The sequence below is a fragment of the Puma concolor genome, chromosome B3, assembly GCF_028749965.1.
Source record: "Puma concolor isolate L17-30 chromosome B3, mPumCon1.1.hap2, whole genome shotgun sequence".
NCBI classification, from domain to species: Eukaryota; Metazoa; Chordata; class Mammalia; order Carnivora; family Felidae; genus Puma; species Puma concolor.
In genome coordinates, this window is record NC_141672.1 from 25,766,045 (window position 1) to 26,023,015 (window position 256,971).

The window sequence follows — 256,971 nt, forward strand, 5'->3', positions numbered from 1 at the left end:
GACTATTTCTTTTGTGGGTGTTGAGTTTGGTAAGTTCTATATAGATTTTGGATACTAGCCCTTTATCCGATATATCATTTGCAAATATCTTTGCCCATTCTGTTGGTTGCCTTTTCGTTTTTTTGATTGTTTCCTTTGCAGTGCAGAAGCTTTTTATCTTGATGAGGTACCAATAGTTCATTTTTTGCTTTTAATTCCCTTGCCTTTGGAGATGTGTTAAGCAAGAAATTTCTGTGGCTGAGGTCAAAGACGTTGTTGCTTGCTTTCTCCTGTAGGGTTTTGATGGTTTCCTGTTTCACATTTAGATCTTCCATCCATTCTGAGTTTATTTTTGTGTATGGTGTAAGAAAGTGATCTAGTTTCATTCTTCCACATGATGCTGTCCAGTTCTCCCAGCACCATTTGCTAAAGACACTGTCTTTTATCCATTGAATATGCTTTCCTGCTTTGTCAAAGAGTAGTTTGACATACATTTTTGGGTCCAATTCTGTTCCACTGGTCTATGTGTCTGTTTTTGTGCCAATACCATGCTGTCTTGATGATTACAGCTTTGTAGTAGAGGCTAAAGTCTGGGATTGTGATGCCTCCCACTTTGGTTTTCTTCTTCAATATTACTGTGGCTATTCGGGATCTTTTGTGGTTTCATACAAATTTTAGGATTGTTTGTTCTAGCTTTGAGAAGAACGCCAGTGCAATTTTGATTGGGATTGCATTGAATGTGTAGATTGCTTTGGGTAGTTTTGACATTTTAACAATATTTATTCTTCCATTCCATGAGTATGGAATGTTTTTCCATTTCTTTATGTCTTCTTCAATTTCCTTTATAAGTTTTCTATAGTTTTCAGCATATAGATGTTTTACATCTTTAGGCTTATTCCTAGGTATTTTATAGTTCTTGGTGCAACTGTAAATAGGATCAGTTTCTTTCTCTTTCTGTTGCTTTATTATTTGTGCATAAAAATGCAACCAATTTCTGTACATTGATTTTGTACCCTGTGACTTTGCTGAATTCATGTATCAGTTCTAGCCGTCTTTTGGTGGAGTCTTTCAGGTTTTCCATGTAGAGTATCACATCATCTGCGAAAAGTGAAAGTTTGACTTTTTCTTTGCCAGTTTTGATGCCTTTTATTTCATTTTGTTGTCTGATTGCTGAGGCTAGGACTTCCAACACTATGTTAAACAAACAGTGGTGAGAGCGGACATCCCTGTCGTGTTCCTGATCTCAGGGGGAAAGCTCTCAGTTTTCCCCATTGGGGATGATACTAGCTGTGGGCTTTTCATATATGGCTTTCATGATATTTAAATATGTTCTTTCTATCCCAACTTTCTTGAAGTTTTTATTAAAAAAGGATGCTGTGTTTTGTCAAATGCTTTTTCTACATCTATTGACAGGATCATATGTTTCTTATCCTTTATTTTATTAATGTGATGTATCACACTGATTGATTTGTGAATATTGAACCAGACCTGCAGCCCAGGAATGAATCCTACTTGATCATGGTGAATAATTCTTTTTACATGCTGTTGAATTCAATTTGCTAGTATCTTTTTGAGAATTTTTGCATCCATGTTCATCAGGGATATTGGCCTGTAATTCTCCTTTTTTGTGGGGTCTCTGTCTGGTTTTGTAATTAAGGTAATGCTGGCTTTATAGAATGAGTCTGGAAGTTTTCTTCCATTTCTATTTTTTGGAACAGCTTGAGAAGGATAGGTATTAACTCTGCTGTAAATGTCTGGTAGAATTCTCCTGGGAAGCCATCTGGCCCAGGACTCTTACTTCTTGGAAGAATTTTGATAACTGATTCGATTTCTTCACTAGTTATGGGTCTGTTCAAATTTTCTATTTTTTCCTGTTTGAATTTTGGTAGTGTGTGGGTGTCTAGGAATTTGTCCATTTCTTCCAGTTGTCCAGCTTGTTGGCATATAATTTTTCATAGTCTTCTCTGATAATTGCTTGTATTTCTGAGGGGTTGATTGTGATAAATCCATTTTCATTTATGATTTTATCTATTTGGGTCCTCTCTCTTTTCCTTTTGGGAAGTCTAGCTAGGGGTTTACCAATTTTGTTTATTTTGTCAAAAAACCAACTCTTAGTTTCATTGATCTGTTCTACTGTGTTTTGTTTTGTTTCTTGTTTTTGTTTTTGTTTTTGTTTTTGGATTCTATATTATTCATTTCTGCTCTGATCTTTATTATTTCTCTTCTTCTTCTGGCTTTGGGGTTTCTTTGTTTTTCTGTTTCTAATTCCTTTAGGTGTGCTGTTAGATTTTATATTTGGGATTTTTCTTGTTTCTTGAGATAGGCCTGGAATGCAATGTATTTTCCTCTTAGGACTGCCTTTGCTGCATCCCAAAGGGTTTGGATTGTTGTGTTTTCCTTTGTTTCAATATATTTTTTTATTTCTTCTCTAATTGCCTGGTTGATCCATTCATTCTTCAGTAGGATGTTCTTTAACCTCCATGCATTTGGAGGTTTTTCAAACTTTTTCCTGTGGTTAATTTCAAGTTTCATAGCATTGTTATCTGAAAGCGTACATGGTATGATTTCAATTCTTTTATATTTATTCAGGGCTGTTTTGTGATCCAGTGTGTGATCCATCTTGGAGAATGTTCCATGTGCACTCAAAAAGGATGTGTATTCTACTGCTTTAGGATGAAAAGTTCTAAATATATCTGCCAAGTCCATCTGGTCTAGTGTATCATTCAGGGCCATTGTTTCTTTACTGATTTTCTGTCTAGATGATCCGCCCATTGTTGTAAGTGGAGTATTAAAGTCCCCTGCAATTACCACTTTCTTACCAATAAAATTACTTATGTTTGTGATTGTTTTATATATTTTGGTGTTTCGAATTTGGTGCATAAACATTTATAATTGCTAGCTCTTCTTGATGGATAGACCCTGTAATTATGATATAATGCCCTTCTTCATCACTTGTTACAGCCTTTAGTTTAAAATCTAGTTTGTCTGATTAAGTATGGCTACTCCAGCTTTCTTTTGAATTCCAGTAGCATGATAGATGGTTCTCCATTCCCTCATTTTCAATCTGAAGGTGTCCTCAGGTCTAAAATGGGACTCCTGTAGACAGCAAGTAGATGGGTCTTGTTTTTTACCCATTCAGATACCCTCCCTATGTCTTTTTTATTGGAGCATTTAGTCCATTTACATTCAGTGTTATTATTGACAGATATGGATTTAGAGTCATTGTGTTATCTGTAGGTTTCATGCTTATAGTGATGTCTCTGGTCCTTTGTGATCTTAGCAACATTCTACTCAGAGTCCCCCTTAGGATCTATTGTAGGGCTGGTTTAGGGGTGATGAATTCCTTCAGTTTTTGTTTGTCTGGGAAAACCCGTATCTCTCCTTCTATTCTGAATGACAGACGCTGGATAAAGGATTCTTGGCTGCATATTTTTCCTATTCAGCACATTGAAAATTTCCTGCTACTCCTTTCTGGCCTGCCAAGTTTTAGTAGATAGATCTTTAACTACCCTTATGTGTCTACCCTTTAGACACATAAAGTAGATTAAGGCCCGTTTATCCCTTGCTGCTCTCAGAATTGTCTCTTTATCTCTGTATTTTGCCAGTTTCACTATGATATGTCATGCAGAAGATCAATTCAAGTCATATCTGGAGGGAGTTCTCTGTGCCTCCTGGATTTCAATGTCTGTTTCCCTCCCCAGATTGGGGAAGTTCTCAGCTATGATTTGTTCAAGTACACCTTCAGCCCCTTTCTCTCTCTTCTTCTTCTGGAACTCCTATGATATGGATATTGTCCTGTTTCATTGAATCACTTAGTTCTCTAATTCTCCCCTTGTGATCCAGAATTTTTTTTATCTTTTTCTCAGCTTCATCTTTTTCCATAATTTTATCTTCTATTTCATTTAATCTCCCCTCTGCCTCTTTAATCCTCACTGTTGCTGCCTCTAGTTTATTTTGCACCTCATTTACAGTATTTTTTAATTCATCATGATGATTTTTTAGTTCCTTGATCTCTGCAGCAATAGATTCTGTGCTGTCTAATATGCTTTTTTCAAGCCCAGCGATTAATCTTATGACTATTATTCTAAATTCTTGTTCAGTTATATTGTCTATATCTGTTTGATCAATTCTTTAGCTGTCATTTCTTCCCGGAATTCCTTTTGAGGGGAATTCTTCTGTTTCATCATTTTGGCCAGTTTTCTGTCCCTTATGTGTTTTAAAAGCTTATTATGCACCTGAACCAGAAAACACTACTATATTAGAGAAGGGTCATACACTGTCCAGTGCCTGGCCCTTCAGGAGGTGTTTTTGGAGAGTGTTACTTGCTCTCTGTTGTTGTGACTTTGGTTACTTTATCTCCCTACTCTAGTGATGTTTTGGACCCTCCACCAGGTGTGCTTTCACTTGTTTGTTGAAGTAGCCCTGAAAAGGAAAACAAAAAAACAAACAGAAAACAAAAACAAACACACAAAAACAAAAACAAAAAACAAAAAACCAGAAACACCAGCTACAAGTAAACAATAGGGTGGAGGCAGTGCTGATGGAAGAGGACTTATTCCATACAAAGAGAGAAATGAGAGGGGAGAGGAAAAAGAAAAAAACTGACCAGAGAAACTATATGGCTTAATCCAGAGAGAAGGGAAAATAAAGAAGGACGTGCAGAACATGTATCAAGAGAAGAGTAAATACCTCTGCTTAAACAAACCAACAACCAGAGTAACCAGACTAGACGAGGGAAGAGATAAGAAGGAGAAGAGGAAGGGGGGATATATCTATATAATAAGAACTGTCCGAGAATTAAATCAGGCAATGCAACAGTGCTGGTCTGGAGGAGGGGCTGTCTGCTTCATCAGCCTCAAGACACTCCCGCTCCAGTAGATACACGATTACCAGGGACGGAGGGGCGTGGTTTGGTGTAGCCATGGCCGCCTCCACTGTGGGCCCCGCTGCCGGTTCCCGGAGAAAAATGGCGACACCCCAGTCTCTTCTCCACGGACTCGGTGTCCCAAACCAGTCTGTTCAAGCTGTCCTCACTGTGCCACGGGGGCGAATGAGGCGGTTTGCCCTGCTCCGCTGACTCCCGTGCCTCCCTGGCGCTTGGCTGGGACTTAAACCGCTATGTCTTAAAGGGTCCTGCTCCATGTGCCCCAGTTGCGGCAAAAAGTTGCCCAGCCGCCTTGCGGGGTTTGTCCAGCTCCTCCGACACCCTGCCTTCCTGGCGCTCGGCTGGGACGTAAACTGCCATGTCTTTAAGGTTCCCACTCTGTTCGCCCTGGTTTCAGGGAGCGGATATATACCTTCTTGCCACATCACTGCAGGGAGGGAATTACTTTCTCCCACGGCAGACTGTGCCTCTGAACTAGTTACCAAGTTGGAGCTGCCCCCACCCCGCCTCCCCAGGTGTGGGAACAGGGCAGCCAGCCCCGCTGGGAGAAAGCCCTGCAGTTAGAGATGGGATCCCTCTCCGTCCCGGTCTGTGGCTTTTCTCCTGTCCAGATACAGTCCTATGCTTCCCCAGCCTCTCTTTCTCTTCCCTTTGTCTCTGCGCAGAAGGGGATCCCTCCCCTCCATTCGTTTTATCTCTCCCAGTTCGCAGTCACGCACCTATCGCCCGTCAGGTTGTCCAGTGGGTCCCTGGAAGCGTCTCTATCACTTTGCTGCCTGGACTCTTGGAGTTCAAAGTCCTTTGGCCTCAACACTGGTGTGTTTGAGAGACGAGGGAACTTCGCATCCACCTACTTCTCCGCCATGTTGGCCCCGCCTCCCAGCCCTGTATTCCTGCAGAAGTTCTAAGCGGCACACCCACCATCCACTATCCCTTCCATATCCCTACCTGCACTTAAGTCTTTGCTTCAAGCTTTATTCTCAGGAAAACCAAACTAAAAACAACTGGGACCAGTTGGGATGATTAGTTCACTTAAAAGGGAGGAGAGATTTCCATAGTTCACTAAATTATTTAGGAAAAGAAGAAAAGGAGAGCTTCTCTATGGGAAAAGGGAGACTTTGTAGTCTCTGGAAATATCTGAACGAAGCCTTAGGAATTTTCTTCCCTATTTCTTTTTCAGGAAAGTCCTTTGTTATGCCCAGCTTGAACCTGCCACTGATGGAGGACTTTCTGGATCTCCAAATACTGAACATCATTAGTCTCTGTGAATGAAGCTCTGGCATTCAGCAGCTTAGTTGCAAAGTTCTTGTGGAAAGCTTTGTGCAAGGCATGAGAACTGTACAAGGCTGGGCTGGGTGCTCAGGTCCTAATTGAAGTCTAGGCTTGGAGCAGAGCTACATCCAGGAGAGCAAGCTCAACCTGGCTGCGCCTATATTTGCCACTTTCCTCTTCTTCCCTAAACACATCTCCCCAGGGCACCACCCACCTCAAGGCAGCACAAGAGCATAGGGAGAAATCGTAGAGCTTTAAGCAGCTTAGAAACCAAAAGGATTGGCTACACTGAAAGTGCAAGGTACGCCTAGGAAGAAATAGGGGCTGATATATGATAAATGATCCAGGGGGGCAAGAGAAGGTACATTCTCTGGGCTGGGCTCATTTACAGCATCATTCTAGCCAGAGCTTTGTGCCATTGAGCTGACAGCATCAGCCCCACACAGCAGTCTCAGCCAGAGCCTCCAGCAAGTATAGGTCAGCACTAAACAGGTCCAGCCTTTACTTTCTCCCTTGCATGGACTCTAACCTCCCTCCTTCCTCACTGAAGACACCCTCCTTATTGAAGAACAGAAAGGTTGGGTACCATGAGTGAGGCAGGTATAAAAACCATTTCTGTTGGCATCACACTGACCAAAGATCCAGTATCTGCTTTACTACTTACCAATCTTGGCACTTGGGCAACTTTCTCTGCTACCCCACTTAGAGGGTGGCTGTGTGGATTACATGAGAAAATACATTTGAACCTTACCCAACGTACTTAATAAAATCTGCTTCCTACCTCTCCTACCATCAGATGATTTTGACTTCCCTCAACTGTACAGAGAGCTACAGGAATACACATGTGACTTTTATTAAAGGCCTTACTAACTATAAGCTCCACGAAGGCAGGGACCATATCTCTTTTATCCGCCATGTCCACCCAGTGTCTAGCACAGTGCCTGGCACACATACGTACACAGGCCCCAAATCATTGACTGGCTTGCCCACCTCAACTGATATATAACTAATATGTAGAACACTGTGATGAGAAGCATTCTGAGGCCATATCTGTACTCAGCAGGAGACAGCGGTGTGATCAGTTAGCAATATCTGCCAAAAGCGTGAAAAGGAGTAAAGCATCGCCAGTGCCTGTACTTCTCCTTTCTGGTTCAAACTAACTCAAGTAAAGTGAAGTAAACTAACATTACTTTACCAATGAGGAGTGGGAGATCAAAGATCACACAGCCAGTTAATGGCAGTCTTGATCACAAACATCAGCTCTAGGTATGAGCATAAGAGAAAACAAGGCTGGCAAAAGCCTGATTTGGAGGATAATGGCAGTCAGTTGAGAACAGAGGCCAAGAAACTCCATCCAAGCAGCCTTTCCTTCCAGCCACTGCCCCAAGATAAACATTTCTCCTCAACCCCCATTAGCAGAGGTACAAGCAGTCTTTCAGAAGAAATGCTGATGGATAGCACAGACTGAGAAATTTCAATTAGACCCATAGATCAAACTTCCTGTTAATTCCCTCTTACCCACATTGTTTCCCTTCAGGCCACTTCAGGTGTGTGTGTGCCCCACTCCCTCTGTTTTTGGTAAGTGTCTGCCCTCACTCTTCCTCAGACTCCCAGATTCCTCAGTAGATGCAGCCCTCATTTCAGATAGATTCGTCTCACCTCTCAAGATCGCTGCTTGGGAGAAGCAGAGAGAGAGTGATTAGCAAATTCAGCATTCTGATAACCCTTCTATGGGGAAGGATAATCATTTGTTAGCTTAAGTAAATCCCCATGCCTTGATTAGCTGTCTTACTCTGACAAAGAAATGAGATGGGGCTCACTCGAGCCTAGGGCTTGTCATGAGACCTGGCAGGCAAGCAAAAGTCAAAATAGTTTTGTTTTTGTTTTTGTTTTTTTTTTTCATTAAAAACTGAGGACTCTCCCCAAGGAGGTAGAGCATAACTTCCTACTTCATCAGTGTTGGTGTGCCTAATGACTTCCTTCCAAAGAGCACAGCATAAAAAGGGACAAAAATAATAATAATTTTACATTGGAGAAACCTGATGAACACTATCTCAGCCTCATGGTCAAGGTCAGCATTATTAGTGATAAATCATATTGACATGATCTGATGAGAAGGGCACTTCACCTCTGTGGTCTTCCTCCCCAAAACCCACAACCCCAGTCTACTGTTGAAAAACCCCAATGGAGGGACAGTCCACAAAATGCCTGACCAGAACACCTCAAAACTGTCAAGGTTGTCAAAAACAAGGAAAGTCTGAGAATTGTCACAGCCAAGAGGAATATAAATGTAATGGGATATTCTAATGGGATCCTGGAACAGAAAAAGGATATTAGGTAAAAAACTAAGGAAATCTGAATAAAGAGTGGACTCTAGTCAACAACGGTATTTCCTTATCAGCTCATCAATTATAATAAATATACCATATTACTATAAAATGTTAATATTAGAGGAAACTAGATGGAGGGTATATGGGAATTATCTGTATTATCTTCACAAATTTTCTGTAAATCTAGAAGGATTCTAAAATAAAATGTTTACTTAAAACAATTGAAGGCAAGGTTCTTAAAGTTCATCTCTAGAACAGCCCAAGCAGGTGGCTCTGGAGGCACTTCTGGTAATAGGACTTGTCCACACTCTCCCTCCCTATGAAATGACTTTTTTTCATTGAGCAGCAAATTGGCCTCTTCTTTTCTTGCCTAGAGAACTCAGAACTCTGATCTCAGTTCTGTCCTCTGAAACCCCAGAAAAAAATTTGAAGTCTAGACTCCCTTCTCCAATATGCCCTCAAATGTTTCAGAGTTATGCTTTATCAAATCCAAAGAGACGTGCAAACATGTTGCAGTCCCAAAACTTCATTTTTAAAAAAAATTTTAACGTTTATTCATTTTTGAGAGAGAGACAGAGAAAGAGAGAGAGCAGGGGAGGGGCAGAGAGAGAGGGAGACATGGAATCCAAAGCAGTCTCCGTCTCCAAGCTGCCAGCACAGAGCTCGATGCAGGGCTCGAACTCACAAACCGGGAGATCATGACCTGAGCCGAAGTTGGACAGCTAACAGACTAAGTCACCCAGGTGCCCCCCAAACCTTCAGTTTATCTTATTTTTAAAGATGTTTTAAAGTAATATCCACACCCAACGTGGGGCTCAAACCTACAACCCCAAGATCAAGAATCACATGCTCCACTGACTGAGCCAGCCAGGTGACCCCCAAGCCTTCATTTTAGAGACAAGGAAACTCAGACCCAGGGGGCAGGAAACTCACTCACAGTCATACAGACGCTGAAACCCAGGTTTGGTACGCCAGTCCAAAGTATTTTTCTTTATGACATGCTGCTTTTTAGAAGGTTAAAATGTGTCCCTGTCATATTACCATTTCCTTCACTGTTGTCATAATTGGGGACACCCAGATGTTCCAGTACCCTTCCAGGAAGACCCTCATCAGCTGTGAATGTCTCTTTGAACCTCCTCCATAGTCCTTTCAAGAAGCTGTCAGCATTAGGGATATTGAAGAAATCAATATCCCCTCCTTCCTAATAGTTGATGTCCCAAATTGAATAGAATGCTCCAGATGAGACCTAACCAATGCCATTCTGTGGTATGAAGTTACAAATAAATAAGCATCCCTTCCTTAAGCAAGCCTCTGATGTACATTGGCTAACTGTCACAGGCACAAAGCATGGGTCCTCATTCAGCCTTTTTAGCCAATCAAAATGTCAAAGTCACCATCACTTCATCACCCCATTCCACCTCCGTCCTGTCTCTTCCAAAAAACTTTTACCCACTGAGAAAGAATAAAGGAAGGAGCTAGGCAAGAACTAACATTCATTGAGGCTGTATAAGGCACAATATATATATTACCCATTGATTCATTCAATTAACATTTATTGAGCACCATGATGTACCAGAACTTGGGGAAGAACTGAGAATACAAACATAAGATACCATCCAGGCCTTCAATGATTTTAGTCCAATAGGAAAAAAATATTCATGTCAACAATAAATTGCAGAACCACATGACAAATAATGGCAGCATGAGGTTGGGAGGTAACACCCAATATTTTGTGAGGGACATATTCTTTGCCTATGACTATATTTTCCAGATGAGGCAGCTGAGGCTTCAAAGAGTTAAGTACCTTATCCAATGAAATGAGTTACTCAATGATTGAGGCAGAGATTTGAATTCAGGACACATAGCTCTGAAGTCCATACTTTTCCACTATAATAATGCTTCCCAAACTAAATTATCGATTTGTGCTATACAAAAGGTGTCCTGTGGTCAGTTAAGTTTGAGAATATAGAATACCATGTCTTCCCCTTGGAAATTCAAAATGCCCATGTGCATAATAAAGGCTTGGAGAAGTCTTGCAATAAAATAGCTATTTAACCCAATAGTGTCCTAGACATAAGTGGCCACTGAAATATTTTTTCTGAACTTTTTAATTTAACTTATATATAATTGACATAATACTATATTAGTTTCAGGTGTACAACATAATCATTCAATGTTTGTATATATTGTGAAATGATCACCACAATAAACCTCGTTACCATCCATCATCACCCGTAATTATAATTTTTTTCCTTGTGATGAAAACTTTTAAGATCTACTCTCATAGCAACTTTCACACATACAATACAGTATTGTTAACTATAGTCCCTATGCTATGTATTACATCCCCTTGACTTACTTATTTTAGACCTGGGAATTTGTATTTTTTCACCCCTTACTCTATTTCACTCACCCTGATCCCCTCCCTACCCCATCTCTGGCAACCACATATCTGTTCTCTGTATCCATGCATTTGGTTTTTGTTTGTTAGGTTGCTTTGGTTTTTTTCTGTTTCTAGATTCCACTCTGAACTCTTTTTTTCAAAGAGTACTTACTAATGTATAGAGAATCAACATTACAAGAATACATACCTCTCTATACCCTGCTGTCATTCCTAAGGTCAGTAAATATCCCTATGGCACACCTGAGAGAAAAAAAGAGAAGCCTAAAGTGGATTCATCAGGTTAGAAATGTGAGCAAGCCAAAACGTCCTCTGAATAAATACATAACCATGAGACTTAACAGAAGGACTTTTAGCCTAGATGACATGAAGGTAAAGATATATCTTGGGCCAAGACAGCTTGGGTTCAGCTCCAAATTCTATTCCTGGGCAATCTTCCAGAGTGTCCTGGGTATCTCTGAGGTCTGGACTTGCAGGAGGCCAAGAGAAGTTCTAGAGATACTCAGCCAAAGAGAGGGAGGGCACAATAAGAGAAGAGAAGGACATTTGGCAACGCAAGACAAGAAGAAAAGTAGGATAGGAACTGGTCGGGAAAGGTAAGCCCCTTGGAGAGGAGAGAGGTTAAGTGTTACCTTGTTATAGCAGCAGTGGCATCTAGGCACTGCTGTGGTCATATAGCACTATATTTGTTTCCTTTTTCCTTATCAAATCACTCTACATCAGGGTTTCTAAACAATAGCACTGTTGACACTGGGCCAGCCAATTGTTTAGTGGGGGAAGGTGTACATTGTACATTGTAAGGTGTTGAATAGCATCTCTAGCCTCTACCACATTCCAGAATTATATGCCAGGAGCACCAAAAATGTCTCCAGATTTTGCCAAATGTCCCTTGGGGCAGAGGGTGGGGGTGAGGAGTGGGGAACGGAGGAGAATCACCTTCAACTTTGAACCACTGCCCTAAACAGTTCTTTGGCATCATCAGTACGCCATGCTACCAAATAAACTCCAAGTAAGCAATTAGCCTGCAAAACAAAGACATGACCTCTCCTGAATAGTATCACCTGGGCCTCAAGCTGCTTTCCAACCTCTTACTGCTTTCCCAGTTTTTACTATCAGGTCATGTGACTTCTGCTCACTCATGAGGGCCCTTCTCAAATCTCATCAACTCCTTCCATGAAGTCTTCCTGTCAACTTGAGTCAGCTGTGAACCTTAACCTTCCTGCTCTATCCTACAATTCATGGTACAACACTGTTAGCAGGGGTGCATGATTGACTACAACTGTTCATGGTACAGCACTGTTAGCAGGGGTGCATGATTGACTACAGCTGAACATCTATATATATTTGATCTTGTGCTGTCCTGTAACTCATTTTCAGTGAGCAAACATTGATAGAGCATGTATGATATATAAGACACCAGTGCAGTGGGACACAGAGACACAGGATATGATCTTTCCCTGTAAGAAGTTCACAGTCTCAGGGGAAGATAGACCCAGAAGTTACAGCTCTACACAGCTGCTTGTTTTGTCTCCTCTGTGGGTCCCTGGGTATAAATGCAAAAGTCTAATCCTTCTTTGGTGTCCACCAGAGTGCTGAGCACACGGCAGGTGCCCAAGAGATTGCAGTGAACTGGAATCAGTGAGGAAACAGAGCTTCTGTAAGACCATATCTCCATGAAGGCAACTGATATCTACTGGGTTTCCACTGGGCATCTTCTTTCATGAAGATGTTGTTCAGTCAGGGCAAAGATATGCAAACAGTGGTTGTCTTTATTTGAAAAAAATATAAAGATAGCAATCCTATGTAAGTTACCCTGACTTCCTTTAAAAAAAAACAAAAAACAAAAAACAAAAACAAAAAAAAAATTTACTGCATGAAATCCAAAAATCTAGGACCCACTGCTTGAATAGGCAAAGTACAAAAAGGAAAGGTGGGAGGGCAAGATACACATTTAAACAATTTGGAAATTATGAAGACTTTGCAAAAATAACTATTGACAACAAATAGACTAGGGAATACTTGGAAAATGTGAAAATATACAGAACAAGCAAATTGTAAGAGTCTGCATTACTGAGTCTTTGGGGGAATATACTAACGCTCTAACATTTTTGAAATTGATGGGGAACACAAGGACAAAAGGAATGTGGGAAGACAGATGGAGGTATTCGCTGTCTAAAGCCAGAAAAAACAAGAGCCCTAAATGGCCATGGTTTAGGAAAACTAGCTCTAGCATTTCCAAGAAACAATGGAATGGAGTTTAAAATGTTTGAACAACAAAGATGAATAGTGGACACAAGCTATAATAGCAAAGACACAGCTACCATTTTGAGTCAGAGGATGGAATCCACAGGTGTCAAAGGTCAGAGACACCCCAACTCCTCCAATAAATAGTAGCAGGAGTTTTTAGTATATCATTGACATATTAAGTTCCCCTGGCCCTGTAACCTTTTTCCTTCCTCTTCTTGGACTTGAATTAGTATCACAGGTGGCATTTATACACAAGCCTTGAAAAGAACCAAGCTGGTGACTTGACAAGAAAATTACCCAAGAATTCTATCCTTACCACTCACTCAACAAAATTGAGAGTGGTACCAGATCCAGAGCAGCAAATGGAGCTCAGGCACATCTGTTTCAAAAGACACCTCTGTCTAGAGTTTACAGTTCTAAAACCCACTTCAGGACACGCTCCACTACCCTCTCCTTCAACCACAGCACAGCCCAGCCCATCACAGTTCTCCAGCTTCAAGACACATTTTCCTGCTCACCCTTGCAGATACCAAAAACTCAGGAATATGGGTATGCCAGCAGAAGTTCTCCGCTTGTAGAATTGGGGCCCAAGAGCCAAAGCCCCATGTCAGGAGGAGGAGTGGTGATGACTTATATCTGATGAGCCAAGGGGCAGGGTAAGACCAAGGCCCTCCCACAGCAGGCACCCATCGACCTTAGGTAGAAGGATTCAAACCAAGAGGCCATAAAGACAGCATTATGTTAGCCAAGTCCAAACTTTGCCCAAATGGCACACGGCCTTTGACACAGTTACTTTTAGGTGGCAGCTCCAGTCCACCCAGCCCTGAGAAAGTTAGAGCTTCATGGAAGAGTTGCACCAGAAAGAAGCACAAATCTCAAGGCCAGCCCCAGCCCAGAGATGTATCCAGCCCTGGAACAGGAGAAACTCTCTTGACCAGAACGTAACCACTCAAGAACTTGAAAATGAGAAAATGAGCCTGTCTTTTACAGTCAGGGCAAAGATATGCAAAGCCTACCTGGCGATATTAATACATCTATGGATGGAATGTGTGTGTACATTAAAGAAGAAATTCTCTTAAGCAGTTGTTTTGTCAAATTGCCAGTCCTTTCTCCTTAGTAGGTGGTAAAATGTATGAGGGGGTTAACAGTATTTTTATTTTATCTTATTTTTTAATTTGCATCCAAATTATTTAGCATATAGTGCAACAGTGACTTCAGGAGTAAATGCCCCTTACCCATTTAGCTCATCCCCCCCCCCCCACCACAACCCCTCCAGTAACCCTCTGTTTGTTCTCCATATTTAAGAGTCTCTTATGTTTTGTCCCCCTCCCTGCTTTTATATTATTTTTGTTTCCCTTATGTTCATCTGTTTTGTCTCTTAAAGTCCTCATATGAATGAAGTCATATGATACTTGTCTTTCTCTGACTAATTTCGCTTAGCGCAATACCCTCCGGTTTCATCCACATAGTTGCAAATGGCAAGATTTCATTCTTTTTGATTGCTGAGTAACATTCAGGTATATATATACACCACATCTTCTTTTTTTTTTTTTTATTTATATATGAAATTTATTGTCAAATTGGTTTCCATACAACACCCAGTGCTCATCCCAAAAAGTGCCCTCCTCAATACACATCTTCTTTATCCATTCATCCATTGACGGACATTTGGACTCTTTCCATACTTTGGCTATTGTTGATAGTGCTGCTATAAACATTGGGGTGCATGGTTAATAGTATTTTTTAAGTGAAATAGAAGATATAAGAATGCACCACACATGATAATAAGTATTGCTTCCACTAAGTGTGTGTGTGTGTGTGTGTGTGTGTGTGTACACATGTATAGTAGTCTCAATTTAAAATGTATATCTTGGGGGGCACCTGGGTGGCTCAGCGGGTTGAGCATCCGACTCTTGATTTTGGCTCAGGTCATGATCTCATGGTTTGAGTCAAGCCCTAACAGTGCAGAGCCTGCTTGGGATTCTCTCTCTTTCTTTCTCTCTCAAAAAGAAATAAATAAACTTTTTTTTTTAAATCTCTGGCAAAAATTCCTGCAGCACAAGTTTTTCCAAAGTCGCTTCTGGTGTTGAAATATACATGCAATGTGCATAGCTACATATACTTGCCTCAAGGCAGCCAAAAACCTCAGCCCTAAAAGAAATTTAAAGGAAAAACATCAGTCCCCAAATGCATTAGAAATGGAATCTCTCCCATGAGGCTGGACATGCTTTCAAGATGTGATTCTCCAAGTGTGCTTCCCAGACCTTATAAGAAATGCATACTCTCAGCCTCACCCACACCTACTGAATCAGAAATGGTGGAGGTGTGGCCCAGCCATGTGTGTTTGAGAACCACTGCTTTGGAGAAACTTACCAAGGAGGAGACAAAAATAAAAGCAACAGCAGTCCAGGCAACAGCTCACATGAAGAGCTGTGCTCATGATACCCACTGGGCTACACCATTTAACACAGAGGCTGAAGAGCTCAGATTCTGTAAACCCACAGCCTGGGGCTTGAACCCCAGATCTGATACTTGATGGCTGCTACTTCCTTTAACTCTTGCATCCTCATCTGCAAGTTGTTCTCAGAACTCAGTGACACATTCCCTATAAAGCACTTAGCACAGAGCAGCTGAGAACCAATATCCTGGAAGAAACTCAAGCAACTCTATCCCTTCTGAGAGTGTCAGTATCTCTACGGTTTTAGCAGCCTTTGGAATAGCGGTCTTCAAACTGGGGTACACAGACCCTTGGGAGTATAAGCAGACTTGGTTTGGGAGCACCGATAGATTTATGAGGATCAATTTCCAAACCCTCAGTTTTCTGGCAGACTCTCCTCAAATTGATCTGCCTGAACTGGGGGCATCAGGCAAGTTCTCTTTCCTAACCTTCTCTTTCATGGAAGTCTTCCTCCCACTGATCAAAAGAAAGACATAGTTCTCACTCATCCCAAACCTTAATAGGATCCGGCCTGGAGTATAACCTTCCAGGGCTCCAAACAGAGGGTGTAAATAGACATACTCATGTGAATGTCTCTAATGAGCGGGTAACAAGGGCATTTGCAAGTGAACAACTCAAATGACTGGTTACCTGTCCTTTTCCAATTCACATGTTTTCAACATAATCCAAGAAAGATCTAACTGAACTATCAACTGATAGATCACTAAAAATAATTTTTGATGATAGATCACAATGTGATTTTAATATATGACTTCAACATACTCAAAATAATTCAGATAAGAAATATTCCTTATATTTCCATCTACTGCTATGAACATTTTCCATCTACTTATGTGAACATTTTCAGCACTTGTGTCTTAATAAACAAAAAATAGGATTGTAAGTAAACTTGTCTCATTCTAGCAGTAATATTCATCTACAGGTAGATGAAATAATTTTTAAAATTCCTATCCATCCCCTACAGATGCATTTCTAATGAATTTCACTTTTTATATTTAATAATTATATATTAAAATGTATATTTATGTGTTTCTCAACTGCATAGTAATAATAATTATAACGATAATTCAATCCAGAAGAAATGTTTCAATACTTAAAGCCTTTTAGTCACGTGAAATATTTTCAAATGCTATTTCAATTTATATGCATGTTATTGTTGCAGAGAAGTATGATACAGAAATCAATAAAAAACTTTCAAGCATAAAAATATATTACATTAGGATAAAATTCTGTGGGGAAAGCAGAATGAAAACATAAGTTAAGGAGAAAAGAAATGATGTAAAAATGTCTGACTACTGAAGAAAATCTTGTTTGGGTATTTATAAACTGAAGGTAGTAGTATGATGATATTTAGACTTCATTGGGAATTGAAAAAGAGCAAACAAAGGTTTATTCTTAAATGTCAGTATTTACAATATGCCAAAAATTACACTCTTTGCAACTATGTAAAGTTATAATGGGAAACTGTAGATATCAAGTTAAAAACATGCAAGGGGGTACATTGTCTCTCAAAATCCTTTCAGGGGACATGCAAGGAAAAAATTCTGAAGACCTCTGCTCTGGAAAACCTCCTCCTTCTCCTCTTTCTTCAATAAGTAAACATTTTTTAATATAATTTATTGTCAAATTGGTTTCCATACAATATCCAGTCCTCATCCCAACAATAGTAAACATATTAAACAGAACTGATGTTCTCAGTGCTGAATTGGACACTGAGAAGCTTCCCAGAGAAGTAATCAGCATCGTCTGTTTTCAAAACTCATCATCTAGTTGAACCAATTTGGATATTCCAGTTACTCTTACTATGTAACAAGCTAACCCAAAACATGGTGACAGAAAAACATCATTGGATTATGGTTTCCACATAATCCAAGGAGGACCTAACTGAGCTGTCAGCTGGTAGATTAAAAATAATTTTTAATGCTTAACTCTAGAGAACAAACAGATGGTTACCAGAGGGGAGGTGGCTGGGGGGATGGGTGAAAGAGGTGATGGGGATTAAGAGTACACTTATTGTGATGAGCACTGAGTAATGTATACAATTGTTGAATCACTGTATTGTACACCTGAAACTAACATAACACTTTATGTTAACTACACTGGAATTTAAAATAAATAAACAAATAAATAGTTTAAAAACAATCATTGTGAATGATAGACCACTATATGATTTTAATATATGACTTAAGAGACGCTCATAATTAAAACGTAACAATATTCCTTACATTCCTCAGATTCTGTGGGTCAGGATTTCAGATGTGGGTCAGGGGTCCCGCAGGAATGGTCTGCCTCCACTCCACCATGACTGGAGCCTCTACAGAGGAAACAAACAGCTGAATGCCTCAAACACCTAGGAACTAGAACAGCTAAACCTGGAGGATCTACTTTGAAGAGGCTTCTTCACTCATGTGTCTGGTATTTGGGCTGACCTAACCAAAGACTAGACTCAGATGGGACTGATGACCAGAGTACCTTCACATGTGACCTTTCCATATGGCATATGGCTTTGGCTTTTCACAGCACAGAGAGCAAGCATCCCAAGAGAATTAAGTGAAAGTTGCATGACTTTTTATGACCTAGCCTCATGCAGGAATCATGCAATGTCACTTCTGCAGTACTCAGTTGGTCAAAGTAGTCACCAGATTCAAGGAAAGGAGACACAGACCCCATCTCTCAATGGGAGGAGTATCAAAGAATTTGCAGTCATATTTTTAAACCACCACATTGGTTCAGGTGAGGTGTGTTTTTTTTTTTTTTTTTTTTTGCAACTTACATTCCTAACTGATAGAAGAGATGATATAAGATAATATAAAGTAGACATGATGTTGAACAGTGCAAGTAGGCTGATGACCTCAAAGTAGTTAGAAGTAAAACAGATAAAGCCTTCATCATAAACAAACACCAACTGAGGGCCTATAAGTACACAGCCCAGAATAAAATGCCAAGAGGACTGAATAAACACTGTAAGACTCAGTATATATCTCCAATGCTAGAAATGAGTTCAAATCTCAACCTTCTACCCACAAACAGCATGGCTTTGGAAAATCCTAGCTAAGCCTTGGTTTGTAGATCATAAACATGGAGAGCATACACCAGGGTTGTGGTGAGGCCTAAATAAAATAGCATGAGAAGAGCCTAGTATGGTGCATGGCACTCAGTAAGTGCTCAATAAATGCTGTGCATTTGTTTATTCACTCAAAGAACCTACACATGTGGGAAAATTGAATGAGCATCCACCATTAAATTGACAGAGAATTAATATTCTACAAACATAAGTCAGAGCTCCAAAACTCCCTTATGGGTTCAGCAGACTTGACTGAAATTTATGTAGTGCAAAGCTTAGAGGGCTTAGACCAATTTTCCCAGGAGAAAATTAAAACAGACTTTAGAAGATCTTCTGATATCCAGGTGAAGAGTCAAGTCTTTTGCCTGCAAAGCTCATCCCCACCATTTCTGCCAATTTGGGAAAATCTGTATCATTTCTCACGAGAAGCCAACTATCCCAGTCTGGGCTACTTTTTCTAAACATTAGATCTGAATTGATTTATTTTATCCCTAAATGCATTGGGCCACAATCTTCCTGAATGGATTAAGTCAGATCTTCTATTTTTAGCAGCTGGCTTATTCAGTCCATTTCCCTACTATAAATGCCTACCTACACTTGTTTTTAAGTAGAATTCTTTTGTCTTCTGATTGTCCCAGTCTAGATTAGAGGGGGAAAGGTGAGGGAGAATGCAAAATGGGATAATGGAGAGAAAAAGAGGGACTTTCACAGACTCCAAGATCCACAGCTGACTGGATGTGGGAGAGAGCCAAGAGGTTCTCACCCTTCTCCACATATTTTCTTGAGAATTTGGCAGTTGTTCAGGACTTAGAGGAGCCATTCAGGCTCTCTCCTACCCTCTTATCTACTGGAAATTTCCTTTTCCCAGTCTCATGTCTCAGTGCCACTGCTCAGAGCATATGGACAGTGACCCCAGCTTCCAAGACAGACCAAGAGACATTTTTTAATCCTTGGTCTTAATGCTCTCAAGTCAAAATAAATTTTATGGTGTCTCATACCCATATCCTTGGAGTCCCAAAGAAGGGGGACACTGAGCTTTCACCAAATATTGATCAAACTCCTAATGAGCTCAAAGCACTGAAAGGAAATAGGCCAGAGTCAGATGAAGGAATGGGTCCACCAGGCAGCTGCCTTCTGTGCTGGTACACATAAGGAAAAGTGTGCTCATCTGTCACCAGGGCACTTGTACACCACAAAACTTAAGGCAATGGAGGAAAAAATGGAATTTCAAAGCACTTCTCAGAAAAACTAGAAGGAATACCATAAAACAATCCTGGAGATATGACTAAGACACCTAGGAGCCATGCTTTTGATCATGAATATTTGTCATTTTAGGGGAGTCAGCATCTAAGTGTTCTTCCTATTTTGGGGTTTCTACTAATAGTCCTCCTTATCCCTTTATTATCCTCCCTTTATTATCTCAGTTTTCAGCTCCTCCTCCAGACTAAAGCTGAACAAATATTTGATTTGAACAAATAAATTGTTACAAGGGGGCAAGAAATTATCAATAGTCCACCAATATTCCCATGTGTCTCAGTCTGGACACTCCCCTCAAGGATCTCAGAAGGTTACAAAACACATTTGTCCACCCACGTTCAGGCACCAAGGCACCACTGTAATCCAACAGCAGCCAATGGGGAGTAGAGTCTCCTGACCTCTTGATGATGCATGAAATGCAGATGTGCCTCAAATAGTAGAAAAGTGAAAAGTATTCATCAAATATTTTCAAAAACAATTTTCATACATGATGATGAAGTGGGGTTTATCTTGGGGTAAACTTGGAAGTTTAAGAAAGAATGACATAGACAAGGTAGCTGCCATTCCTGCCTCCACCATGCCTCTAACTCCCCAATCCCACCATCACAGTATCCACCATTACTTATTGGGTAAATATGGAATATTATACTAAAATAGAGATAATTGAAGAATGTACCTATGGAGTTGTATATAAGGGTAGACAAAAAATTACAAGTCAACTGGCAGCCAGGAAGAAAATCAGACTAGGAAGTAAAGAGGAAGATGTTCCTAGTACTATAATTCAGGAAATTTCTTTATTAAAAGAAGTTTGTCATTCAAATATAGTCAGTCTTCAAGATATGCTTATACAGGATTCAAGGTTATATCACATCTTTGAATTCCTTGGATCTTAAGAAATACTTGGATCCCATCGCTCCTCGTCAGTTCATGGATTCTTCACTTGTTAAGGCTTATTTGTACCAAAAATTAAGTGTTAGGACTTCATCAAGATGAAAAGCTTCTTCACAGCAAAGGAAGCAATCAACAAAACTAAAAGGCAGCCTACCGAAAGGGAGAAGATATTTGCAAATGACATATCTGATAAAGGGTTAGTATCCAAAACCTATAAGTAACTCATCAAACTCAACACCCAAAAAATAAATAATCCAATTAAGAAATGGGCATAAGACATGAAGAGAGCCTTTTCCGAAGAAGACACCTGGATGGCTAACAGACACATGGAAAGATGCTCAACATCACTGATCGTCAGGGAAATATAAACCAAAACCACAATGAAATACCACCTCTCCCCTGTCAGAATGGCTAAAAGTAACAATACAATAAACAATAGGTGTTGGAGAGGATGAGGAGAAAGGGAAACCCTAAACCCTCTTGTACTATTGGTGGGAAGGCAAACTGGTGCAGCCACTGTGGAAAACAGTATGGAGTTGCTTAAAAAGTTGAAAATAGAACTACCGTGGAGCACCTGGTGGCTCAGTAGATTCAGCATCAGGCTCTTGATCTTGGCTCAGGTCATAATCTCATGGGTTAGAGAGCTTGAGCCCCACATAGGGCTCTGCACTGATAGAGCAGGACCTGCTCAGGATTCTGTCTCTCCCTCTCTCTGCCTCTCCCCCACTTATGCACACATGCACATGCTCTTTCTCTCAAAATAAATAAATAAACCTAAAAAAAATAGAACTACCCTACAATCTGGCAATTACACTAGTTGTTTGCCCAAAGGATACAAAAATATAGATTCAAAGGGGTATATGCACCCCGATGTTTATAGCAGCATTATCAACAATAGCCAAACTATGGAAAGAGTCCAAACATCCACAAACTGATGAATGGATAAAGAAGATGTGAGATATATATATATATATGTATATATATATATATATATCTCACATCTTCACGCAATGGAATATTACTCAGCCATCAAAAAGAAGGAAATCTTACCATTTGCACTGATGTGGATGGAGCTAGAATGTATTATGCTAAGCAAAATAAGTCCATCAGAGAAAGACAAATACCATATGATTTCATTCATATGTGGAATTTAAAAAACAAAACAGGTGAACATATGGGCGGGGGGAGGAGGAGAGAAGAGAGGCAAACAAACCACAAGAGACTCTTAATGATAGAGAACAAACTGAGGATTGCTAGAGGGGAGGTGGGTGGAGGATGGGCCAGATGGGTGATGGGTATTAAAGAGCAAATTGTTATGATGAGCACTGGGTGTTGTGTGTAATGATGAACCACTAAATTCTACTCCTAAAACCAATATTGCACTGTATGTTAACTAGAATTTAAACAAAAATTTGAAAAGGAAAAAAAAAAAGGACGTGTTTGTACCAAATCATTCAAGGGATGTTGTTTTGTCCCTCTAGAATAGCTCCCCACAGAGGCTTAAAACCTTGAAATCTATTGGCCACAAAGGAACAACTAAATTGGCTGGTCTGGGCCTTCCCAGAGCTTTTGGAATACCTGTCAGAGCATATATACATGAGGTAGTAACACTCTGGTACAGTTTTGTCCAAGTATTGCTGGGGTCAGCTCTCTATTCAACTCCAGTTGACCATATTTGCAGAATTAGCAACTAATAAGCCACTTTTCCATAGGGATTCAGAAATTTATCAAGTCTTCAGGATTTTTAGAGCTTTGGGCACCCCCAATAATGAAGGGTGGGCAGAAGGGGATTCTTTAGAAGACTGTAAGAGTAAATTTCCCAAGTGGAAACCAGAAAGTCCAGCATCCCATATTAAAAACTTGGTTGAAAATGGCTTAGATTTGCTTTCAAAAATGTTAATCCCAACGAACAAGTTTCTGGCAAATGACATTGAATCATCCATATTTTAATGATTTGGACAATCCGATTGAGAAGATGTAGCTTTCTGACAAAAAATTTCCACATGCTGTCTCAAGAACAGATAGTTATATTTTTACTGTTACCTCTATTTTGGTCTCATGTGTTCTTTTCTATGTTGTAAAACTTAAGCTACACTTCATCATCTAATTTCAAAAGTGTAACTTAAAAATGTAAATATTGTTCTATATCAATTTAAATATAGTAATTCTGTGTATGAGTGCAGATCTCACTGTAACAAACTGTAACAAGTATTTGTTACTATAATAAAACTATAAATCTAGTATTGATGACAGGAATTAGGGGGAAACATTTTTTTAAACCTGTCAGTAAACTAAGAGCAGACGAAAACTTCCCCAACCTGATAAAGAGCAGCTCCAGAAAACCGACAGCTGACACCAATACTAATGGTGAATGACTGAGTGGCTTTCCCCTAAGATCAAAAACAAGGCAAGAATATCTGCTTTCACCATTTTATTCAACATTATACTAAAAATCCTAGCCAGTTTAATAAGGCAGTAGAATAAATAAAAGGCATGCATATTTGAAAAGAAGTAAAACTGTCTTTGTCACAGATGACATGATTGCCTATGCAGAAAATCCTAAAATATCTGCAAAAGAGCTGATTTCAGCAAGGACACAGGATACAAGGTCTATAAAAAAATAGAATTTCTATATTCTAGAAACAAAGAATTAGAAATTATAATAGATACCATTCATTTAAAAAAAAAACACTGCTGTATTAGTTTTCAATTGCTACAAATTAGCAGCTTGACACAACAAACATTTATTATCTCACATAGGTTTGGAGAGTCAGGAATCAGGGAGCAGTTTCAGGGGGCAGCATAGCTCGGGGTCTCTCAGGAGGTTGTCATCAAGATGTTAGCCAGGGCTGCACTCATCTGAAGGATCTACTTCCAAGATCACTCATTCACGTCTTGCTGGTAGAGGCCTCAGTTTCTCCTTTATGAAGGTCTCATTTCTTCACCACGTTGGACCTTCCAATAGATCTGCTCCAATGTATTTCAGAGCAAGCAATACAAGAGAGAGCAATGAAACAGCTGTAATGCCTTTGATCACTTAGTCTCAGCAGTGGCCTCCTGTCACTTCTGTCATACTCTCTTGGTCACACAGATCAACCCTGGTACAAAGTGTGTGGAGGGTGAGGGGTTCTATACAAGCGCATGAATACCAGGAGGGAAGGAGCATTTCAGGCCAATCTGGAGGCTGGCTACCACAAATACCACTTATAATAGCATCAAAAGACATAAAACACTTCTGGATAAATTTAACAAAATATGTGCTAAACCTCTCCACTGAAATGACAAAATAATTACTGAAATATCTAAAGAAGGCCTAAATAAGTAAAGATATATACAATGTTTATGGATTGAAAGACTCAATATTATTAAGATGTCAATACTTTTCAATGTATTGGGATTCAATGTAATCTGAATCACAATGCCACCAGGTTTTTTCTTAATAGAGATTGACAAACTGATAGTGAAATTTGTATGTAAATGTTAAGAACTTAAAATAGCCAAAACAACTTTGAAAAGAAGAACAAAGTTGGAGGACTTAGACTACCTCCTACACTACAGCCTAAAATAGTGTAAGAACTACACTATTTTAAGATTTACCATAAAGCTACAATAATAAAGACAGTGTGCTATTAACATAGGATAGACATATAGATCAATGGAACAGAACAAAGAGTCCAGAAATAGGCCCACTCATATATGGTCAATTAATTTTTGACAAAAATGCCAAAGAAATCCAATGGGGCAAATTTTTCAACAAATGTTGCCAGGACAATTGAATATCCCAGGAAGAAAATAACCTTGAACATTGCCTTACACTATACACAAAAATACCTTAATATTGATCACTGGCCTAAATATAAATGCTAAACTAAAAAATTCTAGAAGAAAGCAGAGAAGGAAAATGTTATGATCTTAGTATAGGCAAATAATTCTTAGACAATACACAAAAAACACTTATTCCAAAAGGGAAAAAATTTGATAAATTGGACTATATCAAATTTAAAGTTTCCTATTCTTTGAAGAACAGCATTAAAAACAAACAAAAAGAAAATGCAGAAAAAAATATTTGTAATACATGTATCTGTCAAAAGGCTTATATTTGGAATATATAAAAAAACTCTTATAGCTTAATAATAAAATATTAACTCAAAAATAGGCAAAAAAAAAAAAAACCTTGAACAGACACTTCACAGAAGAAAAAATATAAGTAGCAGACATACAAATGAAAAGTATGCTCAACATCATTGTCATCGGGGAAAGGCAAATTAAAACTCCCAGATACTACTACCACCCACTAGCATAGCTAAAATTAAAAAGAGAAACCATATCAAGTGTTGGCAAGGGTGTAGATCAACTAGAAATCTCATACTTTGTTGGTAGAAATGCAAAATAATACAGCACTTGGAAAAATTCAGTGATTTCTCATAAAGTTAAATATTCACATAGTATCTGACCCAGCAATCCTTTAGGTAAATTTACATAAGAAAAATGTGAATGTAGGTCTGCACAAAGACTGCTTGCAAGTGTTCATAACTTTTTCATGATGGCTTTTATTCATAAGAACTCAAAAGTAGACAACAATCTGCAAGTCCATCATAAGGTGAATGGTGAATAAATTGTGTAATATCCCTACAACAGAATATAGCTCAGTGTTAAAAAGGAACAAAATATCGACGTAAAAAAAGATCAAGAGGAGGGGATGTACTGTAAAAAGCCAGTGGGGACTTGATGGACACGTTCTATGTCTTGACTTTGGGGGGGGTTGTGTGGGTGCATACACTCAAGGAAATTTATTAAAGTGCACACTTAAAATAGGTACACTTTATTATATGTAAGTTATACCTCAATAAAATTAAAACATTGTTAAAAAATATATTCATATGGTTAAAAAACAGCAAGTAAACACTGAAAAATTAGTACACTTCCATCAAATGTCCAGACCTCCAAATACCCCATCTCTCTACCCAAAGGTAATGTCCAGTGATTTCATGCCTTATTCAAAAACTGTGTGTATATGTGTATACACCTCTACACTGGTATTTGTATGTGGATATTTATATAGATATATGCACACAAATGCACACATATACTTTGTTTATATACAAGTAGACATATTTCTATTATAGCAGATGCTTTTTGGTGCCTAATATTCCCTTAGACCACCTCTGATTTCTGCTGCAACTCCCATGGTCAGTCTCTTCCTTGTACACTGACAAGAGTCCCACCTTGAACACTACCACTTTCTCCAAAGTCACAGGAGCCTAGTCAGCCGACAGGGAGAGGCAGCCTTAAGCAACAGGAGTTAAATCCCTGGAACACCCCAACTAATACAGGATGGGTTTGGTTAATAAACGCCCCAGTCTTCCTTCTTGCCAACAGATAGGCAATTCTGGGAGACAGGCATTCTGTGTGTTTTCCAAAGGTCTGGACTTAGGCTGCCTTTACCTATAGCAGCAACTCAATAATACAACTTGGGTGGGTTTTTTTGTTTTGGGGGGGCTGGGGGGGGTTGTTTATCATTTTTGCATTTTCTATCTCGCTGTCTTCACCCTCTCACTGATTTTTTCTGGGGTTATTTCCCAAATAAACCACCTGCACCCAAGTCTCTGTTTGAGACTCTGCTTTCAAGGGACCCCAAACCAAGACATGCACACACCTTATTTTTTCACTTGATATATCTTATAGGTTGCACGATGTCAGCCCATACAGTCTGTCCTATTGTGTCTCATGACTGTGCAGTTCTCAACTGCATGTGTGTACCATAGGTTTTATAACCATCCCCCATCAGTGGATATTTAAGTTGTTTATTGTCTTTTGTTATTGTATACAATGTTTGTTTTAAAAGATCCCTAGGCACGTCTTTATAAGATAAATTTCTTGAAATAGAACGGATAAGGCAAAGGGTGTTCTTGATAGTCTTTAAATAGGATAGTTCTTTAAATAGGACTAGCTGATATAACTCATATAACTCAGGATACTGATACAAATGATATAACTCAGGACTCTCTGATATAACCCTGATATAACTCAATGGTAAAGTCTCACCTGTACACACAGTTTTTCAGTCACAAATCCAATGTGTAATCATGTGCAGTTATCCCTATCAGAGTTGATGCTAGGCCACAACCCAATACCCTAAGCCTCCTTTTGCTCAATTTTCTAGTCCCCTTTTCTATGGGGTCCACCTGCCATCTCACTATGACCTCAAACACAATCAGGAAGAGGCCCTGAGACAGAGTAAGAACACAAACTAAAACAGAGAGAAGTGGCAACGGGCAGAATATATATAAAACCACTAATTGACTGCCAGAAATTTTACAAAATAGTTCTACTATTCACAGAAGGAAGAAAGAGCGCTAAGAGTCAGGAGGCCTAGGCCCCAGGTTCTAGCCCTCCCTCCGCCAAACCAAGTGGTTTGATAAGGTAGTTCTCCCCATGCCTCAGTTTCCTCATTTGTAAAATGAAGGGGTAGGCCTAAATTATTCTCTCTAAAGTCCTTCTCACTCTGATATTCCAAATTTCTATGACCCACACAGTTTGTAGAAAGGGCCACCTAATACTCCTATCAAGTACTGAATCTAGAATAATTCCAAGGTATCAATCCAGCCACCATCTATCAAAAAAAAAACTCTTCCAACCACAGGCAGATGCTAGAAACTACTGTGTAAGCCGCAAATCACTTGAGATCACAACAGAAATGCAAATACCTCAAGAACAAAAGCAAATATCCCCTGAGAACAGGGGATATTTCCTTGTAACATTCAGTAGGAGTGGAGTTCTGCAGACCACACTTTGGGAACAATGTTCTAACCGCACGGGCAGCTGGAGTTCAGGTTTTAGAGTCAGGAGGACCTGAACTTACATCCGATTTCCTCCATACATGCATATGGCCTGGAACTAGTTGTTCTGTAGAAATTGAGGCAAATAAGCAATGTTATGAGGTTGCTGTGAGAATCAGAATAGGTGATAAATAGTGAACTTGGGTCTCATGCTTCCAAAAACCACGGTAAGGGAAAGAGTCAGTTGAGGGAGCCAGGTTAACCTATACACACACACATACATATTTTTAAGAGCTAAATACTTGCTACAGATTGAATGTTTGTCCTCCCCTATTCATATGTTAAATTCTACCCCCAAGTTGATGGTATTGAGAGGTAGGATCTTTGGGAGGAATTAGGTCATGAGAGTGGAGTCCTATGGATGGGATTAGTGCCCTTATAAAAGAGACCCCAGAGAGCTCCCTTGCCCCCCACTACCGCCACCATGTGAGGATGTGTCAAGCAGATATCCATCTATGAACCAAGAAGTGGGTCTCACCAGATACGGAATCTGCCAGCACCTTAGTCTTAGACTTCCCAGCCTCCAGAACTGTGCAAAATAAACTTTTGTTTATAAGCTGCTGAGTCCCTGGTATTTTTGTTATAGCAGCCCACACAGACTAAGACAATACTAATGCTATATGCTAATCTTTCACCACTTAATTGTTCTGTTGCCATGTACGTTTAGTGATTTCCAAAGCTTTACTTTTATAAATAATGAGCCAGTGAATATCTCTATATACTCATCTTTGACAGGTCCTAACTAGATGTTAGACAATGAGGACTTTTCTGTGGGGTGATGGGGGCAGCTAGATTTCAACTGCACAAGATACAAGTTAATCCCAAGTTCATCCAAAGAGCATTTACTGAGCTTCTGGATGGCAGGCACTAGCAACCCAGGCACACTGCATATCATCATACAGTGTCTCCCAGAATGGGTACAGGTGTATTTCTTTTATAGAACCAGTGTGGTTTTGTGGTATAAACTGAATTCTTATGAAATGGGAGAGAAGAGACAAGACCTGAGGTTTAAATATGTCTCAGCCTACCGTAGACCAGATGAGGGGAAACTCTTCCGAGAAGTGGGAGAAGAGAACAGAAGAGTCTGGAATACTCAGGACCCCAAACTGAATATGGAGCATCCTGTTTCCTCCCATCATCAGAACAGGAGTCCAGCCACCTGTGTGCAGTTTTGCCATAATTTATTCAACTCGTCAACTATTTACCGAGCATCAATTATAGCCACTAATAGCTCAGCTGTAATTCACTGAGGCAGAATAGTGTAGGGGTTAGGAGTGCAGACTCTGCCTTTCAAGAAAATGAGGTCAGTCTATATAAAATGACCTGTAGGATGATAAGTGACAGAAGTAAGGTGCACAACAGTGTGTAGCAAAGGTACACAAAGGTATGTATAAAGAAGAGGGGATATAAATGCTTGTTTATGCATAGCCTATCACTGGAAGGATTCACACACACAAAAAAAGAAAAAACGGTAAAAGTAGCACTACTTCTGGCCATGAGAGAGTACTAGAGACTCCATCCAACCAAATTTACCCTACTTCCTTAAATAGCTCTTACAAAAAAACAGCCAAAATTAAGCAATGGTTTTAAATATTGAGCAGCAGACAGTGTGGGAAGGGTCACTGATGTCTGAGAGGAGGAAGAAGAAGAAGAAGGCGAGTCCTAAACTGCCCCAGCTTACTGCTGGCGGGTCATTTCTGGCCACCAACCAGGGAGGAGGACCCGAAGCATACAGCCTGATGTTCTTCCTGAATTCAAGAGACCGAGATGGCATTCAGGGTGGCAAAGCAGCCAGATTGCCAGGGAAGAGTGTCAGAGAAGAGAGACTCCAGCAATTTGCAGAGGGGTCCCCTCTAATTGTGACCTGACTATGGTCATCACACACGTGAGAAGCCACCAGAAGCTGGGAAGACCCACTGCAAAGCAGTAAGCCCAACAATGTCCCCACTTCACATGGGGGTGGAGATGGTTTCTGTTCCCAACCACGCAAAGTGGAAAGACCGCATAATCCATGGCGCATGAGGCAAAACCCTCAGAAGTGGGGACACGTTAGCCCTAGACCAGAGGCTATTGTGACCAGCATAATAAAGCATAAAAGTAGGGCCTCTGGGTGGATGATTGGGGTCAGGAAGGGGGAGATTGGGCCTCAGGGTCAAGGCTTGAAGTGAACCTGCCTGTTCACTGTATAACTTTTTACATTCTTTCAAATTTTTACTGTATGTAAGCACTCCTTTTTAAAAACTTTTTTTAAACATTTATTTATTTTGAGACAGGGAGAGACAGCATGAATGGGGGAGGGTCAGAGAGAGAGGGAGACACAGAATCCGAAACAGACTCTAGGCTCTGAGCTGTCAGCACAGAGCCCGACGCGGGGCTCGAACTCACGGACCTCGAGATCATGACCTGAGCCGAAGTCGGACGCTTAACCGACTGAGCCACCCAGGCACCCCTAAAAACTTTTTAAAGGGGGAAGTCTCTGGAGTCAGACTGTCAGGGTGAGAACTTGACTCCATTTCCTATGAGCTATATAAATCCCAGCAAGTTGCTCAACCACTATGTGTCCTCATAGTGGGATGGATTTCTTTGAATCATTATGAATATTAACTGACATGTTTATAAAAACACAAGCAGCACCTGGCACTTCTGTACAGATGTTGGTTTTGCTTCCCCATGACCCATATTTCTGGCCAAAGCATCCCATTTTTCTTTTGGGAAACACACATGCCCCACTCACCCATGTGACCATGATGCCATTTCCCAGCTCCAAGAACAGACGTATTACTATGGCATTAGAAGGTAAAGCCTTTGGGAGGTGACTAGATCATGAGGAGAAGCCCTCAAAAATGGGAGTAGTGACCTTATAAAAGGGACCCTAAAGAGCTCCCTCGCCTAATCTGCCATACGTGGTAATGGTGGAAAGGTGCCTTCTATGAACCTGGAAGCAGGTCCCACCAGACACTGACTCTGTTGGTACCTTGATCTTGGACTTCTCACCCTCCAGAGCTAGAACTGTAAGAGATGCATTTCAGTTATTTCCAACCTATGACCACATTTCATGCCCCTGGAACAGCAAGTAATTGGTCTAATGAGAGTGGTATGGAGGCTTTTGCTGAAATACTGAGACAGAGATGCTGGTTTTTCACTGGGTTGCTAAGTGAGTTGGCTGAAGCTGCCACTGGTCATTTTCAGGGAACCAGCTTGAGAAGCAAAAGAAGCAAAGCCTAGAGATGGAGACAGATGTGGTCCTGATGATGTCACTTGAGTACTGGGATACAGCCATACCTAAAGCCAGTTTCTGTTACCAGAACCAGAAGAGGACTGGCAAATTCAGTAGGGGTTATCATTATTCAATTCATTCAACAAGCACTGAGCCCACATGAAGTGCCAGAAACTGTGCCTGGAGCTAGGCATTCAAATATGAGGCCCTGACCCCCAGAAGTGTATACTCTAGTGGAGGAGACACTTATGCAAAGCAACAGCTTCTGGGACAGAAATATTCCCAGGGTGCTCTAGGTGAGACATCCAGAGAGCATCCTGGGGAGGAACAGGCTGGACATCCAGAAAGCCTTTGTGAGGAGGTGATGCCTAAATTGGGGCTCAGTGAATGCTGAAGAAGTGGCCATGAGAAAAGAGAAAGTAAAAGCATTCTAGACAAAGAGGTGAGAGAAAATAGATATGCTTGGGGGAGGGGGACAAACAGGAGGGACAGCAGAGAGAGATGTGGTTGAAAAAGTAAGCAAGGGGTGAGGGGGGCACGCCTGGGTGGTTCTGTCCATTGAGCGCCAACTTAGGCTCAGGTCACGATCTCGCAATTTGCGAGTTCCAGCCCCATGTCGGGCTCTGTGCTGACAGCTCAGAGCCTGGAGCCTGCTTCGGATTCTGTGTCTCCCTCTCTCTCTGCTCCTTCCCCATTCGTGCTCTCTCAAAAATAAACTTATATATATACAAACTTTGTATGCTAATTGTTACAGGGTGCCATTTAAAGACTTACATCAAGAGAGGAATATGATCAGATTTTTGTACAGAGAATAGATGAAAACACAAGACAGGTAGGCGAGACTAACCAGGCAGATGTGGGAGAAATCCATGCTTGGAATTATGAGGGACTTAATGAAGAAATTAGTAGGGATGGGAAGGAGTGAAAGAATGAATTTGAGAAGTTTTGAGAGAAAGAACTGACTGGACCTAATGCCAATAACGTATTTCAGTTTCAAACATTAAAATGGGAATAATAGTGAACATTCTTATAGTCCTTACTCCCCACCAAGTCCTGTCCTGAGTGCTTTACACAAATTAATCTATCCAATCCAGCCCCATGAAGTAGATATTATTGTGATTTTTCATTTCAATGTTAAGGAACTGAGTCACTGGAAGGTTAAGTCACTTGCCTGAGGTTATACTCTAGCAGGTGGTATAATTACAACTGGAATGGTGGCAACCTAAGCCTCGCCCTATGCTATTGACCCCACACTCTGCTGCCTTGTACAAGCATACATTTAAAAGGTAGATGATAAAGTAAGGGGAGTTGGCCAAGGAGAACAAAAATGTCTAGGGAAGCAGAGGCCAGCATCACAGAAATAAGGAAGGTGAACTCTTGTTTCTTACCTCAGTGATAATTAAATACCCAATTATGTAATTGGAGGAAGACAGCCTGGGCTTATCTGGGAAGAGAGTGCGAGGTACTTCTGCGCATAGTATCTCCTTTATTTGTCATGGTTCCGTAAAACAGGTGTGTTCATAGCCCCAGCTTCCAGATAAGGAAGTTGAGAGATCAGGGGACGCCCCAAGGTCACACACTGGTAAGTGACCCAGCCAGTTCGCAGGCGTGGAGAAGACTTGCATTCTATGCTTGGCTCACTGGAGTGTTGTCTGGGTCACTGGAGTGTTGTCTGGGTCACTGGAGTGTTGTCCAGGGCTGTAGCAGGGTGGGAGGAGGTACACAAGAATGGCCACATCCCTGCTCTCAATGCGTCTATAATCTTGTTGCTCCAATGAGGCTATAACAAATGAAAACAAAGATCATGAAAAGGCAGGATGAAGGTGTGTGCCTGGGAAGTGGTACAGACTCTGGGCCCCTAGAGCAGGTGAGGAGGCATCATGGGGCTGGTGGACATGGGTTGGGTATTGAAGGATGGGTTGAGTATAAAAACGAAAGGATATTTCTAGGAGCTGGGCCCTCACCTGGGTGCTCTGTCAGTGGCAGACACCTGCTGTTTCCACCTGTGCAGCATCACTATTATGTCCTTCTATCTTCTTTTAAGGAACCACTCCTCCCCATTGGGAACCATGTAGTTTGGACAGGGCTGGCCTGACTTCTCCCTCAGATTCCATTAGGGATCACTTGAGGCCAGCCTGGCCAACCACTCGGTTTCATTTCCCCCAACCCAATGACTGGCTCTGGACCCAATCCAACCCAATGAGACTCAATCTCAGGTGTGTGCTGGAACATTAGGAAGGAAAAATTCCCCAGGATGGCTGGCTCTAAGAATGTTATTAGCCTGGAGATCCTAGGGGTCATGCTGTAGAGGGGCCTGAGAGTGAAACCCACACTGAGGAAAAGGGACAGGAGGGAGAGAGATCTGATGTTTCAGTTCCTGGATAAAGCCATACCTTCAAACATCCCCAGAATTTTTAGTTATTCCAACTAACAAATTTCCTCTTTTGTTTATGCTGATTTGATTGGGGTTTCTGTTACTGACAAGAGAAAGGGGTCTTACTGACACAGAGCCCCAAAGATGGTTGCTATTAAGCCCCAGGAATCCTAAGCCAGGGTCTATCTGCCTTCCTCAAAGTAAAGGAGATCAGGAGTACAGTGAGGTGAGGTCCATAAAAGAGACAAGGGCTATGGCCTTCTGTGAAGGATGAGATAAGTATAGACTTTGGAGAAGCAGCTTTAGTTTCAATCATACCTCAAAAGGTGGATAACTTTTTTACCAACTGGCATTTGAGAAAAGTACAGCACCACAAGAAAGGGACTGCCTCACATGTGAAGGCACAGAAATAGAAGAACGTGGGCATGTTCAAGGTGCAGCCCACGGTCAAACCTGGCTAGAGGATGGAGTGATGAGGGGCAGTGGTGAAAGGTAAGGCTGCAAAGGTGCCCTGAAAGGCCTCAAGAGGTGTATACTTGGGGATGCTTGGGGACACAGAAATGACAGTTTCGAGACGTGTTCCCTTCCAAAGCCTCTAGAAATGGTTGGATCCCAGCTAAGCAGAGCAGGCTCTCAGGATGTCCTAAAGCAGATAAAGAGCTAAGTGTCCAGTTAAGAGATGAGAGAGGGGCTTTGTTCTCTGGCTCCACTGTGCTGGGCAAGAGACCATATCATGTCCTCTGAGCCTGGATCCTCTCCTCCCTGCTTCTGTGAGGCCAGGACGGGGGGGGGGGGGGGGGGGGGGGGCGGTGAGATGGAACCTGGCACAGCACCCCGCCCCCCTGCTCCAGGTGGAGCTTCCTGGGGGGGGGGGGGGCAAGACGATGCCTAAGCCCCAGGGAGCAGGGAGCCGTCTGAGTTTCCTGGGGCCCCCAGTTCCCCTCAGCCTCCCCTGCAGTGCCTCACAGCAACCACTGACTAGGGGATGTGTCCCTGCTGCTTGAGTTAATTACAGTAATTATACCTGCTCCCTCTTCGGCTCTGGTTCCCTTTGTTCCCAGTTTCCTGCCCGCTCATTTGCAAATCTAATCGCTCTGTGTATTTTTTTTTTTTCTTTAAAGAGAGAACAGGATGGAGAGACAAAGATAGGGAGCAGAGAATGTGGGAGAGAAAAAGTGGGGGTGGGAGTGGGCTGGGAAGGGGGAAGGGAGGGGACAGATGGAGGGACAGCGGTGGAAAAGCGGACAGGAGAGGCAGAGAAGACAAAGGACCATGAGAGCCAACCCAGGGCACCTCTTAACTGCAGGGTCACCCTGAGTCACCAGCTGAGGCCCCAAAGGTGGAAATGTGGGACCACCATTGGCATAGAGTCCCAATCTCTCCCCATACTAGGCTGGTCCAGCACAAATTACAGGCTGTAAGGGCTTCAAATTCAAACAATACCAGTAGATACCCCAGTTCTTTAAATAGTGCTTTCCCCAGGTACTTGTGGGACTTTGGCTCATCCAGATCACCTGCTAGACACTTACTTAATTCAGTGTCAGATGGCTGACAGGTGGCCATGGGGACTCAAACAGGGAGCAGGAAGGAAACAAACTACTCTGAGGAAAATCTGAGAGATGGTTGAGGGGTCTTTCCTCTCTCACCCAACCCCATCCTAGAGACCCTCAGGAAACATCCTGGTCCAAAGATTTTCCAAATGTTCTCTGAGGAGCACTGAGTTTCCATGGAGAATCCTCAAGGAGTGGGAAGGAATAAGTGGGCATAGGTATCCCCCAAAACCCCTTTCAATGACCTTTATCCAGCTCATATATTGGGTTCCCCTAAACTTTTATTTGGAAATAATACAAATTTATTTGTTTTCTCTTTTTTTAAAGTAGTCTCCATGCCCAACATGGGGCTCAAACTCACAACCCTGAGATCGAGTCACATGCTGTATGTACCAACTGAGCCAGTCAGTCGCCCTGGAAGTAATACAAATTTTAAAAGGAGAAAAATCCTTCCCTCCTATAAGGGATTAGAAAACAATGAATCTAATCCAAACTTCTCATCTGTCAGATAGGGGGAACTGAAGCTCAGATGGATTAAGTAGCCTATCCTATATCACACAATAATCAGATCACCTCTTGACTCCCACTTGGAGATTTCCACCACCCCATGCTGCTTGTCAGGATGCCAGGGGGATGCAGAGATTTTGCCAATGCTCCTGGCTCTTCTTGGGCCCATCTGGAAGAAGGCTGATGGCATCATCCTGCCAGAAGTCCTCTGTGAATCTGAGAATCCTCACTCTTCAGTCCTCTGGATGAACCCATCAGATAAAGTATTTCCCAAAAAATAGCTGCACCTATATTTACAATCCCTCATGCCCTTTGCAGAACCTTCCCACCATCACCACCCCATCAAGAGGTAGAATCTATTTCTTCTCCTCTTGATCTCGGCAGTCCCTTTCTGATTGCCACAAAGAACAAAATATGGCAGAAATGATGCTGCATGACTTCCCAAGTTAAGTTTGAACTATGGCAATACAGTTTCTACCTGGCTTTATCTTTTGTGAAGCTCACCATTGGAGCCCAGTCACTGGGCTGTGAGAAAGCCCAAGTTACAAGGAGAGACCACGTGTAGATGTTCTGGCAACCGCCCCAGTGAAGGTCACAGCCAACATCCATTGTCAGACATAAGAGTAAGGAAACCTTCAGGTAATTCCAGCCCCCAGGTGCTGAGTCAGCCTGAGTCTCCCAGCTGAAGCCCTGACTTTGGGGAACAGAAGTGAACCATCCCCACAGTCCCTTTTCCAAATTCCTGACCAGCAGAGTCCTTGAGCATAACAGTTATTTCATGCCACTAAGTTTTGGGGTAGTTTGAGACGTGGTAATGGATAGCCAGAATGGGTGGTACCCAGAAGCTAGAGCAGATATTCCCCATATGAAGTTAAATTCAGTAAGCGAGCAGCCAACAGCCAGGGATCCCAAGAATAGACTTTATGCCATGAATCCAAATCTCCAGCTAATATTTGGATTCTCCCCCCGCCCAGTTCTTCTAATTAATTCACAAGAGAAGTTCAGAGTTCGGGTCATTTTGGAGTCAGGAGGGGGAATGGGAGTGGGTGTTAACTCCCCACACTGGATTCAGCCAATGTTTACTAAGTACCTACCATGAGTCAGACACAGAACAGAGTCCCCGCCCTCAAGGAACACAGTATAATTGGGGAGGCAGACACATCCACACTCAAAAGTAATTATAATGCAATAAGTTAAGTTGCTATTAAAAATAAAAGTACTTTGATAGTACTTTGAAAACAGTCAAGAGTATTAGCCTCAAATTTTTGGTATCCTAGGATGGTTCCAATCCACCCAGAAATATAAATGTTACTCACCTGTGGTTCTCAGCTCTTGGACTCCAAATCCTCTTTTTATCCAGTCTTTGGAATGAAAGGCCTGTGGTGCACCCTTGCTTGGAAAAAGTCGAGGGCTTAATAAATGTCTTTTCACATTTTACATAACCCTGTAGAATAGAATGTTACTTGTTCCCCAGAATCCATTCTCCCATTCTCCAGAATAACAAGACCCTTGATTTTTTGCTGGTTTTCCTGGCCACCTGGAATAAGGGTTATGTTTCTCAGCCTCCCGCTCACTGAAGCTGCATGTGGCCATGTGACTTATGGGATATATAGTAGGTGATGTATGAAACTTCTGAGTTGAATCTCAAGAAGAGAGAATGTGCCCTGCTTGACAGCATTTCCACCTCCTTCCTAGCTAGAATGAGGATGTGGTTCTAAGCCACTTTATATGATAAGATGAGACAAACACCTTAGACAAAACAGAGCTTGGATCCCTTTCACCTTGGAACCCCCTTCTCGCTGTTACAGACTAGGTCACATGCACAAAAAATAAACCCTAGGCTTGTCTAAGGTACTACTATTTAAGGACTCCTTCATGCTAAATCAAATCCTACCCAAAAAGTCCATTAACTCAAACTATTAGCTCTTTATTTGTTCCCATGTGCACACAAACACACACACACACACACACACACACACACACACACACACACACACATGCACTGTGTCGAGCCTTCAGCAGATGCTCAAGAACTAGTTGAGGAATTTGTTTTTGGAGGAGATCAACTGCACACTGCTGGCATCACTGCTCCCTGCTGCCTGGGGTACCAGCTCACAAGTGTGTAAGATCAAGCTTTCCCATGGGGGTACTGAAGCTCCTGAGGATACCTTGTGGTATGTTGAGTGATATGCAAAACAACACTTTCCTAGAGACCATTTTGCTCAGAGTTGGTGAAAATGATTTTGAGTTGTTTATCTCTTAAGACACTTTGTCATATATACAAGACAGAAGCAGCAAAATTCCACTTTCCTGTGTCAGCCAATCTTGTACTTTTCATGAACACCGAGAAAGCAGGAAATGTTTATGTGCACCAAGCAATTGAAAAAGTTGTTTTTTTGTGTGTGTTATCAGGGAAACCTCAGTGGTACCCAAGCAAACTGAACTATTACTTTAGGGAGAGGAGATTAAGCCAGACTTTCCCTAAGCATGTTCTGTTGATAGATGTCACATGAGGAAAAGAATGGAAAGGTTTCATGGTCAAATGAGTTTGGGAAAAGCTGGATTTAACAACAACAACAAAAAAAGACAAATAACTTTCTTTGCTGTGGGATTTCTCATGGTTTTCAATATGGTGACGTGTATTATGAGTCTCCAGCAGGGAGATACAGCGTACGGAGTTGCCCACAGTACACCTTCGCATGGACAGTTTTATGGTGAGTGTTTCCAAGGAACTCACTTGCTGAGTTATATAAATGTGAGTGTTCTCATTGTTGGTCGTGTCTGCTGGAGTGGAGGAGTGGGAAAATGTTTTTAACCTATTAAATTCTGGATGGAGCAATATGCCAACCCCTCTGATATCAACCCCTCTGATATCTTGCCTTTCTGCTGTCCCACTTGCCCACCCCATATGTGATGATTAGTTTGATGTGTCAACATGGCTAGGCTGCAGTACCCAGTTATCCAAACAAACACTAATCTAGGTGTTGTGTTGAAGGTGTTGTGTAGATGTACTTAACATCTATCATGAGATGACTTCAGGTAAAGACTATCCTCGGTAATGTGAGTGAGCTTCATCTAATCATCTGAAAGGCTTTGAGAGCATAACTGAAGTTTCCCAGAGGATGAAGAAAAAACTCTCTAAAGTTTCTGCACCAAAAGAAGAGAAATGTTAGCTAAGATCAATATTATGAAATGCAAACTCAAATCTTAAACATTGCTTGATGCCCTTTCTGAAGTCAGTCTCAGAACTGTCTGAGAAGGTAAAGCTCATGTAATGAGAGAAAATGTGGTACAACTTTGCTTTCTATAGATTTGTCCCAGTCTGTTTTCAAAGAAGCAGCCAAGCTAAAATGGGTGAGTTTATTCAACTTATTTTTGCAGGCAGATATTAATGTACTCAAAAGTATACTTGAACAGTTGGTCAGGAAACTAGAGATGACTGAGATCTCTTTGTTTTATTTTAATAGTCATATAGCAATTTTTTTCTCATTATAAAAATAAGTCAGATTTCTGGGCAGAATCATCTAAGTAGAGCAAGTACACAGAATCTCTCTACTCAATGAAATAAAGCAAAAAAAAAAAGTGAAACAAACCAATAAAAAGTCACAAGCAGCAATCAAAAAAAAGAATGGAGTAGAACTTTGTACCATAGAAACCCAAAATGGTAGCCAAGAAAAGACAAAAGAATATTCTGGCTCCTTACATTATTCTGAACAAGGTAAAATGTAGGAAAGTAATTGAGTCCAAGGATTCCTGAGAATTCTCACAATATCCTACAGCTGGGGAGGTATGGCCTCAGAGAGTAAGGAGGCAGATCTAGGTAAAGCTACTAGAAAAGCTCCAGTGAGTAGAAGCCCCTCCATCACACCAGGGGCCTCAGCAGAAGCAACAAGGGCCACTGGGGCTGGCCATCTTTCCAGGGAGACAAATAAGAGGAAAGAGAAAGAGTATAAACCCAATCTAATCTAAGTTGGAGTATGAGAGGAAGTAACCCAACAAACAGAACTAGGTCCCCATGAGAGTTTTATTCTATAGAATAACTTGAAAATATAAAATCAGTAAACAGAACATGATAGAACAATAAAATGAAATTACAAGAAATGTCACAGAACTAAAGAAACAAATTGCAAACTAAAATAAATGTATTACAAATTGAATAAATTAGGAGCAGCTGAATGAAATGGCATCGACCCAGATGAAAAATAGAACTGACAGGATTGGGGAAAGCCTGATGTAATCACAGTGCATGAGGAGAAAATAAAACAGAGATTGAAGTAATTAGGGAATGATAGGTACAGAGGACAAAGACTGTCAAACTTAAGGATAATTGGTGCCCCTGAAGTTAAAAAAAAAAATAGAAATCAAGAAATGTTTTGAAATATAATATAGGAAAGTTTCACTGAAATGAAGCAAGAATCAGCAAACAAGATGGTACATCATATATACCAAAAACAATTATTCCAGGGTAATACATACCAAAATAGAGCTTAGTTAAGTTGCTGAAGAAAAAGAATAATCAAAATAAACAAGTTATAATGGACTTCAAGAAAACACATCCTAGTTAAAGCACTAGACCTCAGAGAAAAAGAAAGAATAAATGGAATAAGCAAAAGAGAAAACAATCGGACTGGCTCCAGACTTCTCACAGAAACATTCAACTCTTGTAAGGTCTATGAAGGTCTATGAAGTCTATGAAGGTCTAAGGGAAAGCAAGTCTAACATACTTACAAATTATAGAAGACTGTGTTCAAATGAAGGGCACAATCAGATGTTCTCAAACATGGTAGAATGCAGGCAATAGAGAATCTCAGCAACTTCTTTTAAAAACCAAGAAGACCAGGACAGGGAGTATGTTAGAAGCCCTCAAGAAGATCTCCTACATGGGGCTTTTAGATCTCCCAGGAGGCCATGTGGAAGTCTTCCCTTCTCTCAGGGAAAAATGAGACCAATAGACCGTGAACCTTATTTTCAGGCAATGAGTATCAAGTGCATCTGTGTGGAAGCAAAATGAGGGTAACTACAAAGTCCTTCTTTGATGCCTCTTTGGATTCTCATTCACCTGGTCACTTTCATACCACTTTCTAATATTAAACAAGGCAAACTGAAGTTGTTATTGGATTTCACTATCGGCCCACAATTTCTGCACCAAAGAAAGTAACTAAAATCATGGAGTACCCTTCATTTTGTGGGAACGACTGCACTGGAAACCCCGCTGTCTGCTCCCAACCGCTGTATAACCAAGCCCAGCTCTAGAGTCCAGGACCTTTCAGACAACAGGTGTTCTCACTTCCAGAAGCAAAGCTGGAGGCAGGAAGGCTGGTAGTGTCTAGACCCTGTCTGGGTGCTGCATTTGAACAGGAACAAAGGGCACGTGAAGTCCTTTTCCCCATCTATCTCAAAGTGCTGAAATCGCCACCTCGCTGCAAGATAAAGGAATGATGGCACCTCTGACCTGATCAGGATGCATCACAAGCTGGGACACCCCCAACACCCTGAGTACAGGGACAGCTCCCCAGAATGAGATGCATATGCCAGTTAAAGTCTCCGCTGAAGCTGCCTTCTGCTGCTCCTGCCAGATGAGAGGGTAAGGGACCAAAACCTACCTGGAGAGGCAGGATAACACAAAGGTTAGATGAGGACTTTAGCATCAGATGGCCTGGGTTTTAATCTCCTCTGCCACTTCCTGTGTGACTTTGGGCAATTTCCTTTTGTCTGTCTGTTGCTTTAGTTTCAATATCTGTAAAAATGAGGTTAACAGTAGTCCCTACTTCATAAGACAGTTATAAAGATTAAATGTTAATCCATGTAGCACACTTTGAAAAGCACCTGGCACATAGTAAACTCAATAAGATGTTAGCTATGAGTGTTGAGTGTGGAAGAGAGTAACCTAGAAGTGCCTACACACACACACACACACACACACACACACACACACACAATGCCACCCTGGGCAATGAGGCTTCTCTGCCCAGGAGCTGGAACCAGGAAAACTTCCTGCTATAAAATCCTCTGGGAAAATAGGATTAGGATACAGGGGACTAGAGTTTTCTCCCAGAGCTTCTGATAGCGCTTATGCCCACCCTTAGGATTCAACATATGCCAGGACCACAACCTCTCTCTTAAGGCCTGGCTTGACATCAGGTAATAGCCACGGTAACTAGAGTGTCAATGCTTTCCCTTTGGTCCTCATCACTGTGATACAGATGAAGTAAAATTATTCCCATTTTCAGATGAGAAGACTGAGGTTCAGAGCAGTCAGGTGATTTTTCCCAACTTCACAGAGCTTGAGGTAGATGAGCTGGGATGCAGATCTATCCTTCTGCCTCCAAATCAGTGCCCCCACCCTCGCATATGTCCCACGTTGTCTCTTTCTGTATCTCTGTCTTTCTCTGTGTATCTGTCTTTCTGTTTTTCTCTCTGATGTCTGTTCGGCTGTCTCTTTCCTCCTGTTCTTCTCTGATTTTCATTTCTCCCGTTCCTTTCTTCCCAGTTTAGACCTTAGATCCCCCACAGTCTATCTAAAACAAAAGAGGTTTAGGGCAAATAGCAGCTCAGGTCACAAGCCTGCCTGGGGATGGAGTTCTGTGTGCAGAAATACAGGACAACTTTGTTACTTCAGAACAAGAGCAGAAGGGAGATTCAGAGAGAGAGAGAAGCAAGCACTGTAAGAAGCAGCTCCTCATCTGTCATCTTTCTCAGTTCCCTTCACCTTCATTACAAGGCTGCGTTCTGATCATTTTCCCAGACCCCACTGCTCATTCTCAGGGAAGAGAATCTCTAGAAGGAAGGGACAGAGAAATGGCTCTGGTGGCTGAAGAAGTAAGGCCCCATGCAGTTTCTTTCATCAAGTGCATTATGTGGCTGTTTAGAAGAGGCAAACCTGGGCCCTGTGTCTCAGAGCCTCTGAAACGGCAGTCCAAGCTACAGAAGCTCATTTTTTCCCTCCCCACAGTATGGACCCACCACTATCAACTGGGCAGCGAAAGGGCGCCACCTCCTGGCTAGACACGAGTTCAGGACAATGCAGGCAGTTCATGACCCACATCCCCCCTTCTAAAGTGCAAGCAGCACAATCTTCAGTGCCTTACACACCAGTCACCCTTCTAGGTTTTGGGAATTAGCCGACTCCATTGAGCCATGGAAAAATGACCATGCCTTCACTCACCAATTGGAGTCAGCAAGATCACTACCATTGTCAGTACAGCTGTGCAATGGTCTAAATATTGTGTTCAACAGGGCGCCTGGGTGGCGCAGTCGGTTAAGCGTCCGACTTCAGCCAGGTCACGATCTCGCGGTCCGTGAGTTCGAGCCCCGCGTCGGGCTCTGGGCTGATGGCTCGGAGCCTGGAGCCTGTTTCCGATTCTGTGTCTCCCTCGCTCTCTGCCCCTCCCCCGTTCATGCTCTGTCTCTCTCTGTCCCAAAAATAAATAAACGTTGAAAAATAAAATAAAATAAAAAAATAAATATTGTGTTCAATTTGCCACTTTTTTTTTAATAATCAGGAAAGGGAAGGGGAAAGTGTTGATACTAGTAAGAAAGTGAAAAGTCTCATAAACTTAGGACAATGGAGGCAAAGGTGAACCATTAGCTTTGACTGGCCACTCAGGGCTCTCCAGCCAGCCAAGTCTGCATTCAACCGTGAAGGAAAAGTGAAATTAAAGGCAAGTGAAGCGCTAGAAATAGAGACACAAAGGTTATGTCTAAAAGGCAAGATGTAATTACAGATTATATAATTTGATCAGAATGCCATTGATAACATGTAAGTCCACTGTCCAGCTTTCAGACATTCTGCTTCTATATGTTTTCAAAAGCATATTATAACAAAAGCAAAGATGGCAGCATCCTCCTGACCTACAGGACAGACCTGTGGTGAACTCTGTCTCCGCCATGGGACACTCCAACATGGTCAGAGAAGAACAAGAGGTGGGAGGAGACAACTTAGGGTGAAAGGCCTGAATTCAAATCCTGACTCTCCTATTTGAAATTTGTATGGCTTTAGGAAAGTCAGAATAAATCTCTCTGATCCTGGTTTTTCATCTGTAAAGTGGGATGATAACAATACCCGCCAAACTTACTTCCCAGAATTGGTGTGAGTTTCAGGCGAGATAATGTAAAGGAAATAGTGAAAGAAACAAATGCTGATTGAATGTGCATGTGCTGGCAGTGGGCTAAGCACTTTACATAAGTTGTCTCTTTTAGTACCATGAGGAATAGGTTATTACTGTGGTCTATAAATGAGGACATTAGTAGAGGTTAATTTTCCAGAGATCCCACATGTGGGATGCAACTTTAGGAGCACCTGACTTTTCAATGTAATATTTTATAAGCTATGAAGTGTTATATGAATGTTAGGGCAGGGTTTTTTTTAATGTTTATTTTTGAGAGAGAGTGAGTGGGGGAGGGGAAGAGAGAGAGGGAGACAGAGAATCCCAAGCAAGCTCTGCACTGTCAGCTCAGAGCCTGATGTGAGGCTTGAACTCAGGAACCACAATCATGACCTGAGCTGAACTCAAGAGTTGGACTCTTAACCTACTGAAGCACTCAGGCACCCCCAGGGCAGTTTTTATATAGGAAATTTGTGGGCAATGACTTGTCAGAAGTTAGTGCTCTTTAGTATATGAAATTTCTAGACCCATCTTCCTATTTCCCTTGCTCTTTGCCCCAGACTTCAGATTCTCTCTCCATCCAACTCCCAAAACCTGGCATCTGGGAAATTCCAGTATAAGTCATCTATATGTCTCTCGAATGAGATGGAGGGGGAATGCTTGCCTTTCTACCTTCCCTCTGGTAACCAAGTGAGCCACTTTCCTGCCTGAGGGAATGTCCGACATCAGGGAGATGGTGAGAAAGCCTGTGGTTCTGGGGACAGACAATTACTCAAAGGTCCTATAGCCACATAACTCAAAGCTCCACTTAGGATGGACCTTACTATTGATATTATGAACCACCATGACCACTCTTCCCTCAATACCCCCTCTCTCCCCATCAGAGATAGAATCCCAGATTGGACAGACTGGTAGTCAGTCCCTGTGTAGAGTTCTGTAAGTTCTATTACATTCCTGCCTATCTCTCTAGAGGCCCTGATTTCCATACCAGGGTTACAACTTCCCTTCTCCATCTCTACCTGCTAGTCCAAGGTATCTCAAACCAAACCCATCTAAACAACTTAACTGTCCTCAGTACTCCCTATCTCAACATCTTGTGCCAGGCAATAGTATAATCTTCCACACAGAGGACAAAACTAAGTCCACAGTGTCTGCACATAGTAGGAACTCAATAAACATTTGTAGAGTTCATGCATTGAACACACATTTATTGAATGTCATTGGTGTGTCAGGTAGTCTTATTGAAGCTGGGGATGCTGTGGTCAACAAGGTAGATGAAAGACAGAGACAGAAAAGGTATGAGTATGGAATGTAATTTTATGTAGTGATGAGTACTAACAGGAAATCTAAACAGAACAATGAGGTAGCAAGTCATGGGTTATGAAGTGGAGGGAGGGCTCTGTTTTAGATAGAATGGCCAAATAGGCCTCTGAGGAGTTGACATTTGAACCCAGGTCAGGGTGAAGCAAAAGCATGAGACAGGCAGATGTCTGGAAGGAAAGTATTCCAGGCAGAGGAAACAGCAAATACATAGGCCTTGAGGCAGTACCAAACTTCGGAATTTGAATCCAAGCAAGAAGGCCAAGGTCACCAGAACAAAATAAGCTAGGAGAAAGGTAGTAAAAGATGAGGTTGAAAAGATAGACCAATTTGGGTTCTGTGGAGCCTGAAGGCCATGGAAAGGGTTGAGATGGGAAACATGTGAAAGCTTTCCGATCAGGGGGTGAAAGACGTGACATTTATATTATAAAATACAGGGTATACAAGGGATACAGGAGTACTGATGCATAGGGGCACTTGTACCCCAATGTTTATAGCAGCACTCTCAACAATAGCCAGATTGTGGAAAGAGCCTAAATGTCCATCAACTGATGAATGGATAAAGAAATTGTGGTTTATATACACAATGGAGTACTATGTGGCAATGAGAAAGAATAAAATATGGCCCTTTGTAGCAACGTGGATGGAACTGGAGAGTGTGATGCTAAGTGAAATAAGCCATACAGAGAAAGACAGACACCGTATGCTTTCACTCTTACGTGGATCCTGAGAAACTTAACAGAAACCCATGGGGGAGGGGAAGGGAAAAAAAAAAAAAAAAAAACAAAGAGGTGAGAGTGGGAGAGAGCCAAAGCATGAGAGACTCTTAAAAACTGAGAACAAACTGAGGGTTGATGGAGGGTGGGATGGAGGGTAGGGTAGGTGATGGGCACTGAAGAGGGCATCTTTTGGGATGAGCACTGGGTGTGGTATGGAAACCAATTTGACAATAAATTTCATATATTAAAAAAAAGAAAATACAGGGTATATTCTTGTAAAAACATATAACTTACACATGTATATATATATTATGGATATGCATACACGTATAATACATATATTCAATTGTACATCTCAAATGCTGAACAATTTTTAAAATTTTAATCTGTTTGATTGTATTCAAAATATACAAAATGGGATAACTAACTAGCCATGAATCACATTCTGTTGTCAGTCTTCATATGACAGAGAAAATAATTTAGATGTAAGATAGGAGCTAAAGAGTTATAGTGTAACCTGGATATAAAATAGATTCTGGGGAATAATAGTGTAAAAATAGATACTACCTTATAGTAAACCAAAAAAAAAAAAAAAAGGCTAATAATTTTATTTCATTGTCCCTGAGTTTCTTTTTTGCTATATTATTGATTTGATCAAAAGATTGTGAAATGTTGGGGCGCCTGGGTGGCGCAGTCGGTTAAGCGTCCGACTTCAGCCAGGTCACGATCTCGCGGTCTGTGAGTTCCAGCCCCGCGTCGGGCTCTGGGCTGATGGCTCAGAGCCTGGAGCCTGTTTCCGATTCTGTGTCTCCCTCTCTCTCTGCCCCTCCCCCGTTCATGCTCTGTCTCTCTCTGTCCCAAAAATAAATAAACGTTGAAAAAAAAAAAAAAAAAAGATTGTGAAATGCATTTTGAATGCCTGAGGAAAGGTTTTTTTTCATGCCATATTTTTAAATTGGGGTATTAAATATACATAACAAAAATTATATCATTTTAACCATTTTTAAATGTGCCGTTTAGTGGCATTGAGTTTATTTATACTGATTTTTAACTAATTTTTTAAAGTTTATTTTTATTTATTTTGAGAGAAAGATAGACAGCAAGTGGGGGAGGGGCAGGAAGAGAAGGAGACAGAATCCCAAACAGGCTCCACACTGTCAGCACAGGGCCCAATGCAGGACTTGAACTCACAAACCTGTGAGATCATGACCTGAGCTGAAATCAAGAGTCAGATGCTTAACTCACTAAGCCACTGGGCACCCCTATTTATATTGTACAACCATCAATACCATTCATCTCCAGAATTTTGTTCATTCTCTACAACTGAAACTGTGTACCCATTAAACAATAACTCCCCATTGTCCTCTCCCCCAGACCCTAGAAACCAACATTCTACTTTCTACCTTTATGAATTTTACTACTCTGGGTACCACACACGTAAGTGGGATCATACAGTATTTGATCTTTTGTGATTATCTTCTTTCATTTAGCATAATGTCTTCAAGGTTCATTCATGTTGTAGTATGTGTCAGAATTTTCTTCCTTTTTAAGGATGAATAATTCTACCTTGTATGTATGTACTACATTTTGTTTATCCATTCACCTGTTGATAAATACTGGGTTGCTTATACCTGTTGTCTATTTTGAAAGTGTTGCTGTGAACATGGCTGTACAAATACCTGTTCAAGTCCCTGCTTTCAGTTATTTTGGGTATGTATCCAGAAATGGGATTGCTAGATGATGATAATTCTATTTCTAATTTTTTGAGAAACCACTTTTTCATAGCAGCTGCACCATTTTACGTTGCCACCCACAAAGCACAAGTGTTCTAATTTCTCTATATCCTTGCCAACACTTACTATTTTCTGGTTTTTTGATAATAGCCATCCTAATGGATGTGAGGTGGTATTGATTTGCATTGTGGTTTTGATTTGCATTTCCCTAGTGATTAGTGATGTTGAACATCTTTTCGTGTGTTCTTTGGCTATCTGTATATCTTCTTTGGATAAGTATTTATGCAAATCCTTTGCCCATTTTTTAATCAGACTGTTTGGTTTTTGTTGCTGAATTTAAGGAGCTCTTTATATATTCTAGATATTAATCCCATATCTGATACATGATTTGTTAATATTTTCTCCCATTTTTTAGTTGCCTTTTCACTTGCTTGATAGTGCCCTTTGAAGCGCCCTTTGAAGCACATTGAAGAAATTTCAATGTTCAATTTATCTGTTTGTTCTTTTATTTTCTGTTCTTTTGATATCATATCTGAGGAATTTTCTTTTTCAAATTATTCTGGCTGGCATTTTGAGACTTGACTATAAGTTAAGGATGAAAACAGAGACAAGGTAGGAGGTGACTATGATACAGAAGGAAGTTTATGTGGGCATGAACTAAAGTGGTTGGTAGTAGAAACAGAGAAGAATGGATGCGTTTAGATATATTCTGAAAATAACAGAGAAACAACCTGATAATTTGGATGAGAGATACAATGAAAATTAAGGAATAAAAAATGATTCCTACTTTATGACCTGAGCTACTAGATGAATGATGGAGCTGTCATAAGATGGGAACATTTAGGGAAAGAGCTGCTAATCAAAGACTTTGGTCATGTTTTGCTGGAACTGTCTATTATATATCCAAAAGAGGCACCTGAGAGATATACAAAGCTGAAGTTAAGAGAAAAGATCCATGTGGTAGATACGAATTTGGAATCCCCTGGTTATCTATTGCCACAATGCTGCATAACAAAAAGAAACAACCACAAAACTCTAATTGTTCGTGCAGCTGGAGTGACTGGCTAAGAGGCTCTTCTGATCCTGGCTCAAATCAGTCATGTATCTGGGAGTCCACTGGCCGTTATTTTATCCAGGCCAGCCTTAGCTCTCTGCTTCACAGATCTCCCATGCCCTAACAGCCTAGTTCAAGAATATTCTCATAGTAATGGTAGAGGTGCAAGAGTGGAAGACCAAGCCCAATTGTCCAAGCATTTTTCAAGCCACTGCTTGCATCAAACTTTGCTAACATTCACATCATCAAGCCCAGGGTCAGTGGAGAGCACTGCCAAGTTATGTGGCAAAAGTTGTAGATCCAGATAGGGTTGAAGAACTTGGGCCATTGTGTGATCTACCACATTACCATTGTGAAGAGAGTGTACTGAATGCCTTAGGACTAGAGGGAAAGTAAAGATGAGCAAAGAAGAATGAGCAGTTTGTCTTTGCCAAGAACTGAAGAGGAATTCTGACAGGCACCACCCTCAAGCCTTAAATCTTTTTGTCTATCTCTCCTACCTGGTCTCCTGCAAGAGTAAAAACAGTGAGATCTGAAGATGAGCTGAAAGATGATTAAATCATGGCCCAGAACAATGTCACTGAGAATGGTTCAAATTCACATATGTTTTGAAGGTAAAGCTGACAAATCTTGATGGGAGTATAAGGGACAGGTAAGAAACAAGGAGACTCTTAGGGATTTTGTCTGAACAATAGTAGTGCCATTAATAGGATGGGGAAGACTGGGGGAGAAGCTGGCTGGCGGGGACAAGATAAGAGTAGTTTTGGACATGGAAGGATAAGATCCCAGTGAAGATATTCAGCAGGCAATCGGATATAAATGTGTGAAGTTCAGGATGAAATGCTAAGGCCAAAGATACAACTTTCTGAAGTTACCAGCATATAAGGGGATTAAAAACCAAGGGAATGAATGAAATCAACTAAGGTATGATGTATCTAGAGAAAAAAAGACAAATAGGCTAAATGATTAACTGCATTCTCCCTCTTTACCCCTGCCTCCAGTAGACACCCTCTTCCTGCTTAAAATCTCCCAAATGTGGACCCTCCTGTCCACCTCTACAACCCTTACCTTAGCAAGAAATTTTCATTTTTCACCTAGACCACTGCAATTGTTTTCAACTGATCTCACTGTCTCCGGGATCACTTCATTAGTCTCGTTCTCCATATAGTCAGCAGGTGGGTCTTTGTAAAGCAAACCTGTTTTTGCCTAGCCTGCCCAAAACCTTAATACAAACTCTATAATGAATGGATTAGCCTGACATTACCTGAACCCAGTAACTAAAGTTAACTTCACTCGCCCCGGAACAACTAGTAATTCAATAGGAAGCATCAACTACGAAGCCTTTCTGCCAAAAAAGAGCCTGTATTTGAACAGCTGCTAGCTCTATCAGTTCCTAGAAAATATGGCAGTTGGAAGAGCTTGTTCAAGAGCACCGCAAGGGTACAATCAGCCAAATCCAAACTCTGGAAGTTCTGCAGGAAAAACAACCCAGTTTCCTAACAAATTTTTTACTAAAATTAAAAACTTTTAAAAAATTTGTTGTAAGTCAGAGGGTGAGTGCATAGAGAACTAATACAGATTGAGAGACAAGAGACAAATCATCCATACGCTATATGTGGACTGTGTTTGGGTTGTGATTTAAACACTGCCGTAAAAAAGACATTTCTCAGACAATCAGGGAAAATTGAGCATGGACTGGATTTTACTTGATACTAAGGAATTTTTGTTTATTTTGTCAGGTGTGAAAATGATATTGTAGTTGTATTTTTTAAAAGAAATAATCCAGTATACATATATATATATATTCCTATTATATATATATATATATATATATATATATATATATATATATATCTGTGGTTATATTTTTAATTTTTTTAATGCTTATTTATTTTTGAGAGAGACAGTGTGAGAGTGGGGGTGGGACAGAGATACACATAGAATCTGAGGCAGGTTCCAGGCTCTGACCTGCCAGCACAGAACCCGATGTGGGGCTCGAACTCACATGCCATTAGATCATGACCTGAACTGAAGTCGGACGCTTAACCGAGTAAGCAATCCAGGCGCCCCTCTGTGGTTATATTTTTTAAAAGAGAAATTATCCTGAAGTATCTATGGGTACTGAATTTGCTTCAAGATGCTCCAACAATTAAAAAAGAAAATTGTGGGGCGCCTGGGTGGCGCAGTCGGTTAAGCGTCCGGCTTCAGCCAGGTCACGATCTCGCGGTCCGTGAGTTCGAGCCCCGCGTCAGGCTCTGGGCTGATGGCTCGGAGCCTGGAGCCTGTTTCCGATTCTGTGTCTCCCTCTCTCTCTGCCCCTCCCCCGTTCATGCTCTGTCTCTCTCTGTCCCAAAAATAAATAAAAACGTTGAAAAAAAGAAAAAAAAATTAAAAAAAAAAAAGAAAATTGAAGGAATCAAAGAAACAAAAGTGGAAGTTAGTTGGTGGTCACTAAAGCTGCGCTATGGGTATGTAAGACTTCATTATACTAATCCATCTTTACGTGTGTTTAAGATTTTTCCATTGTAAAAAGGGGGAAAGAGGAAAAAAGAAAAAACCTTCACACAAGTAGCAAGTCAACATTAAGTTGGCCCTATGCATCTTCATTTCATTCTCCAATCTCTCACCCTCCTGACATGTTATGTTCCAGATACACAACAACCCATGTCTATCTAATAAAATACATTCACAATTTGTTAATGTATTTTATCTAGATGTTAACTAATATCAATTTCCATTTTCTCAAAGTCACTAATAGTCAAAATTCCCAAGACCAACACCAGTGTACTGTGATAATGGTCTACAACAGACAGACTTTATTTTGAGTTGCTAACACATAAGTTTTATTGGAACGCTATACACCCTATTTCCTGGACACCTATCCAATTCCCCTTCATACCTCCAAACCTTTCTATGTATCGTTTCTTGTTTCTGGATGCCCTGCCTCACTTCTCCACCAGGAAAACTCCTCCAGTGTTCATGACGAATGCCAGCTCCATCACAAACCCTTCCCCTCCATAGTTCCTACCTCCCATTCTAAGTAGTCAGGTGCTCCCCACTCTACCCCCCTGATTCCTTGCATAGATGTCATTGTTGCTCTACATAATTGTAATGTCCCATGCTAAATGGAGAACTTCTTGGTGTGGTTTTTCTACAGGTATATCACCCAACTCTAGCACATGGCAAGTGCTCAGATAAATTCTTTTTTTTTTTTTTTTGATTTAAATTCTAGTTAGCTAACATACAGTGTAATATTGGTTTCAGGAGTAGAATTCAGTGATTTATCACTTATATGCAATGCCCAGTGCTCATGCCAACAAGTGCCCTCCTTAATACCCACTCCCCATCTAGCCCATCCCCCACCCACCTCCCTCCATCAACCCTCAGATGTTCTCTATTGTCAAGTCTCTTTAAATTTTTTTAATGTTTTTATTTATTTTTGAGAGAGAGAGAGAGAGAGAGAGAGACAGAGAGAGTGAGGGAGAGGCAGAGAAAGACACAGAGACACAGAATCCGCAGCAGGCTCTAGGCTCCAAGCTAACAGCACAGAGCCAGATGCGGGGCTCGAAGTCACAGACTGTGAGATCACAACCTGAGCCGAAGTCCGACGCTCAACTGACTGAGCCACCCAGGCGCCCCTCTATTGTTAAGTCTCTTGTGGTTTGTTTCCCTCTCTTCTCTTCCCCCCCTTCCCGTATGTTCATCTGTCTTGTTTCTTAAATTCCACATATGAGTGAAATCTTATGGTATTTTTCTTTCTCTGATTGACCTATTTCACTTAGCATAATACCCTCTAATTCCATCCACATTGTTGCAAATGGCAAGGTTTTATTCTTTTTGATGGCTGAGTAATATTTCACTGTATATATAGACCACATCATATTACCCAATCATCAGTCAATAAATTCTTGAAGAAAAATGAGGAAGAGAGGGAGAGAGTGAAGAAAAACGGTAAAAGCAGAGCCTCCCTTCCTCCCTTTTCATTTCAGAGATTCCTGAGATAATATGTGTCCTCAGAGGGCCCAGAAGTATTTTATCCCTCACTGCTTACATCAAGTATATCCAAGAGCCCACTGCCCACTCAGTTCACACCCACCAGGGCAAATAGTCTCTAAGCAGGTGTGAATTTTCATCACAGAGGTCCCATTTCTCTGCCTCCTCCAATCCCTAATTTAACAGTAATGACATACACAGAAGTCAACCTTCAAGTTTCCAAAAACTTTGCCTTCTCAGCCCAGACCCTGTAGACTATAAAGGAGGATGGACAAATCCCCCATAGCTGTGTTTCTGGGCCTTTCCTGGGGCCTCCCACGTGGGATGGGCTCCAGCAAGATGCTATAGTGTCTTGCAGGACCCAAGGCACTGATAGAAGCAGGAAACCTGATTATGGCCACTTTCTCCAGCTGATTACTGCCTCTGGTACTCTGACAGCCCTTAGCAAAAGTTACCTCTCCATCATCATGAAGACAGCAACAGTCACCACACACACACACACACACACACACACACACACACACACACACACACACGATTAGGGTAGGAAAACATCCAGGGAGAAAACCAAGAGATCAGGTTTATTTTAACATGTGTCCAATTAACATATGAGATCATGACATAATTCAACTGAGAAAATGCGCATCAAACTGTGCAGTGCTCTTCCAATGCTACAAAGATATGGAAGATGAATTCTCTGTCCCCAAAAGGCTCACAGTCTGGGAAAAGAAAGGCAAGTATGATATAATGTAAAAAGTGCTACATCTGGCCTGTGAGCTAGAGTACCATATATTGAAGAGAAAAGGGAGTGATTAACTGTGTGATTAACTGTGCAGTATCACACCTGTGGAAAAATGCATTTCTGTACAGTAATAAGGACATAAAGGAAATTTAGAGTAATAAAGTGAACACTGTTCTATGTTCCTTGTTTTCTTCCTTTTCTTGAGGGTAGAATTCAACAAGTCTTTCTTTAGAGAAACATAAAGGACTTAGATCAAGGAATGAAGGGAAGCTATGTGAGGTAGTTTGGAGGTCCTGTGTAGCCTCTGCCCACTTTGGAAAAACAGATTATGGCACGAGCTTTTATGTTTGTTTATTTATTTATTTATTTATTTATTTATTTATTTTATTTATTTATTTAATTTATTTATTTTATTTTGAGAGAAAGCATATGAGTGACCAGAGGAGGAGAAGAAAGAGAGGAAGAAAGAGAATCCAAGCAGGCTCCACACTGTCAGCACAGAGCCCCACGTGGGGCTCCATCCCATGAGCCTCGAGTTCATGACCTGAGCCAAAATCAAGAGTCAGAGCCTTAACCAACTGAGCCACCAGATCATAGCATGAGCTTTTATGAGAAAACAGCCTTGAGTAAGTCATAGTTAGGAGTGGAGGCTCTGGAGATGGACAGGTTGGGTGCTCTCTGTGTGTACCAACTTGGCTATTTATCAGCTATGAGACCTTGGCCAAGTTATTTAACCTGTAAGCCCCAGTTTCCTCGTTGTAGGATGGAGGTAATAATGTTTGTTGAAATAATTATATTGAACAATACTTCAGTGTTTCTTAAATGGGAATCTACAAACATGTTTTCTGAGTCTTAATAATTTTCTTAAACTACGTTTTTAATGGAATAGTTTTCCATTTGGCTAGTAGATTTAAGATTCTAATATTAACATATTCCAGATCCTCTCTGGCTGACTGCCTCAGAACTAAGTCCTGCTGAAAGACTTCAGCATCAGAGGTTTTGATGCCATTCACACAAGTGTTGGCACCAATGACTACTACTTTAATGACGTTAGGCTGGTAAAGAAAGAGAGAGAGACAGAAAAAGAGAGAGACTAACTTATATGTAAATTCTTCTTGAGTTAAAGATAGGCCAAATGATGTCATATCACACTGTGCAGATGGAAGCTTCAGGGTGGTACAGTGGTTCGATAGAGAAATTTGTGGGAGAACTGAGTCATCACTCAGGGCAAGGGAGCAGTGATGTGCCAAAAGAGTCTGTACCCCAGTCATGCACTACAATTCACAGTACGAACAGCTATTCAGTTTCAGCAAACATCATCTGTCACATTAAATAAACGATGTTGATTTGAATTGTTTTGTGTTGTACTTTTGTTTGCACTTAATTTATAAATATCCTTTTGTTTTGTAGTTGATTAAACACTGTAAGCATAAGAAGCTGAGACCTAGCTGTATGTCAATATGTATTTAAGAAACACAATGATCAAGGAGGAGCCAAGATGGTGGAACAGCATGGAAGCTTTTCTGTGTGTCTCATGTCCATGAAATACAGGCAGATCAACACTGAACCATCCTGCACACCTAGAAAACTGATTTGAGGATTAACACAACAATCTGCACAACCTGAACCACAGAACTCAGCAAGTACACGGCATGGAGAGGTGAACTGGGGGAAAGAGAAGCCACGGAGGGCAGGGAGCTGTTTTTGTGTGCAGAGAGAGGATGGAGATCGGGGGAGGGGGGGGGAGGGGAAATACAGGAAAAGCACACCTCCCAAAAGCAGCTGGAGAGAAAGTGGAAAGTGGAAACGGCAGCAGGGACTGAACTAAAAAGGGAGAAAGGAGAGGGTTTAAATTCCATTAAGACTCTATAAACAGGGGGAGTGCAGAGTCTGAAACTATGCAGCTTGATACCTGGCAGTGCTCTGGCAGGAAAGGTGAATCCCCAGGAGCAGAGTGAAGTCTGTGGTGTTCGGGCCACATAGAGAGAGGCGGTTCCCCTGCTGGGAGGACATCTGGTAGAGGCTGTGTGGTCCCCCAACAGGCAAAGTCCCCAGTGGACCTGGGAGAACAACCACATTCACTAGTGCTGGAACAAGATCTCTGGGAGTAAAGCCTGGTGCCAGATGTGTGTTGTGACTTACCATAACCCCTGAAACACTGTTGCTACATGATCGTGTGAACTTTTTCTGGGGCGGGCTGGCGCCCAGCCACAGTCTCTGGGCATCGGCCACAGCACAGTCCCGTGAACTTCCTGGGTGCAGCTGGCACCAGCAATTGCTTAGTGAGACCCTCCCCCAGAAGGTCTGAGTAGGTCAAAGCCACAGTCCCTCAGAAGTAAGGCGTTGGGAAAAAAAGCCGCATCTAAAATAAAACTCAGGAAGAAGGTTCTGCCTGGGTCTTCATCATGGACAGTGTAAAAGTGGGGAGAGGATGGAGGCTGAAGACAAAGGACGGGTGCACAAGTGCTGATCAGGGAGAACAGAATTCCGAAACTAGACACTGGGTAGCTGGGTGATGCCATTTTCACCACTCCCACACATGTACATACACACTTATGAGTGCCCCGACAATCCACCCCAGTAAGCTAAGCAGCACCATCTAGCGAAGAACGGAGCTGTTACACTAAGCCCCGCCCAACTAGGCCAACCTCACTCTTCAGGAACACAAATCTCTCCGCCTGGTTAGTTTTTGGACTATAAAGCGCTTCATAGCTTGACTTCTAGGGGAAAACGAAGTAATTTGAATCGTATTTCAGTCTGTTCGCTGGTCCATCTATTCCATTTTCTTTTTTTTCCTCTCTCTCTCATTTTTGTTTCTTTTCTTTTTCTTAAATACAGAAAGAGAAAAAAATTGTTACTTTCAATTTTTATTAAAAACATTTTTAATTGTTTTTTTCTACCATATTTCATACTTCTGTGTAAATTTTTTCAAATTCTATTTTACTTCCATCATTTCATTTTATTTCAGTGTATTCATTTTTTCAAATTTTCAAATGATTTCCTTTTTTTCTTTCCCCTTTTTTCTCTAATCTGTCAAGCCCCTTTCAACACCCAGACCAAAACACACCTAGGATCTAGCATCATTTATTTGATTTGTGTGTGTGTGTGTGTGTGTGTGTGTGTGTGCGCATGTGGTGTTTTTAATTTTCTCATTTTAATTTTTTTATTTTAATTTTTTTATTTTAATTTTTGTAATTTTAACTTTTTTTACTTCATTAATTCCTTTTCTCCCGTCAAGATGATGAAATGAAGGAATTCACCCCAAAGGAAAGAGCAGGAAGAAATGACAGCCAGGGGCCTAACCAACACAGATACAAGCAAGATGTCTGAACCAGAATTTAGAATCACAATAATAAGAATACTAGCTGGAATTGACAAAAGATTAGAATCCCTTTCTGCGGAGATAAAAGAAATAAAACCGAGTCGGGATGACATAAAAAATGCCATAACTGAGCTGCAATCTCGAATGGATGCCATGGCAGCAAGTATGGATGAGGCAGAGCAGAGAATCAACAATATAGAGGACAAACTTATGGAGAGAAATGAAGCAGAAAAAAGAGGGAGACTAAGGCAAAAGAGCATGATTTAAGAATTAGAGAAATCAGTTCTAGTATTCGTGTTAGAGTCCCAGAGAGAAGAGATAGTGTGCTGCTAAACATTTTTTTAACAAATGATGGCTGAAAACTTCCAAAATCTGGAAAAAGAAATCAACTTACAAATTCAAGAAGATCAACAAACCCCAAACACAATAAACCCAAAGAAACTCATGCCCAAACACATCGTAATCAATTTGGTGAAAACTAAATACCAAATAAAAGTCTTGAAAGCAACCAGAGAAAAACAACACATTATCAATAGGAGAACAAGAATTCCAATGACTGTGAATTTGTCATAAGAAACCATGGAGACCAGGAAGAGAGTCACACCCTTCTTAAAGTTGCTGAGAGTGAAGAACTACCACCTAGGAGTCTATACTTATCAAAAATACCCTCCAGAAATTAAGGTGAAATGAAGACCTTGTCAGATGAAGGAAAACTAAGAGAATCTATTGCCAGCCAGTCTCCTCTAGGAGAATTGCTAAAGGAAGTTCTTCAGGCAACAGGGAAATAATACCAGAAGAAAATGTGGAACATCAGAATGACAGAAGAGCACCAGAAAGGGTAAGTGTCTAGTTAAGCATGACAAATTATTCTTCATCTCTTAAATTCTTTAAAATATGTTTGATAATCCAAACTAGAATTATAACATCATCTGGTGGACCTTTCAAGGTACACAGATGTATTATGTAAGACAACCACACCATAAAACAGAGAGAAGAGAGGGTCTGACAATTGCTAAGATTTTTACATTCTACCTAAAATGGTAAAATATTGCCTTTAAGTAGTTTGTGGAAAGTTAAGATGTATATTGTAATCCCTAGAGTAGCCACTGAAAAAATGTACAGAGACATAAGCAAAAAATTAATTAATTAAAATGGAATACTAAAAACTGTTTAGGGGCTCCTGGGTAGCTCAGTCAGTTAAGTTGTCTGACTTCAGCTCACATCATGATCTCACAGCTCATGGGTTCAAGCCCTGCATTGGGCTGTCTGCTGACAGCTCGGAGCCTGGAACCTGCTTCGGATTCTGTGTCTCCCTCTCTCTCTGTCTCTCTCCCACTCGCACTCTGTCTCTCTGTCAAAAATAAATAAACATTAAAAAATTTTAAATAAAAACAATTAAAAAATTAAAACTGTTTAAATAGTCTAAATAAAGGCAAGAAAAGGGGGATTCAAGGAACGAAAAAAGAGGGTACAATCATAAAATAAATAATAAAATGGTCGACCTAGGTCAAAACTTATCAATAACTGCATTAAATGAAAGTGATCTAAACATATCAATTAAGACAGATGTTGTCAGAATAGATATTTTAAACCCATGACTTAACTATTTGCTGTCTATAAGAAACTCACTTCAAAAATAATGATAAAGGCAGGTTAAAAAGTAAAAATAAGGGAAAAGGTATACTGTGCAAACACTACACAAAAGACAGTCAGCAGGGCAATATTAATATCAGCCAAAAAAAAATAAGAAGAAGAAGAAGAAGAAATGAGAAAATTACCAGGGGTCAATTCACCAAGAAAAAATAGCAATCCTAAGTTTATATCTAACAACAGAGATCAAAACACAGGAAGCAAAAATTGAAAAGAACTGAAAGGAGAAGTAGGCAAATATATAATTATAGCTAGAGACTTGAATGCCCTTAATGATAAATAGAACTAGTAAACAGAAAAACAGCAAGAATATAGATGAACTACACAACACCATCAAAAACTGGATCTAACTGACATTAATAGAGCCCTCCACCCAACCACAGAAAAATATCCTTCTCTAATAAAACATATCCTTCTCAATAGAACAGCTTACCCAAGAACAGCATAATATACATTTTCTTGGAATATTCACAAAAACAGACCATGTTGTAGGTCATAAGATAAACTCTAACAAGTTTAACGGAATTGAAACCATACAAAGAATGTTTTCCAACCACACTAGAATTAAACTAGATCAGGAACAGAAAGATAAGAGAAAAACCTCCAAACACTTGGAAATTAAACAACACAACACACTTTCAAATAACCCAGGGGTCAAAAATGAGTCTCAAGGGAAATTAGGAAATATTTTTAGCTAAATAAAAGTGAAAATACAACACATCAAAATGTGTGAGATGTAGTTAAGGCAGTACTTCCAGAGAAATACATAGCATTAAATGATTATACTGGAATATAATCAAGGTCTAAAGACAATAATCTAGGGTTTCATAGTAAGAAACTAGGGCAGGAAAAAGAGCAAAATAAACAGAGAACAAGTTAAGGAAGGGGTAATAAAGAGAGCTGAAATCAATGAAATTGAAAATAAAAAGAAATCAACAAAAACCAAAAGCTGGTTATATGAAAAGATCAATAAAACTGAAAACTTCTAAACAAAACCCAACCAAAAACAAACAAACAAAAAACAACAGAGAAGAGACACAAATTGCCAATATCAGGATTGAAAAAGGTGCTATCACTATAAACCCCACAGACATTAAGAGGATATAAAGAAATACTATGAACAATTGTACACACATAAACTCAAAAATTAGATGAAATGGATCAAGTCTTTAAAAATCACAAATTACCCAAACTCACCCAGAATGAAATATATAACCCAAATAGTACTATCACTATTAGAGAAATTTAATTTATAGTTTAAAACATTCCCAAAAAACATAAGCCACAGGACTAAATGATGTCACTAACAAATTCTACCAAACGTTTAGGAATAAATAATACCAATTCTAGACAATGTCTTCCAGAAAATAGAAAAGAAAGGAGCATTTTGTCTCAATTTATGATGTTACGATTACCCTGACTCCAAAAACCAAAGACTATATCACCTCTCCCCCCAAAAAAAGGTAAAAAGAAAAAGAAAACTAGAGTCCAATATCCCTCATAAATATAGATTTAAAATTTTCTTTTTTTTTTTGTTTTTAATTTTTTTTTCCAACGTTTTTATTTATTTTTGGGACAGAGAGAGACAGAGCATGAACGGGGGAGGGGCAGAGAGAGAGGGAGACACAGAATCGGAAACAGGCTCCAGGCTCGGAGCCATCAGCCCAGAGCCTGACGCGGGGCTCGAACTCACTGACCGCGAGATCGTGACCTGGCTGAAGTCGGACGCTCAACCGACTGCGCCACCCAGGCGCCCCAGATTTAAAATTTTCAAAAAAATATTATCATATTAAGTCCAGGAAAATATAGAAGGACAAGTGGAGTTTATTCTGGAAATGCAAGGATGATTCAATATTGGAAAATCAATCCATGCAATCCACCATATCAACAGCCCAAAGAAGAAAACCCTTAGGATTGTATCAACTGATGCAGAAAAGCATTTAACAAAATTCACTATGTAATCACTCTAAAATCCCAGTAAACTAGGAGTGCAAGAGGACATTCTCAACCTAATAAAGGGCATCTAGGGAAACCCTACAGCTACATCATGTTAAATGTGAGACATCAAATTCTTTTCCCCTAGACTGGGAAGAAAACATATTCTCACCAGCCCCATTCAGGTGAAAATCTTAACAGATTGGAAAGGAAGAAATAAAACTGACTTTATTCACAATTTTCAAGGTAGAAAATCCTAAGAAAACAACAAAATTCCTGGAAACAAGATGAGTTTAGCAAGGTCACAGGCTACCAGATAAACACAGAAAACTCAATCATATTTTCAGATACTAGCAAAAATACATACCATTTACAACTTCAAAAAATTAAATCCTTAGATATAAATCTAACAAAATACATGTAGAATCTGTATCCTGAAAACTATAATAAAATGCTGGTGAAATAATTCACATTTGACCTAAATAAATGGTGAGGCATACCATGCTCATGAAGTAGAAAAATCAATATAGTAAACATGTCTATTATTCCCAGATTGATCAATAGATTCAATACAGCTTTAATCCAACTCCCAACTGGATTTTTGTATAGATTTGGGCAAGCTAATTCTAAAATGTATACAAAAATCAAAGGAACAAAACGGTGCTAATGGACTGAATGTATGTGTCCCCTCCAAAACTTATATGTTGAAACCTTAATTCTCAATGTAGTGGTATATGGAGATGGGGCCTTTGTGAGCTAATTAGGTCATGAGGGTGGGGTCTTCATGACAGGATTAGTGCCCTTATAAGAAGAGACAAAGGAGAGCTTGCTTCTTCTCTGTCTCCACCATGTGAGGATACAGTGAGACTGCAGTCATCTATGAACCAGGAGGAGGGCCCTCACTAGAACCCAACCATGTCAACACCCTATTCTTGGACTTCCAGCCTCTAGAGCTGAGAAATAAATGTTTATTACTTAAGCTACTCAGTACTGTTACAGCAGCCCAAACTGATAAATAGCTTAAATAATTTTGGAAAATAAAGAATAAGATTGGAGAAATCAAGCTACCCGATCTTAGCACTCTCTACAAAGGTACAGCAAGTCAAGACATGGTACTAGCAAAGAAATACACACACACACTGGGGTGCCTGGGTGACTCAGTCAGTTGAGCATCCGACTTCGGCTCAGGTCCAGATCTCGCGGCTTGAAGTTCGAGCCGCATGTCAGGCTCTGTGCTGACAACTCAGAGCCTGGAGCCTGCTTCAGATTCTGTGTCCCCCTCTCTCTCCGCCCCACCCCTGCTTGTGCTCTGTCTCTCTCTGTCTTTCAAAAATGAATAAACATTTTTTAAAAAGAAAAAAATACACACACACACCAATGAGATAGAATACAGTCCAGAAATAGAGCCACACAAATATGGCCAACTGATTTTTGACAAAGGTACAGAAACTATTCAGTGGAGAAAAGACAGTCTTTTCAGCAAATGGTGTTAGAACAACTGGACAGCCATATGCTAAAAAAAAAAAAAAAAATGAATTTCAAATTAAATTTCACGTCTTACACAAAAATTCACTCAAATAAATCATAGATCTAAGTATAAAATATAAAACTTGTAGAAAAAACAGGTGACAATCTTTGAGATGTGAAATTAGAAAAACATTCTTAGATTTAACACCAAAAATATAATCCATAAAGGAAAAAATTGAGTATCAGACTTCTTCCAAATGGAAGACTTTTGGTCTGCAAAGGACACTGGTAAGAGAATGAAAAGACAAACTACAGATTGGAAGAAAACATTTTCAAATCACATATACAACAAAGGACTACATAAATAATTCTTAAAACTCAACAATACAAAAACAAATAATACAATTTTTAAATGGACAAAGGAATAAAATAAACACTTCATCAAAGAGGATATATGGATGTTGAAAAAAATGTTCAACATTATTAACCATTAGAACAATGCAAATTAAAAATCAGTGGCTTGTCCACCACACATCTATTAAATGGCTAAAGATAAATTTTAAAGTACCCAAAAGACCAAGTGTTGATGAAAATGTAGAATAACTGGAACTCTCTGAACTTGCTGGTAAGAATGCAAAATTGTATGGCCACTCCAGAAAACAATCTGGCAATTTCTTAAAAAGTTAAATATACACATACTAGCAATCCCATTACTAGTTACTTATCCTAAAGAAATGAAAACTTACATTCTGGGGCACCTGGGTGGCTCAGTTGGTTAAGCGTCCCACTCTTGGCTTCAGCTCAGGCCATGATCTCACAGTTTTGTGAGTTCGAGCCCCATGTCGGGCCCTACACTGCCAGTGCAGAGCCTGGTTGGGATTCTCTCTTCTTCTCTCTCTCTCTCTCTGCCCCTCCCCTACTCGCGACGTCTCTCTCTCAAAAAAATAAATAAATAAAACTTTTTTTCAAATTTCCACCATAGGAAGCAGAAGGCAGCAAAATCAGGGAGATTCTTCCCTTACCTACTCCACATCAGGAAGGAAGCACATGTCAAAACTTCTCTTATCAGGGAGTGAACATCTTTCTCAGAATCACCCAGAAATATTCCCTTGTATCTCATTCACACATTCGTTCCTGGATCAGGAAGTGGGCCCACCTCCCCAGAGATCACACCTGAACTGATACCTGAACAAAACTGATCTTCTGTTGGCAGAGAGGGAAAGGAGGCAATATATGGTGTCTGCCGTGGCAGTGTTATTATTTCCTCCTCTTTGCAGATGAGGCAACTGTGGCTTAGAAAGGATAAGAGACTTGCCCAAGGTCACCCAGCTGGTAAATGCTGAGGCCAGGTTTCAAACCCAGTACTGTCCGACTGCCAAGCCTGTGCTCAGAATCTCTGTGTCAGTACCTTTTTGGGATGCATTTGATGCAGTGACCAATTCCTTCCCCCCCTGGAGTGTCAAGCTGGAGGGCTAGTCATGATCGCACTGCTAATGATATCAAAGGTCTTGCATGGAGCAAGGGTCCCACTGTGGATCAACATCTGGGCATCCTGCATGTGCCTCCCTGACCGCATATCTGTGAAAGCCCCATCTTCCTGTGGCTCTGCCTTCCTTGGCCTCTCCCTGCTGACCTCTGTTTTCCCCCCTTGAATGGGCCTTTAGAGACTATCAGGCAGAACAGAGCTGAGTAAGGAAGCTGGGCTGGAAATTCTGCCCCTCTGGCTCACTCCTTTATCTGCCTCTCCGGGCTACTTCCTTGGCCCTGTTCTGTCTGCTCATCTTCTCTTTGCTGGTTTCCCCAGGGACCCTGACACCTAAAATAACTCAAAACTCACTGTATATGATTCTACTGCAAACATATCCTCCCCTAAAGTGAGGGCTGCAGACTGTATTTCAATGAGAAAATAAATTAGCAGGTAATAAATTTTCCCTTCTTTCTCTGTGTTCCTAGTGGGCCTTGAAATTAGCAAGAACCAAATGTCACATTAATTTCACTGTCAGGGACCAGGGCTAAGGATGACATCAGAGCATCCCCTGGGATCGGGATCCATTAGCCTGAGGACCAGTGGAGAAAGGGAAACTGACACTATTCGTGAGCAGGTCCCGTGTGAAGTCCTATTGTGTTTTTTTTCTGGGAAGTTTCCCAGGAGGATAGAACTGAGTCTCTAAAAAGTGAAAGGTTTTGGGGTGTGGGCATGAATAGATTTTCTAGCACTTTGGTCGTGTTCTCAACACACTGCTTGTACTCCATCCCTCTTTCAGGAGTGCTTGTGGGGAAAGAGCATCTTGTTGTGTCTAAGTGATAGTCTCTCCATTCCAAAAGAATTTCTGCAAAACATTATTGAGTGGGACAAGGAAGGATTAGCAAGTCCTCGGATTACTTGAGCAATGAAGATATACTGCCATGGGCCTTTTCATTTGGAACTCAGTCTTGGTCAATATCAACGTCTTACGGCAAGTCGATAAATCCCAGTATCAACCTCAGTGGAAGAAGTGTCAATGCCTGCTGCCGGCAACTTAGTTTATGGTGAATCAAGACCTCGAACGAGGCTTTAAATTTGCTGATGCTTTTTTCTGTGGGGTTTGTCGTGGCTCACCCGGCCAGATCGATCTGATGCGTTGCGCTGGGGAAGAGGAAAAGGACTGTGGCTCTCAGAGTATTAGCAAGTTCATTTCACGCTGATGTTGCGACAGAGGCCAGGGGAAGGTTTACAGAAGCTGCATTCATCAAGCCAGCAGGTCGCCCACGACAGCCCTCAGGCTTGAAGCAGAGAGACATAGAAGGGAGGGGCTGGCGGGTGGCAATTCATAGGGAGAATTATGGCTTCTACTGGCAGGGGCAGGTAGTGAAGAGGAGAGAGGGTCTGGAGGCTCTGATGGCTCACAGCCTACAGAGAGGAGCCAGAAATGGGCAGGAGCCTAGTTCACCTCAACCATCAGGAGCTATTTGGAACAAGGGCATTATTTCCTCCCCAGAGTTTGTAGCAGATTGAATGCAAAAATGGCCCTAATTCTCCATCCTTCCCACACCACTTGCAATGTGACTCAGTAGTTCCTTCCATCAAGGGGTTGAGTCTATTTCCCTGTTCTTTGAATTTAGGTTGCCTTGTAACTTACTTGGACCAACAGACTGCAGCAGCACGAGTGGGCAGCAATGTCTCAGTTCCAAGCCTAGGCCTCGAGAGACCTCACCCACTCCCCACACCCCCTCTCTGTCTCCATCATGAGAATAAGAGCAACTAGCCTTCTGGAGGATGAGAGAGCACATGGAGAAGAGCTAAGTCTCCCCAGCTGAGGTCACTCTAGACCAATCAGCCTCCCGCCAACCTGTCAACTGACCACAGATGCATAAGCAAGCCCAGCTGAGCCCAGCCCAGATCAGCAGAGTTGGCCAACCAATCCATAAACCTGTGAGCTATGATAAAGGGTTATCATTCTAAGTCAGTAAGGTTCGGTGGGTGGTGGGTTGTATAGTATCATCATGTCACCAGATCATGGATACAAGGTTCATCCGATTATTCTTGTAACCACAGCAGTGCCCAGAGGAAAGCACCCCAGGCCCTGAACTTTAGGGCTCCTGGTTCTCTGAGGACCAGAGTTCTACCAGCTGGTACTAAAAACCTAAAGTTTATATACACACACAACAAAAAACCCACAAGGTTGGTCCATCCCTTCCCCGATAGGCTGCCAGCAAAAGGTCATTCACATTTGCCCAATCTATTCTTAGAGGCAAAGGTCATGACTTCAAAGACAACCAGTGCAGCTTTAGCTCCAGGACAACATGGCTTTTTTTCTGTAATGAATGGGCAAATGCCCATCTGACCTCCACCTCCCCAATATGCCTCTGAGTCACTGAACCATTTGGTGCAAGTGGAGGGTCAGCCATTCCAGGCTAAAAAGAAAAGCGGGGTAGGGAGTATTTTGTATTAGTCATCTGCTGCTGCTGTAACAAATTACCACAAATTCAGTCTTAACACTAATTTATTAGCTGACTGCTCTAGAGGTCAGAAGCCTGACATGGGTCTCACTGAGCGAAAACCAAGGTGTTGCCAGGACCATCTACCTTTCTGGAAGCTCTAGGGGAGAATCTGTTCCTTAGCTTTCCAGGTCTTAGAGGCTGACCTCACTGCAGGGCTCATGACTCCCTGCCTCCATCTTCAAAGCCGGCAACAGTGGATCAAATCCCTCTCACATGGCAGCTCTCTGGCCTCTCCTGCCTATTCTCCTTTTAAGGACTCAAGTGATTGAATTGAACCCAATCAGATAATCCAAGGTCATCTCCCATCTCAAAGTTCTTAACCTTAATCATAGCTTCAGACTCACGTTGGCACTTTAAAATAATATCATTAGGGATGCCTGGGTGGCTCGGTCGGTTGAGCGTCTGACTTCAACTCAGGTCATGATCTCACGGTTTGTGGGTTCAAGCCCCACATCAGGCTCTGTGCTGACAGCTCGAGCCTGGAGGCTGCTTTGGATTCTGTGACTTCCTCTCTCTCTGCCCTCCCCCATTTGTGCTCTGTCTCTCAAAAATAAATAAATGCAAGAAAAAAAAATTTTTAATACCATCATTAAATCTGGGGATTAGAACATGAGCATCTTGGAGATCCATTATTCTGCCTACCACAGTTACACTGTGATTTTACAACAAGGATTGAGAGACAGGAAGCCTTTATTTTTCTTGGATATCTCCATGGAATTGATGGTCCTACACCTAGAATTCCCTAAAATGTAGGCTCAAGTTAAAGGAAGGAGGGATGGACATGGGCCAGGATTAGTAGCATCCAATAAATCATCCTCAGAGTTGCAGAACATCCCTCCGTCCCTGAAATGCTGGTCTCAATATTAAGGATGTAGGGTCTGGCTCCCAGTTAAAGGGCGGGACTAGATGGCCATAGCCCAGTGGGAACACAGTCACCATGCTGCCATGATCTACACAGACCTTCCAGAAGCTGGTGATGCCCTTGTGGCAGTTCAAGGAGGCCATTCAGGAGCCACAGCAGACTTCAACCAACAAGGTCCTCTCCCCACTTACTGATCTTTGTGTTAAGAACCGAGGGGTTGCGGAGGTGGGTCTGAACAGATTCTGCCCTCAAAGCTCTTACAGATTAGAGGATCACACAAAACATGCCCTTCAATAGGTGACTACTTAAAATTTTAGAGAAAAGTATCACAAGCAACAAACAGTAAAACGTGATGGACGTTCAGAGCAGGAAAAGATGGGAAGCGGGCACTCGATAGGGAGAGGAGGAGTACAGAAGAATCTGGTGAGGCTTTTCGAAAGAAATTAAGGAAGCGTGTTCTGTGTCTTATAGTTTAAGCTGGGGTAGGCAAACTTTCTGCAAAGGGGCAGATAGTAAATACTTTAGGTTTCGCAGGTCATACAGTCTCTGCTACTCAACTCTGCTGTTATGGTAGATAAGGAGCCACAGACAATAAGTAACTGCAGTACATGGCTTGTGTGGCAATGAAACTTTATTTATAAAAATAGGCAGTGGTCCAGATTTGGCCCACGAACTGTAGTTGGCTCATTCCTGTTTTAAGCCATGCTGTAGGCATCCAGTGAACGTTTGCATAACCATGAAAAGATATATAGAAGATATAATGCTTTGGTTAAGCTTTGATGAATGGAGAGAACTTGAATATGAAGGAAAACCAGGGATAAGGTAAAATTAACTATTTCTATGAGATACTGAAGAAATCAGGCCCTCAAGAGTTTCCAACAGAGGATTTTGGATAGGGGTAAAAACTTGAAATACGACAGGTATGTGTAGGGTTGTTTTAGGAAGAGTCCTGATAGACAAATAAAGAAGTTTAAATGTAAGACAATGGGAATTTGGGAACCCTTGATAGTTTTTGAGCTGGAAAATTATGGCATGCAAATATTTTTCAAATCACTGAGTAAGTTCAAGATTGGCCTCAGGCTATGCGCGCATGCAAAGCAGAGCTCCTGAGTGCTGTCCCCACTGGATAAAAAACTTGGCCTTGTCTCTGCCAGCAAGTGGTCATGATGCCACCTGCTCCCACACACAGTTGTCACCTCACACATAACTGGGCCCAGATTCACAGAAGATTCTAGTTGTCCATTAGGGTGTGGGCCTGGCTTCCCTAAAGCATTGGACAATTTTGCCTTCCCGTCTTCTGTGAGGCAGCCCCTGTCTCCATCTCTTCCCCTGTTCCCTCCTCCACCACCTCCACCCTAGAGCCCTCCTGCTGCTGTGAATCACATGTTGTAACAAATGAGTTACCAAAGGTTCCAACAAGCTGCTCATCATTGTCCCCAGCAGGAGAAAAGCAGCCCCGACCTGGAGCTGGGACCTTGTTAAGAGTTTGTAATGAGCTGACGGGAAGCTATTTCTGCCTGATTAGAATCCTAATGCGCTGCTGACTAGGTGAGTAGGAGAAGGGCTTCCAGCTTTCTCCCCAGCACTCCCACCCCTCTCCCTGCTCCAAGCAGAGCTCCAGGCAGGAAATGGTTCTTTGCCAGCAGTTAAGACCATAAAGAACAAACACAAAGCAGCCCCAGAAACTCCCTGCCCATCCTTCTTCTCCTCCTGAACAGGATACCTCCATCTTCCTCATTTTTCTGAGCACACCAACCTCTGCCACCTGCTAACATCCTAATGAGGCCACCTGGACCTATTCATAATTGGTCACAGGTGCCCCCACAGGTCCTGGCAAGGTCCTCACTCAGAGAGAGATGGAAAGGCAGGAGAACACAGCATCCAACTAGTCACTGGAAAGATGAGGCCACAGGGCCAAGTTCCCACAGTGACCAGTCGTAGCAAAGTCTCCAATGCAAAGAATTTCCCTCAGGTTCAATTCAGAGAATATTTTGATATCCCCATTTTCTTCCAGTTGACTGGCTTTAGAAAGCATCTGGATTAGTTCCAGAGTGAACTGATTCACCACAACAATGATTTTTAAGAAGGAAAATGAAAACTCACAACATATTTTGGGGGTAGTTCACGGTTCAATAAAAAAATAATATTTGGGTTCAGTTTGGGATTCAGGTTGTACTTATGTTCAAGTGCCTGTGTCGGAGGAAGTTGGATTTTTGAAAGCATAAGAGCTTTTCATGTAGTCCTGGGTTATGGATTCAGATAAAAGAAGACATTTTGAGGTGACAGAAAAAGAAAGTATTCCCAGATTGGGTAAACCCCCCTTGGGGTGCCTATGGGGTACAGCCCGGTCTGGCCCCTCTGCTTGACAAGGGCAGCTCCCATGTCATTCCAAAGGGATCCCCATCACTACCAGGGAGTCCCTTTGCTGTACCCTCCACAAAAGCAGGTTCCCATTCCAGGCTAAATCACAAAACATAAGGCCTTTTGCTCCCACCAAGCAAATCACACCAAAGCAGGTCTTCTCAACATTGACTGTATGTTGCTACCACCAGGGGAACTTCCAAAAATGCTGATGCCAGGGTCTGCCCCCCCGACCCCAGAGATTCTGACTCAATTGGCCTGGAGTATAGCTAGGGTATTGAGACTTTCTAGTATGCAGCTAGAGCAGAGAACCACTGGTCTAGAGTAATGCTTCTCAGACTTCCATGTGTATGTGAATATCCTGGGATCTTGTTAATCCTGGGATCTTGATTCACTAGGTCTGAAATGGGCCTGAGATTCTGCATTTCAGCCTCCAGGGGATGCCCGTGCTGCTGGTGCATGGACCATTTTGAGTAGAAAGGATCTAACATATCATCCTGAAGTGCTATTACATTTATTGGACATTTTCCAGGACTCTGTCAACTGTCATCAATAGAAACCCCACTCAAATTGGAATAATAAAAAGGAGGAATTTCTAAGTACAAATAAATGGGAAATCCAAGGGTGGGACTGGCTTTTGGCATGGCTGCATCTAGGAGCTCAAATTATGTCCCTAGGACCTTCTGCTGCTATTCTGCCTTCCCTTGAGTTTGCTCCATTTTCAGGCAGGCTCTCTCCATGTGGCAACAAAGATGGTCCAGGCAGTCACACAGGCAGCGATGCCAGAGAAAGGAGTCTGCCCCTCTCCCCCTCACCATCCATATTGGTCCTTGAAAAGGATTTGCTTTCCCCAGCTTGGGTCATAAGCCCACTGCAGGTCAGGGACTGGTCACCTGAAACACAGGTATTGAGGAGTGACAGTTTCCTAAAGGAAGGGAGGCAGAGCAAACCACAAAGGAACCAATGACCCGCATGAGCACCATAGTTATGCACCAGAAGTTTCTTCAGCTTCCACTACCACCCCCCCCCTTCTCTTGCCATGAGCTCTCACCCACCATTACACTGCTCCTCACAAATGGGCTAAGATCCTCCCTATTACTCAACAATTTCTCCTTTACAGATTCACTCCGGTCAGATGCTAGCATCCAGGGTGAGCAAGAGCCAAAAAAGGAGTCCTGACATCTCCCACTTCCTCCACCCCTACCAACCTCCACAGCCAAGAGAAGAAGACGACCAAGGAACACACAGTGTTCTAGAAATGGAAAGAATATTCAGAGATCAATCCCTCCATTTCACAGATGAGAACACTGAGGCTCAGGGTGGCTGAATAACTTGTCCAAGAGCACTCAGGCAAAGTCTGGTTTTCTGACTCCAGTCCTGACTTTATGATATTTATATTGGCCCACCAGAGATCAGAACCAGTGCAGTCTAGGCATTGGACCTCCTTAGGGCTTAAAAACTACTTTTCACTAAGGGCACCCATGTGGTTCAGTCAGTTAAGCATCCAACTCTCAATTTTGACTCAGGTCATGATCTCATGGTTCATGAGTTCGAGCCCCATGTTGGGCTATGCACTGACCGTGTGAAGCCTGCTTGGGATTCCCTCCCTCTCCTCTCTCTGCCCCTCACCACCTCACATGTGTGTGCACTTTCTTTAATAAATAAATAAATAAACTTAAAAAAATATTTTTGGCTAAAAGGGAAAGGTAGGATGGAGATATCTCTGCATCCACAGGCACAGACAGGTTTCCAGCCCACTGCTATGTCTACAACTTCTCAGGAACCAGCATGTATGAGATGTGTGCGCTTGCCCACAGGGTTCTGCGTGCAGAGTAGGAAGAAGTAAATTCAGGTGCCCAGTGGCTTTGGGTTCTGAGCATCCAGCAAGGAGGAAACACCAGCAGAATCTATTCAAAACAACCCCTCAGGCTCCTGAAAGGGAAACTGACAGTTTATCACCCCTCAATATCATTTACAATGTTATATTTTATTCCTAAGAATAGCTAATATACATAATGTTTAATATGTGGCAGATCCATTCTAATTTAATTTACATTAATTAACTCATTTAATCCTCACAAAGACTCTATGAGATCGCAACAGTTATTATCCCCATTCTACAGATGACAAAATTGGAAAGCACACAGAGGCGGGAGGGGTTGGTGCTAAAAGATGTGATGAATTAACTTTCAAAGCATTTTCCTTTCAGGGGGCACATATCTGCCCCTCAGCTGCAGGAACAGTAAAAGCACTACCACTGCGATTCTACAGGCAGAGAAATTTAGGGCCAGAGAAGGTACAAGATTTCCTAAGGCCTCACACCTGTCTTAGCATCAGCAACCAGGCCAGCCTTCTGCCCCCTAGAAGTTGCTGCTGCTCTTTGCCACAAGGGGGCGCCCATGCCCTGGGCCCCCATCTCCTGAGTCAGAAACCTCCCCACCTAACCGGGGCAATTTAAGGCAGGAGGGCATCATGGAAGGCGTAGAAGGTGCCTGGGCAAGAAGAAGGAGGATTTTTGTAAGTCAAGAGCCTAAAGAAAAAGATTCATTGAATCTTTGCTAAACACGTACTAGGTGTGCAAGCATGAGGCCAAAGCACATCACTCACATCATTTCTTCACTTCTCACGTTGAAAGGTGGGCATTCAGATTTCAGTGCCACAGGCAAGGAAGCCGCAAATATGAATCAGCTTGTCTAAGGTCACAGCAGCAGTAGCATAGCAGAGCGAGTTGTGTGCCTCTCTCGCTAACGGAACAGCCAGCACCCTGGTAGCTTCAGATCAAAAGTGGTGGGAGTATTTACACCATGGAAATGGGCAAACACCTTGGAGAGCCCACTATTAGACATTTCCCGGCACAGCATGGCACAGCCGGTGAGAGAAGGAAGGGCTGGGCCTTGAACCCACGTCTCTCTCACTCCTAAGCTTGGGCTTTTAGCCACTGTGCTACCCTCAGCATGGCTCAGTATAACTAGTGCCCGCAGGCTCAGAAAGGACTGCTTTTCAAAGACAACCAACTGGCTGCCTTCAGCCCAAATATGGCATCAGCTCTTAGTCTCTCTGTGCCTCCATGTGTTCATTTGTAAGATGGGGATCGTAATAATATCTATCTCCTAGGGTGGCTGGACAAATTAATATACAGGAAGCTCTCAGAGTAGTATCTGGCACAACTGTTAGGTTTCATTTGTTAGGACTACACAGTGTTTAAAATGTTTAACCAAAAATATTAATTGGTTGCCAACATTTTCAAATCACATTTTTTGTGTAAAAGTCCCGATATCTAGGCTGTTTAGAAAAATTGTGGGATCTGACCTCACTTTACCATGTGACAATTACCAGCTGGAACCAGACCACAGCTTCCCCCTCCCTCCCTCCCTCCCTCCCTGGATTATGCTCTTTGAGGAACCGCTCTTACTTCACTTACCCTCCACCTACCCAGACAGCACCCATCGTCTTCAGAATTTGAGACCCCTGCCCTCTGCTCCTTAAAATGCACAGAGTGAATGTGCTAGAATGGATGACCTTCCAGCCACATGATCATCTGCTATTACACCCTCTTAAAGCTGAGGAAGCAGGTCTCAGGGACGCTAACCGTGCCTAACTCCGTGTTGGAAGGGCAGGGACTCAGAGCCCAGGCCTTCTGGTTCCTAATTCAACACCCACAACCCACTTCTGAGCCAGAGCCTGACCTCAGAAGCAGCTTGGGAAGCTCTCACAATATTGGGAGTGAGGTGAGGTACGGTGCGATGAGGGCTCTACATCCTTCCTTGTTTCCTGGACATGGTGGGACACAGGAGATGTGGCTCTCAGAGTAGGGTTGCCTGATAAAATCCAGGATTCCAATTAAGTTTGAATTTCAGATAACTTTCAGATAAATGACCATATTTTTACTATAAGTATATCCCATGTATTATTTGGGACATACTTACACTTTACAAATTTGTCAAACTTCAGATAATGAATACTTTTAGTATAAGCATGTTTCAAATAATGAATGAGACACACTTACACACACACACACACACACACACACACACACACACACACATACACACAAAGTTCCTTTATCTGAAATTCAAATTTAACTGGTACTTTTATTTGGTAAGTGCTGCAACGCTAAAAAGTCCCTGGCCTCTGCCAGCCCAGCCCCAAGGAAGCCAGAGAAGGGAAAAGAGGAGTAGGAAGCCCTTACACCGGGGCTGCGGGGGACAACAGCAAACCAGCCAACCCACCACCGCACACACCTGCACCAACAGTTAAAAACTTTGTCTTCCCTACATTTATTTTACAAGTCAGTACTGTTTTTATTAGCTAATGTGAGCAAGTGCTGGGTCTTCCAAAAGTCATCACCCACGGCTTCATTTTTGCGGTCACCAGGGAACTGACCCGAGGCATCGGAAACAGAGGGGCTGGTTGCCATTTGGGGGTGTGGGGGAGGGGGCAGTGGCGGTGGCTTCCTATGGGAAACCCGCAGCAGGACCAAGACCCGGAATGGGCTGCACTCTCGGGCCCTTGACGCCCTCCGAGCCCCAGCTGCGCACCCCCTGGACAGCGCCCTCCCCTGCCGGGAGCTGCCACACCGCCCGGGTCGGCTGTGTGCGAGGAGGACTCGCCGCCCGCCGCCCCTCCGCTGGCAGACTGGCCGCCCTCGCCCAGGCCGAGACTGCGCCAGCCTGCGCGGCCCTAATGATCCGTGACCGCGCAGACACCGGCTCCTGGCCTCCCCCAGCGGCTGGCTGCGCTGCTCGACCTTCCTCTGCAAACCCAAGGGCCTGGGTCGGGGGAGGGCAGCAGGCTGGAGGTCCTTCCCCATCCCTGGCCTCCAATAGGGGGCAGGCGATTGGCTCCCTGCAGGCACCTGCCCAGGTGAGGTGGGCCAAGGACACGCATGAGGGGACACACACACACACACACACACACACACACACAATCTCGGCCCTGGTTGGGGCCCAGGCGTGCATTCTGCCAATCCACCCCCCTCCCTGGGTTAATAATGATCAGGCCCGAGGCTGTGCCAGCTGTTCCAGGTGGAAGGCAGCAGCACCATTGAGACGCTGTGTGAACCCCATCCCCCAACTCCTAAAACCCCAGGTTGCCCGCAAACAAGGAAGCAGAGGGTCCCAGGGCAAATTTCCCATGGGAGGGGGTGGTGCCCCTACCCCATACACAGAGGCAGAGAGATGGGAGCTGGCTGCTCCAGGGAGGGGCTGTCCTGCCTCTAAACTGTCAGGCCTCTCCCAAGTTTGCCTCACCTCCACCCCCACCTTCCCCCTCCTGGTCTAGCCATCACTCAGCTAACCCTGTTTGTTTTCTGCTTTGCGCTTCTCACTGTCTGACGTTATATATATTTGTTTGTTACTGCCTCTCCCTTGTTATGGCCGTTCTCATTCACTGCTATGGTCCCAGCACCTGCAGCAGTACCCGACCTGCGAGACTCTTAATAACCTTGGTGGACACCGTGATAGAAATCGCCTCAGCTGAAGAGAGCTGCTTGGCCCAGAATCACACAGGCCCTTCCCAGGGGGGCCCATGGGCTGATGGAGGTGCAGCTTCTGGGCCCCACCCAGGACAGCAGCGGAGGGCAGGTATAGCTCCAAGGGGTACGTGGGGTTGGCCGAGGGCATCGGTGGTCCTCCCTGTGCCCCATTCCTGCATCTCTGCCCTCCTTTCCACAGGTGTTGGTCCAGGGACACTCCTTAAACAGCCCACTCCACAATCTTAGCCTCAGAGTCACTTGCCAGGAAGCCAAACCACAACAATAAGCATTTGTGGAAAGAAAGAGGAGAGACAGGGAGAAAGAAAAAGCTTTGACCCTTTACTGTTAATCATTTTCCACCTCCAAAGAGGACCTCAGATTTACCTACTTCCCTCCGCATGCAATGCCACCACCGTAATCAAAGCCAGCACCCTCTGTCGTTTGGAACCCCCGTTTTGTCTTTGCAGCAGACACAGTTGGTACTCACCCCAGACCCTCTCAGCCTCCTCTGGGCTCATCTGCAGCTGGGGGGTGGGGGTGGGCTTGCAGCCCTCCCCCCCCCCCCCCCACCCCAGGGCTTCCTTCCATAGCACAGTAACTTGCTCAGCCCTTGAGCTGGGCAGCAGGCAGTGTTAGGGATTTAACGCCCAAGCGACCCTCCTCAACCAATGAGAACAAGACTCATTGATAAGTAAACCCCCCCCCCTTGGGAGGACAATACCCACAAGACTCCTCTGAGGCCCCCACAAAATTCAGCCTCTCTTCCCAGGCCCACAGTGGTGCCCCATTCATCAACACCCCCCCCTCTATTTCCTAGCTTTTCCCTTTTCTTCTCAGTTACCCCATTCCCTCACTTGTGCTCCCCAAATAAAGACTGCCTGCACCCAAATCCCCCTCTCAGCATCTGCTTCTCAGGGAATCCAAACTAGATGAGCGCCCCCCACACATACACACTTGGCCCCAACTTCTACTCTTAACTTCTTTGAGCTTCTGAGTGACAGCACTGCAGGGACACTCACCTTCTTTCAGCTTCTTTCCCGCCACAGAGACTTTACCCCAGTGGCTCAATTTATTCTTCCATTCAGCAACTATTCGTTGATTGCCTACCATTTAAAGCATTGGGATACAAGAGTCAGCAAACAAGAGTCAAGGGTCCCCGCCCTCTTGGAGCTGACATCCGTCCTCCTGTGTCCCTTCCTCTCCTTCCCCAACACAGATGCCTGCTTCTCTTGTCTCACTTCTACTTACCATTTAAGTCTCAGCTCAAATGGCCCATCCTCAAAAAGACCTTACTGCCCCCTTCCCCATCAACTCTCCCCACCCCCACTCCACACAGAGCCTCTCCTTTCTCATTACACCTGTCACCAGATTTGTCTCTTCCGACATCATGCCCACTCCACAAGCACAAGACAATGCCCATTGCTCTCTCCTGTGCCTTTGGCACTGTGCTTGGTACCTAGTGAATGAACCAATAAATGAATGAGTGAGTGAATGAATGAATGAATGAATGACCTAATGGCACCATTGTCATGAAGGAAAGGTAAGAGGAGAAATGCAAAACTCATCCTTGTGCATGGGCAGAGAAAGGCAGATGAGATATTTTTCACAGTAACCAGTACTGGTGACTGAGATGACAGTAAATTTTGGAGTCCTAGTCCATCAGATAGCAGCAAGAATGTCCCCGAGGTCAGGAGAGAATGGCAGGGGGCATACACAATGAGATGCAAAAAAGGCAGTCCACCAAAACCAAACTATTTATTTCTCCTTTACCATCTCCCAGCCACAGAAAGGCAGAAATGGAAGGTATCTCAGGAAACATATATCCTCTTAACACACAGGTGAGGAAACCAAAACCCAGAGAGGCGCTTTCTAGTGAAGGTCCTATGATTAGTGACAAGCCTCCAAATGCTGAACTCACTGCCCATTGTTTGTTAAAATCAGAGCCTCAGGCTGGTCCATTCCAGGCTGTAGGCTCAGATTCCCACAGCACTGTCCTCAACTTGAGCAGCTCATTGTCCAGGAGAGATGGCTTTCAGGCTCTATATCAGCAATCAGTGATGTGTAGGATGCCTATACCCCTGTCCTTGTAGCCTGGTACTGCCACACTTCCTTTCTCCCTCCAAAGGACTGCTCTGGGGAGACCACCCAGACTCCACCTTTCTAGAATTTGTGCTTTAGACTCCAACAACCCTTCCCAGGATTGAACTTTTGCTTTACTCCTGCATGTTCAGGACTCCTCAAAGAAGCTCAGTGCTCCCAGGTGCTCTGTGCATCTGGAAATGACTCAGTAAAGGCAAGCCTCCCCTAATGGACACTTACTAGGCTCTGCCCACCATTTTGGGGTTTGTCCTAGCATCAAACCTCATCCCAAGCTGAACAGCAAATGGTCAGTGACAACTGGGTAACATCCCACCTAAAATCTTTTTATACCTGATCTTCAACATATCAGAAGAATAAGCAAACATACAGAAAAAATGATAGCTCACATTTATCAAAGGCTTATTATGTGCCAAGACCCATGTTAAGCATTATATCAGTTTTAATATAACAATTGTATGAGGTGGAAAGTTTTATTATAAACCCCATTTACTTATAAAGAAACTGAGGCTCAGTGAAGTCAAGTGACTTGCCCAAGACCACACAACTAGTAAATGACAGAACTGGAACTCAAGCCCAGGTCCATCCAACCCCAAGCTCTCAGTTTCCTCCCATCACCAAACCACTCACCCTTTGCCAGAGATCAGCCAGGACCTAGACACCAAAAGAGAGGCCAAGTGTGTGCCAGGCACCAACATCTCTTTAGAAGATGGGTGTCCCAGAGCCAATAGATTATCAAAGGATGGTGAGGCCTGATGATACACAGGTAAGGAGAAGTGGTGACTATCACATATGGCCCTATGCTGACCTCTGAGCTTTGTTCTGGGGCCCCGAGCAAAATGTGAGACTTGAGAGCCCTCAGCCCCCTTCTCTGTACCATCCATCCCCTTTCCAGCAGCCTTACCCCAAATCCCTTACCTCCCCAGCCACACACAACTGACACCACTCCAGCACTATATAGAGAAGTGACTAGGGAGTTAGGGATGCGTTATCCTTCAAGAGCATGCAGTTTTAAAGTGGATGCAGAAGGAGGCAATACTAAAAGGAAGAGTTGATTCCCTATCTTAGAATGTCCCCATCAGTTGTAAGGTGATTTTCACTACTGGCAGTGAAAATACTAAAATTTGTGGATTAGGTAGGTTTTGGAAAACTGGAATAAATTCAGGACCTTTCTTAAAACCACACCACAGTGACTTGAACGTGATATGTATGTATTCTTGATGGAAGAGAGAGGATGGCATGGCAGTTGGTTCACTGGTAAGTGCATGACTCACAACCCATTCTGAATATGGCACAATCCAAGTGAATAATCAGGACCGCTATATTATTAGTAATGTGGCATTTAGGAATTGTTACAGCACTTTACTTTCTTCCAGGTTTTTTTTAGACTATATCAAAACCTGAGTATCCCCAGGGAATATACTCCCTGACACGGGAATATCATCCATCATGAACACAACAGCTAGGAAAAGAAGCTCGAAAGAAACTGCAGGCTCAAAAGGGCACTTTGCTGAGACAATAGGAAGGTGTGACAGCTTGTAAGATGCTCCCTGTGTTCATTCAAGAAGGTATCCAAACACTGCATCCCCCATGAACTCTTCTTCCACCAGTGTGAGAGAACTGTCTGGTCCAAGGCCAGAGCCCTCCCAGGGCCGGGGTGTCTACCTGCTCCAGTCTGCTCAGCTGCCATACAAAATGCCACAGACTGAACATCTTAAGCCATAGACTTTTATTTCTCAGGGTTCTAGAGGCTTGGGAAGTTCAAGATCAAGGTGCAGCAGATGGGGTTCCTGGTGAGGACTCTTTCTGGCTTACAGATAACCACCTACTTGCTATGTCCTCACGTGGCTTTTCCTTGGTGTGTGCAAGTGGAGAGAAAGAGAGAGATGTCTCTCTGGTGGATAAGGCCACCAATTCCATCATGAGGGCCTTACCCTCATGACCTCATCTAACTCCAATTACCTCCCAAAGATGCCAGCTCCAAATAACATCAGTTTGGGGGTTAGGGCTTCAACATAGGGATTGGGGAGGCAGGGTGGAACACAAACATTCATTCCATAACACCAGTGATGGGAGTGATCTGTATAAAAGCTGGTCCTCAGGTGACTGCTGCAAAAACTGGATCATTCATTCATTCATTCATTCATCAAACTAATATTTTTTAGTACTTACTATATACTAGGCATATACTGATATTAATTAGCACTTATATCAGTGTTCTGTAGTGAGGTTCCAATGTTGATTCAAGTAAATCTAGTTCCTGTCTTCATAAAGATAATAGTCTTCAAAATCTGACAACCAGAATCTACGGAAAAGAGAGCACCAGATGTCAGCATAGGTCTGTACAGAGTTCATCGATTCATTCAATATTCAGTGAGTATGACTATAAGCTGGACACAAGGAGAAAACACACATGCTCTCTGCTGTCAGAGAGCTCACAGCCTATGACATAGAAGCAGGTTGCAAACACACTGTGGTTAAGTTCTACAGAGTTGAATCATGACATATGCATGTAACATTTGTGCATGCAATTATACAGCAAAAAAAAAGAAAGAAAATCAGATAAACAATACAGTGCTTCACCCACCATTCCTCCCATTAAGCGATGCCCCAGCACTGGCATGAAGTAGGATGTGAAACTAGTGTACCTTCCATGTATTCCACTTGCCTTTATCTCTCTTGGTGTGATCATTGCCTGCTTGACTGACATTTGTTCACTATTAAAAAGCCACATTTTTCTTCACTCAAGGCCCCTAAACTCAAGCCAGCCACTTCATCTGGTCATCAGCCACAGAAGCGGGATCAGTTTCATCACAGGGTGGGCCAGACTACTTTTTTATTTTTTTAATATATTTATTGTTGCCATATAGTTGACATACAATACTATATTTGTTTCAGGTGTACAGCATAATGATTCCACAATTCTGTACATTCCTCAGGGTTCACCGTGGTAAGTGTAGTGGGCTGGACTTGTTGTGGGCTGTGATGCACTTTATAAGCTGCCCAGACAGTTAATCATTCAAGCCGGGACACCACTGAAAGTGAAGTCAGGCAATGTTGATAATTACACCAGAATAAGAGGCATAAAGCAAGACTGTACTGAGCAATCCAGGAATATGACATCATTATCTACAGGTGACTTTCAGGGATTTTTTTTCAATCTGAAAAGAGGTTTTTTTATAACAAACAATATGTTTTGTTATACAGGTATTAAGCGGTGAATCACTGGAATCTACCCCCAAAACCAAGAGCACACTGTACACACTATGCTAGCCAACTTGACAACAAATTATACTTTAAAAAAGAATGTTTTCTAGCTTTAATTTTACTTATTTTAAAATAGATTAAAGTTCACAATGATTATTCAAAAAGAACACAGAGAAAAGTCTCTCTCTGACTCCTGTCCTCAGCCACTTAGTTGCCTGTACAGGAACTGGCAGCCTATATATAAATACATATGTGTGTGTGTGTGTGTGTGTGTGTGTGTGTGTGTGTGTGTGTGTACATATGTATGTACAACTACATTTTACACAAATAAACATTCACACTGTTCTGTACTTATTTTTTTCTCTTCACAGTACAGTTTAGAGATAATTTCATATCGATATGACAAGCTTCCTCCCAATTTACAATGCTTACTATCTCACTGTATGGATGCACATAATTTATCTAACCAGCCTCCATTGATGGACATATAGACTATGTCCCATCTTCTGCGGCAATGAATGACCTTGACCATACATCATTGTGTATATGTGCCAGTATATCTGTAGAATAAATTCCTGGAAATAGAACTGCTGAGACAAAGGGCATATCAACTCAGATTCTGTTTGGTTGCTCATAACAGAAAAGCCAAAATAATGGTCACTTAAACAAGATAGAGATTTATTTCTCCCTTGAATAAAAGGAGTCTGGCAGTGGGCCATCCATTTGCCATGGGCTCCCAAGTGTCAAGAGGGACCAGGATTCTATCTTTCTGCTGTGCCATTCTCCATTCAAAGCTTATACAACTATGGAGGCCTTCTTTCAGTAAAAGAATACAAAATTACACATACCCATTTAGAGTGAGAAAAAAATAATATATACAAATTCTTAAAAGCTGAAATAACACAAACATCACAACATCTGGGAAAAACAATATAACCTCTCAACCACCCACCGTATCTTTATAATAGGTTTTTTTCCTTACTTTTTTTTTTTTTGGCTACATGATCTTTGATCACTTTATCACAGGACAAGATTTTATAATACCTCCTGGAAAATAAATAAAAAGATAATTGAATTTTTCCTTCAGCACAGCTCGTTAAAATTTATCATTGTTGTTGATAGTTGAAATGCATAAAACATGTGACACATACTATTTCTAGTACTACTACAGATTTTGCCCTACAAATATAGGAATTCTGATAAAGTCTATGATTCACAATGCCCATCAAAAAAAAAAAATACCTGGTGTGTTTATCAACGTATAAGCTAAGTTATTGAGCATGTTCCCAATAGGAGAAAGTTCCCATTTTATGTGGCATCAGTGAATACCAAATTCTCCACCTGCAATTTTGTATATCTCTTTAAGTGGGAGAATATTACACAGACTAGCTTCTGGCTCCATACATTTTAACCTCTTTTCCTCTTCCACTACCAAAGATTTCTGATGCTGGGCATAGGACTCGTTCACATTGGGATATGACTTGGTATCCAAAGCAGGGAGAGCCGGCCCAGTGACCAGCAGAGATGTTCATGGAAGCCATTCCCACAAAAGGATGACGAGCAAATGACTGCAAACCACAGAAGCATGTCCAGTTAAACACCAACTAAATGCAACCCCAGTTCCTCTTCTTCCTGGCTGGGTCCTCCAAATTCCCATGACCATTCCAATGCCAGCCAACCCAAGGGAAAGTGTGACACAAGGAAAAGCAGAATAGAAATAGACAGCAGGCTGAGCCATTTGCAGTTAGAATATGTTACTTCTGCAAAGATGGTCACAAGAGCACCTGACCATGTGAACATGCTAAGGCTCTCCAGGGCAATGCCTGTGCAAGTGAAGGGCTCTGAAGGCTCAGCTCCCTTACCTGCATGGTAAAATGCCCCTGGCCAGCAAGGTTCTGGATTCAGACTGATCAATCACACACCCATGATTTGGAAGATTGAAGGGAGGCAAACGCCCTTGTTCTTTTGCCACTGGCACTTGCTGGGGCATCTGTTTCAGCATTCACGACTTTTTGCACTGGCTATAAGGCTCCACATTGTGCAGTCCATCCATCACCCACTTTGGATCTCCAGGCTGGATAGGGCAGCTGGGTAGGTCCAGGAAGAGCTTTCACCTGCTCTTTGTTTCAATGTAATGTCAGTTCTGGTCTCACACATGCAGGAAAGAAAAGAATACAATGAACACCTACCTATGTACTATCCCACCCAGTTTCAGCCATCATTAATATTTTGTCATTTTTGCCTCATAATTGAATCATTTTATGGTAAATTAAAAAGACCATGACAGTTCACCCCTAAATACATATCTCCAAAGAGTAGGGACAGTTCTTCAGTTAACAAGACCAATAATATCCCTTAATAAAAGTAGCAATAATTCACTAATACCACCTAAAACTCACTTCATATTCAAATTTCTACAACTGTCCTAAAAATACATTTTATAGTTGTTTCTTTGAAACCAGGATCCAATAGGTTCATGCAATGTATTTGTTCGTTATGCCTCTTAAGTCTTGTCTTATTTGGAACAATCCCCCTCATGACATTGACTCTTTGAAGAGATCAGGCCTGCTGTCATGTAGAATGTCCCACATTCTAAATACATCTATTTCCTTAGGCTGTCGTTTAGTTATCCCTGGTATTTCCTGTAAAATGAGGTAGATCAAAAGGCTTGGAGGTTTTTCAGGTCAGATTTATTGAGGTATAGTTTATATATTGTAAACATCATCCTTTTTACTTTACAGTTCTTTGCATTTTGACAAATGCAGTCATGTAATCTAAAAGCTTGGTTTGATTCAGATTTTACACCACTGGTCAAAATAGTTTACAGTGATGCTGTGAACTTTCCATTGAACTTCTTATCACATCCTTAGGTAATGTCTAGTTGTCCCACTATTAATGATACTAATTTTGAACATTGGGTTCCCGTAGCTTTCTGATCTCTGAACGTGTATTAGTTTTCTATTGCTGTGCAACAAATTACTACAAACTTAGAGACTTAAAGCAACACCTACTTATTAACTCAGTTCTGCAGGTGGGAAGTCAGGCATGGCATTGCTACGTTCTCTGCTCAGGGTACCACAAGGCTAAAATCAAGGTGTCAGCAGGCTCCATTCTCATCTGGAGCCCAGGCTCCTCTTCTAACCTCATTGAGGTTGTTGGTGGAATTCAGTTCTGACTGATCTTGATTGTCAAGGGAAAATAAGACTGATGCTACTCAGTGGTGACCTGAGAGGCATATGTCTGGAATGACAGGATTCCTTGGGATGCCTACTTGTCCATTAGGAAAAGTTCATGGAAAACTATAGTAACCAAATACAGGCAGAATCACCAAGAGAGTACATCCTTCAGGAAAGCAGGCTTGGATCATTCCACCAGATAGAATACCCTGAATAGCTGAATGCTGGCTGAGGGCAAAAGGAATAGGAATAGATGGCAGAGGCAGGAAGTTATAATGACCAAAATGTAGTAAACATGCATATATATTCTTCCTGGTTTTGTTAAGTATTTTCTTCCTCTTTTCCTCCCCCTGTTATTTTACATAAGGGGTGTTAGTGGCAGCTGACCTTATAATGTAGTCTTTAGAATATCAGATGGATTGTGACTGAACTAGAAGGGGAAAAAAACATTCAGCCAGAGATGGGCACCGTGACTGACGACAGAGTGGCTACCTTCTTGTTTGCATTATTTTGTGTAACTATGCTTTCTTTTAGATGGAAGCATGTTGTTGAATTGTTGCTTCTGGAAATTTAAATATGGACAAAAGGGTACATATGGATGCTGGGAAGCCAAAGGGCTGGATCATATGAGATGCTATCTACTGTCATTCAGCACCCCTTTCAATGCCCTCCTATACTCTCCCACAGGGAGATATGATATAGAACACAGGGGTTAGAAACTCAGGAACTACACTTCCCAGATTTTCTTCCCAACTGGAAGTTGGGTTTGGTTTCCCAAACAATCAGTTTTTGCCAATGAAGTGTGTTCACAGTGAAACACAAAAGACTAAAGGGATAGAAGCTGTTCTTAATCTGGTTCTGATGGCAGCCAACACACATAGGCTTTGGCCACTGTGAGTTTTGCAATAGTAAGCCTATCACTGGCTTCAGGGCTACAAGGCAGCTGTGACTTTAGTTGTGACTTCCTAGTCTCTGGATGGCAGCTTGGGGCAGTGTGACCAAAAAAAGAGAAAAAAAATCATTGCATAATCCTATCATCCTAAATTTGGTTCTTTTAGTCCATCCAGTGGACGCCATCATCTAAGTCCCTTTATTAAATCCCTTTCTGCTTGAAATACCTCAAGTCATTCTGATTCCCTGAAGACTGATAAACTCTTCCATAGTGTTTATACTAATTTGCAATTCTATCGGCAAAGTTGGAAACTGCCACTTTTTCTCATAGCCTAAGCAACACAGTGTATTACTAAACTTTTTGTCTTCTGACTAATCTCTTAGGTGGAAAAGGTATCTTAGTGCAATTTAGTTTGCATTTCATTCATTCAGTGACAGTGAACATCTTTCCATGTGTTTAGAAACCATGAGGATAGGGGCACCTGGGTGGCTAGTTGGTTAAGCATCTGACTCTTGATTTTTGGCTCAGGTCATGATCTCAACGTTTGTGAGTTCAAGCCCCGCATCAGGCTCTGTGCTGACAGCACAGAACCTGCTTGGGATTCTCTGTCTCCCTTTCTCTCTATCCCTCCCCTGCTTGTGCTCTCTCTCTCTCTCAAAAATAAATAAACATTTTTTTTAGGGGCACCTGGATGGCTCAGTCGGTTAAGCATCTGACTTCAGCTCGGGTCATGATCTCACAGTTTGTGAGTTTGAGCCCCACGTCAGGCTCTGTGCTAACAGCTCAGAGCCTGAAGCCTGCTTCAGATTGTGTCTTCCTCTCACTCTCTCTCTGCCTCTTCCCCACTCATGCTCTATCTCTCTCTCTCTCTCTCTCTTAAAAATAAATAAACATTAAAAAAATATTAAATAAACTTTTTTTTTTAAATTTTTTTTTCAACGTTTTTATTTATTTTTGGGACAGAGAGAGACAGAGCATGAACGGGGGAGGGGCAGAGAGAGAGGGAGACACAGAATTGGAAACAGGCTCCAGGCTCCGAACCATCAGCCCAGAGCCTGATGCGGGGCTCGAACTCACGGACCGCGAGATCGTGACCTGGCTGAAGTCAGACGCTTAACCGACTGCGCCACCCAGGCGCCCCTAAATAAACTTTTTTTTAAAGAAGCCATGAGGATTGCTTTCTCTGTGCATTGTGCCACTAGCTTGCTGTCACACAGCTGCAACCTCAAGGCTTGGACCCCAGGGCCCCTAATCACACCAGGTCACCAAAGACCTCCACGTTGCCAAATCCAGTTGTCAACCTTTGATTCTTTAATTTATACTACTAGCAACATTTAACAAAAATGGCCATGCCTCTTCTTTAAGACACTTGCTGTCCTTGGTCTCCAGAGCTCATACTGTCCTCCTTTTCCTAACTCACACTTCTTTTTGTATGTTCCATCTCATCTCCCCAGCTCTGTACTATCTGGTTGCCTTGGGCCTCTCAGGCCTCATGCCTTCTTGGTTGATACCCAATCATCTATGATCTTGCCCAGGCTCATGACTTTCAACATTTCTACACTGAGGGTCCCAAATTTATATCTCTAGCTCCAACCTCTCCTACTCGAAATGACCACTTGATGTTTAAAAGTCATCTCAGACTAACTATGTCCAAACCAAACTCAACTCCTCCCTTACAAAAAAATAGAAACTTTGGGGCACCTGGGTGGCTCAGTCGGTTAAGTGTCTGACTTTGACTCAGGTCATGACCTCATGGTTTGTGAGTTTGAGCCCCACATCAGGTTCTGGGCTCCCTGTCTCTCTGCTCCTCCCCCCCCCACCCCAAAAAATAAATAAACATTAAAAAAAAAATAGAACCTTCGCCTCCCACTGTTCTCAGTTAATAGCACAGCACCTTCTCACCAGCCACCGAGGCCACAAACCAGGCAAAAACCAGGACTCCTTGATTCCTCTCCCCCATTACTCCTCATCCAATCCTTGGCAACCTACTGGGTCTACTTTAAAGGTCTATCCAGAACAGGATGTTTGCAGTCCCATCATGGGTCCTGGCTTATTGTAGTGGCCTCCAAATGATCTCCCTGCTTTCACTTTTGCCCCCTACCAACTACTCACAGCATCCCTGCCAAAATTATTCCTCTAAAACATAAGTCACATATGGGGCACCTGGGTGGCTCAGTGGGTTAAGCATCTGACTTCGGCTCAGGTCACGATCTCACTGTTTGTGAGTTTCAGCCCCCCGTTGGGCTCTGTGCTGACAGCAGAGCCTGGAACCTGCTTCGGATTCTGTGTCTCACTCTCTCTCTCTCTCTTCCTCCCCCGCTCGTGCTCTGTCTTTATCTCCCCAAAATAAATAGAGATTAAAAAAAAAAACATATGTCACATCCAGTCACTCTAGTCAAAACACCCCACTGGATTCCCATATTACTCTAAGTACCTTCCAGCTCTTACAATAGCCTACCAAGCCCTTCTTGATCTGCCCTCCTGGCTAACAAGTCTCCAATCTTACTGCTACTGCTTTCCCTTTCCTATTCTCCACTCCAGCTATACAAGCCTCCTTGTACCTCAGACCCACCAAGCACATGCCAGCCTCAGGGCTTTTGCACTTGCTGTTCCCTCTGCCTGGAATGATCTCCTCGAAGGCCAAGCTGCCAGCTCCCTCATCTCTTAGGGGTTCAAATGCCATCTCATTGAGGAGGCCCTTCTTATTTAACCTAGTCGCTTCTACCCTCCCTCCAGGAATTCCCACCCCCTCTTCCTGCTTTCTCATCACAGCATGACAAGATTTGAGCCCCTGTCCTTCAACACCACAACCTCTCCCTTCCCAACAGGGTTTGTAAGCTCTGTGAGAATGAGGATTTCAGGCTATTTTATTCTTTGCTAAATCCCTAGCACCTAGAATGGTGCTTGACACATAACAGACACTCTGTAAGTATCTACGTGAATAAATGAATGAATAAAGCTAATATATAGCCGAAAGGACACTCATGTAAACAGAACCAGGAGATGTAGCTTTGGGAAGCCATGGGAGTGGATGAAATTACCTTGGAGGGAGGAGGTAAAGCTACAGACGGGAGATATGAACTCACAAGCCGTGCAAAGTGTCTAACCTGGAGATGAAGAGTTTAGTGAGAACAGGATGAAAATGCTGCAGAGCAGGTGACAGTTAAGAGTAACAGCCAACGCATAAAACACGTCAGGCACCCTATATGTATTAAATTACAACAACCCGATGTGTTCAATACCGTTACTATTCCTAATTTTACAGACAACTAAATTAGTACAAAAGGTTTAAGGACTTGCCCGGGGTCGTTTGGCAAAACTGGGGTCTGAAGCTGGGCTTTAGTCTTTGTGTTTTTACTATGACTTCTTTGATGAGAGCTGATCAGGACTGTACCAAGGTTGTGGACGATCCCATCTCCAGTCTCCATCTCTGTGCTCACCACGAAATATAGGAAGAGCATACATGGAGCGAGGCAATGTGGCCTTCTGAAGGGCGGAAACACGTTACCAGAACAAGCTCTGGGCAGAGGACCAGCATGGGTTCCTGGCCTGGCTTTGCTACTAACTCTTTGGACCTTTGGCCTGGTTACTGAACACTCTGACTGTCCCCTGCCCCATTGTGCAAAGAGTGGGCTGGCTCACATAATCCCTCGAGTTCCTTCTGGCTTGGAAATTCCACGGTCTATAGTCAAGGGAGATAAGCACATAGGACAGAGGCACCTTTCCTGTAACACCAGCTACAAGGCCAAAGGGGAAAATCAATAAATAATTGGGGCCTGCCAGACAGACTTTTCTGATGGAATCGACAGCGCTAAGAAGGTTACTAAGAACTAGGGCCTTGGAAAAGGGAGCTATGGAGAAGCCTGGGCAACTAAAATGTAGTCCCCATAGGGTGGCGCTGCACGTTTTGGATGCATGTTCATTACTAGGGTTCTTCTTCTTTTTGGCATTATAATTATTAGTAAAAATAATAATGTTGGAGACTCTACAACATGTCCGGGGAGAGGCCAAGAATAAAATTTAATTCCTGAAAGCCTGGATTGTAGAAAACATAAATCTAAAAAGGAGGAAAATACAGTTAAAACCTAAAAAGAAAAAAATAAGCTGAAGCTTGTGTTGATTTCTCCACACACCTGTCCATAATCTGTGCGTATGCACATGTGCACATACACATGTCCACACGGGCACACCTAGGAGAACATGTGTGTCTATATATACCCATAGGAGTGGCCAGGTATATATTTTTCTATTGGAGCCTGGCTCTTTAAAATGGGGGATAATGACACTGAAAATTATTCTAAGCTTTTCAAAGACATAAATGACCAAGCTGCCTCCTGACTCCTGAATTACATTACCCAGAAAGAACTTAATAACATGCTATTATCGCTTCTCCTCACTGACAGGATTTCGGGGCTGAAAAGACAAACAAGAAGTACGTTCGTAATCACCAGCACAGTCACCTCTGCCGAGCTGCGACCGCAGCTAATTCCAGGTAAGTGCTGTAGGGTGGAAGGAAGCCTGGGGCTGGCAATGCGACTAGGTGCTTGGTAATTGTCACCAGTTCAGTTGAGCTGTCACCAGCTGAGAGGGGGCTACAGGAAGCTCATGGAGCCAACGGAGAATCCCACGGGGTGAAGGGTAGAGAGACTGCATTATGGGAACCAAAATATAATTTCTGAGTTCAACTGACATAATGCACATAAAATTCCTTACAAACTGCAAAAGTGCTCTACCAATGTGACTATGAACAGAAAGGGGCATCATTAAAGGGTCTTGTTTGGTTAGGGCTGCCATGTACAGCTGTATAGGCTGTGTACTGCTCAACTTCTGAAAATGTCATTAGTCTATGAGAATGGTGCCCCCTGGAATTGTGCATTGTGGCAGCTCTGTTAGTTGACGTAGGGCTTAGTTAGCTGATGAAGTCCACTATAGGGGCTGCTGTTTTTCCTCCTGGATAATGCTTAAGTCCCAGTGATGAACCATCGAAGTGTGCTTCAGGGTAATTAAAAGGCAATTACAATTAAGATCCTTGAGGACAGGAGTCATGTCTTATTCACTCAGTATCCTGAATCTTATGATTGGTATATAAGTGTTCATAAAAAAGTTTGTTAAAAATAAGAATGGATGGATATTGAATGAATGAATCAGATAGAGACTCATGGGGGTCAACTCCTGGGGAAAATCGGTTATAGTGATCACAGAATCTGTTTAGCTCAGAAAGTGCAACTGCACATTCCATGTCTCCTCTTCCATGACTTGGATTATGACAAGGCTTTAGTGAAGGGCCGTGGACATGTCATGAGTTCAATAAGAGTTTGTTCAAGATTTATGAGGTACCTCACCCAACGGTAGGTGCTATTGGCTCGTATAGTGGTGATAACACCGGGGTCAGAAAACAGAGTATAGGTCATGATCCCTGCCATCAAGGATCTTACAATTTAGACAGTTTAGTCAGATATAGGTTTATGGAGAAGTGAAATAATGCTATCAGGTAGTATGTCCCAAATATCAAGGAATAGCAAAGATGATAAGTATCATAGGAGTTCAGGGCAGAAAGCACAGGATATCTGCTCTGCCACCTGCTGTATGGTCATGAGAAAATTACTTAACTGTTCTGCCCCTCTCCAAGTTTGTAAGACTGATGTAAGACTAATCATGCTTACCATGCAAGGTCCTTAAACAAAAGAGTAAAACAGGTAAGTATTTAAAGCCCAGTGCCTGGCACGTGGTAGAACTTTCCAGAATGTTGGTTCCTATATAAGAACTTTTCAGTCACAAGTGACAGAATACCAGCTGATCCCAACTTAAGCCAAAAAGGGAGGCGGGGTGGTATTTTTATATATACTCACAAAGTGAAGCTGCAAAGGCTTCAGGCATAATGGTATCCAGGAGCTCAACTGATATCACTAGTGCTCTGCCTGCATTTCCGTTTCTCAGACAAGATTTCTCTAGGGATAGGAATAGCTGTCAGCAGTCAGTGTCCAGCTTAGCCTCAGAAGGAAGAGCTTCTCTCCCCAGAAATTGGGAGGAGGAAAGTCTCAGGGAGCACTCCGACTGGTCCGGCACAGCTCATCCAACCATGTCTTACCCAATGAATATGGTCAGAGGAACGAGATGACCCAGTTGATGAGGGCTGGGTTGTGTGCAGACTCGTGTGTATGGGGGTGGGGGGGGGTGTGTGGGGGGGTGAGCTCTATCTAAACCACCTGCAATGAATTTGAGAGAGAAAGGGCTAGTTCTTGAGTGTGCTCAGAAGAAATAAATAAAAGAGCTGCATGTTTCTACCAAAAATAGGAGAGCTCGTAGTTCTTTACAGAAGCAAAAAAAAAAAAAAATTATTTCTATTGGTTTCATATGCAAACACTATGTGTATGTGTACAAATTCCCAGAGTAGCTGCACAGAGATGGCACCCACCTGACCCCTGGAGCCGGGACTTTGCGACCCCTGGTGAGCAGGCACAGTGCTGCAGTCACTCACCGCGAGGGGGCGGGCAGGAAAGCCCACCAGATGGGGTCTCTAGCGGCTTGGGGGAGGTCAGAAGCCGAGCCCTGGTTTGAGGGGAGACGGTGGCATGGGAAGGGCAGGGAGGCAGTGCGGAGCCCCGGCTGGCTGACCTCCCATCTTCTGTGCCTCAGACTCGTTTCTGCAGGGGCTACGGAGGGTCCCACTGTCTACTGCGGACACGCGCTGGGCCAGGGACATCCTAGCCCCCAGAAAGAGGCGCGGGAGACACCTAACCGCTCGCGGTCAGAGCAGCGCGGAGCGTCCCCTCGGAGACACGAGCAGCCCGGGTGGCCGTGACCGCCGATCGCGATCGCCGGCCAGGGACTGGGCCAGGCGTCCGCACGACCTCACGGCCACCACACAGGCCCGCCAGCCCCCTGAGACGCCGCGACAGCCTCCTCCCCTAACGCTCTGTTCCCTTTTCGCGTCTTGAAAAGAAAGGGGGGTGGGGGTGGCGGTGGGGGTGTACTGTTTACCTAGCATCCTGTTACTGTGGCCTTGAGTAACCAAGCATTTATGTCACAGAGCGGGCGGGGGAAGGGGCGCGGAGAGCGGGAGAGAGAGAGGGAGAGGAATCAAGCCCGGCATAAAATTTGCCATCACAATCGTCATTTCAAATCATTTATCATGCATTCGTTTGTCAGTGCATATCTATCTAAACTCTGTTTAGGACACGGCAGTTAAGCGAACAGGCCCCAGAGTGGGAATGCACAGGTCCACACCCCAGCTCTCCTCTGCGCGGCACCTGGCATTTAGAAACTATTAATGCCATCGGCTTTATGGTGCTCATAAGCACCACAAAGTGTTTATGAAGGGCTGCCCTCAACAAGGCCCAAAGTATCTCAACTCCAACCTAGAAACGCATTTTGGAGTAAACGTATTTTGGAGTATTTGTAAAAATATCTACCGGACTGCCCTAGGCATGTGGAAATCACGTGATGTCATAGACTGATTCTAACATGGCCCCCAAGATCCTCCCACCCCCAATACAACCCTACACGTCTTGTATAACCCCCTTCCTTTAGATGTGGGTGAGATTGTGAATATGTTGTCACTTCATAATTCTGTTATGTTAAAGGATTTTTGCAGTATCGTTGATTCAGAACTCACCCAAATAGAGATTATCCTGGTGGGCCTGGCTTAATCAGGTGAGCCCTTAAGTGGACGGAGTCCTTCCGAAGTTAGACACTTTCCTGCCTTAAAGAAGCAAACAGACATGTTGTAAACTGCCTGTGGAAACTGCCTGTGAGAGCTGAGGGCCTCAATCCTCTAATCACAAGGAACTGAATTCCGCCAACAACCTGAATGAACTTGGAAGAGGACCCCAGGCCTGGAAAAAGAACACAGCCAGGCTGACACTGTCCAGCCTTGAATGTGGCCTTGTGAGACCCTAAGCAGAGCATCCAGTTAAGCTTCTGGACTCCTGAGCCACAAAAAGTGTGAGAAAAAATATCTGCTATCTTTCTTCTCTCTGTAGTAATTTGTTACACAGAGTAGAAAGTTAATATACATTCTAAATCTACTCAAAGCCTTGTTGAATTTGTTTAAAAATGGGGTGTGCCTGAATGCATATGCTAGAGAGAAAGAGCATTCAAAATTTAAAAGATGGTCCCACTAGTTTGGGATCATAATAAAAAATATGGACTATTGGGGTACCTGGGTGGCTCAGTCGGTTAAGCATCCAACTTCGGCTCTGGTCATGATTTCATGGTTCATGGATTCAAGCCCTGCATCAGGCTCTGTGCTGACAGCTCAGAGCTTGGAGCCTGCTTCAGATTCTGTGTCTCCTCTCTCTGCCCCTCCCCGGCTCGCTCCTCTCTCTGTCTCAAAAATAAATAAACATTTAAAAAAAAAATTTTTAAGTATGGACTATCATTCATTATTTACTGAGCACCTACTCACTGTCTGCAAGGCAGTAGACTAGGAATTTAATCAGGATTTGAAACCAAAACTGGAAATTTATTACTGCTACCACCTAAGAAAATTAAAGGGAAAATGTTTAATATTGAAATATAAGGCTTCCTTCAAACCGAGAAACAGACTCTTGACTACAAAGAACAAAGTTACCGGAAGGGGTGGGAGGGATGGGTGAAATAGGTGATGGGGATTAAGGGGGGCACTTGTGACAAGCACTGGGTGATGTATATACATGTTGAATCACTATATTGTACACATGAAACTAATATTACACTGTATGTTAACTAACTGGAATTTAAATAAAAACTTTAAAAAATATATCAGGCCTCCTTAAGTCATGCTCATCAGAGTGTATGCTTGTCAAGGATGAGCTTGAGATAGTGAGTGAATACTAGTAATAATAATGATAATAATAGTAATATAATAATAGTAATAGAAGGCAGACCCAGAATTTTAATCCAGCTCTGTGTCCCAAATTCCATGCAAATAAACTTTGTGAAACACCTTCCGTCTGGCAGGATATTAAATGGCCCCTTCGCCTCCTATCCCCTTCACCCCCTCTGCCAGAGGATGTGTGCCCTTATCTGTGTCCCGCCCACCCCACCCCACCCCCAGATTTCCTCCAGAAACAATAGAAAACAAGAAATTCAAGCTACACAGAAACACACGCCCGGCATAACCGGAAGGCAGAGAATTGCCTAAAACTTCAAAACCACCATAAACAAACAAAGCAGACATGATTTCCCACTGAGAGATCTTGCACACCCCTGCTTCACAGGCACAAGGCTCTGCTATGAGCTAGGATGAGCCTGCGGCATGGTGTCTGGGGGAGAAGGGGCACAGGAAGGGACAGGCACCCTTTGACAGTTGGAGGGCCCAGCAAGCCAAAAGAGAAAAAAATTAGAAGTATATTATAGATGCTTTAGCAAATGGAAAACGTGGCAGAGTTGTGGCAGATTAAGATATCTGCACTCTTCAGTGATGGGATCCTCCCCTTCTCCACTTCCTGTCCACCTTCCTCCTCCCCAGGGTCACCATCTAGGGGCCACCAGGCTTCTCTCCGCTGAATGCCTGGGAAAAGTTAAGGCTTCCAGAAGGGGTGGTTGGGGAGGGAATCTCTTCCTGGCATTTGATTTCAAACAGCGAGCTATTTGGATCTTCCCTCAGGGAATGTAATAGACTCAAAACTTAAGTGAAGGATCTGGGAGAAATATTCGGAGTAAGAACAAGACTCCCCCGCCCTTCTATGCTCTCTGCCACTTTCTCCAACCCAACCCCGACTAAATAAAAAAAAAAAAAATTCCAGTCTGGTAGGAGGGGAGATGGCCAAGAAAAAATTATAAAAGCTGAGTTATCACTGGGTCCCAGACTGGAGTCCTAAACCCTCTTCCTTGCTATTTTATGTCTCAGGATTCCAGAGGGGTGTGAGGTCAGAGGACACATGCGGCCACCTACTAAATGAGACTCTGCATTTAACAAGAATGCATAGCGAGGTTCCCATAGGAAGGCCTTCTGTGACAGACAGAAAAGAGCCGAGAGAGAGAAAGAGAAAGAGAAAGAGAAAGAGAGAGACAGACAGAGAGAGAGAGAGGAGAGGGTTATGAATGGAAAGACCAGTGCCATGATTAAGAGTACCTTAGGGGGCAGATGTTCATAGCATCTATTAATTTCTTAACTAATTATTATTTGACAAAGAAAAAAACCAGAAGATACTTACGACAGAATATGTGTCACCTGCATCAAACGAGCCTGTCTGATCCCCGAGTGTGGCACATGTAAGGTTTTTAGCATATAAACATTCCTAAGTGAACTACTAGGCCAGCAGGACTTACCCACCTACCCCTTGCCCCTACCCCATGTCCCTAGGGGGCCTTTCATGACAACCCTAGCCCCCACCCCATCCTCCCACCTCAGGAGAAATTGACCATTTCCTACTTTATTCCTAGCGCAAAGTAGGCGCTCAATAATTGTGTGCCAAATAATGAAAGTGTTGTGCTAGCAGGCTTTGATCAATTAGTAATTGTAATTGAAGCTGAATGTAATTAATTATATGATTTTGGGCTGTTCAGGTTTAATTCTACTAAAATTACATCATGAAAATAGGGCTGGTAGAAGGATTTCAGATAGAAAGGAGCTGTGACTGAAGCTTCCGTGTACAGTATGGTGCAGGCTGAGTTGGCCCCCTTGCCAGCAATAAAAGATTCACGCAGCTACGTAACTAAGGGGTTCTGATCTTGAATCCCATTTGGATGCAGAATCCAAAATCAAGGCCTATGCTACAATACCAAGCTTACGGAGCTGTGGGCACGCTCTGCTATGGACTCTGCTTAATTTGGGGACATTAATTTGCCTTGATCCATTTCTACTGCTGCATGTTTTCCATTTTTCATGCCATGTGAATTCCTTTTCAACTCTCACAGCCCCAGAGGGTGTTAGAGCTAAAGAAGGATCTTTGGGGGAATCTTTAGAACAATGGTTTTTAGCCCAGTCAGACTTAACACAGCGTTTTTACAACAAATATTTTGTATTGCCCCTTCCCATCTGAAATGAAATCCACAGAAACTATAATCTACCTACATAATTATATATATGATTTTTTCAAAGTCAGATCGATACAGGTGAGTTGTAATGACCATTCAAATGCAGGTCCAATGCAGGTGAACAATAATTCCTAAAGAAACCAATCAGCCCTCAATTCTCATGGCAATTACATTTCTGGAAAATGGAATGGTATTAAAACCAGGCAAAAAAAAATGCTTTACCTTTACATGTAAAACTGAGTTAGGTTGTAGACTCAGTTCATTATAAATATGATTTTCATCACACAAATATCCTACGGGACATTTGGAAATCACACAAGGTCAAAGGAAAATTCTTTGTTGAGTGAGGCTGTGCTGCCCCCAGGAAGACATCTAGCATCCTCAACCCCACCAGCTCAATGCCAGTAACAACCCCCAGTCATTGTGACAACCAAAGCTGTTTCCAAGCACTTCCATGAAGTGCCTGGGGGTAGTAGCACCCCCACTGAGAACCACTGATTATAACCCATTCTCCTTAATGTGTAAGTGAGAAGTCAGAGGTGGGGGAGGGGGAGATTTGCCCTAAGTGACCAGCTGGTCAGCAGCACTCCAGGTCTCTGGATTCCCATTGCAGGATCCCTCCTGGCTCCCTGCTGCAGCTCCCCAAGATAAACAGGGTCAGAGGAGATCCAGGTTTTGCTCAGAAATCCTTTGGGTTCCAATGCAGAAACTCAGGATGGCTCCGCAAACCCCAGAAGATCAAACTCCCTGCAAAAGAAAACACCGCCATGCAGTGTTGATGAAGTCCTCTAACCTAGGGAATGACATCACAATGCCTTTAAATCAATCTGCCCAAATGAGCCCAAGATGTCTCTTTCCCCATCACCAGAAAGCTAGGAACGTTCTGTCAGTGTGGAGAAGTTAACTTGTTTGTCCTCCTGTGTTCACCAATGAGAGCCCTGAAACTATCACAGGTAAAGAAAGGCTCCAGCTTTGAGAGCAAAAGTAACAACTGGGCGTTTGCCAACACTGCTCCGTCAGTAGCAGTTGACTGGTATGCTGTGCTAAGAAGGGTTCTAGAATCACATCCCAGCTCAAACCAAAAGGATGCAGTGATCACTTCAGGGTTTGCGCTGGCCACGGTAGGGGTTGGCAACACCATGCTGTATTGCCATACCTGTTTTCGAACCCCAGACAAATCCAGTGTACTTGCCTAGGTCAGAAGCTCATTAGTTTTACCAATGGCAATCTATTTCATTCCATTTAATTCTTTAAAATTTCAGGCAAATATCTCCATCCTGATGGCTGACACGGTTCAATCGTGAGATAATCTGCTATGAGTGGTGGTACTAGGACCCTGCCTCAGAATCTCACTCCCTCACTCAGTACACACAAGCTCAGTGTGTTATACACCAGTCATTGGCAAGCCTGTTGCGTTGCACATAAGAATCATCCTTTTTCAAGGTCCCGAATTCATAAAGTAATAGGCATCACACAAAACTCAACATGAGTATCCACCATTTTCCACCTGAAATTAATGTACCCTTAGGTAAGGGATCAAGATGACACAGTACATAATGACTGATTGTAACTAGAGCCTTGAATATTTCTTGCTAGGACAACTATCTTTTGCATACAAGTGTCTTTTAGACAAAATGGCTAAATATTGTTTATGTTTAACTTTTTTTAGGTTTATTTATTTTGAGAGAGAGAGAGAGAGTGGCAGGGGTGGGGCAGGCAGAAGAGAGGGAGAATGAGAACCCCAAGCAAGCTCCACATTGTCAGCACGGAGCCCGATGCAGGGCCAAACTCACAAACAATGAGATCATGACCTGAGCTGAAATTAAGAGACACTTAACTGACTGAGCCACCCAGGGACCCCCAGAAATATTGGTTATCTTTAAAGTCAATGAAAGTAGGTGACCTAGAAAAAAGACAGCTAGAAGAACACGAAATGATCATTCTAAAAAGCTTTCTGGGTCTCCTGGGTGGCTCAGTTGGTTGAGCATCTGACTCTTGATTTCGGTTCACATCGTGATCCCAGGGTCGTGGGACTGATCTCCCCTCCTTCCCCCAACTCTGCCTCATCAGGCTCAGGGCTGAGCATGGGACTTGCTTAAGATACTCTCTCTCTTTCTACTTCTGCCCCTCCACCACTCATACAGTCCCTCCCTCTCAATAGACAGATGATACATTATAGATAGATGATACATTATAGATAGACAGACAGACAGACACAGACAGGACAAAAAAAGCTGCCTGGGGCATCTGGGTGACTCAATCAGTTAAACATCTGACTTGGGCTCAAGTCATGATCTTCTGGTTCGTGAGTTCAAGTCCCCATCAGGCTCACTGCTGTCAGCATGGAGCCTGCCTCAGATCCTCTGTCCCCCTCTCTCACTTACGTTTTCTCAAAAATAAACATTTTTTAAAAAGCTGCCTGTATAATGCATTGAGGAGGGCACCTGTTGGGATGAGCACTGGGTGTTGTATGGAAAACAATATGACAATAAATCATATATATATATATATATGTATATATATCATATATATGTATATGTATATATATGTATGGAGACCAATATGACAATAAATCATATATATATATATAAATCATATATATATATATATATAAATCATATATATATATATATATATATATATATATATATATATAAAGAAATACAAAATTAAGTCAAATGCTCTTAAGTGAACTGGTTTTAAAAATCTTAAAAAGGGAGGAACCGGGGTGGCTCAGACAGTTAAGTGTCCAACTCTTGATTTTGGCTGTTTATGATCTCACAGTTTGTAACTTTGAGCCCCGAGTCAGGCCCTGTGCTGACAGGGAAGAGCCTGTTTGGGATTCTCTCTCTCGTTCTTTCTCTACTCACTCTCTCTCCCAAAATAAGGTTAAAAAAATTTTTAATCTTACAAATGAAACAAAAAAAGGCAAGAAATAGGAAGGTCAAATGGATCTGTAAACATTCAAGAACACTTAATTTGAGATAAACTTGTCTCTGGAGAGAACCAATCCTTAGGCAAATGGGTTTTTGGCAATGTGACTATAGACATTTTGGCCTTAGGTAAATTGGACAGGAGCCAGTTTGGTGGGACAAGATGGGAGACTCAGAGGACAGGGAGGGGACCAGATCCAGACCAGGATGGGGGTGGTAAGGAGGTAGAGAAGAGTTGCTGAACACGGGGGGAGGAGTTGCTCTGAAGGTCAAGGAGGGGTACAGGCTGATGCCTGGCTCTCGACCTGGGCGACTACGGGTGGCACCATCCAGTGAAACAGTGGGCCCTTTGGTCAAAATGAAATCTGGAGAAATGATAGCCCAAAAGAGAACCTAGAGATAGTCTCAACAAATCTTGCTTTCAGGTGGAGCTGCCGACTGGCAGCACTTGTCCCCATGAGTTGTTTAAACCCCTTTCTCCTCCCAGGCCACAGACTCCCAGCTCACCACTGCCTCCACCTGCAATAGCCTCCCTCCTTACCCAAGGCCATCTCCTTTTGTCAGAGAGACCACAGGTCACATTTTGTCTCTCCCCTTCCCTCCCCAATAAATAGGTGTTGAGGGAATACATGCGATATGCATGAACTGAGGCATGTGTAGGTGGCCACACAGTGACCAGTAAAGGGCCTGCTTTGGCCTCCACTGTCACACATGAGACAAAGAAGTGCCCTTCCCCCTCCAAGACCTGCAGACAGAGGGTAGACAACTGAGTGTGGATAGTGGAAATGGAGAGAAGGGTCAGAACTGGGAGGAGAAAGAAGCCACAGGGGCCCAGTGGTCTTGGGAGGCTCCCTACGCAAAGCAGGGCCTGAACGCTGTCACGAGCGGAAAGCAAAGGGGACTTAGATATAAGGACAAGCAGAGGAGGCAGAGTGGACAAGAGTAAGGCCATGGAGATGGGTGAGCCTGGTGTCTGTAACACACTGAGATCAGCCTGTTTAGGAAACCCACAACCCAGACAGAGAGAGAGGTAACAATCCTCATGTGAGCCCTCATCTCACTTAGCCAGACATGTGGCATTAGGCAGCGGAGCAGGGACAGAAGCTTCCACACACACAGTCCCGTTCCTAAACTTGTCCCTGGTTAAGCTCAAGTTCCGTGAACTGGCCTGTGCAGCTCTCAGGTCTACAGGGAACACCTGTCTTTATCTTAAATGCTCCCAGGGACGTCTCTATCAACCTAACACTGTGATTAAAGAAAGAGCTCCTGCCAGCTCTCTGGGGGTGACCTGTGGACAGCAACTAGCAGAATCAATAAGAGAAATCAAGCCTATTTCAGCCAAAGAGCCAGCTTCTGAGAACCCCACAGGTCATTAGAAAACAGGCATGACTACTATAAAAAGCACATCCACACAAATGGCATCCAGCCAGAACGGCATGGGTCTCTGTGTTCATTCTGACCAGAAAATGGCATTTAAAGTAACCAACTAGTAGCCCTCACTCTGTCTCAACAATGGCAATAAAAAACCTACTGTAATTTAACTCTGTCTGTTCTTGTTCAGTTGTATGGAGAGCATCCAGTCTATAATCATCTCTATTTTTTTCTATGGATGTGTCTGTTATTTTCCTCTAGATTTCCTCGAGGCTCTCCACATCCTCCAAACATGAGTCCAGGGCCCTTAAAGATAATAGCTGCAATGATATGGACCCTTTTGGTTAAACATAAGATACCCAATTTAAAACAACTTACACAAAAAAGGGGAGGCAGATTTGTTGGCTCAAGTAACTGAAAAATCAAGGATGGATCTGACCTACAGGAATGGTTTGATCTAGGGGTTTAAAGGATGAGGCAGGCAAGATAGCCACCAGAGCTTAGCAACCAGTGGGAAGGTAGTCATTCTCCATATCTCTAGCTGAAGTTACAGGAAGGTCCTTCGGGTCACGAGCCCCTACCGGAACCAATCTCTGCATCCAGAGAGGTGGCCATCTGTCTACCCCCATGGTTTGTGAGAGCTCCTGGATCAGCACAGTTGCAGGAATGGGTGTCCCTGCAGGAAAGGGGAATTCTGTTCAAGTGCAAGGTTTACTGGGTAGATAAACTGTCTATGTGCATGCTGTTTATCTATGTTTGCTTTTCCCTGTCGCTTTTACTAGCACTAACTCTTCGCATTCACCACAGTCCTCTGAGAAGGGCAACCTATGGAAAACCAGGCAATTTCACAGCAGGGGAAGCAGAAGCTCCAAGACCAAAGCAACCTGTCCACTGGTAGCAGAACTAGGGCGATGGGACTACTTCCAGCTGCCTGGCCCAGTATGGGCAGAGACGCTGGTCCAGGCCAAAGGTAGGAAGAAGTTCCAGATCTGCTCTGGACACATCTTGCCATTAGATTATTAGAGACATTAACCATTACAAGTCAGAAGTCACTTCTAACCAACTCATTAAAATGGCCCACGTTGGGGGCACCTGGGTAGCTCAGTTCGTTAAGCATCTGACTCGATTTCAACTCAGGTCATGATCTCACAGCTGATGGGATTGAGCCCTGCACCAGGCTCTGTGCTGACAGTGTGGAGCCTGCTTGGGATTCTCTCTCTCCCCCTCCCCCACTCTCTCTTGCTCTCTTTCTCAATAAATTAAAAAAAAATAAATGTCCCACATTGGTGGTTTTTTCCCCCTCCCCCATCTTTTGTCACCTCTCCCTGCATACTTGGGAGAGAGAGGAAAAGGTAAAAAAGGCAGACCCCCTCTATATTCCTACTTTCCATGGAGCACACTGCAATCTCTGCCACTGTTAGCTCCCTTTACAAGGATTTCCCTAGAAGGGGGCATATCCCAGTGTCCACAGTGGCCTAAGGGGCTTGATGTTTGAGGCGCTGTTGGCCAGGTGAGCTCTGGGCCACACAGGCCTACCCTCCACAGAGAGATGGCTGTTCACAGGGTGTCCCTGCCCAGCTGAACCCACTGCGAGAGCCTCCCCAGCTCCAGACTGAGGAGGCTGTGGGAAGGCAGGGAGGGTCCAACTTCTTAGCAGGCTTGGTGGGAACAGTCTACTCTTACAGAAGAAAATGGAAAGTCAGAGGTTGAGAGCCTAAGCTCTGGCCGCAGACCACCTTGGTTCAGAACCTGCCTCCACCATTCACTGCCTGTGTGCCTCTAGCAAGCAACCTAAGCCCTCTGTGCCTCAGTTTACTCACCTGTACTAACAGGATAATAGTGGCCCCTAGACTTCATTGGGTTATCATGTAAATTAAGTGAAATCAAATCCAAGGCCAGCACATGGTCAGGGCTCAAAATTAGCTATTATTATTGCTAATATTTTATGATTTATTGATAACTAATTCTTCTACTCAGAACAAAGTCTACCTTAGGATTCCCAAGCCTACCCACAGAATTCAATTGCGTGGTAGATAGCATAGTATTTCCCCTCCCCCAAGAGGTGTGCTTTCTAGTCTCTGGAACCTGGAAATGTGACCTTACATGGTGGTCAAAAGTATTTGCAGGGGTGATTAAGACTTGAGAATGGGGAGGGGCGCCTGGGTGGCGCAGTCGGTTAAGCGTCCGACTTCAGCCAGGTCACGATCTCGCGGTCCGTGAGTTCGAGCCCCGCGTCGGGCTCTGGGCTGATGGCTCGGAGCCTGGAGCCTGTTTCCGATTCTGTGTCTCCCTCTCTCTCTGCCCCTCCCCCATTCATGCTCTGTCTCTCTCTGTCCCAAAAATAAATAAGAAACGTTGAAAAAAAAATTAAAAAAAAAAAAAAAGACTTGAGAATGGGGAGAGATTCCTGGATTACCTTGGGGGGTGGTTAAGTAGTTACAAGGTACTTATAAGAGGCAGGTAGGAGGGTCAGAATCAGAGAAAGCCACAACAAAGGAAGAAAAGGTACACGTGATACAGCCATGAGCCAAGAAATGCAGGCAGCTTCTAGAAATTGGAGAAGAATCCTCCTCTAGAGCTTCCAGAAAGAATGCAGCCTGTCTGATGCCCTGCTTTTTGACTTCTGACCTCCAGAAGTGTAAAATAACGAACTTGTACGTTGTTTTAAGCCACTCAGTGGTCAGCATCACCATGACCTGGCATGGGGCTCCTGACTACCACCCTTAAGGCATGGGTGTAGGGAGCATTTTATTAAAGAATGCTCAGAAGAAGGCCTCCCCATACTCTAAAAGAACCCCATTCACATTAATCTCTCCAACAAATATTTATCATGTTTATTCTTACGAATACACATGACCACACTCACTACTTAGCAAGGGGCCTTAGCAGGGGTTCATCTAAGACCCAGACTCCTTCCATCTTTCTGGTGGGCTACCCTCAGCTTGTTGGATTTTCTTAGGGGAGAGTCTGACTCCATTTTTGAGGTTACTCTGACAGCTTCTAAGCCCCACCTTTCTCTTTTCCTTTTGGCCACAAGTCTGGGCAAACTGATATGAAAGCCCAAGTGTTTCCTCCATTGATACTAGTGGAAAAGTTCAAATTATGGAAACCACGGCCCACACACAGGAGCCCTCATCCTATCCTAGTCTCACCCCAAGAAAAACCAAGGGCATCTGGGTGGCTCAGTCGGTTAAGTGTTCAACTTCAGCTCAGGTCATGATCTCAAGGTTCGTGAGTTCAAGTCCCGCATCAGGCTGTCTGCTGTCAGCACAGAGCCCGCTTTGGATCCTCTGTGCTCCTCTCTCTCTCTCTCTCTCTCTCTCTCTCTCTCTGCCCTGTCTTAGCTCACGCTTTTTCTTTCAAAAATAAATAAACAATAAAAAATTTTTAAATAAAAACAATACAAAAAACAATAAAAAATGTCTGGCCCTCATTCAAGCCAATTCAATCAGAATCTTAGGCATTCAAAGCTCTCTCCTGGTGATTCCAGTGTGCAGGTAGGGTTGTGAACTATAGACCCGAGATTGCAACCATGAGCATGTGCATCAGAATTCCCTGGAGAGCTTATTAAAACAGATTGCTGAGCCCTGCCCCAGAGTTTCCGATTCAGCAAATCTGAGGTGGGGGCTGAGAATTTGCGTTTCCAGTAAGCTCCCAGGTTATGCTGCGGCTGCCGGGGCAGAACCACACCTTCAGAACCATCTAGGTCCTTGCAGCTCAAAGTGTGCACTGTGGACCAGCAGCAAGAGATCCCCTGGGAGCTTGATAGAAATGCAGACTCTCCGGCCCCAAACCCACTGAGTCAGAATCCTGTGTTCTAATGGTTGTTACACAAAATTTTGAGACACACTGTTCTAGAATGAAAGTGCAGGGAGAGGGGATGAAGTCATGGGAGCTGAAAAGGCAGAGGTCAAGGGCTTCCTACCTAGCACTTCACCAGTCTTAAGAGCTTGTCCTTACCTCTCACATATGGGAAAAAGAAAAACAGGAAGAAACATCGACAGAACCATGCAACTGTTAAGCTGAAGGCAGAACTGAGCAGAGTGTTTTCTGCCCCCAGCAGTGCCTGCCAGGGGCACAGTGACCTGGCTGATGGCACGGCTGAAGAGCCTCCAGAGAAAGCAGGCCAGGAGGCACTCACCACAGGAAAATGGACATCACAGCTAACCCAAGGTTTAACATGTACTCTGCTGAGGGCTGACCTCATCTTTCCTCCAAAAAAGGAGAGAGTGCCAAGCCAGTCTGTGCAGCTTCATAAGAGGCTTTACTCTACAGGAAGGAGGGAAGAGAGGAGGTGAGAATAGCCTTTTTGAACTAACGAGCTTTTACCAAAATGTTTATAGATTTAAGGCTGAGGAGACTGGGCCTCCTGCAGTTTCCCTTTGGCCAGTTACCTGCAAGCAGGGGGTACCAGGATACCGGGCATTCAAGGCCTCTTGTTGAATACAGGGCTTCCTGATCCAGCCCGACAAACACCACCGTCCCAAAATGTCAGGCTGCAAAGAACATGCCACTCTCTGTGGACTTGTCTGTCCTGCCTACTAAGATCTTGACCCCTTACCAGTTCCCAACTTTTAGACCCTAGGCCCTCATGGCTATACCTGGAAACTACGTCAGCCCCAAGTGTCACTTGCACGGCCCCATTTACCTCTTCTCTCAGTTGCTTACACTGAGGGTAATTCTCAACCTCCCAATGAGTCCTGCCTCTAAGGATTTGCTCAGGTGCCTCTAGGAACCACTTTGGCTCTCTGAGAGGTCATTCATTGGCTGTTCACATTCTTGGAGGCCTGGGAGCAGGCTTGGAGCTCTGCGGAAATTAACCTGGCTATCGGACAAGGCAATATTCCTTATGCAGGGGATGAGCGACACATGTAGTGTATTTTTAATGTACGGATTTCAGGAGCCCTGAAGATAAAGTGTTCTGAAATTCTAAATACTTGCATGTTGGGCACCTGGGTGGCTCAGTCAGTTAAGTGTCCAACTTCGGCTCAGGTCACGATCTCGTGGTTTACAAGTTCAAGCCCCATGTCAGTCCCTGTGCTGACATCTCAGGGGTTGGAGCCTGCTTTGGATCTTGTGTCTCCCTCTCTGTTTCTCTCTCTCTCTCTCTCAAAAATTTGAAAAAGAAAATACTTACATGTTTATTTAGCACTTACTACAAGCCAGGATTCTGAACTTGCTAAGAACTGAGCACATACTTGAGAGGATGTAGACCACATGGCCATAGATCTGGAATTTCTCTCTACTCCACCGAAAAGAGGAAGCAGGAGGAAATATCCATGTTGCCGAAATCAAAGAAGCCAACACCTAAACTGAATAAGAATTTAAGTGTTAAAAGGTAAAACATTCTTCAGAGTGAGCTGGTGATTTCCTGACACACTGTCGCTGCTGGGAGAAAAAAATGTCACAGGATTTTACTGGGAAGCATCAAACCCAAATCAATTTACGGCAAGTTCCACAGGCCAGAGAAGGGATCAGAGCAAGGTCCTACATAGAAACTCAGCCATGCTATCGCTGAACCACGGAATAGAGATGGAGACAGAATGATCTCCTACAGTTCTGGGCTCCAGATATGGCTCCACCCAGGCCGAGCAGAAAGCACAGGCCAGCGGTCAGTCCATAGAGATATACCTCGGGTCAAGGGCACAGGACAAGAAGACACCAGAGTAGTTATCATATAATAATCTGTCTGGTCTTTGTCCCGGCTTCTGGGAAGGTAACTAACTCCTTGGAATTCCTCAGTGATAGGAGTATCCTTTTCAGAGTGTGTCCCTTGTATCACACCCGGGTTTTTACTAGATGGCCCAGGGTGAGGGCGAGATCAGCCCACTTTCTCCAGGGAGTGGGGAGAAAGGAGGGCTAGAGACGGAGTTCAATCATGTGATCAATGATTCAATCGTGTCTATGCAAGGAAACCCTGAGAAAAACTCTGCACACTGAAGCCCAGTGAACACACGGATACGCTGAGAGGGCAACATGCCTGACCCCAGGGGAGAGGCCGTGGCAGCTCCTCACTCACAATCCTCCTAGACCTTGCCTTACATGTCCCTTCATTTGGCTGGTCCTGATTTGTATCCCTTATAATAAAACTGTAATCACAAGTATCTTGCTTTCCTGAGATCTGTGAGTCATTCTAGCAAATTATAGAATTTGGGGGTGGGAGGGTGGGTATGGGGACACCCAAATTTGCAGTCAGCCGGTCAGAAGTTCATGTGGCCCGGCGAAGCTCCAAACCTGCGGCTTGTGCCTGACATGAGTCTCAAAGGCTCTATGCCCTGAAGCCTTTGGACTCTGCACTAGCTCTGGGTGGTCAGTGTCAGAACTGCATGCAGGCCGCAGTGGTCCAGATCCACTCTGCGTCAGGCCCCAGGGAACATGCTGGACTCTCCTATCTCAACTGAAAATCCAATTCCCTCTGAAATCAACGTTTTTGAGACTCCATTCAGGCACATATGACAGGCCAAAGAGTGAGTGTGATTTAGAACTACAGCACTGAGGAATGGAGTTCCACAATGGACCACCATTTAGCAGCTCTGTGACTTCAGGGAAGTAGGTCAACCTCTCTGAGCCTTGGTCCCCATCTCTGGAAGATGAGACTAATGACTTCTCCCCCTCGTAGAGCTGACAGGACAATTTAATGATGTAATTTATTTACAAAGAGCCTAGCATGGTCTCTCCCCATGGAAGGCACTCAATAATCATCAGCCAACTTTCCTCCTATTTTCAAACTTCCCTATACCCCAAACCCTCCCAGATTCTCTACTCTCCCTGGATAATTGTTCTGGGTGCTGGGCCCACTGGCAACATGCTGATGTTTTAGATCCCAGGGCAGGAGGGAGCCAACCATTAAACTAAAAGTGAGAAGTAACCATTACCTTGAACAAAAAGGACATTATATATTTACTTCAGTGGCTATAAAAGACACCATAAAATATAATATGCAGCATGCATCCTCATGATTAATAACAGATCTTGTAAATTATTCTCCCAGGTCCCCGGGTGCATCCAACTGGTCACTAAGAACAATTAATTCTTTCAGGAAATAAAGGGATTGAAAATCATCTCTGGTCAGCGGAAAACCTGCTTGTTGTATTATGAACAAAGAGAAGATGAGAGTTGGATTCAGGGGCTTTCTGCCCCTGTGAATGGGATGAAGTAAGATCAGAGACACTCAAACACAATTACTGCCGGTGAGCACAGGTGCTCGGTAATAGTAGGACCTGCCAAATGTGGAGTCTCTCAGGGACCTGGAGTTAGAGCAGAACTATGGGGATGACCCAGAAACAGGAGCAGATGACTGAGTGGGGGTGGGGCAGCCCTGGCCGTGGGCAACAGATGGAAGCATGGAGTCCAGACAGGAGACAAGGAGGCTCCAGAGTGGAACCCTAGCCACAGTGACTGAGGCTTACACTACAGTCTCCAGGACTGAGGGCGTCAAATGAGGAGCCGAAGGGCTAAGTCAGGATGCAGTGAGTAGAATAAAGCAGGTGGAGAACCCAGAGAAACCAAAGGCAGAAGTTTCAGATGAGCCTCTGAGTTCTTGGCCTTGGGCTTCTCAACTCCTCTGACCAAAGCGTCAGAGTCTTGGAAACTAAGAAAAGCCTACATGCGGCAGGAAGCGGCCACACAGGGAAAGGCTGGAAGGATGACAGGGGCAAGATGCCAAGCAGAACACAGTGGCACAAGGCACCCAGGTCCACTCTTACCTAACGGTCAATGTGGACTCACCCCCAACCTAGAATAAAAATCCCATCAACAAAGCCCTTCCCTGCAACCCTCAAGGGGTTTTATTGAAACACAGTATATAAAACACCAAAGGGGTCACCGTGACAGCAGTGAACTCATGCCCCGGATGCCGAGCCACCTTGCTCAGGTGCAACACCTCTGGGGAGTGACAGGACAAGGAGAGGGAATCTGTTCCCAGCAAGATCAGAAACAATGCTCTCTTCCAACAAAATCAAAGCGCCCACAAGTTAAATGTAGGAATTCATGTAGGAAGTCAGTGGGATTCATGGTCCATCCTGACAACAGGAGTTGTTACCGGAAGTAGGGTGACATCCAGCCCCATGGCACCCACCTAGAGTGGTGGGCCATCTCCCTGGGTCAGGGGAGAAGCCTACTGCAGGGGACAGCTTGCGGGCCCAGAGACAAGGGCTACAGCATAGGGGAGGGATTCCAGAGGTGTGAAGTATAGTGGTGCCATGGACAATGATCATGGGGCCCCAGGCCACCATGTGACAGAAATAGGGCACCTGGGTAGAGACATGACAGAGGAGTGGAGTGAAAAGTCAACTTGCCCACCACAGAATCACACTGGAAAGGGAAAGGGGACAGCAAGTCCACTCAGTATGGAGTGGGCAACAGCCAGCAAAGAAAGGCCAAGATCCAGCTGGCCAGCTTCAACCCCTTCACACGCAGAATGAGTTCATGAAGGTTGATCTGCCATAAGTTGAAGGCCTCGCTGAAAGAGATCTGGGCCCTTCTGAAGGACGAACAGGTACTCTTCTTCTTGTGCCTGCAGGACAGACAAGAAGGGAGGAGAGAACAAGAGATAAAGAGGCAAGAAGCACTCAGTATCACAACAACAGAAGATCCTGACTTAGTCAACTTACCAGGCCCCTGCCCTAGCGGATGACTCCTGGTTACATGATCATAGCACTGCCGACCCACCCAGAGACCAGAGGGACTCAACTACTCCAAAGGAACTTTCCAGGTAAGTGGGGTAATAAAAGCAGCGGTTTCACAGGGCATCAAAGATCTAATGGACCCACTGGGTAGAACATTCCAATGTGTCCCTTTTTCTGGAAGGTTAGTAAATATATGCTAATCCTGAATCCCCCAAATTCAGTATAAAAGCTTTCCCAAACTTTCTGAGACTGAATCACCTGGAAACTAGGTCAGGTGGCCCTGAGAGGCTGAGGCCAGTATGGATTCAACCCAGCTCAACCTCTTCTGCACTAACAAAAGAACATGACAAAAATTGGTGCTATGATAATGACCCTTTAAGACTTGGTTCCCAGAACCCTCAAAGAATAAATCATGCTCAGACCTTTCTGTGTGCAGTCTATTTTGCTATAATCTAATTCTATATCTGATCATGGTTGCATGATGTATGTGGTCAACACTCCCTTCATCAATTTGCCAAAATGACCCATTCCCTGCACTGGATGGATGGGAGTTGACACCAGTCTAGGCCTCCTCTCTCAGAAGAGAAAATTCAGCCAGAGCATGGCCATTACCATGTATCTGCACACTCAGGGAGAAAGGCCTAGAACCTTCACTTCTCTAGCAATACCTCCCTGAGGAAGCACCTTCCCTCCCTCACCAATATTCCAAGGGCACTGAGGCATCTAAAAAGATCTGATATCCCAAGTGAGCCTTCTGGCAACACTTCCGAGTCAGGGCCACACGTGCAGGGAAAAGAACATTGGCCTTGCCGCTTAGCCGATCCTGCGGAGATGGGTCCTAGGACCAGTTAGAGATGGGATGCATGCATCAGGGTGTCCTGATTCCAAGCCCAGGGGACACTTGGATGGGACTGAGACTCTCAGAAAGCATCTCAAACTTTAGTGAAGGTAAGAATCACCTAGGGGTGGCTCAGTTGGCTAAGCGTCTGACTTTGGCTCAGGTCATGATCTCATGGCTTGTGAGTTAGAGCCCCATGTTGGACTCTGTGCTGACAGCTCAGAGCCTGGAGCCTGCTTCGGATTCTGTGTCCCTCTCTCGCTCTGCTCCTCCCCACTCATGCACTCACGCGTGCTCTCTCTCTCTCTCTCTCTCAGGAACAAATAAAACATTTTGAAAAATTAAAAAAAAAATTACCTGGAAAGCCTGACTAGGAGGGTGAGGTCCTAAAATCCACATATTTTAAAGTACAGGTGGCTCTCTGGACCGCCCAAAAACACAGCCCGGAATCAGCGAATTCACTGGAGCTGTCTCCTGCCCCTAACTTTTCCTCCAAGGACAGGTGCAGACTAGGGAGCTCAGGCAAGGCCCTGGGGACTGGTGGGAGAAAGTGGAGGCAAATGAGACCCCTGGAGCAGGCCAGGGAGCTAGGAGGGAAGGAGAGGCCAGAGCCCACACTCACGTGGCCAGCGCTCTGATGCAGCAACGCGACATGTTGAGGAAGGAGCTGGCACTGGCACGGGTGCCCAGGGCAGCCTCAATCCCACGGAGCAAGTCATTGGTCTTGAAGATGAGCAGCATCTGGCGAGGCACGTGGTTGAGGAGCTGGCTGATCTCGGGGAGGTAGTTGGCGGCATTGTTGCGGATCTCCGAGTCCTGAAGCAGCAACAGGGAGACAGACATGGAGAGTTGGTGTGGGAAGTGGGGCTCAGGGTGGTAGGTGCCTATGGCTGAGGGGCTGCAAGGAGGCTCCAGAAGGGAGCTTCTAGCATATGGCTGCCTCGGTGCCACTAGGGAGCTCCCCAGAAGGAAGCTTAACACGGGGGCTTTGTAGTCTGACAAACCTGGATATGACATCTCACCCCAACTTCTGGCCTAGCACTGGATGCAGTACAGGAGCACATCGACAGGACCTCTGCCATTCTTGGCTCCCCAAGGTCACCAATACCGATCCTCCGAGCCCACGAGCCAGTACTGACTGGGGCAGGAAGTCTACTTCCTCATCAGCCATTTGATGAGGCTGGAGTTAGCTAGCCTCTTGGCCCAAGGGTTCACCCGTGTGAGGTGAACCAAGGCTTTTCTCACTGGCCACCAATTTGATGACAGGCCTAGAAGGAGCCCTGGAAGCTGGTGCCAGCTGAGTCATGTCCCCCATCCCTTCAGCCAAGCCCAGGCTGGTGCAGTTCATAGACCTCAGCTCCTGACCCCAACCCAACTCCAAAGTCTAGCTCTATCCCCTGCCTGACTCTGTGCCCCACCAGACATACCCAGAGCCCCACCGCCCACTCAGTGCTTGAGGTCCCGCTGCCCAAAGAGCAGGAGCCGGGGCTTACCCCATGCTGGTGTCTGAGTGTGAGGTCTGGCTTCTTTCCCTGCCCCTGAACTCTGCAGGGCTCTGCGCAAACACCTGCCCCCAGCCAGAGCCCTGAGCATGATGGTGCACTTCTGACCTCTTCTCAATCTCCAGAGAAAATGGCTGCAGGCATTAGCTCATTTAATCCTCACGATGACCCTATCAGGTAAATGTATCACCCCCGTTTGAGAAAAGGAAACCAAAGCACTGAGAAGTTAGGCAACCTGCCTGCAGGCCACAGCTAGTAAGTGGTGAGTCAGGGTTGGAATCCTTGCAGAGCCCAGGCCACCACCATCACCAGGATCTGCCTCCTCTCACCTCACAGCGGGGACCCCGACCCTGGGCAAGTCCTTTCATCTCTTAGAACCCAGGGTCCTCACCTAAAAACTGGGAATGCTGAGGCCCCCTGGGCCCACCTCCCAGTCTGACCAAGAGGGACAGCAGAGATCAGGATCGGGGAGATGCTTGGTGCTAATCCAAGTCATGACAAGGGGCGCAGCAATGCTGCCAAAGGCTTCCCCACGCGGCCGCCTTCTGCAGCAAAAGCAGGACTCAGCCCTTTCTGGAATACGTGTGCACTGCTGATAACTGAGTAGCTGTGAAACTCGAAATGTCCCTCAGGCAGAAGCTATCAGACTGGAACATCTCAACACCAAGCCAGACACTGAGGCTGTCTGTCTCCCCACCGCCTCCCACCATAGCTACAGGCCACCCTGCCCGAGGGTTAAGGCCAGATCAAGGCCTTGCTCACCATAGGGACCCCCTCAGCAAGGTGGGGACTGACCTGGATGGAGACAGCCCCTCTCAGAGCACCTGCACCCACGCAGGCTCCCTCTAGGGGGCTTCTCTTCAAGCTTGGACTATCCTGATGGTGAGTGTCTGCAGTAGACTCTGTTGGGTGCCTACGCAACAGCCATTCCTCATTCTCCTTTCTCGAAAGAACCCCATTTTTGTTCGCTTGACCCCTTGGGGCCATGTTCTTCAGGGAGGTGAGCCCCTCCCTAGCCCCAGGGTGGGGGATCTTGATTGATCTCAGCCATGGTGTGCCCTGAGCGGAATGCCTCTGCCAAGTGATTGGCTCAGGCATAGACATGAGACACAATTCTGGCCAATTGACCTAGGGGGGAGTCTTTTTTTTTTTTTTTTTTTTTTTTTTAATTTTTTTTTTTCAACATTTATTTATTTTTGGGACAGAGAGAGACAGAGCATGAACGGGGGAGGGGCAGAGAGAGAGGGAGACACAGAATCGGAAACAGGCTCCAGGCTCTGAGCCATCAGCCCAGAGCCTGACGCGGGGCTCGAACTCCCGGACCGCGAGATCGTGACCTGGCTGAAGTCGGACGCTTAACCGACTACGCCACCCAGGCGCCCCTAGGGGGGAGTCTTTTGAACCCTCTGGGAAAGGTTTTCTTGTTAAGGAACAATATATGAGAAGAAATGGCCCCTAATTCCCACCTCTGGACATCAATCAGGGTATAAAGGTGTGAAGCCTGTAACTGCCACAGTCATCTTAGAACCACGAGAGTTAGCCCAGAGCCCTGAATTGCTGATCTACTCAGTTAACCAACCTGGACCCACCCAACTCCAGGCTTCTTGTTATGAAGAAAATAAATGCTTAAATGTTTAAGCCACTTTTAGTTGGAAAAACATCTACCCTGACACAATGTTGGAGGTTACACTCATTCTCAATAAGACTAAGACTCAGAAAAATGGAACCCTTACATCTCAGAGACTGGGCTGGGGCTGGTCTGGAGCAGCTAAGTTTATTCTCTCTCTGGGTTTTCATCCAAAGTGAGGAAATGGATTCCATGTCTCCAGAACCTACACCAATACCTCTCTGTTAGATGTGGTTCCAGGACTGCAGGCCTTTATAAAAAGATGTGCAAGAAAGGATTCTTGCCCTCCAGGTACTCACCACCTAGCTGGAGAATTCACAGAAGTATACAAACAGCCACTCTCAGAGTCTAAGATGGCGTGCATGTGAGTGATACAAGTATTAAGGGGCCATGTTTGGCAAAGGTGATGAACAGGAGCTTCCTTGCTGGTGCTATGGACTGAATTGTGTCCCAAATCAATATGTTGAAGTCCTAACCCGAGTGTGACTATATTTGGAGACAAGGCCTTCAAAGAGGTCAACAAAATTAAGTGACTTCATAAGGGTGAAGTGTGACTTTATATTCTAACCCAATAGGACTGATGTCCCTCAGAGAAGAAGAGAAGCCAGGAGCGTGTACACATGGAAGAAAGGCCGTGTGACTCACGGCAAGAAGGCAGCTGTCTACAAGCCAGGAAGAGAGGCTACACCAGAAACCAATCCTGATGATAACTTGATCTTGGACTTCTGGTCTTTGGAACTGTGAGAAAATAGATTTCTGTTGCTCAAGCTACCTCATCAGTGGTATTCTACTACACCAACCCAAGCAGACTAATACATAGCATTTATGCTGGGTCTTTATAAGTGAGTAATTCATAAGAACACATATCAGGAGCACCTGGGTGGCTCAGTCCAACTTTGGCTCAGGTCACAATCTCATGGTTCATGAGTTCAAACCCTGCATAGGGCTCTGTGCTGACAGCTCAGGGCCTGGAGCCTATGTCGGATTCTGTGTCTCCCTCTCTCTCTGCCCTTCCCCCAACTCGTGCTCTTTCTCTCAAAAACAAAAACAAGATTTTTAAATTAAAAAAAAAAAAACATATGATACACCAAGTACCTACTGTGTGCCATGCAATCTTACCCATCTCTGAGGCTTTAAATACCAAGTATACCCTGAGAACTCTCAAATTTGTATTTTGAGCCTGGACTCGTTCTTGGAGCTCCAAGCTTGGCTGCCCATGACACCTCCCTCTGAATGCTCTAACTACTGTCTTCTGCCCCCTAACTATGTCCTTCCCAGTCTTCCCTATGCCAGGAAGTAGCTTCACCCCCTACCCTACGCCTGACCCCAACACGTTGGGATGTAACTTTGACTCCCCGCCCTTTGCCTCCTCTCCACACCCAAGTTGACAGAAAGGCCTCCCAATCTTCCATCCAAAGTACACCCTGGCTCCGTCTGCTTCCCTCCAGCTCTGCTGCCACTAGTGAGGTCTGCGCCCCCCTCACCTCCAGCCTCCTGACCGACTGCCCCTGTGCTCGTCCTGCCCCGTCCAGAGAGGTACTTAAAGTAACAACTCCGGGCACATCCTTCTCCTGCTTGACACCTGCTTTGCTTTGTACTGAGAACTAATCCGAACCTCTTCCCATGGCTTATGAGACCCCGTGTGATGCTCTCTCTGCCCAGCACCCCAAATTCTTCCCATTCCAGCACCCACCTCCCCACAATCCAGACCATGCTGACGCTTTCTCCTCCTGCTCTGCGGCATTGTGTGCCCTCTGCCTGGAATGCTTTCTCCAAGCTCTGCCTTGGCTGCTGCTTTTCTTGTCCTCCAGAACTCAGATGTCAGCTCCCAGCAAGATCTCTGAGCACCCAGTCTACAGCACCCCCATTAGTCACCCCACCTGTTGCCTCCTGTACCCGTAACCTGCAATTATTCCATTTACCTGTTTGTTCACTTGTTTACTGTCTGTCTCCCTCAATCACAGTGCAAATTACATGGAAGGCCTGTCTGTTCATCTTTGGATCCCCAGCACCTAGTTTAGGTTCCAGCAAAAACAAATGTTTGTTCAATGAACAAACTTCAGGAACTATGGGCAGGCACTTTACATGCATTATCAATAAAGCATCCCTGAAATTATCATCCCTATTTAACAAAGGAAGGAGATGGTCTCACTTCCAAGATAATGAGCTTTAAAGCCACACAAGCCTGGGGCAGCTGACAGTCAATGCTGCCACCAAGCTTGAGGGGGAATGATGTCAATTGGCAGGAAAACAGAGCCAAGAGACAGGAGAGGTGGTCTTTTTGGTGACGACATTTGAGATTCCATCCAGCCATTCCTAAAGGCCCCCATCACAAGGCAGCTTAGGGAGGACTGTGAGTCTCCAAGAGGTGGCAAGAACCATCCAAGGCCATGCCACCAGGAAGAACAGGATCTGCAACTAGAATCCAGGTCTATCTGACTGCACAAGCAGAACCTTGAGCAGGGGCCTCGGCTGAGCCTAAGCCCGTCCCCACACGGCTATGGGCAAGTGTGCATGGGTCCAGCAAGCTGGGAAGACAGAAGCCAATTCCATGAGAGAATGAGAAGCCTGGGAGGGAGGTGGCAGTGAGTACAGGGAGGAGGGATTCCTAGGACCAGTCTCAGCCCAGATTCCATGGGACTCTCATCTAGATCCAACAGAGAAATGAACTACAAAGCTGTTTTGGCTACACACTCAGGGAGAACAATGGGACAAGTGGCCGCGTGGGGAACTGAGGTGCTCTCCCCAGTAGGGAGCCCTACAGGAAGTTTGCAATGGGAGACCGTGCCCAGCAGGAGGCAGCTCAAGTGGAACTAGACTTATCGATGAGACAGTCCCTGGGGATTTCTAGAAGTCTTGGAGGAGAACTTGGTGGAAGCCTGAAATCTCATGTGAGCATGTTGGAGCAAAAGCCACAGCAGTCTGGGTTATACAGTCAACACGACCAGGTTGGTAAGGCCAGGAGGGATACAGTGAGACACCGTTTCCTCTCCCTCCTTGCATCCAGGGCTGCGGCTTCTCCTCCAGTATATCTCCAGTGCTGCCCACAGTCCCATTGCCACAGCCCACCAGCCCACAACCTCAGGCCCTGGGTTGGCAGGGGTCCAAAGAGCATCCCTGGCCCCACCCCTTGCATTCAGGAGAAGACAGGACCAGGAGGGACCACCCACCTCAGTGGCGGTGACCGGAGCTTGGCTGATGCCCCTGTTGACCGAGTCCCAAGACCGGGCCGTCAGCATACAGGCAAACAAGGGGTAGAGGTCCCCGGCTCCCAGGCGCTGGCTGTACTTCTTCACTCTCTCCATGTCAGTCCAAATCAGCGACTGCCAGAGGTGGCAGTAATCCAGCCGAAACTCCTCCGTAAGCACCTGTGTGGGGACAATGTGGCAAGACCTGAGCCTCCTTTCCCCACAGAAGACCTAGACCCTGGCTGGTATGATCACAGTGAAGGGGAAGACCGGGGAACTAGGGCATGACATCTGCTTCTCTCCCAAAGTTCAGCCATCCCTGAAGGCCCAAGTTCAAAGCTACTATCTGGCCAGCCTTGGTCTTGAGGGCCAGAAGCTACCAATTGCCCACTAAAATCATATTCCCCGCCTCCCTCCTACTTGGATGTGGCCCTCTGCCCGAGCTCTGACCAATGGAATGTGGCAGAAGCTCCACATCCAGCTGCCAAAAACTCTCCCACGCATACTGCTCTGAGCCCCCACCCCTGCTGCTGGAGGATGATGAGCCCACCCCCAGGGAAGCCTGTGGGGCAGAGCCTCAGTCAGCCCCTGCCTTCAGACACCTCCACCTACCCGAGACAACAATTAGATGTCTGTTGTGTCTGGGCCATCATTTGTTTGGGGGGCTGTGTCTGACAGCAGCTGGCCTACCTCAAACCAACGTACCCAATGTCAGTAAGTCTTTCAAAGGAGGCCAAGATTTTGGGAGGTGGGATCAAGGCCCTGAGGGGAGGAGTAAGAGGTCATTGGGGAAACCTCCCCAGGACCATCTGCCATAAACTCAAGATAGGCCCTGGTTCCCAGGACTGGCAGTGAACTTCCCAACTTCCAGGCAGGAGACCATGGCTCACCTGAACCCAGATGAGTCCCAAGTTCCAGAGGACAGAGTCTGGGGGTATCCAGCCCCTATCAGTTCCTGGCCCTCTTTCCCACTACACATTACGTCCTCCCTGGGGCTGAGTTACCTCCTTACCCTGAATTCCCAGCTCATCCAAGGGCAGCTCATTTCCCAGTGGGCTGGCCTGGGCTTCCCTGGGAAGCAAGGTTTTTACAGCTGACAAAGCACCTGCACATACCCAGGCATATCCCCATCTACTCCCCACAGCAGCCTATAAAGGAAGCATTACCAACCTCATTCAACTGGAGAGAGCTCGTATGATGTGACTTACACAGAACAACAGCTCTAGGGGTAGGGCAGGGCCTCTCCATCTGCCCTGGATATCTGCCTCCCGTGTCTGTGGCCGATCGGGAGATCAGCAACCTCTGATCCCAGGACCAGACCCTGGACTGGCTGGGTGAAAAAGGCCTCTTCTACCTGGTAGAGCCCGTGGTCCAACAGGACAATCTCTGCCCTTCCTGTGCCCGGGTGCTTCCGCACCAGCACGTTGCCAGGGTGGGGGTCGCAGTGCACAAAACCATTGACAAAGATCATCTCGCTGTATATTTTTCCCAGGTGGCGTGAAATCTGAAAGAGAAGGGAGGCAGGTGGGAGTTACACCACATGAATACCTATCTCAGAGACTTCGACACTGGCCCCTCAATCTGGTCACTTTCAAGAGGAAGGCCAGCAGTGCTGGGTGGGCCTGAGTGGTCATGGTGGGACGAATGGCTTGTGATTGTATAGTTCTTGAGTTTAAGACAGCAGCTGAGTTCTAATCCAGTTATCCTCAACTTCAGCCACATATTAGAATTACCGAGAACTCAGAAGTGTTAGAGGTGGTCCCAGGCATCAGCACTTATTTTAAAGTTCCCAAGGTGACCATAATATAGAACGAGGTAGAACCACTGCTTCAAACATGCCCAAAGGCTGTAACTCCCACCCCCAACCCCTGCCCTCCACTCTTCCCCAATCCTTCTCTTCCCTATTCTCTTCTCAGGATCTTCATTCTCCCACCAAAGCTAAAGATGAGCTGGAGAGCTGGAGTGGTTGTGACCCCATCCCAACTTCCCTTTCTCCAACAAGCAGGTCTAGAGGGCTGTGGGTCAGGAATACGTTACCCTGGCACCCCCTAGAGCTGTCCCACCAGCTCTGGGATGGAGGCCCAGGAGGACCCAGAGTCATAGCCCTGCTCCCCTTTCCTTCAGGCCCCTTTCCCTTCGCGCCTCCCCGCCAGAGACCAGGGCTAATCTGATTTATGATGTCTGCACAGAAGAAATGACACTGGAGAGGCCATTTAAATCATCCTGTCACTGCTGCCCTCCATGCCGAGGCGGTCTTCTTATCTTTACTCCCTTTTTATTAAAGCTAAAAGCCTCTTCCCAGCTAGGGAACAGCTGCTGAATAGCACCAGACCTGGGCCCACAGATGGTCTGCCAATGGGTTTCCAGAGGACAAAGAGAGGCTCAACTCACAAAGCTGATGCCCCAGGACACACACTGCCCTTGACATTTCTCTCAGTCCCTGCTGGACCCCATGGTCACTAGCAAATATGTCCTAGCCAGAGGAGAGGAGCTGGGGCCCACGGGTGGGAAACACAAGAAGTAGGGTCTTAAGATGAAGGTTCAATTCCTTTCCTTTGCCTACAAAGCCCTGCACAACCAGGCCCAGCCTCCCTCCCTGGTCTTATCTCATGCCACGATACTACAGTCATGTCTGTGCTCTTTCTCTTCTCCAATGACTCTGTACCTTCCTACCTCAGGACCTTTGCACATGATAGTCCGTCTGCCAAGAGCCTTCCTCCCACCTCCCTCCCTTCACCTGGTTCACCTCTGTCTTCCTCCCCACCCCAGCTCAGCATCACCTTTCTGGAGATGCCTTCCTTGACCTCCCAGCCTAGATGAGGTTCTCCTGGCATAAACTCTCATAGAACTCCGTACTATTCTTTCATGGTACTAGCACACTATTTGTGTCATTATTTGACTAATGACCATGTAGCTCACTATTATGAGCTCCTAAGATGGCAAGGACTGGCTCTATTTTGTTAAATGGCTTTATTGAGGTATAATTTACATACCATAGACTGGCTCTACTCAGCATCCACTTGCCAATAATAAGCCAAACATGTGAATATAGGACTCTGCCTTCAACATGAATAAAACCCTTGCCTATGTTTTTTTGAGATGCTGTGGTTCCTGCCTTCATGCTTATCCTAACCCCCTTCATCTCTTCTGAATCCCAATCAATTGTAATTGGCTCCAAAATAAATCATCAAGAATCACCCTACAATAGCTGACAGCCTTATAACAGCTTTACACGTAGGTACAATTATGATCCCCATTTTGCAGATAAGAAGCTGAGACTCATCGGGGTGCAACTTATACAGAGCTAAGGACTACAGATAGGTGGAGCCAGGACCCAAGCCAGGTGTGACTCCGCAGCCTTCTAGTAACGCAGGCTCATGACGTCTGCACTTCTCAAGTGACCTCTGTGACCTTAAACAGGTTGCTGATACTCTCGGCTTCTGTACAACGGAAACAACAGTAGTGCCACTCACAAGTGAGAACATCCGGGTGCTTGGAGCCCAGTGACCCCTCCTGGGAGCCCCGTTTTTACTGACTCCTCTCAACACTCCTGGGAGAGTGGCAGACCAGGGTCCATTACATTTTTTAAGAGATGAAGACACCGGGGTTAAAGAGGTTGTCTCAAGTCCTGACACCTCTCCGATGTCATGCTGGGGGAAATGAATGCCAGGTACTCTGCTGGCATTTGGAGGACTTTGCCCCAGGTCGGGTGCTCAGCCTCAGGCTGAGATGTCAGATGTCCCAGGGCCACCATTTTCTGTTTCCTCGGAGGCGGGCCCAGTGGAGTTGGTCCCGGCTGAGCCGGCAAGTCCCCTTTTGAGAAGCCCTTTTGTTAGGCTCTTCGGAGCTCCATGGAGCCATGCTCTGAAAGGATGCATTTGCCAAACCAATTGCATTTATTAAGTAATAATTCATTTTTATTTGTCAAGGATGCATATAAGGTCCAATCAGGGCTCCTGATCAGCCCAAGATAAGCAGTACAGCCAGACTGAGCTGACAGAATTCCAGCCAAAAGCAGAGAAATGACATTTCATTTAGTCTGGGCAGACCTGTCATGGGGAGATGTATGATCTCCCCTGAGCTCTCTGAAATATTGCTAATCGCTCTGGGCCCCCTATTACTACATTGAAAGATAGCCCCCGGGGATCTGGGGACTCAGGACGGGGGAGCCCTTGCCCATGAGGAGTGAGCTGCTGCCGGAGCAGGAGGAGCAAGAGGCACTGCCAACTGAAGCTCATACACATGCAGGCAAAGCCAGCAAGTGGCCCCCTCCATTTCGACACCCCAGCCAGCTGCCCCTCCTTGGGTGTCTTTGCATCTGGGAGCTGTTCTTGATGTTCACCTTCACCAGATTTCACCAACAGAGACAGACAAGAGGGGAAACCAGCCTATGCCGTCAGCTTTGCTCTGGAGCCCTCTTGGCACTGCCACTCATGGCATGGGTGACCCGAGGACAAGTCACCTGCCTTCTCAGTCCGGGTCTAAGTTCCCCTAGCTGTCAAGTGGAACTAATTCCAGCTGCTCTGCTTCCTCCCAGGGTAACCTCGACATTCAAGGTCAAAATGTGACCGCATCTGGGAAAGCACTTTGTATACCACACTATATACTATACCATACACTATGTGTCTGCTAGATCTGCATAGACCTCAAGGTGCTTCATACTACAGAAGACACACAAATGTGTTTGCTGTGATGTGGCAGCTTATGATCTAAGACTTGGAGAAAAAAACGTAACCATTATCACTTGATCAAAGTTTCATTTTCAAAAGGCTAAAAACATAACTCATAAGAATATAGGATGAATACATGTCAAAGATTGTTCACCTCGCCAATAGAGGAGCACACAAAAAGAGCAGGTTCAGAGAATTTTGAGGGACTGGGTATTTATGGGAACTTAAACAGGAATAAGAGACTGAGATTCCTGGATTAGATATAAAACTGGTTATTGCTCTACAGAGCAGTAAGGAAATCGTAACCTTTGAGGTTATCTTTTCCCCTGGGCAGAAATTATTTGCATATCTCTACAGGATAAGATCTACAGGTTGACATACGACTTCAGTCTGAGCCCCTAATTAATTGTCAACAGCAGAATCAAACAAAAGTACATTTCTCTAGATATTAAAAAGCCCTCGGTGGGCTGCCTGCACAATACCCAAGGAGGACTGTGAAAGGACACATTGCGCACTCTTGCCCTTAATTTCTAAATTTTGGGTAATTTTTCTTAACATCTGTCAGAGTTTCAGTAAATACTGCCTTGGCACCATTTTGCCCAGAGAACGGCAGCCAGCCCCCCCTCTTACTCAGAGACACCGAGGATCCCAGAAGAAACCTAAGGCCATCGCTGGGCACACAACCCTCTCTCCCATCCCCTTTCCATAATAATTTAGCTATGTCTTGTGATTAAGAGTAAACAAATATAAATACTGCATTGAACATGGGGATGCAGGTATCTCTTCCAGATACTGACTTAATTTCCTTCACGTATATACCCAGAAGTGAACTGCTGAATCATACGGTCATTTTATTTTTACTTTTTGGAGGAACCTCCACACTGTTTTCCACAGTGGCTGCACCAATCTGCAGTCCCACCAACAGCAGACAAGCGTCCCCTTTCCTCCACATGCTCACCAACAAACACTTCGCTCTCTTAGCTTCTCAATGCCCGTTCCAACCGGTGTGAGGTGATATCTCCTTGTGGTTTAGGTTTGCATTTCCCTGACGACGAGTGATGCTGAGCACCTTTTCATGTACCAGTTGGCCACGTGTATGTCTCCTTTGCAAAAATGTTCAGTTCCTCTAAGGCTGCCCCCTGCCCTGTGACAGTGGCATTTGCATAAAGACAAGGAAATGCCATCTTCTTAGAATGGTAACAGCTAACACTCTATGCCAGGCACCATTCCAGGCACTTTCCATGGACTCACAGCCATCCTCTGTAGGAGACAAGTGGAGGAAGAAATACATAAAAAAGGAAAGAAGCTTGGCCGCCCAGCCAGCAGTTCGTGAAACCAAGCTCCAAACCCAGGTGGTCTGGGTCCAGGGAACAAGCTGTCAATCACCTCGCTATACTCCTCCTCCACTCACAGGGAAGCCCCTAAAGGCAGGGGCTGCAGCAAAACCCTCTGAAGGTCCTCACAGCATCCAAGAAGGCATTCCATTTGGAGAAAAGAGTCTCAGAGGGAAATCCAGGACTGCTTCTCTAACCAAAAAACTGTTAACTAAAGCCATAGTATAGCTCTTTTTAGAAAAAAAGTCAGTGACAAGTCTTTTAATTGTTCCATGTAAAAAGAATGTCCATTCATGTAAGTGACTTTAGTAATTACTCAATGCCTTTATTCCCTGACAGTGGGGAGGTTAAAAAAAAAAAAAAAAACAGGAATCTATAAAAAGGCTGAGTAAAGAATTAATTTAGTAAATAATATTTAAATCAAGGAGTTATTTTTGGATTTTTCTCAAAACTTGAATTGGCTGAAAGTGCTTTAATTATTCTATAATTGCAAGGATTAATTTATTCCCACCCCCAAGGGAACGTCTATTTATGTTCTTGGGGGTGTCATACAAGCAAGGCCAAGAACTCTCAAAGAAACAGGAGGCTGGTGTTGCAGGATATTAATAATCACGTAAGTAGCCCAATATTAACTATAAAGAGGTTAATAATTCAAACTCTCCTTGCTCTCTGTCAGTTTATGGCCAGGCTTCTTGAGAGCCTGAAAGACCAGACCAGACTACTGCCTACAGAATTTTACTCTCCACCCTTACGCTGCCCTGGAACCTCCCTGGGGACCCATAAACCTCAGATTACCTGCTGTTGCCCAGTGAGGCCAAATCTATCCATGGAGAGGGTCCATCTTGGACGAGCCAACATTGAGATGAAATCCCTAAGTGTGAAGACATGGGGAGCCTCTCCAACCACAGAGGTGGTGAGTGGGTTAATTAGAGGCAGCTGGGGGAGTTACTCTAATTTTGGAGCCTGGCAAAAGCTTCTCTGGGTTACACATCACCTGAGAGCCAGGACAGGGGGTATCCCCAAGGCCAATAAGGGTCTCCCGGCCAGACAGGTTCAAATGATCACAGCGACCAGAGGGACTGAGTCCTAGGGGCTAGGACTATTGAAGACACAGTTAAGGAAGAGCTGTCGACATCTGACATCCCCTGCCTTGGGCACAGCGCACTCCAGAGAAATATTTCCACATCCTTCCACCTTACCTGTGTCAATAGAAGAAATGGGGAAAGGGTTTCTTCCCTACACATTTCCTCTTTCCGGCAACTATTTGACCACTAGTGCCACAGAGGGGGCTGAGGGTTGGAATTCCAGCATAAAAACAACTTCTATTGAGCATGTGCTGTGGGCACTACACCCAACGCTTCATGTTTCAATCATCAAACAATCCTATGGGTTATTCTCCTGCACCCCACTTTACAAGAGGCAGCTAGGGCTTCCAAAGGGTGACTGGCTTCACCAAGGCAGCATGGTTCATAAGTAGCAGAGCTGGTACCAGAATCCAGGAAGGCCGACTCCACTCCTAACACCCCTGCTGTTGGGGAGAGAAATCTCCAGGAACCTGTCTCATGCACCTGTATCTCTCTAACATCCCCTATGCTTCTCAAGATTCGGTCTGACAAGTTATGGAGTTCTGTATGTGGACGATGGGAGGAGATGATTTCTTTCTAGTGATTTCAGTAAGTAGGGTCCTTGGTGCCTCTTCAGCCTTGCTTCCCTGGTCCTCTAAGCACCTCCTAACATAGAGCCAAAGGTCCACTGAGTGTGGTATTCAACACAGGGAAACTGGGGGACTAACTGCAGTCTGGCGTTTACAGATGGGGAGTCACCATTTGCTCAGTCGATGACCACCGCTCATTTTCCAAGTCTACATACCCAGGACAACAGAGGAAGATGGAAAGGAGGGGCGCAAAGAACATTCTCAGGAAGACATGCCTCTGTGAACAATGATACCATAAATTATGAATGATTTTTTTACAAACTTCACAGCCCGCAGTCTGCACAAGAACCCTGTGAAGTAAGTACCGGTGTGACACCACCTGCACAGAGGTGGAAAATCAGAGTTTAAGTAATTTACCCAAGGGCACCTGACCAACAAATGGCAGAGCCAGGCACAACCCCGGGGTGCCGCTACTTTGAAACCCTCTGCGCCTCCCACCACAGCGCCCAGCCTCAGTGAGGCCTCACCCAGCACCACCTTCTCCCACACGCTGTGCCCACCTCGGGTACAGCACCGATGCGCAGTGCCTGCACACAGTAGGTGCGTGATACACGTCTGCCGAAAGACACAGCTGAGACCCTTTCACGGCTCCCAGCATGACAGGGGATGGGTTTTAAAACTGCTGGAAGGAAGAAGCACAGCCAGGGGTTCTGGCTAAATGTGGCAGACTGAATCCGCGCACTGACTCCACTCCATCCCCAACCCCACTAAAATGACTAACAGAAACCATACAAAGAGCCCCCAACAACAGGGCAGAGAAAAGGAGATGAGCAAGACTGCTGCCAGAGGGGGAGCAGACAGCTACTGAGAACGGGCTTAGGACAACAAGGGACCCTAAGCTGGCAAGGGGGGCGCTTGATGTCTGCCCCAAGCCCACAGAGACTCAGCGACTGAGGGCCCCTGACACCTCTGTAAACAGGAGTTGGGGTCTTGAAAAGGGAGGATTTGTGGGAAGGCTTCCAGAGAGCTGAACCCCAGATCCCGACCCACCCCGCCACCTTTGACTCAAGGCAAGATTTACTTTCCGGAGAGGCAAAAAGACAGGCTCTGGGGGCCACACAACATACCCAGAGGGCCATCCCAAGGACAGAGGACTGAATCGAAGTCAACAAAACGAGCACTGGGAGCCCCCTGCCCTCTTCCCCCAGCTGGCTCCCAGGCATCTCTCGCAAGCCCCCCATCCCTGCACCCACCCCCACTCCTGGCAGACAGAAGACGTCTGCTTGCCGGGCCCCCACGCCCCATCCCCACCACCCCCAACCTCCCAACTTTGTCACCTTTCTCTCAGCTAATTTCACACAAATTCAATTAAGCCTCAGCCCAGGCAGGGTCTTAAACACACACTCACTGAAATCCAATTAACCTTCGATAAAAGGTCTGCAATCAATAGTCGTCCTTTGGTTTGAGGAGGCTCCATCCAGCCTAGGAAAGCATGCTCCTGCTCGACCTTTACTTTTAATAAAATCAATGACAGTCACTGTCACCAGCTCTTAATGTGACTGGCAAATATGATCAGCAGGTCAGGCCCTCGGTAATGTGCTGTTTCCGGGTGCAGAGACTAAAACAAAAGAGGGCCCCTGCAGGCTGCTGGCCCCCCAGGGCCTCATGCTCGCCAGGTGAGCGAGCACACCTGGGCAGGCTGCCTCGTGCCTGGAGGCTGGCCTGGTGGCGGGTGGTGGGTGGCTGCTGGGCTCTAGTCAGCATCTGAACCACCTGAAGTTTGCTAAAACGCAGATTCTTGCAACCCTTTCCACTCCAGATTCTGGAATAAATCTGGGGTGGAGCAGGCATCTGTATTGTAAAATAAGCTCCCCCTGGTGATTCTGAAATAGATGGGTGAAGTCTTAGCTCCCCAGCAAGCCAGGAATCACTGCTGTGTAAAATATTCAAGCGGGACGTACCCTTCAAGCCCAGCCAATCCAATGCCTTCCGCAAGAAAACTGAGGCCCAGAGAGGGGAAGTGATTTGTCCAAGGTCACACAGCAAGCCACTGGCAGAGCTAGAGCTTGGACTTAGGTCTTCTGCCTCCGAACCTGGTGTTCCTCTACCTGAGTCTATCGGATACTGGCTACTAAGACTGGTCTTCAGGTTGTCACATGCTAGGCTCAGCTAGGTTGGGATGCTGCAGGGTGAGGGGCCTCTCCAAAGTGGAGCGGGGCTGACCCAGTAAGCGGCTGGGGGTCTGGAGTCATCCCCATCCACCTGCAAAGCGATTCCTTCTACAGCCACTTCCTGAGCCCCAACTCCAAGCTGAGGAACCTGCCTGTGGCAGCCGAGATGCCACTAAACACCCTAGTGCCCAGGATACGGAGTGAGATGTTTGCCCCGTATCACTTCTGTCTGTCCCTTGTACTTCCCTGTCCGAGGAATACTCCTAGCCAGGCTGTCCTATGGAGGGCTTCACTCCAGGACCAGCCCATGGAGCTCCACAGTCCTCAGGAGACTTCAGAACCTCAGAAGTCCGTTAGAAGAGGCTTCAGGAACGTGGAGTCTTCAAACCACATGCACACAAACACACACACACCTTCACCCCCACTAGTGTTCCATGCGGCCTGTGGCTCTGATGCTGCTTGGTAAGAGACACAACAGATTATTTTCTGTAAAGTAGGGCCTGTCCCCAGTCTTCTCCCAATATCACCGATGGTCAGTGACAGCACAGTAGAGCACATGGGCCACCACCCACTGCCCAGCCTGAGTTCTCTGGAGACATATTTAATGACAACATCTCAGAATACTAAAGACACTCCCAGATCATGCAGACCCCAGACGCCAGGGGCAGGGGACTGAGGAATTAAGTAAACAAGACAGTGTGGTACTATTGCAAGGATGGACCAATAGACCAATGGAAGAGAACACAGCTTCCAGAAAAGACCCACAGGTGACTGACGGCAAAAGACTACACTGTGTGATTCCGCGTATATGAACTTCAGCGGTGAGTGGAAGTGACCTCTGGTGACAGAGTCAGAAAGGCAATTCTGGTGAGGGTGAGGGAGCCTGCCAGAGGGCTAGAAACAATTTGCATCTTTATCTGGCTGGAGATTACGTGGGAAATCCATGTGGAAACGATGGAAGTGTGCCATCCAGATCTGGGAGCTTCCCTCTCTGGGTCTCCCGATTCCTCACCTGTAAATACAGACACACTAAGCCGTCTCTCCTAAGTTTACAATGTAGAAAGGGCCTGGCACAGGGATGGTAAACGCTAATGGTATAAGGAGGTAAAGGAAGAAAGGATAGCGCCCCATGATGGTAATAATCAACTACCAACTTGGAGCATCAACCAGACATCAGGCGTGATGCTCAGCCCTGCTCACGCACTGCTTATCTCCTCCTCATCTCTCTAAAAACGGAACAATGTTTACATGAAATGGAAAAAACCGTACCTGACGTGAGTTAAAGGGAGAAGGGTTGCATTCAGATAGTGCCTGTGTGGTGGACAGAGCTTCTCAGTCAGTTCTACACCTCCTTCTCCAAGGAGTTACTGATGCGGCCGTCACCCGGCTGGCCCTGGTTCCACCGCAGCCCCAGGCCAATCCCCGAGAGGGGGAGGGAGAAGGTGGAGGAGCAAAGACTTTGATGTCCTACAGAACTGTGTTCAAACGGCTGGGCTCTGTCCCCACTAGCTGTGTGAGGTTGGACAAGTCATTTGACCTCTCTGAGCTTTAGCTGTCTCATCCATAAATGGGGTTATGGTCTCTCATCTCACCCTTGACAAGACAGCTGTAAGGAGTAGAGACGACATGTGTCACGTGCCTGGCACATCTTAGTTGCTTATAATTATTATTACTGCTGTTGTTTTCCCCAAATCACTCTGATATCAGCCTGCCCCACTCTGCATGTCCACAGAGAACAAAACACCAACGCTCTACCCCAGCCCTGCCTCACAGAGGCTAACCCAGGGCATGAGGCCGGCTTATTTGTTCTCCACTAATTCAGAGGACATCCACTGAGCGTCTGCTCTGCACAGAACACTGGCCTTATCTGCAAGGCCATTTAAAGAGGGGTAGAGGCAGGGGCAGATGAGCCCAGGCTCTCAGAGGGCATCACCCTGCCCAGCTCCTGCAGGCCACCTCCAGCCCAGCTGCCCGTCCTCCCAGGACAGCACTCAGCCACGAGAGCAAGAACTATAGCAGAGCACATCTTTGTTTGCAGTTGTCTTTGAAAATCAAAGCTGCCGCTGATAAAACACCATTACAGCCCTGAACTCACTGTATCCAAAGAGATTAATGGATTTGGGGGTGCTGCTGCAATGAAAATCCCACCGCAGCTGGCAGTAAGTAAATGCCAGCAACCTGGTGGGGGAAGGGAAGGCATGGGCCTCTGGCATCTTTCCTGATCAGCAGGCAGAGACCCTGCTCCCTTTAAATTTTTTTTTTTTTTTAACGTTTTATTTATTTTTGAGACAGAGAGAGACAGAGCATGAACGGGGGAGGGGCAGAGAGAGAGGGAGACACAGAATCGGAAGGACCCTGCTCCCTTTAAAGCTGTTCAGGAAAAGCCAGAAGCGATCTCCCTCCCCTCCCCACTAGAGCCAAAGACTTTGTACTAGAGGGTCCTGGTGGGCAGAGGATCCCTGGCTAAACACAGGACCCACCCCACCCCAACCAACAGTGGAAGAGATGGGCAAGCAGGTCTCCTCCCTCCTTCCTGTGTGGGAGCTTGACCCAGATACCCTCCCCAGGCCCACCTTAGAAGGCAACAGTGACAGAAGCAGTCAGAAGACCCAAGCTGTGCTACTGGCCAAGCGACCTAGGGAAAGACACCTGCTCTTCCTCTGAGTTCCCTGACATCTGTAAAGTGGAGAGCTCAATTAAAACAGTCCTTTTCTGGGGTGCCTGGGTGGCTCAGTCAGTTGGGCATCCGACTTCAGCTCAGGTCACCATCTCGCGGTCCATGAGTTTGAGCCCCGTGTCGGGCTCTGGGCTGATGGCTCAGAGCCTGGAGCCTGCTTCCGATTCTGTGTCTCCCTCTCTCTCTGACCCTCCCCCGTTCATGCTCTGTCTCTCTCTGTCTCAAAAATAAATAAACTTAAAAAAAAATTTTTTTTAAAAAACAGTCCTTTTCTTATATTTTCCCAGCCCCCAAAGGGAGATCTCTTCCAGAAAAGCCCCTCCTTTTATGAACTAAAAAACAGTGGAGTCAGAGGGACTTGGGTCTCAATCCTAGCTCTACTAGCTGTGTGACCTTGGGAAAGTTACCTCCCCTCTCTGAATCTCTGATTCCTCAACTGCAAAATGAAGACATTAAGACCTTCCTCCCAAGTTTGTAATAGAGAAAAGGGCCCGGCCCAGGGAGTTAGGCATTCACTCCCTGTGAAGTGAATAAAGGAGGAAGGAGGAAAGGAAGAAGGAGAAAAGGAAGAAGGAGGAAAGGGCAGAGCCCAAAGGTAAGAATGAAAACAACAATCAGGGTGCCTGGGTGCCTCAGTAGTTAAGCGTCCAACTTCGGCTCAGGTCATGATCTCATGGCTCGTAAGTTCGAATCCTGCATCGGGTTCTGTGCTGACAACTCAGAGCCTGGAGCTTGCTTCAGATTCTGTGTCTCCCTTTCTCTCTGCCCCTCCCCTGCATGCACTCTGTCTCTCTCTCTCTCTCTCAAAAATAAACATTAAAAAAAATTTTTAATAAAAAAACTTTAAATAAAAAGATTTTTAAAAAGAATGAAAACAACAACAATCTTGCTTCCAAATCAGAGCACTAAGTACATGCTAGGCACCATGCTAAGCACTCGTGTGGTCCTGATAATCTTCGTAGAAGGAGGTACTGTCACTGCCCCCATTGACAGAGGCCACACAGACACCCGGAGGCCTGGGCTCCCAAACCACACACTCTCCTACCATTCTACTGGCTCATGTGCTGAGCCAGGGCATGGCTTCCTCCTCTGGGCCATCCCACCACTGGGACCACAGGCTCATCTTCATATGTTGCCTGGAGTAGGGAAAGGAAGAGCATTCACCTCTCTCCACTCCCTCCTCTCGCCTACCCAGAGGGCTAGATCACGTCATTACGATCCTTAACACCCTTTGTGACTCCCCAGGACCTCCGGGGTCCTGCCGGAGGTCTTCACTACCTGCGCCCACCCTATTCCTCCACTATTTCTCCCTGGAAACCCTGCCAAACTTCCCATTCCCTTCCCCTTCCTTGCAGTGCCATCGCTGCCCCCCCCCCAACTCCTCTACCCCGCAGATCCCTACTCATCCTGTTGGGGAAGCCCACCCACAGCAGATGCCAGCACTTCCTCCTTGCTGCTCTCTGGGATCTCCCCCACCCCCCTCCTGCTGCTGCGGGGTGGCGGCAAGGATTTAGCTGCGTACCCGACTGCAACACTAGGTGGGGAGCTCCTTAAAGAAGGGAAATATGTGTGGTCCCCTCTGAACCCACATACCCAGCTCATAGGAGGGACTACAAAAATGATGGGCACTGTTGAAAAAGCACAACTCCACCCGTACCTGTAAGACCCTATGGCAATCAAGAAGAAGAAAATGGGGTACAGTCCCCACCCCACTGGCCAGCTTTCTTTCCCTGAGATCAACAGGGCAGGAGGTGGGAGACAGAAGCGTCACTTTTCTCATAGCTCTTTGAAGTAGAAGCAGTTGGCTCCTGCTGTCCCCTGCTGGCCTGATCCCTTGAGGTCCGGGAGTGGCAGGGAGAGGGGACGGCGGAAGTGGGAAGAAGCTGTGCCCACGCCCCACGGGGGCAGAAGAAGTAAGTCCCACAGATTTCACACCACTGTTCTCTGGGGCCGCTCAGCTCTGTGGGGTGCAGATGGCCCAAGAAGACACATGGTAATCACTTGTCCAGGCAGGGGCTACCACCAGGGCCTTAGCATGTGCCTGCACCCCACTGTGTGCTCCCAACCCCCACCTTAGGAGACAAGGCAGAGGACTGGACTGGACGCCCTGGAAGGGTGCTTGGTGCTCAGCGACATTGTAATTCTTCAGTCAACAGGTCCATTTCAAGGCAGTGAGACCTCACCGGGACATACCTGCCCTCGGTGGGCAGCCCCGACAAAGCCCGTGTCCCTCTCACTGCAGCCATGAGAGCTCAACCTCACCTCGTTGACATCAATCTTGTTCTTCTCCATGTAGTCTCTGTCGTTGACCTGGCCGCCATCCACAAACTCCATCAGAAGGACCCGCTTGGTGGACAGCTCCCAGTAAATGCGGGGGACCTGAAATGGGAAAGAGCAGGTCAGAAGGGCTGGCGGGCCGGAAGCTAGGGGCCAGGACCACAGAAAGGTACAGTGAGCCAGGCAAGGGCAGATGCTCCTGCCAGGAACAGGAGACGAAGCCTGAGTGGGACCTGAGCAGTAACAGGTGGGGAAAGCGAGGGTCGGGCCAAGATAGGAGGGCAGGCCAGGCTGCCTCCTCTGCCAGCAAGGCCTCTGGTCCTTCCGTTAGAGACCCCCTCCTGCTTGGGGACCATAGAACGGCTTCCCCACCCTCCTCAGTGCCTCCAGACACAATTAAGAGCCAAAAGTAAAACTGGGACTTAGGGGAAAAGGTGTGGAACCCCCCATACCTGAGCCAGAGTTGGCATTAAAAGCTATTTCCCTCTCTCACTAGGCCAATTGCAAGCTCCTCACATGAATCTCATCCCTTTGCCTCAGCTTCTACACCTGTGCAATGGATATATTATATGTGTATGTTTATGAATGAGTTAACCAAAGAACAAATTTTTTTACTGGATGATAAATTTTTCAGTAAGGAAGTCCTGAGTTTTCTCATGCCTGTTCCTACAGGTCTTCTGTGGCAGACAATGCTGGATCCTAACCCAGTACCTATTCCCAACCCTCCTCTTCCCCAGAGATAGGAAAAACGAAATATTTTCCCTGCTTGCTTTGCAATCAGTATGGCCACAGGACACCGTTCTGGCTTATGAGTGGAGGTCTGCTAGAAGCTCTGGGAAGGTTTTTATTTTCTTCATAAAAAGGGATGTTTGTAAATGGTGTAGCTCTTCTTACCCTTCTGTCCTACTTTGAAAGTGAATGCGATACCTGGAGCTGCAGCAGCTATCTTGCAACCATGAGGAAAAGTCCAAGAAAATCAGAGATGCCTGCCCTGATACGGTCAAACCACTAACACAATATCAGCAGGCAACTGCTGTAAGCCTTCTTGCCATGTGAGGAAAATAAATCTTTTTTGTTTGTTTACGATACTCTAAATTGGGCTGTTGGTTACCTGTAGACAAATGCATTCCTAATTGATATGCTCTCCAACTCCCTCGGACTCTAAGAACACCCAATAGCCAAAAAAAAGAACAGATTTCACCAGGATTAGGCAGGAGGTCAGACCGCACCAATGGCTGCTGGGCTGCCATATGAGTGAGTGACAGCCAAGAGTGCCACCAATGCCAGGACGAAGGAATTACTGGGATATTTAGCATGTCACGTTTCCCCAACAACTTGATGGGCTTGTTTCCACATACAAATAAAGAAACTAGGGCAGTTAATTCAAGGGTTCTGAGGAATAAGGACTTCCCTCATCTCGACCCCCCAAAACTCATCTGGCAGCAAGACCCCAGTGCTCAAGTCAAGAAACCTGTTTCCCTTCCTACTTCTGCTAACTCTGCCATGTCTTAGTCCAGCCACTTAACCTCCAATGCCTCAGTTTTCCTCCTTACAAAGGACTGTTCCTGCCCCATTGCAAGGAGCTCTGAGGATAACTGGGGCTGCCCATACCAGTAAAACACCCTGGGCTTCCTGGAACGAGGGTCCCAACTGAAGTCAAGGTGTCATTTGGGTTTGCTACTTTCCTACGGTTTGGGCCATTTGAAAATCTGGGCTAGAGAAATCTGTGACTCTCTAGGACTGTGAACTGAAATTTCAGTCCTGCTTGGCACTTCTCAAAAGCTACCTTTAAAAATATGAGTGCAAGTTTGCTGTCCTTGACCATGGCTTCCAAAGGGAAGGGACACATTTTGGGGTTAAGTTCTTCCCCGGGTTTGTTTGGAAACCTAAGCTTGGCAGTGGGCACCAGGGGCTGCAGGGACATGAGGTCGAATCCCCCATCTGGGTCTGCCTGGGGCAACATGGAAAACAGCTTGAAAGAGCCACAGATGGGATGAGAAAAACCCAAAGACTGGAGACTCTGGCCTTGTTAATAAGGGCAGTGGGAGGCTGCACTCCCCCCGCCTCCACCTTTCTCCCCGGTCTCCCCCCAGATGCAGCCATCCCTGTCTGACAATATGATGGCCCTCTGCGGCACCGGCTTAGATCTCAGATGACAGAATACCAAACCGGGAGGTAGAGAGCTTTGCCATGAGAGTTCAGGTAGGTTGGCAACTGCCCCCCGATGGCGACACCACAGAAAGGACTTCAAAAGGCAGATCTGCTCCCTGCACAGTTAGGAGAAACTTGGCTGGACAGTGGGACGTAAGGTAGACAACTTGCTCCTAAGTTACCCTGTGGGCAGGAGGGTTTGAAGTGTAAGATGAAATTCCCTTCACCCCAAAACCAGTGTTTCATCCCCATGCCTTACTCTTCTCCTCCCATCACAGTAGGGAAAGATGAAAGAGAATCATTTTAAAGAGGCAATGAAAAGAACCCACCACCTCCTCCAAACAAAACTGAACCTAGGGAGGTTCATGGCCAGCGAGGCCCAAGGGTCACACCCTGGCCATCAGGACTCTAGATCCAAAGTCTATCTCCTTGATAAAGATCACAGGCCCCACTCCCGTGGGCTCCACATACCCCCATGCTGGGGCCAGTCCTGATCCAAAGAAGGAAGGCACAGATTATGGAAAATTCCAGCTCAAGACCTTGGGCCTCAACCTCATAATCTGGCCCTGACCTCACGCTTCTATTTTGTTCCTGCGCTTTGGTGAACACAACTGTGAAGCAGGCCCCAGTTTGCCTGGGCCAGTGCCCATCACCTGAGGGAGCCCAGGGAAGCAGAGCACAGACCCGGAGTCAGATCGTCAGGCTGGAGCCCTGGTTCTGCCACCTCCAAGCTATGTGACTGCAGGTACATTGCATGACCTCTCCGAGTGCCAGCTTTCTACCTGAAAAAAGGCGACGACATTGAAGCAACAACCCCAACTTCCCACTAGCATGTGTGGAGTCCTGGCACTCGACACAGCAGCACACACTTAGCACCTGCTAGACAAGCATCAGCTGCCATATGACAGTCGTACAGAGTATCACAGGTGGTTCTGATACACAACCAGGGCTAAGAGCTAATACTACAGACAGTTCAGCACAATAAATTATTGTGCCCCATGAATTATCATGAAGGCAGAATAGCACAGTGATTTAACATGCAGGCCCTGGGGCCAGGTTGCCTCCATCCAGAACCTGCCTCTGCTCCTTACGGGAAGCTGTGTAACCTCAGGCAAATGGTTTCATCTCTCTGGGCCTTAATCTCCACACCATTGACATGGGGCTAATCATGGCATTTCCCTCATATGGCTAGATAAGGATTAAAGAGCAAATACGAGGCACCTGGGTGGCTCAGTAGGTTAAGCTCTGACTTCAGTTCAGGTCACAGTCTCATGGTTCGTGAGTTCAAGCCCCACATCGGGCTCTGTGCAAACAGCAGCCTGAAGCCAGCTTCAGATTCTGTGCCTCCCTCTTCTCTCTGCCCCTCCCTGTCCCTCTCTCTCTCTCAAAATAAACAAACATTAAAAAGTAAATAGGGGCGCCTGGGTGACTCAGTCAGTTGAGCATCTGACTTCAGCTCAGGTCATGATCTCACAGTTCATGAGTTCAAGCCCCACGTCAGGCTCTGTGCTGACAGCTCAGAGCCTGGAGCCTGCTTCGGATTCTGTGTCTCCCTCTTTCTCTCTGCCGCTCCCCCACTCGTGCTCTGTATCTCTCTCAAAAATAAACATTTTTTTAAAAAGTAAATATACACAAAGCACTTTTAAAAAGGTGTCTAACATTGCATAGACATGTGAAAATTATTAACTCACACTAATTATCATATATCAGTGGTTCTTAATCTTTATTTGTGGGAAATTATTCTCCAAAAGCATACACATCCCTCAAGATCTGCCCACAACTTCTGGAGAGTCGCAGGATCCTAACCTTGCACTAAGGAACCCTGGAGTGGCCCTGCTCTGGAGACGACCACTTTAGCTACCCTGCCGTGACATGTGCAGGTGCACTCTCATGTCTTCCGGCCTCAAACCCCATGGCTATAAGGCTTCTCCCTCCTACCTTGTCCCCAGCTGTCCCCTGGGTTAGTCACAAACCTCACCGCATGCTCTGTCCCCTCCCCATAACACACACACACTCTGACTACAAATCCACAAATGCCCTGGTCTTGACCGTTCAGCCTGGCTGCCCTCTCGCCCTCTCCCAGTCTCCCTGACACCACATTTGCATTCAGAGCTCGTCTGAGGCTCCGAGATTTATGGCGTGGGGCTGAGGTTATTAAGCCCCACTGGAAGATGCCTCACACACTGAGAGGTAAACTCTTCACTGAGGCTTAATTACGCACAGATGTTGTGATGGGGTGCCAGTGTGCAAAAGCAATCTATCTCCAGTTTTAAGAGCTGAACTGGGTTCACAGTGCAAAATTCGCTTCCCACTTGTTATGTGTTTAAGCAAAATTAATTACTCAGGAGCCCTAGTAGCACCATTGTCTTAGGAACAGTGTGTGGGTTTTAGAAGCAGCAGGTCGAATCGTTACATTAATTATTCACCCATTTGGCATCCTCATTTCAAAAATTTGTGTTATTATTATTATTACATGTCTTGGTCTGGCAGGCGCTAGTTGGCCTCAGCCAGAGGACGATCTGCTGTTTCCATGGGAACGGTGAAGGAGATGGTTCTGTTTGTCAGGTTCATAGTTCTGGTGCTGAGGAGCACCCCTGCCGGGTAAGAGGCAACAGAATGTCCTCAGGCGAGCACCAGAGATGAAATCAGAAAATCTGGGTTGTAGCCCTAGCCCCTCTACTCTAAGACTGCCATCTGTAAAAGGGGATGATAGCTGCTGGCAGGATTCAATGTCATGGTACCCGCAAAGTGTTCAGGGCAGCAGAAGAAACATTTAGTAAGGACTGCCTATCCCTTTGTACAATCAACACTTCTTGGAACCCCGCTCTGAGCTCCTTTATCCTGAGTAGAATTAAGTACTTGCTCTCGGGCATCCACAGAAACACAGCAAAGTCTCTGCCACAGTATGTACCTACGTGCATGGCACAGACCTGCACTGTGGCAACAGTGTGTTTGTCCCCGCTAGATGGGAAGTTTGCTCAGGTAGAAGCCAAACCCTCTTCTACTCATCCAGGTACCCCTAGCTCCTAGCAGAGCAACAAGCTCAGGAAATGTGAGATAAAGGAATGAAGGAACGGGATATGCAAGTAGAAGCAAACATAGTTTAGACTCCACAGCACTATGCTAATTAGTCTCACTCCTTGTCTAAGAGAGCCAAGTTTTTATTTTATTGGTGGCTTGAACTTCAAGGCTGGGGCAGGATTACTAGATCTAGTCTGCACATCTGGATTTACAGGCACAAGAGGGTCTGTACACGCAGATTTACAAGGAAAAGCCAGTCAAGTGTCCAGCAGGCATTTAGACAGACCTGGCTCTCAACTCACTCAGAGTCAAACTTTGCCAATGGCTACATCTTTCACCAAAATCAGTGTCAAGACACTACATTGACCCACAGTTGCAGCTTCCCTCCCATGAGCTGAGCTTCAGGATTCTCAGGTGGCTAGTAGAAACACACCCTCAGTCTCCCCATCTCTGTTAATTACCTCCATTTTTTCGGATGTCTTCAGAAGCCACGAACACTTTAGTACAGAGCAAAAGACCTTCCCATTCAATGCACTGAAACACCCTCCTCCCCAAGAAGAGCATTGCTTGACTGTTTGCTCTGGAACAAGCACCTGGAGCTCCTAAAGGCTCTGTGGCCTCCCTTCCCACATGCTCCAGGCTTCCTGAGTGAAGAGAGAAGGGCCTGATCTCTTCAAAGAGTTGAAAGCCAAGCTCTCTATACAGACTACCAGAGGGGCCCAGCCCCTGCACCATGAAGAGGAGCCCCTAGGTAAACGGGTCCACACCCCGCCACAGACCTAATGTGTTCTAAGAACAGTGGCGGTGACGTGCATCTCTCTCATCCCAACCCCCATGGAGCCCGTGGGGACCATCAGGCCAGTCCTCAAAGGCCAGCGCCAGTGGCAACCTCCTCGGCAGAGCCTTCCCTACCCTACCCTACTCCCTACCATGGGAGTCCCCTCTCCCAAATCTCTAGAACACTTACCAGTGGACCTCGTACAGAGCTGCTACTTCGTATCACTCGATATCATTTCCCTCAGGAGGAGTCTTCTGTCACCATATAGGCAGTTCTACAGTAGTTGAAAACACAAACTTTTTCCGATGTGACTGATCTACCAGGGGTCAGTTTGATCCTAATCCAAATTTTGCACTTGCTTCTATGGGCTGTCATCCACAGGAAGCACTGTATGACCTCAGGAAACTGCTTCAGCTGAACTGCACGACATGGGCACACACAACACACACAGACGCACACCTAAACGTTGCCACGTGCATACACCCGCCATCATCACTTTCCATCCAGTTTCAGACGACCCTCCGTCCACACCTCAGAACAACACTCCAACAACTCCTCTGATGCCCAGTTTCACAAGCAGATGTCAAGGTAGAGGCCCGTGTTCTGCTGCCTTACGTACTTCTCAGCCATTTTTTTTTTTAATTTTTTTTTTCAACGTTTATTTATTTTTGGGACAGAGAGAGACAGAGCATGAACGGGGGAGGGGCAGAGAGAGAGGGAGACACAGAATCCGAAACAGGCTCCAGGCTCTGAGCCATCAGCCCAGAGCCTGACGCGGGGCTCGAACTCACGGACCACGAGATCGAGACCTGGCTGAAGTCGGACGCTTAACCGACTGCGCCACCCAGGCGCCCCACTTCTCAGCCATTTAATGTGTGCAAAAACTACACCACTGCTTTCACTAAGGTTCCCACCTTCTTTTATTTTCTGGGTCACTGGTGACATTTCTTAAAATGTGCATTTTCTCTTTTGCGAATTGTCTGTTTTTGTTATTTTTTTTTTTACTGACGTGTAATTAACATACAACGTTCTATTAGTTTCAGGTGGGTGATTCAACAATTCTATACATTACTCAGTGCTCATCACAATAAGTGTACTCTTAATCCCATTTATCAATTTCACCCATCCCCCCACCCACATCCCCCCCTTTGGCAACCACTAGTTTGTTCTCTGTATTTCAGCCTGTTTTGTCTTCTTTTGTTCATCTGTTTTGTTTCTTAAATTCCACATGAGTGAAATCATATGTGGTCTTTCTCTGATTTATTTCACTTAGCACTACATACTCTAGTCCATCCAAGTTGATGCAAATGGAAAGATCTCGTTCTTTTTTGTGGCTGAATAATATTCCATTATATATATTGGAATATGTATAATATATAATATATACTGAAATATATGTAATACATATACTAGAATATATATAATGGCACATATATTATATATATTTCAGTATATAGTATATATATTATGTGTTATATTATATATATTATTATATATATACATAATATATATTGTGGAATGTATATAATATATATAATGGATTATATATTATATAATGGTATATGTATAATAATATTATACATTATATAATATCATTATATATAATAGTATATATTCCATCATATATAATATATACATTATATATACATAATATATATTGTGGAATATATATATAATATATACAATGGAATATTATAGATGTGTGTGTGTATATACATCATTTGGTAATATTATATACTGACTATATATATATGTAAGTACTGTACATATACATATATCACATCTTTATCCATTCATCTGTGGATGGACATTTGGGCTGCTTCCACATCTTCGCTTTTGTAAATAATGCCGCAATAAACACATTTCAAATTTAGTGGGCTTTTTCTTTGGGTAAATACCCAGGAGTGGAATTACTAGATCACATGTTAGTTCTGTTTTTAGTTTTTTGAGGAACTTCCAAAAGTGTTTGCCACAGTGGCTGCACCAATTTACATCCCCACTAAAGGTGCACGAGGGTTCCTTTTTCTCCACATCTTCACCAACACTTGTTATTTCTTGTCTTTTTGATTCTAGCCATTCTGACTGGTACATGGTGATACCTCAGTGTGGCTTTGGTTTGCATTTCCCTGATGACGAGTGATGCAGAACACCTTTTCATGTGGCTGTTGGCACTGGGGTAAGCCTAGCCCTATTTTCCCCCCAAGAAGCCCTGTGGTTTCTGTTGTGTGATTTTTGCATCCTGTGGAGATTTCTAGGAAAACATACGTTGTATTATAACAGAACTGACTATATTAAGCGAGGTAATATACATATAATGGTAGGAACAGCGCCAGAGCTCAGCTGCGTTAGCCACCACCATCAGCAGCAGCAGCAGCATCCCATGCTTCACGGAGGCAGAGACCCAGCTTACAGGGTAAGCACTTATTGGGTAGCACTCAATGTCTCAGAATTGCCAATCATTCAATAAACATCTGTTTGACTGACAGGCCAACGATCACATTTGGCATTTCTTTGTAATGCTACCTTCAAGAGCTTTAAGGAGCAACACTAGGAACAAATCATCCATCCTCGGAAAGAAGACTCAGGAAGGGGGCATCCCCACTCATGTCCTGCAGGGGGAATGTTCAGGGCAGGGACGGGCCTTCCCTGTGCTCTCTCACCAGACCACCTTGCCTCCACTGCCCTGCCCCTCCCACCTTTAAGAAGTCAATGTGCTTGAGCATTTGGGCCACTCTCTCAGCATTCCTCCCTTCGTTGAGGAAATCCAGCTCCAAAGGCAGGTTCTTCTTGGCCTCGTCCACCAGCCACATGAATTCAAACTCTGGAAACAGCTGCTTCACAGCCAGGACGAGCACCTGAAATGCACCAAACACCCCGTCAGTCAGCCCACGGCACCCACCACAGAAGCTCGGGTCCCGGCCCTCCCGCCTGGGTCCAGGCAGAAACAGCTCCCCAGGCCTCCTCTGAAGTAAGGCCTCTCTGCTCCTCAGGGGCCCATCTCTGTAGTTCAAATCCAAGAGGATAAAAGCCCAACAGTTGCCAGCAGCCACGACTCCCATGTGCCAAGCCCTCCCCGCATGCCCAGTGCTGGGCTGAGCGCTTATATCGTGACTCCATTTGGTCTTCACAACTCTGGGGCATCAACCATATGCACTTATCCCCATTTTATAAACAAACAAGTCAAGGCTCTGAGAGTTTATAGGACTGTCCCAAATTCGCCCAGCAAGGAGGCACCGAGTCAGGACTCCACTTGAGTCGACCTCGCCCCCAAACCCTCGCTCTTCCTCACTTACTGAACTGCTGCCTTCAGCCTTGGCTGCTCCCAGACTTGTCCCTCATGGTCCTGTTTACAAAGGGCAGGGAGGGTGCTGCAACTGTGTGGCATTTTGTTATTTCTTAAGCTGAGCAGTGGATACACGAGCATTTATAATGTGATTTTTTGTATACTTTTCCCTTGTCTAGAATATTTCTTGATAAAAAGTACACTGCAATAAGAAAACAAGGCTGGACAAGACAAGAGGAGTAAGAGACAAGGGATGTGACTACTAGGACAAAAAGCTCAGGTTTCTGGCAATTTGGCCACCTTTGGATTCTTGAGTGAGAACACGATGAAAAGTGGGATTTTAGTGGACTTACAGGGCATTTATCAGTTTAGTAATATGAAATTAAACAACCCTGGCAGAGAACAGGAGCCCAGTGATATCTGCAGAGTATGCCATGTCCCCTCCATGGTCTGGGACTCAGTTCTGAGGCTGCTGCACACTGGGGCTCTAGATTTAAGATGATCTAGAAAGTTCATGGATGATGGCTCTGCAGTAGGTGATGAGGGGGAGGCCAGGAACATGGGAGATGTTCCAGTATTCCCCAAGAGAAACACAGAAGGCAACTCTCCTGTTCTACTATAAGCCTTCCTGTCAGTGTTCAAAGTGATCAATCCTCCCAGAAATTCTTGACATGAATTATAGTCCAAGTTCTCTGAGAATACCCATCTCTACCCCATGGTTACACCAAACAGTAATGAGCAAGAATTAGAAAACCATGGGCCCATTGGTACCAAGAGACCTACCCCATCTTTTGTGGACTGAATGTTTGTATCCCTCTCCCCAATTTAATGTTGAAGTCCTAATCCCCAAGAGATGGTGTTTGGTGATGGAGCCTCAAGGAGGTAATTAGGTTTAGATGAGGTCATGAGGGCAGGGCCCCTATGATGGGATTAGTGCCTGATAAGAAGAGGAAGAGACAGAGCGCTCTTCCATGTGGGGACACAGAGAGAAAGTGGTTCTCTTCAAGCCAGAAAATCCTCACCAGGAACTAAATTAACCAGCACCTTGATCATAGACTTCCAACCTCCAGAACTATGAAAAATAAATGTTATTTAAGTCACCTAGTCTATAGTATTTTGTTATAGCAGCCTGAAAAGACTAAGACACCATCCCATCTATCCATAAGGACTCACTGAGCCCCAGCTATGAAGCTTGTCATATGCTTCCTTATGTCCTGGTCTGTATCCTGCCCAGCACGGTTATAGGTACACACAATACAAAAGAAAGAGATCTAAAGCAGGGCCATTAACTACAAGGCATTTACGGCTTTGTTTTTAAACCCTATGTCCCAGACGATGTACCAGATGCCATTCTAAAGGAATCACCACTCAGAGTTATTACACTCAATTCCTATCAAAACCCTTTTTAATTACATTCTGCTGCAGTCTAATTTCTTTTAAGTCTTGTCTAGTCTTTCATGAGCTAGACCTGTGACCTTATGATAATTGATTTAGTTTATGTTTTGTTTCTGTTTGAGTCACACAGAGCTAGGAAGGAGAGGTGGCAAGAGTGAAGCCCATACTGCATGTGTCAGAGCCCAGCACAGGGAGCAGCAGTCCCCGGGGCATCGCCTCTCACTGTCATGCCCTCAGACAGCCCTCAGCTGCCACCAATGGGGAGGCAGAACCGGTGCACAGGAAACAGAAGCACTTGTCCAGGCCACACCTGTCAGCTGAAGCACCTGAATTCTACTCTCTGGGCTCCAAGTTCAGGGAGAAACCTCGTGGACATTTTGCTCCAGCCTAAGTTCCAGAAGTTCTCACCCAGGAGAGCCAAGGAAAGGAACCACAATGGGACTCAGTCATTTGTTTGATCAATATTTACTGATTACCTCCCAGGCAGTTACCCTGGGCCAGACATGGGCATACACAGGGAGCTACATGTACCCTAGTGGGGTCTCTATCTGGGGATGAAGCTTCTGGCCAAACCATAATCCTCATCATTTATTGTATGGTCACTGTTATTTGTGACATTTTAAACTATCATTAATATCCAAACAGCACTGAAAGGCATTTTAAAGATTTTTCTGTTACTAATCAATTATATAATTAGGCATTACTAGTACAATTGGTTATAAATACCTAATGTCATTAATCATAAAAGCAAAGACTTTATTGATTGATATTAATTGCTAATAGCTAATCAGTAAACCAACTCGTAATCCAAAAAACTTTACAGTACTCATAAAGCTGGTTTCTAAAGCATTGCATGCATAGTGGGTGAGTCACTCCCTTGGTTAACATAAAACAAGAGAGTCTATTTGAATGGAAGTTAGTGGCTCACAGCTTGATAAAAGGATACCATCCCCTTTAGAGTAAGTTTACCAACTTGAAAATGTGATGCTGGCTATGAAGCCCAGAAGATGGGCTTCATACATACTCACATAATTTTGTACATAATCGAGGGGAGTTACCAACCCCTTGAACTTCAAGGGGGTGGGGAGATGGGTCAGTCATCTGGTCCAAATCTAAAATGGCTTGGATTGCTGCCATTTTAGACTTTTCATGGCTGAGGAGAATAAAACAAAACAGTTTCACCTTCTGTTTTCATTCAATTTCTTTCCTAAGAGCCTGCCCTAAGTAGATTGGTTGAAGTTTTCCCTTTTTGACAACAGCTGCAGCCAACTAAAATAAAACAGGTGTTGTTATCAATTTGGCTTTTTTGAGTTTTCTCCCAAGATGTATCTTCTCCATAAAATTCTTCCAAAAGCCAATGTCTCCACCAGTGCCTAGCATGTTCTCAATACTCAGCAGATGTTTATTGAATATTCACGTGAATGAGTGAATAAATGAATGAACAAATGAACATTTCAAAGGGTTTGTCCTCTCCCCAGAGAATAATATGTTCACATGTGCGTTATTCAAATACATCAAATTTTTCTATTTCTGAGGTTTTGGTGGGAAGAGGGATTACCTCTGAATTTTCGGGTAAACACAATTTTGGAATGCCTGAGAATCTTCTACGTGATTTGAAACCTTATGAATCAATCGAGGTATGTTCAACCATTAATATTTCCTTCAAGGTGGAATAATGAAATTATTTTCCTATAGGGTCATTGGCTCACAGGAAGAAAAATCAATTGTGAGCCACACAGAAATATAATGGAAAAATTGAAAGTCACATCAAAGTTTGAAAACTACCGATTGCCATTTAAAACAACAAAAAAATGGAAATTATCATTATTTAGTGACTACCCCATGCCAGGCACTGTGCTACGAGGCACTTTCTATACATGCTCTCATTTAATCCTCTTCTTGCCCATTTTACAGAGAAAGAAGGCAGTTCCGGGAGGTTAAAGAATTTCTCAAGGTCACATAGCTTGTAATTTCAAATGTAGGACTTGGACCCAGGCTTTTTTCACTCTTTTCTTTATGCAGGCCTGACTCATGCAATACAATACAGGACAATACAATAGGAAGCTTGAGATAAGGCATAAAAAGAACTGTTGTGAACTGTTAAAACCAACTGAAATAAGAACGACTATTATTAAGTTATTATATCTTATAAAAGAAATAACGCTTTATGGGAAAACAGCACACTAAATAGAACGCCTGCACGGATCTGAACTGGTAAAAAATGCATGTTCGACAAGGATCGAAAATCAATTCCGAGTGATGTAAATAGCTTGCCATTCACAGGGTTTATCTTTGTTCTGATAAGTTATTAAAGTGCACAGTTTTTAGAAAAGAGAATGATAGGGTGAAGAGAAGTTTCCATGGGATAGTCTATCTCTGGGGGTTTTTTAATGTATTTTATAGAAAATAAAATCAGCTATTGGGAGTCTGTGCCAACACAAACATTACCTAGCCACCCACTGTTCAATCAACACATTCAGAAAAGAAACAAGATGACAGACAGCATGCACTGAAAATGTTGTTCAAAAAAAGTCAAAAACATGACTGTCACGGGTCTTTATTTTTAGAGGCCCTTGGGATGGGCCAGAGGATATCAAACAGTGGATTCTGGCGCTCAGACCAGAGTCCCACCCCTGTGTGGCACAGCACCTTGGGGACAGGACTTAGACTCTTTAGAGAGTGACAGAGCACGAGAGTATTCATCATCAGTTTCAGAAGCTTACGAGACAACAGGGGGTGATACGGGGTGCTGCTACTGGGACCTGGGTATTATGGTTTTATCACCAGCTCACACGTCCTCTGAGTCCTGCCGTGTCTCTAACAGTGAGAACGGCAGTGAGGTCCAGCCTGCTCAGCTCCCTGCTCCTGTGGGTGGCCAAGAGCTGCTGCAAAGCCAGCCGGCCAGCAGCCGAACAGACTCGGCCGTGTCAGTTCACCCCTTCCTGCTGAATCATTGTTCCAATCTCTGGGCCCAATGAGTCTGGCTCTGGACAGCCACTCAAATCAATAAGAGTCACTGGCCGTGCATCTAGAAGTAGAGGTGCCCCAACTATTAAAGGGACAATATCAGGTGATAATGACAAAGCTGAAAAACACCCTTGGCTGTGCCTTTGTCTTTTGTGCAAAGTCACCAACACCATCAGGTTCATCAAACACCATTTACTGAGAGTCGGCTTCCACCTGGCTGCCACCATTCAACAGTCTACCCGAGAGACCGTCCCCTTCCCCAAGAAAAGTGCCAGGTTCGCAGGAGATACAAAACACTAAGGTCGCCTATGCTACTAGGTGCCAACCCAAAAGCCATTTCCCTCACCTTCCTGGCTAACAGAACCCCAATTTTGTGCATCTTTCATGTCCCCCAAGGAAGGCAGGTCTCAGTCGGAGAAGGTGAATCATGATCAAGTCTCTTATGTCTCTTGCCAAGATTGATCTAGACTTGGGCATGCGGCCTACTTCTGGCCAATGAGATATGAAGGAAATTCTATTGAGGGGCTCTTTTTTGATAAGGAATAGGAGGGAAGAAACAGGCCCTCTTTGGCACGGGATGTCACCTACTTGTAATAGCAGGAACTGCTGCAGCTATTTTGGGACCATGAGGAGCACAACCTTAGAAAGACAAGCCAGGATGTGGAGATGGCAAAGTAGAAGACAAAAGGAACCTGGGTCCTTAAAAACCACAGTGAAAAGGGCTGCTGGTGGAGTGTTGGGTGGGTGGATGGGCTAAATGGGTGATGGGCATTAAGGAGGGCACTTGTTGGGATGAGCAATGGGTATTATATGTAAGTGATGAGTCACTGAATTCTATTCCTGAAATCATTATTACACTACATGTTAATTAACTTGGATTTAATTTAATTTTAATAACAATAATAATAAATTATTAAAAAAAAACCGTGCTGTGCTGGATCAGTCAACCTTGGAACAGTCAACACTATCTCTGGCTGTCTTGGAATGTGATATGATACAGGCTACTATCATTTACACCACTTTTAATTGGATTTTTCTGGTACTTGCAGCCAAAAGCATCTTAACTGATACAACTGGTAGTAGCCCCCCCAACTCCTCACTCAAAAACCTCACTCCCAAACCTGTCCTTATAGCAGACATGAATTTAGATTTACAAGTTCACTTCTTACACTGCAAATATTCAAAGGTTAAGCCTATTAGTCACTCTCTCCTTACTATGAATTACTCTGGTCAGATTATCTTCCTCTCAAGACCATGGAGAGGAGAGAGGGACAATAGTGTGCAGCGAGAGGGAAGCATGAGGACACAAAATACCCGCAGTGGTCATAAAAGAAAGCACCAGAAGGCTATGTTTTTCCTCTCCCTTGTCTCCAAGTTTCTGGTGGCTAAGGTCACCCTAATGCCCCCTAGAAATCATTCTTCTCCTGCTAACACACACGACAACCTTTCTGGGGTTTTCATTCCTAAATATAAAATGAAATGAGCTTTCCAGTTAGGCTCTTCTTAGTTTTACAGAGAAGGGTGAGGCCAGGTAGGACACTTTTCCACCAGAGACCAAGCCCAGTGAGAAGGCAGTGCCACTGGTGCTGCTGTGAACGCTGATGTTGGACAGAGGTCACCTCGTTTCCGGCTTCTCTTCTAAAGGCGATGAGTACAGATCTCTGATCAGCCTTGCGACCCCAGCCCCAGCACTGCCACGGTCACTGTGCATGAGCCACTCTGTGTGTACTCGGCACACAGTTGTCAGGCTGTACTTCCCAAGAAAAGCATCTGATGCTTATCTCCAGGAGGAGGATGCCAAATCTTTATTACTGCTATTATTGCTATTGACCTGACAGCCACCGTTACTTAGAGAATGAGGCTCTGAGCACAGAAATGCCAGCAGCGGTTCTCCTAAACCAAGTGGGTCCTGATGGCACCACTGGGGACAGGAGTGGCTGCTGGGTCCCAGGACACCCAAGGATGCTCGGAGGCTCCCAGTTGACTCTCAAGTATGGCTGTTCCGTAGCCACTGACAGTTGCTCCAGAAAAGTTGGGTTTCCAGATGGATGCCCAGTGCCACTCGGGAACCCTGCTCCCAAGCCCTGGTCAGCTCCCTTTTCCATCACACAAAGCAGCTATTCCAAACCTTCACCCCCACCCTGGGCCTCCAATGCCACCTCCTACCCCCTCATTCTCAGCAGATGGTCTTGCCTCCTACTGCAGCGAAAAAAATAGAGGCTATCAGGCTGGTACAACTCAGCTGCCCACTTTCCCTCCATCATCCCCCTCTGCCCCACACACTCATCTGTGTGCAGCCTCACCATCTTCCTCTAGTTTCAATCTAGGCTGATTGGGGCTAATGCTTCCACCCACGTCCTTAGAGCCGAACCCCGAGAGTCTCCCCCAGAATCAGATCTGTCAGTTACTTCTCTTTCCTAGATCTCCAGTCCCCCCACACTCCATGGCCACCCTCCCCATCAGAAACAGCCTGCTCCAGTCCCCGCCTCTAATCCTGTGCTTTGCTCTAAGCACAACATGGTCCTCCCCAGTGTCATGGCCACATCTGAGAAGAGTGTTCTACATCAACTGTCTCCACTACCTGGGGCCTCAGTTTTCTCCCACCCCTTCACCCCATTCTCCTTGCTCCCTCCACAGGACTCCCCGTAACCAAATCCGAAAGGCCCTTTCCAGAGCTTTACTAATTTTATCTCCAATTTGACAGCACTGAGTAATACTGGCAGACTGTATTTCCCCAAATGGCTGCAACAATATCTCCCACTCTGATGCTCTTCTAGAACCTGGTCGCGCAGAGGGGGCTTTTATGACTCTTGTTCTTACCAACAGAGTAAGGAAGAAGTAGTGCTAGGCTAGGTCATAAAAGTGTCCTGTGCTTTCAGCCTTATTCTCGTGGGACGCTTGCTCTTTGAACCCAGCCACCATGCTGTGAGGAAGCCCAAACAGCCACAGGGAGGCCTACTCGGAAGGACCCAAGGCCCTGCCCACAGCCCCCACTGAGCTGCCAGCCATGTGAGCGAGCCACCTGGAAGCAGATCATCAGCCAGGCCCCCTCACTGGCACCGCATGAAACACTGGTGAGTCTCTCTACCAACCCTACCCGACTGCGGATTCATGAGCAAAGCACACGACCATTGTTTTAAGCTGCTGTTTTCTAACTCTCTTCTTGAATGGTTTCCATTGCATGTAGCAGCACTGGTCAGTCCTGGTCCTCCTTCAATCTCTCTGGCCTTGCCCTCTCCATTCCTGCGGGGGCTTATCTTCCTGGGTATACACCCCCCATGACGGTGTTCCTCACAGCTCTTCCCTTGCCCTCTCCTTTTCTCTTTGCCTGACCTTCCTAAGTGACCTCAACTACTCCCCCAGATTCAGCTACCTACCATGAGCGTCCCTGCTGTGAAATCCTACATCTCTATTTCCATCCTGAATGCAGACCAGCAGAGCGATCCCCATCCAATCTCCTGACCACAGTATCTTACACCTCACGGTGGTTCCACCACCCGTCCCCCCTTGTTCTGAGGTCATCCTGACGCTACTGATCTCATAAGAAACTGCATTTCCCAGGCTCCCTTGCTAACTGGCTTCCATCTAGGCTTGGCCAGATGGGGCAACACTGGCAAAACACTGAGGCAGGGCCTGTGGCTCCACCTCCCAGGTGATGGGCCCTACGGCTGTGATCGGCCTCCCAGAGGATCGGCTCATCGTGGGCCAGCTCCACTGGGTGGCCCCAGCTCCTGGGGTCCAGAGAACCATCTCTTCTCCTTGTCCCTACACCATGAGGGTGGCAGAGGCTTCCTGCAGTTGGTAACTGTTTCACCATCCCATTTGTCTTCTCTGCAATTCCATCCCCTGGGAGCCCCATTTTCTGTTTTGTTTTTTTTTTTTTTTAATTTTATTTATTTATTTTTGGGAGAGAGAGAGAGCATGAGCAAGGGAGGGGCAGAGAGGGAGACACAGAATCCAAAGCAGGCTCCAGGCCCTGAGCTGTCAGCACAGAACCTGATGCGGGGCTCAAACCCACAAACCGTGAGATCATGACCTGAGCCAAAGTCGGTCGCTTCACGGACTAAGCCACCCAGGCGCCCCAGCCCATTTTCTGCTTTAAATTCCCTCTGTTGGAAATACCTAGAGCAATTTTCCTTCCTCCCGACTGGACCCTGATGGATACACTGGTTAAAGGCATCCATATTTAATCATTTAAGCCAGAAATGTACAATTTGTTTTATTCTCCTCCTTTTCATTCATGCCAGTATTTGCTACCACCCCATGTAAAGCTGGTCACAAAGTCCTGAAGAGTCTGTCCCTCGAGCCCATCCCTCCCCTTCACTCCCATTCCCCTGCCTTGGTTCACAACAGTATTTCTGGTTCCGACCAGTACAGCAGCCCCTCCGTTAGTCTCCCTGGCTACAGTCTTTCTGCCTTCCAGTATATCCTCCAGACTGCCAACAGACTTTTGTTTCTAATGTACATCGGATCATGACATTCCCCTGATTTAAAATTCTTGAGTGGTTCCCCACGGACTACAGCAGAGAATCAGATCTGCTCAGTTCCACAGCAGTTCCATACTTGCTGCGTATACTGTTCTATGCCTTCGCCTGCAAGATAAGGCCCTCCGTGCTGTCCTGTCGATCTCCTCAGCCCCATCTGTAACCATTCCCAGACACATCACCTGAACCAGCTCAAGTTCTCCTCTAAGCACACCCTGTTTCTCTGAGACTCAGGCCTCGGCACAGGCTGGGCTATCCTTCCCCCACCTGGCTATCTCACCGGAGCCTCAGTGAAGCACCTCCCCAACCCAGGACGCCCCCAACAGACCAGGCACAGAGTTGACAGCACTGTGCACACACCCCTTTCATGGAGCTCATATCCCCACACGGTGGCTGTTTGTGTCCAGACCTGCCCTTCTGCTAAACAGGGATGAAGACAGAGCTTCCTCACTCCTGTGTCCCCAGCATCCATTGGTGCCTGATGCAAAAGACACCTTCCACGTGTGTGCGAAGTTTAGTCAAGGTAAGCTGAGGGAACAAACTAAGAGTCCAGAGTGAGGAAAGGAATGGAAGGGAGATAGCAGACAAGGGGAGGGACATGCTGGCAGGTTAAATGCACTGACCTCCCAGGCCGGGTGCTGGCTACCGCCCAGCCAGCACCTGGCTCACCCTCCCTTGCTCTGCAGACAGAGCTAGAAAAGTCCAGAGACACAGTCTTCCATCAGGGCTTTTCCCAGGAACGTTTTTAGGTAGACAAGCTTGTTCACTCAAAACATGGGAGATGAGCATACAGTCTACGTAAATATTTCTATGTGATCTTCCTGTCACTTCTACATCCCTGGGTTGACCACATGCTCCCTTCTGTTATAAATTAACAAATTAAGCCGTAACTTTTCTACCCCCAAGGAAATCACTTTTGGTTCATCTCATTTCTACAACATGCAACTGAGGTCTCCTTGGCCCCAACAGCTGCCCATCATGTTCTGAGACCATCCCCAGATAGTTCCTAGGAACAAATTAAGAAGCACTGACCAACCCAGCCAAGGGCCCACCCCACCCCCACCCCACCCCAGTCATAGCATAGTCACAACACTTCCTTTGTCATGGTCTCAAGTTTTCCTCTCCTGCCTTGCTGCTCAAAAGGTCACACTCCACCCAGCTGCCTTGAACCAGTGTCACAGGAGCCACCTAGTTTCCAGAGAAATATAGAATGAGGATAAAGGAAAGAGAAAGGGGAAGGCTCTCACCTCCATCAGGAGAATGTCCTTCGAGCTCTGAGCCTGTACCTTTGGATGCTGGACCTTCACAGCCACTGTCCGCCCATCATGCAGCACTGCCTTGTGGACCTGGGCCAGGGAGGCGGCCCCCAGGGGGGTGTCATCAAAGCTCATGAACAAATCATGGATCTGTCAAGAGTGGAGAGAGAATGGAGCAAATAAGATGACCCAGTTCAGTGAAAGGGGCCAAGAGGATGGGCCAGGGCCAGTGCTGCCTGATGCCCCGAAACAGACTTTCTGCTCCACCGGTTGTATGTCAACCCAGCACCTTGCCTGGGCTCCCTGCTGCCATGGAGATTCCCAGCAAGCATCTGGAGGGAGAGAGAAAACACATGTGGAGGGTGTGTCCCCATACACATGCATGGGTGCTCAGAGCACCTCCATTTAAGGCCAAAGAAGTGCTGTCTAGAATGTTCAGAATGGAGTACCGTCTGCTCATTTAATTATGCAACATTGCACCCCTGGGACTCTCATGCGCACACATAAAATCAAGAGTAAGCAGAACCAGGGCACCAGACAGCCCAAGGCAGGGATCAGATATTCCAACCAGCCAACATGGAGAGCTCAAGGGATCCCAGGCTGGAGACTCCAAACTTAACAGCCACCTCTTGTTCCTGCTGGAGCAGCAGGCTCAACATGGGTCCCCAAGCCCACTCTCGGCCAGTGGAGCCGAGACCCAGCAGGGACCCCATTGCCGCACACCCCAGCCTCACTTTTGGCCCCTACCTGCAATGCCACCCAAAGGGAGCCTTGGGCAAATCCCTTGCCCTTTGTCTATGAAATGGAACATGTACTCCTAACTTTTCTGTCTTCTCTTCTCTTCTTCCTTCCTTCCCTCTTAGAAATGCCATAACAAATTTTCCTAAAGGAAAAAAGTCTTTCTGACTTGAGTGGTCACACCTACATGGTCCAGATATGAATATTCTACCAGATGGGAAGGAAGTCCCCAAAAACCTCTTGCCAAAATGTCCAAGGCTGAAATTCTCACTCCCTCCATTTCTTTAAGTCCCTGTATAGCTTCCCAATCCTGGAAGGTCCAGACATTCTCACACACACACATAAGTGTGCCCATGCATGCTTAGTCCCAAGGCCCTCCTTCTCATGTCCCCCAGGCTCTCACACCCATTCAGTCTTCTTGCCGCCCCCCTTCTGCAGCAGGCACTCCACCCTGCCCCGCAGCCCCCTCCTCTCCTGGGGCTTCAGCAGTCAGACAGCCCATGGCCACCATCCCATCCCTCTGTTTGCTAGGCTGCACTAGGAGCTTGCTAATCTCCCTCATAAATCACTCCCTCCAGCCCTGTCATCATTTCTGTATCTTTCACTAAACTCCATCCCATTTATCAACATCCTTTGGAGGTCAAAGGTCCAGGCAACATGGGAGGGGCCCACACTTCTGTCACAGGAGATGGGTATGGATTGGCTTCCCTGTCCCCCTTCTTCTTCCTGGGTTTTTATTTGTACTCCTCCCAGTGCCTATTTACCCGCCTCCTTCCCCAACCATATACTTGTCTCTTTCCCTCCCTCCTGAGTTCAAGGCTCCCTGAGGGCCAGATTCTCCCTTACATCAATCACCCCAAGTCTCCCCATACAAGAACCCTTTATTCTGGACTTGGGCTTGGATGGGGAGAATGAAAGAACCACCATCCTGTAAACCTCATCAGAACATCTGCTTCAGGTGGGCAGGGATTTTTGTCCGTCTTGTTAGCTGTCGAATTCCCTGCACTTAGAAGAGCCCCAGAACCAGTTGGTGCCAAACACATATTTGTTGAAAGACTGAATCCACTATTCTCTCCATTGGAGAGGAACTGAATCAACTCTTTCTTCCTTTTGAAATGGCTGGGCCTTCCTGCTCCCACACTCCTACTAATCCAAAATCCTCAAATGTAAAAGCACATGTCCTGTATGGGATTTACCTAGGTGGACTCCCCCTGTTACTCCAGGGCAGGTATGAGACCCCAGCCTGGTCGATCAGAACCCTGAATACCCTGGGTCACACTGACTGGTTCAGAGATGGACAGGTGACCCAACTGATCCAATCAGACTCAACTGTTTTACTTCTGTTTGAACTGTAGGAGAAGAGATTTTTTTCTTTCTGCTGAAATTGAACGTAAAAATTGAACTTGAAGTCTGGAGCTATCAGGAATCGCAATAGCAAAAAGAAGAAAGCAGAGACAAGAGATAGAGAGTGAATCCATGGTTGAGCCCCTTGATCTAGCCATGCCTGAATACCCACCCTATAATTCCTTTTTCTCCTTAAGTCAGTTTGAGTTGTTTTCTGTCACATAGGACTAGAGGGGCTCTGATATTTCTTGGGCCCCATCTGGGGTAGATGAAAGAAACATGAGCATGGTGCCCAGCACCCCCAAGAGGCTCAGTAAACGTGAGTTCCATGGCCTCCCCTCTCTCCTCTCCTCGGTGGCCTCTTGCTGGGACAGAGATCCAGGAATAGAAGGGAGGGAGAGCTTCCGCAATATTCCTGGCCATTACATAATGAAATCAACAACAACTTCCTTTAGAAACCCTCTGGCTGTTCCTAAAGGAGCACCAAGGAGAACGTTTTCTGGAGCATTTCTGTGAACTCAGACCCTCATCTCCCAGGCAGCTGGAACGGCCCCATCTTCCCACTGCAAAGGGACTTGGGGGTCATCTGACCCCACTCCCCACCCCAAGCCTCCACCTGGCTTCCTGGGAACATTTGCTCATTTTCTAAGGACAGCCAGTCTTCAAATCAGTGTCATTGCGGGGACGCTGCAGAGTCATTGCAGCTGAAGAGTGACATGGCATCACTAGGGCTGTGTGGCAAGAACAGCTGCCAGGAGCACTCCAGGGAGAGGTGAAGAGAGGAAAGGGCTGAGGCAAGCATATCCCAATCTCCAGGGGGAGAGGAAGCCTGGCCCACCATCTCCCCAGGGAACAAGATAGGGGCCTCCCACAATCCCCTGCTCCTACCAGGGGATACAGGGGGTCCAGAGCTTAGGATACCACCCAAACTCAGGTGCCTCAACTCAGCACCCTGAACAAGGCCCAGCTGTGAGGACCTGCCCTAATCCCCAATTTGACCGATGGAGGCAAAGAGAGGCATGGGGAATGAAGAGGCACCACTCACTCTGCACAGGGAACCTGCTGGGCACATCCCCTCCTCACCCCACCCCTGCCCACCCACCACCTCCCAGGGCCCCTGCAGCCATCCTTTCCCCTCTATCAGGAACCAAGTCACACACCCACACCTTCCTGTGCTTACACACACACACACACACACACACACACACACACACACACAATTGATTGCTAGTGAATGTTCCTAGCTGGCTTACAAAAAAGGTAATTAAAGATTGGTGCTACAGCCTGTAATTAAATATGAATAAAGTATCTCTAAACGGAACCTGATTCAAAGTATTCAGTGCAAGTACTTTGTGCTGATAGATAGTAAGGAAAAATAGACACTGTCCCGAAAGCAGAATTACGCCCCCCACGTGGCTGACACAAACACCACCCCCTCCAGTCAGGCCCCAGCCCCCAGCCCTCTGAGCAGAAAGCCATTAGCGGAGGCCAACGGCAGCATGCACAGCAATTAGAGTGGAGCGGGGCCCTGAGCTGCCTCAGTCCCTCACACAAACCTGTCTCCCCTTCTAGGGCTTTCTTTCCCTCACTCCTCTTTCTTTCCTGGGGGTCTGGCAGCAAAATCAATTAAGTAAGACAACTGCATTTTAAAATGACGAGCTGTGCTTTTTAATTACTGTCAGCCCATGATTCAAATATACTGATGTCCCTGTCTAGAAAAGGAAAAATAATCAAGAAAAAAGTTTCTCTAGCTTTGTATTATCTGGTTTTTCAGGGTACGTGTGTGTGTGTGTGTGTGTGTATGTGTGTGCGTGCAAATGTAAGGGGCGGTGTTTGTTTTTTTATGAGCAGAAAACATCAGAAGGGCAAGAAGAAATGTGTCTTCCCCCACAGGCTCAGGTTAAGACTTCAGTGGGCTGGCGTCAGCTGGGGTCCAGGAAACCGAGGCCACATGACATCATACCCAGGTACAGGACAGAGTGTGAGACTCTCTGGGAAGTTAGGTCTGCAGATTCTCATGAAGCCAGTTTTCTGGATAAATGTTTCCAAAATGCCACACTGGGCAGCCAAGCACTGGCCAGGGTCCTCATTTCACCCAAAATAAGGTAAGAGGGTGAGGATCTTCTGTAAACACCATAGTAGGACTCCTGGGGAGGAGTTTCACATAAGTCTCTCAGCTGGCCAGCCTCAGGCCCCTCACCAGCCACAGGAAGGGGGATGTCCTGGATTTTCCAAGATGGCCCAAATTCAAATATCCCATCCTGGCATCCCCATAGTCATGCACATCGGACCTATTCTGGATTTACTACATCAAGCTACATTGACCTAAGATAATGCCAACAAATCGAACAAACCCACAACTGGCTGGCTCCGGTTGAAGACAGGAGCTTGCCTCAAAGCAGGCAAGTCCAGGCCTAGCTGCCAAGGCCAAGCAGCTCCCACTTAGGAGTTGGGAAGACTGCCCAGGGCACCTGGGGAAGGTTACCATGGCATCAGCAGCAAACAACATCTGGATCTCGAGGTCTAGAGATGCCCCCCTCCCCGTGCCTGACTGGGTGCCAGCAGCCATCCACTACAGTCTGATGAGGAGAGGGACAAGTCCCTGTACTAATGGAGTAGCTGGAGTGAACCTACCCCACCCTGAGCCTGAGGCAGACAAGACAGGCCCAGCTACCAAGGACTCTGCAAAGCACAGACTGCCTTGAACAGAAAACCCACCATCACATCCTATATGCCGTTGCTTAAAACCCACCCAATCCTTCCTCTTGTCACTGTTTCCCAGGGACCTGCCCCAGGCATGCCTCCATCTCACAGTCACCCTGTCGGCTGATACCCCACTTTGCTGCAATTCCTTCTCCCTGTTAAACATGCCTGGTTTATATCCCACCTGTTCAGGGTCATTCCTGCACCTTGTAAGTAACACATGATGCTGACAGCAAATAGGTGGCACATGGTCCTCTCATTCCCCCTGCAGTGGTTTTAAAATAAGTCCACAGGTACTTAACAACTCCTCCCTTTGAGAGGTGCAGCCTACTGCCCGCCCACCTCTGAGTGTGAGCTAAACTCGAGACCTGGCATATGGAGGAAATTAGTGCATGCCTTCTTAGACATCACCAGACATCCTTCCTGTCCTTTCCCAGAGAGCGTGCTCTTGGGAAAGCGAGCTGCCATGTCATGAGGACACTCAAGCAGCCTGTGGAGAAGCCCATGGGGTAAGGAACTAAGGCCTCCTGTCCACAGTGAACCATCCTGGAAGCAGATTCTCCTTCCCCACTCATGCCTTCAGATGACTGCAGCCCTCACCAACACCCTGCCTATACCTCACAGAGAGTCTGAGCCAGAAGCATCCAGTAAGGTCCTCCCAAATTCCTAACGCACAGAAACTGTAACATATCAAACGTTTCTTGTTGGGGGGTAATCTGTTATGCAGTAATAGCTGACTAATAAGCCTCAAGCATACTCATGCCAGATATCACTAATCAATCACAGCATTCATTTCTTCTGGGCACAGATGATGCCTCAGACTCTCTCTCAACACAGTACTCCAGGAAGCCACTACCAACAGATCAGAATTAATATAGGAAACGAAATCAATCTGCCATTCCTTAGCTAAAGTCAGTCAGTCAATCAGCAAATACTTACCTGCAGGCCTGCCACATGACAGAAACCATCCTAGGTACATAAACCAACAAAACAGACACCACCTCTCGCCATGAGGAGGTCTCAGTCTGCAGAATAAGGCAACAGCCCCAAGAAAACATACTTGCTTTTTAAAAAAAAAAAATTTTTTTTAATGTTTATTTTTGAGAGAGAGCTCAAGCAGGGGAGGTGCAAAGAGAGAGGGGGACAGAGGATCCGAAGCAGGCTCTATGCTGACAGCAGCAAGCCCGATGCAGGGCTCGATCCCATGAATCATGAGATCATGACCTGAGCTGGAGTTGGAGGCTCAACCAACTGAGCCACCCAGGTGCCCCATACTTGCTTTTTAGCAGGGCCTGCTGGAGGCAGTGCTCCCTGCCCAGTACCAATTCACCCAATCCTGATGGGACTTTCTGGCAAGGTAAGAGGAGACTTCTGATATCACTATGTAGACCCTGGGGGGTCAAGGGAGAGGTCAAGGCATCCAAATGTCTCTTCCTCCCCACTCAGCGGCTGCCCTAACTCAAGCCAGGAATACCCCCACCCCCAGCTTCCCAGACAGAGCAATTTATTATAATAAAAATAATAATGACAATAACAGCTCAAGGACACATAGTCCCTGTATTCCATGGAATCTGTGTTCCTTCTGGAGTTTTGAAAGATCAAACTGTCGGTTCTGCAGAGCCATTAACTATTGCTACTGCCTAGCTGGGAAGAAAGAACGAAGGCCCAGCGGCAGCACCTGAGGCCTTTCTTGACAAGGGCCAACCCCAGGAATTACCAAACAGTGGTGCTGCCTAAATTTGCACAAGGAGGCTGGCACAACACTCAACCCTTACCAGTTTGCTAAAGAGCCTCTAGGTATAAGACAATCGTCCACCTGACTCTGCCAAGGGCATCACAGTCCCGACCAAGCTTCTATCCTCCCAAAGAATGGTAACAAGCAGCTGACCGAGAAGTATGAAGCCAGGAGCAGTCATACCCTACGGCTGCAGGCGTGTTCCCTGGGAATGCCCACCAGCTGGCCAGGATAGTGAGTCCTGAGGGGCAACAGGGCACAGTAATTCCAATGCAAGGTCTGGAATTGTAGGCTGGAATTAGCCAATGCAAATCTAATCACAGGCTGCAGGCGCTGCCCACACTCAAATTCTGGCTCCATGGTGCACCAGCTTGGGTAATTATACAACCCATCTGTACCTCAGTTTCCTCATCTGTAAAATGGGAATTTTAGTACCTACCTCAGAGTTGTTGTGTGAAACAACACACATAAAGGATCTAGAATAGAGCCTACAGAAGACCCCCAATAATGGGTGCCCTATCTAATGCCTCCACGAAGAGGACAGAGTGGTATATGAGGAGGGCACTAGACAAAGAGTTAGCAATTCTAGGCTCTCAGTTCTCTTCTGTCAGTGAGTAAAAGCGACTGTCTTCATTCACCCAGAGACTGTAATGGCCTCCTGACTGGTCCACTCACTTGCATTCCTTTCTCCTCCAATCTATCCACCCCATGCAGCTAAAGTGCATTTTCCAAACATAAGCTGATCACGTCACTTCTCTTTGTTTAAACCACATCGCCAGCTTCCCAGAGCCAAAATCCTTAACACAATCCAGAGTCTGATTCTGCCCCATCTCCTCCCCCTGCCCCCAGAGCTCTCTCTGTCCTGCCCAGATAGCCTTTTTCAATCACCAGCACACTCCCTCCCTTCCCACTGCAGGGCCTTTGCATATGCTGTCGTCGTTGCCCAAAAGGCTCCCCTTTCTGCTCCTCATCAAAGTAACTCCTACTCATCCTCCAAAGCACAGCTCAACTGTCATTTCTTCAGGGAAGCCTCCCTGTGTATATCCTCAGAATTCAGGGTGCCCTTCTAGAGAGCAATTAACATAGCTGCATTCTACCTCGATCTGTATTTGCTTAATCTCCCTCTTTCCTTCTAAATGACAGACTTCTTCCATTTTTGCTCAATACTGTATCCAAAGCACCTGACACATAATTAGTATTCAATAAATATTTCTTAACGAATGCATGAGGTTCAACTTTCCCTATCCTCTTCCTGGTGGGGGGACTTTGGGCCTTCCAGCTGACCTGGGGGAGCTAAAACATCTCCCAGAGGCGGCTACTGTTCCTCCAAAGTAGCTGAGGGAGGCTCGCTGGTGCTGGGCACTTCGAGAGCCGCGGGTGGAGGGACTCTATGGAAATGTTGTGATAATAATGATTAATAAAAAGCAGATAAACACCCAGTGTGGTTGGCCAGCCTGGGAAGCCATCCATTAGATCTGTCATTCATTAGAGGTGGGGGAGGGGGCAGTCCAATCAGATCTCTTCAGCTTAAGCAAACCTTCTGTAAATTGTAGGCTGCAGGCGCTGACATTTGATGAATTATTCTTCATAATCCACCGTTGGCTGTCATAAATCTAATCTTTCAACGTTCCCCATCTTAATAACTTGTACAGCCTCACAGGGTGACATGTCTATGTCTCTGCCTATGACAGAGATCTCTGGGATAGAAGAGATTGTGCGGTACAAAGTGCACTATGAAGCCAGGACCTCCACAGCCAGGGCCCAGCCCAGGTAGGTATCCGCAGGGTGACCACAGTATAGAAGCAGTGAGGCAGTGAGACATCCTTGGAGCCATGGGGTGTCTGGGAGCCAAGTGCTTATACCCCATCACAGGGCTGAGAGCCAGGTGGAGTCAGGAGCTCAGCCCCAAGAATCAGGCAGACAGCTCTATCCCCTCTACTACAACCTACCCACATGAGGACTCAGCATCTCCTCCTTGAACTTGAGCTTGGTTTGGTATAGCTTGGTTTGGTAAAGGGATGTCAGGACATATTTGGTCACAGGGACTAAATGCTCAACCATGGGTACTTCCTTACTGCTTCATAATGTCCGTTGCCCTCAAAGTGCTCTCAACCTTCTCTCGAGGTTAGGAAGAGGAGATATAATTGCGCCCACTTTATAGAGAGGAATATATTGGCTAAAGGTCTTTTGTTTATTCATCCATCAAATGTTTAAGTGACTAATATAAGCAGGGCACTGTGCTAGTCACCAGGGACTTAATGGGAACTGGGTCCAAATCAGGTACAGCCACCACCCTCTGGAGTCACTACTGGAACCTGAAGTGGTGAGACAGGAATTAATGAAGTCATCAAAGATAAAGGTAAATGGCCAACTCTGATAAGTGCTACAAAGGGACAGGGAGCTGACCATAGAAGCTGTGTTCAGAGGATTAAACCTATCAGGGAAGGCTTCTAGGAGGAGGTGACAAAGACCTGAGACCTGAAGGATAAGGAGCCAGTTCAACTGGATGAAGGAAAGAAGAGCCATCTAGACAGAGAGAAGGACTTGTGCGAACCCTACAAAGGGGAATAAGACACAGTGACATGACAGCCAGGAAGGAGATGGCCAACAACTCCCAACCCAGAATCCAGGCTGCCTTGGGCCCCCCGGGTCTTCCCCTGGTGAAGTCCTTAACTACAGCTCATGCCTGCAATGGAGAAAAAAGCCTGGACTCAGTGGTTTGCACGCATTTCTGGTGAGGTCCTAGGACTTCTAAAACCTGATGGGCTCAGTCTCCTAAAACTCCAAAGGCCTTTTTCCAATAACCTTTAGATGTTCCTATACCCAAAAATTAAGGGAGAGGAAATAAAGCACAGACATCCTTGCTCACAGTGGCAATAGTTGCTGTCAGGAAAGACCTCCTTAGCCTTTGGGAGGTGGCAAAATGCCACATGGCAAAAGAGCTAAGGTATGTCCCTATGCCTCAGAGCCCCAATAAGAGAGCTCAGGTACCAAAGTCCTTGAGATCGGAGCATGTTCCACCCACTTAGAAGTTTTCCAGATGTGCTCTGCATGTGACAACAGCAGTGCCCAGGGATTTATTAAAGGAAGGCAAACCCAGACTTTCAGGATCTACCAGGAAGAGAAAGCCCACATTTTGGGGAAACCACACACATTCCTGGCTGACCCCAGCGAAGCAGACTGTAAAGAACATCAGCTCTGAGGTCAGCAGCCCTACCTGCCAACATCTAGCCATGTGACCTTGGGCAGTGCTTAGCTCCACTACCATTCTGTAAAATGGGAGTGATAATAACAACACCTATTTTGCAAGGGCATTCTAAGTGTTAAAGGACACTCTGCATCTAGAACAGAGGACAGCAAACGATAGCCCGTGGGCCAAATCCAGGTCAATGCCGGCTGTTTTTTTGTGTTGTTTTGTTTTTTTTTTTTTACAGCTTACCAGCTAAGAATCCTTTTTTATATTTTTAAATGCTTGGAAAACCCAAAAGAATAATATCTTGTGATATATGAAAACTATATGAAATTTGATTTCAGTATCCTTGGGGCGCCTGGGTGGCGCAGTCAGTTGAGCATCCGACTTCAGCCAGGTCACGATCTCGCGGTCCGTGAGTTCGAGCCCCACGTCAGGCTCTGGGCTGATGGCTCAGAGCCTGGAGCCTGTTTCCGATTCTGTGTCTCCCTCTCTCTCTGCCCCTCCCCCGTTCATGCTCTGTCTCTCTCTGTCCCAAAAATAAATAAACGTTGAAAAAAAAAATTAAAAAAAAAAAAAAAAAAAAAAGAAATTTGATTTCAGTATCCTTGAGTGAAGTTTGACTGGGACACGGCACACCCGTTCACTACACGTTGTGGCGGCTCCCATGCTGCCATGGCAGAGGTAAGCAGTTGTGACAGAGGCTGCCTGGCCTGCAAAACCTAAAATATTTACTAGCTGGCCCTAGGGTGGGCAGAAAAATGACTCCCCCCCCCCCACAAAGATGTCCATGCCCCAGTCCCCAGTAGTGTGATTAGGTTAAGGATCTTCAGATGGGGAGAGCATCCTGGATTACCATGTAGGCCCAATGTAATCACAGGGTCCTTATAAAAGGGAGGTGGAAGGGTCAGAGTCAGAGCAGGAACTATGACAAAGGAAGTCCAGATAAAAGGGAGAGAGACTGAAAGACAGCACACTGGTGGCTGTGACGAAGAAGGAGCCATAAGCCAAGGAATGCAGACAGCTTCTAGAAGCTGGACAAGGCAAGAGATTCCCCCCTAGAGCCGCTAGGAGGAATGCAGCACAGCCAACACTGGAGTTTTAAGTTTTCTGAGCCACAGAACAGTAAAATAATACATGTGTATTGTTTTAAGCCACTAAATTCACACTAATTTGTTACAGCAGCACTAGGACCCTAACCCAGGCCTCTATGGAAAAAGTTTGCTGACCTCTGATGCAGCTCATTAGCCTAACACTCTCAGTACAGCAGTTTCATCCTTTTGTATTTCCCAGGGCGGTGCTGAGGCTAGAGAGCTGGGGGGGGGGGGGGGGGGGCGGCGAGACAGGAGCTGCCCTGGCAGTGTGGAAACACAGGTCACATGTGAAGCCCAAGCTGAGGCAACAAGAGGACACATCATGACTCTGGTTCTGTGCCAGGCAACACCCAGAACCGGTCCTGTTCCCCCACACTGGGGCAAGGGGCCCTCTGCTCCCCCCACTGCCACATACACGCTATTCCCGCCCAATCCTAAAACCAGCCTCGCTGAAAGGATAGCCTCCCCTCCTACCGAGAAGTTCAGTTTGCTTTTGCTCACGAGAAACCACCAGTCAGCAGCTCACACCAAAAATCGAAGAGCAGCGGGGGCCTGGGGAGACTTATTCCAATAAATAAGAAGGAGGCGCTCCAGTTGTTGAAGTAACAGCCTCTCCTACAAACCCGGCTATGGGGAGACACACACACACACACACGCACGCACACACTTAGACCTCTCCTTAGATCAGGGTGCTGATGACTTTTTTTTAAGTCTGGAAATCAGGAACCCAGTGCTGGGCGCAACCTCTCAATGCTAGACCCCAAATCACTTAGTCCCCCATGGACCCTCCACCAACTCTCTGACCACCGACTCTTAAGGAGAGAGGGGGCCACTGTGCAAAGCCCAGCCCCGCAGAAAAATCCTTCCCCAAACTGCCAGCAGGGTGACCTGCCGATACTGCCCCACCAGCCCTCTCAGCACCGTGTCTGTTCTCAGATGGCCCCCAGCGTTCTTACCAGAGCCCCTGGAGCCACTAGTGGCCCTCCCTGCCCCTCAGCCCCTCCCCATTTAATCCTTCCTTGAGTCTCCAAATTATGTCTGTCCACTCCTCCTCTGTCACTCTTGCCCAAATGACCACAGTGCCTTGTAACTCTCTCCCAGTTCCACCCCTGGTCCCCAAGTAGCCACTGAGGACTGGACCGTGCCACTCTCTGCACAGAGCCCTTCAGTGGCTACCAACCACGGATCTCCTGAAAGTGCCTGGCACACGTCTCCAGCCACATCTCTTGGTGTCTCTCTGCCCTGCCGCCACCACCCCCTTTCTGTCCCCACACAGATCCATGCTCTTTCCTACCCAAGGGCCTCTGCATTCTCTGTTCTCTCTGTCCTACCCTCCTTCCCCTAATTATCCTTGGTTTCAGCTTAATTGCCACTGAGTCCTTGGAAAGACCCCTCCCCCCAGACCCCCAAATTCAGAGCACCCTATGCTTTTCTCTCGTGGCATTCATCACAAGGGTCATTAAGTTTTTATTCTTGTGATCGCTTGTTTAACATCCGCTGCTCCCCTACAACTACAGCCTAAGCACCAGGACAGCAGCTTGTTCAGCCATACAACCTCCAGAACACACACGACAAAAGCTCAATAAACATCGGCTGAGCCAATAAACGAACAAATGGCTGGTGAAGGCTGCGGAGGGTCCAAACACACGACTGTGGGACGACCAAGCCGTCCAAGCCAAGCACCTACCCTCACCCAGCCCAGGGCCCCACGTTTCCAGCCACAGGCCCCTCGGGTCTCACTCTGGCTTCAGGCACCTCCCCAAGGTGATGCCCACCAGAGACGACATCCTTAGTTCAGGCCACTCCACCTGCCCAAAATGCCCTCTCCGGGCTTTTGTGTTTGTTCTCCTTCTGAGAACACTCAAGTCCTACTCAGGTTTTGCCTTCTCCAGAAGACCCCAATTCACCCCTCTCTGCGGCCCTATCTGTGGATTCCAAGGACACTTCTAAAAGCGGTAACCCAAACCTCAGGTGACTTTCATCTCATCCTGACCTCCTGCTGAGCTATGTCTCTAGTGCATTCTGTACCTAAGCTCCTGAGCTGTCAGAGTTGTGTGATAAGTCAGTAACTCAACAAGAGCGGCTACACAGCACCTTCCTGACTCTCCTGCCTCGGTTGTACTTCCGTGCAAAGATTTCTACCCTCTGAGCGAGCAAACTGGGGTTCCCGTCCCACCTCTGCCACCCACCAGCCCCATGACCTTAGGGAAGATGCTCAGCTTCTCTGGGTCTAAACTGCTCACTTTTACAAGTGAGGGGGGTGTTGGGGTACTTGGTCCCCGACGACTTTCCTGATTCTGTGATCCTATAACTCTTACTTTCCCATGCTGCACTCCCATGATTGTGCCCCAGCCCACACCAGCCTCCTTCCACACACACGCTCCAACCTGGCTGTCTACCTGGAGTCAGCTGACCCTTCCCAGTGACACACAGAGGTGCCCTCACACACAAGGAGCCACCTCCAAAGTGTCACAGGCAAGGCCACTGATGGGCTCTCCTTGAAGCAGGGCCCCCCACGCAGAAACCACCCAGGAAGCCTAACCTAGGACATCAGCTTGCTCCTGAAGCCCCATGAATAAAGAAACAGGCACAGCTGGCCTATTCATAATCAGCATAAAAAATTGATTAGCCCTTTCCAGATTAAACATTATTGTTTCAACGACGAACATAAATCAGCCAGACGTGGATGGCTTGCTTCTCTCTGCCACCAAGGAGCTGCGGCAGGTAGACAGCGCATGGGGCCCCAGGGCAGTAGGAGGAGATTAGGGGTCCTCCCTAGAGAAGGGCCCGGCTCTCAGGAGGTACAAGGGAGAGCAGACCACTCCTCACCCCCATCACTGGCCCCCCACCTGCAAGCACAGAGGGGCAGCACCTTTTCCAGAGGAGAAGGAGAAGGACCAAATAACCTCACTGCATGCTTCTCAGAGCACCTCCTCAGCCATCTGATTGGTGAGGCAACACAGCACCAGGGCCAGCCTGGGGCTGAAGGCAAGGTGGCAGGCTAGTGTGCTGGTAGGGGAAAGAGCGTGGCCCTCAGAAGCAGGCTGGGTCTCACAGGCCCTTTGGCGTGTGTAGCAGCAGCCTGTGTAACTGAAGCACGTATGTCCCTCCAGTCAGAGACACTCAGGTTCCGTTCCCAGCTGAGCCGCTGTCCTGCTATATGATCCTGAGTAAGTCACTTAATATGTCTGAATCTTGTTTTTTACATCTGGGAAGAATGGGGAGAGGGATACCTGACTGGCTGAGCTTCCGTGAGGACTAAAATGAGACTGTGTGTTTGAAACATCTAAACACATGTTAGGGAAGGAGAAAACAGTAAATAAACAGTTCCTTGACCTGCTGGGGCTCCCCATCCATCTGTCCCACCTCCCACTCAGGAATTCTGGGAGAAATCATAAACTGCTAGGACACAAAACCTGGGGAGAGGCCCAGGTCCCCTTATAAGGAGCAACAGAACGCAGGGGTCAGGACCTTGGGTTCTGGAGTCAGGCCTGGTTTTGCTCCTGACTCAGCCTCGGACTTCTGTGCAACCTCAGACACGTGACTCAACCTCTCTGGCCTCGGCTTACTCGTCAGTAAAATGGAGATAATAGTACTCTCGCAGGGCAACTGTGGGGATTATAGGAGAGGGCACTGCACAGTACCTGCAGTGCCCGCCGATTCCTTCCCAAACTTCCCCCTGCTCCCTGCTATAATTTCAGTATTTGCATCTGAGTCAGAGAGGGCTCTTTCTCCATAGCTGCAGGAATTAACGGCCCTCGGGAGCAACCATCATTATGAAGTTAGGATGCTGGGGTCTAAACACCCAACCTTCTCTCTTGGCCCTGGAGTGGGATGACTTTTTTTAATTTTTATTTATTTACTTTTATTTTAAATAGAGAGGAGGAAAGAGTACACCCAAGCAGCAGAGAAGAGCAAAGGGAAAGAGAAAGAGAGAACCCCAAGCAGGCTCCACACTCAGCAAGGAGCCTGATGTAAGGCTTGATCCCACGACCCCGGGATCACAACCTGAGCTGAAATCAAGAGTCAGACTCTCAGTCAACTGAGGGGTGGGATGATCTTAAGGTGAATGTTTGCCACTATTTCCCAGTGTCCCCACAGCTAGTTTAAGGGCACACAGTCACTGGCTGCCTTCTTTTCCCTGAACCATGTTCCTACTTCCCTACTGGCTGCACCTGACCTTCCCACAAAACCACTTCCACCAGAATCCTTTCCTCAGAGTCATCTTCTGGGAGTGCCCAATCAGGATGGGAACCCAGTTGAAGTTGATGATTATGTGCCTTCTAAGGCAGTGCAGGACCTGGGGTTTCAAATCACTGCTTCTGCCCCGGCCATCAGCAGTAAAGACAATCCTCTGGTTCACTTGGACGTAAGGACAAGGCATCAGAACCACAGCAATCACATCCATCCTGCCCATACTGCCAACCTTAGCCCCGAACAGCCTGCAAGAGGAGACCCACTCCCCCTCCCTGGAGAGGAAAGGAAGGCCACAAGTTCTATTCAAGGAGAAGATGAGGGCCCTGCGGTCCGTCTGGCAGTCCCAGAAGGCATAGGGTCATCTGTCAGGGAAGCTCCTTCAAGAGCAGTGGCTGTGGCAACGATTCTCTGGCTTGTGGCCTCCTGACCCACGGCCCAGCCTGGGACGCTCACACTGAGCTTCCAGGAGATGGCAAGGGGAGAAAAAGTGGCCATGCCCCAGCTCTGGGAGACAACTAACATAGCCTCACAAAAGGGAGAGTTCACCTTTACCAGATGTGGAAGAAGAAAAAGGCCTCCATGCACAGCTCCTGCCTTGCACCCCTCAAGCCATCCTGCACGATTGGCTGACTCTGCCCGAAATCAGCCGTGGAGGCCTGCACACTCATGCACATGCACATGGAAACTATTAGTTGATATGACTTAACACAGGTTCTAAGACCTGGGGCCTGCGGTGACTCCCCAAAGCCTGTACATCAAGATCCAATACCCGCACGCACTCTGTTGCCCCCCAGAAACCAGACCCTCCCCGGGGATAGCAGATGCATAGCAAGAGGGGTGAGCCAACACAGTGGGGTGGCCGACTATGAGCCAACACAGTTCAAAACCTGGTTCCACCTCTTTTAAGCTATGAGACTGTGGCTGTTACTTAACCTGTCAGGGCTTCTGCTTCCTCATTTGGAAAACTGGAATGGCCAAATCTACCAACCTTGCAGAATTAGAAACAGGGTTTCTAACCTTGCAGGGTTAGAAACAATATCTGTAAAACATCCAGGCAATGTGTGCTACACAGCACGTACCACACAAACAGAAACTCTAACATCATTATCATCCATGGACATGAACATCTTTTATGCCATGTTCTGCCTTGCTGCTTCCCACCCCACCCCACCGGTCACCTTGGGGTTTAAATGAGAGGGATGGCATCTTCTCATGGACCCCACCTCCTCTAACCTCAGTGATTTGGTCAGAGAATGGACATCTGTATTTGTTTCTCAAGGCTACCATAACAAATCACCACAGATGGTGTGGCTTAAAACAACAGAAATGTACTGTGTCACAGTTCTGGGGGTTAGGAGTCTGAAATCAGGGTGCTGGCAGGACTGCATTCCCTCTGAGGGCCCCAGGGAGAAGCCTTCCTTGCTCTTCCTAATTTCCAGCAATCTTCACTGTTCCTTGAGTTTGCAGCCACCACTCAAATCTCTACTGCCACTGTCACATGGCCTCCTTGCAAGGACACCAGTTGTTGGATTTAGGACCCACCCCAATCCAGTATAAACTCCTTAAGTTACCGAATGACAGCTGCCAACACCTCATTTCACATCCTCAGGCTCTAGGTAGAGCAGCAATGGGGTCCAGGAGTGTGGGGGACATGAGGTAACCCAGTACAACACTTAGGCAGAGTCCTGATCCGGAATTTCATAAAAGGAAACTGGGGCTGCGGAGTGGGGAGTCCCTGCTAGGGGCAAACCTAGGAAGAGGTGAGGTTGAGAGACGCCAAAGGCAGCAAGCGAGTCATGGAGGAAACCAACCGTGAGCAAAGTTGACCAGCAGGATGAACATGAGAACATGAGCGACAGAGAGGAGTGGAAGAGCACCCCAAAAGCCCCATTCAACCCCGTCCCTTCCTAAAGCATGGGTAGAGGACACACTAAGTCTGCCCTCTTGCCTCGGCTCATTCAAGTTGGGATTCTGATCCTCGTGACCACAAAAGCACTAATACCTCCATCTATGACAGCTTGATCTGCGGCCTCCAACTATTCATATGATGAAGCCATCACCTCCAGGAGTTAACCTCCAGAATGTGACCTTATTCGGATATAGTGTCATCACAGATGTAATTAGTTAATATGAGGTCACACTGGCATTGGTGTGGGGGGGGGAGGTCCCTAATCCAATATGACTGTGTCCTTATAAAGGGGGGCAATTTGGACACAGAAACAGACACGCACACACAGGAAGAACACTAGGCGAGCATAAAAGGCAGAGATCAGGGTGGTACTTCTCCAAGCAAAGGAATGACAAAGATAGCCAGCAAACCACCAGAGGCTGGAGGAAAGGCCTGGAATAGACTGCCCCTCGCAGCCTCAGATTAAGCCAACCCCGCCAACACCTGGGTCTCAGACTCCTGCCCAGCAGAACTGAGACTACGGATTCCTGTTGTTTAAGCCAGCAGTCTGCGGTGCTCTGTTACAGCAGCCCTCGTAATCTAACACACCCCACCCAAAGGGCCTGCCATCCCGCCCTGCTGCTCTCTATGCTTGGGCACCTGGAGCTGTGCTCAGAACTCACCACCCTCGAATGGCCCCATCCTTTCCCTCTGCCAATCTCACTCATCCTCTGAGGGCCACCTCCCCCAAGAACCCTCTTCTGAACCTCCCCCTGAACTTTCCCTGCATCAGCCCCACAGCTGAGTGCTTAATTGTTCTCTAATTACTTCCTCTGTGAATTGTTCTGTCTGCCCAGCTTTGGGAGAGAGGGAGGGTGGAACGTGGCTTTGACATATTCTAGATCCCCCACAGCATTGGCAGAGAGGTAAGTACCTATCAGCTGCTCAACAAGTCTGTATTTTCTGAGCGAGCAAAGCAGTCAGTGGTGGGCCCCAACCTTCCCGAGTCTGTGAATGGGGCCACCATAAGCTGAGGCAGTTTCTCCAGCAAACAGCCCAACACAGCAGCTAAGCGGAGGGTCTGGGTCTGGGCACCACCCTGCAGGTTAGACCCCAAAGAGGGGGACGTGCCGCAAGCATGGTCTGCAGATTGAAGGGGAACAGTGAGTACGCGGATATGACCATCCCAACCACTGTCAAGCGGGAAGGCTGGCTGAAGGATACAAAGAATACCCTAGAATCCTTACTATGATGGATCAACTTATGAAAATAGAGCTTCCTAAAGTCCACAGGAGACTCCAAGGTCCCAAGGAGGTGAAAGCCACTTGAGCCCCCCACATTTCTTTGCCAGCAAGACCAGCCTCATCTCTGAGAGCTGGCAGTCTCACTTCCAGACAGTAAGCTCCCAGCCCTGAACAGAACGAACAGTCCAGGAGGACAAGCACTGGATCAGGAGTCAGGAGGCCTGGGTTCAAGTCTCGCTTCTCCCACCACCCAGTTGTGCCACTCTGGGCCAGTGACTTCCTGCTCTGAGCCCCTGTTTCCTCACCATTGAAACACGAGGGTTGGATGAGGTGACTTCTAAACCGTTACAACCCGGGAGTTAGTTACTCTCTTGGGTAACCTTCATCTAAGGCGCTTTGCCACTGAACAATGAAGGCCAAACAAGAAGAGTCAGTGTTTGTCAACCCCAGTGGGGTGCTGGATATAATCTGGGGGTCCCAGTCTCCCTGCTTCATTTTGTCCTCACAACTGCTCTGCAGGTGACAACCAGAGCTAACAGCTGCAGGATTTACTGTGCACCAGGCCCCGCCCCCCAGATGGGCTATAGTTCTCAAGCCCTGTCATGACCCTATTAGTGAGCAGGTTCTCTTATCCCGGTTTACAGACAAGGGAACTAGACTCAGAAAGAACTAATGACACAGTTAAAGTCTGGTAGCATTTAGGATTTTGGAAGGCCCCCTGCCTCCAAAGCCTATTTTATTAACTATGAGGCCATACTGCCTCAGAAATGACCTTTTTGTTCCTTCCGGAAGCCAGACCCTGCCCTTGCCCTCACCCCGTAGTTTAGATAGCCCCAGACACGCCCTCACACAGCCCTCTACAGGCTCCCATGGGTACGTCCCAGGGGGCTATGAAAGTGAGACCGAGGCAGGAGCAGAGCTGACCACCCTGAGGACTCTAGGACCCATAACGCCATGCCATGACATCCCGCGTCAGAGTGTCTCAGTGCAGGTAACAACCCATTACTGAGCACCTTTGCTGTGCCAGGCACTGGACAGTGTTCTGAGAGGACCCCAGGATGAGTGGGAGGAGACCACCCACCCCAAGAACATAAACCCAGCACTGAAATGACCAGACACAAGTCAAGTGCTCTGGATTCACAGTCCAACCTGGCTGAGGAAGACACAGAAGGCTGCAAGGGGACAGGGGCACTCCAAGTAGTTCTGCAATTCAACTCAACCACACTTACTAACACCTACTATGTGCAGAGTCCACACTAGGCCCCATGGGAGGTTCAAGATGGGAAAGCAGCCCACCTGAATGCAACAAATAACTGCATAAGAGCTGTGACAGGGGATGGAAAGTACTCAGGGGGTATGTGAGGAGGCCAAGGTACAATTTCACTGGAAACAGTACCTCAGTTTCCCATCTGTAAAATAAGTAATAACAGTACCTCTCTCAGAGGGTCTTACTGAGAAGTAAATTGATGTGTGTGGAATTTCTGAGGCAATGCCTGCCCCTGGCAAGCACTCAGGGTATGTGTGTGCATGTGTATGTTGTTGTTGTCAGACCCCGAGCTCAGAGGATGAGAAAGAGCCTGGTGACTTAAGAAGGGGATGAGAGAGGACAGACCCGGAGTGCATGGAGTGAACCCCCACAGCGTGTGGCCAGGGCGCAGCCATGTGAAGACGGGAGCAGGCCATGAGGCTGGAAAGAAAGCGGGAAGCAGCTCCTGACCTGCTCTCTGGGGGCTCTGGTCCACTGGCTGTGGAAGGGCTATGCAGAAGCTGTCCAACAATGGGCCGAAGGTGCCTCGGAGATGGAGCGGGGCCCCAGGGAGGAGCCTCTCGGGGCTGAGGTAGGGCAGCACTCAGCGAGGAGGCTGGGGCCAGGAGGCCTGGGGAAGAGGAGCCACCGCCACGGCAGCCACCTCGGTCTCTCCCTCAGTGACTAATGGCACACCATCCGTCCCGGCTGACACTAATGCTTCCTGCCATCCATCTCCTACTCGTTAAATCACCATTTTATGGCCAAAATCTCTCTCTCATAATTGATAAAAATCTCCTTTTGATGTTCAGCATTATTGGGGGGAAAATGTTTTTTTTATTCTTCATTATGTTTTCAATATAAATGTATTTTTTATTGAGAGCTGCTGGGAAGTCTGGAGGAGGTGACTCTCTCCCCCTCGCCCCCCAGTCCTCCCCACACGCAGCTTTGTGGCCACCAGCTCCTTCTGTTCCACTCCCAGAATGCTCACACGGCAGCCGTCTCGGGGATCGTCTGGGGAGACAAAGAAACCAGACGCTGGAACAAACAAAGGTTGTGCTGAGGGCCAAGAGACAGCTGAAGCCCTCAAGGTGGCCCTCAGCTCCAGGCCAGTGGAGCAGCCAGGGGTGGTGAATCAGGGTGAGCTGGCCTCAGGCAGATCTTTGGCAACGTGCAAGAACAGCGGCGAGAGCTGCAGAGAGCGGGGACGCCCGGGGGCTGACACAGCACGTGGCCCAGAGGTGTGCTCAGTAAATATTTGTGAGCAAGTAAGAGAAGGACAGGGAGAAGGTGGATCAGCGCTGGAAAGAAGGCAGCAAGGAATATGACATGGAGGCATGTGTCACCGGGGTGGTGGGGGGGAGTTTTCTGCCAGCCACAGGTACCCCAGGTAGAATCGGCTCCTCTGGCCCCCTCTGCCCATGTCCCTCGCCCCAGTCCAACCTAGGGCGTGTTTGTCCCTGCATCTGCCCACACCCAGCTCCTCCAGGACAAGAGAAGAAGAGCCAGTTGCCATCCTACAAGGAGGAGCACAGCACAGCCACCAACTCCTGACCCTGGGCACCTGTGGCTGTTCCCGCGCCCATTGTGTCACCTTTAGGGACCAAGAGCACAACGCAGATGCTACTGATGGCCTCAGGACACTGCAATGGTTGAAACTGCCTGGCTGAGCTGCTAGCAGCCCCCAGGTTGGGGGTCACGGGGCAGTGCTCAAGAAGCCCAGGAGACAGGCTCCCAAGGCAGCCTGTGGGACATTTCTAACAGTGGAAGGGAAGGGGCTGACCAACAGGTGGAACACCAGGTGTTGATCGCGGAAGAGAAAGGAGGATTCTACTAGCAAAATAGTATCTGGGACAGAGAACTGTACCAGCATCAGAAAACCTGGTTAAAGACCCAACGCTGCCATTTAATCTCTCAGAATCTCAGTTCTCACACATATAAAGCATCCAGCGTAACACAGAAATCATCGCTAATATTTGCTGGCCATTTGCTCTCTGCCGGGCATGCTCTACATGCTCCACATCCATTAATTCATGTAATCCCCACAGGCATGTACTTCCCCATTTTACAATTGAGGAAAATAAGAGACAGAGAAGATAAGTAACATGTCCAAGGTCACACAGCCAATAAACCAGCAAGTAGTTTAGCTCCAGCCCACCTTCAAGATTCAATAGGAAGCTTAACTGTCGTATGAAGGCAAGACCAAGGGTAGAAATGTTTGGTCCTGACTAAGGGCCACGTGGGAACCAGGGGGGTTAATTTTGTGTGTCAACTTGGCTGAGCCATGGTGCCCAGACATTTGGGCAAACTTTATTCTAATATTTTCATAAGGATGCTTTTGAATGAGATTCACATTTAAATTAGTAGACTTTGAACAAAGCAGACTGCCCTCCCTAATGTGGGTGGGCCTCGTCTAATCAGCTGAAGGCCTGAATAGCATAAGACTGACTGCCTGGAGCACCAAAAGTTCTGCCAGCAGATGACCTTTGGACTCAAACTGCAATTATCAGCTCTTCTTGGGTCTCCAGATGGACACCCCCTCCAAAGATGCAGGACGTGCCAGCCTCCAAATCGCATAAGCCAATTCCTTCCAACTAATCAATCTCTCTTTACTTACACACACACACACACACACACACACACACACACACACACACACACACACACACCCTCTTGGCTCTGTTTCTCTGGTGAAGATTGACTAACAGAAGAATGAAATCCAGCCCTGGCAGAGCTGTCACCTGAAGGAAGGGATGCCCGGAGGGGGTGCCTTTTACTGCTGCTCACACAGTTCTCCATGCACCAGCAGAGATCCCACATGCAGGCATGCAGTAATGACAGGGGTCATCCCAGGCTTTGCTACTCACCATCCACGCCCATCATCCCCTCCCCCAGCCCTGAGGCCTCCATGGAAGCCCCTGCTGCAGTCTCTGTCCAGTCTCTGCACTGCCCCCACTCAGCACCACCACCACCAGGAGCCCCTCACACAGGCCAGACAGTCTCCTGCCTCACCTCCCTGCTTCCACTTCTGCTGGTCCTCATGCCAAGAGCACCTTCTCTCTGCACCCCAACCAAGCTTGATAAATGATGGAGGTTCCTGGGGGAAGAGCTATTTTATCTCTTCCCTGAACTTTTGCTTACACCTTGAGCAAAGCAAGACAACATCACTCTCCACCTGTTCCTGTAGGTTCATAAGAAACAATGAAGTATGCATTCCCCCACCTGATACACAGCGGTTCTCTTCCACGTTCCAGTGGCCGCTCTGGTCAGATGGTCCATCAAGAATGCCGATCTCCTATGACAGCCTTTCTCCCCAGGTACTATGGGAAATTATAAAACAAGTACGAGTCTAGATCCCTACCATGTGGAGCTCAGGGGTAAAAGACTAATGAAACACGTGTCAGAGTGCACAAGCCAGACCCCAATCCCCCAACACCAGTACAAGTGGTGCCCCTAACAAAGGTATTTCTGTGCATCACTCTGGCAGCTGACCTCATTTCCTTCAGTCTCTCATAGAATTTTAGAGCTAGGAAAGAACCTAGCTGCATCCAAAGTTTTTAGAACTGTGCTTTCTTCACTAAATACCAGCTGTTTGGGCAACAAAGAGAGAGAGAAAGAAGGGAAAATGAAGGAAAAGGTGTCTAAACACAGAACTGCAGGCTGTTAGTGACTGCAGGGGGCATCTGAGGAGTCCTAGCCCAGAAGAGAAATGTGGAAGGATGGGTTGGTGGTCAGAACCCTGCCAGGTCCTTCAGCAGGAAGGAAAGAACTCCTGGGGACCAGAGAAGTCAACAGCTTGTTCAGAGTGCAAAGGTGTCAGCCTGGGCTCCTTCCTCTGCGTGAATCATGCCCAGGAGAATAAGGAACCCAAGTCTCAGCCACCTGTCAGGGTTCCCCTCTGCTGAAAAGGGCCAAGCCTTCAGTACCTTTCCCTGACGCTCAAGCTCCGGCGCCATCTGCTGGCCAACGTCAGCACTGCACCTAGACCTACAGTCCCAAGGGCAGTTAGGAGACCAAGGTTGAGACCATTCCTAACCCACTCCAGACCCAGGTGACTTTGGAGACACCAGAAATGATGCCACCTCCTAGAGTTCGGGCTTCCAACTGCTTCCCAGAACGTGTCCTTCAGGACTTAGGCCTAACATTCAAAATAAAAGGGAAAAAGCAAGTTTCTTTCTGGTAATACTAGCTGAGAAACTTCTAAGACACAGACACAAAAAACATTTCTGAAAGATTTCTGCCAGACAGAAGCTCTGTTGTAGAAGACAAAGCACTGGTCTGGTAATCAGAAGATCCAAGGCCTCGTCCTGTCACTCACACGTCCCTCCCTTAGCTCTGTGGTCCCATCCCCACCCCACACATCCCTACGCCAGGACAGTGCCCCTTTATTCGCTCTCCCCTCCACACTGATGGCACCGGCTGCAGTGCAGAGATTATGCACTGCTCCAGAATCACATGTAAATCACAGGGTCCAGAAGAACTGCAAGTTCATGCTCATCTCCCACACCCTGCTGGGGGACCCCTCAGGACCAGCCCCATCTGCCTGGGAGAGGGTAGGGACTGGTGTAAGGACACTAGTGACCCTGTAAGGCCTCTGCTGATGGGAAGGGTAGATACAATGAACCAGCACAGCCAGAACACTCTGGCCACCCCCCTGCACTTCGGTCTGAGATTTAGGGGTAGCTATGTAGTCTTTGAGCTCCAGGTGTCTTCAGAGCACATCCAAGAACTCGAACCCAGACAGCAGATGGGGATACAGGACAGACTTGGCTTCCTTTAACCACGTTCTTGAAACTGGGGACGAAACAAAGCTTTCTACTGAGGTCCCAGGGCAGGTGTAGAGCCCACAACTGGTGGGGTCCACTCGGATATCTTCCTGGTGGGGAGAGCTGCTCCCCAAGAAGTGTCGTGGAAGAGGCGGGAGGAGGAGGGAAGTGCAAAGTGAGTGACTTTCCCCGCCCTCACACCCCCACACCCACCTACCCTGTTCCCACATAGCCCCTTTCCCCTCCCTCCACCCACAGAATGAGAAAGTGTGTCACCAGGGAACAAATGCCATCTTCCCAGGAGGGAGGAGGAGGAGGAAGAGGGGGAGGAAAGACTTCAATTGTGCATCTGTGGGGGCCGGGGTAAGAAAGCAGAGGTTGCCGAGCTTCCCAGCTGTGAAGGACGCCCCCTCAGAACCGTGACCTTGACATTAGCCTGCCCTATTCAGAGGGCTCAAGACAACCTGTGGGGCAGGAGCCTCAGGCCACCATGCTCAGGACCACATGGCCAGGGAGGCCTACAGAAGAGGCCCTGAAGATGCAGACAAAATCTTTTAACCCCATACATCCTTTGGCCAGCTGGGTGGGCCCATCATGACTGCTGACACCCCAAACTTCTCGTCTCACTCTACCCTGGCTTACAGGGGGCCACTGACCCGCTCTTGCTTCCCACTCCAGCCCTCCACAGACAAGCCGGCCTAGAAGGGTTAATCTGCTGCCTTCCCTCCCTTGCATCCGCCCCCACGAGCTGCCACATGCCAGCAATGATGCACTTCACACTGTTATTACAGTGATTTATTTAGTTTTAATTGGGGGGTGAATCTCGTGCTATAGGAAGCAGGAGGCCAACAGCCTTGGCAAGAAACAAAGCCATGCACAGGCCTGTGCCATGCCAATCTGGTCCCCTCTGCCTGGGGTATCTCCATCCTAACCTTGCTCCTCCTGGCTTGTGGGCTTGCTCCTGACTCTAGCCCTAAATCGGGTTTACCCTCCACTTAATCTCCACCACCCAAGCTTTTATCCCTCATCTGCAAAATGGGGTTAATGACAGGTAGGTACCTAACACTGCTGTGAGGATCAGGTGAGATAATGCAGGGAACACAGCACTGCCACCACACACAGCAAACCCTCCATAACTGATAGATATGATTAGGTTGAACCATATGAATCCCATTACATTGCAGGGCAAAAACAATCACACATCAACTATTTCATACGGTTCAACCACCTTTTTCACTGAGGGCCACTGAGGTTCCTTCTCACCCCTTCGATTTCACTGCTGAAAGTTGCCACGAAGTATGTTTCCATTCCAGGGGTGAAGCCCCAGCAGCCAGCAGGGACAGCTCTGCCAGGGCCTTAGAAACATCCCATCCCAGCACCCATCGCTCCCGGCACGGGCAGCTACCTCTTTGCCCAGGTCCTCACGGATGACCCGGCGGACCTCTTGCATGCTGCTCTGTGGAGCCTGGCTGTGCAGCACCTTCAGTGTGCTGGTATACTCCTCAGGCAGCAGGTAGTCCAGAGCGCCCAGGTGCTGGCCCACCTTGATGAAAGTGCCCCGGTTGGCACAGCAGAGCTCACAGAGACGCCTGGCAGAACGGAGGTGCACCTGCAGGGAGATGGGCCAGGAACAGAGAGGTGTGAGTGCACACTGCCCACTGGACATTCTTTCCCTTTCCTGCCCCCACTGGTTGAAGAGCCTGATTCGCTCCGAGAGTACGTACACACACACACACACACACACACACACACACACACACACACACACACACACCCTTCATTCACCTTCTGCCTCAATGCTCTCCTTCGGTCTCAGTACCTAGGGCCAGCAATTCTGACCTCATACTGAGTGAGGCTGGCCTCTTCATAGGGCCCGATGTGCCCATGCTTCTGGTCTTTTCTCCATCAAAACTTACCTGGCCCAGGAACCAGAGCAGTTGTTCAAGGCTTTTAAGCAAATCTAATCTACTGATGATTCATTTGTGGGTACACTGAGTTGATGTGTTTGCCACCCAACCCTCAGACATACCAATAATACTATCTGTTTGGAGGTCTACAATTTCTAAAACATGCTCATACGCATTCTTTCTTTTAATCCTTACGGCAGCTCAGGGAGTCAGGTATTGGTATATTTAAAAATAAGAAACTCAGGGGTGCCTGAGTAGTTCAGCCGGTTAAGCATCTGACTCTTGATTTTGGCTCAGGTTATGATCTCATGAGATTGAGCCCTGAGTTGGGCTCTACGCTGACAGTGTGGAGCTTACTTGAGATTCTCTCTCTCTCTCTTCCCCTCCTCCACTTTTGGGTGCTTGCTCTTTCTCTCTCTCTCTCTCTCTCTTTCTCAAAAATAAACTTTGGGGCACCTGGGTGGCTCAGTCAGTTAAACGTGCAACTTCGGCTCAGATCATGATCTTGCAAGCCCACATCGGGCTCCGTGCTGACAGCTCAGAACCTGCAGCCTGCTTCTGTTTCTGTGTCTCCCTCTCTCTCCGCCCCTCCCCTGCTCACACTCTGTCTCTTGCTCTCGAAAATAAACTTTAAAAAAATATTAAGAAATAAACAATAAATAAATGATAGAAATAAGAAACTCAGATGTTGTGCTTATACAGAAATAGCTAATGTAGCTAATAAATGTCAAAGGAAAGTCTAGAAAACACACTAAACCTAGGGCTCTTTTAACTCAACAAACTTTAGCAGGGGTCTCCTTTTTTTCTTAAGTTTTTTTTATTTTGAGAGAGAGAGAGAGAGAGTGAGCATGGGAGGGGAGGGGCAGAGAAGAGAGGGAGAAAGAAAATCATAAGCAGGTTCCATGCTGTCAGCACAGAGCCCAACATGGGGCCCAATCTCACAAACCATGAGATCATGACCTGGGCAGAAAGCAAGAGTCAGACATGTAACAGACTAAGCCACCCAGGCAACCCTAGCAGGGGTCTCCTCTTAACTGGAAGAAAAGTTTCACTGGGAAGTGTCAGGTGCATGGAGCAGGCAGCTGGGCAGGTCTCCTAGGACAGGGCAGCCTTCAGCCTGATGCCCGCTGTCTTTCCAGAGCTGGGGGGGTGGCCCCCGTTGGGGACACACTGTGCTATGTGTCCCCAGTCATCACCCCAGCTCAGCTGAAAGTCCTGAAACTGTGAGGTCCTGTCTTCCTGGAGCTACAGCTTCCGAGGCAGGATGGGGCTGTGGGCACACACAGAAGGTAAGGGAGCCCAGTGCCCTGTGGGAACCTCTTCCACCCATGCAATCAACCAAGAGGGAGTAAACATCTACACGGACTTACACTCTCTTGAGTGTTATGGAAGATGCCGACATAATTAAGCACATATTGGAGGCAATAAACCACCTGAAGAGTTAAATAACTTTTGGCAACAATGATGGAACAAACAGTTAAAGATCCTATATAGTTAGTTGCCAAGTGCATCGTACATAACACTGTTACTTTAGAAATTAAGAAGAGAACACCCTTGTCCTAGCAGCCCAGGAGCCCATCTGCCCTGTTCCACCACAGCACAACAGATGCCCCAGACTCCAGGCACTGCGGGGCTGTGCCGAGACCCTTGTGGGCACCCACTACTGGCTCCACTGGACACCTCTACCTCCCACCCTGATGAACCCTTGGGGAACCCTATATACACATGACTCCATCCCCCTACACAGAGTATGCCAGCCTTGATGTGGACAGCTGGTCCAAGCTGGGCCACAGAGTCTTTTTACCCTGCCGGGAGGGCACAGGAAAAAGGAAATTAACCCTAAGGATTAAGAGGAGAGAAAGCTTTTAGATGGATCAAAGGATCATGGGAATGGGGTGGATTCTCTTTAAGAATTTGGAACTGGGGGCGCCTGGGTGGCTCAGTCGGTTGAGCGTCCGACTTCGGCCCAGGTCATAATCTCACAGCTGGTGAGTTCAAGCCCCGCATCAGGCTCTGTGCTGACAGCTCGGAGCCTGGAGCCTGCTTCAGATTCTGTGTCTCCCTCTCTCTCTGCCCCTCCCCTGCTCATGCTCTGTCTCTCTCTGTCTCAAAAATAAATAAAAACATTTAAAAAATTAAAAAAAAAAAAAGAATTTGGAACTGGGGACTCAGCTGGCCAGTGGCACATGGGCAGTAAATCAATGCTATGGCTGGCCAAGGCCATGCTCAAGCCCTGGTTTTGAGGAAGTGAGAAAGAAGGCAAACTGTGGTCAAACATGGAACTGGGCATTTCTTCATGGTACAAAGGTCCAGGCTAGTGTGAACAATCATTCCCCAAATTCCAACCCATAAGAAGAGAGATCAAAATCACTGGCAGAATAAGAGGCAACACATAGGCATCCACAATCCACTAGTCCTAAGACACATTACGGCCGGGGCCCACATCCAACCGGACACTCCTGGCTCGGCTGCCCCGGCACCCGGCCACCCTCTCCCCCAAGGAGGCAGGCTCAGCCCCTACATCAAAGCTGCTCTGGGGTCAAGGCCACATGGAAGCAGAGGACTAGAAGGTGGGGTGAGGCCACATCCCACTTTCCCCTCCCTGCCCAGGAAAGGCATCAACCACTGTGTGTTCACCGGGACTTACAGCAGGCCAGTCCCGTGCCCTCCAGTACATGGGAAGATGTGACGGAGCCATTCGTGCACAGAGAATGACTTGCCACAACAGGATCACACTGAGAACCGCAGGAGCTTAGAGGCAAGAAATGGGAGGACCGGAATTAGAGCAAAGGCTTGGCTCACAGGAGGGCAGTGGGTGTGTGCTGCTCAGAACTATGGCCTCCAGACTCCAAATCCACCCTTCTCCACCCTGCACTGTGATCCTGCAGCTGCATCCTGTCATTTCTCCTTTATCAGATGGTTTGTTATTAGGGGACTCTGGAGGGACACTGAGGCCACAGAAGAGCAAGGAGGCCCCATTACCAGAGCCAGTGTGGCATTTTAGCTCAGCAGCCGGCAGGCCAGTGGCTTGAGGGTGCTCCCTTCAGTGGCCCTCCCAGACCAGACCCGCCTCACTAAATTTTCCCATAACTGGCAGGCCCCTCTTATGGCCCAGCTCAAGCCCACACCCTCCAGCCAATTGTTCTGACCAGCTACCAGAGGGTTCCTATACATTGTAGGAGTGTGGCCCAGAGCTAAATTGCACTGTCACCCAGGAGGCTACTCCCACAGACCCTGCCTTCCACCATGTCTCCTCACCACTGGGCAGACCTCCATCTCAGCCCTGCAGGTGGGAGGCCCTCAGCTGAGTTCTGTCCTTATTCACTACCCTTCAGCCCCAGAGGGAAGAGCTGCTTTATATGCTTACTACTTCTATACCCTTAGAATCTTTTTTCACCCCTCGAGTTAACTACCTTTTACTTTTCCTAATTAATCATCTTTTCTATTAAGTTTTCGCCACTCAACCCTCTTGCACTGTTGGTGGGAATGCAAACTGGTAAAGCCACTGTGGAAAACAGTATGAAGGTTCCTCAAAGTTAAAAATAGAACTACCCTACAATCTAGCAATCATACTAGTAGGTATTTACTCAAAGAATACAAAAACACTAATTCAGAGGGATACATGCACCCTGATGTTTAAAACAGCATTATCTACAATAGCCAGACTATGGAAACAGCCCAAGTGTCCATCAACTAATGAATGTGTAAAGGAGATATGATATACAGATAAATATACATATATACATAAATATACATATATACACACATACACAATGGTGTATATATGTACGTGTATGTATGTATACATATACAGAGAGATAGATATATACATACACACACACACAATAGAATATTACTCAGCCATCAAAAAGAATGAAATCTTGCCATTTGCAATGGCGTGGATGGAACTAGAGTATATTATGCTAAATGAAGTAAGTCAGAGAAGACATACCATATGATTTCATGCACAAGTAGAATTTAAGAAACAAAACAAAGAAGCAAAGGGGGGGAAAGAGAGAGAGAAATCAAGAAACAGACTCTTAACTACAGAAAACAAACTGATGGTTACCAGAGGGGAGATGGGGGAGGGGGTGGGAGATAAGTGAAATAGGTGATGGGGATTAAGGAGTGTACTTGTTGTGATGAGCACTGGGTGCTGTATGGAAGTGTTGAATCACTATATTGTACACCTGAAACTAATATTACACTGTATGTTAACTAATTAGAATTTAAATAAAAACTTCAAAAATAGTCAAAAAATAGGGTGGATTCCACTCTAAACTTTTTAATACAGTGTGTGTTATACAATTTACTTACACAATAATCAATGTGAAATAAAGATATCAGAAATGTAAAAAACTTTTTAAAAAGTCTTCCCCAGAGAGATTACTGGTGTGAATGGTCCCTGGTGGATACACAGGATTAGTCCTTGAAATCAAATTTGAATAAATTAGGATAAAAAGGGCACTTCAGATCAAGAGAGCAATACAGAACTACGTATCTGCATGCATGTATGTGTGTTGTTGAAGACCTAACTTCGTTTTCTTTAGACTGGATTCACATCTGCATTTGTCTCTGCTGCTGGCAGCCCTCAGTAATATTCTAGGGGTGCCTGGATGGCTCAGACACTTAAGAGTCTGACTCTTGATTTTGGCTCATGATCTCACGGTTCAGTTCATGAGATCAAGCCTCGTGTACGGCTCCACACTGACAGCATGGAGCCTGCTTAGGATTCTCTCTCTCCTCTCTCTGCTCCTCCCATGCTCACTTATATGTGCTCGCTCTCTCTCAAAATAAATAAACTTAGAAAAAAAGAAGGAAAGCATCAGCCTACTGCCCCTCACCTGTGGCTTGAACCCAGGATACCTCTTGGCACAAAGTAATGGTCACCTTCAAGACACTGTCTGGGCAATACGGGGAGCCCTCTCTGGTCACGCAAGCCCAGGAAAGCTAGTCAGTCCCCAACTCACAAGCTACTCGGCACACAGCCACGGGGGCAGAGACCATGTGTGTCCCTATACGCTCTGTGTACCTCAGGGCAAGCTGTCCATGTGCCATAAATGTAGATTAATGACAACTATGGGTTATATACTCACAAAACCGCCATCCATGAAGCTGAGTCAGCATCTACTGCAAATGGCACCCACATTTCAACTAAAGAAGCTCCAAAGTCACCTTCAACCAGCTTCTAAATACACACACACACACACACACACACACACACACACACACGAAGAACATTGCCACTCACCAAAAACCTACATTCTTTTAAGGCCAAAAGACACAAATGCTGAAGAATAGAGTAGGGCCTCTGATCTCCAGGGTCCCTTTTCAGCTCCAGCTCCTAGGGCTTCACTGTCCTTTGGGATCAGAAGGTGGGTCCCATTCAAAATTTCAAGAAACTACTAGCTTAGTAAAAACCCCTCTTTCAGCATTTACTTCCTTAATCTGATACCTTAAGGGGCAGTACCTGCTGGCAGCAGGGACCATCCACAGGGATCCCATGGTTTCTACCACCCAGGAACCTTTCCCCCAACAAGGAGCGTGCTCAATGAAAAGGCAAAGCTTCTGGAATCTTGGATCTCTGCATTCCCCTGAATCTACTCCTTCATGCTACACATCTTCAAGCATGCACCTACATAGGCAAAGGCAGCAGGAAGGACGACGAAAGTTAGTTTACACTAGTACTGTACAACAGAAATCGCTGCAATGGCAGAAATGTTCTACATCTGCACTGTCCAATAACACAGTGGCCACTAGCAGCTACCAGGGGCTGCTGGCCGCTTGACATGCGGCTAGTGTGACTGAGGAACTGAATTCTCCATTTTTTTTTAATGTTTAGAGAGAGAAAAAGCACAAGCGAGGGAGAGGGGCAGAGGGAGAGAGGGAGGGGGAGAGAGAGAGAGACAGAGAGAGAGAGAGAGAGAGGGAGAGAGGGAGAGGGAGAGAGAACCCCCAGCAGGCTCCACACTCAGCACAAAGACCAATGCAGGGCTAGATCCCATGACCTTGGGATCATGACCTGAGCCAAAAAATCAAGAGTCAGGCGCTCAACCAACCTAGCCACCTAGGCATCCTTAAAGTATTTAAATTTAAATCAGGGCAGCTGGGTGGCTCAGTCATTAGACATCTGACATTGGCTCAGGTCATGATCTCACATTCATGAGTTTAAGCCCCGCTTCAGGTGAGCCCTGCTTCTCTCTCTCTCTCTCTCTCTCTCTCTCTCTCTCTCTCTCTCTTTCCCTCTCTGCTCCTCTTGGGATTCTCTCTCTCTGCCCCTTGCTCACTTGCTCCCTCTCACTCATTAATTATTAATTAATTAATTTAAATAATCACATGTAGCTAATGGCTACCATACTGGACAGCTCAGGATTATAAATCAGTAACAACTATAATAAATAATCATTTATTTAGTGCCTTGGTCTACGTACTATTCCCGGCCTACAGTAAATGCTGAAATATACGTGGTTGATACTGTTTTTAAATCTGCCCCACATATCCATAAAATAGATCTTAATATGTGTCTTTAAAGATGACAAAATGATGTCAGAGAGGTTCAGTAACATTCCCAAGGTCCTAGAGTCAGTAAAGGGTGAAATGGTGGTGTGTTCAAGCATGTGCCAGGGGGCAGGCATGAACTGAATTTCTCCACGTGTTCGCACAGTGGGAATGCAAGCATTGTGGGGATGGTCTTCGTGGGCAAGGAGTTCACCATGCAGACCAAGAGGTGGCCACACACCATGACACTAGAATCACCGATGGCAGGCAGTAAAGGTAGTTGCCCAGTAACTCCCAGGTATGACAGCACCTGGCTGGCACCAGGGCGGCCATGGAAGTTGAATCAAGCGTATACATTTAAAAGGCCAATGAAAACTGCAGACGGCCTTGAACACAACAAGACGGGAGTCATAAAACATGATTAATAGCAATGGCTTTGGAATTAAAAACACCTGAGTTTAAATCCTACTTTGGGGGCGCCTGGGTGGCTCAGCCGGTTAAGCGTCCGACTTCAGCTCAGGTCACGATCTCGCGGTCTGTGAGTTCGAGCCCTGCGTCGGGCTCTGGGCTGATGGCCCAGAGCCTGGAGCCTGCTTCCGATTCTGTGTCTCCCTCTCTCTCTGCCCCTCCCCCGTTCATGCTCTGTCTCTCTCTGTCTCAAAAATAAACGTTAAAAAAAAAAATTAAATCCTACTTTGCTACTTACCTGCCCTATAACTTCGGACAAGTTAATTAACTTTGGGGCCTCAGTTTCCTCATCAGTAAAAGGAGGAGAAAAATGGTGACTGTCACTGTGATGGTCATATGAAGCAATTAATAAAAAGGAGTTTTAGTACAGGGCTCAGCACACAGTCATTGCTCAATATATGAATCAAAAAAGATGGTGGGGGGAGTGGAAACCACTATTCCTAGAAAAATGAAATTGAAAATAAAAATAAAAAAGAACACTCCGGGCCCATCCAAACTCCCTATATTTTGTTCAGACCAACAAGTCTAGACCACAATCTAATAGAAACAATAGCTAATTTCATGCTCTGTCATCTAAATGGCAGAGCATCCATACACAAGAAATGCAAACAGCGATACAGCGTTATTCTCAACACTGACTTAACTTTCTCTGCCCCAAGACCCTACTTCCTCTACTACCCTAACACCGACCACCCATCAGCTCACTGACCCAAGTGCTGCCTTAACCAAGCACCTGGTTTCTCTGGCTGGTTGGGGGTGTAGCTGCAGCATGTCCTCACTGCAGAGGCCTGACATTCCCGCTTCTGTCCCTCCCAAAATAACGGCAGGAACAGCTGGCGTGGTCTCCCTGCCCCTCCTCCAACTTCATTTTCACTCCCAGCTCAATAACTTGCCTTATGATTATCTCATTACCAATAACCTTGCTGTAATGAGTTTTAATCTGCCTTATATTAATTAAAAGCATTGTTATTAGCCAGCTTGGTTTAGAGTTTTGAAAGTGAATAGCTAATAAGATCAACTCAGTACTGATTAATTATTGATTGGGAGGGAGGGAACAAAGGCCCAAAGAGGGCAATTCTTGACTCATGTCTAAACACCCAAGAGCAGGGGCTTGGGCCTCCAAACTCAGCAGGAAGGTACCAAAGTCAAAGCCTTTGAATCAATAAGGCTCCTCATCAGAACTGGGCAGTATCTTTCTGTGCCTATAGCCTTCTCACAGCCATCGTGAACATTCCTAAAGCCCACCGGACTTTCTGCAAGAAGTGTGGCAAGCACCAGCCCCACAAAGTGACACAGTACAAGAAAGGCAAAGATTCTCTTTATGCCCAGGGACAGCGGTGTTATGACAGGAAGCAGAATGGCTATGGTGGGCAGACTAAGCCGATTTTCCAGAAAAAGGCTGAAACTACAAAGAAGATTGTGCTGAGGCTTGAATGTGTTGAGCCCAACTGCAGATTTAAGAGAATGCTGGCTATTAAGAGATGCAAGCATTTTGAACTGGGAGGAGATAAGAAGAGAAAGGGCCAAGTGATCTAGTTTCTAACTTCATATTTTGTTACATTATGAAGACAATAAAATCTTGAGGTTATGTTCAAAAAAAAAAAAAGAAATGGGCAGTATCTTTAGTGGGGTTGACTATACGTGTTTGTGACACAAAGAGGAAAGAGACAGGCACACAGACATGCCCCATCAACACAGGAAAAAAGAGAGAGATCATGAAAGAGTAAGTAAAAGAGAGACCCCAAAACAAAACAAAGATTTTTGATTAATTCTTCTAGTCAAAAATTCAAGACCCAAAGAAAACTATTATAATAAAATGTAAACAGTAGGGGCACCTGGGTGGCTCAGTCAGTTAAGCCTCCGACTTCGGCTCAGGTCATGATCTCACGGCTCAGGTCATGATCTCACAGCTCATGGGTTCGAGCCCCGCGTCGGGCTCTGTGCTGACAGCTCAGAGCCTGGAGCCTGTTTTGGACTCTGTGTCTCCCTCTTTTTCTTCCCCTCCCCTGCTCACACTCTTTCTCTCTCTCTCTCAAAAATAAATAAACATAAAAAAATTTTTAAAAATAAAAAATAAAATGTAAACAGTAGTATCTCTAGGCTGTGAGATTACAAAAGTATTTTTCTTCTTCATAGGTTTTTCTGTATTTTCCAAATTTCTTATAACTCCTATGTATTACATCCATAATGGGGAAGAATTTTTTTTTAATCATCCCCCCTTCAACATCTTCTACAAATATAAAAGTCCAGCTGATTTTTTATTCAGATTTACAAAACAATGGCTGTTAAGGCATGGGATATCAGGCAGCGAAGGACAGTGATTCCTGAGCAATGGGAAACAAACAAGGTGAACTCTACGATTGTCCCAGTTCACTGCATTAAAAGTTTACAGGCCCAGCATCAGGAAAGGGAACCCAAGAGGTGCCCAGAGAACTCCCTAAGTTGAGGAGGTGGAGCTGAGAGTTCAGGAAGGCCAAAGCAACTAGGGTTCACAGGACAGAGTCCTGGGGAGGAGAGAGCTATACAAAGAAGGAGCCCTAAAGATGTGTGGAGGGCCATCAAAATCCTCGAGAAGAAAGCAGGCAAAAACCTCTTTGACCTTGGCCACAGCAACTTCTTACTCAACACATCTCTGGAGGCCAGGGAAACAAAAGCAAAAATGAACTATTGGGACCTCATCAAAATAAAAAGCTTCTGCACAGTGAAGGAAACAATCAGCAAAACTAAAAGGCAACCGATGGAATGGGAGAAAATATTTGCAAATGACGTATAAGATAAAGGGTTAGTATCCAAAATCTATAAAGAACTTATCAAACTCAACAACCAAAAAATAAATAACCCAGTAAAGAAATGGGCAAAAGACATGAATAGACACTTCTCCAAAGAAGACATTCAGATGGCGAACCGACACATGAAAAAATGCTCAGCATCACTCATCATTCAGGAAATACAAATCAAAACTACAATGAGATACCACCTCACGCCTGTCAGAATGGCTAACATTAACAATTCAGGCAACAACAGATGTTGACAAGGATGCAGAGAAAGAGGATCTCTTTTGCACTGCTGCTGGGAATGCAAACTGGTGCAGCTACTCTGGAAAACAATATGGAGGTTCCTCAAAAAATTTAAAATAGAACTACCCTAAGACACAGCAATTGCACTACTAGGAATTTATCCAAGGGATACAGGTATGCTGTTTCAAAGGGACACATGCACCCCAATGTTTATAGCAGCACCATCAACGATAGCCAAAGTATGGAAAGAGCCCAAATGTCCATCGATGGATGAATGGATAAAGAAGATGTGGTATGTATACATACAATGGAGTATTACTCGGCAATCAAAAAGAATGAAATCTTGCCATTTGCAACTATGTGGATGGAACTAGAGAGCATTATGCTAAGTAAAATTAGTCAGAGAAAGACAAATATCATATGACTTCACTCATATGAGGACTTTAAGACACAGAACAGATGAACACAAGGGAAGGGAAGCAGAAATAATATAAAAACAGGGAGGGGGACAAAACATAAGAGACTCTTAAATATGGAGAACAAACAGAGGGTTACTGGAGGGGTTGTGGGAGGGAGGATGGGCTAAGTGGGTAAGGAGCATTAAGGAATCTAGTCCTGAAATCATTGTTGCACTATATGCTAACTAATTTGGATGTGAATTAAAAAAATAAAAATAAATTAAAAAAAAAAGATGTGTGGAGGGTCCATGTCACATATTCAGCACATGCACATGAGAAAACCACATAAGCCTCGAGAGAGAGCAACTCCAAAAGACTAGGGTTAACAGTACCCAGTGCACATATAGGCCCATTGCACCAGCCAGATTGGAAAATCCAATAATTCTGGAGGCACTTGTTATAATCCCCAGAAGGGCCTTGCCTCAGTAATAGGGAATATCCCAAACTAAACACTGCTCCATTCCCATCCAACAAATATTAAAAGAAAGGCTTGAAAAAGAATCAAACTGTTTCCAAGTAACTGAACTGTGTGTCCCAGAACAAAGCTCAAGAGTATAAGAATACAAAGGGCACCTGGGTAACTCAGACGGTTAAGTGTCTGACTTCCTCTCAGGTCATGATCTCACAGTTTGTGGGTTCAAGCCCCACATTGGGCTCTGTGCTGACAGCTCAGAACCCAGAGGCTGCTTTGGTTCTGTGTCTCCTTCTCTCTCTCTGACCCTCCCCCACTTGTTCTCTCTCTCTCTCTCTCTCTGTCTCTCTCTTTCTCTCTCTTTCTCTCTCTCTCTTTCTCTCTCAAAAATAAATAACACATTAAAAAATAAAAATAAAAAGAATACAAAAACATCTAACACCCCAAAATATAAAGGTACAATGATGTCTAGCACCTAATAAGAAATTGCCAGGTATGCAAAGAAGAAAAATACAAAATGAGAGGAAATCCAACCAATCAAAACCATCTCAGAGCCTCAGCAATAAGACAACAAAAGAATTAAAAGGCATTCAAATTGGCAAGGAAGTCTTCAACTATTTGTAGAAGACATGATACTCCATGTAGAAAACCCAAAAGACTCTACCAAAAAATTGCTAGAACCAATATATGAATTCAGCAAAGTTGCAGGATATATCAATGTACAGAAATCTGTTGCATTTCTATACACCAATAATGAAGCAGCAGAAAAAGAAATCAGGGAATCAATCCCATTTACAATTGCACCAAAAACCATAAGATACCTAGGAACAAACCTAACCAAAGAGGTAAAAGATCTAAACTTTGGAAACTATGAAACCCTTACGACAGAAATTAAAGAGGACACAAAGAAGGGAAAAACATTCCATGCTCATGGACTAGAAGAACAAACTTTGTTAAAATGTCTATACTACCCAAAGCAATCTACACATTTAATGCAATCCCCATCAAAATACCACCAGCATTCTTTCCACAGCTAGAACAAACAATCTTAAAATTTGTATGGAACTACAAAAGACCCCAGATGGCCAAAGTAATCCTTAGAAAAAAAGCAAAGCTTTAGGCATCATGATTCTAGACTTCAAATGATATTACAAAGCTGTAGGCAGCAAGACAGTATGGTACCAGCACAAAAACAGATACGTAGATCAATGGAACAGAATAGAAACCCAGAAATGAGTCCACAACGATATGGTCAACTCATATTTGACACAGCAGGAAAGACTATCCAATGGAAATAAGACAGACTCTTCAACAAATGGTGTTGGGAAAGCTGGACAGCAACATGCAGAAGAATGAAACTGGACCACTTTCTTACACCATACACAAAAATAAATTCAAAATGGATGAAAGACCTAAATGTGAGACAGGAAACCATCAAAATCCTAAAGGCACAGGCAACAATTGGTTTGACCTTGGCCACAGCAACTTCCTACTAGACACATTGCTGGAAGCAAGGGAAACAAAAGCAAATATGAATTATTGGGACTTAATCAAGATTGAAAGCTTCTACACAGCAAAGGAAATAATCAACAAAACAAAAAGGTAGCCTACAGAATGGGAGAAAATATTTGTAAATGACTTATGGGAAAAAGGGTTAGCATCCAAAATCTATAAAGAACTTATCAAACTCAACACCCAAAAATCAAATAATCTAGTTAAGAAAGGGGCAGAAGACATGAATAGACATTTTTCCAAAGAAGACATCCAGATGGCTAACAGACACATGACAAGATGCTCAACATCACTCATCATCAGGGAAATACAAATGAAAACCACAACGAGATACCACCTCACACCTGTGAGAATCGCTAAAATTGACAAAACAAGAAACAACAGGTGTTGGCAAGGATGTGGAGAAAAGGGAACCCTCTTGCACTGTTGGTGGGAATGTAAACTGGTGCAGCCACTGTGGAAAACAGTATGGATGTTCCTCAAAAAGTTAAAAATAGAACTACCCTATAATCCAGCAATTACACTATCAGGTATTTACCCAAAGGATACAAAAATACAGATTTGAAGGGGTACGTGCACCCCAATGTTTATAGCAGCACTATCAGCAATAGCCTAATTACGGAAAGAGCTCCAATGTCCATCAACCAATGAATGGATAAAGAAGATGTGGCATATATGTATACACAATGGAATATTACTCAACTATCAAAAAGAATAAAATATTGCCTTTTGCAATGACATGGATAGAGCTAGAGTGTATTATGCTAAGTGAAATAAGTCAGAGAAAGACAAATACCATTGGATTTCACTCATATGTGGAATTTAAGAAACAAAACAGATGAGCATATGGGAAGGCGGGGGAGAAGAGAGAGGAAACAAACCAAAAGAGACTCTTAATAATAGAGAACAAACTGAGGGTTGATGGAGGGAGGTGGGTGGGGAATGGACTAGATAGGTGATGGGTATTAAGGAGGGCACTTGTTTTGATGAGCACTGGGGTGTTGCATGTTAAGTGATGAACCACTGAATTCTATTTCTGAAGCCAATATTGCACTGTATGTTAACTAACTAGAATTTAAATAAAAATTTGATGAAATAAAGAAGTGAAGAAACAAAAACACAAAAAACTCAGAACTAAAAATGAAAGTTAAGAAAATATAATTTTAAAAAACCAGAAGTGAAACCTATATTAGCATTAGTAGAGAAGGACCTTAAAACCAGTTGTAACTGCATTTCATTTGTTCAAAAGTTAAGCAGACACAAAAACAATATTTAAAAAAAAATAGAGTGAGATCCAAATGAAAATTCTAGAGATAAAACTGTAATGTGTGATGTACAAAATGTGTGGATGAGATTAATTGTAGATTAGACATGGTAGCAAAAAAACATTAGTAATCCTGAAGACCTAGCAGTAGAAACTATTCAAAACAAAATACACAGGGATGCCTGGGTGGCTCAATCATTTAAGCATGCAACTCTTGATTATGGCTTAGGTCATGATCTCATAGTTCATAAGATCAAGCCCCACGTCAGGCTCTGCACTGACACCATGGAGCCTGCTTGGGATTCTCTCTTTCTCTCACTCTCTGCCCCTCCTCCACTCATGAGAGGAAGAGAGAATCCCAAGCAGGCTCCATGCTGTCAGCGCAGAGCCTGACATGGGGCTTGATCTCATGAACCATGAGATCATGACCTGAGCCAAAATCAAAAGTCAGACACTTAGCCAACTGAGCCGCTCAAGTGCCCCTGAAACACAAAATTATAAAAAAAAAAAAAAAAAAACACACAAACACACAAAGAAAAAAGAATTTTTTTTTAAATGGAAAGAACATCATTGATCTATCAGACAAATTCAAGCAGCCCAGTAAACATGTGGTTGGGAGTCTCCAAAGGAGAGGATATAGGAAAGGGTAGGAAAAAAAAGACATGAAGAAATAATGGCTGAAATTTTTTCAAATTTGATTTTCTAAAAAAACTATAAACCAACAGATCGAAGAATCTCAAAAAGTTCCAAACATAAGAAACATGAAGGAAACCACATAATGGAATTGTTCAAAATCAGTGACAAAGAGAAAACTCTTAGAAGTATCCAGAGAAAAAGACACATTATGGACAGAGGAACAAGAATAAGAATGACAGCAGATTTCTCTCTGGCAACAATACAAGCAAAAGCCAGTAGAGCAACATTTCTGAAAGCAGTGAAAGAGGGGCGCCTAGGTGGCTCAGTCAGTTAAGCGTCTGACTTCAGCTCAGGTCATGATCCCACAGTCCATGAGTTGGAGCTCCACGTCAGGCTCTGTGCTGACAGCTCAGAACCTGGAGCCTGCTTCAGATTCTGTGTTTCCCTCTCTCTCTGCCCCTTCCCCTCATGCTCTATCTCTCTCTCTCAAAAATAAACATTAAAAAATAATAAAGAAAAATTGAAAGCAGCAAAAGAAAACCCAGAATTCTATACCCACCAAAAACAAAGATAAGATGAAAACTCTCTCAGGCATATATAAAAGCTCAGAGAATTCATCTTCCTGTACAGCAAAAAATGTTAAATAAATTCCTTCAGGTAGAAGGAAAATGATACAGGAGAGAAATACAGATCTATGAAGGAAAAGAGACTAGAAATAGTAACTTCATTGGTAAATATACAAGAATCTTTTCTTATACTCTAACTCTTTAAAAGATAAGCAATTGCTCAAACAAAAATAATAAAGTAATGTGGAGTTTACAACATATGTAAAAGCATAATGTATTATATCAATAGCAAAAGGCTAGGAAGAAAAAAATGATAGTATACTATTATAAGATTTTTATACTCTGTGACGTGGTATAATATCACTTGAATGCAGAATGTGAAGAATTAAAAATGTATGCTGTAGGGGTGCCTGGGTGGCCCAGTCAGTTGAGCGTCCGACTTTGGCTCAGGTCACAAACTTGCATTCATGAGTTCGAGCCCCACGTCAGGCTCTGTGCTGACAGCTCAGAGCCTGGAGCCTGCTTCAGATTCTGTGTCTTCCTCTCTCTCTGCCACTTCTCCACTCACACTGTCTCTCTCTCTCTCTCTCTCTCTCTCTCTCTCTCTCTCTCTCTCTCTCAAAAATAAACAAACATTAAAAAACATTTTAATTAAAAAATGCATTTTAATTAAAAAATGTATGATGTAAACTGATACAATCACTAAAGTAATAAAAAAAAAGCAACAAAGGAAATAAAATAGAACCATAAAAAATATCCAATCTAAAAGAAGGCAGGGAAAACAAGAAATAAAGAGCAAATAGGACAAATAGAGAACAAGATGAAAGACGTAAATCTAACCATACCAATAATCCATTGAATATTAATGGTTTAAACACCCCATTTTAAAAGCCAGAGATTGTCAATTTGGATAAAAAAGAAAGACTTGGGTATATGTTGCCTATAAGAAATGCTCTTTAAATATAAAAATACCAACAGGTTAAATGTATAAGGATGGGGAAAGATATATCATGCCAACACTAATTAAAATAAAGCTGGAATGCCTATGTTTATATCAGACAAGAAAATTTCTATCCAAGATGGTGTCACAGTTGAATTCTACCAAACATTTAAGCAGGAAATATTAACATTTCACTCAAACTCTTCCAGCAAGTTGAAGACAGAATACTTCCCAACTCATTCTATGAGACCAGCACTGCCCCAATATCAAAACCAGACATTAAATACAACGGGGGTGGGAAGAAGCTACAGACCAATGTTAATTGTGAACATAGATGTAAAAATTATTTTTAAAAAAAATTAGCTAATCAAATCCAATAATTTAATAAAAGGCTCTGTTCTCATTACATCCTATCAAGTGGTGCACAATTTTGATTTGTCTCCCTACAGGCAATGTTAATTTTCATCACTTCATTAAGATAGTTATCCACCTGGCTTCCTCACTTAAAGCTACTTATTTTTATAAGTATCATGTGAGGAAGCACTACCAAATTTTAGAAATAACCAGTTCTTTACAAATTCTCAATTTATTCATCTTGTTTGTTTTTGTGCACTTGGATTCATGAATGTCTGTTTTTTTCAATAGATCACAATCCATTATTATCATTGTTTAACAGCCTCCCTGAGGTATTCTGACCCATAATGAACTACACATGTACAATCTCATATTTTTTATATATGCATACATTCATGAAACTATCATCATAATCAAGCTGGTAAGCATATCCATCACTCCCCAGTGTGCTTTGGTCAAGCCCCATCCCTCTATATACTTTCCATCTCCAGACAACCACTCTCTGCTTTCTTTCAGTAGTCAAGAATTTTCTTGAGTTTTATGTAAATGAAATCATACAGCACATACTTTTTTTTTTGGTCTAGACTTTTTCACTCAACATAATTTTTTGAGATCCATTTTGTTGCTGCATGTTATCAACAATTTATTGTTGATTTTTCTTACTGAGTAGTATTCTACTGTATGAATGTACCAAACTTCCTTATTTGTTCATGTGCTGATGTACATTTGGGTTGTTTGCAGTTTAGGAGTACCAATAAAGCTGCTATAAACATTCATGTACAAATCTCTGCTCAGACATATGCTTTCATTTCTCATTAAATTAGAAATGTAATGGTCAAATTGTGTGACACGTATATGTTTAAATTTTTAAGAAATTAAACTGTTTTCTAAAGTGGTTGTGCCATTTTACATTCCCACCAGTGTGGAAGAGCTCCTCGACATCCCCCAATGCTCGGTATAAGAAGTCTTTCTCATTTTGGTCATTCTCATACATGTGTAATGATATTTCATTATGGTTTAAATTTGTGTTTCCCTAAGACTCATGTGTTAATAAGCATTTTTTCTTGTGCTTATTTGCCATCTCTACATCTTCTCTGGTCAAATGTCTGTCCAAATCTCTTGTCTGTTTTTTAACTGGGTTATTTGTTGTTGTCTTTTTTATAACTGAGTTACAAAATTCTTCATATATTCCACACATAAGTACTTTATCAGATATATGATTTGCATATGCTTTCTCCCAGTCTGTAGCTTGTCTCTCCTTTCTCTTAACAACATCTTCCAAAAAGAAGTCATTTTTCATTTTGATAAAGTAAAATTCACCACTTTTTCCTTTACGGATCATACTTTTGGTGTTGTACACCTAAGAAATCTTTGCCTATCCCAAACTACAGCCATTTTCTATGCTTTCGCCTAGAATTTTTATAGTTTTAGGTTTTTACATTTGGGTATGTGATCTATGTGGAATCAGTTTCATATGTAGTAGGAGGTATGGATCAAAGTTCAATTCTGCATAAGAATATCTAATAGTTCTAGCACTTTTGTTGGAAAAAAATCTTTCTAAGCTGAATTGCCTTTGCACCATTGTGAAAAATTAATTGTTCATACATGTGTGGGTCTATTTTTGGACTCTCTAGTCTGTTCCATAGATCAGTTTGTCTGTCTTTACACCAATACCACACTGTCTTGATTACTGTAGGTTTATAGTAAGTCTTGAAATCAAACAGTATTCACCCTCTAACTTTGTTCTTCTTCAGTGTTATTTTTCAGCACTGATTCCAAAACCCTCTGCATTCCCATATGAACTTTAGAATCAGCTTGTCAATTTATACACAAAAGCCTGATAGGATTTTGACTGGGATTCCCATGAATCTATAGATTTATTTGGGGAGAATGGACATCTTAGCAATATTGAGTCTCCCTACCCATGAATATAATACACCCCTCTCCATTTATTAGGTCTTTTTAAAATTTTCTCTCAGCAATGTTTTGATTCATATATATCACTTTAGAAATTTGTCCTAAGAAATTAATCTAAGACATGGAAAACAGTCTATGTACAAAGATGTTCAGCACAGTGTTAGTTATAATGGAAAAACATATGTAGACGCATCCTGAAAGTGGGAAAAAGGAAAAGCTAAGTAAATCAGGTAACAGTCACACAGTGAGTTAAACTGCTTTTAAATGGACTACAGGACAACATGGAAAATACTAAGGATAACAAGTTAAGTGAGAAAAACAGTTCATCATATTGATAGGATACTGTGGATGTAACAGAACAGTATTAGAAGGTATATAAAAATCATGATGAGTTTGATTTGGTGAAATTATAGGTAATTGCTTCTTGAATCTCTAAATTTGTTAACATAATTATTGGTTTAATAATTGCTTTTCTATTTTTAAATTAAGAAATAATTCACATACCATAAAAGTCACCATTTTAAACTATATAGTACAATGTTTTTTTACTATATCCAATAAGTTGTACAACTGTCACCTCTACCTAATTCTAGAACATTGTTTTATGTTTATAAATCAATTATATTTTTTTAGTCCCACTTCATGTATATGTGAAGTCCTGAGTCTTTGCAATGAAAAAATTTCTGTCTTCAGTCTATCATACTCATTAATAGGTGATAAACGTTGTGAACATCCAAGTATGTACAAGTATCTTATCATCTAATGTTTTACTAACATCTAATAATGTATATTAAAATGAGGATCAAGGGGCGCCTGGGTGGCGCAGTCGGTTGAGCGTCCGACTTCAGCCAGGTCACGATCTCGCGGTCCGTGAGTTCGAGCCCCACGTCGGGCTCTGGGCTGATGGCTCGGAGCCTGGAGCCTGTTTCCGATTCTGTGTCTCCCTCTCTCTCTGCCCCTACCCCATTCATGCTCTGTCTCTCTCTGTCCCAAAAATAAATAAAAAACGTTGAAAAAAAATTAAAAAAAAAAATAATAATAAAAAAATAAAATAAAATAAAATGAGGATCAAATTTAAGGTGCCAAATGACCTGTCAGCATAATGGAAGCACAAATAGGTCCTTGATTTATAATTTTCACATATTCTTCTCCATAATCATCCTTTCTGTTTGAATTACTGACTCACTCTACCAGCATAGAATATAAGCTGCTAAAAAACAAAATCTTGTTCACCACACACTCCATACTACTGGTCCCCAGTAGTAAATGCACAGTCCTTTACAGTGCATGAAACCTTTCACACACATTACCTCACCTGATCCAGGTAAGAGCCCTTGAAGGGGGTGGAGGGAGCATACTATCGCTCTCCCCATTGCACAGATGAGGGAACTGAGGCTCAAAACAGTTAGGGGGCTTGCCCGGATTACTGAGCCAGTAAGTAGTATATCCAGGGTTTGAGTCATTGTTGTACAATTCCAAAACCTATCTCCTACTAAATTCTGCCGCCCCCCCAAACACACTGTTAAATATTCCTCATGGATTAGAAGGAAACTCCAGGCAGCCAGTGCCTGCTATGGGCCCTCAGCATTGCCCTCCCTATGTGCTCACAATCCCCCAACTCCCACCCCTTGCTGAGCCTCAGCTATTTCCCACAGCCAGGCCACATGGCCACCACAGGGCTTGGTCATGTCTGGGCTCCCAGGAGCTGTTCCAGTAAGCCAGCTACAACACTAAGACCAGGAACAAATTCATGAAGTCACGGAGGCCTGGAAAGCACCAGTCATACAGAAATCAGAGAACTATTGAGTGAAGGAAGTAAGCAAGGCCCAAGAAGCATAAGTTCTCAGTGCAGCAACTGGACAAGGCCACCGGCTTGTGCAGCCCAAGGAGGCAGGCCCAGGAAGGGGCAGACACTGGCCACAGTGGGAAAGGAGGACAACCTTCACTGATAACCCTCCAAAAGTCTCCAGGGCCTTCGGTATGAAATTCAAACTCCTACCTGGGCCAACCAGGCCCAGCACGATGCAGCCCAGATGCCTGCCAGCTTCATCTCTTGCCCTCCCCTCATCAGCTATCCCCCAACCCAGCGCACCATACTCTGCCCCCCGGCCTTTGCACAGGACACTCCACAATCTCACCATGCCTCACTTCTTTACACCTGTCAAAACCGTCTTCGGCCTGGACCCAGGCCTCTCTCCCCACCCCTCCTTTCCTCCCAGTCCCAGCCTGGCCCCTTCCACTCTCTTCCCCACCAGCTGCCAGCCCCTTGTTCTTACAGATGCAGCTACCTCCTCCCCCATCACAGAACTAACAGCAGAGCCCAGAGTTCTAGCCCCAGTGTGGCTCAGCCTTCCATTCGTCTGTGCCTCCCTGGGACAAAGCCGGGCCCAGCCCATGCTGCACCTCTGTGGCTATGATCATAGGCTCTGCTCTAGATGACAAACAGCAGGGAGGCAACCGCACACATGGCCAGGTTGCAACCAGACCAGGCTGGGCCCAAAGTGAGAGGCCCAGGGCAACAGAGCTTCCAAATGTGAGGGATGATGCTGGAGCCATCTTCCAAGGAGGGCAGCCTCCTTCCCATAGTCCTCATCCCTTTCTCAGGGAGCAGACAGACCCCAAGAAGGCCTCCTTGAGGGTCTGAAGCAGAGGTTTTATTCTCTGCAACCAGGCAAGACTGAACCCAGTGATGATTCACTCAACAGAAGCCACACGCCCATCACCACACACCACCCAGGGAGCCCTCCCCACCGCTGCCATTCCCTAAAAACTCTCCAAGGGGGCTCTGGACACTGCTGCCATCAGGAAATGCCACTCTACCAGGAGGCAAGGTCAAATAATGCCAGAGGCAGACCATTCATCCTGCAGGAGTCACCCCTGGCCAGACTCCCAGGATGATCTTGGACTCCTCCAACTCCCCAGGCCTCCCTGTCAAGGCCACCCAAAGGGAACCACTACCGACAGCCTGCGTGGCTACACTAAGGCATGGAAGTAACCACAGCACAGCTTTCGGGTCTGGGCTCTGACTGGGCCCTGCCGTCTAAGCCCATAGGAGAAATGGGTGTGAGGGACAGCGCTGGCACCAGCTGGGCACTGACACCCAGTCTGCAGACTAGGAACACACTGGCATAAGGGAGCAGGGACCGTCTGGGGGAGATATTATAGCAATGTTCCGATCAGAGGAGAAACCAGGCAAAATGGTCACCAGGACCCCATCTGGCAACTGGCCCTCGGAGAATCACAGCAGGCCTCCAGGGTTTCGTCACATGTCCAAAACCAAAATAAACTTCTGTGAAGTAGGACATCCAGAAGAGCAGGCATTGACAGACCTGGCACCATCTCACACCTGATTATTGGTACTGCGGGAATTTTCATCACCAAATTATAAATTCCAAGAGTACTGCAAACCCAGAAGATTGCAGAGCATTCAACAGGGAAGGACAAGAGCAGGTGTCTAAATTCTGCTTAGGAGGTGACTATCTAGCAAGAATCTAAAAGGACAATAAAATAAAACTTAATGTTTAGATTAAGTTACTAATATTCATTTACTATTTAGTAGGTGTTAGGTTCTCATCTAAACACTTTATATGTGTGTTATCTTATTTCACTCCATAACTACCCCATAAGGTAGGCACAATTACTATCACCTATTTTACAGATGAAGCAGCAATGGCTCAAAGAAGTTACATCGCCCAGCCAAGGGCACATAGCTAACTGGTGGCAGAGCTGGGATCTGAACCCAGGTAGTGTGACTTTAAGACCGCAACGCTCCCTAGCAACAGTGAAACACTTGTTAGAATACCTAGCTCAATCAGAAGAAAAGGTTCCAAACCAGAACTCAAGAACCCTGGATTCCGGACCAATTCTGCCTCTAACTTACTGCTCCTACTGTACAAGTCCTGAACAAATCCTCCCAGCTTTCTGGACCTCAGCTGGCCTATTTGTAAAATGAGAGGTTGGACAGAAGCAGCAATAGCGTGGGTGGCATACATGTCTCCCCCCTATTACCATACCCACGGCTCACATCAGACATCAGCGACCAACCACAACACACATTCACTGAGCCCACGTGAAGACATGCTCATTCTCTACACCGCGGTCAGACAACCACTACCTACAACTGGAGTCGGCAAATGAAATGCATTTGCCTTCCCAGAGCTAGATTGTTTCTAAGGTGTCTTCCAACTCTCAGAATTTACAACTGTATTACTGGGGTTCTAAAGGCAAAACTTTAATTCTAGTCCCACTGCAACCAGATCATCATTATACCTCAGTCTTCCATCTGCAAAATGGACATTATGTTACACATGGCCAGCTCTACTTTTTTCATCTTTAGGATAAACAACGCCCCAAGCCAATGCCTGATCTGTGTTATACAGACTGTATCTGCTCTCAACATAGTCCTGCCAGGCCCCTTTCCTCTGCTCCTGTAAGGGAACCCGATAAAGAGGAGATCCAAGACCATGGCAGGATGACATGACAGGATGAAGGGATACAGGTTCCTTTGCATTAAGCACTGTGTTTCCAGAAAGTTCCAAATACACACTAGAGGTGATAATACCGGAAATTATCCGTCGTTGCCACCTTGGCAGGAGTTTCTTTACCTGTCCGTTTTTCCAGCCTCGGCAACTGAGAGAACAGAGTTCTATGAAATGGGATACGTTCCAAATATAGGTTCTGTTTCAGAGAAGGCCATCCTAAAAAGAAAGTTGTAGGAGGGGGCATTTGGGGAGGGCAGCTGCTAGTGGCTGAGAAGGCTTCATGAATAAAACATGCATCACAGCTGCCAAGGATACTTGCATTTTAATAGGGAACAGAGTTTTAGGCCAAAGGAATTAATCTCTAATGGTAGAATTACAAGTATCAGCAATGATTTAGGGAGGTATTAAGCAAAGAAAGTTGTTCCAGCATCCCTGAAATCCCAACAAATGAACTGATGTGAGTGCGCAAGCCCTCAGCAAACAGTGAATGTGCTGCAAATTTAAGGGATTAATAATATTATTACTGGCAACTTGTGACTCTGCCTGCCAGTGAGCAAGCCTGCCACCACACAGACAAATCCAGATGCCCACAGGAGCCCAGGACATGCACTCTTTGGTCTGGAAAGCATCCATTTGGGAACCTAGTTGCCAGAAAAACTGAAGAGAACCCTTCTCTCCATCTGCCCCTTAATCACACACACTGAGAAGATGCATAATTAATTTGTTCTCAACAGTTGCTCTGTGGCTAGAAGAGCGAGGGCATTTCTGGAATGGCAATTACAGACAAGAAGAATAAATGTTAGGCCACAAGCAGAATAACATATCCAGCCAGTCTGCTTCCCCTCCCTTCCCCATCATCCCTGTTCAGGCCATGGGCTTGGGTCTGGGACAGGAGTCTTTTTCATTTTCTCACAGCCTTGAGATCTTGGGGGCTGGTAGCAAGGAAGAGAAAGCAAGATCCTCGATACAGGGAAGGAGGCCTCACTCTGACCTCAGAAAGAGGGAACACGTGCAAAGCACATGTGCAACGTGAAGGTCAGTGGTAGGAGCATTTGGGGGGACAACATAACACGTATAGGAATTAGAAGAAATTAAAGAACTCTCACTAATTTCACGCATTGTGATAATGAGGGGAATACTTAGAAAACATCAGCTATTAGAGATACACGCTGAAATTACAGGTGAAATGGCATGATTTCTGCAATTTAAAATTCTTCAGCAGAAAAAAAATAAGTGAAAGAATTATAGCAACATATTTTAGATCTAGGTGCCAGGGTTCATCATATTTCCTACTTTTTAATTGCATTTGAATTTTCATACAGGAGGTTTTTTTTTTTTTTTTTTTAAGGTTCAAAGACAGATCCTAACTAGCCTGCTGTTCTTAACCCTTCCTTGTGGCCGAGAAGCCCTGTGTTCTTGGCCCAAGCCGGCCTCTCCCGCCTCATTTTGTACCACTCGTCCTGTGATTCACTCTACTCCATCCCGTTGGCCTCCTTTCAGGACCCTGAACAAGCCAAGCTCATTCCCATCTCAAGGCTTTTACGCTGCAATCTTCTCAGAGGGCCAGCTTCATGGGCACGTGACCAGTGCAGCCACACTTGGAAGGCCCACCCTTGGGGGCGCCTGGGTGGCTCAATCGGTTGAGCATCCGGCTTCGGCTCAGGTCATGATCTCACGGTTTGTGAGTTCGAGCCCCGCGTTGGGCTCTGTGCAGACAGCTCGGAGCCTGGAGCCTGTTTCAGATTCTGTGTCTCCCTCTCTCTCTGCTCCTTCTCCCGCTCATGTTCTCTGTCTCTCTCTGTCTCTCTCTCTCAAAAATAAACATTAAAAAAAATTAAAAAAAAAAAAAAAAAAAGGAATGCCCACCCTTGGAAGGACCCCACACTCATGGTTTAATGTGGAAGACAAAATAGTTCCTGCACCCCAACAAAGATGCCCACCACCTACTCGCTGAAACATGTGACCATATTACCTATGCGGCAAAGGGGAAATAAAGTTGCAGATGAAGTTAAGGTTGCTGATAGCTGACCTTGAGCTAGACAGATGACCTCAGATGATTAGGTGGTTCTTTCAAGTGGAAGAGGGAAGTGGAAAAAGAGAACCAGAGAGCCAGCAGCAGGACAAGGACTTGGCCGGATGTTGCCAGCTTTGAAGATGGAGAATGGGGGCCATGAGCCAAGGAATGCAGGCAAGAAAAACAAGTGAGTTCTCCCCAAGAGACTCCAGAAAGAACACGGCCCTGCTGATGCATTCATTTTAGTCCAGAGAGAAGCCTTTCAGACTTCTGACCTCCAGAACCATAAGGGAATAAGGTAGTATTTTAAGCCGCTAAGTTTGTGGTAGTTTGTTATAGCAGCAGTAGGAAACCAATACAGTAGCTGGCTTGAAATTTTTTTTTTTTTTTTAACGTTTTATTTATTTTTGAGACAGGGAGAGACAGAGCATGAACGGGGGAGGGTCAGAGAGAGAGGGAGACACAGAATCTGAAACAGGATCCAGGTTCTGAGCAGTCAGCACAGAGCCCGACGCGGGGCTCGAACTCGCGGACAGTGAGATCGTGACCTAAGCCCAAGTCAGACGCTTAACTGACTGAGCCACCCAGGTGCCCCGAAATTCTTCATTTTATCTTTGAATTTGTGTTTTGCAAATGAAGCCAGATGGGACAAAGCAGCAGGCCCCAGGGGGATTCAGCTCCCAAACACAGTCCCACCTCCCCAGCGAGTTCTCAGCTGACCATGCCCCACCCCAGCCCCATGCCCTGGTTGCACACAGTCTCCCCACCACACAGCCAGGCTGCTTTTCCACTCACAGTGGCAATCATGTCACACTGGTGGAGAAGACCTGCATTCTGCCACTATCCTCCGTCCCCGCTGGGGGCTTGAGTGTAAGTTTAGGCAGGGTAGACTCACGCACACGGCACACAGTATCCCTCCCCAATTTAGACCAGCTTCACCAGGGCAAGTTCAACAGGAGACTCAGCAGGGATCCCTCACCCACCCCCAACCCAGACCCTGAGTACATCCCAGCACTGAGGCAGCAATCTCTTGGGGGCTGCCCATTCATGGTGTGTTGGGGCTGCAGGGCCACGGAAAGAGAAGACTAACTTCCCCACCCCCAGCCGGAAACCCAAAGCTCCATTTTGCACTAAGCCCTATAAATGAGGCAGCCCGTCCTGCCTCTTCCAGCAACAATACTCTCTCTGCTCTTCACCTGCTGCTCTTCCATCACTTTCCCGTGTCAACTGGAAAACCTACACCAGAGACCCCTTCTCCAGCCCAGCTTTGGTCGCTTTTTATTCCATGACCACAGTTTATCTCTTTTCGGACATTCAGCAAGAGCCAACATTATCTTGTTTACTTAACTCACTGATGCACTAAAAAGAGCCTACTGTGTGCCAAGCACTGTTTTAAGTGCTGAAGATACAGCAGCAAGCAGAACAGACACCTGCCCTCCTGGAAAGGATGTTCTCATGAGTTCCAACGCTGTTAAATATCTCCTATCCCCTCATGAATAGACCACCGTATACCTAGCACCTCGCACAGTGCCTGGCCCATAGCAGGTGTTCAATTAAAATTTGCTACATAATTGGCTGTATGAACAGTGAGTGGCTTAGGTGTTCTGCACTGTGATCAGGCAGAGCCTGGAGACATCCCTCTTCATCCTACAGAGTGTGGGGCATGGGATCTGAGGGTGAGGGAGGGGGCAGTACCCCAGCTTCCGAGACACGTTGCCTTAAATTAGCCTCACATATGTCGCACCATTATCAGTCAACAGTTTATTTGTATATTTAAGTGAAGTTATTCTGCTAATTGGACATATGTCTCACGGTTCTACAAGGAAAAGTCTATTAAAAAGTCTTGCTGTAACAGGCAAGAGCTTTGAGGGTAGTTTTTATTCAGGGACAGGAAGGGAGCTGAGTGGATTTTAATTTGGTAGAAAATAGCTGCTTGGGGCCAAGACAGTGAGAAGCGGGGAAATCAAGAACAGGCTCTTAGATTATTAGTGTGGTTAACAAGCGTCTCCATCAACCTTATAGCTGCAGACTGCCTTCCACCAACTTTATTAGTTATTTCATGGCCTTCCATCTACCCCTGCTATTCTAGCAATTCCCATTTTGGAGACGTGGACGCTGAGGCAGAAAAATTCATCCCACCCCTGCCAGTAGGAGTTAGGCCTCACAGCCCCTGTGGCCTAACCTCCTGAGTACATGAAGATGTGAGAATTTCGGAGTCAGGAATAAATAGCTCAAAGAGTTTCAGGAACAACAGTAGAGGGCTGAGGGGGTGGGAGAGAAGGCAAGGAAAGCACTAGTTTGTCAAGACTTGACAAATAGCCCAAACTCCCTTGCACAATAAAGAAACCCATGCCTTGGCTGCTGGTCTGGAGGAACCCTTCAAGCTCATCCAGTCCAGATCAGAGAGCCAGGAGTCACACAGTTATAAACACAGGCTTGGGAGCCACACTATTTGTGACTAAATCGAAGACCCTGTAGTGGGTCGAATGGTGGCACTCCAAAAGATATGCCTTTGTCCTAACCCCCTGGACTTGTGATTATGACCTTATTCAGAAAAAAGGATCTCTGTAGATGTAACTAAGAATCTTGAGATGAGATCTCTCTGGATTGCCCAGATAGGCCCTAAACCCCATGACAAGTGTCCTCATAAGCAAGAGAAGACAGAGGAAAAGACTGGAGTGATGCAGCCACAAGGCATGTCTGAAGCCACCAGAAGGAATACGGCCCCACTAGCACCTTGATTTTGGACTTCTGGCTTCCAGAACTGTGAGAGAATAAATTTCTGTTGTCACTGGCCACCCAATTGGTGATAACTTGTTATGGCAATTACAGGAAGCTAATACACCTGCTTACTAGCCACAGACCCTTGGACAAGTCACTTAATCTGTTTCTTCATCTGTAAAATGGAGATGATGACAATAGTATCTACCTCAGATTGTCGTGAAGTTAAAGGAGATAATATAGAAAGAACCCTTAGTGCAGTGCCTTTCCCACAGGATTCAATCAATGTAAACACTTGTTCTTAACATCAGAAGCCTGCCTGGGGAACTCATTAAAAATACAGCTTTCCAGGCCTCACCCCAGAATCACTGGAAACAAATCTTTAGAGTACAGAGTCTAGGAATCTGCACTTTATAAGGCTCCTTTATAAGACCCTCAGGGGTCTCTGATCGTGTGACAAGTTAGAAACCACCAGTGAGCTGTCACATTCCCACCTCCATAACAGACAGACAGAATCTCTTCTGTTTCTGGAAAGCTCCCCTTCCAGATACAGATTTCACAGCTGTCCCTGGTAACCCACTGCAGTACTAAATTACCTTTGCAGTAAGAAAGTCCTAGTTTATGGCATCTCTCATCACGTAGCATCATCCCACTCCCCAGCACTACCCCATTCCCCAGCACTGTTCAGCACAAGTAGAAAACAGCTGGGTCGTGGTAGAAGCACCCAATCCAGGGCAGGAAAGGCAACGGTGTGGGGTTTTCAGTGGGGAAAGCAATAAAGTAATGAGAAGCCCAGCATAGCTAGTCTGAGATGGAGTCTGAGATGGACAAGGTCAGGTTCTCCAGCTGGGGTTCCTCCAGCTCCTGCCCCATTTGATGTAGGCTAACCTTAACATAGCACTATCCCTGAGAAGCAGGGCACTCTGGCCTCCTCCACCCCCCCACAAGAACCAGGAAGCAGGGGCAAGTGGTGATCAGCTCTGTGGCAGGAAGAAGCCAGCCCTGTGTGCCCAGGCAGCCTGTGTAAGGCAAACGAGGAACTGGCTAATGCCATTAATTGCGCTGACCAGTACAGAGAGATGCCCAGCACATGGCAATGGCATCCCATCACCAGAAACACAAGGGCTTATTTTATTTCATTTCAGCTGTGGCCTCTGGAAAGAGATCACGGTTTCTGAGCAGCAGCAAATACCATCCTATCAGGCAGCTTCAAGTCTGAATCAGCCTCAGGAGATAAATAGGGTGAGCTAAGACAAGAGAAGAGCTGGACAGAGTGGAGACACCCAGCAGGGGAAAGACCGAGGCAAGGATGGGTGCAAGCCAGAGTCTGGCCCAGCATCTGCTACAGATGCTGCAGCCTGCTTCTTCAAGGGGTGACCTGGCACCAGCGATAGCGTGCACAAAGACGGTATAAGCAGCAATTTCAGGTGGTACCCAGGGCACTTCTTATTTGCATATGCAGACCCCCAAAAAAGAGACAGCTAGTCTATCAAGCCTGTAATTTTCCTTAGAACAAAACCAAGTAAAGGAAAAAGTCAACAGGATGAAAAATATCATATAAATACATGAATAGTTGGTTACAAAGAAGTACATAGGAAGGCCAACCAATGAATTCAAAATAGTGCTTGCTTCTGCTTTTGTAGTAGGAAAGCTGGAATCAGGGTAGTACCCAGGAGGCTACAATTGTATGGGTAAGGATTGTTTCTGAAATTATGCAGTGAGTATACGAGTGACCACTAAATTATTTTCTATACCTTTCCTTAGGTCTCATACATTTCACATGCTTTTATAGGGGCGCCTGGGTGGCGCAGTCGGTTAAGCGTCCGACTTCAGCCAGGTCACGATCTCGCGGTCCGTGAGTTCGAGCCCCGCGTCAGGCTCTGGGCTGATGGCTCGGAGCCTGGAGCCTGTTTCCAATTCTGTGTCTCCCTCTCTCTCTGCCCCTCCCCCGTTCATGCTCTGTCTCTCTCTATCCCAAAAATAAATAAACGTTGGAAAAAAAAAATTAAAAAAAAAAAAATACAAGGGGTATGCAGGTCCATAGGTCGCTGATAAGTCTAGAGCAATCAAGAAGACAACTTGACATTTGCACGCCTTGTCTGAGAACTACAGAGAAGCCACCGCACAGCGAGTGCAACCTCCAGGGAGAAGCCCGAGTCAAGCCACATTTCCCTCCAGGGTCCCCAAGGACAGAAGGAGACCCGCCACATCTCTCCCCAGACCATGCCTAGGTCCCAGTTCCTACTTCTGTGGAACTCTTCCCGAATTAGGGCCACTGCAGAAAGTTCTGCAGGTTTGCAATGCAGTACTCAGAAAGGTCTGGGTACACAGAAAGCTAAAAAGGAGGCACTGGCTGCCATTTCAGACTCTGGCTCCCTGTTCCACAGGCCTGGTCCTTAGATGACCCAAGCAGAGCAAATTAAATGCAGCTCATGCTCCTGCAAAAATTATCACAAACTCTGAGAAAGCCAGTCACCAAGACAGCAAGGATTCCATTTCTCTCCTCCTCTTCTGTATAGAAGACTTTCTGACAAATGTTCCAGGATGAGAAATGAAAGCAGCAAAAGGGGGTCTTAGGGACAGAGTACATGAAAACTCACCAAAAGCTTCCACACCAGGTTTACTGTGCACACACAGAGGAACAGTGGCCCAAGTAGATACCACTACACCAGAGGAGGCCTTCCTAGGTATGCACTCCACCCTCACCCCCCATGATGGGTTAGGAGCCCCTCCCATGCAACGCTCCTACCCTTTCCACCCCCCACTCCTTGGCTGGAAGTTAGCTGCTGTCAGGAGCCAGAGCTGGAATGAAGACAAATCGATCCTTCTGCAACTGGTGATTTCATCCCTGCTTCCCCCACTGGACTGTGAGCAACTGGAGGACAGAGGTCAAGTCTTATTTCCCTTTACATCTTCTGAGGCTGAGCCTCATGCAAGCCCTGGCACAGAGCAGGCTCAGTTAAGGTTTGTTGAAACAGATGGCTGGAAGAACGGTGAAGACATGTCCTGGTTTGGCCAGGACAGTCCCCAGGTTTCAGAGAATACGCCTGAAGAGCCAGACACTGCTACAGTTCCCCCTGCTGGGCAACAAGATCTTTAAAACACTTCTTGAGTCATCATACCTTCACTAAGCTGGTAGCACACTTATCCTCAAAACTGGCAGTTGTTCCATAGCTTACGAGTCGAAACCCTTTCCCAAAGCAAGGAGCTAGCATCTACGGATTCCTTTGGAGGGTCTATACCTCCCTCCACTAGGAAATGCAAATTCCAAATATTTGTTGAATTAACTCTTTGGTTGACTGATTAAATACAAAAAGGAATTCCCGGGGCACCTGGGTGGCTCAGTCAGTTAAGCATCTGACTCTTGATTTCAGCTCAAGTCATGATCTCATGGTTTCGTGACTTCGAGCCCTGCATGGAGCTCTATGCTGATAGGGCAGAGCCTGCTTGGGACTCTCTCTCTCCCTCCCTCTGCCCTTCCCCTAATCACACTATCTCTGTCTCTCTCAAAAATAAATAAACTTAAAAAAAAAAAAAAAAAAAAGGAATTCCCAGGAGGAGGTTCTATGGCCCTTCTTCCTCCTCCTCTGTGTTTCCAAACCCATCCCAAAAGGACCACAGCCTCAGGGCTCACACCAGGGGAATGGACCCAGGGGAGAAGCAACTCAGCAGCAGCAGCTGGTTGGCAAGAGTGGCTGCACAGGCAACTTCTATCCAACTTGGTGCTTTCCCCCAGGTTGCAAATGGATAAACAGGGATAAACAACCAGGATAAACAACCAGGTGTTAAAGTGCAAAGAACATGAGATCAGGCAAGATCTAGATGTCCAAGTCCAAGCCCAAGATCTGCCACAAAACTGCAGGGTCAGGGGAGGGGGGGGCACTTAAAGAAATCCTATCACGCCTCTAGACCTTCAGTTCTGTCTGTACATCAGAGGCCTGAGCTAACTGGTGCTGAAAATACCTTTCTCAAGGTCAATGGCATAATTATAAATAGAGTTATCCCCCCACCTAAGCCCCTTACTCCACTCCTCTCATCCGTATCCTTTTCCCCCAAAACAACCTACCACATGCCATAGTTCTAAAAGCTGACAACATATGATCCTTCCCTCTAAATGCACATTTCAGTAATGTTGAAATTGTTATCCCACACCCAAGCCCAAAGCTGCTGTGTCCCTAAACAAGGTCAGGTATAAATGTTAGCAGAATTTAATGGGCACTAAAGGTTCTTACAGCAACCTCTTATCTGCAGGTAAGTACTGCTGGTGAACCTCCTATCTCTAAGTTATATAGGAGCCCCACTAGGGGTGTACTGCTCTTGACCTCTCTTCTCCCTCTCACTCCCCGTGGGAGGACGAATCGGCAATCAGAATGGTGAATTGGAGAAAGGAAACATTTCATGCTCAGTCCACCCCTTCCACTCCCCTCCCTTTTTGGGATCTGTACACACCCGCAGGACACTGATACTCAGCCCTTCCCTGCCCTAAGAGGCAGGCTCCCATGTGAGAGGCTTGTCCTGCCACAAATGTGCCTGCGTGGCAAGTCTATCAAATTCAGGAGTGAAAGTTCAACAAGCCCACTTGCTCACAGACCCAAGACACAGGCTCCAGCCCAGCATTTATCAGTAATAAAGCCGACATTTTGAGCTCTTCCTGGCAGAGACCTGCATCTCCTTGGTTCTGCTTCTCAGACAAAGAGGAAAAGAGTATTAATTGTTACCTCCTCTGGCCCAAGTCGTAAGTACTAGAACAATTAATATGACACACACACACACTGCTGACCTGAAGCATCTGATACAACAGAAGCCCAGTGACCTGCTCAGAAACAAGAAATTGGATTCAACTAAAAAAAAACTTCCCAGTCACAGCAGCAGCTGAGGTCCCTCCTACATTAGGACTCTGATTAACAAAGAAAGATGCACCACCTGTGATCTCACTCTCTCCCTATACCTCCCTCTCTCTCCCCCTGGTCTCCCCCCACCCTCCAGCTCACATGCTTCTACTCATTGTCTATAGTGCAGAAGCACAAAAAATATTCAGTGACTGATGACTTTAAGCATTCTTATTCCCTGAAGGCTTAAAATATTTTACCCAAGAACTTGCCATAGCTCCCTACTACATCTGGTATAAAACTTGGCCTCTCATCCCTCTGTGACCTAGCTCTAATTCTCTTTGCCGCTATGCCCCTTCACTCACCCATACCCTAGTCCCAAGTAACATCGAACTAATCTCTGTTTCTTATAGACAATCCCCAAAATTTTACCCATCAACCTCAGCCAAAATCACCTGTCCGCAGTGTTACACGCTTTAACCCTACCCCCTTTCCAAACCCAGCTCAAATACCCACTTAACTCATTCAATCTCACCCAGCTTGGGCCACTCTCTCTGCTCTGATATACCTCGGGAGTCTTAACTGTCTTAGGGTATATTAGGGTTGAACAAGTGTACATGAATATATTATAGATAATAAGAGGCAGGTTTCTCACTGTCAGAGAAGTAAGTTACACATAAGGAATGGGAGAAAGTTAAAATAAACTATGATGTTAGACTGAAATTGGAGATATCAGTATGAACTCATGGTTTTTTAATAGATGAGTGTGTGTATGCATGAGTTAGTACACATACATATATTTCCTAGCCCTGTCTTCTGGGAGGGGCTAGAAACAATGGCACTCCGGGAGCAATACGCAGACCTAGCACCAACATCTTGGTTTCTAAATACCATTCTCCAAGAAAAGGAGCCAGGGCTCTTTGGAGAAGTGATTGATCCTGAGGCTGGGGCTGGGGCAAGGAAAATACAAGAGGAGTCTGGGGCTTAGAAAGATAGGATAGTGCTCACTATTAACAATAGCCAAAGTATGGAAAGAGCCCAAATGTCCATCAATGGATGAATGAATAAAGAAGATGTGGTAAATATATACAATGGAGTATTACTCGGCAATCAAAAAGAATGAAATCTTGCCATTCGCAACAACGTGGATGGAACTAGAGGGTATTATGCTAAGTGAAATTAGAGAAAGACAAATATCATATGACTTCACTCATGAGGACTTTAAGACACAGAAAAGATGAACACAAGGGAAGAGAAGTAAAAATAATACAAAAACAGACAAAACATAAGAGACTCTTAAATTTGGAGAACAAACAGAGGGTTACAGGAGGGTTGTGGAAGGGGAGGATGGGCTAAATGGGTAAGGGACAATAAGGAAATCTACTCCTGAAATCATTGTTGCACTGTATGCTAACTAACTTGGATGTAAATTAAAAAAAGAAAAAAAAAAGAAAAAAAGATAAGATAGTGCTCAGTAAAGAATTGAGACATATAAAAGGACACAGGAATCAACCTGAAAGAGCTCCCAATGACCAAAATTAGAATAATTGGAACAATGAACTGATGATTGCTTTGGATTGGTACCTGTAGAATAAAATAAATATCCATGAGTTCACAGTGATAAAAATAATTAAATAACTGAAGGAGAAGGGATGGCTCACAAAAGAATGCCAATTAACAAATGGAGAAATAAGGAAAATAGGAAATCATTAATTTGTTCATCAAAACGATAAGGAGCCGCTGAGGCAACCCTTGTGCACTTTGATCTCCTCTCTGGCTAGATTAAATAATCCACAGTATTTAATTAAATAAAGCTTCTCACCTCTTACAAATTTAGCTGAGGCAAAGGCCACGGCCCCCACTTTACAGACAGGGAAGTACAGGTGCTTGGTGGCAGGCCACGAGCCTAAGAACCTGGCTCCAGGGCCAAAATGGCTCAAATACTACTCTGCACCATGCAAACCTCTCCTCACCCTATTTAGACCTTGGAATTTCTATTTCATTTCTTTCTTTGAATTACCAGACCTTTTGTGATCAAAACCTTAACTGTGTTTCAAGATCCAGCATGCTTCTTATGCGGTGCCTGGGTGGCTCAGTCAGTTAAGCACCTGACTTTAGCTCAGGTCATGATCTCATGGTTCACGAGTTCAAGCCCCGCATCAAGCTCTCTGCCCACTTTGGATCCTATGTCCTCTTCTCACTCTGCTCCTCCCTTGCTTGCACCCTCTCTCTGTTTCTCTCAAAATAAATGAATAAACTTAAAAAAAAAATCCAGCATGCTTCTCCAAGAATCCCCAGTGTATCAGGATTCATTTGATTGTAAGTAACAGAAAACTGATCTCAAACCATCTGGAGCAAAAAAAAGAATTTCCTGGCACATATAACTAGAAAGTCTATTTCAGGCTCAGCAAGATCTAGGGACTCAAATGACTACTTCCCTCCACAATACTGACTCCATTCACAGACAGGTTTTGCCCTCATGGTGGCAAAATGGCTTCCAGCAGCTCGAGTCAACATCCTATACCCACAGCTAATACAGCAGAAAAGGCAGTGTTCTGTGGGGAATACCCTCAAAAGTCCTGGACCTGATGTTCACTGACCAATACTGGTTCAAATGCCCGTCCTTGAACCAATCTCTAGGACCAGAGGAATGGACTCTATAGATGACCTAAGTCAAGTGCCCCCTCTTGGAGCTGAGGATGGGGTGAGCCTCACTCAAACCTCATGATGACTACATGAAACATGAGTGGCTCCCCAAAAGAAGTTTTGGATGCTACTTCCCAAAACAAGAATGGCTCTGGGACTGAAAATTTAATGTATGTCTACCACACCCCAACCCCTTGGTCAGAATCGACGCAATCCTGCTTCCTCCAGTCCAGTCTGGACATCCATACCAGCTGTGACTTCTTTCTGCCTTGTGGACATACTGGTTCACACCTGTCATCTCTGTTTATAAGCATCCTGGACACCGAGAGTCTGGTTCTCCAAAGCCCTGGGGCTTTGCCACACCCCCTGACCCTGAGCTGCCCAGCAAAGTGCCACTGAGCCCCTAAAAAACACTACTTCACTTTGACTCCTACCCCCTCCTGATGTGAAGCTGAGTCATTGAGATACCAGCCAGCTGAGCGCCAACCTTGAAAGTGCTTCTCTAAGTCACTGTCTCTTGGCTCTAGCATACTCTGGGACCTGGGGACACTGGCTTGACAGGTAAGATAATTATGTTTTACCCTTCACTCATTCTTTTATCAGTCACGAAGACAAGAACAGATAAGTGTTCCAATGGAAGAACACACTCTTGCAGTATTTACTCGTGCTCTTTAGTGCCAGCCAGGTCCCCTTCCCAGGCACAACTCCCAGGGACCAGTCTGCACCCCTGTTATCGGTGCCAACTACCACATGATGCCCTCCTGTCAAATATCACACTGCACCTTCCTTCCTGCAACCCCCAAAGTCGCCAACTTCTCCAGGAGCTGTGGCACCACTGTCTTTCAGATGACTTACACATGAGGGCAACTGTCTGCACATTACCCATCCCCTGTTCCTCTGCAGAGCACTTGCCCCTGTGTCTTGGCCTGGCCTCTGTGCAGAACGTCACTCTGGGGGCCCCAAGGCCCGGAGCACTGGTTAGATGGAGAAAGAGGGGCCGGGAAAGGCAGGAGTTTGGCATTAAGTCCCAGAAATGGAGGGCTTTGAGTTTTTCCAATACAAACTAACATTTCGTTCATTCATTTGTTCAACAAACCTTTATTCACCACCTACCATGTCTGAGGTACTGCTGTAGGTGCTACAGACATGGAGATACACAGACAGACCAAGTCTCTGTCCTCATGGGAGAACATCTCCCAGTAGACATTGGACTTACTTTTGAAACCTGCTGTACATTTACATTTCACAACACACCCTCTCAGATATCTATATAATCTGCAGTATGTGGCATTGCCAACTGCAGTCTCCAGAAAGGAAAATGGCAGCTCCAAAGGCTAAATGACCATCCCAAAGACAGAGCACAAACTCAGGTCTTCCGAATACAAACCTAGCACCCTTTCTAGGTCCTCTCCCGAGGAAGGAGCTAGCAGGGTGCAGCCTGAAACAGATATTAAGTCAACTCAGTCCTAGGCATCATCTCTAGAAGTAGAAAATATGGAAAAGATGAGCCAATCCCTGATCTAAAAGAATCTATATTCTAAAGTGAGAGACATGTAACCAATTATCATCTTTCATAGGAATAAAGGCGACAGAGTGATTAAATTCAAACAGGAAGGTATCTCTGGAAGGATACACAGGACAAGATGATCATCACTCCCAGGCAGGAAAACTAGCTATGTGAAGAACAGCAGGAGGAGGATCATTTTCTATGTTCAAATGTTTCTATGTTCAAACTTGGAATCGCATGCCAGGTGACTCTAGTTCCCATTAAACAACACTTTGAGGACGCAATCAGCCAAATCCTGAATATGCAAAATTCTACAGGACAAATGATCTGCTTTCTTCAATAAGCAAATAGCTCAAAAAAGGAGGGGGAGGAGGAAAGAGAGATATTATAGATTGGAGAAGATTTTGGTTGCTGTTTCCTAATGCAATATATGCCACTTCATTTGGATCCAGATTGCAATGAACCAACTTTAAAAAAAAAAAAAAAAAACATTTTAGGAACCAGGGATATTTGAGTATACACTAGATATTAGAAATTATTAAGGACAGGGGCTCCTGGGTGGCTCAGTCGTTAAGCGCCAACTTTGGCTCAGGTAATGATCATGTAGCTCGTGAGTTCAAGCCCAGCGTCGGGCTCTGTGCTGACACAGCCTAGAACTGCTTCGGATTCTGTGCCTCCCTCTCTCTCTCTGCCCCTCCTCCACTGACGTTCTGTCTCTCTCTCTCAGAAAATAAACATTAAAAAAATTTTTTAATTAAAAAAAGAAATTAAGGACATATTATTAATTTTGTTAATTAGGAGTATGGTATCATAGTTTTTTTAAGGTACTTATCTATTAGAGATACAAAGTGAAGTAGTTACAGATGAAATAATATAATGCCTAAGATTTGCTTTTAAATATTTGAGCAAAGGGGCTCCTGGATGGCTGAGTCATTAAGCATCCTACTTTGGCTCAGGTCATGATGTCACGGTTCAGGAGTTCGAGACCCGCATCAGACTCTGTGCTGACAGCTCAGACCCTGGAGTCTGCTTCAAATTCTGTGTCTCCCTCTCTCTCTGGCCCTCCTCCACTCATTCTCTGTCTCTCTCTCACAAATAAATATTTTTAAAAATTTAAATATTTCAGCAAAAATAAATGAATGAATAGAGAGTAGATGACACAAGATTGGCAAAATGTTGATAATGTCTGAAGTTGGATGATAGTTCCATAGGGTTCATTATACTATTCTCTCTACTCTTGTTAATGGTTGGAATTTGTATAATGAAAAGTTTAAATAAAAACTTTAAAATTAATTACCCCATCCACCAGGAATGATTGAGAAGGAAAAGTGTCACGGAGGAGAGGTATTTGAGCTGAGACCAGGATGACTAGAGATTTTCTAAGGGGCCAAGGGCATTGCAGGCTGAGCAAAGACATACAGATCTATCACAAACCTCTCTCTGGAGGAACCAAAAGTATCTACACTTGACCCCAAACTCAACTCACATCCAAAAAAATGCCCTCTTGTGTGATGCCCCAACCCATCTCATTGTAGCATCAAAATCAACTGACTGTTCCAAGTGAGGAGACAGGGAGTGGGGTCAACAGCTCCACTCAGAGGCCTAACAGGAAGCCCCAGTGTAGCCTTGAGAGGACAGGAAAGCAATTAACCTCTTTCAACTGGGTTTTGCCTGACAAAGCACTTCAGAAGCCAACTGAGTTATCTCAGGAACAGAGCCTTCATCCCTCCTGAGTCATCCCAGACACCTTGTGCTCCCCAGAAACATACACCAGCCTCCCCAACAGTGCCTTGTAGATTAATAACCTCAGTATCACAGGATCCAGCTTGATGTCAGCCTGGTAGCCTGGCCCATCAGCACAAAAACACCTCCAATGAGGAAAAATCCTCTGCTCCTTGCCTCCAAGCCTCCAGCCTCAATCCTCGCACAGCCCCTGCCCCACTTCAGCTCCACACAGAAAGCTCGCTGGCTTGGCAGGTACTTCAGGACTTACCCAGTCTTGGCCTGGCTCAGCCGGGCCCAGGGTTCCTTACCTTGGATAGAAGCTGCAAATACTCCTCTGAACCATAGGGGACACTCCTCAAAGAGGTGAGATAGTCATAACTGATGACAGCTGTCTGTGAACCAAGGAAACGAGAGGCTTAGCACCTGGACATTCAATATCGCTCATCCACCCGGTCCCGCAGCTGCTGGCCCCTGACAGAGGCAGTGTGTCTAGAGAAGTAGACAACCCCTCCGCTGCGATGCTCTGCCCCCAGATCTTAGCCTGGCCGGCTTCCTCCTGTCAGTCAGAGCTCTGCACAAATGCCACCTCTGCAGAGAGCCCTAATCGAAGGCTGCCCCACCCACCAGGAACTCTCAATTATTCATCATAACAAAATTATCCTATCCAAAATTACCTCACTCATTTGTTTCCTGGTAGGTGGACTATCTCCTCTTTGCTAGAATTTCAGCTCTATAAACACAGAGGCTTGTCCTTCCTGCTCATCACTGCATCCCCAGCCCCTTTGTACAGTGCCAGACACACAGGTAAATGCTCAGTAAAGACTAGTTGAACAAATGCTGTTGGATAAACGTATTACCACAAGTAAACATCGTTTTACATTTATGTTTGCTCTAACAGCCTAAGTTTTGATTCTGGGTCCCTTGGCCAAAAGTCTAGGAGAAGTCCCCATGTTCTTGGTGAAATCAGGAAATTACAGGCTTCCAGATATCTCAGACATGGAGGAGGCTTGAGGATTACCTAGGCCAACCCTTCCTTTTTAGAACTGAGCAACTGAGGCCCCTGGAAGGTAAGAGGCTTACAAGGCTGATACCTAGAGGAGTCTGCTCCCTTGTCTACACTCCCAAAGCTTTATTCCACTCGATATAAATGTGTTGAGCACCAACCGCGAACAAGAGTTGGTCACTGAACAAAGCACAAGGCCAATCAAGACCAGAGCCCTGGCCTTCAAAGAATGCACAGCCTAGTGGCTGGTTTATAAATCACTGGTAAATGCCTTCTTCCCTCATTCCCAGCTACAGCTGGCCCTTGAACAACATGGGTTTGAACTGTGCGGGCCCACTTACACGTGGGGTTTTACCGGTAAATTACCATATGGTACTGTAAATGTATGTTCTTTATGGGTTTTTTTTTTAACGTTTATTTATTTTTGAGAGAGAGCGTACCCATGTGCGAGAGAGAGGTGGGGGAAGAGGCAGACAGAGAGGGAGACAGAGGATTCGAAACAGGCCCTGCACTGACAGCAGAGAGCCCGACATGGGGCTCAAACCCATGAACCATGATACCATGGCCTGAGCCGAGTCAGACGCTTTATCAACTGAGCCACCCAGGCACTCTTTCCTTATGATTTTCTTAATAACATTTTTTTCTAGATTACTTTATTATAAGAATACAGTATATAATACATATGACATACAATGTGTTAATCGACTCTTCATGTTATCTGTAAGACTTCCGGTCAACAGTAGGCTATTAGTGGTTAAGCTCTGGGGGAGTCAAAAGTTATACGTGGATTTTTGACTGCATGGGTGTCAGCACCCTAACCCGTTGTTAAGGGTCAACTATATTCAAACCCCTAAGGTTCCATCAAAGCCTGCTTCCCCTAGGACACTCATCCTGACTCCCGGCCTACGGGTCTCACACTTGTGTCTGAGGTCCCGTAGCAGTGGTCACCTGAATCACACATCTTGATCCGATCCACGGCTTTAAAACAAATCCATTGCTTTTTGACCCATTCACATGAGCACTCCTCAACCATCAGCTCCTTCAAAGCTGGGTGTGGGTAGGACGGTTCATTTCTACCTCTCAAAGCCTGTAAAGACCACACTGGGCCCCCAGAAAGCACTTGATAAACACTCAGGAATCATTTCATACTCTATGGCCTATCTATTTATCTATTTGTCCATTAGATTCTATGACTAGCTAGGGAGAAGACTTCACAACACTGAGTATTAAGGAAATGATCAGACAACAACCCAAACAGACAGCGCACAGAGTATATCTATGCCAAGGGGAAGAAAGGATGACTTCATCCTGCAGCAGACAGAGGAGGCAAGAAAGCACGAAGCACGTGGCAAATGACCCACGAATGGGGCAGTTACATATGCATGTTTGGGAGAGCTCCTTTCAGCAGAGTTAGGAGGACATGATTCAACAGGGAGGATGTTCCTGAGCCACTGGAGAAAACTTCTAATGGTGAAATATTCAACTAAGATGCTCTTTTTTTTTTAATGTGTATCTACTTTTGAGAGAGAGTGTGAGTAGGGGAGGGGCAAAGAAGTGGGGAGGGACAGAAGATCCAAAGTGGGCTTTGTGCGGACAGTAGTGAGCCCAATGCAGGGCTCGAACTCACAAACCATTAGATCATGACCTGAGCCAAAGTTAGACATTCAACTGATTGAGCCACCCAGGACCCCTCAGATTAGATTGAGGGTTGGAGGGGAGCCCCAAAGTTTTCCAAGGCCCAGATGTTCTGAGTATGAGCCCTGCATCAGGAACCACTCACACTAGCACACTGAAGAGAAAGCCAAGTTTTCTGGTAGAGTTTGATCAAGGCTGCAAAGTCTTTCCACGTACATTTGCTGAGGAGCACTGGTCCAGGTCTGTCTCTAAAATTACATACAGAATCTAACATGTCAAAGCTTCAGAACAGAGACCCTGTGAAATCCCATTCTATTTCGGCTTAGTATGACAGAGGTTGGGCGTACAGGAATATAGGTGCCTGAGGGTGCACACCCATGCCTGTGCTACTGTGCAGAGGGAGCTTTGCACAAGGAAGGGCACACATGCAGCTCCACACGTGTGGCTGGCATGTATATCTGTTACATGTACAAACACCTGCAGGTAATACAGCAGTTCCTCTGCCACACTGACAATAAGAAAAACCTACCGTTGCAACTGCTCTGCCCACCCTGACAGCACCAAAGTCATTAGGATCCAAGTACTTGTTGCTGTAGAGGAAGAAGCCAGAGGCAGCAAGAGCCATGCCGGTCCACGAAGCAAGCTTGAGAGCCCTTCGGGCCATGTCCCCAGACCCTGCCGAAGGAAAGCAGAGAAAAGGAACAGTTGAGTTCCATAGTTAGTCAGACCAGGATTCAAATGCAGCTCCGCCACTTAATAGATTATACAACCTTGGGCCATTTTCTCAATCTTACTGATCTTTGTTTCCTCGTTTTTGGGGTAGCTGCCTCAAAAGTCGTTGGGATAAAATGAGATCATGTACATAGAAGGCTTAGCAGAGTACCTGGCACAAGCCAACTCTCAAGGTCATTTTTCCTTCCACAGTGCCAGGCACCATTCTAGGCACTGGGGACAGAAGGAACAAAACAAAGTTCTTGCCCACATGGACTTACACTCTAGATGGGACAACAGATCAGAAGCAAACAGACATATATCAGAATAGCAACTGGTATTAAGTACGGAGAAGAAAAAGAGGGTAAGAGGATGATGAATATGTGACAGAGGTGCTATTTTAAACAGGGGAAGTGGCAGAACATACTAACCACTGTTACTTGTAACTATTATTTGTACCACCATGCACATATAGGCATCATTAATTAGCCCTCCATGCCCAGGTCTGAAGTGCTCAGGCCACGGTCAAAATGGCAGCTGGTCAGAATCAGCCAGATAAGCTCTCAGTGTCTGGCTGATTTCCAAAATATTTATTTCAGTTAGAGTAAACTGCTCCCTGTCTAGATTGTGAGCTCCCTGAAGTTTTGCCTGAAGGCAAATACCATGACTATTAGTACACCGTCCACTCACAGTCTTGCAGGATACTATGCGGTTAAGGATTCGATGTCCACGTGCTGATTTGATCTGTTCAACCAAACATACTCCCAGTCGGTAGGATCAAGTGGGCTCAAGGCTCTTTGATACCCTTCCCCCCCCTACTTATACCAGCTCAGCCCACCAGGTGGACTGTTGGAGCATTGGGAGGTCACTGTACCCAATGGGCTGCTTCCTCTTTAATTTCTGGGAACTCTATATCAGACTAAAATCCTCGACCATAGCTGCAGGTACCAGGGGAGAAGTCCCACCCAGGAGAAGTGAATCACCAAGTCATCCACACGTGCAAACCTGTATAGAAGCAACAGGAAGATTCAGGCCATCACTGTTTGCTCTGCTTTGGACTCAGTCTGTGACCAGCCCCTCCCTGCTCTGTGCTTCTGTTTCCTCTTTGTATGAAAACTATTGCTACACACAGTCTTGTCTTCATTTTCTTTAAAATGTATTTGGACTCATGCCTCATAGTATAGCCACAGATTTTCTTAAAATCTTTAATTTTATTTGAGTGAAAGAACACAAGTGGGGAAGAGGGGCAGAGGAAGAGAGAGAGAATCTTAAGCAGGCTCCATGCTCAGCACAGAGCCTGACACGGGGCTCAATCCTACAGACCTGAGCCAAAATCAAGAGTCAGAGGTTCAACCCACTGAGCCACCCAGGCATCCCACAGATTTTTTTTTTTAAGTATTCATAGGTACATTTTATTCCATTCTTCTACTTTCAACTTAAATTTATACTGTTTCTTTAAACAACATATAGTTGATTTTTTTCTTTTTGCAATTAATATAACCTATGTATTTAGATTTAATTTTAGCATCTTCTTCTATGTCTTCTATTTTTCCTACCTGTTCTATTTCTTTTTCTCTCCTTTCTTGGCCCTTTCTGGACTCAATAATTTTTATAATTCTGTTGTTTTTCTCCTTTGCAGTCTTCTTTTCCTAATCCAACATTTCTAAAGTATGGTCAGAGGAATACCTATAAAAATACCATTTCAAAAATGCAGATCTCAGGGGTGCCTGGCTGGCTCAGTGGATAGAGCGTGAGACTCTTGACCTCAGGGTTGTAAGTTTGAGCCCCATGTTGAGGATAAATATTACTCAAAAATAAAATCTTATTTATTTTTTTAAAAGTTTATTTATTTCGAGAGAGCATGTGTGCATGCACAAGTAGGGGAGGGGCAGAGAGAGACAGAGAGAGAGAATCCCGAGCAGGCTCTGCGCTGTCAGATCTCACGGGGCTCAATCTCACAAACTGCAAAATCATGACCTGAGCCAAAATCAAGAACTGGAGACTTAACCAACTAAGCCACACAGGCACCCCTAAAATCTTTTTTTTAATCTAATAATTTATTTTTTATAATTTACATCCAAGTTAGTTAGCACATGGTGCAACAATGATTTCAAGAGTAGATTTCTTAAGCCCTTTACCCATTTAGTCCATCCCCCCTCCCACAACCCCTCTACAACCCTCTGTTTGTTCTCCATATTTAAGAGTCTCTTCTGTTTTGCCCCCTCCCTGTTTTTATATTATTTTTGCTTCCTTTCCCTTATGTTCATCTGTTTTGTATCTTAAAGTCCTCATATGAGTGAAGTCATATTATACTAAAATCTTTTTTTAATGTAGATTTCTTACACTATATTAACAAAATGAGGGATAAAAATCAGATCATCTCAACAATGCAGAAAACGCATCTGACAAAATTCAACACTCATTAATGATTAAAAACTCTCAACAAAGTAGATACAGGGGAACATACCTCAGCATAATAAAGGCCATATATGATAAGCCCACAGCTAACATCATACTCCATGGTGAAAGGCTGAAAACTTTTCCTCTAAGATCAGGAACAGGACAAGGATGCCCACTCTCACCTCTGTTATTCAACACAGTACTGGAAGCCCTAGCAAGAGCAATTAGGAAAGAGGAAGTAAAAGGCATCCAAATTGGGAAAGAAGAAGTAAAACTGCCACTATTTGCAGAAAACATATTATATATAGAAAACCCTAAGCAATCCACCAAAAAACCATCAGAATAAACAAATTCAGTAAAGTTGCAGGATACAGAATCAGCATGCAAAAATCTGTTGGGTTTCTATGCACTAATAATGAATAATCAGAAAGAGAAATTATGAAAATCCCACTTATAATTGCGTCAAAAATAAAATATCTCAGAATAAATTTAACCAAGACCTATACACTGAAAATTATAAGACACTAATGAATTGAAGACACAAACAACTGGCAAGATATTCTGTGTTCATGGATTGGAAGAATATTATTAAAATTTCCTTGGGGCGCCTGGGTGGCTCAGTCGGTTAAGCGGCCGACTTCGGCTCAGGTCATGATCTCGCAGTCCGTGAGTTCGAGCCCCGTGTCGGGCTCTGTGCTGACAGCTCAGAGCCTGGAGCCTGTTTCAGATTCTGTGTCTCCCTCTCTCTGACCGTCCCCCGTTCATGCTCTGTCTCTGTCTCAAAAATAAATAAACGTTAAAAAAAAAATTTTTTTTTAATTTCCATATTACCCAAAGCAATCTACAGATACAATGCAATCCCTATCAAAATTCCAAAGGCAGTTTTCACAGAAATAGAACAAACTATCCTAAAATTTATATGGAACTACAAAAGACCAAGAATACCCAAAGCAATCTTGAGGAAGAAGAACAAAGCTGGAGGTATCATGGTCTCTGATTATACTACTATATTACAAAACTGTAGTAATCAAAGCAGTATGGCATTGACATAAAAACAAACACATAGATCAATGGAAGCCAGTAGAGAGTCCAGAAATAAACCCATGCGCATATGGGCAATTAATTTACAACAAAGGAGCCAAGAATACACAGTGGAGAAACGACAGTCTTCTCAACAAATAGTGTTTGGAAAACTGGATGGCCACATGCAAAAGAATCAAACTGGACCCCTATCTCATATCATACACAAAAACTAACTTAAAATGGGCTAAAGACTTGAATGTAAAATCTGAAAACATAAAACTCCTAGAAGAAAACATAAGCCATAGCTCTTGGCAATGACTTTTTGAATCTGACACTAACAGCAAAAGCAACAAAAACAACAAATGGGAATACCTCAAACTAAAAAGTTTCCATACAGCAAAGGAAACCACCAACAAAATGAAAAGGCAACCTACTGAATGGGAAAAAATATTTCCAAATCATATATCTGATAAGGGATTCATATCCAAGATCTATAAAAAAAAACCATACAATTCAACAGTTTAAAAAATCTGATTAAAATACAGGCAGAAGATCTGAATAGATATTTTCCAGGGAAGACATACAAATGGCCAACAGTTATACCAAAAGACGCTCAACATCAGTAATCATCAGGGAGATGCAAACTGAAGCCACAATGAGATATTACCTCAGACCTGCTAGGATGGCTACTATCAAAAAGACAAGAAATAACAAGTGATGGCAAGGAAATGGAGAAAAAGAAACCCTTGTGTACTGTTGGTGGGAATGTGAATTAGTGCAACCACTATGGAAAACAGTATGGAAGCTCCTCAAAGACTTAAAAATAGAACTACCATATGACTCAAATACCCAGAAGTGGAATTGCTATCCAAAGAAAACAAAAACATTAACTCAAAAAGATATATACATTCACATGTTTGCTGCAGTATTGTTTATAATAGCCAAGGTAAGAAAACAACGTAAATGCCCATCAATGGATGAACGGATAAAGAAAATGTGATATATATGTGAATATAATGGCATATAACTCAGCCATGAAAAGGAAGGAACTCTTGCCATTTGTGACACATGGATGGACCTAGAGTGAAATAAGTCAGAGAGAGAAAGACAAGTACTATATGATCTCACTTATATGTGAAACCTAAAAAACAAAAAACCAACTCCAGATACAAAGAACAGCTTGGTGGTTACCAAAGACAGGGGGCGGAGGTGGGCAAAATGGGCAATGGGGATCAATAGGTACAAACTCCCAGTTATAAAATAAATAACTCATGAGGATGTAACATACAGCATGGACTTTAATTAACAATATTTTATTACATATTTGAAAGTTGCTAAGAGTAAATCCTAAAAGTTCTCATCAGAAGAAAAAAATTTAGGGACACCAGGGCAGCTCAGTCGGTTAAGTGTCCAACTCTTGATTTTGGCTCATGTCATGATCTCACGGTTCATGAGATTGAGCCCACGTCCAGCTCTGTGCTGACAGCATGGAACCTGCTTGGGATTCTCTCTCTCCCTTTCTCTCTCTCTCTCTGACCCTCCCCCCTCCTCACCACGTGCTCTAGCTCTCAAAATAAAAACTTTTAGAAAAAAAGAAAAAAAAATTTTAACACACAAAAATGCAGATTTCTGAAGTCTACTCACTGACCCACTGAATCACCAACCCTGGAGATGGGACTCAGGAATCTGCATTTTAACAACATAAGGGTGATTTTTACTCTTTAATAAAGAGGCTCCACTGCATTCAAATCCATCAGTGAAACCATGCCCAAAAATCAAGCCTTCTCAGTTTATTGCACCTACTCCCAAACCCCCAGTGTCTGCAATTGGTGCACAAGAGTGACTGCAAACAATTATTTTTAAAGAAATAATTTCAGAAACTCATTTCTTTCCCTAAACACAAATGCTCTGGCTCAGCTCCTGGTTCAGTTCTGGGGGAAAAAAAAGGAGTTTATAAACTCACATCATTCTGCATTTTAATTATTTTTTCTGCCAAAATTTATTTTTTTTAATATGAAATTTATTGTCAAATTGGTTTCCATACAACACTCAGGACTCATCCCAACAGGTGCCCTCCTCAATGCTCATCACCCACTTTCCCCTCCCTCCCACCCCCCATTAACCCTCAGTTTATTCTCAGTTTTTAAGAGTCTCTTATGGTTTGGCTCCCTCCTTTTTTTTTTCCTTCCCCTCCAAAATTTTATTTTTTTTAAATATTTTTTTTAAATAATCTCTACACCCAACATGGGACTCAAACTCACAACCCCCAAGATCAAGAGTCACATGCTCTACCCACTGAGCCAACCAGGCACCCCTCTGCCAACATTTTAGTAAGCCAAGGGTTCCTTCCAGACCAGAGACATGGTGGTTGAGAACATGCACTCCAGCAGGCCTGCATTGGAGCCCCTATAGTCATTTGCCCAAAGGGTTAGCAGCCACACTGCTAACTCTCTCTGAATCTTGTGACCTTGTCTATAAAATGGGGATGATGACATCAGTGTCTACTGGATGGGGTGGTGAGGGACGAGGAAGTCATGCAAAATGTATAGCAAAGAGCCACCTCCACAGTAAGAACACAGCAGCAACTGCTATCACCACCAACACTGTTGTTATCTCTTATTATTATTATTACTAGTAATTATTTCTTCTCCCAATGCCATGCTCCAGTAAAGGACCTCATTTACACTGCTATCAGCTTCTGCAGGACTTCTTCGTGCCCCACTTCTAACATCCTGGCAGGCTCCCACTTCCCCCTACCTTTTCCCCTTGTTCTCTACACCCTCAGCCTGCAGGATCTGCTCTCAAAAAGGGTAGCATACAGGTCATGATCTCACGATTCATGAGATCCAGCCCTGCATCAGGCTCCATGCTGACAGTATAGAGCCTGCTTGGGATTCTCTCTCTCCTCTCCTTCTGCCATTCCCCTTGCTTGTGCCCTCTCTCTCACACACAAAATAAAAGATGTTTTTTTATATTTTATATTTTTATATAAATAAACAATAAATAATGTTTATTTATCTTTGAGAGACAGAGACAGAGAGAGAGACAAAGCATGAGCAGGGGAGAGGCGAGAGAGGGAGACACAGAATCCGAAGAAGGCTCTGAACTATCAGCACAGAGCCTGACGCCAGGCTTGAACCCATGAACTGTGAGATCATGACCTGAGTCAAAGTTGGACGCTTAACCAACTGAGCCACCCAGGCGCCCCAAAGTAAAAAATGTTTAAAAAGGGCATCAGCATGCTCAGTTCACCCTCTACCTTGTCTTGCCAAAACACAGGTTCCCAAATGGACCCAGAAGCAGGCTTTACATTAGGCTGAGTGCACTCAGCTCCTTACACATCTTCCTCCTTCAAGATCATCAGTGTAGTCCATGAGGGACCATTCCTTGTGGGGCCTGAAAAGAAGCCCACATTAAAAAGGTCATCTGGGGGCACTTGGGTGGCTAGTTCAGTTAAACACCTGACTCTTGATTTCAGCTTAGGTCATGATCTCACAGTTCACAGGATCAAGCCCATGTCAGGCTGTGCACTGACGGCACAGAGCCTGCTTTGGTTCTCTCTCTCCCTCTCCTTCTGCCCCTCCCCTGTGTGTGCTCTCTCTCTCTCTCTCTCAAAATAAATAAACATTTATAAATAAATAAACATAAGTAGATAGGTAGGTAGGTAGGTAGGTAGATGGATGGATGGATGGATAGATAGATAGATAGATAGATAGATAGATAGATAGATAGATAAATGGCCATATGGAGGGACTGGTAGTCAGGATCTCAGCCTCTGGAGCCAGGAAGAATCCTGCTCTGCTGCTCACCAGCTCTGTGACCTTGAGCAAGCCACATTTCTTGGAGCCTCCAGGTAAACATCTACAAAAGAGTTCTTGATAGTACCTCCCTCCTACGGCCACTGTGAGCATTAGAGGAGATGCTGTTTTAACATAATACCTAACATACTCAGCAAGTAAGACGTCTTTTCCTTACTGTCACTTTAAACTTCATTTTTTCTTCCCAGAAATACTGACAAGTTTATGTAGACTAAGAACTCATAGCACCTGAGAGACCAGGATTTGGCACAACCTTGTACAATTAACAAAGCAAGGGAGGAAGCCCATCTTATCTTGACTGAACTGCTCAACCATTCTCCATTCCAAAGCCATTTCCCCACATCTCATCTGGCTCTTACTCTCCACCAGAGTCGTCACCACCCTAACCTCCACATGCACTCATTATCCTACCTCCCCTCCAACTACAGAAAAGTCCAAGTTCTCTAGCAAGGGGTTCAAGGCTCACCCTATTCTCACCCCGCCCCACCTTGCCTGCTTCATCTCCCAAATACCTCTGCACACTCAGTCCCCCCTCATCCCTCTATGAAGCCTCTAAGTGAACCAACCACTTAGAATTAGTTGCTCCTTCCCATCTGGTCTTATTATGCATTGCTTTTATCTCTAAGAATTTGGTCCTGTATCTGCCTCTTCTACTAGATGCAAAGGGCCGAATTTGTTAATATATTACATAACTAATTTATAAGTTTGCTAACAAATACATAATTGAATGAGTAAGAGAGTGAATTTTTCCACCTAAACATAGAAACTTCAGTCCAATTATGCATTCCCCTGCTCTCAACTCTCTAATGGCTCCCACCTCACTCAGATGAAGACCCAAGGCATTGGCCGAAAAGGCCCTATCTGATCTGACCCCCCAGTTTCCTCCAAGGTCTCAGGCCCTTCCATTTTCCCCCTTGCTACCGCACTCCAAAAGCACTAACGTCCAAGCTATTCATCAAACCCACCAGGCACACTGTGGCCTTACAGCTTTTGCTCTTGCTCTTCTCCCTGTCGAGCACACGAGTCACAAACTATTTCGGTAAAGGGCCATATATTAAATATTTTCAGCTTTGCAGACTATATATAATGCCTCTGTCACAGCTACTCAATTCTGCATTGTAGCACAAGGCAAATGGTAAGCACAGACAAAATATAAAGTTATGAGTGTGGCCAGATGTGGCCCAGAGGCTACAGTTTGCCAAACTCTGCCTCGGCATGGTAGGTGCTCCAAAAGTATTTACTGAATGGATGAATCAAGGGAGAAACTATACCCCACTAGGCCTGTGCAGAGCCAGTAACAACACAGGTCCCCAGGTGAGAATCACTCCAGGGCTATCAATTCAGTAGCCATCCTACCCCAGCACCACCTCCCAGCTCTTGCCTCTTAAACCCCATCTTCCTGGTGCACCATCCTCCAGGCCTGTCCCTATAGGCAGTGGAGCCCTGAGACCATCCCACCCTGGGAGGGGAAGCCACAGCAAGAAACAGACACAATTCCCAAGACCTGGTTTTCATGCAAATGTCCTCAGTAATAAAAGAGGTGGAAATTGAAAAACATAAAATAGATGATAGAGGAGCCAAACTGTGCCTAAATAGACTGGAGCTGGAGTTTTCCATACGGTGTCAGTGAGTCTTTAACATGCAAATGAGTTGTTTCCCTCAGGGTATTTTAAAAGACCCTGTCAGCCGTGAAATATGTCTGTCGATGAAAAACACCTTTCATTATTAAACCTTTTGCTAATGAATCGCCTGCCCTGTTCTGTTTATTTGCCTTTCTGACTTCCACCTGAGTTACTTCTCACAGGAGCACACACTTTTGGGAGGGGCCTTAAGGACACCAAGACCCTAAAAACCTAAAAATTAGATGACAATTTTAGCAACAACTAACCTTTACAAAGCCCTCTGCACTCATTATCTCATTAGATATTCCACACAACCCAGTAAGATGAGACAAATATTATCATCATCCACAGGCATAAACGAGGAAAGGAACGAGTTGGGAGATTTTTCCCAAGCGCTCAACCAGTAAACGGCAGAGTTGGAGCTTGAGGCTGTCTATGGCACACGGCCTCCTTAGCAGGGACTCTGTTCACCCATGTCCTTAGCACTCTTCACAAATAACCGTATCAGTCACTGTGGGCAGCGACTCTGCTTTCTGACCCTCTACCCTGCCCAAATGGCAGGCATGTGGAAGACACTGCTTAGAGCCCTGGAAATCAACATGTCAGAATATCAACCAAACCTCACCAGAAATAACCGTTTCCAGTCTATGAAACATTTAGGAGAGCTGTGTTATTGTCAAAGCTATAAGAATGGAATCCATCTTGCTGGACCATAGGGAACACCCCAGCAGGTGATGAAATGAGGCAAAAGGCAAGTGTGGAAAGCTCTACAAATGGGAAGTTGATAGTCAAATGGAATGTCCATCCCCTGGACAGAACTAAATGGGGAATCAAGCACTTACAGTTTGTGGTGGGCCAAACAGTGGCTAGGCCCACCAGTTACCACCCATCCGCAGTCCCCATGCCACATTCCAGGTCAATAAGCATGGAATCACCGTGCCCTGCTTGGTGCACAGGTGAGAATGGTCAGAAGAAAGACACTCTGGGCTCTAATTCCATCAATTCCATACAGTGACCGCAGCCTCCTCCCATTTCTTAAAGAGGCTACTAGAGAAATGGGCATTATTTCTTCTGGTCTACTCCCAAGACTGGAAAAGACTCAATAATACCCTTGGAGAGAGTGATCAGGTTTTCAGGGAAATCTGGTAATTGATGTGGATAAAAAGCAAACAAGGTGAGGGGCATCTGGGTGGCTCAGTCGGTTTAGCATCTGACTCTTGGTTTCAGCTCAGGTTTCACCTCAGATCTTGAGGTTCCTGAGTTCCAGCTCCACGTGCTGCCAATGCCAAGCGTGCTTGGGATTCTTTCTTTCTCTCTCTCTCTCTGCTCCTCCCCCACTCATGCACATGTGCTCTCTCTCTTTCTCAAAATAAATAAACTTAAAAAAAATAAGCAAACAAGGTGGAAAATATCATCATGTCTCAAGTCTGGAAAGATGCACAGTCAATGCCCAGGGACCATCTAACTGGCCTGATGAGGTTTATAACCTGACCTGCCACCAATGATGCAGTCCAAATATAATCATATGTCCAGAAGGTGGCTGAATCAATATTGATTAAATAAAGGAATCCTTGGCTGATGCCACGGTCCCAGAACAGACAAGGAAAATAAATCTCACCCAGGCAAGGAATAGAAATTCCCCATTCAGTTCATCCTGGGCAAGTAGGGACTCAGGGAAAACAGTGGAAAATCAAGCACAAAGAGCAAGTGGCAGGTAAAACGTAGGTCACTGGGGTCCCTCTGGCATAAAAATCTAAATCCAGATTTAGTTAGTTGGGGGCCAGGGAGCTGGACAGGGAGTCGGAGAATGGATACCAGAACCAAGCACTATTCTTATCTTATAGGTCCCCTGTCTGCAAGAAAATGTATATTAGCAGGAAGGAATAAAATGCAAGCTCTCCCGGCAGAGGTAAAATCTTACATCTGTAAAGGCTGTTGAGAAACAGCCAAGCCAATAATAACACAAGAGGATATGATGTAATCCAGGAAAAATGACAGAAGTGTAAATCTGTATATAAAATAATGTAGGGACAAATTAATAGTGTACACAGTGATATGCACATGTTTATCATGACAAAATGTTAAACTGGCAAATAAGGACACAAAGACCCATAACCCAGTGTGAGAAGTTGGTGCTTTAAATTCACAGGATTTTTTTTTTTCCTATAAAGCAGTAGTGCTCAAAATTATGTCCGGGGCACCATCTCTATCTCCAGGGAGCATGTTACAAATGCAAATTCTTGCTCCCCAGCCCAGACCCAGTGAATCAGAAACTCTGGGTTGATTCCAGATGATTCTGATGCAGTTTGATAGCTTGTGCAATAAGAAAATGCTTAAAGAAAACATACAAAGGCACAGATAAAGTCTAGTTCACTTTCAGCTCGGTAAATATTTCTTGAGCACCCATTAAGTGCCAATTATCATGGACGTGATCAATAAATACTTGTTGAATTGGCTGACTTCCTACCTAGTAGAAAGTAAATGCCACTTAACCTGGGGAGAGAGCTGTGCTAGGTGTCTTCCAGAGGCTGCTCTCCATGCACAGCTGTCATCAGCACGTTCCAGTTCCAGGAGAACTGGAAGCGCAGGGCCCCGCAAAGTGTGGGAGATTAGGGGCGCTCCGGGGCACGCCAAGCTACCAGACGGAAGGCAGAGATTTGGGCGGCACCCCACGCTCTAGTCCAGAGATCACGCCCAGCCCCCCGCCGCCCGCGGCTCGGAGTCCACACACCGCCTAGGCAGAGGTCGCCTGGGTGAGCCACCCGATGCCTCCTCCTCCAGCTCCAGCCCTGCCTACATGCGAGACTGCGCCATCGAAGTAGCCAGTCCACACTTCTGCCCACTGGTGAGCCGGGCTGGAGAGTGACCGCAGAAGAGGCGGGGCCCTGCCGGTCACGTGGCCGCGCGCCGGCCTGGGTGACAAGGTCACAGGCCGCGGGTTCCCTCCTGCGCAGTTCCAGCGGAGGCGGGCGTCCGGGGCGTTTGCACCGCCACCCCAGCACTCTACGCGCCGCGCGACCCTGGTGCGACTACCCTACTCACCCCAAGGGACGCGGGGACGCGGCGCCGAGTTCCGCGCCGCAGCTGGGTGACGGGATTCGCCGGGTCTTGGCTCTCAGCCACCCGCTGATTGCGCCTAATGAAGCGGAGGCGCCGCGCGGCCTGCCGGGACTTGTAGTTCGTGGTTCCCTAAGCCGCGGCCAAGCGAGCCACCGGACCCGCGCTCCCTGTGGACCGCTCCTTCCTAGGAGGTAGAGGGGTCAAGACACCTAACCTGCCAGGGGCACTTATTTCTTTGCCCCGGCTGCGGACACACAATCTTTCTGAAATTTGTTTTCGATAGTCTTTCCGAAGGAGCCGTAGATTCGTGTTCCGTGGAGGATGGAGTTGTGGGCTTGTGCATTTCAAATAAGGTATTAGAACAAGCGAGGAAGACATTCACTGACAGTTGCCGAGTGGTGAGAATGTGCTGATTGATCTTAGTTATCTTTGGCCCCCCTTCGTTCATTCATTGACCTGTATCGCATGTTTATAAGATGTGCTTTGGAGACATTCATCAGACGTTCATTCCACAAATATCTCTTGAGCCACTCCCCGGGGAGCAGAGATGGGGGCGGGGGGGGGGGGGGCGGTCATCTATCAATTCAATCAATTCCAGTCAAATTTCCAACAGGATTTTGCCTGGACTTTCACAAGCTAATCTAAAATTTATATGCAAAAAAAAGGGGGGTGGGTAAAGCATAACCAAAACACTCCTGGAGGAGAATGACATGTTTCAAGGACTTGGCCTTTCATACATCAATATTTATTATAATGCTATAAAAAATTGAGGCCATTTAGTATTAGTATGAAGATAGGCCCGGGTGGGGAGAGAGAGAAGAAATCAGCCTAGAGAACCCAGAAACAGATCTAGGAATAGGTGGGATCTTGATATATGATAGAGCTGGCATTATAGGTCAGTGGGGATAGGCACATTATTCAGTATATGAGCTGGAACAACTAGTTATCTGTTGGATTCCTCACTCCAGGTAGATTAAAGACTTTCAACAGGAAAAGCAAAATAAGATGTTTTAAAAGAAAATAAAGGAAAATATTCTGTGATCTCAGGATAGGGTTTATTAAATGACACAAACTGTATTTAATACCTTGATAAATTTGGACAACATTAAATTCAATAACTTCTCTTCATCGACAAGCATTACAAAACAAGCCGCAGACTAAGACAATTGCAGTACAGAGACAGCAATAGTATATAATTGCGTAATACAGCCCCGCTGTCTCACATGGGCAGTGTATGCATGCTAAGACAAAAACATGAATAATTTTCAAGCAGTGTAAGAAGTGTGAGCTGAAGGCATGAACAAAGTGATATAGGAACACAAAGAAGGGAGCAGTAATTTTGCCCAGGAGATTCTGAAATGCTCCATAAACTAAGAACTGACTTGGAGGCTGGGAATTAAAGTCTGAATAGGGGCTCCCCTGGAGAAAGTTGTCGGCATCAAAAAAATCCTATAAAAAAAAAGCATAAAAATGCAGTAAAATACAGTAAAAGACATAAAGGTATTTAAATTAAAATGGTAAATTTAAAACCAGAGAGAGAAGACAGAATAAATATATTAAAAACTTAATATGGTTCCTCTAATTGCCCCCCTAAGTTTAACTATGAAAATGTTACCAGCAGGCTAACAGCTACCCTGAGGAATGGAAATGGGGAGGGGAGGCTAGAGAACTTTCAGTTTACATTCTGTGCCCTTGTATCATATTTGAATTTTTTTTTACAATGAATGTGCATATAACTTTCACAACTAAAATTTAATTACTTAAACATGTAAAAAAAATTTATTATAATTTTTAAGCCTTCCAGTTCAACGTGGTATGTTGAGTATACTCATTTAAATCCACTCCTTCCTGAAATCCCATGAACATGACAGGAAAGAAATAAAAAAGTCATAAAAGCCAAAGGGAACAAGAGACAACAGCAGATAGGAAAAATCAAAAAATAAATATGGGAAGCTCCAACACAGATAGGGAAATAAGACTTTTATAAACAAGCCTGTGAGCCCCAGCCCCAGAAATTTCTGATTTTAGAGTCTAGTCTGGGATGTGGATCTCCCTTTGTAATTCTTAGAAAGCTCCCTCAGTGATTTTAATGGGCAGCTTAGTGGAAAGCTCTGTCAAGGAGGCAGTTCGTGTTGTGAAAAGTGGGTGGATTGAGAACAGTGGTTCTCAGCCAGGTTAGAATCACCTGGAGAGTTTTAACAATCCTCCTGGGCCACACCCTGGACCTCTTAAGTCATTTTCTGGGGAAAGGACCCAGGTGTAACTATTTTGTAGAGCTCTCCGGATGGTTTCAATGCACAGTCAAGGTTAGACACCATTGAGTTAAAAAGTCTTGTCTGGACTGTGTGACTTAAAGTAAGTTTTCTAATTTGGCAGAGCTTGACCTTCCTTTTGATTTACCAATGGTAAAATGATAAAATGGTGGTTTCCTTCTTGATAAAAGGTGTTAACCACCATCTGTGCTACCTGCCTCAGAGGTCCTTGGGAGGATCAGGTGAGAAGGGGTATGTGCTTTGAAAACCAGATATTGCTGTGAAGACATGTTCCATTAAGCTTAGAAGAAAATCCAGACTCTTAACTCACATGGCACCCCTGGGCCTGTTCCTACTCCCTCCGTCTCCACCTTCACCACCCTTCTCCCCCCCAGCTCAGGCCACTCCAGCCTAACCAGCTTCCTGTCTGTTCCTCAACCTGCCAAACTGGCTGCTGCCATGAGACCCTTACACTTGCTGTTCCCCCATAATTTCAAAGGTCTGCTCCATCCCAGCAATCTGTTCTCTGTTCCAATGTCACCCTTCCAGGGAGGCCATCCCTGACTACCCTTATCTAACCACCACCAACCCTACACATTCCCTGAGACACATTCTATCCCCTTACCTTGCTTTATAACACTCATCAGTACTTTAAATTATATTATTCATTTGTTTAGATGGCTTTTATCTGTTTCCCCCACTGGACTTAAAGCTTCATGAGAGCAGGGATTTAGATCTTCGGTGCCTAGAAAGGAGATAGACAACAGATAAGCAAAGAAATAACAGGATCGTTGCATGACATAATAAGCCCTGTGAAAGAAAGAAGTAGGGGTGTGTGATAAAGAATAACTAAACAGAGGCCAGAGATGGCATCTTTGGAAGGAGAAGTCAGGCAAGGCGTCTTTGAGGAAACTGCAACCTGATGGATGAGCGAACCAGCCATGAGGAAGATGAGAAAGTGTATTCCAAGCAGAGGGAACACAAGTGCTAAGGCCCAGGGGTAGGAAAGAGCCTGACAGGTTTGAGGAACAGAGAGGAGCCTAGTGGAACTGAAGCAGAGAGAATGGTATAGGAGGAGGTAGGAGAGGCAGGTAGAGGACCTCGGAGCACTCACTGGTTTGGATTTTAGTCCAAGTGCACTAGAAAGCCATTGAAGGATTTTGTTGAGATGGGATATGACCCAAGAAGCTAAACAGAAAATGCACTGAGCAACCAAAGCTATCAGGGGAAGTGGCTAACTTATTTCACAACCAACCACAAAGTCCCAGTTGAGTTTCTGAGGCAGTAAGGCCTGGGGTTAGTAAACTGAATATTTAGAATGCTGTTCATGAGAGGCATTCATTCAGGATGCTGTGTGTCTTATCTCGGAAGTGGACTATCTGGAAGGAAGCATCACAGCAGCCAACCAGAGGAAAAGCAAGAGAATCCAAGGAGCAAGATTCTTGCTTAAGGCAATGAGAAAACATTACCGCAGAGAGAGTAATAAGGGAATTGTGTTCTATGCAGGAGGGAGAAAGTCTTAGGGTCTGTAGTAGAGGAAGCAAGAAAGCTGCATTTGGTTCCCACCAGTATTCCAAAGGTGAACAATGCCCTGATTGGGTAACAACCACAGAAGGAGACTTGAGCTGGAGGGCTGGAGCTTGTATTAGCACCTGCCCAGGACAGAAAGTGTTCCAGCAGGAGAAAAGCAATCAACCTAGATCCAGGACCAGAAGGTCAGCCTCCAGCTACCCAGAGGGCAGTTGAACATTTGCCAGAAAGTCTGCAGTCCAATCCATAGGCCATATACATTTGTGTGCTAGGGTCAAAGAGCAGAGGTTAGGGCTGGAAAGAGAGAAAGGCCTGCTGGCTCTGGACACTTCTAGGTATCAATGACCATGAGATAGAAACCTGCTCAGCCTGCCCCATCGGATGGCCAGACTGGCCTGGACTTGATGGGAGTTTAAAGGGATATTTTTTAACACCTGGGAAGAAGTAAATCAAGATGAGTAATCTGGAATTCATTTCCAAGCCAGGGGCTGGAGTGACATGGAGAGCAGGGATTTCTTATCTGCCCCTGACTGGCTGAGGGATCCCACAAAAAGCACATCACACAGGCTCTTCAGTTTTCTTATTCTTTTTCCAGCTTTATTGAGATATAATTGTCACACCCTTCAGTTTCCTTATCTGTCATGAGGAAGAAAAAAAAATTCCTTGCAAGAAACAGCTGATAAAAAGAACCAAATGAATTCTTAACCAGAATTCTAAATCAGTTTACTGGAGATATGTGTGCATATCCCATATATATCCCATAAATATACATATGTACATATATATGGGATATACTATATATATTTATATGTATAAATGTTATATATGCATATATATGCTATCATTTATCAAGCACTTAATATTTCCAGCTGCTAGTCTCAGTGCTTTAAGTATATTTTCTCATATTACCTTCATGATATATGAGATAGACATCTTTATTACCCCCACTTTATAGCTGAGGACACTAAGGCGTTGAGAGTTAAGCAGCTTGTCCATGATCACTCTGTAAGGGTGGAACTGGGATTCCACCCCACAAATCTGACTCTGCATCCCATACTTTGGAATGAGCAGTTCACTCTGATCATAGGTATATTTAGAAGGAATCATTTGAGCCAAATGTCTCTGGGGCCAAGGTAATCTATGGCTCTGAGGTCTTTGAGCAGTTTTAACAGGAAATAGGCAAGCTGGCTCAGCAGTAATCCTTTATTATCAACCAGTAAGTGGCCACAGCTTTCAGTTAAGAGGGAAGATGGACTGGGAGTTTAGTTAGCTGGTTCCAGTCCTGTCTGTGCTACTTGTTGGCTGCCGACCTTGGACCTTGGACCAGTCATTTTTCCTCCCTCGGACTCAGGATCTTCTTTAGTAAAGCAAAGGAATTTTAGGGGAAGAACCCTAAAGTCTCTTCCAGCATTCCACATTCCACGATTCTTTGAGTCTGGAAGCAATGTCCAACCTCCTATAGACTGACACAGAGGGCATAGCTGAGTAAGCCCCTACACTGAATATCCTCTGTATCCTGCCAGAGGTCCTCTCTCCACCCTTCTCTGCCCTGCCCTGTGCCCAGGAGACTGACCAGCGCAGGCTGCATCCCAGGGGCTCCCCTGTCCTCTTAAAGTGGTTTAGCCAGTGGTAGGAGCAGGAGACAGGAGCAGGAGACAGGTAGGCCCAAGGAGAGGGAGGCCCAGATATCTGTATATCTGTTCACACACACACACACACACACACTGCATCCTGTGTGAGCTCCCGCCCTTTGTGTCTGCATTCCAGCAGAGGCTGGGTTCCTCTCCTGTCACAGTTCCCGCTGGGGCACTTCTGCCCAGCCCCAGCTCTCACTGGGTTGGAGGAACACCACCATTCCCACACTGTGCCCCCTTAGACCTGAGAGCGTTGATGGCTTCCGCTGTGCTAGTTTCTAGCTGTTTCCCCACCACTGGCTGGTTCCCTTAACTGCTTATGCCTCCACTGAACAATTCATTCATTCAACACCCTGCATTGAAACCCTTGAACATGCCCCCTGTTTCCCACAGGACCCTTTCTGCTACTGCCCCCTTGGTGGTGAGGTGGCTTCCCTCCTTGTTGCTGCTACCATGACATCAGAAATTTCTCCATGTCACAGAATCCCAGACCTCAACATGGGAACTCCACAACACAGGAATCCCACCTCCTATCAAAGTCCTGCAGGCCTCCCCACCAAGCCCTACCACTAGCAGGGGACCTAGAGATAGGCACTTTCAGAGTAAGGGAGCAGGATTCCCAATTCTCCCACAGCACTGGAAGCATCAACAACACTATTTTACTAGCCAAAGTATTAAAAAATGCCTTAGATTCCTCTTCTGTAAATTGGGGATAATAGTATCTGTTCTCAGGCTTGCTATAAGGACTGGATAAAACAGCCTATGCAAGGGCTTAGTACATTGCCCGCCAAAGACTAAGTAGATGTTCAATAAATTTAATTCCCTTTCTCTATTACGCAACTGGGAGGAGTGGGGAAGCCATGAAAACAATTTGATGAGGTAAAGTGGCTTCTCCAGAAATACCATGCCACCTCCTTCAGTTACGTAGTGGAATAGCCAGGGACTGGGATGGCAGTGGACCAAAGCAGAAAAAAAGAACAACTCATCAGAAAAGCAGGCTTTTGTCAAAACAAAAACAAAAGAAAAAAAAAAAACCACAATGCTCAAACCCAACTGCAATGAGCAATTATGGAACAATAACTAAATACTTTCTATAATTAGAGAGAGAAAAACTATGACAAGTGATCAGGGTGCCTTTGTCTGCACTGACCCTCTACACCCAACGAAGATCTTAGCTCACATGAAATGGAGACTAGGGATCTTTGTGTCTTTTTTTTTTAATTTTCTTGAGAAATTGAATCTCACACCACCCTTCTGTTGCCAAGAAAGGGAGGCAGAGGAGACAGTGAGGACCCTCTTATCAAAAAGAAAGGCAATTGGAAATGTGACTCGTGTCAAGGGCTAATTCGACCCTCCTGAGAGAGGCAAGGGTCTTATAGCTTCCCACAAGAGCTGCTGACACCCTGGCCCTACCCTGCTGACGGGGCAGGTGGGTGGGTTAGCATTTCTGTGGGAAGAGGAGGGCACATGGGCTTTGATGGCTATCTATCAGGAGGCCCCTTTGACTGAAATCTGTGGAGGAGCAAATCCTTATCTTTAACAATGGATATTCTGGACAAAAGCAAAGGAGAAGATATTCCCACAAACATTAGTGTTAGAGACTTGTTCTCTCGGTCTTGACAGAAGGACCAAGCTAGCTTCTTCGCCCTGAACCTCGATGGCTGCCCAGACCCTGCTATTCTCCCAGGCTCCCAGGTTCCTTTTCCCTTCCTTCTCCTCAGTCCCACCTCACTGAGGCTACTGACCCTTCCTTCCATCTATCCTTCCCTCTTTCTCCTTCCTCACCATTCCTGTCGCCACGAGCATTGTCAGGCTCCCCACACATCCCACGTCTAGACTTTTCCACATACTTCCATCTGGTCCCCCTTTCTCCAGACTCCTCCCCCTCACAGACATTCCACAAAACACCACCTATAACACCGCATTCACTATGCCATTCTCTACACTGGGACTTTCTCAACTATGGTATACACTATGGTACACACCAGGTGCCCCTGGTATACACTAGGTACTTTTCGGTGGTGTAATACACATGCTTAGTGTTCTGCCCAGGTCTCCTTTACCAGGCCAGTATCCCCATTACTCAGCTCCTGTGAGTGTTGGCTGCTAACAGTTCACAGCTGCCCCATCCTCCAGAAAATTAACAGGGCAGAAGGAAGCTGCCTCAACAGGAAATGTCTGAAAGGTTACACCCTCACACGTTCCCACATCATGGTTTCACGAAGGTCCTCTGTTTCTTGAATACTGGGATGCTACAAACTGCTTCTTTGGGAGAAAACCAGGCCAGTCTGGGAAAATCTAGGACACCTGAAGTTCAGTTCCATAAGAGGCCACGAAGACCTAATTGTCTTCCCCTTCCCACCTGGAAGAAACAGTTGTTGGGTATCTACTATGTCCCAGGTGCTGAGCCATTATTAAGCACCTTGTTTTGAAGATACTGATGTAAATAATATGATTTTCCTGCCATGCTGAGAATCCCGTAGTCTGATGGTAGACACAGATTATTGTTTTTTAATTTTACAATCAATTTTAAAAATGCTATATAGACATGTGTAAAGTAATACTGGGGGGGGGGTGGCGGACAGGGAGCTCCTCTGTTTCAGTTAGAATGGAACATAATGAAGTTCAGGTTCAGCAGCTGGGTTCCAGTGTGGGCTCTCCCACTTACTAGCTGAGTGCCCCCAGGCAAGTCAGTGATGGTGTCTGCTGGGGAAAAAGAGCAATGAAATGCCCCTAGGAAGGCTGGAAGGCGATATATCTACTTAATGCACATTGTGTCTGGGGAATAGGATTGCAGGTGGTTATTTTATTCTGTTTGCTTTACTATTTTTCAAATTTTCACAGAGAATAAAATCCTTTTAAAATCATAAAATGAGACTCACTGAATTTTTTTAATGTGATTTAATTCTCATAAGTACACTCCCAGGTACATTCTTTTTTTTTTTTTTTAATTTTTTTTTAACGTTTTATTTATTTTTGAGACAGGGAGAGACAGAGCATGAACAGGGGAGGGTCAGAGAGAGGGAGACACAGAATCTGAAACAGGCTCCAGGCTCTGAGCCGTCAGCACAGAGCCCAACGCGGGGCTCAAACTCACGGACCGTGAGATCATGACCTGAGCCGAAGTCGGCCGCTTAACCGACTGAGCCACCCAGGCGCCCCCCAGGTACATTCTTAAAAAGCATCTCTCCTCCTCCCCTTACTTTATCTATCTATCTATCTATCTATCTGGCAGAGTTCACTAAAGGGTGGTTTTTAGGACCACCTGCATTAAGATCACTTGGAAGTCTTAGTAATATACAAATTCCAAGCACTACTCCCTGGATTCAGACTGTCTGGAGTGGAGCCCAGAAAACTGTATTTTGACAAGCTCCCTAAATGATTGTATTCTCAGCATGAGCCTGAGAACCACTATTGAAGTGAATGAAACATTCTATTTATGTTAATTTTGCAGGTAACTAGGACTTACCCACACATGTAACCTTTTAAAAGTTTTACACTTCCTTGTAAAATAAGTTTGCTGAACAGAGTGTAAGTTTTCTTGGTGAAAACATGGAGTCATGTCCATGATATGGTGAGGACATTTCTGTTGATGTCTCCCTCTCTAAAGGGGTCCTGGATGGTGATACTCTTACAGTTCTATTCATTTTGTACCATTATTCACCATCCAGTCTCTGGTACTCTTTTTATTAAAAAGCATTTATTTACCACTTCCTAGTACACCAATTGTCCCACTAAAAGAAATCTAGGCTCTTTAGAGCCTCATTCCACACCTGGGGATGGAAATGTATGAGATAAGATGATCCTGAAATATCTTGTCATACCAGAAAGCATGGAAGCTATCGACGACTACTAGGGTTAGGTCAGAAAAACTCAGAAGTGAACATGAAGAGCCTCCACTTGCAAAAGGATGGGACAATTTGATAATCTGCTAAAAATATCAATGGATTGAAACACATCAAATATCTTTACCTCTGTGAGTTTATGACGGTACTCCAAAAAGAAAAAAAAATTTTAAGTCATCACTGAAGAATGCAAGAAAACCACCTAATTATTTTTAAAATGGGTCATTAAAGAGAAAGAATCTGGCATTCATTCTCTTTTTCCTTTGTGAAATTCTCTTTTATAAAAGTATGCCGGCTAGTAAGTAAAAAAGGAATGACAATTAGAACATCACAATTCTGCAATTCCTAATGATTTATGGGTGTAGCAATGATCATGAATGTCTGCTAACATCACAAGAAAGACTACCAGACTTTGGATTTTCCTGATAGAAGTAAATACCATCATGTATGAAGTTGCTTTGTCCCTCCCCTAGCCCCACAACAAAAACAAAACCAAACAAAACCTTGAATCTGATCAAGCCTCTAGAGCTAATGAAGAATTTACAGGAAATGGAGGAAGAACAATATCACAAAGATGCAAAATCAAAGCTATAGGAAACTCTAGGAGGCAGATTATCTAATTTCTTCAACAAAATATTGCATGAAAAAAATAAGAAACTATAAAAGAGATGTGAGACACATCAACCAGTCACAATGGATAAACCCTATTTGGATCTTGATTCAAATAAGAAAATATATATATATATATATATATATATATATATATATATATATATATATATTAAAACAGCAAAACCAAGAACATACAAGAAGCATACAAAACAAAAACGTTTAAGACAATCAGAGAAAGACCAAAATTGGGTAGATATTTAATGATACTGAAGAATTCATTATTTTTTAAATATAGGTATAATACTGGTACTTTGTGGTTTTTGAAAAGGAGTCCATATCTTTTAGAGTGCTGCCATATTTGCAAATAAAATACAATATTTGAGATTTGCTTCAAAATAATCTGGGGAACAGAGTGGCAGGAGTACCATGAGCAAGATTGCCCCCATGGTGAAAAATATTAAAGCTGGTGGTAAATTCATCAGGTTCATTTTTCTGTTCTCTCTACTTTTGAATATGTTTGAGTTTTTTTTTAATTTTTTAATGTTTATTTATTTTTGAGAGAGAGTGAGAGAGAGCATGAGAGGTGGAGGTGCAGAGAGAGAAGGAGACACAGAACCCAAAGCAGGCTCCAGGCTCTGAGCTGTCAGCACAGAGCCTGACGTGGGGCTCGAACTCACAGAGTGCAAGATATGACCTGAGCCGAAATCAGAGGCTTAACTGACTGAGCCGCCCAGGTGCCCCTATGTTTGAGATTTTTAATAAAAAGTTCAGCATATTCATGGTTGAAACTTGAAATTTTCAGAAAAGTCAAAGAAGAAAATTTAAATTATCCATAATCCCACCCCACAGAGATAATCACTACTAACATTTTGCTGTATACCCTTCTTGCTTTTTAAATATAACAGAAATCCTGCTGTGAATATTGTTTTATAATTTGCTCCTTTCACTTAAGATAGTATATTTTTCCTTGTCATTAAAAATTCTAGGGGCATCTGGGTGGCTCAGTCAGTCAAGCGTCCAACTTCAGCTAAGGTCATAATCTCGTGGTTTGTGAGTTCAAGTCCCACATCAGGCTCACTGCTGTCAGCCTGGCAGTGCAGACCCTGCTTCAGACCCTCTGTCCTCCTCTCTCTGTCCCTTCCCTGCTTTCATTCTCCCAAAAATAAATAAACATTTTTAAAAAATTCTAAAACGCTATTCTTAATAGTTGCAATAGTATTTTAGTTCCTAACATTTAGTCAAAACTCTATTTTTGCTACTAAAAAATTTTGCTGCTCTGAACATGCTTGAAAATGTTTATTTGGAGGCCCCACTCTTTTTTTAAAAGTAGAGCTAGTAGTTAAAAGAAGATAAATATTTTCAGGTATTTAATACATACTATCAAACTGTTCCCTAAGGTTATAACCATTTATATTCCTGCCAGGAGTAAGGTTGAATTCCCCTTTTACCAAACCTTACCCTTCTGGGAGGTTTTAATTTTCCCTATTTCATAAGGAATTCTGAGTCCAAAGAGCAATTGATAAGTGTGTTGAAGCCAGACAGGCCTATCCTTGAATCCTATTAGCTCTGTGACATTGTGAGTGTTACTTGACCTCTCTGGATCTGGGAAAAGAATAACACTGGGACATCATGGCCATTGAGTAAGATCAGAAATGTAATGATATATTACCTGGACATTTCTTAGCATGGTGCCAGGCTTGGTAAATGTTAGTTATAACTACTATCATTATCATTATTATTATTACATATTACCTTCCTATAGAAAAAAATTCTTAGCTTTTGTGACAGCTGCTTTCCTTCTCATGAAAAGGCTTTTTTACTTACCTCTGCATTCCAGATGTATTTAAGATAAGTTAGGATGCTTCTGGTTGGATCTCAAAGAAACCTCAAGTCAAAATGATAAAGCTTCAGCACCCAAAGGTAAGAAGGATTCAGCACCCAAAGGTAAGACATGGTCTGACTCTGTTTTTAGTGACTTTGGCAGCTCTGCCCTTCTCTGTCTGTTGTTTTCAACCCCGTGCCAATGTCCCTGGGATAAGGCAGCTCTCCAATAAAAGAGATGCAACTAAATCTCCATGCTTCTTCATTCACTTCCAGAAAGACTTCCTGCCCACTACCCTCCAGTCAGATCTTGAGATGTACACTGATTGGGGACATGGCTTTATTTATTTTTTGACTTTTAATTTTTTGGGGGGGAGGGGTGGGTGGAACTTGATAGGCTGATTCTCAAGGTAAAGATCCAAGAGGAAATACTGAAATCTGAGGCTACTGAATAAGGAGACCAATGTGAGAGGACCAGTTGTAACAGGAAGAGAATAAAAGAAACCCCAAACAGTTCTACACTTATGGACATTTGCTACATGACAGAGGTGGCCTGCAGATCGGTAAAGAAGGAACAGACTTTTTAATACACAGCGCTGACAAAATTGAGCATCCTTGTAGAAAAAATTGAAGTTACATTCCTATCTCACCTCATGCATGGGAATCAGTTCCAGGTGGAATTGACCTACATGTAAAAGGAAAAACTAGAAACCTTTCATAAGATAATACAGGAAGCATGTTCAAGACCTTGGCATAGAGAAGAATTTCTTAGACAAGACACAAAGACCACTAACCAGAATACAAAATATTCATAAATTTGCTTAATAATCACAATTTTCTGTTCATCAAAAGATACCATGTTGGAGCAAAAAGACAAGCAGAGCAATAGAAATACATGTGGTAGACAAAGGACTAGTTTCCAAACCACATGAAGAATTCCCACAAATCAACAAGAAAAAGACACATAACCTGTAAGAAAGGGACAAGACATTAGAACAGGAACTTCACAATAGAGGAAATCAGGGGCACCTGGGTGGCTCAATCGGTTCAGAGTCCGACTTCAGCTCAGGTCATGATCTCATGGTTTGTGGGTTTGAGCCCCCCATCGGGCTCTGTGCTGACAGCTCAGAGCCTGGAGCCTGTTTCAGATTCTGTGTCTCCCTCTCTCTCTGCCCCTCCCCTGCTTGCCCTCTGTCTGTCTGTCTCTCTCTCTAAAAAATAAATAAATATTAAAATTTTTTAAAAAAGAGGAAACCAAAGGCACTCTCCTCATTACTAATTAGGGAAATGCAAATTAAAATTGATGCCATCACTACATACCAGATAAAAATTTTACAAGGTGAGCATATCAAGTGGTGGAGGTGAGAACATAAACCGAATCAACCACTTTGACACTGGTTTGACATTATCAACAAGCAGGAAGATCTGCATACCCCATGACTCAGCAATCCATTCCTGGGTATATGTACCCTAGAGAAACTGACACACCAATATTCACAGCAGCATTGTTCTTTACTAACTCCAAATTGTAAGCGCCCAAGTGCTCATCAGTAGTAGAACAGAAAGTCTTAGACAAGTTAGCCAATACCCTCTCTAATAATAACAATAACTAATACTCAAAGGGCACTTACTAGGTGCTAAATGCTGATACTAATCATTACAAATACATGGAGAACTTAACTATGTGCCAGGTACTCTTCTAAATAGGCTCCATGTATTTACTCATATATTTATCATATATTTCACACTTAACCCATGAAGAAGGTACAATTATTATCTCCATTGGCTTTTTTTTAAGTTTATTTATTTGAGAGAGAGAAAGTGAGAGAGAGAGAGAGAGAAGAGAGAGCACGCACCGGGGAAGGGCAGAGAAAGAGGGAGACAGAGAATCCCAAGCAGGCTCTACACTGTCAGCACAGAGCCCGACTTGGGGCTCGATCTCACAAGCTGTGAGATCATGACCTGAGCCGAAATCAAGAGTTGGACACCTAATGGATTGAGCCACCAAGACACCCCTATCTCCACTTTCAAATGAGGAAACTGAAGTCAAGAGGTTCACTAACTTGCTCAGTATCACACAACTAGTGGTAAAAGCCAGGAGTCTGTCTTCATGGAGCATACTCTAAGGCAGAACCTTAAGAAAAACCAGCAGATACAGAGTTAATAAATAGAGGCTCAAGAATTAAAAAAAAAAAAAAAAAGAAGAAAGTCCATTGTGGCTTCCAGTTATCTCACAGGGGGTCTCAGGAAACTTGGAGCAGAGATCTTTTTATTAATGACATCTTTATTGAGATATAATTCACATACCATAAAATTCACTCTTTCAAAGTGTACAATTCAGTGGTTTTTATTATATTCACAGAGTTGTGCAACCATCACCAGTATCTAATTTTAGGAACCTTTCCAATAGTGTAAAATGAAACCTGTACCCATTAGCAGTCACTGGTCTTTCTTGGCCCCCCCTTCCGATCCCCCAACCCTGGCCCTAGCCCCAGGCAACCACTAACCCGTGCTCTGTCATGGTCATGTCTGTTCTGAATATTTCATATGGATGGAATCATAATATCTGGTCTTTTGTGACTGGCTTCTTTCACTTGGTATAATGTTTTCAGGGTTCAAACATGTCATATCATGTGCTGCTACTTCATTCTTATACTGAATGATATTCTATCCCATGGAGATTCATTTTGTTTATCCATTCATTAGTTGATGGACATTTGGGTTGTTTCCACCTTTTGGCTATTATGAACAATGCTGGGCTATGAGTATTTTGTACAGGTTTCTGTGTAAACATGTTTTCATTTTGGGGGGTATATACCTAAGAGTGGGGTTTCTAGGCCATATAATAACTCTATGTTTAACATTTTGAGGAACTGCCAAACTGTTTTCCAAAGTAGCTACACCCTTTATTTCCACCAGCAATGTATGAGGGTTCCAATTTCTCTATATCCCCATTAATACTTTTTATTGTCTATCTATTTTATTATGGCCAACCTAGTGAGTGTGGAATGGTATCTTATTATGGTTTGGAGCAGAGTTCTTGACTGTAGCTTGAACTTGACCTTGATCTCTGCAAGGGAAGTCTCTTCCATCCTCAAGCCTTCACGAAACCTCTGCCACGTCTCTCAGACGCCTGGTAGGAGTGGACTCATGTCTGTGAGCAAGGATAGGCTCTGGTCCTTCACTTTCAGTTGACCTTCCCACCAGTCACAGCTAGACTTGCTAGTTCCCTTGCTGGATGCATGCCCTCAAAAAAAAAAAAAAAAAGTTCACAGGGTCTACCCACTATCATTACTTTTCCTATGGGTTGAGCCTGGCCTTGACCATTCAGTCTTCCATTGTCAAGTTGAGAGATCCTAGATTCTTTCTCTCTCCTCTGGACTGCTCAAAGAGAAATACTCTCACCTCTGGAAGCTTCTCTTTATTGCCCTGGGAAAATTTTGATTTGCCTTTGTCAGGAACAAGCATGTAGATAGTTTATTTTATGGAGGGGTGTAAATTCCACCAGCTACACAGATTCTGATTTCTGTTATTTAAACACTAAAATATTCTCAAACTGTCATCTAAAGGAATAGCTTTATATTATTGTTGATGTGTAATTGAGTGATGGATGTGAAAACTCCTTTTGTTAGGAACTTGTGTTGATGGAATTTTGAGAGGTGGTCCCCCAGGGTACATGTGTGTCCTTCTGGTAAGTCAGGGAAATGTGAAGATGTGAGTGCAGCTGGTATATGGAACCAGGAGGACTTGGCCATTGACCAGCTTCAGTCATCTTTTGTCTGTTAGTGATGTGACAGCTAGGGACACGGCCCCTTCTGAGAAGGGGTCAGGGTAGAAGGTCAAAGGCAGGTCAATAGGCAAAGAAGATCCAAAGTCTGCTGCTGCTACCTCTGAGACCTTTCTCAAGCTGTTCCATCTGCTTAAACAACCTCTCAACCCCACCCACTGCCTAAACCTCTGCCACTGTCCTTCTAGGCCTCACCCACTAATAGTATATGACCCTGGTCAGGTGATAGATATTACAGGAAGCATCCTCCGAACTCCCAGACCTGGTGAAGGGACTCTTGTTGGTACTTCCAAAGCATTTTGGGCTTACCTCCAGCATGGCACTCATCACATTGTGAGGTTACCTTTTTACACCAGGGGCTGCAAATGCATATGCCTACAGAGGCCAAGCAAATTATCAAAATAAGTGAAGCCGGTCAGACATGAGAATAATCCTGGCTTTTAAACAAAAAGATCATTCATTTTTCTGAAATCATGCAGCTACTTCGACCCATCTTTTGATCTCTTTTGAGAGCAGCCTAGGTAAATGAAAGGTTTTACTTCTATCATAAGAAAAGCAGTACAGGGGCGCCTGGGTGGCGCAGTCAGTTAAGCGTCCGACTTCAGCCAGGTCACGATCTCGCGGTCTGTGAGTTCGAGCCCCGCGTCAGGCTCTGGGCTGATGGCTCGGAGCCTGGAGCCTGTTTCTGATTCTGTGTCTCCCTCTCTCTCTGCCCCTCCCCCGTTCATGCTCTGTCTCTCTCTGTCCCAAAAATAAATACACATTGAAAAAAAAAAAATTTAGAAAAGCAGTACAGCTGCAACAATGAACAGCCAGTGACTCCCTCAGCTTTGGATGCAACAGGGGGTGGCGGGGTCTGTGGCCCACATTGCCACGTGACCAAATGCATTCTAGAGGACTGCCACCATGGGAGAATGCAGGCCCAGCTCTGCTGTTTTCCAAAAGCAGTGGTAATTCCAGATTTTATTGAAATCTCCCCATTTTGAATTATCTGCAACTAATTCAAAAAGTTTAAAGTGTATGTGTGGGGGACAAACAGAATACTTCTGAAGACCAGGTTTAGTCCACAAGCCCCAGATGGACCAATCTGCTGGTTGTTAGGACTTGGGCCATCAGTATTTCATTGAGTCCCCCAAATTAGCTCAGGGTCTAGTACAGAAAAAACAATTCTTTTTTGGTTTTTTTGCTGGTACAGAAAAAAAATTTTTTGAGGGGCATCTGGGTGGCTCAGTCAGTTGAGCTTCCAACTTCGGCTCAGGTCATGATCTCACAGTCCCTGAGCTCAAGCCCTGCGTCAGGCTCTGTGCTGACAGCTCAGAGCCTGGAGCCTGCTTCGGATTCTGTGTCTCCCTCTCTCTCTGCCACTCCCCCACTCATGCTCTGTCTGTCTGTCTGTCTCTCTCTGTCAAAAATAAACATTAAAAAAAATTTTTTTTTAAGAAAAAAATTTCTGACAAATTTTTGATAAATTTTTGAAGAATAACAGCAGATAACCATTTAGCACTCACTGTGACCCAAGCATGTAACAACTTTCCATTCATTATCTCACATCATCTTCACAGCCTTATGAGGTAAGTAGACTTGCTGAAGGATACAGAGCTAGGAAGCAAAGGGGGCAGGACTCAAACTCAAGTCTGACTCCAGATTTCTTAGAAAAGTAGAATCAGGGGTGCCTGGGTGGCTCTGTTGGTTAAGCACCCAACTCTTGATTTTGGCTCAGGTCATGATTTCATGGTTCATGGGATCGAGCCGCACCTCGGGCTCTGTGCTGACAGCATGGAGCCTGTTTGGGATTCTCTCTCTCCTCTCTCTCTCTCTCTCTGCCCCTTCCCACTCACTCTCTCTCATTCTCTCAAAAATAAATATATAAACATTAAAAAAATAAAGTAGACTCTTCCACTCCAGGCCCAGTATGGAATAGTAGTTAAGATCATATTCTCTGGAACTAAGGTCCAGATTGGTCACTTTCTATTTGTCATCAGGCAATTTACATAACATCTCTAAGCCTCCATTACTTGGTCTGTAAAATGGAGATAATAAGAATTAACTACTGGGCTGCCTGGGTGACTCAGTTGGTTAAGTGTCTGAATCATGATTTCAGCTCAAGTAAAATTCCCAGGGTCGTGGGATCAAGCCCCATGTCACGCACCATGCTGAGCATGGAGCCTGCTTAAGATTCTCTCTCTTCATCTGTCACTCTCCCCAGCTTGCACACTCTCTTTCCCTTTCTCTCTCTCTCTCATAAAAAAAAAAAAAAAAAAAAGGAGTTTTAACTATTCATAAGGTTTTAAGGGGCAAATGAGTTAAACAGACACAGAGGAGCTCATCAGCAAATAACTATTCTTATTGTGCCAGTATTTTCCCCTTTAGGGTTATTAAATCCATAGCCAAGCACACACACTGAAGCTTCTTCATCCACAATCGGGGATATTCAGGTGGAATATCTTGCTACTAGAGAAGAGACAAGGAAGTAATGTAAGGAGTCACTTCAGATATCAGATGGCTGCCTTCTGAGCCGGCAGCACACTCGATAGGAATGAAAATGATCAAAACAAATGACAGCGCTCAGGGCAGGGGGCAAATTGTTCCCCTGCCAGGCTATTCAACAGAAAAAGGAATAGTTATCTTGGGTCTAAAGCTTCATCCCCACTGGAGCCTTACGTTTCAAATCCCTTTCAGGTTAGAGCCAGCTTTCAAAAAGAATAATTAAATCTGAAAAGAAATGGGGTCAGCAGGTCTTGCAGTGCTTTTAAACAGGAAGTCTCAGAGCTCAGGGAGGGAAGCAGCTGACAGCAAAGCTGCTTTCCTGTACCTCAAAAGGAAGAACGGCTCGGCTCGGTCCCAGGAAGGAAATGCAGGAGCCCGTCCCACCACATACAAGTTCACCCTAACTTTAAGTCATCTAGAGTCGAATAATCGATTCTACTCAAAAATTGCTGCATTCCAGAACAATTTCAGTTTGTCTAATAAAAATTACTGTTATCTTTAGTAACAATATAAAAACAGAGATTGCACTCATGATAACAAAGAAATGAAATACCTGGGAACCAATATCCTGACAGACGGGTACAATCTATATAAAGAAAACTCCAAAATATTATTGAAAGTGATGAAAGAAGATTTTAATAAGTCAGAACCCAAACACTGTTCCTAAAACATAAAAATGTAAAGATATGTTCCTAAAACATAAAAATGTAAAGATAGATAACCAGCTAATCTACGTTAATTCATGGTCAACTCAATAACAATATTCCTAAAAGCTTTTCAAAAAGTACTCAACAGGGGTGCCTGGGTGGTTCAGTCGGTTGAGTGTCTGATTTTGGGTAGGGTCATGATCTCATGATTTGTGAGTTCCAGCCCTGCATTGGGCTCTCTGCTGTCAGCACAGAGCCAGCTTAGGATCCTCTCCATCCCCCTCTCTCTGCCCCTCCCCGACTCATGCTCGCGCTCGTGTGCGCATGCTCTCTCTCTCTCTCTCTCTAAAAAGAAATAAACATTAAAAAAAATATTCGGGGCACCTGGGTGGCTCAGTCGGTTGAGCATCTGACTTCAGCTCAGGTCATGATCTCTTGGCTCATGGGTTCGAGCCCTGCTCAGGCTCTGTGCTGACAGCTGGGAGCCGGGAGCCTGCTTCAGATTCTGTGTCTCCCTCTCTCTCTGCCCCTCCCCCACTCGTTCTCTCTTTCTCTCTCTCTCAAAAATAAACATTAAAAAAATTTTTTTAATACTTGTCAAAATAATTCTAAATTTAATTTGGAAAAAATTAATGAAGGGATACTATGTCATACTTCTTATTCAGTTATTTATTCATTTTATTAATTTTGCGTTTTACTTGACTTTGCTTTTACAGCTTTATTGCAATATATTTCACATCCCATAAAATTCACCTTCTAAAGTGCACAGATTGGTGGGTTTTAGTATAGTCACAAAGCTGTGCCACCATCAGCACTATATAATTTTTCAACACTCCAAAAATAAACCCTTGTACCCACTAGTAGTCACTCACCTTTCCCATCCTCCACCCCCTACCCAACCCAGCCCCAGGTAAATTTTTTTTTAAGTAAGTTCTACACCCAAATTGGGGCTTGCACTCATGACCCCAAGATCAAGAGTCGCATGCTTTACCAACTGAGCCACCCAGAGCACCTCCCCCCCCCCAGTAAATATTAATCATTCTGTCCCTACCATCTGTCTATTCTGGAAATTTTATATGAATGGAATTATATCTGGCCTTTTGTGATTGATTTCTTTCACTTAACATAATGTTTCCAAGGTTTCTATAGTCAAGAATTTAACCTTGCACAGAGATCTGACCTTTGTCCTCAGCTTCTGGGGAATAATTTCTAAGCTCTTGAAATGTCATGCTTAAGAGGAGCATCGTTGTTTGCCTGGGAGACTTGGGTCACCAGATTGTCTAAAAATATAATTTAGGGTGGGTACTGGGCACATCAAATTGTCAGGGTAGGGGATGGCCAGAAAGTCCAGCAATGTGCTTTAGTGTAGGGGGTCTAGGTTACCCAGTATCAGTAGATGTCTGGAGGGGCTATAGACTGAGATCAGCCACATAAGCAATCAGTCACGCCTACATGATGGAGGCCCAGTAAAAACTTGGGATGTCAGGGCTCAGGTGAGCTTGCCTGGTTGGCAATAATCCCTGAAGACTGTCATGTATCACTGCCAGGAGAGCAATGCTGTCCTGGCTACACAGGGAGAAGACAGCTGGTTGCTTCATATTTGGAATCCTCCTGGATTCTGCCCTATGCATTTCTTTCTTCCCTTAGCTGATCTGAATCTAGATCCTTTTCCTGTAATAAGCCATGAGGATAACATCTTTCAGTGAGTTCTGTGTGTCCCTCTAATGAATTATCAAAACTAAGAGGCAGGTGCCAGGGTAGCTCAGTTGGTTAAGCGTCCCGACTCTTGATTTCAGCTTAGGACATGACCTCACAGTTCATGAGACTGAGCCCTGCGTCGAGCTCTGCACTGACAGAACTGTGGAGATCATAAACTGAGCCAAAACCAAGAGTCAGAGGCTTAACCAGCTGAGCCACCCAGGGGCCCCGCCCCATTCTTGCTTTTGTTTCCTTTGCCTACAGAGACATATCTGGAAAGAAATTGCTAGGTCCTATGTCAAAGAGGTTACTGTCCGTGTTCTCTTCTAGGATATTTATGGTTTCAAGTCTCATGTTCAGATCTTTAATATATTTTAAATTTATTTTTGTGCATGGTGTAAGATTCATTCTTTTGCATGTTGCTGTCTAGTGTTCCCAATACCATTTGTTGAAGAGACTGTCTTTTACCCATTGGATATTCTTTCCTGTTTTGTCAAAGATTAATTGACCATGTAACTGAGGGTTCGTTTCTGGATTTTCGATTCTGTTCCATTGATCTATGTGTCTATTTTTGTGCCAGTTCCATACTGTTTTGATTACTTCAGCTTTGTAATATAACGTGAAGTCTGGAATTGTGATGCCTCCAGTTTTGCTTTTCTTCTTCAAGGTTGCCTTGGCTATCTGGGGTCTTTTGTGGTTCCATACAAATTTTAGGACTGCTTGTTCTCGCTCTGTGAAAAATGCTGGTAGTAAACCTAAAGCCAGCAGAAAGAAGGAAATCATAAAGATTAGAGCAGAAATCAATGATATAGAAACAAAAAAAAACAATAGAACAGATCAATGAAACCAGGAGCTGTACTTTGAAAAAAGTATTAAAACTGAGAAACCTCTAGCTAGACTCATGAAAAAGAAAAGAGAAAGGACCCAAATAAATAAAATCACAAATGAGAGAGGAGAAATAACAACCAACATCACAGAAATGCAAACAGTTATAAGTAAGCAAACTGAGAGAGAAGTTAGGTTGATGAAGTTTTGGGGTGATGGGGGGGGGGTTCTTGGGGTCTGGAGCCAATAGCCAGGAAAGAATTCTAAAGATATCTTTGGTGTAAAAAGGTGATTTTATTAAAGCATGGGGACAGAACCCATGGGCAGGAAGAGCTGCACTGGGGTCCTGACAGGTAACTCATTATATACCCTCAGGTTAGGAGGGGATCAGGGATAGAGCAAGTCTCTAAGGTATTTTGGAAGCAAGGTTTCTAGGACCTTGAGGGGCTAGCCGTTGCTAGGAAAACGCCATTTATTACCATTTAATAAAACCTCAGTCATGAGACCCTTCAGGTGTATATGGGGGGCCATAAGCTTGGAGCATGATTGCCAGCATATATCTTGAGAAGTTGAGATAAAAGAAATTGACTTGCAGGATCCTGGAGTTTGGGATAATGTTAAGCTAAGGTTCTCTTTTGCCCCCAGCAAAGTGTCATCCTTGAGGCAGCTAAGGTCCTAGAGAGAGGTCACTCTGCCGGTCTCAAGGACTTGTCAACGGGCTCTAGTCAGTAAGGGAATTTAATTTTTCATTTGCCTTAGTTTCCCACTTCACCATGGCAAGCACTTAAACCCTTTCCTTTGTTCTCGGGTAGCCAGGAGTGTCTGAGGAATATCACACATATTCCACCTGGGGGTTGGGGGGGGGGGGTTGTGCTAGCTTGTTCTTTGTCCCTTAGCCTGCCTCATGCTCCCTCATCAAGGTGGCATGCCCAGGATACACAGCTAGTAAATAAGCGAGTCGGGAGAGGAGCTTCGGAATCTGTCTGTTTAACCACTTCGGACACTGACTTCACAATCTGTGTGTTTAACCACTCCACCCTGTCACCTCACTTGCGGCTAGAGTCACAGCTAGTTAGGAATCAGGTTAGGTCCTCGCTTCTCTGAGAATGAATTTTCCCCTCTACCTGGAATACCAAGAGTGGAGTGAGCAGATGGGTCCTGGCCAACTGGAGCAGCACCAATTCTGACCCACATGGGGCCCTCCATTTTGAGCTGCTAATACCTGTGTAAGGAGGGTTGTGTGGCAGGAAGACCCAGCACAGAGGAACACAAACCCCCTCACCCACACAACTGAATAAAGGGCTTGGCCTCAGGGTATAATATATTATTTGTGCAGTAGATTTGCCTTCTTAATTATGTTTTGCCAAGATTGTTATTAAAGTCAGTTGCTCTTCTGCATATACCCCAAGGACAGTGAGGGACCATGACTGGTAGAAATGCTTCACACGCAGGTGCTTCTGTGAGAAACGAGAGTGGATGGTAGAAACACTTCTCCGCCCCTTTCTTTCAATCCAGCATCCCTGGTCTTGGTCGGTATCTTACGGACTTCCCATGTTAATTACTTTAACCTTGTCCTCAGTGGCCTCCTTTGTCTCTCATCACCATAGAAACCCACTCGGACTTAAGAACTGTCTTTACTGCCAGTTTCTGTGACCCAGCCCTCTATTTTAGCCCTCCTTCAGCTCCACATCACCTGCTGAATTAAATCTAAGCTCCTTGATCTTGGCTTCTGGGACCTTGTCTAATTTGCTGCTCTTTTATACTCTTTCTAGAAATAATACATTCCTGGAGCAGAGGTTAAAGCAGATCAATGTCAACCAAAATATTAACAGTAATAACTAATATATTTACATAGTGCTTTAGAGTTGAGTAAAACATATTCACCTGCACTACCTCAATTAAACACTCCATGATAGATGTACAGCATGTAACACGATCAGCATATTAAGTTTGATAAAATCGGGGCCCAGAGAAGCATCTCGACTGATAAGGAGAACAATGGCAAAAGAAATGTAGATAAAATTAAATTTCCTTACTACTTGTAGCCCATTGATAAATTCTTGAGACAGGCAGAGTATGACATTCCTCAAGGAACTCACAACTGCCTTAATGTTAATGTTTTGCTAGAGGCAGAAAGCAAGCTCAGTGACTATAGCCAGACCTCCAGGATCCCGTAAGTCTTCTTTAACATATAAAAATCTCATCAGAAATTTCCTTTATCTCTACTCGCCCTCGCCCCCCCCCAACTTAAAAGTATACAATCAATCATTCCTCACAATCCCAGTGCAGTTCTTCCTGCCCTCGGGTCCTGTCTCCATGCTTTAATAAAAATGCCTTTTGCACCGTAAAGCCTCAAGAATTGTTTCTACACCGTTCACTCCTAGTCCATGTCACATAGACCATGATAACACAGTTTACTGGTGAAGCTATAGCCTGAATTTATATCTTCAGACTCCTACGGTGCTTGTTACATTACACAATGTGATCGATAATCCTCCATTTACCAAAATAGTTGTTTTGGTTTTTTTTTTTTTCCTTTTGGCTTATATGCTGTGACAGACAAGATTCTAAGATCTATCCCAAGATCTCCTCCCTGCCCACCCCTTAGGTACATGCCCAGCATAATCTCTGGGGCTGTTAATATGAGACAACTGTCCCCTGATTATGTGGTTATATGGCAAAGTTGACTTTTTTTTTTAATGCTGACTTTTTTTAAAAAAGCTTTATTTTGATAGAAAGAGAGAGAGAGAACCAGTGGGAGAGGGGCAGAGAGAGGGAGAGAGAGAATCCCAAGCAGGCTCCGCACTGTCCATGCAGAACCTAAAGGGGAACACACAACAGTGAGATCATGACCTGAGCCGAAATTAAGAGTTGGATGTTAAACCAACTAAGCCATCCAGGTGCCCCTAGGTTGACTTTATAATAAAGAGATTATCTGGATCGGCCTGACCTAATCAATGAGCCCTTTAAAACCAGACAGTTTCCTCCACCTGGCAGCAGAAGGGAAAGTTGGAGAGATGTGCCCCAGCTGTCCTGAAAGAAAGCAAATGTCCATGGTGGGAAGGACCTGAGAGTGGCCAGCAGGAGGTGAGAGTCAGCCCCACTGACAGCACACAACAAAACAGGAACCTCAATCTTACAACTGCAAGAAACGAAATTTTGCCAACAACAAGAATGCACTTGTGAATGGGCTTTCCTACAGAACCTCAGCCTGATGAGAATCCAGCCTGGCCAATATTGTGATTTCAGCCTATGATACCCAGGGCAGAGAACCCAATCATGCTGTGCCAGCCTTCTGAACTACAGAAATGTGAGGTAACGAAGGGTGTTGTTTTAAGTCACTAAGTTTGTGATAATTTGTTACATAACAATAGAAAATGAACACAGGGGAGCCTGGGTGGCTCAGTAGGTTGAGCGTCTGACTTCAGCTCAGGTCATGGTCTCACGGTTCATAAGTTCAAGCCCCGCATTGGGCTCACTGCTATAAGTGTACAGCCCCCTTCAGATTCTCTATCACCTTCTCTCTCTGCTCCTCCCCTGCTCACTCTCTCTCTCAAAAGTGAATAAACATTAAAAAAAGAAGAAAATTAATACATTTTCCATTTCTTTTCTAACAGGGTCATTAGAGCTAGACCAGGATTTTTTTTTTTTTTTTAGTTCTCATTCAGTAAAACTGACTTTTTTGGTATACAGTCCTATGAATTTTAACACATGTATAGATGCATGTAACCACCATCACAATCAGGATACAAAACAATTCCATCACCCAAAAAAACTTCCTTGTGGGGGTCACATCTGTCCCCCACCCTTAATTCCTAGCAACCACTCTCTGTCACTTGAGTTTTATCTTTTCAAGAATAACTGCATGGAATTCTATACAGTTAACCCTTGAACAACATGGGTTTAAATCACAAGGTCCACTTATACGTGGACTTTTGAAAATACAATACAGTACTGTAAGTGTATCTTCTCTTATGATTTTCTTAATAACATTTTCTTTTTGCTAGTTCACCATATTGTAAGTTTTAAGTTACTTTGTCTTTTTTTAATCTTTTTTTAAGTTTATTTTTATTTATTTTGTGAGAGAGAGAGAGAGAGAGAGAGAGCAGGGGAGGAGCAGAGAGAGAGAAGGGAGAAAGAATCCCAAGCAGAATCCCAAGCCCTGATGTGCAGCTCAGACCCACAAACCATGCAATCATGACCTGAGCTGAAATCAAAAGTTGAATGCTTAACCGACTGAGTAACCCAGGAGCCCCTTAAGTTATTTTATCTTATGTTAAGTAATAGTAGTTAGGTTTTCAGGGATTCAAATTTAGATAAGGATTTTTGACTGCATGGAGGGTTGATGTCTCTAATTAATCCTTGCATTGTTCAAGGGCCAACTTTAATATATAAGTTTTTAAGACTGGCTTTTTTCACTCAGCATGATGCCTTTCAGATTCATCAAAGTTATGTGTATTAACAGTTCATAGAATGGCAAATTAACACAAAAAAATTGTTTAATTTTTAAGAGAGAGAGAGAGAGAGAGAATGCGAGCAGGGGGAGGGGCAGAGAGAGAGGGAGACATAGAATCCGATGCTGACCCAGGCTCTGAGCTGTCAGTACAGAGCCTGACGCCGGGTTCGAACCCACCAACAATGAGATCATGACCTAAGCCGAAGTCAGACTTTTTTTTTAGTATTTATTTATTTTGGGAGGAGAGTGCAAGCTGGGGAGGGGCAGAGAGAGGGAGACAGAGGATCTGAAGTGGGCTCTGTGCTGATAGGCTGACAACAGTGAGCCCGATTGGTGGCTTGAACTCACAAACCGTGAGATCATGCCCTGAGCCAAAATCGGATGCTCAACCGACTGAGCCACCCAGGTGCCCCTAAAAAAATTTTGTTTAATGTTTGTTTATTTTTAAGAGAGCGAGAGAGAGAGAGAGAGAGAGAGAGAGAGAGAGAGAGAGAGCGCATGAGAAAGGGAGGGGCAGAAAGAGAGGGAGACACAGAATCCGAAGCAGGCTCCAGGCTCTGAGATGTCAGCACAGAGCCCAACATGGAGTTCGAACTCATGAACTGTGAGATTATGACCTGAGCTGAAGTTGGATGCTTAACCAACTGAGCCACCCAGGCACCTCTAAAACTCTTTATCTAGAAGTTTAAAAACTGGAAAAAAGTAGGTACCTGCCTCAGTCAATATAATATGCAACTCTTAATCTCAGGGTCGTAAGTTCAAGCCCCATACTGCACAGAGTTTACCATTAAAAAAAAAAAAAAACAACAGAATAAAGTACCAAGAATAAAAGGATATTGACACTAAAAGAGATCTTTGATATTATCTGGGCCCACTCTATGCTTTTACAGATAAAAGAGTTTATATCCATTGAGGGGTTGAGGACTTGCCCAACATTGTTCAGGCACAGATGAGGAGAGAGATTCAATCTTCTTTGTAGTAAAGTAAACCATCAAAATCTATCAAGTGTGATACATGTTAAGACTGGGGGAAGAACAAGTATTACCGGAGCACAGAAAGCAAACATTGTATAAAGTCCTTTTCATTGCTAATGATAGAGAATCAATTCAAACTAGCTTAAGCCAACAAAATAATTTATTGGCTCACTTAATTTAAAAAAATTCAGGACGGTGGGACACCTGGCTGGCTCAGTCAGAGAAGCATGTGACTCTTGATCTTGGGGGTGTGAGTCTGAGCCTCATGTTGGGTGTAGAGATTACTTAAATAATTTTTTTTTTTTTTTTTAAGTTCAGGATGGTGTGGTCTTCAGGCACTGCTGAATCCAGGAACTTCCATGATGTTGTCAGAGGTCTCAACATCTCTCTTCCCGTCTCTTTACCCTTCTGGTCTCCTTGTTTTTGCATGGTGGCCTCATTCTTTCCTGTCACAGGGTCTTGCTATATGCCAGGATAGATAAATACTGGCAACTCAATCTTATAGCTTCTGATCCAAAAGATAGAGGGATGCTTCCTCTCCACTGATTCTATTGATCAAACTTCTGCCCATTCTTTTTCAGTCTCTTTTACTGGTTTCTCATCTCTCCAATCTCTAAATATGGGAATTCAGTCCAGAAGGCTGTCCTTGAAAAATTTCTCTTCTGTAGCTACACTTTCTAGATAATCTCATCTGGTATCATAAATTTACATACCATCTATACTCACAAAGGTCTCCAGCCCAGACCTTTTCCCCTACACCTCAAACTTGTATATACAACTACTTACTTGACAGTTTTACTTGGCTATCTATATCTAACAGCCATTTCAAATGTAAGATGTTCAAAACCAAACTCCTGATCTCCCACAAATATGACTCTCTTGCAGTTTGCCATCATAGTAAATAGCAACTCCATGCCTCTAATTTCTCAAACATAAACCCTCAGAGCCATCCGTGATTATTCTCTTTCATATTTCACATCAATTCTAGTATTAAAATTTGTTCGTTCTACCTTCAAAATAGATCCAGATTCCAATCTCTTCTTGCCATCTCTACCACTACCTCCCTCCCTAAACCATCAGCATCTATTCCTGAATTATCACAAAAGCCACCCAACTGGTCTCCCTGTTTCCTTTCTTGCTTCTTGGAGTCCATTTTCAACACAGCAGTCATAATGATCTTCTTAAAACATAAATCAAATTTTCTCTGCTCAAAATTTCCAATGTGATTTCCATATACTGCAAAGGAGTGATCTCCACGATACAACAAATGGAATAAAGGCAAGGAAGAAAAAAGTGTGTATGGTATCTACCATATGTCTAGGAAAGGAAAAGGAGCATACAAATATATATGTATTTGTGTATTTTTTTAAATGTAAAGATAAACCATAAAAATTTTTTAAAGGTTATCTATAAGGAGAGGAAGGGAAAATGACAGAAGAGTCAGGGAAATAACCTAGACTTCTCTAAATGTACCACCTTGGTAAATTTTGGCTTTGGAACGATGTAACTGTTTCACAAAACTTTTTTTTTTAAGTGACTCCTAAGAATCCAAAGCAAAAAGAAATAAAACTATCAAGTTAGTGGCATAGTCCCACAGAGAGGAACTATTCCAAGTCTCTTACTTTCTTCCTTTCTTTTTTTAAGAAATCTCTACACCCAACATGTGACTAAGATTTACAATCCTGAGATCAAGAGCCACATGCTCTACCAATTGAGCCAACCAGGCACACCCTGCCCCAAGTCACTTTAAAGCCGTGCAATTTGACTATACATGCCTAGAGAGATATAGTCTAAGGGCAAAAAGAATTGAAAAAAAAATCAGAAACTATTAAGTTTCAATAAGTAATCATATTACTACTGTTATTCTAAAACTATTTCATATATACAGTAGGATGAAGCAATTATGTTAATTGATTATGTCATTGCCATTATTGCCAAATGTAATTATGTTAATGCCAATAGGTACCAAGATTTTCAGAAGAGATATGCATATAAAATCAAAGTTAAGCAAAATCTGTGGAATCCTAAGTTTGCCCCAGAAATATTAATATAAATGCATGATGCATTTTCTTAAAAAATATGTGTGTATATCTAAATGTTTTAGTTTTGCCAATTAAAAAGGCTTACAAACAATAATCAACCCAGTAACCATGAATATTTGTAGCATCTAGATTGTCTTCTCTAAATATCACTTTCCTACTTAAAGGAGGGCTCCTTGGAGAAATGACTGATTCCAAGTCTGGGGCAGAAAAAGTACTAGATTAGCCTATAACATCTTGTCACACCAGAAATTGATTCATCCTGGGTAGGGGATGTTGCTGCTTCTGTTCAAAGTAGTGTGTTTGGTTCAGGAAAATTCAAAAAGCTGCACATTTACAGTGTATGCGCCTCTCTGTATGTGTGCTATACTGCAACTAAAAGATTGTATCTACTTTTTGTCATGGAAAATGTCCAATATATGAGTATAACGAACATCCATTTCCCCATTATCCAGCTTGAACAGTGATCAAAAATGGCTATTCTCATTTCATCTGTACTCTACCCACTTCCCTTTCTCCAATATTTGTAACCAGATTTCATTTATCCTA

General features: G+C 44.8%; 2 protein-coding genes, 1 long non-coding RNA gene and 1 pseudogene across 4 annotated transcripts; 2 read left to right on the forward strand and 2 right to left on the reverse strand.

The window, feature by feature from the left end:
- The first annotated feature begins 20,528 nt into the window (after positions 1-20,528).
- LOC112856353 (cyclin-dependent kinase 1-like) lies at positions 20,529-22,765 on the forward strand (annotated as a pseudogene).
- Positions 22,766-40,879: 18,114 nt separating this feature from the next.
- On the reverse strand, positions 40,880-84,268 carry LOC147579807 (uncharacterized). Its single transcript, XR_015252139.1, has 3 exons — positions 81,155-84,268; positions 78,258-78,390; positions 40,880-41,008 (listed from the first exon to the last, which is right to left on the reverse strand). It is a non-coding gene; the product is annotated as an uncharacterized LOC147579807 (long non-coding RNA).
- A 22,122-nt stretch (positions 84,269-106,390) lies between these two features.
- Positions 106,391-227,928, reverse strand: ADCK1 (aarF domain containing kinase 1). 2 transcript variants are annotated; one of them, XM_086709142.1, is made up of 11 exons: positions 227,798-227,928; positions 215,711-215,856; positions 212,852-212,935; positions 174,077-174,280; positions 148,518-148,676; positions 137,838-137,996; positions 129,177-129,293; positions 115,763-115,912; positions 114,391-114,588; positions 108,714-108,907; positions 106,391-107,141 (listed from the first exon to the last, which is right to left on the reverse strand). In XM_086709142.1, exons 2-11 carry the CDS (start codon positions 215,843-215,845, stop codon positions 106,970-106,972), a joined length of 1,572 nt encoding a protein of 523 aa, XP_086565268.1. In that variant the 5' UTR covers positions 215,846-215,856; positions 227,798-227,928; the 3' UTR covers positions 106,391-106,969. The 2 variants fall into 2 exon arrangements, with proteins under 2 accessions (XP_086565268.1, XP_086565269.1); XM_086709143.1 differs by lacking the exon at positions 148,518-148,676.
- LOC112855047 (large ribosomal subunit protein eL42-like) lies at positions 181,265-183,132 on the forward strand. Its single transcript, XM_086708437.1, has 2 exons — positions 181,265-181,363; positions 182,724-183,132. Exons 1-2 carry the CDS (start codon positions 181,265-181,267, stop codon positions 183,078-183,080), a joined length of 456 nt encoding a protein of 151 aa, XP_086564563.1. The 3' UTR covers positions 183,081-183,132.
- Positions 227,929-256,971: the final 29,043 nt, after the last annotated feature.

Excerpts from the sequence above, each read along its gene's own strand:
- LOC112855047 (XM_086708437.1), top strand. The coding sequence starts at position 181,265 with ATGGTCTTCGTGGGCAAGGAGTTCACCATGCAGACCAAGAGGTGGCCA. Across the intron at positions 181,364-182,723 it reads GCAGTAAAGGTAGTTGCCCA|AACTGGGCAGTATCTTTCTG; the intron begins GTAACTCCCAGG and ends GCTCCTCATCAG.
- ADCK1 (XM_086709142.1), bottom strand. The coding sequence starts at position 215,845 with ATGGCCCGAAGGGCTCTCAAGCTTGCTTCGTGGACCGGCATGGCTCTT. Across the intron at positions 174,281-212,851 it reads ATTTGCAGCTTCTATCCAAG|GTGCACCTCCGTTCTGCCAG; the intron begins GTAAGGAACCCT and ends ATCTCCCTGCAG. Across the intron at positions 115,913-129,176 it reads ACAAGATTGATGTCAACGAG|ATTTCACGCCACCTGGGAAA; the intron begins GTGAGGTTGAGC and ends CTTCTCTTTCAG.